General features: G+C 45.8%; 1 protein-coding gene across 4 annotated transcripts; it reads left to right on the top strand.

The window, feature by feature from the left end:
• Positions 1–51,205: 51,205 nt before the first annotated feature.
• On the top strand, positions 51,206–248,800 carry GRIK3 (glutamate ionotropic receptor kainate type subunit 3). 4 transcript variants are annotated; one of them, XM_053399148.1, is made up of 16 exons: positions 51,206–51,974; positions 168,119–168,295; positions 184,509–184,766; positions 187,153–187,334; positions 193,603–193,656; positions 198,944–199,117; positions 199,750–199,893; positions 208,119–208,226; positions 211,268–211,381; positions 215,789–215,992; positions 224,663–224,886; positions 229,017–229,135; positions 232,854–233,071; positions 245,139–245,361; positions 245,586–245,836; positions 246,797–248,800. In XM_053399148.1, the coding sequence occupies exons 1-16, from the start codon at positions 51,815–51,817 to the stop codon at positions 246,989–246,991; spliced, it is 2,805 nt and encodes a 934-aa protein (XP_053255123.1). In that variant the 5' UTR covers positions 51,206–51,814; the 3' UTR covers positions 246,992–248,800. The 4 variants fall into 4 exon arrangements, with proteins under 4 accessions (XP_053255123.1, XP_053255127.1, XP_053255124.1 ...); XM_053399149.1 differs by lacking the exon at positions 51,206–51,974 and adding an exon at positions 52,522–52,621; XM_053399151.1 differs by lacking the exon at positions 51,206–51,974 and adding an exon at positions 79,949–80,068.
• Positions 248,801–288,358: the final 39,558 nt, after the last annotated feature.

Genomic DNA, 288,358 nt, shown 5'->3' with positions numbered 1-288,358 from the left:
TACAACATGTCAGTGATGCAGGTTAGTGAATATTAATATCTTTCTGCTTCCCTTTATAGTATTGCCATGTAAACAGGACCAGAGCATCCTCTGAAAATCCAGTGTGAATCCATATAATATCCTGAGAACAGGATCTAGTATAATCGCCTCCAGAAGGCTTCCCAGGGGAGAACATGGTCCTCAGGCTGCAAAAAGCTCCCCACCTCAACTGCAGAGATTTCACTGGGATTGGGGGTCTCTGGGCCTTCCTGCGATGTCCTTGTTTCTAAATTCTTGTAAAGAAAAAAAGAGTTATTTCAGAAACTCTCTTCCAGAGGAAAGGTTTCACAACCTAGGGCTTTTGAAAAAGTTCCATGCCTACCAAAAAAATAATCAGCTCAGAGAAAACAAATTATTGTTTGATTTAGCACTTTATCCAATATTTACTCCACAAACAATGAGCAGGCAAACTATTTTCATATATACGTAAATGTTGTCATGCTGTGGTTTGTGTGACCACTGATACATGGCTGTGCTAATGAAGTTTGTGCTCCAGTGCAACAAGAGAACAGCAGGGAGGGAGGGAGGGAGGGGAGCAAGCAAGCAAGCAAGTGTCAGGAGGTCGAGGTGAGCTTCTGATGGTGGAGGGCAAAGGTGCTTCAGAGAGGGGGTTGGTTGGGGTGAGCTGTAAGGAGATGGGAGGCTTGGGTGAGCAGGCAGGTGATAAACAAGTGGGTGGATGAGGTGTAAAGACACAGGCAATTGGTCAGGTGCAAATGGAGGAGGGGTTGACCAGGTGTGGGGAAATAAAGGGTTGGCAAAAGGTTGGCAGGTAGGTGAGGGTTGATGAGTGGATGGAGGGAATCACAACGGAAGAATCCCTGACAAATAACTACCCAACCATGGCTTCAAAAACCTCAAATGAAGGAGACTCCACCATCTTCTCAGTGAGCTTGTCGCCCTGTTGAACAGCTCTTACTGTCAGAAGGTTCTTCCTCATGCGAACAGTGAAGTCCCAGGAATCCTTAAAAGCTCGTCTAAAAAGCTGAGTTGGAACTTGCTTTCTAAAAGCTTAAAAAGAGGTGCACATCCTTGTGTACATTGTAAACTCTGCCACCACAATTGATCCAGCTTCTTTTGGGGGGAGAGGAGAGCCCTTGCCAACAACCTGCACAAACAGTGGCGGATTCCTGTCTGCTGATGTTGTGTTACTCATGCCTGGCAAAATTCTAAAGGGCTAAAAAACTCACAAGTTTATAAAAAAGAGCTGGGCACAGGCTGCGTTAGTCCCCCGTAGATCTTGTGCCTGTTGTTTAAAGTACTGCCAGAAATAAAAATTCCACCCAAATTCAAAACAGGAAGGCTCCCAGTCTTGCACATTGAAGCACAATGTTCTCCAACCTTGCATTTTGCCACCTTGCATTTTGTTTGGCCACAGGCAGGTGGCAAGATGGACTGCCATGAGATGTGCTACTGGGCAGGTGGACAGCCCAAGCGAGGAGGGGAGGAGGGACATGAGGGACAGGCAATGCGAGGAGGGGACCGAAGGACAGAGAAGCAGGTGGGAGGTCCAGGCAAGTGTCCGGATGAGGCGAGGAGAAAGGATCTGCCAGGTGAACAGTGTAATGAGGTGTGGAGGGAAGAACCAGAGGATGGAGAGGCAGATAAGTGAGCAGGTGGGTGGCCTAGGGTCTTTTTTTCCTTTGCAAGGTGTAAAAGGATAGGGAAATGAGTTTGGCAAGATGTACAGGGAGAGGGTTCACAAGGTGTAAAGAAATGGAAGTGGGAGTTGGTGGAAGGGTGGAAGAAGAGAGTGAAGCAAGTAGAGGTCTGGAGAATGAAGCCCAGCTTTTCAGTGGTTGAAATGACTGGCTTGTTTTAGCACAAACTGAAACCTGGATGCAAATTTCTGTTCCTTTGTACTGTGATTATATAGCAAGCAAAGATCCATTGGTCCATATAACTCGGTGGGGGTGGGGAGCAGCCTCTGGTAAGAACAGATTAAGGTTATAAGGCTGGCTGTGAAGCAGACATGAAAATGGCAAGAGGGAGGCCACGCGCTTGCCCCATCTGGCAGCACAAGAGATGATTTTTGGCAAGGCTCAATAGCACTCAAAGGGCGACCCATCTAAATGATGTATATGCAACATTCATTTCCTTGAAGGGGAGTTGTAAAACCTGTCATGAACAGAGACGGGAGTGGAAGATGTCCGAAGGGGGAGAAAGAGGGGCTCCACATACCAGTGAAATGGTGCAGAGAAGCAATGGAACTGCAGAAGGGGCTGGATCTGATTACAAGGAGGGCAACTGAGCCACGTGGCCATATGGAAAAGCTGGTGTGTGTGTGTGTGTGTGTGTGTGTGTGTGTGTGTGTAAGAACAGCTATGAACATTCTTATGCCAAAGGTGAAAAGTCAAATGGATTTGCCTTTCATTGGGGTTGGCATTATTTCCTTTTAGCGACACACAGAGAGGAATAATATTGCTTCTCTAGTTTGTTGGTGCAGGACACGGAGTGGAGCTGCACCTTCTTCCCTATAATGCGAGCTGAGCCAGGGCTGCCCCCGCCACGTCTGCTGCCTCTGCCTCTTCCTCCGAATCCTGCCACTGCAGGGTTCTTGGCAGTAGTGGTTACAGTGACAGCAGCATTGGTGTGCCTGCAAGCAGCCAGCCCTGCCATAGCTGGGGAGCCCCATTGCAGCCACTGCCATTTCCCCTGCCACCGACCACAACTGCTGTGGCAGCGGCTGTGGTGGATCCCATTTCAGCCATGCTGCAGTCTGGTCTTCAGGACGCTTGCCTGGTACGCCACCATGCTCGGTGTGCTAGGCTAGGCACTTGGCCTCCTTTTGGCATCGCACATGTGCGCAATGTCATAGGCACACACGCATGAATTGTTGCATCAGAGCCACAATGTGCCCCTGAGCCACCCCCCCCCAAATGTTGGGGCTAGGCCAGCACCTCTGCATGGGATCCATCATTGGATGGGGGAAGTTCTGGTGAGTCCATCAGACAAGAAAGGACAAAGCAGCAGGGGGAAATGAGAGCACTGAAGAAAAAGAGGAATATTCTTCACACCATCAACATGGTTTGCAAACAATGCTGAAATATCTAGTTGCAAATGGAAAACTGAAATCAGTGAAAATTCCATGTGCAGTCTCATTCCCACACAGCTATGATTAGGAAGAGACACTTGATAGTTCAAAGCATCACCTCCCAGTCAGGCGTGGAGAGCCTTGAACATTTAATTATTGCATTTATATCCCACCTTTTCCTCCAAGTACATTGTTCCTCCCCTTCTCATTTAACTCCCACAACAATTCTGTGAGGTTGGTTAGGCTACAGTAAGTGATTGGCTCAAAGTCACCCAGTCAGCTTCATAGCCAAGTGGAGATTTGAACTCTGGTCTCCAAGGTCCTAGTCTGACACACTGTCTTTTTCTATAAATTTTAAAAAGTTAATTATTAAATTGTTTCAACACATAACACCATACAAGTAAATAATGAAATGTCCCACTGTAACCCAGAAGCTGGCCTTTAGGCAATACATACATAATAGCAACCAAATAACAAAAGTCCTTGTCCCAAACTATTATCTGATGCTCTAACCACTACAACACATTGGCTCTCCTTGTTTGGACCAGCAACATGGATAGGCCTTCTGAACTGGTTCCCAAAGAAATACATGCTTGTCCTTTTTGATGTTGGTATTGAGGGGTGTGTGTGCGGAAGTAAGACCACAAATCTCTCTCTCTCTCCCCCCCCCCGGAAAATTCTCATTTCCTTGTGTGTTCTTGCTAACCACATATTGGCTGGCCCTTCTTAACCACAGCTCCAGGACCTGCTTAAATTCAGCTCTTGAGTGGAAATTGCAGGTTCATAAAAAGCCTGGAATCTTAAAATTATGGTTCCCACAGCAACTGCAAAATGGCAATTATCTTCATTTTGTCCATTCCTGCAACAGGAAGACGTATCGATCTCCTAAATCTACAGCCTCCCTTTTATTGCAGCTTAAATTAACATCTTGACGATGGCAGGTGGGCGAGGAAGAGGAGAGGAGAGGTGTGAGGGCTGGACTCTGGCCACCATTCCCCTTTCTTTCGAGACGTCCCTGCCTGCCCCCACCAGCATAGAACATTTGCAAAGAAAACCCACTCCCACTTTGAAAAGCCGAGCCCCCTCAAAATGCATCATGGTTAATTTATTTCCAGTTAGATCATTAGATTGACTCCTTGCAACAAACATAATTCATGGGATAGGCTGTGTCAACCCCTCTCTTTCTATATATCATCTATAATAAATATCACCACAATAAAATTCATTGCTTGTGGCACTCCTTATTAATGTCAGCACAGCTCAGCAAAGAGATATAATATCAGCCTGACCGGGAAGAATTTATACAGCTCCTGCTTGGCCTGCTCTGTTGGAAGGACTGGGCCAGCTGGACACATGCAAATGTACACCCAGGGCAGGCTCTATCATTAGGCAGAGTGAGGCACTTGCCTCAGATAGCAAATGGTGCAGGGCAGGGATTGGCAGCAAAGTACTAGAGGACAGAGCTATATGAGCCATGTGACTTGCACCTCAAAACTAGACTATTGCCCCTAGGGTTGAAATAAGATTCATCTGATCGGCTTCTGTGTGTGGAATGGGCAGACACCATTTTTGTCATAGCCCCACCTGAGTCCCATTGCTGAGACTCGGCAGGAATCTGGGGCTAGGAGTCTCCAAGGAACTCTTGCCCAAGAGCAGAATCCACATACGAAATCAGTCCAGAGATCAGGGAATCCAGATGGTCACCGGGACACGGGTCCAGTCCAGAGGTCAGGGAATCCAGATGGTCACAGAACCAAGGGTCCAGATGGAGAGCAGGAAGCAGGAAGGTAGAGCCAGGAACTACAGGCACTGTTTCCAGCATTTGACTGCTGCTGAGAGCTCTGTGAAGGCTGATCAGCTTCAGGTGGAATCACTCTGCCTTCTCCCCCTTCAGGCTGCTATTCAGCAGGCAAAGCTGACTCCTGGCCCATGGCAATTTTGTCTTTTGCCTCCAGTGGCAAAATATATTGGGGCGGTCCCATGAACACCACTCGCCAATTAAATAATTAGGAGCCCTGCTAAGGATGCCAATTAGGAGATACTCTGGGATGGTATGCTGATGATCCCAGAGCCCCCACAGCTGGGTGGCTGAGGAGCTTATCCCATCAACTCCCAGCCCACTCTCCTGCACCCTTGTTGACCTTCCTTTCCCTTCCTGCTTCTCTAAGCACAATTCTTCTTGAATTACTAGACCTACAGAAGAAGCAGCAACTTGGGGGTAAGTGTCTCACAAGTGGGTAGGACCCCTAAAGCCACTAGGGGAAAATACTGATCCTCCCCAGGTTTTATTTGATGGGGAGGGGGATAGTTGTGTGTGAGGGACAGGTTCAAAGCCCAGCCACAAGCTTCTTAGATAACCTCTTTGAGTCTCAGATAATGCAGAGGCCTTGCAATGCATACTTGATCATGTCCGCTTCAGAAATAGTCAGGGATGCTTAACTCTGCATTAGGTGAATAAATGTTGGGTAAGGGCTCTGCATTTAGCACCTGTAAGTGTACAAAACAATTGTCAGGGGTGTGCATGCTGTCTGCACACAACAGGCTCCTTCAAAGACCCACCACGCTTCCAGGTGGGGATTTACTGTGGGGCAGGTGAGCCTCATGTAGGTACATATTTTTTGCAGCATCAGAACAATGTTACTGACATTAAGATGCCAAGCTGTATTATATCTACCCCTCCCCCCAGTTCGGCCATTTAATCCAGATTTACCCTTTCCAGAGAAAATCAGAAATGTTGAAAAACAAAACAAAACCAGCAACCTGTTGCCAGTAACCCATTTGCAATACCTGAGTGACCTGTTTACAGTACAGTGGTACCTCGGGTTAAGTACTTAATTCGTTCTGGAGGTCCGTACTTAACCTGAAACTGTTCTTAACCTGAAGCACCACTTTAGCTAATGGGGCCTTCTGCTGCCGCTGTGCCGCTGGAGCACGATTTCTGTTCTCATCCTGAAACAAAGTTCTTAACCTGAAGTACTATTTCTGGGTTAGCGGAGTCTGTAACCTGAAGCGTAAGTAACCTAAGGTACCACTGTATTACATCCCTGCCTGTAATACATCCCCAGATTACTCTTGGCATGGATCAACAATCTATGGATATGCAGAGCTCTGTTGCACTCCATTCCACACCAAGCTGTTTTTCTACCCTGTTTGTGTCTTGAGTGTGATGGACCTTGTAAACACAAGTAGAGCCCATCTAGTCTAGCATCCTGTTCTCAAAGTGGTCAATCAGATGTCCTAATGGAAAAGCAGAAAGCAGGACCTAAGTGCAACAGTACCCTCTCCATACTTGCTGTTCCCAGTGACTTACCGTATTTTTTGCACCATAACACTCACTTTTTTCCTCCTAGAAAGTAAGGGGAAATGTCTGTGTGTGTTATGGAGGGAATGCCTACGGGTGGCGGGGGGGGGGATCTGCTGCAGTCGTGAGCAGAGGATCCATGGTTCCCCTTCCATCCCTCCTCCATGGCTCGCTTTGAAACAGCAAAGCGGGAGAAGAGCCGCTGAGTGGGGAGGAGAGAGGGACAGAGAGCCTGCTTGCTTTAAAGGAGCAAAGCGGGAGAGGAGAGGAGCCGCTTACACGAGTGTAAGTGGCTCCTGTCCGGTTGGTTCCTTTAAAGCAAGCAGGCTCTCTGTCCCTCTCTCCTCCCCACTCAGCTCGCTACATAGCAGCAAAGTTTTTCAGCTCGCTAAGCCGGGGATGAACGGGGAGGAGGGAGAAAAGCAGAGCCTGCTTGCTTTAAAGGAGCAAAGTGGGAGAGGAGAGGAGCCTTCTCCCCTTATACCCCTCCTCTTCATTATTAGTAGCATCCTTCTCCACCCACCCCACGCGTGCTTCTTCTCCCCTCAAAACCCCTGGCCTTCATTATTAGCAGCATCCTTCTCCACCCACCCCAGGTGTGTTCCTTCTCCCCTTAAACCCCTCTCCTGCATCATTAGCAGCATCCTTCTCCACACACCCCACGCATGCTCCTTGTCTCTTGAGTGCTTTTCCTTCCCTCCCCACTTAAAACGTGGTTACAAAGCACAGATCCACATGGATCCTCAGGATTTTTGCACTGGGTCACCCCAAATTCACCATCAGATCACATAGCATTTCCATGGCTGCATCTTGCACCAAAAAAACACGCACCCACTTGCCTGGGGCCGCAGTGGTGCAAAAACGTGGTTACAAAGCAAGGATCCACATGGATCCTCAGGATTTTTGCATTGGGCTACTCCAAACTCACTGTCAGATCACATGTCTGCGGCCACAGCATGAACCACAAAAATCATACATCCACTGTTTCATTTAGAATATTTTTTTTCTTGTTTTCCTCCTCTAAAAACTACGTGCGTGTTATGGTCAGGTGCGTGTTATAGAGCGAAAAATACGGGTATATTCAGAGGCACTTACTGCCTCTAGTGGTGGAGGTAGAACATAGCCATTGTGGTTAGCAGCCATGGATAGCCTTATTTTCCATGAATTTGTCTAATCCTGTTTTAAAACCATTGCTGCTTCATGTGAGAACAACTTTCAGAGTTTAAATATGTACAGTGTCAAGAAGGACTGTCTTTTGTCCATCCTGAATCTTCTAATGTTCAGCTTCATTGGTTGCCCCTGAGATCTAGAGATGTAATTTTGTATGCCTCTATCATGTCTACTTTTACTTGACTTTTCTCAAAACTAAAAGGCACAAGCTTTCTCCAAGGATATGTAGTAGAAATTGTATCTTCTTTATGGGACTGAATGGGTTCAAGGCAGGATGGAAGAGTCTTAGGACCTGTCCCTACATCAGCTTAATGTGGTTTGTGAATCCCTTCTGCCTCCTTTAATTCCCCCTTGTCTGTGCGGCAAACCACTGCTGCCCCACACTTTCTCCTTTCTAAATCCAGAGATTCCCTATGCTTTGAAAATCTAATCAAGGCTACATCAATTGTCCACCTCCCTTTAACCTTTTCTCTAGTCCAGAATACTCATCTTGCATCCAAGTACTCTGACTAACAGATCTGTGGGCTGGATCTTGGTCTTGCACTCTCTGCTGAAGGAATGCATCTGGGTCAGATCACACAGCAATCCTCTGTTGCCACCTGAGCCCAGGGAAAGGACACCAGGCATTTCAGCAGATCAATGGCCTTTAAATGTCAACCTCTTGCGAGTGGCCATGCAAGGAGAAGGTAACCCTTGCAAGCATGCCTATCACCTTCAGTTGCAGGGTGATGGAACAGCTTGGATTCCAGTGCTTTAGGTCAATCTGCTTAAAACCACATTTTTGTATATTCTTATGTGGATGCCCCTGTGTTCTGAGGGAAAGAGGGAGCCCTAGGGAGAGGCTAAGCTAGCTAACAACACCCAGCCCCCTTCCCACAACGACTCAGGGATACAACCCACCCACTGAGATGGTTCCCCTGTGCGCCAGCTGTTCGTTGTTTTCGTCTAGTTAGTCTTTCCTTTGTCTCCTTGGAAGGGTGATTTATGAGCACCAATCAGCTGTAGGAAATGCTGTATGGAAAGCCCAGCGATATTTGGCTAGTCTTGAAAAGGGATCTTTCATTTAGACTGGGGGTGTGTGCAAATGCCTGCGGCAATTCCAGACCCTGTTACGTGCTCTTGATGTTCCTGAAATTGGTCTTTGCTTTCTCCCTGGCAGAGCACGATTGTCTCACTTACAGAGTCAAGTTCCCAATCGCATTCTTGCGTGCAACTGGGGCTTGAGTTTCCTTGCCAGGGGAAGCCTGTGTGTGTCCACTAGCGTTGCTGCTGCACACGCAGATTGAGCTGCCAGAACATAGGCGGTGGTGGTGGTGGGAAAGCTTCTTTCATGAGGGGGGGGGGAACCTGGCATTTCTGAGTGCGTGTTAATAATTAAACCCCGCCGCACAGTGGCTTGTTCATATTTAAACGGTATTAGTGTTGCAAACCGTCTCGATTGGTTTAATATTCATCCTGTAGTCAAGTCTCTGAAAAGTGGTGGCACCTGATTTAAATTGCTCCTGTCAGTTTTGATTAAAAATTAACTTGAGTACAGTTAAAAGGAAATTTCATTAACATTCTTTTGGAGCGATCCCGTGCAATTTAAAGGAACAATTAATACGATTGGTTTGTAGGTCTGCAAAGAGAGGAATCGTTTTGTAAAATATCCATCTGAGAAAAGGCACTTCCCTGGGATTTCTGAACAGAGAAATGGCTCACACATTCAGTTATTCTGGGAGAACAGTGAGAAGGTATTGCAGTGGATAGTTTCCAGGTGGTGTGAACATGTCATTTGCATTACCCAAGGGTTATTTGAGGGTTCATAGATCCATGCACCCTGCCTATATCGTCAGCTATATATTGGAATGGGACCAGCATGCAGTTTGCCAAAACATTGGGACCAAGATGGTGTTACAGCATCTCACCAGGGACAGATTCCTGGAGGTGTGGGTGTATGATTTGGAGTGACCAAAGCCTTAGTTTGGGAGACACCTCCTAGTTCCTTGTCCATTTATATGCAAAATTGCAAGTTTGGGCATGGGGGCACTATGCCTGACAGTGTTTCAGGCAAAAACAGAGAATTGGATCAGATAGACAAAATGGACCTCTCTCCTAGGGGACAGTTGCCTACTGGTGTGGATATATGATGTGGGGATATGATGCATCCCACCACTTCCTTATTCATTAATACATACAGATAGTTGGCAATTATTGGCACAGGTCCAGCATGCTTGGCAGTGCCTTATGCAAAAACAAAGCCTTGGAAGAAACATGGTGACAATCCTGCTGGTGTGGATGAGCCACCCAAGGCATGGTCTGTCCAGGGATGAAATGCCCCCATGTGCATATCCATCAGTGTAACTTGGGGGGCATCATCCATTAAAAGGTGTGGTGTGGTGGTTAACATGTTGGACTAGGACCTGGAAGAGACTAGTGTTCAAACCCCCCACAAAGCCATGAAGAAGCTCACCAGGTGAGACCTTGGGCCAGTTGCTGCCTTTTGCTAACCTACCTCATGTGGTTGTTGTGGGGATTAACTGAGGAAGGGGAGAACCATGTGAATGACTCTACAATTATATGATGATATGATTTAATGCAAAAAATAAGGGCCCTTGACTCAATACAGGAGACAGGTTGCCATTCAGGTAGCTTTGAGAATTCCTTATACACTGCTGGTACATGTGATTGCCCAGACTGACCATCAGATATATTGGAAAAATATCTAATCCCATCAGAGGCAGGATTGAGGTTTCCTGTGGTGATCTCACTTCATTTAAACCCAGGGCACCAGTTCCCAGAATTTCTCCTCCCTCTGTTCCATTCCTGCTAGTCCCAATTCCTGCCACCGGTTTTTTCTTGTTTTTGAGCAGACTCTTGTATTCCAATCTACACCTGATCAGATTTTCAATGGCTTCCTCTGATGGATTCTTACACAAATGCTTAATTGCCTTAATCAGAACTTTCTTAGTTGCTTTGCACTGACTGCCAAACCAGCCAAGGTGTGTTGATTGTGTGTAGTTATTAACTGTAAAAAAGGTAAAGGTAAAGGACCCCTGATGGTTAAGTCCAGTTGTGAATGACTCTGGGGTTGTGGCGCTCATCTCGCTTTACTGGCCGAGGGAAACGACGTTTGTCTGCAGACAGTTTTTCTGGGTCATGTGGCCAGCTTGACTAAGCTGCTTCTGGTGAAACCAGAGCAGCATACGAAAACGCTGTTTACCTTCCCTCTGGAGTGGTACCTTGCACTTTGACGTGCTTTCAAACTGCTAGGTTGGCAGGATCTGGGACCGAGCAATGGGAGCTCATCCCATCATGGGGATTCGAACTGCCGCCCTTCTGATCAGCAAGCCCTAGGCTCAGTGTTTAGACCACAGCACCACCCGCGTCTCATAGTTATTAACTGTAGAAGTTATCAAATAGGGTCTGAGTTCTATGTCAATTTGCTGGAAGACATCAGCAAATTTGCTCATAAAAAGTTGGCACAGGCTCTTCAGGTGATTACCATATTGTGTCTCTTGAATATTGCTGCTCAGTTTGTGAAACCATTCCAGTCTTTTCACACCATGTATTTCTTCACATGCTCTTGTAGATTCAGTTGTAGGCAGGGATTTTTTTTCCAGCCAGAGCCCACACAGGAGCTCAGCTCTGGCACCTCTCAGGTGCGTGCCATTGCCACTCTAAGAGAACAAGGGAGAAGTTCATGGTGAGCTCTGGCACCTCTTCTTCTAGAAAAAATAGCACTGGTTGTTGGTATGCGTTCTATTAAAGGACATAGGGTCACCAACATTGTAAAATGGTCATTTTCTGTTCTTTCTAAGACTTCAAAAGGATTCACAAAAGTGAATAATGAAGGAGAGACTATAATTTGATCAATAGTCCTTTCACCATGTTTGTTTAAATAAGTATATTGACCCTTACATAGGTCTACAGGACTCCTGTGGAGAACATACACATTACAGTGGAATGCAATTAACAAGCATTTCAGGCCCTGTGCTTTATATCTGTTGTCCAAAGAACATCGTGAGGTTGGGGGAAAACTTCAGAGACTCAACAAAAGCAAATATGTTTCCTGAACCAGTCAAGTATATGTAGAACACTGGTTCTCAAAGCTTATCTCTGGCCCACATTTTCAAAAGAAAAATTTGCTTGTGCCACACAGAATTTTGTATTGATAAGAAAGACATTGGGAAACAAGAAGAAACAACCCTTAGCAGTGCTTGATTTATAACATAGAACATAACTACTTTACCATATGATCATGGGGCATCCAGAAAGTATAAAACAATGCAGCTATATAAAAACACAAATCATTCCCAAAATATAACTATAAATGAGTCTTAAGTATGTATACAAACTCAAGGAGAGATGTGAGTTTGCTTTTGCCAGGTAATCTCATGTAAAGGTAAAGGGACCCCTGACCATTAGGTCCAGTCATGACCAACTCTGGGGTTGTGGCGCTCATCTCGCTTTATTGGCCAAGGGAGCCAGCGTACAGCTTCCGGGTCATGTGGCCAGCATGACTAAGTCGCTTCTGGTGAACCAGAGCAGCGCACGGAAACGCCGTTTACCTTCCCGCCGGAGCGGTACCTATTTATCTACTTGCACTTTGTGCTTTCGAACTGCTAGGTTGGCAGGAGCAGGGACCGAGCAACGGGAGCTCACCCCATCGCGGGGATTTGAACCGCCGACCTTCTGATCAGCAAGTCCTAGGCTCTGTGGTTTAACCCACAGCGCCACCCGCGTCCCTAATCTCATGTATATTAGGTCTAATCTGAGACAAACAAACTCTCATCACAAAGAAACCATTCTCTTTTCTGATCTTTCATATTTGTCAGAGTGGAAAATCCCTGTTTACAACAACATGTTGTAGAAAACTGTAGAATATTCAATGCTCTTGAAGAAAGGCATGGATACTGATTCTGATTGTATACACAGAGTCAAGTGGCATACTACCCTGTTTCATTTTCAAGGTAAAATTAGGCCATTTCCTCTTCCTCATTCAATGTCAGTCCTGAACCACTGCAATTCGCAAAGGGGTCTCTAACCCAGTCAAAATTTTCTATAGACAACAATGTGAAGTAATGATCAACCTTTTCTACCAGTGTTGCAAGATGTTCCTGAATGAGACTGTACAATTCATTGCTTGTCTTTAATTTTTTTACAAGTGGGAACATTTGAGATTATGTTTCATCGCTCTTCTGCACTAGAGCTGAAGCCTTTTTTAAATAAAAAAAAGCTAGTTTGCCTGTAATAGTGAGGATATTGTCATTGTAGGCTTGCATACCAGCATTGAGCTCATTCAACTGGGTAAAGATATTGGCCAGCTATACCAGTTTTACACACTAGTCGTTGTCATCCACCTGGTGCAACAGGTTCCCTTCTTGTTCCAAAAACTTTGTTCTTCAGTTGCAAGACCCGATTTAAAACTTTTTCATGGGACAGACAGCAAACCTCCAAGTGCAAGGATAGGCAGTGATGTCTTGAATCCATGTTTTTGCAGAGTTGAGCAAAGGTGTGGCGGCCAGAACTATCCAAAATATTCCAAGTGTAGCTGCACCATCGATTTCTGTAGCAGCCTTATGATATTGGCAGTTTTATTTTCAATTCCTTTCCAAATGATCCCTAACATGGCATTTGCCTTTCCCACGGCTGCCACAGCTGGGTCAACAGTTTTGTCAAACCATTGACTACAACCCCAACGTCTCTTTACTGATCACTTTCCTTTAATTGCTAGGCTTCTCCTTACGAGTGACGGGGAGTCTTTTGCTTCTTTACACTGTTCCGACAACTCTGCTAACACAGTTTAAGTGCAATATTAAAGGGCTTGGAATATGAGATACGCAGCAATGCTCATCAGGGACAATTTGCAAAAATTGCTCGAGGCGCAGCCTCCAGAATATGAATGTGAGATGCCACCGCTCCCTACAACCCCCTCTGCGTGTTGCTGGTGACGCGACACAGGGAGGGGAGCGGACTGGAAGTGTCTGTTTTGGGATTTCCTGGGAAGTGCACGTCAACACACGGGAGACTGCAATGCTGTTTACAGGCAGAGCTGCGCCCAGAGGCAGTATGGAGTGCATGAATCATTTAACAGCAGCAAACTTTCTGAAAATGTCAAAGAAAGGGATTGTTAACCATTCTCCAAGCTGGGCCAGCTGTCTTTCATGGTCAAGGGCAATAAATGCTCACCCGGTTTTGGGGTGGCTGAAACCCTGCAGGCTGCCTTGGGGAGCTCACCTGAAGCCCAACCCAAGCAGCAGCACCTCTCTGGTGCTGACAGAACTACTTCAGCAGGTAGCAGGTGGTGGAACTCAAAAGCAAGCATCATAAGCCTCTCTTCTGTCTCAGTCAGACTGCACCTGAAGTCCTGTGTCCATTTCTGGGCACCATCCTTTCAGAAGAATAGTGACAAGCTGGAAGGTGTGCAGGGGAGGTTGATCAAGATGATCCAGGGCATGAAAACTCTGATATGACAGTCATCTTCAAATATCTGAAGGGCCATCACATGGAAGATAGAGCAAGGTGCTCCAGAGGGTAGGACCTGAACCATTTACATTACAAGAGGTATGACTAAACATTCAGAAGAACCGGTGATGGCACACCCTGTTTTGACACTTGAGGTGAAATGGGAGGTGCTGCCCTGCTGCGACTCCTACCACCAGCACTGCCATACCTGCTGCTTCCACCATCACCTGCGCCACCTGCACCGCCCGCCCTGACACCTCTGCCACATCTCCACTGCTGGTAGAGCCAGCGGGGCAGGCAGAACACTTGCAGGGGTGCAGCCTTGGGGACTTCCACCACCTCACTCTGCCTAATGGCCAGCTCAACCCTGGGAAGAACTTCCTGGGGGTGAGAGCTATTTGACAGTGGAATGGACAGCCTCAGAAGGTTCAGAAGGAATGGACAGCCTCAGACTCTGAAAGTGGTGGAAGGTTGGAGAGTATGCTATTAGCCATGATGGTGATGCTCTGCCTCCACAGAGGCAATAATGTTTCTGAATACCAGCTGCTGGAAACCAGAGGAAGGGAGAGGGCTCTCGTGCTTGGGTCCTGCTTGCAGATTTCCCATTGGGGCATGTGGTTGGCCACTGAGAGACCAGGATGCTGGGCCATTGGCCTGATCCAGTAGGCTCTTCTTAACATTCTTACTCCTGCATTGTGGAAGGGAACATCAGTGGGCCAAAAACAGTGGACATCCTTTCAGGATTTGTAATCTTAGATGTTTCCCTGGGAAATTTATTCCCCAAAAGAAATATATGAGCATTTAAAAGATTCAAGTAGCTACTTAAGTAATGAACTGCAGCTCATTGATTGGCGTGTTATTTATTCAGCTGCTCGAAAAAGAAGTGGAGAGAGAGAGAGAGAGAGAGCGCTCTTATCTGTTTTGCCACAGAAAGAGAGGAAGTCCTCTGAGTCTGGGCTAAGCAGATATGTCAGTATCTATCAAGGTGGCCACTTAAATCACTTCATTAGCCAGTCCCAGGTGTCCTGGGTTGACCACGAACTATGAAATGGAGCATCTGAAGAACTGCTGAAGTTGCACATCACCCACAGAACCTCTGGCCTTTTCTGAGATGAAAACTGGCACAGATTCTTGGTAAATGGCAGCAACTGCCCAGAGTTTTAGATATACGATGGAGTTCAAGAACAGCAGCCTTGAAGCATCTGAGATATGTTAGCCGGGTCCATTTATCTGGAAATAAAATGTGTGGTATACTCTATGAATGTCATTACAAAGGTTGTGCACCCACCCCCATCTCTGCTGAGCGGTAGCAAGTTTCCAGGGTGTTTCAGGTGCTCCCCCAGGGTTGTGTTTCTGTTGGGAAATCAAGACACAACAGAGACTAGTGCCTTTAAGAAATATAGTTTCTTGTACACATGTTTACACCTGGGTCTACCTTGGAGAGAGTTCAGAGTACATCTCAAGAGGAGCTTGTTCCCGACAGCAGTGCAGCATTGGAGTCCATGGTGTCCTAGACATGCCTCTGTCTCAGCCTGCCAAGATGGTTCTCCCTCACATGGGCTCTGCCTGGAGTCCTGGCTCTACCTTTCTCTTCCCAAAAACAGCCAATTGCCCTGTACACTCAGGAACAACCAATTGCCCCCTTCTGTTTTCTACTGTGGGTAGGTGATAGTGAACACATGGTGGGATGCTGTTTTTTGTGGCACTTGCCTGGGCTACTGTTGTTCCGGAGAAGTGATAGGAGATGGCTGGAATGACAACCTTAATGGACAAAAAGTAATTCATCGCAGAGAAGAAAAAGCTGTTGTCCCACAGAGACCAGCTGTCTCCATACATATTCCTCCACTCCTACATACATATTCCTCCATACATATTCCTCCAATCCTGACCAAGTCTTTTCTCTCCAGCAAAACCTTCTCCATAAATGTTGAGGGGCTTATAATTTATCTGTGGTTCCTGCATGTAACTAGATGTCCTTTGGGTCCTTTCCAACTCCACAATTTTGTGATAAGCTAGGCAACCAAAAAGGGAGGCACAGGGGCAGCCTGGAATGTTTTGTTGCTGTAGGCAAAATGTTCTGCTGCTGTCCCATCCTCCTCCCACCACCAGCCACAGATTTGGGCCCTTTCATGCCCCCACCTTTGCACCCATGCAATGCAGCTGGCACTGCCAAAACTATACCCTTGCCACCTGCTGCACCCACACTGCTGCCACGACACAGTGGCAAGGGCATGGGTGAAGCCACAACCGGACTGGCAGTGGTCCACTGAGGCAATAGTGGCAAAGTGGTGGGATCAAGGGGCAGATCCTCTGCCTGAAGCAAATTACTTCACCTTGCCTTGTGGAAGTGCCAGCCTTGGGGAGCTGGCAGGATTAAAACAGGTGAAAGCTTGGATTACTTTAAGTTTCTGGATGTTTTCCAGAGAAAGAAAAGGAGAGGGAGGGACAGGAAGGAGATCAGCTGTACCAAAGGTGTTGGAGAGTTCAAGGAGGATGAGGACTGAGTGGACACCTTTAGATATGAAAGCAAGAGGATTATTGCTGAGAGACATTTCAGGGGACAGCAAAGGTTGAAGCCAGCTTGTGGGGAGAGGTGTCAGAAAAGGATTTGGGGGAGAGAATATTGAGCCAGTTTGGAGCAGCATCCTGCAGGAGTTTGAAGGCAAAGGGACTGGGCAAATGAGGCAGTTGTTGGAGAAGGAGGATGGGCTGTAGCTCAGCAATAGAGCATTTGCTTAGCATGTAGATGGCCCTAGGTTCAAGCCTTGGCATTTCCAGGTAGGGCTGTGAAAAACATTCACATCAGAAACCTTGGAGAGCCCTTGTCAGCGCAGATAGTACTGAGCTAGATGGACCACAAGGCAGCTTCCTACATTCCATCAAGGGATGGTTTCTGAGAATAGTAGAAACAATAGTGTGTTTGAATACAGTGGAGAACACAAGAAAAGTCCTGTTGGATCACATCAAAGGCTCACTGCATCAGATTCCAGTTTGCCACGTTGGACAGAAGCCCACTGAGATAATATCCAGATGGGTAGCCATATTAGTCTGTGGCAACAAAAACTACAAAGAGCCATGTGGCATCTTAAAGAGGGACAGCGAATTTATTGAAACAAAAGTTTTCATGGACCAGAGTTCACTTCATCAGATGCCTGAAACGTGATCCTGAACTGGCCTATATGATGATTATGCAAAAGCAAAATAGCTACAGCAACAACAAACAAGGCAGCATTGGTGATAAGCAACACAGATGTCCTGGCATTACAGAGCTATTTAGCACATGCAGTGCAATACAATTCCATCATTTCAATTCAAGTCACAGGTGACAGAGCTGGATTCCCTGGAGGAAAAAAACAACATTCAGAAGTTTCAAGCTGGAGGTTCCCTCTGGCGTTTCTTTGTTCAAATATGGCCAACAGAGGATGGTTAGTTACAAACGATCCTAGTACTGTATGTCGGGTTTCTGATTGTCCAATTTGTCCAGTTCTGATTGTCCAATTTGTGTCCATTTTTCATAGAGACTGACCACTTTATTGTAAGTAGGGTACAGAAAAGCATTGCTGGCATTTGACACCCTTTATCACCTTGGAAGGTGAGCAGATGAGCAAACCATGAATGTTTACCCCCTAGTGATGTCATTGCCAGGACCTGCCCAGGATGGAAAATGCCTCCCCTCTGCTGCCACCACCTCCTGCTCCACCGCATGCCCACCACTGTGCACCTCCCCACACCCACCTCCTCTTCCTCTGCTACATCCCCACCACTGTGTGGCTTCCCACCACCCACATGCCTGCCTGCCGCCTGGCAGCAATGTGTGGATGTGCTGTGCCAGCAGCAAGCCAGGCAGCCATGGGCGGGCGATGGGTTGGTTGCTGAGTGTGTGGCAGTGGGCCAACAAGCACAGAGCATGCTTCATGGAGGCCAGATTTGCCACCCCTCCCAGCTATCTGGAGCCTGCCGCCCCGAGACACATCACCTCACCTCATACAAACTCCTCCTTGTACCTCATCTGGAGTTGTGTTCCACTCAGTCATTAGGTTCCTCCTAAACTAGTTTTTGTGGGATGCGGGTGGTGCTGTGGTCTAAACCACTGAGCCTTGGGCTTGCCGATTGGAAGGTTGGCAGTTCGAATCCCCAAGACGGGGTGAGCTCCCGTTGCTCGGTCCCAGTTTGAAAGCATGTCACAGTGCAAGTAGATAAATAGGTACTGCTCCAGTGGGAAGGTAAAAAGTGTTTCTGTGCGCTGCTCTGGTTTCGCCAGAAGCAGCTTAGTCATGCTGGCCACGTGACCCGGAAAAACTGTCTGCAGACAAACGTCGGCTCCCTCGGCCAGTAAAGTGAGATGAGTGCTGCAACCCCAGAGTGGTTCATGACTGGACTTAACTGTCAGGGGTCCTTGACCTTTACTTTAAACTGATTTTGACCAGTTTACTTCTCAGGCCATACCTTTATATACATAACACTGGTCTCACTGACTGGGGGTTTCTTGTTCCCGTCTGGAATTTCTACTTCACTTTCCTCTTACAGATCTCTGATTATCTGCCTTTGTATGTCAGTGGGGGCCTTCTGACAGCATCTTAAAATGTGAGAAGAAGCCCTGTCTCCAAGAACCAGTTGCTTCCCTATCAAGTGAAGGAATGTCACCATAAAGGTAGTTATTTGGGGTCATGGTCATTGCTCTCAGCCCAACCCAATATATGCTGCTCGCTAGGGCAGCACTACTTGTGTGGGCCAACTAAGCTAGGATGAAGAGATGGTACCATGAAATCCCTAAGGAGATGTTGTTGCTGTTGCTATATTTATGGTATATTTATATACCACCTTTTCGTTCCAGGGAACTCAAGGTAGTATACATAGTTCTCCTCCTCCCCATTTCATCATCACAACAACCCTGTGAGGTAGGTTACCCCAAGAGATGTGACTGGCCCCAGATCACCCAGTGAGCTTCATGACTGATTGGGAATTCGAACCCTGGTCTCCCAGGTCATAGTCCAACACTTTAGCCATTACACCACAATGGCTCTATCACTAGTAACACCCCCCCCCCAAAGGGAGCTGAGACATTTGGGTGCATGCTATGAGCTTTGGGTAATAAAGAGGACTGTAATTATGGAAATTATTTGGCTCACCTATTCTTTGCATGTTCTGACCCAGAACCTATAAGCAAGGGTTCCAGGTTTTAAACCCTGGGCTGGATGAATCCACAAGGGCCTGACTCTGCACCAACATACAGTTTGTCACCTCATGCAATGAGGAGGTGACTTTTCGATTTTCCAGCTGACATATCAAAATGTATTGAGGCAGCTCTGTCAATTGCTTGGTTGTAGGCAGAAAGAGAAAGCAGGAGAGCAGCCAAGGCTGTTTCAAATCAGCTCAGAGTTCCACTCCACACACACACACACACACACACACACACAAAGAGAGAGAGCGAGGGAGAGAGAGAGGAACCAAAGCAAATGGAGGATTCAGACCTCCAGAAACACTGCACAGCAGAAAGTCTTTCTTCTGTGCCATCAGGTGCTCCCATTTGGAGTCCTTTTCAGTTGCGTGTATGATGGTCTCTCCAGCAACAGGCCGGGGGGATAATTACAGCACTTTTCATAAATGAAGTATGGGAGGCACAAGAGGAGGAATTAAGCTGTCAATAGCATTGCAACAATCTACAGATATTGTTTGGATTTGACACAAAAAGCATCAATCCTCCCTTTAGTGTGGCTGAGCCCGTGAAAGGAAAACAATGGTGAGGAAGGAGTGGGGAGAAGAGGGACGCAAAAGAAGCTGAGCAGAAGATGATTCACAGCTCATTCAATTGGGGGGGGGGAGAGATGGGATCTGATGCAAAAGGATGAAGGGCCCATGTTTTTCTTCCAGCTGCATTAAAAACTTGCTTGGGGCTTCCATTTTGCCACTCTTGCCGCATTACCCTGTAGCCCTCCACCAGATGCATCCACAGCAGGAAGAAATGAGACTCTTACTGGGTGCTGCTCAGAGTGACAGCAATGTAAAGCAAACAGGTCTAGCCTATGGGAGTCACAATGACACTCACATTTTCCTCCACTGTATCATTTCCATACACTTGGCACAGAAGAATTTCCTGGGAAATGTCACCCCTGGGGGGGGGCAGAGAATGGGCAGAAGAGGGAGGAAGGGAGAGAGTTTTATTTATTCATTTATTTTCATAAAATTTATACACTGCTTGTTTGTAAACAAAACGAAACAAAAACTGGGAACATTAAAGCGGTTTGCAAAAAAGATGAAACCACAAAATTATCAGTTAGCAGAATTAAAAACCAATAAAAGAAGACTTCTGAAATATTAAAATGCCAATAGATTAAAAGAAAGAGTAAAACTCACATCCGTTTTCTAAACATCTGAGCAGGCTTGCCTAAACAGGAATGTTTTTAGCAGGAGCTGAAAAGAGCATAGGGAAGGTGCCAGCCTGGCATCAACAGGCAGGGAGTTCCAAAGTGGGGGGGGGCTGTCACACTAAAATATTGAGTTTTTTAAAATATAGAATGAGTATTATCTGGCACCTGTAACAGGACCAGTTCTGCTGATTGAAGCCATCAAGTGGGCACATATAGGGTAAGGGGATCTTGCAGGTAGGCTGGTCCCAAATTGTTAAGGGCTTTATATACAGTGGTACCTCAGGTTAAGAACTTAATTTGTTCTGGAGGTCTGTTCTTAACCTGAAGCTGTTCTTAACCTGAGGTACCACTTTAGCTAATGGGGCCTCCCGCTGCCACCACGCGATTTCTGTTCTCATCCCAAAGCAAAGTTCTTAACCCGAGGTACTATTTCTGGGTTAGAGGAGTCTGTAACCTGAAGCGTCTGTAACCTGAAGCGCCTGTAACCTGAGGTACCACTGTACTAATAATGATGCCTTGAACTTTACAAAGTAGCAAATCAGCAACCACTGCAAATCTTTGAGCACACGTCTTACATGCTGCCAAGGTCTCACTGCAGTCAGCAGTCATGTTGCAGCATTCTGTGTTAACAGCAGCCTCCAGATCAAATACAAGGGAAGCCCTACATAGAGCACATTGCAGTAATCCAGTTGGGTTGCATGTTTTGGGTCAGCACAGCTCCCCAATCAGCACCATTCCAAGTCTGGAGCATTCTTTTGACCAGTTACCTCCACACACTCTCCAACTTCACCATCATTAACTGTGACTCCTCCATTGCAGAGAGTTGGACTGGATGACACTTTGGGTCCATCCAGCTCTACCATTCTATGATCTGCCCAGTTCTCCCATAAAAGAGACCCCTAGAGGTTCCTTTAGTGACTTCTAGTTGCAGAGGCAGATTTAGGGGAGTGTGGGAGGAGCGGGGGCCTGCAACTATGCAAGTAAGCATGAGAGTTGGAGGAGTGATGGATTTTGGTGTCACACAGGGCGTGGCTGAAATTTGAGACCCCAAGATCTGCTCCTTGCTCAGGGCACCCCAGCATCTGCCTTCCCTGAGAATGAAAGCCATTGCCAAACACTGCTGCCAGATGTCCTTTGCATTAAGGTGGAAGTTTTCATTTTATTTATGGGAAGGAGCAGAGAGGGTGAGTCATGCCATCAGTGATGGAAGGGAACAGGACACCTTTCACCCTTGTTACTGTTTCTTGTCTTCTCGCTGTGTGATGTCCCAGGATGATGGCAGCAAGTCTTCCAATCTGTCAGGATGATAGACACAGGCTGACCCTTCTCCCTCTGCCCAGCAGAGACTCATGATCCTCTCATTAGCAGCATTGCTAGCTTTTGGCCCAAATTCAACCTTGGCTACTTGTTCCAGGAGGGAAGCCCAACAGACAGCAGGAAGCTACCCTCCCACTTCAAGCACAGACCAGTTAGGCAAGCAAGAATATTTGTGAGTATCAAATACTGACACAGAATACAGGTGTTAGGTGAGGTTTAGTGAGTACATGCATTGCATCCCACAACAAAAAGTCCTAAAAGGATTTAGAATAAGAATAGAATATGAAAGTAAAAATAATGAACATATTAAAATCATTATAGAACCGTAGAGTTGTAAGGGACCTCAGGGGTCCTCTAGTCTATGGTTACCAGATTTTTTTCAATGAATCCGGGGACACTTTTTTTTTTTTTTTTTTTTGAAGCTGAGTAGCAACAGGGAGTCAGTAGTGGGGTTGGCAAAAGACCCTGGGCCCAAGCACACATGCATATTGTATAAAGGTGCAAAGCCCTTCTTTCACAACCTGTGAAACATAAATGCGCAGAGTTTTTAAAAAACTGGACAATGGTGGCTGCCAGCCTCTGTCAAAACAAAGGGGGGAGGAGGCAGGAGATCGGGGGAGTCATGGGTGCAGCAGCCCGGTGCCAGCCAGAGCCAACTGCACTACCAGGCTGGCTGCGGGCTGCTGAGGCTGCCACTGCCATGTTTCCTGGGACAGATGTGCAAATCTGGGGACTGTCCCCAGGAACCGGGGACGTCTGGTAACCCTAGTCCAACCCCTGCAATGCAAGAATCTCAGCTATAGTATCCATGACCAATAGCCATCCAACCCCCTACCCTGTGGAGCATCAGAAAACAAGCTTGCTCCATCTTCCATGCGACAGCTCTTCAGATATTTGAATATGGTTACAATTTCGCATCTCTTGGATGACTACTTGACAGTTGGGGTCCCTTCCAACTTTACAATTCAATGATTCTTTGATTCTATAACCATGCTGGTTCTTGAACCGTGGGCCAATAACTGCTTTCAGGCAAACATCCAGAACATCACAAAAAACAATAGAGGGAAGTGTTGAAGAGCCAAGGCTCGTTGGAGGTCTCCATCTCAGACTGAAAAGCCAAGCCACTCTTCAGATTCAGTTTTCCTTTGTCTCCCTCTTTCCTGATGTGTCTTGCTTACCTCTCTCCCTGGATTGTGGCAGGGTCTGGATTGCTTTTTAATTTTGTGTACCAGTTAGACATTTTAGTCACTTCATTAAATAATATCTTTTTCCCCTGGAAAACAGCTTGCCTTTTCAGTAGCTGCTGTGGAAACTTCAAAAACTATGTCTCTGTCTGTGTGCATAATTTGCTCCCATATGAGATCAGAGCCACAGCATGGATTATGGGATGGACAGCAGTCACAGATTGCTGCAGCTGAGAAGTCTTTCAAGCATCATCTCTCTTGGCAGCTGTAAGAAAAATGGAGGAGTGTTTGCAAAGTTCAAGTAAAACATAATAGACACCCTAAGCCTGGTTTAAAAACCACAGCTGTATCCAGATGCTTCATGCTGTTAATGACCCATTCCCCCGAATCCCTGCCTATAGATTTTGAGTATGTTGTGGGGGAAGCTTCTACTCCTGCTTTCTCCTTGACCTATAAATATTCATAGACAGGGAAATTTTGATATGGGTGGCTTTCAAAGAAATTATCCCCCTTTTGCTCCACATGCACATCTATTTGCTTTATGCACCCCATCTGGAGTCCTGTGTTCAGTTCTGTGCACCACAATTGAAGGATACTGACAAGCTGGAAGGTGTGCAGAGAACAGTGAACAAATAATCAAAGGTCTGGAAACCAAGGAATGGCTGAGGGAGTTGAGTATTTTTTAGCCTGGAGAAGTGAAGGCTGAGGGGTGATATGATTGCAATCTTCAGGTAACTGAAGAACTGTCACACGGGAGATGGAGCAAGCTTGTTTTCTGCTGCTCCAGATGATAGGGTCAAACCAGTGGATTCTAATTGCAAGAAAGAGGATTCCAACTAGCCCTTAGGAAGAACTTTCTGACATTATGAGCTGTTTAGCAGTGGAATGGACAACCTTGGAAGATGGCTGACTCCCCTTCGTTGGAGGTTTTTAAACAGAGGTTGGGTGGACATCTGCCAGAGATTCTTTAGCTGTGATTCCTGCATCTCAGGGGGTTGGACCTGATAACTTTAGGGTCCCCTTCCAGCTCTGCAATTATATGATTCTGTGATTCTGTATCAATCAATTCAGACTGTTCCTTGCACCCTTCTAAATGACAGAACCAGCTGTGAGAATGTTGCCAAGGAAGCTGCCACATGGATATATAGCTGTCAGAAGAATGAGGTGCATTCCACATGCCCCTTGTCCTTCCTTCCTTCCTTCCTTCCTTCCTTCCTTCCTTCCTTCCTTCCTTCCTTCCTTCCTTCCGGCAAGGGCTCCTCTGTCGGCCTTGGAAGGCAGCCAAAGCCAGGCCTCCTGGTTGGGTCACAGTCACTCTCCCCACCTTTCGACTCCCTCCTCAGCAGCAGGCACTAAAAAATAGAAAGAGAATTGGTTTAATTTAGAATAATGCGACACAACTCCCCATTGAGCGCCTCACCCGTGAAGGGTGATTACCTTTCTTTTTTGCATGTAAGGAAGGCCTGAAATACTGATGGGTCTTTGAGGCCTCTTGTAAGGTGGGAGGGGAGGGGAGGGGAGGGGGAAAAGGCATATAAGCATATGGGGTCCCCTTCATGGGTGAAATACTGTCTATTTGTTATTATCCAAGAGTGGAGGGGGAGGTGGAAGCAAATAGGTGCGTTTCGAAAGGAAGGGTGCGGAATGAATCAGAGGCAAATGGAAGTAATAGCCATCTTATTAGCACGGTGGTGCTTGCCTTGATGCAAAGTGGGACGTGCACGGAACAGCAGATGTCTCTAGATAAATCAAATCCGTAACCTGATTTAAACTGCAACATTGTGAGGAGACAGAGGGAAAAATTGTTTGCAAAGTATGAGCAGATTCACACAGCCTTGTTAGATAGTGAGGAATGCAGGGCAAGAGGCTTGATCCATCTGTCAGGGACTTTTGGGCTGTGATTCTTGCATAGCAGAAGCTTGGACTAGATGACCCTTTGAGTACCTTCTACAGTTCTGTGATTCCATGATTCTGTGCTGCAGAATTAAGCACAGGGTGAAACTGTTCTGCAATTCTCTCACTCCATGGCTTACAGCTCAGCCCACATTTGCTGTATCTCTCTCGACTATTTCTGGGTGTGTGTCTTTCATAGCGGCAAGGCTCACGTCTGTTCACAGCTGGCTCTGCTCCATAGTAAAGCAAAGATTCAGCTTGCTATAAGCTGAACTCTGCAGAAATCCAGATTTGGAGTAAAGCTATCCTTATGTGCTCAGAAGCTCATATGTGGTCTCTCAAGCCAGTGAAGCTTCACGTGCCTGGAAAATGTCACAAAAGCAGAGCAATGGCAAATCTTGTGCTGTGTTACGGAACTATGGACACACCAGTGGCTTAAAATGCAGTGAGATTGTTTCTCTTCTGATGCATTGCAAGTCACAGTTGCACAAATCTGCACACACCAGAGATGGGGCAGGGATGTGTTCATCCAATGTGCATTGCCTGCTTGGTTCCCACTCGTACCACTCCCAACTCCGTTTCGTGAAGCTGTCATCTGGACTCATGCAGTGGCTGTCTCAAATGTGCATACCTCAGCTTAGGTTTTCAAATCAAATAGAAGTTGATTTCAAGGCAAGCAAGAGTTTTTAAAATGGTGCATGACACGGAGAAAGCGGATAGAGAAAAGTTTCCCCCACCTTTCTCATAATACTAGAACACACTGACATCCAAGAAAGCTGATGTAAGATTTAAGATTTAAGGTAAAGGAAAGGACTTCTTTATGAAGCATATTGTTAAACCATGGAACTCACTCTCACAAGAGGCAGTGATGGCCACCAACCTAGATGACTTAAAAGAGGATTGGACAAATTCATGGAGGAGAGGGCTATTGATGGCTACTAGCCATGACGGCCTCCACAGTCAGGCGGAGCAATGCTTCTGAATATCATTTGCTAGAAACCACAGGAGGGGAGAGGGCTCTTGTGCTCAAATCCTGCTTGTGGGTTTCCCACAGACATCTGGTTGGCTCCTGTGGAAACTGTATGCTGAACTAGAGGGGCTATTGGCTTCATCCAGCAGGCTCTTCTTATGTGGGAAAGCACATCGAACAGCAGTATTCCTCAAGATACTACAGGCTGGATATGGATTATGGCTAATGTCATGTGTACATGGCTTCAAACACAGCAGTGGGAGTGCACTGGAGTCCAAGGGAAGTGTGAAGTGTGCACAGCCTAAGTGATGATGACGACAATGACAGTGGTGTGTCCTGGCTGGCCCCTGGTGTGAGAAGCTCACTCCAGACCTTTGTCATCTCTCAAAATATCTTCACTGCTGTATCTTCTTCAGGGGGTGGATGTAGCACAGTTTGGCTTTCAGTTGTTTCACTCATGGCAAACTTTTACAAAAACTGCCATTTTTCAGAAGGTCTTATTCCAGCCTTGATGCATCCTAACCACCTGTGCCCAAGGAGTGCATTGTAGAAGAGTGTGAAAAAAAGCCTTAATAAATCCCACATTAAAATCAGATCTCAAATTCTGCAGTGAAGTTGTTCAAAAGGGAGCAGGATCGATACCAGTCTGTTCTCCTCCATTCTATGTGTCAGCTTTATTGTTTCTAACAAAAAGTGAAATCAATAGCAAACGCTACTTATAGTTCATTTTCAAACGCTCAATAGCCACAATGCAATTTTGACCAACAGTTATGAATGATCTGTTATCTTGCCCATCCAATCTTCTGCTTTATAGTCTGCAGGCAAATCTCTTTGCATGGGGTGTGTGTGTGTGTGTGTGTGTGTGTGTGTGTGTGTGTGTGTGTGTGTGGTGGGGTGTGTATGTGGATTGGTTTCATACATTGACTTTACTTCCCGCAATTCTGCAATAATCGTTCACAAATAGGCTAGGCTTGCTGATCAATTCCATCATCTGAATGGAAGAGTTATTAATGCCTCTAAGCCTGGAGCCAAACTTTTCTGAACCATTAGCCATGCACCCCCATTGATTAAATAAACAAAGCATGGCCCCCTACCAACCAGCCAGTGATCTGAAGGTGAGCTGCTTTTCAAAGTTCCTGTTTTAATGTAATTATTATAGCAGCATGAGATGATTCTGCAATTTCAACACAATAACTTCCCCTTGTTGCTATATGTGTCTCAATAGCCTATAGAGTGGCATCTCCTCTCTCAAACCCTTGGGGTTTTTTCCCCTCTCCCCCCTCCCCCAGCACATTACTTTCCACCATCAATGGAAATTTTTCGAGAAATGTTATGTTGGGGTTTTAACAAACAATATATATGCATAAAATGTTGTGTCCTCAGCACGGCTGTCCAGCCTAGGAGTATTTCATGGCAACCATCCTCTTTTACGAGATGTTGATCTCCCTTTGGATGACTTGGAATAATTTGAGCTGTATTTTCTCTGGTGGTTGACAAGGGCTAGGCTCATAATCTTCCAAGTAAGGCAAGGCAGCTGTCCAGCAGAGCAAAGCGGGGAGGCAGTTCTGAAGTCAGCTTCCAGAAAGAGAGCTGCATTGTGGTGGTTGGCATTCGACAGTCTTGAGCGGCATTCGTCTGCTGTTATTGCAACAAAAGCAAGAAAGCGCCTTGTGACTTAGATGGGGCCCCACCCAACCAGCAGGTACCTGAAGATGGGCAATGTAGCAGCTTGATGGCTTTTACAGGAAGCACAAACCCTAACCTTAACCCATCCTTCTGGATGCACAAAAAGGCACATATTCTGAAAGTTCTTTGGCCAGTGGTTTATTCTGAGGAGTAGTGCTGTCTTGGTTTTAATCTGTACATGGTGCTTAGTAATTTTTAGGTGCCTTCATAAATGATAAATCATCATCATACTACTGCTACAGAAAGGAAGGCCTCAGGGTGTCACTGCCATCTCTGGTTTTGGTATCCAGTTTTAAGGGTGAACCTTTCCCCATCTCCAGCGGGGGTATTTAGAGCAACCGAAAGAGTCCTCTTGGTAGTTTCTCCACCCTCAGAAACTTGGGGAGGTACTGGTAGCCCAGGAGAGGGCAGTCTCTGTGGTGGCCCCTAAGCTGTGAAACCCGCTTCCCATAGAGATGCATCAGGCAACTCCATGATAGAGTTTTTGGTGAATGACGAAGCAATTCCTCTGTACCTTTGATACCATAAATCCCTATTTTTGTGATTGTAAATTATTAATAGATGTTTTATGTTTTATTTTAAATTATTGTAACCCACCCTGGGATTTCAGGGTGAAGAGTGGGCAAGAAATTAAATTATTATTATTGCCCGTAATAGTAGTAAATGAGAAATACTAAGGTTTAGCTCAGCACAGTGCTAAGAATGGAAACCTGGTCCAATTTGCATCCACCTAACTGCATGTTTTTCAAAATTTATGTGGGTTAATTCAGAAATAACCATATCTAAGCTTACAAATTAGAAACATAGCTGCATCCAAGTTGCAATTTACATACCTTTAAAAGCAAACATTATGTATCACCTACAGCAATGGGGTGGAAAAGAGGTGCAAAAATGGGGTAATTTCCATGCATCAAAATGTCCTCTTAGCATAGCTAATCACTCTGGGGAGTTTGCTGGCCAATTTGACATTTTCCCTCTTGGATGGAAGCGCCATTCCTAGTCTCTAGTCCCACAGCTGGAATTGCAGCATTTTGCTTGAAAACAGAGAGGAGCAGGAGAATGCAACCATTTTAACAGTGATAGGTGAGCAAAGGGAAATCTTGAATCTTTATTCAGAGGCATATTGTTGCATGCCACCCCAATCTTGGAGCAGTGGGATAATCCAGGGGTTCCAGGGGTTTTCCCAGGTTTGGTTTCTTTGGAATGAAGGTCAGTGGAGACTGTGGTGTCTTTAGAAAACACGGTGTATTTACACATATATACAACCTGAGCATAAGATGGAGGGGCTCATACCATTAGCATCTCAACAGATTTTGCTTCTCCATTAGTCACAGTCTTGGATCCAGCACAGAGCAAGCATGTCTCTGTGTCTCCAGCTTCTAGCTTCTTTCCAGCTAATTCTCACACACTCTCTCTATTGTTCTCCTGTCTAGTAACCAGGTGAAGGGGGTAGAGGAAAGGCCCACTATCAGCCTCAGGGCATTGTCACTTAGTTGTGGCTCTAGCAACCTAGCTCATTCTTTTGCAATGCCAATGAGGGCACTCAGTTGGCCAGCTGAGGTCATTGTTTTACAGACATGCTTCTTTGACCAGTTCAGCAACCTCATCTGCTAAATTCTAATCCTCACTGGGTGCAGGACCCCAAGTACTGGAAGGGTCTCGGGGCATCATCCAGACTGACCTTCAAACCCACAACAATATGCAGGGCAGAGAGAAAAGTGTCTGATGTGGCAGAGGTATCAAATTTCAGAATTATCTCATCAGAATTTTATTTCATCAAAAAAAGATTTTAAAATAGTCCAAACTCTTAGGTCCTGTAAATAGGAATGGGGTTAGGAACTTTTGATCTGAATGAAAAAGACATGCATTTAGATACGTATGTTTCCAGCAGTTCAGCAACTAAGAGTTACCCTAATGTCATTAGTTGTCCTAGTGCTTAAAAGGACCATCCTGCTCACTCAGGGCTGAGATATTATTCAGATGTCCAACTCCAAAAAGGAGCCTCATTAAAAGGGCATTGGGGTTGAACAAGGAAGCACAGTATGTGGGAGTATGGGGAATGGGGAGCCTCTACTGTACTTTACTACCAGGGCAGCCAGCAATGGTCAATAATGCCAGGATCTTTATGGGAGGAGGAAGTAAAGGACAGGAGGCATGTTCTATACTACATGGGGACAGCAGGGAAACAACAGCTCGGGAAGAAGAAGGAAAAAAACCTGAAGTTGCTTAGAAGGTGCATTGATGCAAATGCAGCCATAGCATCCTTTGATCTGATGAGCATCTTAAGTGCAACTATGAAGGAGAAGTAACGTGCTTACTCCTGCAGTCTGGAACAGCTCGGGGTTGGGGGGGGGGGTCGACCTTCTCCTAGCTTGCGCCTGGCTTGGAGGAGAAAACACTTGATACTTCCTCTCAAAGAGGTTATTTACAAGGGCTCTTGTAGCCGGAATCAATGCACTGGATCTGGTGAAGTATGGCTTCAATTTTCCCTTGAAAAACTTGGATCCGAGAATGCTGATTCTGCAGGTCCTCCTTGCCACTCAGTGTGCTCTTGAAAGAGGCCAAGGCTTGAACAGCCAGTGAGAGAGGCACTAGGAATCCAGCTAGAAATACCTTGGACATTGATGGACTCTTTTCAATGAGAGCCAGTGTGGTGTAGTGGTTAAGAGCGGTAGTCTCGTAATCTGGGGTAGCGGGTTCGCGTCCCCGCTCCTCCACATGCAGCTGCTGGGTGACCTTGGGCCAGTCACACTTCTCTGAAGTCTCTCAGCCCCACTCACCTCACAGAGTGTTTGTTGTGGGGGAGGAAGGGAAAGGAGAATGTTAGCCGCTTTGAGACCCCTTAAAGGGAGTGAAAGGCGGGATATCAAATCCAAACTCTTCTTCTTCTTCTTCTTTTTAAACAGAGGTTGGATGGCCATCTTTACCCATGATTCCTGCATTGCAGGGGGTTGGGTCCCTTCCAACTCTACAGTTCTATGACTGAGAGGACTGCTAGTTCAGTTCTCAATTCTACCCCTCCATTTATTCCTTGCTGAATTAGTCTAAGCTGCTTTCCCATGAACTGCCCTTGATAAATGGGAGCTGCAACTGATATAAAGTGAAGTGGCCTTCCTCCTGGAGATGGGCTAGTAGGCACAATTATGACCCATTACTCCATCACCTTTCAGGGGAAAACAATATCCTTTTTTTAACCCATGAAGCTTGAAATGTTCTGTACGTTATGTCCCTGAGAAATTGCCACCTCTCCTCTGCCCTGAGTCATCTCTCAGGTTTTTACTATGCTCTGGGTGTGTAGGAGTCCATGACAGATAAGGAACTACAGGAGCAGAGCCTCTAGCAGCCCTCCCATAGCTTGGTGCTGTGCTGCGGATTTATGAAATAGGATCTCCTTCCTTCCTGCCCATAGAGCAACTATATAGAGTCATGCTGCTTTGCTAGATACCATCTACAAAAAAAGGTCCCGGGTTGATTCGCAACACAAAAGATTAAAAATGTTGGTGAGTACTATGAACACAGACTGGGTGAAGTTGTTGTTGCTCTCAGCCATGCAGAAAAGGACTCTGGGAATCTGTGGCCTGTTTGCGTCCCCAATTGCCTCCTTGAGGCCGGGCTGTAGCAGCAGCAAACTCTGGTTGGAGACCTGCGCTCCCGCCCATGATGGAAGGTCAGGGCATGTATCAAAGCTATGTTATTAGAGCTAATGCTGCTCTCTCACACGCCAGTTAATTTGCCATCATGATGAGGCACTTAGAAGAAACAGCTATTAGAGCTCTCTCTTCCTGGAAAGGCTAATTGCCAGTGCAGCTCAGATGAGGCTGGGCCCAGCCAGAAAAAAAGGCCAGTGTTCACCTTCATGAGAGTGTCAGTAATTTGGGGTTAAAGGCCTGAAAGAGCTGTTGACCCCCTCGAAATGACTGTGTTTGTAGACAATTCCACTGGCACGAATGCCTCTTTCTCCTTTTCTTCCCCTTGAATAATAGGTATTTGCCCAAAGATGCTCACGTGTTCGTGTGTATATGTGTGTTTTAAAGTATTCTGCTGCCTGTTGAATGATAATCTCCTTCTTAGATCATCCTTTTGCTCTGGAAAATATTGTAATGACTTGAGACCAGAAGATTATCATCAGCTTTAGGTGAAGAACAACCAGCTGCATGCACTCGAAAAAAGCATTTATTTTAAAAATATGTTGTTTACTCCTTGTTTTGGCAAATGGGAGTCTGTACAGGATGAAGATGGTTCTTCCCCTCACATTCCTGCATGAGGCATCCTCCTTCAGGAAAACAACCCCCATTTCTCTTCTTTGCCATGGTTAATGGAGAGAGAAAAGAGAGAGAGATAAGAAGCTAATAAAGAGCTAAGTACGGACCCCAGAAAAAAGGGCCCAAGTAAGCCTGGACGAGTCCACATTGCCTCAGTTTCCCACCTGCAAACCAAATAGAGTGATCTCAAGGTGAGTGGGAGGGGAAACTCCAGGGGCTTATTTAATATACCAGCCTAGTCAGCACCAATCATAATGCTTTCACTCTGTAAAGCTGGGCTTACCCAATACAGGGATAATTTATCAAGTTTTGGGAAAGACTGTCATGCAACAACCCCCCATGAAGCCATGACCCTAACTGGGCAATCTTGGACCTATCATCATTCCACAACCTGTCCTACCTCATGGAGTTGTTGGGAGGGTGAAAGGCAGGTGGGGTGGATCCATGGAAGAGAACAATAAATGCAGCCCTGAGCCCCTTGGTGGAAGGAAGAATAAAAATGGAATATGCAAATGATTTGGCCATCCTTGCTAGAGAGAATTGGGTGTCTTTATGAGTACTCAGACACTTTCCCAGGCATCTACGCCTGAAGAAAGGATGCCCCAATCAAAGGGGCTGTGGCACTCTTGTAGTGAGAACCCACCAGCAAGACAGAAACATCTGTTCTCAACCTTCCTTTGCTGTTTTAATGCAACAATTTGAGTCATATGGCTCCAGCTAGCTAAAATAGCTTTGCTTCCATTTGCATCTGCAGGTTCGCTAATTCGATAATGTTACTGTTGATTTGGGTTCTTTAAAAACATTCTTTAAAAATTAGAGAAAAACTGTTTATAGTTCTGTTGAGACCATGTTTTTGCCTGGATAGTTCAGTTGGTACAGCATCGCAAGGGCGTGGGTTTGAATCTCATGTTGGGCAAAAGATTCCTGCATTGCAAGGGGTTGGACTAGATGACCCTCATGGTTCTTTTCAGCTCTATTAATTAATTGTTACTGTTTTGAATGTTATTGTGTTTCTTCCTTAGTGGATTGTGCAAATAGCCATTCTGATGATTATTTTTAAGGTAGCGTAGGGGGCACTAGTGATGAATTTATAGAACAAAGAGTGGCCCAAAAAAGTTTGGGAACCTCTGTTCTAATGTGTACATAGCCTTTGTCTCCTTGCAAGTGCATCCTCTGCTACTGAAACATCAGCCAGAACCGAGCCACTGCTTTTTTTGTGCTGGATGCACAGCCGTTTATGATGAGCTAACTATTTTGTGTGCTGACCTGAGCAGCCAACAGGATCATGTTAGAACTGAAAACCAATTGGGAGGGTGGGGGAGAGAGAACACTCTCACACTCTTAAGTTTTAAGTCAGCATCTGAAAACACACAGCTCAGCTGTCAAATTCTTGAAATTCAAGGTTCGGTTTCCAGAACTTAAAATGCAGAGGATAAAGTGCATTTTCCACTTTGGGAAGAGCCAAGAGAAAGGGAGACAAGCTTTCCCCAGGGACCCTGCTGGAACTCAGCTATTCCTTCCTGCTCTAGGAAAAACTGCCATTCTGCCAGCCTCAATCACCTGCCCGCCGCACCCTGGCCAAAAGAGGATGGGGAGCAATTTGCCCCCTGCTTCCTTCAAAGCACAGCCACCTTTAGATTTGGTGGACAGAGTGCCTGAAGAACTATGGATGGAGGCTTGTAACATTATACAGGAGGCAGCAACAAAAACCATCCCAATGAAAAGGAAATGCAAGAAAGCAAAGTGGCTGTCCAACGAGGCCTTACAAATAGCGGGGGAGAGAAGGCAAGCAAAATGCGAGGGAGATAGTGAAAGATACAGGAAATTGAATGCAGATTTCCAAAAAATAGCAAGGAGAGACAAGAGGGCCTTCTTAAATGAGCAATACAAAGAAACAGAGGAAAACAACAGAATGGGAAAAACCAGAGATCTGTTCAAGAAAATCGGAGATATGAAAGGAACTTTTCGTACAAAGATTACCATAATAAAGGACAAAAGTGCTAAGGACCTAACAGAAGCAGAAGACATCAAGAAGAGGTGGCAAGAATACACAGAGGAATTATACCAGAAAGATATGGATGTCTCTTACACCCCACGTAGTGTGGTTGCTAACCTTGAGCCAGGCATCCTGGAGAGTGAAGTCAAATGGGCCTTAGAAAGCACTGCTAATAACAAGGCCGGTGGAAGTGATGATATTCCAGCTGAACTATTATTATTTTTTAAAGATAATGCTGTTAAGGTGCTACACTCAATATGCCAGCAAGTTTGGAAAACTCAGCAGTGGCCAGAGGATTGGAGAAGATCAGTCTACATCTTGCTCCCAAAGAAGGGCAGTGCCAAAGAATGCTCCAACTACCGCACAGTTGCACTAATTTCACATGCTAGCAAGGTTATGCTTAAAATTCTACAAGGCAGGCTTAAGCAGTATCTGGACCAAGAACTCCCAGAAGTGCAAGCTGGTTTTCAAAGGAGCAGAGGAACCAGAGATCAAATTGCAAACATGTGATGGATTATGAAGAAAGCTAGAGAGTTCCAGAAAAACATCTACTTCTGCTTCATTAACTACACAAAAGCATTTAACTGTGTCAACCACAGCAAACTATGGCAAGTTCTTAAAGAAATAGGAGTGCCTGATCACCTCATCTGTCTCCTGAGAAATCTCTATGTGGGACAAGAAGCTACAGTTAGAACTGGATATGGAACAACCGATTGGTTCAAAATTGGGAAAGGAGCACAACAAGGCTGTATATTATCTCCCTGCTTATTTAACATATATGCAGAATTCATCATGCAAAAGGCTGGACTGGGTGAATCCCAAGCTGGAATTAAGATTGCCGAAAGAAATATCAACAACCTCAGATATGCAGATGACACAGCCTTGATGGCAGAAAGTGAGGAGGAATTAAAGAACCTTTTAATGAGGGTGCAAGAGGAGAGCACAAAATATGGTCTGAAGCTCAACATCAAAAAAACTAAGATCATGGCCCATCTGGTCCCATCTGGTCCCATCACCTCCTGGCAAACAGAAGGGGAGGAAATGGAGGCAGTGAGAGATTTTACTTTCTTGGGTTCCATGATCACTGCAGATGGTGACAGCAGTCACGAAATTAAAAGACGCCTGCTTCTTGGGAGAAATGCAGTGACAAACCTAGACAGCATCTTAAAAAGCAGAGACATCACCTTGCTGACAAAGGTCCGTATAGTTAAAGCTATGGTTTTCCCAGTAGTGATGTATGGAAGTGAAAGCTGGACCATAAAGAAGGCTGATGGCCGAAGAATTGTGCTTTTGAATTATGGTGCTGGAGGAAACTCTTGAGAGTCCCTTGGACTGCAAGAAGAACAAACCTATCCATTCTTAAGGAAATCAGCCCTGAGTGCTCACTGGAAGGACAGATCCTGAAGCTGAGGCTCCAATACTTTGGCCACCTCATGAGAAGAGAAGACTCCCTGAAAAAGACCCTGATGTTGGGAAAGATGGAGGGCACAAAGAGAAGGGGACGACAGAGGACGAAATGGTTGGACAGTGTTCTTGAAGCTACTAACATGAGTTTGACCAAACTGCGGGAGGCAGTGGAGGACAGGAGTGCCTGGCGTGCTCTGGTTCATGGGGTCATGAAGAGTCGGACACGACTAAACAACAACAACAACAAAATAGGTGCTCCATCCCCCCATTTGATTTGAGAGTGAAAGACCATGGAAATGTGTGGCAAGGGGGGAATCCATGGAGAGCAAGTTGTGAGCAAGCTCAGTTGGTGATATTGCACATCATTACCGATGTCAGGACTTGCCTGTTAATACATCAGTCTTAGGGCTCATCCATACTTTCACTTGTACACTGGCCTGGTTTGTCCATCAGCCATGCAAGTTGGAGGTGCTGGGAGCTGTAGTCTGGAACCTCTGGAGGGCACCAAGTTGGCAAAGGCTGATCTACTCCAAATGGCTGCGGTTTCCCAAGGTATTTCTCCACTTTGCCACCCAAGATCTTTTAGTCTGTAGAAGATGGAATTTGGATTTGGTACTTCTAGTCCTAAGCTATGTCCCCCACCCAAGATTTGATAATGGGCATGCAGCCACCTTACACTGAGTCAGATCATTGGTCTGTCGAGCCCTGGTTTATCTCTATCTGACGGTTACGGCCTCTCCAAGATGGTGGCTGTTGCACTACCAGTGATTCCTTTAAATGGAGACTAGATGGATTGAACCTGGGACCTGATGAAAGCCTACAAAAAGGGTACCCTATCCATTTAAAAATTATATACACAGAATTATGTGTGTCATGAGACACAGTGAAAATGTCTAGATCTACAGCCCAAAGTATTGTTCCCTATTTACTAGAACCCATATCAGTCAGGGTGGCATCAGTGATGAACAGGCCTCAACAAGATCAATGAAGCAGAGAATTCACACAAACTCCTTCCCCTATAAAGATTACAGTGTTGCGAGTTTTGTTAGCTCAACCCTGCAAATTTACATGTCGTTTCCCATCTGCTGTGTTGAACGGAATCCCATCCTGGGGCTTGTAGTCAAGAAAACAGATGGAAGTTTTCTTTCTTAAAACCTGTGGGGGACAAAGGAAGAGGAAGAGGAGGAGGAGGAGCAGCCCTGGAACTGGATTTTGGGGGGTATTTCAAGCAAATTAACCCCCTTGTGTACCTAAGCTATTTGTGCCTCTAACAAGAAATCAAAATGGTAGAAATTCACTTTTCTGCCTTTTATAGGGGAGCGTGTTTCACTACTTATGGATTACAGTGAAAAAGACAGAGGGAAGTTTCAAATACAGGACAGTGGCTGTATCTCCCAGCCAAGGAGAAAGGTTTGCATTAGGACTGTGCATGACATTTATAAGACTTACCTGGAAGGTAAGCCTTGGCAGGACTCAGAGGGGATCAGTTCCAAGCAGGAAGCAGAGCATGGTACAGAGGGAAGTAGAGGCAGGTGTGACTTGAAAACACCACAGATAGCATGCAAAGAATGAAGATGGCAAAACTCTTCCTGGAATGTAGAATAAGAGAATTGTAGAGTTGGAAGGTACTCCCAGAGTCATCTAGTCCCACCCCCTGCTTTGCAGGAATCAAAGCTGAAGAATCCCTGACAGATGGCCGTCCAAGCTCTGCTAAAAACAACCTCCAATGAAGGAGAATCCATTACCTTCCAAAGGAATCTGTTCCTAAACAACTGTTATTGTCAAGAATGTCTTCCTAATGTTTAGTTGGAATTTCCTCTGGAGCAGCAGAAAACAAACTTGCTCCATCTTCATCTGAAGATGGCTATAATATCACCTCTCAGTCTTTTCTTTTCCAAGCTAAACATGCCCAATTCCCATAAATCTTGTTTTCTCATAATACTTCAATGCATCTTCAGATAGCCATTGGTGATGGGGTTGCAAGTGTGGATACTGCACATGAAAATTTAGCCCAGCAGGAAGTGCAGAAGGGCACAAGGGCCGTCTGATGGCAAAGATGCCAGCCCACAGACACAGCCATTCCATTGATTTGCAGAGTTTTCTGATCTCTGATTGACAATGCTTGTTTTGCTAGTTAAGTTTAGAATTCTCAGAACCTAGGCATTGCCAGCTCTGCCACCTATATCACCACAGTTATGTTGGCAATCACATTAATATCTGCAGCCAATTAAGTTATTCCCACCAGTCAAGAAACTAAGATTTGGCCTTCTGCGTGAGTAAATATTCTGTCTTGCAATTTTCCTTTCCTGCATTTATCCCCCTGACACTTTTAAAATATTAGATAAACACCAGATTGTTCTGAGATAATTAACAAAGAACTGACTCTATTCTTCAGAAACAGTGCTACTGCTTAATACGTAGTGCATAGATTCACCACCCACATTTCTTCTCCCAGCCCACAAATATATCATGCTGAACAATCCATGGAAATAGAAGTTCTATGCACTTGTTGCTAACAAGGAGATGCAATCAAGTCCACATCTTTTGAAAATTCCAGTGGATGGTTGTGGATACAGTCAAACCTTAGCTGTCAAATGTAATCCATTCTGGAAGACCGTTCGACTTCTGAAACATTCAGCAACCGACGGCAAACTCAATAGAGAAAAAAAGAAGAAAACTCCCTGGAAGCTGTTCAGTTTCCAAAAATTGTTTGCAAACCTGAGCAGTTACTTCCGGGTTTTTGTTGTTCGGGAGCTGAAATGTTCCAAAATGGAGGTGTTTGGGAGCTGAGGTTTGACTGTACCTGGAAATGTGTTCCACTGGTGGCAATTTGAGGAATACAGCTGAACCTGGGATGGGAAAAGCTGTGGACATCCAATGAAGCTGTCTGTCAGGAGGACAGACAGAAGAAAGTACTTCTTCATGCAACTCAGGAGGCAGTGATGGCAACCAACCTAGATGACTTTCAAAGAGATCAAGATGAATTCATGGAGGAGAGGGCTATCAGATACTACTAGCCATGATGGCTCTGCTCTGCTTCCACAGTTGGAGGCAGCAATGCGTCTGAATACCAGTTGCTGGAGACAACAGTATGGGCGAGTGCTCTTGTGCTCGAATCCTGCTTGTGGGTTTCCCATAGGAAGCTGATTGGCCATTGTGAGAGCAGGATACTGGACCAGATCGGCCACTGTCCCGATCCAGCTGCAGGGCTCTTCATCTTGTGCCCCAGCCAATCAGTGCCCCCGGCAGGGGATGACACACGGAAGAGGATAGTGCAGATTTACCTGACTCATAACATTAATGTAGGACTCCAAAAGGTTCAGTGTTTCAGGTGGATATGAGTACAAGGACATATCCAGACAGCACCCTGGAGAGAAGCATACGTACCTGGAACAAATGCTGGATGCCCCCAAGAGGATAACTCAGTGGCAAAACTGTTTTGTCCAGAACAGAAGAACCGCTCTAAGGACCATATTCAACAGAGGACACCACTGGAGAGTGGTGGAAAATATTCCAATTTCTGCCTGAATAGTTTCCCCATGGCTTTTTCATTCTCCTTCATGATGTCTCAGAAGTTGGAAACATCTGCATAGCAGGAGGAAGAAGGGCTTTGAGTTTGACACCAAAGGCTAGTGCTTTCTTTGGCTCTAGGATTGGCAGACAGGATAAAGGCAAACATGTCAGAAAGCCAGCAGACTACATACAAGGACAATGGCATGCTGCTCCCAGGTCTGCAGGCTCTAATTTTCTCGCCTGACAAAACAGGCGCAATTAATGCCCGTCAGTTTCAGGCAGCCAACAATCCCAAGGGCTGGTTTTGAAATATCTTTGGAGGAAAGGATGAAAGGTGATTTCCTGCTTCTACAGAAAGAGAATGAAAATGAATATGAACGATTGCACAACACCGGCATGTGTAATAAAGGCATCGGTTGCTTCTCAGTCAAAGAGTTCCAAAGGACTGACAGCAAGCCAGAATGAAAACGCTGGAGGGAGGTGGTTGGGTCAAATGAAGCCCCTTGGCAGGTGCTGTGCTGAAGAGAATCCCTCACCCACAATTCACTAGTGCCCTTGCTGCTCTTTTCAAGGTGTGAGACATGTGACAATCTGTTGTTCTCGCTGACACCCCTGATTAGCAGACGTGTGACAGATGCAAAGAGAATGTGTCGGTCACTCAAAGCAGAGTCCTCACACACTAACTTTTGCACAATCTATCTTTCTTCCACTTTTTATCTCTTGTAATCCAGTTCCTTAGCCCAGGGGCTGGCAAATTTTCAGCTTTGTTTTATTAGAATCTTGAGGACTACCAACCAGAGCCAGGAGTGGGAAGACAATTACTACTAGTGTTCAATATATCAATAATGTGACATAAAGAAAAGAATTTCAAATTTAAAAAAGGAAAAAGCAGGTGTAATTTGCTTACAAGAAACTCATATTAAAATGTGAGAACTTATTAAAAATTGATTTCTTGGATTATGGTACACAGCATGTGGTATGAAAAGGGCTAGAGGGATGTCAGTGTATTTGAATGAATGGCATGTGGAAATATTCTTTTTAAATTCATCAGGTCCACTGGGAGAAATGATATTGAAATCAGTGTGTGTTTCTAATACTGATAGATAGAATATTGATTAATATAATATTGATTATTTCTAGAAGTGATATTATATGATCCCAAGGGTGAGAAATCAATAAATAAATTGATCTTACTAGTAGAAATGAACAATCTGGGAAATTAGCAGGTATTGTGGGAACCAACACGAAAGTCCTTATGTAAACTATTATAAAGATCAAAGGGACTATTTATTTTATTCCACCTCACATTCATTACGTTTAAGAATAGCAATGATATACTACAAATGACCCCTAATATAATATAAAGAGTAGTATAGTGTAAAAGCAGAGACAAATCTCTATGCAAATCATAACCTCATAGTATCAGGGAGACATAGAAATGGGGTGTGTGTGTGTGTGTGTGTGTTCAGTGGAGGTCAGATGATTTTATCCTTTAAAAATTCAGAAGTAGTGAACAAATGCCAAGAAGAATTGATGAATTTGTTTCTTTTAAATGAATCTGACAGGCTCTCTGCAACAACAGTTTGGGATGCAAGTAAAACATTCATTACAGATCAGTTGACAGCATTAGGAGCAGATTATAAGAATTTGGGAAAGGAATAGAACAAATTTAATAGAGGAAATTACCAAATTGGTAACGAAACAAAAGAAGCCGGGTTAAGTAGTAACTTAAACAAACTAAATATGTGTAAAAGCTTTGCTAAATACATGTAAGTTTTATTTGAAGGGGGAAATGAAGATGGAAAACTGTTTGCTCCTCAACTAAATAAGGGACAGTAAAGTATTTGACACCCCCTGTAAAGACAGAGGGAGGATTTACAACATCTAATGATGAAATTGCAAGTGGGTTTTAAATATATATCAATAATAATAATAATAATAATAATAATAATAATAATAATATTTATATCCCACCCATCTGGCATGGTTTCCCCAGCCACTCTGGGTGGCTTACAGCACATAAAAATGGTAAAACATTAGACAATAAAAATTTCCTAATCCAGGGTTGCCTTCAGATGTCTTCTAAAAGTCAGGTATTTGTTTATTTCCTTGATATCTAATCAAAACTGTACTAAACAAAACTGAACCAAGGGATATAGCTCAGCTTCTCTTTCAGACATAAAAATCCCAAATTTTACTTTAACAGATAAACTTAATTTAGAGCTGCTGATTTCAGGGACTGAAATATAAGACACAATGATTTTTGTTTTTATTTTAAGTAAAGCTCCAAAATGTGTTTACAGAAATATATCTATCGTCTATCTATCTATCTAATCTATCTATCTATCTATCTATCTATCTATCTATCTATCTATCATCTATCTATCATCTATCTATCTATCTATCTATCTATCTATCTATCTATCTATCTATCATCTATCTATCTATCTATCATCTATCATCTCTCTATCATCTATCTATCTATTTATCTATCTATCCTTCTATTCATATATATACAAAAACTATCTTAATAATAATAATAATAAATTTATTTATATCCCGCCCTCCCCAGCCGAAGCCGGGCTCAGAGCAGCTAACAACAGTAAAATAATACAGCATTCTAAAATCAATTCATTATAAAATCAGTTCAAATCAAATTGATGGCAACCATTGGGCTAGAGTTCTTCATTGTTAGCAAAACATTTAGCTAAAACAATAAATTTAATTATGGAAAGGAAGAGAATTCCAGAATCATGAAAAGAAGTGTATACAGTTGCCATTCCCTAAGAAGTTGAGGATTATTCATTATTTACAAGCATATCGATTACAAGATTTTTACTGGAATCTTAGCTAAGGTTTGAATACTATAATTGGTACATTTATAAACTTGGATCAATCTAGCTTTTGGGGGGTTGAAGGATGAACAATAATATTCATAAGATCATACATATCTTAGATCACACTTGTAATATTAAACAGGAAACTTGCTTCTTTTGGGTGCAGAGAAAGCCTTTGATAATATTGAATGGCTCTTTTCTTTGAGAAAGTTTAATTTAAGGGATTCTTTTAATTTATGAGTAGCAGCTTTTTATACAGATCCAAGTACTAAAATACATACAAATGGGATAGTTTCAAATATCTTTAATTCAGCTAAAGGCACCAGATGGGGTGCCCTTTATCACCACTTTGTGTCTGTGTTAGCTGTAGAATCCATGGCAATCAATTTAAGATATGATGATAATATACATGGAATGAAAATTTAAGACAAAGAGGAGAAAATCAAGCTATATGCAGATAATATAATAATTCTGGATTATCCCTTCATTTCTTTAATGGAAGTAGAAAAACTAATCTTAGCATATGGTAGAATGACAGAATGCAGCTTAAATAAACAGAATAAAACAGAATTTGTAGGCATAAATATAGCAAATGTATGGAAAAAAACAATTACAAGAAACATATAGATATTGGGTAAATAAGCCATTGGGTAAATAAATAACTATGAACCTTAGTATAGAGAATGTTGTTCCATGTTGCTGGAATTGCAAAATATATATTTGTCTTTTTCAAATAGGATCTCCGCAGTAAAGATGGCAGTACTTCCATTTTTTATTATTTCAACACTTGACTATTAAAAAAATATTAAAGTTGGTATTAAATAAATGGCAACAAGTGATTTTTAAATTTATTTAGAATAATAAAAAGCCAAGGTAGTACACAGGAATAGCTTAGAATTAATGCTCAAATAAGAGACACTTCAGAGTGCGAGAACATACGTAATTATGATGACAAATAAACATGTGCTGGCCAAAATTCACACATTATTTTTGAAATATGATACTGAGCAGGAGCAGGTAAAAAAAATGCATGAAAAAATGGCCTGTGTGTGTGTGTGTGTGTATGTATGTACACACACACACACACACACACACTAGAAGTGACATACAACCATTATGACTAAATTTTGCTCTAACCACTTTGTCCACAACCTGCCTAACTTAATGCAGCTCTCTCATGTTCCCTATTACATACTTTTTTCTTCAAAATAAGAAGGCATAAATATACCCTGCTCTCGTAAGAGAATTGCTACCCCACCCAATCATTTTTGGCTCCTTTCTGCTCTTCATGATACTCTTTTCAGATGCACAAGCAGAACTGCACACAGTATTCCAAGTAGACCTGTATGAGGGCATTGCAATATTTCAGTTTTATTTTCAGCCCTGACGAAGGAAAAGGTCCTATTGCTCCTACTCCTCCCAGCTCCCTTTGCCTCTGAGAAAGAAACACAAACGTCCTTGTTTAGTGTCGTCGCCCCCCCCCCACTTGGAGAAGAGGGATTTGGGTCTCCTGTGGAGCCCACCTGCCACCTGGCAGAGACTGAAACCCACCACATGAGTCCATGTGAGAGGCAGTCTGTGGCATAATTAATTTAAACAATGCTTTCTCTCCCTCTTGCTGTCCTAATTATTTTCCTCCTTTCACATTCTCCGTTGGCCACAATAAATCTAGCCTCAGGCAGGAAAGGCTGGCAAAGTTTAACCAGTTCCTTGGGGTTGTCATTTCAGGATTCCAAGCTTGGGGTCACCTTGTTGTCCTTCATTCCTCTTCTAGTAAGTTTTGCACCAAGATGGAGCAAAATGAGGCCCTGGATAGAAGCAGCAGCAGTTTTAGGAAATGCACAGCAGGACAAAAGCAGGGAAACAGCCCAAGTCCGCTTGAAGGTCTTCTCATCAAGTCTGAGACAGCAGGCAGGCATGCGATCCAACTTTTTCTACGCAAAATCAAGGACACTCCCCCCATGATGCTCCATTGCCTTTGCTCTTGCCGCTCACCCTCACTGCCTACTCTTGCCACTTACCTTTTTTTTTTTTTTGCAAAACCACAAAAAATGCCATTTTTGAGCTGTTTTTTTCTGAGAGATCGGCAAAAACGGCACTGCTGACATGGTGTGCCATACGTCCGGATTCCTGTGGATGTTTTTGTTGATTTCCACCTGAGCACTGCCGTAGACTGCAGTATTCTGTATACACGTGGGACATTCCAAGCGTATGGCAACCTGCTACAAGGGTCCCTAACAGCAGTCCATGATGTCGCTGCAGCTCCTGGACCTACTGCCAGCCACACAGGGATGTTGGCATGAGGTGACACCTGCCAGCAAGGAGAAAATGGAATGGAATGCCCTCGTCTGTTCACCCTCTAGACCAGGGGTTGTCAACCTGGTCCCTACTGCCCACTAGTGGGCATTTCAGCATTCTAGGTGAGTGGTAGGGGGTTCTACGGCACAAGCTGAATCCTCCTTACATCAAGCACTGGTGGCTGGTAAGGAAATTTGACCATCAAGAAAGATGCATTAGTGGGTGGTAGGTATAAAAAGGTTGACTACCCCTGCTCTAGACTGAGGCTCATTGCGGCAGGCGGCAGCTTGGAAAACAGTGGAACATAATAGACACCCCCCCATGAGCTAAAGGTGGCTTACATGGTTCTCCCCACACCTCACTTTTAATCCCCACTGCAACTCTGTGAGGTAGATTAGACTGAGAGGCAGTGAGGGGAATGGGACTTTGTGCTGACCATCAGGCAATGGCTTATTCCACCTGCCTTGTCCCACCCTCCAGCCGGAGCCGGATTTAGGTTTGATGAGGCCCTAAGCTACTGAAGGTAATGGAGCCCTTTATATGTCCAGCTGTCCTTTGTCAGCAACAAATTGTTGCTGTTTTTTGTGTTGAATATATGCTGTATGGTAATTTATGGACCTAATAGGTATCTAACCAGTGATATTTTAGGGAGCAGACTAGCAGGCGAGGCCCATTACTTACATCATAGGAACCTACACAACACAAAACACTGTTGCTGTATGTAGGTTTTATTTTATTTGTGTTTTATCTTATATTTTGGAAACGTATGTCCAGGTTTTTTTCCCTTTATATATTTTTTCGGGGGCCCAAGAGAGTGGGGCCTTAACTATAGCTTGTTTAGCTTATACGTAAATCCAGCATTGCCTCCAGCTCTAGGAGCTCTCAGAATGTGGTTTCTGCCACTGGCATTATGTGTATGCATCTTTTGATGAACTGAATGCAAGACTATGAGTCATGCGGGTGACAAGAGTGCATGTGAATTCAGCAGTGCTTAGTTTGGTTTTGGTTGTTGGTTTGCTAATATTGTTAATACAGTCATACCTCAAGTTGCATTAGGTTCATGTTGCGGATTTTCGGGTAGTGAACCCGACAAACCCAGAAGTGTATACAGTGGTACCTTGGGTTAACTACTTAATTCATTCCGGAGGTCTGTTTTTAACCCGAAACTGTTCTTAACCTGAAGCACCACTTTAGCGAATAGGGCCTCCTGCTGCTGCTGCACTGCCACAGCACGATTTCTGTTCTCATCCTGAAGCAAAGTTCTTAACCCGAGGTAATATTTCTGGGTTAGCGGAGTATGTAACCTGAAGCATATGTAACCCGAGGTACCACTGTACTTCTGGGTTTCACCGCGTGCACATGTGCAGAAGCATTCAGCGCACTTTGCACATGTGCAGGAGCACTCTATTGCGTCACGCGCAGAAGCAGAGCTCTACTTACAGACTTTTCAGGGTGCGAACGGCACCCCGAAATGGATCGCGTCCGTAAGTAGAGGTACCACTGTACTGTTTTGTGGATAAAGAGTGCTGTAATGCTTTTTGAATGTTACGACTTTTCTTGTGCTGTTTAGCTTATTTTTTAGGTTTTTTGTTAATAGTGTTTTATAGAAGGTGGTTGTTTCACTGAAGATTTGTAATTGTTTTACTGATGATTTGTTTACTATTTTATGTGATTCATGTGGTGGTTGTGGTGTTTTTCTTTGTTATTGTTTGTGACTCGTGTGAGTGAAAAGTGGCATAGAAATATAATACATGAAATGAAATGATTGGCCTCAAGTCACAGGCAGTGAGCTTTGTTCATGGCCGAATGGGTATTTGAACCCAGGTGTTTTCCAGGTCCTAGTTCAACACTAATCACCGCACCACCACACTGGCTCTTGTAAAAAAATAAACATAGTCTCCCTTATACCATTATACACACCCATTCACAAAGTCACCCCAGCTCTATTCTGACCTGCAGATCTAGTTGAGTTGTCTGGGCAGGCTTTCTGATGGAGAAGGTGGAGCCATTTCAAGTTTTCAGTAGCTCAGCACATTCACTTGGGGTTTGCTTTTTTTCTATATCTCTTTCTCTCTCCAATTGTGTTTTGTTCATTTCAAACTGACACAGCACAGTATGACTGTCGTTCCTTCAAGGGCACATTCTGGGCAGGCAACAGTGGTCATATATTTTCCTGCTTGGCTTTTACCTCTCTTTTTCCAGCTGTACAGTAATGACTTTGTACAGTAGCTTTTGCTTCCCTGACAAATCTATAGAAATATATTCAGCAAGGGCAGGCAGCATCGCGGCTGAGGATGACGCTTAACGCTCAGGAGTTGTACTTTTGACTTACAGATTGTGCTCTAGCCAAGGAGAGTGCTGACTGGCTGCAGTGTGGCGGGAGGCTGGGCTTAGGACACAAAAGAACCTTTGCACATGATGGAGGGTGAAACCCCTGGAATATGCGTCAAGGGGTTGACTTTTTTCTCTGTAAGGGTGGGGGCAGGGAGGGAGGGAAGCCAATGGAAAGGCAGGAATCCAGTGGCAACAAGGCAGACTAAAAGCCCATTTGGATCCCAAAGAGATAACTTGTCATATACACAGGCTGAGTGTAGTTGGGCATGCACCCTGGACTTTAAGAAGGCTGACTTCAAGTAGTTTAAGGAGCTACAAGGTGATATCCCATGGTCAGAAATACTCAAAGAGAAGAGAGTTTGAGATGGGTGGGAGTTTCTTAAAGGTAAAGTACTGAAGGCACAAATCCAGACAAGTCCTACAAGAAAGAAAAATGGTAGGCACCTAAAGAAACCCGTGTGCCTGCCTAATTTGCTTGCAGATGAGCTGAATTGTAAGAAGACCATCCAAGTCGGTGGCCATCACTGCCTCACATGAGAGCAAAGGCCATAGTTTAACTCTGCACTGTGTGAAGAAGTGCTTTATTTTGACTGTTCTGAGTTTCCCAACATTTTGCTTCCTTGGATGTCCATGAGTTCTAGTTATGAGAGAGGGAGAAGAACTTCTCTCCTCTCTCTCTCTCTCTGCCATGCAGGATTTTACAGCCTTGTATCATGTCACCTCTTACTCTCATTTTCTCCAAACAAAAAAATCCCAGATGCTGTAACCTTTCCTTGCAGGCACATGATTAGCACATGTGCCTTTGGTCAGGAGGCTTACAATCTATGTCAACTCAGCAAGAGAGAGATGGAGGGAAGAAGCAGTCAAAAGAATGGGGTCGTATGGGGTAGTCTTGTGGTCAACTGAACCAAGGCAAAGGAGAGCAAGAGATGTTTCCTGGCCTTCAGACACCACCATTTCCCCTTTGTTTGATGCCATTTGCAAGGAACACTGAAGCAACTTTCATTCTAAATAATCATTATATATGTGTAGGCTGTCTGCTTTAAGCTGAAGGCTGACATAGTTTTTTAATATTTTTACAAAATCTTGGAAGAATGCACTATAAAGGAGGTGTGTGTTTGTGTGTCTGGGGAGGGAAGCCCGATAGAGTAAATTCAATTTAACAAACCCATCAATCAAGCTTCTAACCATCAAACATAAAGAACTTGGGCACATTTCAGTAGAGGGCACTCCAGACCGAGGAATCTATCCTTGCCAAATCCCAGGCATATTTAGAAACTCTGGCACATGAATCTCTGTAATGTGTACACAGGGCCTCATAACTCACACTGATTGTGGCTGTATTATACCTGATGCATATAAATTTAAGCAAAATGCAGGCAGTTGTGGCTAATTCAACCACCAACCATTTTACTCACTCCCCCTTTACTTTTTTTCCCCTTCTAGGCCCTTCCTTTGTCTTCATTACTGCTGAAAACTAAAAAGCCCCTAAGGCAAAATTGCTTATTTCACACCTCTTTCTGGGTGGATCATCTTTCAAACGTGTTTTGATTTGGACTTGAAAATACTCTGTCCCATCAGCAATCCCCCCCCCCAACACTCCTTTCTCTCTAGAGATTAATAAAATGTTTCAACATTTGTCCTCTCTTGTAAGCAGTTTCCCTTTGTTCTCGAAAAGCCCAACGTTAAAATTAATAGGATTGAGTCTCCCCATAAATCTGCTCTTTTTGCTCACGGGTGTGAGAAGAACATGAAATGGTTTTATGTCCCTAAGCAAACCAAAGCGTTAAGAGCAGCGTCCCAGTGTGAACCGTATCGGGAACAGGAAACCTTGAGCACATGCAAAGCACATGCAAAGCATGCAAAACCAGGTCCTGTTGTTCTGGACCTTCTGTCTACCTTGTAGGGTTGCCAGGTGACTAGGAAAAAATGACAAGGTTAGTAGGGTTTCTTTCTTTGAAACCAATGGCTAGCAGCCTAATTGTCTGAGAATTTTATGCTGTGCAGCTTCAGTGAATACACAGTTTTTGTGCTGGGCTCAGCTACTGAATTCAACAACAACAACAACAACAACAACAACAACAACAACAACAACAACAACAATAGACTCTGCCTGCTGTCTCCACTCCCAGTCCTTAACAAGTCTGAGACTTTTTGAATTCAAGGGCTGGTGACCTGATAGCCAGGTACTGCCAGCTCTGATTGGCCGCATCTTTCCAAGGATTCAGGCAGGAATTAGTCTGCCTTGTATATTTTTAGTAAGAGAGGCCCAAGTTACTGGGCACAGTTAAAGAAGTGAGACTGACAAGCATCAGGGATGTCTTATAAAGCCCTGAACTTCGGACCAGGTTACCTGAAAGACTGCCTACCCCTGTAAAGACCTGTTAAATCACATAGGTTACCTGAGGAAATTATACTGGGGGCACCATGCCATACCACAATGTCCCAGCCAGGGTTGTGAGCCTGAAATGGGCATTTCCTGCTGCTGCCCCTGTTGTGTGGGGTGCCCTCCTTACCTCTGCTAGACATGAGCAGCAACCACCAGCTGCTTTAGACATGTTGTCAAGACCTGTATTTTTGCCCAGGCTTTTATCTCCTCTTGTTTTATTGTTTTAATATTTATTTTAGTCTTTATTTTGTTTTAAAGGATGCTGTTTATAGTATACACCATTTCAAGATTTTATAAAAATATGAAGAGGTTTGGAAATGCTTGTAATAAAATAAAAACTTAAAAGATAAAAATGGTTTTCCTAAAACCTGAAATGATCTCCCTAAGAAGGTTCATAGCAGCACAGCTTGTCCTGGACTTGTTCCAGGGCATCAGCCTCCTGGCTGCTGTTGCTGCATTGTTGCTTAGGAGGAACTGCTCATATGCCTTTTGCTAACTCAAAGGTGAGCTCATTTTTTTTTTTCATTTTTGCAAACTACAGTTATATTTTTCACTTGCGTGTCCTTGACATTTCATGGGTGAGCTTTCTCCAAAGCACACATGGGAGTGTGCCTCTGCACAGGGGACTGTGCTTACTGTTAGCCTATCCCTGCACCTTGTTGACTGGCTGGGCATAAATTGTTTAATTTTATTTTGTAATGCACTTCAAGTTCTTTGATCAGGCAAGGCAGGGTGGAGGGCAAGGGGACAGCCAGCCGTTTTAGGATAACTTCGAAATGCACAAGCAACCACACAGGGTAAGCAGCTTTGCAGCTCTGACCGAGACCCCTCTTTCCAAACCATCCCATTCCCCTTTTAATGAGCTTTCAAGCATCCCCTAGAAGCCAAGCAACGGGAGGGTGCAAGCAGAGAAGGTGAGGTGAGCATGCATATTTCTCTCTGGCATCTCTCCAAACCCTTTGTGGATCCGCGTTGCACGGTGAACAAATCAACCCTTCTGACTTCCCCCGGGAGCAGGTGGGTGGGTTCGCTTGCCCTTTAACATGCAGAATGATCACATCTGATTAACTTAATGATTCTTCCTGCCTGGAACAAATTTATTCGCTTTGCAGTTGCTGAGCAATTTCAGGATGCTTCCAGTCGCTCCCGACTCTTGATTGCGGCTGGAACTCTGCAACAGCAAATCGGAGGATGAAATGTGCTGGTGTCTTCGCCTTGGAAGGCGAGGCCCTGAGAGAATGCCAAGGCGAGCTCTGCAGGATCAGCAAGACCTCTTCGTGGAGGCAGAGAATCACCCACATATTCCCCAAACTCGCTCCAGCACAGGCTTGTTTACTACAGTGCCTGTATGGGAGGAGGCCGTTCTTGGAACTACCTCTGGCCAGTTGGTGGTACTTTTGCACTCCACTGTCACCTCCTTCAAGGATGGGTGATGTCTGATAGGGAATTAACTCCTCCCTCCAGCCGCACATACCACCACCACATAAATGAAAAGGGCATAGCTCAGTGGTAGAGAATATGCCTTGCACGCAGAAGGTCCTAGGGTTTCATCCCTGGCATCACCAGGTAGGGCTGGGAGAGAACTCTGCTGCAAACCCTGGAGAGCTGCTGCCAGCCAGTGTAGACAGTACTGAGCAACGTGGGCAACGGTCTGACAATTGCCTTGTACTAAGGCAATCTCCTATGCTCATATCCAACCGGAGTCATTTATTCATTGCACAGGGTTCTGTGCCGCAGGAGGGACGCTCAGTAGAAGCTTCTCCCACCCTCTTCCTTGTCCAAGGGCAACACAACAGCCCTGCGGTGCTGCCATTGGGTCTTACTCTCCGGTAGCTGCTTAGGAATGAACTCCTTCCTCCAGCCACGCAAGCGACTAATCGAATGCCAGACATTTATTCACTGCGAAGGGTTGCACCTCTTCCACCCCTCTTGAAACGAACATATTCCTGGTCTCAAAGCACCCTTTGATTCCAGGATTCCCCCCCCCCCTTGACTGAGAGAACGGAGTTTATCTCGGCGGAAGCTCAAGCAGTGCTCCTCACTTAGCCACCACCGGGAAGTGTAGGGACCAGAGCCTCCCGCGTCCCAGACCTCCTTTTCTCCAGTCTCGATGTAGCGCACCGAAAAGCTTTCCCTTTTTGGGTCCCTCACCCCACGCCCTGACGCTCACAGATGGCTGGATATTTGCCAGCTTTCCCAAGGAAGAGTCTCTTCGGGCGAGGGGGTGGGGGCTCTTCCTTTCATCACTCCTTCCTGCAAAACTCCCCGCCGCCCGCGTCCAAGTTCTTAGAAACACGCGCATTTCACATGGGCGTTGTGTGCGTGAGTTGCGCGAACTCTTCGGGCTGCGCAGTCTCTCCCCCCCCCCCCGCGAGCTGGAAGCTTAGTGCCACAGTCACGCCTCGGCCCTCCCTGCTCCCAACTGGCTCCCTCCTTCGAGGCCTGCAGGGCCAGAGCTGGAGGTTCCGCTGCAGTGAACCCCGCTGCCTCCCCCCTCCCCCTTCCCCTTCTCCTCCCGCCTAGCGGTCGGCGGCTACCCAAAGGGGAGCCCCGTCGGGGCGACCGCGGCCTCAGCAAGGAGGAGAAAAGCACTCTGCACGTGTTCAGAAGCCCTCCCTTCCTCTCCTTTCGGGCCACGTGCCTCCCAGAAGTCCCTCTCCCGGAGACTGGGCGAATTCCTCGCTTGCGCCTGGAGAACATCGCCGTCCAGTTGGGTCAAAAAAGACCACTCTAGTATTTTCAGCACCGGGACAGCTCCTTCAGCACCGGGAACTACCGCCTCCTTCCCTTCGCCTAGCCGGCATGCCCTCGAGCATGTACAGAGTGCCTTCTCCCTCCGGCTGAGCCTCGGGGGCAGGGCTTGCCGGGCAGAGGGCGTGCCTTGCTCCGAGGCTTGAGCCCCGGCACCTCTCGGCCGCGATCCTCCCGCAGCAGCGGCGGCAGGAGCAGCAGGCCCCCTCCACGCTCCCCCGCCCTCCCCGTGTGGACGCGGCTGCACAGCTCCGCGCCAGGCAGAGCGAGCGGCGGCGGTGGGAGACAGCGCCAGTCGGGGGAACTTGTGAGGAGGAAGGAGGCAGGCAGGCAGGCGAGCGCGCACCGGGCGTAGGGGGAGCCCGAGCCTCGCCGGGCGTGGCGGGGCGGCGGCGGCTCCGGCGGCTCCGGGTCCTCCTCCTCCTGCACGTCCCCGCCGCCGCGGAGGTCCGGCTCCAGCTGCCGCTCCTCTCCGCCAGGAGGATGCCCCGGGCTGAGGGGGAGGCGCCCTCCCCGCCGCCGCCTCGTCCGCTGCTGCCGCCGCCGCCTCTGGAGGTGTAGCGGGCGCCGGAGCCGGAGCCCGGCTGGCTGGCTGGCTGGCTCGCCCGCCCGCCCAGGATGCTGACCTGCTGCCGCCGCCCGCGCCCGCTCCTCCCGCCGCTGGACCGACGCCGCTACTCCTCCGCCGCCTCCACTGCCTCCGCCGCCGCCGCCGGACTCTTCCTGGGGCTCGTCTGGCTCCACTCCTGCCACGGGATGCCCCATGTCATCCGCATCGGTGGGTGAGACGACAAACCGGGGGGGGGGAGGGAGGTCAGGGCTCACTATCATGCTATTTCTTCTTTAGGGGGGGCTGTCACTCCACTTTGGGGCGATTTTATTGGGTTTGGGGCTTTCTGGGGCGTTTGGCTGGCAATAGGGGCGGGGGGGGGCGACCTTGATTGATTATTTAATAAAAGACCTTGAAAACGACCCTCCCAAGACTTTAAAGACGGAGTCGAGATATAGATATATATTTCTGCAAAGAACAGAGTTCTTTTGCTGGCGGGGGTTCTGTCTCTGAGCCAGAGGTGGCTTCGAGGAGGTGGGGGGGACTTGCCTCTTCACCCTCCCTCCTCCTTACTTTGGCTTGTCCCCTTCTGCGATAGACGTCTAGCAGGCGACGGGAAGTTTGCCCCTCCCGCACCCCCACTCGTCCTTTCCCCCTTTCGTTGCCGATATAGACGGAGCTTTTTACAGGAAGCAAAGTTTGGCTTCTCCCGCGAGGCGCTTTCTGATCTGTGCAGAGAGAGGATGCTGGCTAGAGAAGATGCTACGGAGGATGCAGCCTCGCCTCCGAGATGCTCTGGTCCAGCACATCCTGCGCTAAAGGGGATGCTGAGGGCCAGGCGCTGGCGGCTACATTTCCCTCTGTACAGGAGCCAGGTGCAAATGTGGAGTTTGAAATTTTGATGCTGTTTCCCAGCAAGCAGTTATTGCCTCTGAATGGGGAGGGTTTCCCCCTTCCCCCAATATTTTGACAACTCCTTTTCCCCAAATATAGTACCAGATTTTGTTGCTGCTGCCAAGGGTGATGTCTCTTGCCTTTGCTTTCCACCAGCCGGCGCAAGGCTTTCTCTTCTTGCTCCTGGGGCTCAGAGGAGTGGGAGAGAGGAACCACTGTAAATTTTTAGCCATGTGGCAAAGTGAATTCCAAAAGTCAAAGTATCTTTTTGTGCCTTAATTAAAAGCAAACATTCCCCTGCCTTCTCTCCTGCCTCCTTTCCAGCATAGTTCAGTTGTGGTTCCCTTTGTCTTTGGAAGTTCTTGCAGGAGATTTTGTTGCTTGGCATGGTGTGGTGAAGAGAGGGGAGGGGCAGCTCTAATACCAGGGCAGCCCTTAGGACTCCTGAGGTCAACACTCTCCCCAGCTAATAGAACGTGGCCCCTAGGGAAGTACTCCTGCCCCACTGAACAGAAGGGGAGTTGCCTAAGAGCACGGTGGCATTTGTAAGGGTATCTCCCCACCCCCTGTCTCCCCTGGAAGCAGCTGCCTCTGGGCTCACACATGCTCTAGAGTTCCTTTGTTCTTTGGCCCAGGAACAGCTGAATTGCCTCCATCAGGAAAGGGAGCCAGAATAGCCACCCCTCCAGAGCTGGTGTCTTTGACGGAGAGGCAATCTGAGGTGGGATTCTGGTGAATGCCTTCCCTCCATTTTTGTGCTTGTTTTCCAAGTGTCCATCCAGCAGGCTGATTTCCAACTAATGTGAGGTATGGCTTCTGGTCCAGTACAGGTGGTCTTTCCAGCCAAGCTCTCTGCAGTGCCTGTGGGCTTGTGCACCATCCCTTGAGGATGGGATAGCCCCTGTTGTGCCTGAACGTGGACCCTCTTTAGTCCCACTCCCATAGACTGAGCTGCTCAGTGTTTGCTGGATTGGGTAGGCATCAGGACCTGATGTTCCATTGCAACTGTGCCTGCTGTTTGGCTTAACGTGATGGGTCCGTTTTGTCCTGGGATGGCTGAATGTGAGCTTGGGGAGCTGGAAAACATCAAAGGAGCCCCCAAGAGCCTTGGCATGTATGTCACCTGAGGAAGGCTGCCCTGTGGGCCTAAGGGGCCTCTTCATAATGCAGTGATTTTTCTCAAATAAATAAATAAATAAATAAATAAATAGATCTAAGATGGTTGGAAGGTCAACAGCCTTCTATGAGCTCTTGTACTCATGCTATGGATGCTTCAGGCAAATGGGTCCTATTTGATGCTTAATGTATGCTAACTGCAAAAATGAATGTGCATTTGGGTTGGGGGAGGGGGGAGGTTGTTCATCTGAACATGCACCATGCTGTGTTGCTTTCATTGACAATTTGAGAGTATACAGGTTTAACCTTGGTTGTAAACATGGCTGGAACATAAATCCAAGGAATTTGGATGCTTGATATACTGTTGTGTTTGTGCCATTCAAGAGTGGGCACATGGCCCCCTTTGGATATTTGAAAGGGGAGGGAGCTGGCCCAGCTAGCTGAACTCCACCTCCTGTGGTGTGGAATTTTCTCTGAGGTGAAAAGGCACTGGTGGATTTGTAGAAAGAACAGAGAAGAGCTTGTAGTTTGCAAATGCTGTGGATTCTACCTTCTTGTTTGGATGGATTATTTCTAGAGGACCACTCAGGTGTGTCTGAGCCATTGTTTATTTTCCAGAGCTCTCTGTATAACTGATTTTCAAGGATGGAGAATAATTTTCTAAACTCTGCTTTTCAAATCTGGCTTGGCTAGGCTTTCCCCTGGAAGCTGGTGGAAGAAAACTGTTTTAATTTTTAAAAGAAAAAAAGGAAAGATGTTGGTTAGGTTTAATGCTTTTCTATGTAAAAATCTCTTTTCTAAAAATGTCACATAAAAGAAGAGAACTGAACAGCCAGAGAGACAAGAGAATTTGTAGCAACTGCGGCAATTTCAGGTTTAGATCAAAGTCAACACAGCTTTCCCATGCTGAACTGTCATTTTTCCTTTTTAGGAATGCTACAATTTCATCCTTCCCGCTTTCTTAATTTCATTTCTTTGTCCTTTTGTGTCAACTTAAATCAGGTTTTACAATAAACTGAGTTCTAAAAAAACAGGAAAGTTGTTGAATTTCAAATAGAACAGCCTGGTTAAATGACAACAAGGCATGATTCTGAAAAAAGAGACGGCTTGGAGTGGGGAGATCTGTGGTTCTGTTTTTGCTGAAATCATGGTTTTTCTCACTGAAAGAGAAAATTCCAGTACTTTCCTACATCGTTTCTGAGTTATAAGCATTGGGTTTAATCAGCATTGCATGCAAACAGAGGAAGATGTTTTTTGCTGGAACATCTTCATGTTTTCTCGTGCAAATGTCATGCAACTTTGAGCATAATCTTTCTTTGAGTGCGATTTATTATGCCTGGTGCAAATGTAATTGCAGACACAGGATTGAGGATTTCAAAGGCAACGTGGGGGTAAATCTGGAACAGCACAGCCCAATTGTCTTACATGAATGTAAGTGTAAGTGAGGTGGCTGCTGGTAAGTTTGCAAATGCAATTGAACAAAGTATTGTCCTTTGGAGTGAATGACTCCCCATGAAGCAAATTCATTTGGCATTTATGGTTAAATCGCATTTCTTGCCTGCCTTTCATTCATCTGAAGTTTAAAAGCCTTGCTGAGTGATGCAGCAGCAAGTCTCTGCTCCCCCTTGTGCTGCCTTGCAGCCTGTGACATCGCAAAACCTCACGAAACATGGCAAAAGCTTCCCTAAAGGAGCCGGCGAAAGCCTCTCCAATTGCAAGAAGCCTTCGGACGTCGCATTTGATTGCTGTGGCAAATCACTCATCTGATTGAAGCATCAATTAATATTCTGCCTTGTTGAAAGAGGTCAAATATATGCAGAGGCTAAAAGGGGAGGCAACAGAGTCAAAATCTGGGTGAAATCTTAGACTCACAAGAGGAGTGTCTCGTTGCCATGGATCCTTGGGTTTCTGCAGGTGGCCGGTATCTCTCCAGAGTGTGATGATGCTCCTAGGTGAAGCATCCATCTCCCTTCTGCATTGTCCTACATGCACTGTGGACTTGAATGGGAAAATTGGTTTGGACCAAAACACAATAGCTGTCTGGCACCTTGCCAAATGTAGCCACCATCAGCCTTGGTGTTCTCCCACAGACAGCAAGCTTCTGCTATATTTTTTTTATTATTATATATTTTTTTGCATAGAAGCACTGACAGCTCGCCTCACCCTAGCATTCTGCAGATTGGCGGTTGGAAAGGGCGCATCTTGTGTTTTGTGTACACTGTCGTCATAAGCCCGGCAAGAAAGGGGCTTCTTTTCTTTTTTTTGCTCTTGGCTTGTGAGGCAGCTGGGACGAAGGCCACAATGCTGGTTTCGAAACAAACAGGCTGAAATAAGAGATGAGTTATGCTAATTTGTGACTGAGAAAGGAGGTTGTGCCATCAATTGTTTGGATAAAATACAAGTAACACAGAAGGGAGGCATGTGGGCGGTTGTAGTCTGCCGAAAATAAAATAGTTCATTGATTATTTTACAGAAATGTGTTGTGGACAAATTCAATTCATAATTACATTTCCTTGAGAGGGTAGCCTTTTTATTCCTGGGACTCATTATTCTGTTTGGCTTTTCTTTTTAGAAACATCGCTTCCAGTCATCCCCTCCAGGGAGATTTAACAGCGTTTCCCTGATACCTAACCCCCCTTTCCAAATAATAATTTCACAATTGAAAACTGCAGTGTTCAATTGTGTCTGGTATTGTTCTGTGAGAAAAGAAAGAATCTGGAGGAAGGAGTCAGATATTATTTTATTTGGCTTGGATGTGATGAATAGCTTGGAGAAAATCTTGTTTCGTGGGGTGGCTGGAAGAAGTGATTTAGAAGGTGGATGGTGCACTCAAGCCTTTAAGGAGTGCAACAAGTGTGTGGGTGTTGATGTGACCACACTCTGCCCAGTATCAGGAGATGAGTGATCTTGGAGAGCAATGCTTCCCCCTTCGAGTGTGTGTGAGAATGCAGCATTCCACATTCCTTGGGGGTTGTGTGCAGAGCCTCTCCTGATTCTACACACCTCGGATCGACCCACCTGCTTGCTCACTTGTACTTGCCACACTGATCTCAGGAGCTGCAGTCAGCACTCAGAGGCAATGCCAGATTTGTCCCACTGTAAACCTGGATCGATGCCTTGAAAGATGACGACTTGGCTCCCAATTTGTGGAAGCGTAATTGAAAATCGATGCTATCGAAGTGAAACCGGTACGGAGATGTTTGCAAGATCAGGGGTGATCTTGTCAGGATAATTCCTCAGAATTAGGGCTCTGGGCCAGGGAGGCTTGATCACTTTACATCAGTGTGCAAGCAAGATTGGGATCTCTGCCTGGATCCTACCCTCCCCCCCCCGCCCAACCGCAGCAGTGATGGGATGTGTCACCACAGCCATCTGGGGACGTAGCGCCTGTCTCTAAGTTTGTGTCTTGGCGAGTGTTAAACAATAAGGGGGGCACACTGGCGGCAGCCACGGCCGTTGATACAATAAAGCTTAGCCGTACTGGAGAAGACACAAACTGAATGAAGATCAATATGTCACCCCTCCTCCCCCCGCCCTCGCACACTCTCCCCGCGCAAAGCAAATAGCTTCAGACAAGTGGCTTCTCACCACCTGGGAATGGTAGGACCAAGTTAGAAAACATTAGCTTGAGGAACTGTCCCTTGCAGCTCGGAAATTCCAAATGCCTTTAAAAATCCTTTTAAAACAAGAGAGAGAAGCAAACAGAGTGAAACGCAAGTCCATTCAGATTCAGGCCAGCGTACAGGAAGAGACGCAGCACCAGGCCAGGTCTGAAAGTTCCCTGATGCCCCGGGGGGAGCAGGGAAATAGCTCTTTTTTAAAAAGACCAAATGGTATTTAAAATACTAGGAGGACATATGCACATCTAGCAGATTTTTTTTTTTTGTCATGTCAAAGAAAAAAAATGCTGCAATGCTTTGCCATGTCTGCTTTCCAATAAAAAATAAAAAATAAAATCTGTATGTAGATGCTGATATTTAGGTCTTGCTGGTGCGGATTACAAAGAGCCCTTCCAGAAGCAAAACAGCGAACAAACAATGAGAGGCTGCTTTTGTGAATACAGCAGCCAAGATTAAGGCAGGCCCAAGTGTATCCATGCATAATATGGATTTAGGTTTTTTCCTTGTCTCTCCCTTCCCCTTCACTTAATTCTGTGATGTGGATTTAAGCTTCCATAAGCTCAGTGTGTATGTGTATGTAACCATCTACCTATTTTAAAATTCTCCCATTTTCTAACCGGCATTAACATTCTATTTATTATTGTTTCTTGCTTTTTATTACAGTTCTGTGAACCACCCTGAGATCTTTTGATGAAGGGTGGTATATAAATTTAATAAATAAAATACAGTTGCACCCTACTTTTCAGGCTATAGATTCAGGCTGTTGGTGGCAGCAGGCCGTGTGTGTGTGTGTTTGTGTGTAGAGCCTAGCTTGATCAGGCTCTGAAGTGGCCTTTGCCTTCACCTCCCACACCCCAATTCTCTGTCCTGTGCATAGATGTCATACTTGAAAAGCTCAAAGGATCATTTAGTGACATGCATGTAAATGCTGTGTTGCCGTTACATTTCTGGGCTCTATGGCGTGCAAATGCAAAATTGGGATGATGCTCTTGGCGCATAATGGAATTTTACCTGCCGGTGTGGAGTGAGGATGGAAGCCATCTGTCCCCTTTGCAGAAGCCGAAACTGCATCCTCCATCTCCCCTTCTCCTGTTGACGCTTTTTTTGAGGATTGATTTCATATCACGTTTTTGAAACACTGTATTTTCATAAGAAACGAGAATGGCTAATTCTCTGGGGGGGAGATACTTCCAAAACTGCCTCCCCCCCTTTTTTTGCTCAAACCTGATCCCAAAATGGGTTTTTAATTTCAGGTCACACAGTCATTTGGTGATTTCTGTGAGGTGAGAATGAGGCTGCTGGGGTGTAAACTGTAAGATGAATTTCGAGCGAGAGTGTCATTGTTGCTTCTTTGTGGCAGGCAAATCTAATTACTTAATCCCTGCTCTCTTGAGAACTATCTACGTGGATATTAAGGTTTGGCAGCAGTGCAGGAAACAGGGCTGTGGCTGACGTAGGGTTTGCGAAGCTCAGAGTCGGGAGCGCAGTGGGAGAGTCAGGCGGCTTTCTCTGTCGGCCACCCTCTATTGTGTCGTGGGCTGTGATATCGTTAGGGTGGTCTTAAAATTTAATTGTTGCAAGCGCAACCCACCCCAAGTGATGAAAATGCGTTAGAGGACACACTTGCATGGACTGATAAAAATGAAAGACATTAATGCTTTGGCTGCTTTTTCCAAATGTGCTTCATGACCAACTCAAACGCCATAAACTGGCTGTTGCATTTGTAAGGAGAGCAGAAAGACCCAGGACTGTTTCTTTGCACAGATGCAGACGTCATTTCTAATCTTCTGGAAAACTTATCGTGTTTTTCATACAACAGGAAAACCATATTGCTCTTTCACTTTGTGCCTTGAATTCATTTGCATTTGTTGTGTGTGCGATTTGCTCCCGAGGACGTGGTTTCATAATAACTCTCCTTGATTTGACAAAATCCTTCTGTTGCCCACCTGGCAGGGTGACTCTTGCCCTTTTCACATGACAGCTCTTAAGCTCCCGTTGTGTTAATAATGTCAAATGAGAGGGGGTCGATCTGTTGCAGACACCACAGCAGGTGTTTGAATGGCAGCTGGTGCTTCAGGTGTGGATGGTCAGCAGAGGGCGCTGTGCTTTGAGGACGCTTAACATGTGTTCTGATTTCCACCCTCCTACCTTTACCTGCCAGATTCCCTTTGCAGTTGCTGCATGATGCTTCTTGTTGCTTTTAAGGGGTGTGGTGAACTTCCACCCTCTTTCACCATCTGGAGTCTACTGGGCCAGCAGGATTTCTGCTGCATCCTTGGAGAGACAGGCGGGGAAACCCAAAAGAGCAGAGTGTCCACAGGATACGCTTAAATAGGAATTGCATAATGTCACACTTCTCCATGATATTTTTGCAGTCATCATTGTAATCATCATCATTATCTTGTTGGCAAAAGGTTTTAATGTGCTTCCATGCCACTGGCAACTGACTTTGTTTTCATGTGTTTCCACCCCCAAACAAATGTTTCCCCTCTTTTCCTTACTGATAAAAAAGAATAATAATATAACTGGTGAGAGAAACTAGGTACAGCTCACATGTGGCACATTTTGCAGATTATTTATTTACTTTTATTTTTTGCTCTTTTAATTTTATAGGTGAGAAGAAAGCAGTAGCTCTTTAGGACCACAGGAATTCCTATAGCCTGGTGTCCAAATATCTCATTCATTAATCATAGTTCTGACTTCACTCATAAAAACTCAACAGGAGCAGCCAGGCTGGCTTATCTCACCCAAATTGCTTAGGGGGGTGCCTGCACATTTTGCTTCATAACTTTCCTTCTAGTATGGGGAGAGGCTCCCCCCCCCCATGAAAGCTCAAGAGTCTAGGCCCCCTTGTAGGCATGGGCCATTTGCACCATTATAAATCTGGCCATGCTTCTCCTGATCTTCCACAGTCATACCTGATCCATGCTTGCAATCCTGGTTTGGAGGTATCACTATTTAATCAAGTCAGCTGGTGGCAAGAATGTCCAGGTCTGATGGTTCCTCAGCATCACTGGGTTTGGAGATCTGCTGGAGGGTTCTGCTCCCCACGCTCTTTCTCTGAGGAGACCTCAGGCTTCAGGTCTGGACAGGGATAAACTTTGAACAGTTAGGCTATTGAGAGGCTGACAGCTAGAGATTTGGTCTGAATGGTTTCCAAAGAGTTATCTGCAACCCTGAGATCCAGAAGCCTGTTTTTCTAACATAAAATTAACAATAATGAAAATCAGAATGTGGTTAACCAGTCACCCAGCTAAGGGTTTTGGGCTGCCTCTTCACTTCCCACATGAACTTGCCTCTCAGCTGTGGTCATCTGAGGCTTGTTGTGCATCATAGAATCATAGAGTTGGAAGGGACCACAAGGATCATCCAGTCCAACCCCCTGCAATGCAGGAATCTTTTGCTCAATGTGGGGCTTCAAACCCATGGCCCTGAGATTAGGGGTCTCATGCTCTACCAACAGAGCTATCCTTCAAGGGCAGTGGTTGGGGTAGGGCTTTTTGGGTGGCAGTACCAGAATTAAACACTGGGGTGCGGGTGGCGCTGTGGGTTAAACCACAGGACCTAGGACTTGCCGATCAGAAGGTCAGCGATTCGAATCCCTGCGACGGGGTGAGCTCCCGTTGCTCGGTCCCTGCTCCTGCCAACCTAGCAGTTCGAAAGCATGTCAAAGTGCAAGTAGATAAATAGGTACCACTCCGGCGGGAAGGTAAACGGTGTTTCTGTGTCCTGCTCTGGTTCGCCAGAAGCGGCTTAGTCATGCTGGCCACATGACCCAGAAGCTGTACGCCGGCTCCCTCGGCCAATAAAGTGAGATGAACGCCGCAATCCCAGAGTCGGCCACGACTGGACCTAAAGGTCAGCGGTCCCTTTACCTTACCAGAATTAAACAACTCCCCCCCGCCACTGTGCCCCACCCCAGGGTGCTTAGACTGACCCATTCTCTGTTGTCTTTTAGGCAGAGGATGGATACATTTTTGTTCCAGTTTTGTGTGTGTGTGTAAATTTTGTCTTCTTACGGGGCTGATTTTGTTTGGCTCTGGGCTTTCAATGCTCTTTTTAACTGGGTAGCTATCCCATTGTTGTAAGCCATCTCACAGGTTCTTTTTTGAGCTGAAAGTTGCTACAAATATGTTTTATAAATAACACGTTTTGGAGCTTCCTGTAGGGTGGGACTTTATTGCCTGCGGGCCTCTCTTCATTCCCAGATCCAGCTGTCATCAACACAACTTTCACAGAGACCAAATGCCTCTTGGGAATAGCAGTGGGCAGCTGCTGCTCAGGGCTGCTTGAGTTCCCTGTTGCTCTGGAAATGAAAGAGGCTGCTTTCCTCCCCTATCCCAGAGTTGCAAAAAAGCTATGGGCTTTGGGGGTCCGTGGGTATCTTTGCAAACTGGAGATAGTGTCATGGGCTGCGCTCTGCAGCCAAGCCACTCCGCTGCAGCACCAGTTATGTGGGCTTCTGTGGGCTTCTTCCGAGGCCGTTTTCAATGAGGTGGAGGGTAGGGATGCTGCTCTGTGCACCAGGAAAAGCCCCTGTGGCTGAACATTGGGGACCCCTATGAATATATGGGGTGGGAGGAATTTCAAAGCAACAGGTTTGAGAGAGGGCCAAAGCAGCCTGTTTCAAAAGCACCCAAAATGGAACATGATGCGAAAAGAAATGCCTGATGTAGGCTGTGTGTTTTCCCGCTTAATAAATAGACGGCTGTCATCTTTTGTCTCTTGCAATAAAACAGTAAATAAAATATGGAGTAAGCCACGAGCTTAGCTGAGTTAGGGAGGTCTGCTGGGACCTGGCATCAGACTCGCCTGCTACTATTCTGCAGTGAATTTAGAGTACTTGGGAAAGCAGTCGTGGGAGTTATTTTAAATCCCACCACCTGGCCATGCTGGAGGAGCTTCTTGGAGGAAGTGGGCTTATGTAATGTTTCCAGGCACTGCAGTAGGAGGCCCCCCCTTTTATTACTTCCACTTAAATATAGATATTTATATATTGTCCTTTTGTGCAACCGAACAGAGCTTATTCCCAAGTAAATTTGTTGAGCATAAGGGCAGCAGCTACCAGCTCCGTTTTATCCCTCTAGTTGTGACGGTGCTATTATTTAAGTGATTTTTTAAAAATGCAAAACTGCATTTTATGCTCAGAGTATTTCCTCCCCACCATGCCCCCGCCTCTGGGCTGGCAAATGGTTTCTTGGTTTTTGTTTTTGCTGTGCCATATCAGGAATATAGAAGCAGCTGTAAATCATTGAATGGCAGTGCAGGGGTGGGGGGAGCAGGAAAGGCTTTCTCTGTGCAAGAGGGCTGAATTGCTGGCCCCACCCTTATGTAGGATACAGGTATCAACTGGATTGTGCATTTCTCTGAATTTTGCAATGCAATTTTGCTTCCAAAAATAGGGGGGGGGAATGCATGTTTTATATAGAAGTGTATAAAAAAGAATGTTGGGGTTTTTTTGGAAGGGGAAATGCATTGAAGAGCATAATGAAATACATCAGTGGAAGTATTTAATCATTTTATTTCACAAAATTTATATGCCGCTTGATTATAGAAAAAACCTCAAAGTATGAGGATAAAATCCATATAAAACAAGCATTTTTTAAAATTTGTAAAAGTGGTACAGAACAGACCTAAGACCTCAGTCAGTGCAAAACTGCCATGAAAAAAATATAGGCTGATCTGTCCTCCCTGAAGTCTGTCATTCCCCCTTGCACTCAGGAAACATGCCTCCTCCCAGTTTGAAAGATGCTGTCCTGCTTGCTTCTCCACTTGGATGATGACATACAGTGGTACCTCAGGTTACATACACTTCAGGTTACAGACTCCGCTAACCCAGAAATAGTACCTCGGGTTAAGAATTTGCTTCAGGATGAGAACAGAAATCGTGCTCCGGCGGCGCGGCAGCAGCAGGAGGCCCCATTAGCTAAAGTGGTGCTTCAGGTTAAGAACAGTTTCAGGTTAAGTACGGACCTCTGGAATGAATTAAGTTCTTAACCCGGGGTACCACTGTATCTGCAGGCCTAGAGGTGCATTAACTGTACTTTCCACCCTGCACATGCTTTAATCTTCCATGCCTGCAGCTGTGACTCTGGCCCTAATTCTGCCCCCAGGATGAGCCCAGTGGGCAGCTTCAGGGGGAAGATGGTACGTGTGCAACCACGGCAATGCCATTCCATGCTGCTGCTATTTTGTTTTGTGCTGAGGACTCTAGGAGCCACTCAGTCTCTGCTGCCACAAAGGAAGGGTTACAATCCACAGCAAACAGGCGGGACACTGGGTGTCGGGAAGGGCTTTGCAGAAGTAGTTGTCTTTTTTATGATGGATAAAAGAGGACCTGGCTGCCCCTTGGGAACAGCTGGGTAGGAAGAGGTCTAGAAGCAGATTTGGATGAGAGAAGCAAAATGGGGGCAGCAGAGAACATGTGAGCACAGGGTTGAGAAGGGGATGTAGGGGAGACTGGGAGGGAGGGAGGCAGACAGGTTCTTCCAGCGTCTGTAGAATATTTCAGATGCATTGCATAAAAAAGTAATGACTTTCTGCATCTGAAGCTGATGAAAACACAACAGAGTGTTCTAAATATAGGGGGTGGTGTTGCCCCTCTCTGATTACTGCTTTGAGATGAAAGCTAGGAGATTTTAGCACTTCAGATAAATAAATGAAACCGTTGGCATACCAGGTCTTGGTGACCCATCGCGGGGAATATTTTCAGCCCTGGTTTCTTAGGCTTCTCTTGGGAAGTTGAAAAGTGCAGCTGAGGAACTTGAGCTCACCAGGGAAGCTGGAAAAAGCCCTGTGGCTCAGAGACAAGAGACCGGGGCCCTGAGTCCCAGGCCAGAGTCACCGCTGCTGTAGCTTTGTAGATGCTTTCTGCCATTACTGGAGCCAGCAAGGCAAGCAAGGCCAGGCCTGCAGCTTCAGCATATAATATGAATTGCTGTTACTCTGAGTAAAATCAAAGACAGTCCCCCAGGAAGTCATGTCCCTTGGCAAGAGATTTCCTCTGTAGATGTTCCTGGTAGAATTGCCGCCCCTATCATTTATTCATTCATTCCTCTAGCATTTGCTAGCGAAAGTGGATAGGCCTCCCTCATAATGCTAGAACTCAGTGGGGTCATCCAAGGAAGCTGAAAGTTAGGAGGTTCAGGACAGGTAAAAGAAAGGACTTGTTCAAACAGCTAAACTATGGAGTCGTCCCCCCACAAGCTATCATGATGGCCACCAACTTGGATGATTTCAAAAGAGGATGAGAAGATAGGATTCTCAGAGGCTGCTAGCCACCATTGCTATGTTCAGCCTTCACTGTTGGAAGCAGTAATACTGGTTGCTGGGAATCTCAGGTGATGCCAGTTATATTATTGTGCTCAGATCCTGAACATTGGTTGACCACTGTGAGAACAGGATGCAAATCTTGGTGGTGATACAACTGCTGCAGGGCTCCCCCCCCCCAGTATTCAGGGGTGCCAACTTGAATAAAATATTGTGGGGGCCCAGGTAAGTCCTGCCCTGCATAACTGATCATGTGACACAGTGCAAACACACCATTTGAATGGGAATACCAATCAACTTTGTGGTGGCCTGGCCCCCTCAAATATCAAATATACCTGTGAGCTTTGACTTGGCTTGGATTTGTGCCACAATGCTTTCCCCTGCGGCCTATTTTCTTACTCAATATCATGCAGGGCATCACTCTCTAGAGGCTTCTGTCCTGGCTCTCACTGGACAAAGGACTTGGGTGGAATCTCTCCAGTAGCACATTCACAACTTCATCCCCCTCATTAAAAAAAAGTGCAAAAGCCAGGAGATGGAGAGGCCAGGGCTCAGCTGGCTGTAAGCTGGGTAGCAATAGGGGTAGCAAAAGAGTTGGCCGTAGCTATCTCTTATCTACTTTAATTAGATTTTTAAAAATTGTTCTAGGTGTGTACATGTGGAAGGTGCCTGTTCCCAAGTTTCTGAGATGGGGGCACATTCCCACCACTTGCAGCACCCCCCCCCGGCAATTAGCCACATATCAAGGAGCAGCAATCCTCTGGGAGAAATCTGGGCTTTTATTCAAAGCCTTTTATTTGAGAATTTCTGACTGAGGTCACCCAGTGTGGCCCACATGTCTTTCTGGGGGTTAGCACTCAAGTGAACATGCAAAGCACTTCTCTCTCTCTCTCTCTCTCTCTTTCCCTTACCAATTGTAGCTTCTTCAAGGTTACTTGTTAAGATGTGTTAAGATTCAAAATAATGGCTCCCTCTTTACACACGTGGGAAGTGATGGGCCACCGTTCACCTTCCATGCTGGAGAGTTTCTTGCCTGCCCACTACAGATTTGTATTTCTCTGGCCCCTGCCTATTTAAAAAAATACCCTCTGCTTTCATGGGGCATGCAGTGATTTATTGAATAATCAATTTCTTTATCTACCTAATGCTTTCAAGTAATCGATCAGTGCCAAAGCAATAAATCCAGGCTGTGATTTCAGCTCTCTCTCGAGTGTCCTGAGGATATTTTGCTAAGAATGACTTGGAGTTTTCCATGTTCCCCACTACTCTTTAGTTTTCCTCTTCCAAGGTCTTTTGTTCAAGCACATAAAGACAAAGCCCACAGTGTACATGCCCCTCAGGCCTTGTTGTTTGCAGGGCTGAGGTTGTATGCAGTCGTTGAAAGGTTGAATTAAAGGTTGAATTGATTGGTGGGAACAAGTTTTAATTGATGGGGCCTGAGACTAAAGGCGACTTTCTTGCTGCTGTTCCTTCTTTTGGGGAGGCTGTTTCGTTCTTCCTGCTGTGCCAGGAAATAAAAATGAAAGGTGACTCTGGTGTCCTCAAAAAGAGGGGCTGGCTTTGTACATTAAATGGCAAGATCTTACCCCATTTTTTAATGTTTAAAACGTTTGGCAACCTTTGTTTTTAATTATTTCTCTTAAAGCAAAGAGAAAGCACCTGAATTCTTCCATCTCTCTCTTTCCTGTATGTTTATTATACTCGTATTCCATCTTTCCTTCAAGGAGCTCAAGGTGGGATACCTCTCCCTCTCCCCTTTTAATCCTCACAGCAACCTTATGGGGTAAGTTAGGCTGAGTGACAGGGAGTGACCCAAGGTCACACAGTGAACTTCATGGCTGCCACTGCTTCCCTGGCTGATCAGTACATTCTCAGGCACTGCTGTGTTCCAAAGTCCCCTTAATACAAAGAGTGGGTCCACTGTTAAATATGTCCTGCTCTTTGTAGCTTGATGATGTTAAGGCTTATGTAAAGCTTGGAGCTTTCTTTTTGAGGAGGCAAAAAGCTTAGGCATGCCAGGCTCAGTGGCCACTGGGGGAAAAGCATGGGGTGCAAGCATGTTTCTGCAGGATATCCCAAACCTTGTGTGATGTTCAGCATAATTTTTATTGTGACTCTTCCCATTAAGAACATAACATAAGGCTGTAAGAAGAGGCTGCCTGATCAGGTCTGGGCCCCCATCTAGTCCAGCATTTTGTTCTCGCCGTGTTCAGCCAGAGACCTCAATGAGAACCTCCCAAGCAGGACCTGAGCACAAGAGCGCTCTCTCCTCCTATGCTCTGCAGTAGCTAGTATTCAGAAGCATTGCTGCATCTGACACTGGAGGTTGTATATTGCCATCATGGATAGGAGCCATTGACAGCCTTATTCCCCATGAATTTGTCTAGTCTTCTTTTGAAGCCATTCACATTCGTTGCCATCACTGCCTCCTGTGGAAGTGAGTTCCATAGTTTAACTATGTGGTGCATGAACTGCGTTTTGACAGTTTGTTCCTGCATGGACAGTGCAACTCTCTTAAATCCCCCATTGATTGCTAATGGGAGGAAAGAGATATTTTCTAGAAAAGTTTTGCAAGGCGGGATTAAAGAAACAAGTGTACACTTACTGAAAACAGAGATACTGGCCATAAATCAGCTCATAGAAATAAACAAAATTCATAGTGTAATCCCTGTGCGTGCTTACTTAAGAGTCAATCTCATTGAGCTCAGTAGTTTTTACTCCCAGAATGACCCATGCAGAGCTTGTCTGAGGCTGGGGTGGGAGTCTTGTACTTGGCAAGTGTAAGTCCAGCAGGCTCCTGGCAGGAACCCTGGTCAGCTTAGCCCTCCAAGGCCCGGGGCAAGCATACACTGCTGTCTCCTCCCCCCAGGCTGCATGGGCCTGCTCCCAGAATTGCCACTTCAGTTGTTCAATAGATGTTGAAGGATCCAAGAATATCTGAGCCTCGCAGCAAGACTAGTGCTCACTTTAAATTGCACAATATGCAGGGGAATGACCGCTTGCAGTGACTTATCTGACCCCGAAACAGATGCTAGGTGTGGCATGGGGAGTTCATTGTGTTCCTGAGCCTTCTGACTTTAGCTGCAGACTTGCCCTACGAAGGAAGGATCTAAGTTAAACATTCCCAAATGTAAACGGTCTTGGACAGCTTTGTTCCCAACAGATCCCCATGTTAGATGGACCCTCGTCCACTGTTCACACAGCACTGGAGTGTGTTGCCTGTTTTGCTTGGCTGAAGGTTCAGCTAAAAGAAAGTTAGTGTTTGCTCTGTTTTGTCATATTGAAATATTCATGTTGCTCTGGCTATTTGGTTTTGGAGTGGCAGCATCTCCTTTCCTTGCTACGAGGCTGTTTTACATTTTGAGTACCTGGCTTCTGGGGCCAGATCCATTTCTCCCAATTAGAGGGAAAGCAAATTGCACACTAAAAGCTGTAACCCAGCCCAATTTGCATCTCATTACCCATAATACTGTCCATTATGAACTCACATTTAATTTTAGTACTCTTTTTTTGGAGGCGACTCACAACCTAATTAAATCTTCCTTTTACTCCAGGAATATGTTGTTGTTGTTGCTGCTGCTCTTTTCCTCATCCCAAATGTCCCCCCTCTCTCTTTCCATCTCTCTGCCAACAACAACAGCTAAGACATGGCTGGAGAGAAAACACAACACTTGTGCGAATGATGGCTTTGGCTGATGTGTCCTGCCACCATTTCATCATGCCTTTAAACAACATTCCTGCAATGTTCTGGTTTCCCAACCAAATCCAAATCCTGCTTTGGGAACTTAAGTGGCTTTTCTCATCTTCTGCAGGGAAGAGGCCCAGGTTCTCTTCTTACTCAGTGGTAACTCAGGAGCAGAGCCATTGCTTTCCATGTAAAAGGCCCCATGTTCCCATCTGAGACCCTGGAGAGTCAGCGCCAGTCAGTTTGGACAATACTGAGCTAGATGAACCCCAGTGACGTAACTCAGGAAGCAGCTATGTGCCCCAGTCACACTGCCATTGTGTTCAGGTGCAGGGCAAACTGAAGAGGTTTTCCTCAGACCTTTCTTAAAATGTTCAGCTGTTGTTCTCCTTTCAGGGGGCTAGGCCAGGGATGGAGAACCTGCAGCCCTCCAAATGTGGTTGGACTCCAACTGCCAGCAGCCCAAACCAGCATGGCCACTGGCCAGGGTGAAGGAAGTTGGAGTCAAGCCACACCTGAAGGAGCACAAGTTAGCCAGCTCTGGAGTGTTTTCACAATCCACTCTGTTGTATCAGAGAATATGTACAGTAGTAAGAAAATGTCATTGTTGATGGTGCAAATGTGCAACATTCTTTCTCTGTCGCACCATTCTCAATGTTTGATATTTTGTCTCATTTGCTTCTGCAAGCCATGGGGGAAAGCCTGCACTTGTGTTAAGTTCCTTCCCAGCCCACAGAGCAACCTTTTCAGCAACTCTTCATCTTGTCTTGGACACACTTGCCCACAAGCTTTCAAGCTTAAATCTGCAATCAAGGCTACTTCTTGTGCTTTGCCCTCCTTTGTGCATGTGTGGAATAGGGGCATCGGCATAACAACACCACTAATAAGACACTCACACTTGCCAGTTCAGGGAAACCATTTGGAATCAGTTGGCAATGATAAACCATTGATTAACATGTAGAATTCCCACCACCACCACCACCGATTGCAATGAGTTCTAGTTTCACACTTCCATGAAGTGTTCTCCTTGCTCCCATGATATCCATTCTCTAGCATTCATAGACACCCAGAAGACATCGGTGGGCAGTCCTACCTTGGTGTGTGAAATCAATTTCCAGAGGAGAAAGAAAAGAGCAGAACTGTTCCTGCCACAGGTGTTTGAAGCCATGAGCACATAACATGAGCTACAATCCAAATCCATCCTGTCATGGGCATAGCCAGGATTTTTTTTTGGGGGGGGGAGGACTTTGTTAGTGGGGGCAGGACTTTTGTTGGGGGCAGAACTGATGTGATTGGTCAGTTAGTTAAGCATTTCTATTGTTTTACTTGATCTATGAGGGGCAGCTGCCCCCTGCCCCCCATTGGCTACACCTATCCATCCTGTAGTTTCTTGAAAAATAGTGCTGTTTGATGCATTTCCCCTAGAACCAGCCTCAATACGATTCGAAAATGTGAGCCATATGCACTTTGCAGTGAAGCTGAGTTGTGTGCATCTCAGACAGCTATTCCACATGCTCAGATGACAATTTCATGAATTGACAGGGTTACAGACACTGAGAAACCAAGCAGGTAATGCTCATTGGGTGAGGACACCCCCACCCCGACTTTGGCATGTACAGCAATGCTACTTGAAATGTGTGGGGGACGGGGACAGGGACAGATGCTGCATTTTCAGCTGCTAGCATGTACATAACCCAAGTTTTCCAAAGGAAGATCTTTGCTCTTGTGCCTTGTGGTATAAAGGTACCCCTGCCCGTACGGGCCAGTCTTGACAGACTCTGGGGTTGTGCGCCCATCTCACTCAAGAGGCCGGGGGCCAGCGCTGTCCAGAGACACTTCCGGGTCACGTGGCCAGCGTGACAAAGCTGCATCTGGTGAGCCAGCGCAGCACACGGAAACGCCGTTTACCTTCCCGCCAGTAAGCGGTCCCTATTTATCTACTTGCACCCGGGGGTGCTTTCGAACTGCTAGGTTGGCAGGCGCTGGGACCAAGCAACGGGAGTGCACCCCGCCGCGGGGATTCGAACCGCCGACCTTTCGATCGGCAAGCCCTAGGCGCTGAGGCTTTTACCCACAGCACCACCCGCATCCACGTCCGCGTCCACGTCCGCGTATAGCACCCACCAATACAGTGGTACCTTGGTTTACAAACTTAATCCATTCCGGAAGTCTGTTCTTAAATCATAGCATTCTTAAACCAAGGCGTGCTTTCCCATAGCAGCGGGGGACTCAATTTACAAATGGAACACACTCGACAGGAAGCGAAACATGTTCACAAACCAAAACACCTACTTCTGGGTTTGCAGCCTTCATAAACCAAGGTACCACTGTAATCCTAATTCCATACTACTATACCCTCAAATTAACACCACTCCATCAATTCATGGTTGTGAATGGATAACTAGGACAACACCAGGTGCCTTGTAATTTTCTCCTTTTGCTGCGGCTGTTGTTGAGGATGGATTTTTTATTACTCTTGGGCCGTTCTTCAAAACTTGTGTGATGGGGCTGGGTGCCTAACAGGCCTCTGGTAATGAGGATATGAATCTCAGTCAACTTCTTGAACCTGGAGCTGCAGATGCCTTTGAGAGAGCCTCGTTCTCCTTCAAGAAGTTGCTTTGTTTGAAATGGCTACAGAGATCTCTCGTCTGTTGCAAACACATTAATTCTCTCCTTAAAGTGTCTGACCTTAAAGGCCATCTTGCCTCTGGCTTGCAGTGCTGTGATCTTGCCTTTCCTCTGCAGCTGGCATCAGGTACTTAGCATTTCTTTCATATTAGAAAGAACACAAAAGGTCGCTTCCATTTAAGACGGGGCACTAATCATCGAAAAGCATTGGTGCCTTGTTGCAAATGCAGCTGGAAAGCATTCCTGGTGCCTTCTGGATAGGCTGTTTCTGAGGACAGTTTGACTAGATTTAACATTTGCTTGTCAGTTTGATACACCCCCCCCCCACACACACACAGAAAGACAGGATGACATGCACCTTTGCTGTGATATTAAGGTCACTTTTGTGTGGCTGACTGTCCCTTTCTGTGAGTTTGTGGGGAACGTATTTCCATATAAATGATGACAGTTTGCACCAGGAATAAGCTAGAATTGCATATTGTTGTGATGATCTGCATATTTGGAAGAAGATCTGGAGAAACCAAGGAGCTGGTGTTTGCGCGTGTGTGATCCTCAAAGGAAATGGACCTGCCTGTTTGGGAAAGAAAGACAAGTCTGTGGAAGGGATTATTGATGACCATTTCCCAACAAAAGTGCATGTTTGCATTTTTATTGGAAGAAAACTACTTGTAAACCACAGGGGAGCCAATGAAGTTTTTCTTTTAAAGCCATGTTGTATGTTTTATGGCTGTTATAAACCATCTGATTCAATTTATAATGGGGATAATTACTCTTGAAATCAGCCATTCTGGGTAATAATTGGCACATTCAAGAGAGAGCCACCTTGAGATGTCAGCTGACAGAATCTGGAAAGGAGAAACAGCTGAGCTGCCTTCAACCTCCAGGGTAGGGACCTACGATAGTAGCTCTACAGGTGTTTTGGGACTCAAACTCACATCAGGTTTTGCATCCAACTGATTTATGGTTGCCTATATTGTTGAGCCCTAGGAGCCTAAGGAAATTGACTCAGAGAAGTCCCAAGTGCTGAGGAGGAGCTTGGATTGGCTGACACATGGCCCTTCCCTGCTGCAGTGTGGGGTTTTAGAGCAATAGAGTTGTAGAATTGGAAAGGAAACAAATGGTCATCTAGTCCAACCCCTGAAAGACAGGAATCAAAACTCAAGCATCCCTGACAGATGGCCATCCAACTTCTGCTTAGACACTACCAATGAAGGAGAGTCCATCACATTCTGAGGTAGTCTACCCCACTGTTGAACAGCTCTTACCATCAGAAAGTTCTTCCTAATGTTTAGCTGGAATCTTCATCATTGTCATTTGAATCCATTGGTTCAGACCCGGTCCTCTGGAGCATCAGAAAACAAGCTTTCTCCATCTTCCATGTGACAAACCTTCAGATATCTGAATCACCTCTCAGCCTAAACATGCCCAACTCCCTCAGCTGTTCCTCATCAGGCTGGGTTTCCAGACCCTTGATCATCTTGGCCACCCTCATCTGTATATGTTCCAGTTTGTCAATGTTGTTTAAAAACTGTGGTGCCCAGTACTCCAAATAAGGTCTGACCAAGGCAGAATGTTATTTTTTAGTTGTTTAGTTGTGTCCGACTCTTCGTGACCTCATGGTCCAGAGCACGCCAGGCACTCCTGTCTTCCACTGCCTCCTGCAGTTTGGTCAAACTCATTTCAGAAGCTTCAAGAACACTGTCCAACCATCTCGTCCTCTGTCGTCCCCTTCTCCTTGTGCCTTCAATCTTCCCCAACATCAGGGTCTTTCCCAGGGAGTCTTCTCTTCTCATGAGGTGGCCAAAGTATTGGAGCCTCACCTTCAGGATCTGTCCTTCCAGTGAGCACTCAGGGCTGATTTCTTTCAGAATGGATAGGTTTGATCTTCTTGCAGTCCATGGGACTCTCAAGCGTCTTCTCCAGCACCATAATTCAAAAGCATCAATTCAACCAAGGCAGAATAGAGAAGTACTATTACTTTGTTTGATCTGGACAATACACTTCTGTTGCTGTAACTTAGAATTGCATTAGTGATTTTTGCTGCTGCATCACACAGTTGAGTCATGTTAAGCTTGTGGCTTACTAAGACCCATAGTACTGCTGTGAAGCCAGGTTTTCCCCATGCTATTTCTGTGCATTTGGTTATTTTGAATGGGACTTTACTTTTAAGATGCCTCATCTGGTCCTTGGGATAAGTGCCTTGAGTTCTGACTGTGCAATTGTTCTCCTGCTGAAAATGCTACCTGAACCTGAGGCCATAAATCTGGACTTTGCTTTTCCTTGCTACTTCTGTGCTTTTCTTCTTGTTAAGTTGCTTCAAGTACCTTTGAATGTCAGAGAATGTGGCATATAAATATTTAAACAAACTTACAATCTTAGCTTAGAGGCAATGTGGAGTGAGTAAGTATCTCTCTCTCTCTTATTTCCGTTTGAAAGTGTTTGTGTAGTAACTGCATCTTAATAAAATAGCCTTTAGATACGATTCCTGGTTTGCCTGGAGAGACAAGAATTCATTCTTGTTCTCTGACATCTTCCATTTACTGCTGGTTTTCCACACAGCCATTCTAGACTGTCAGAGTGCAATTGTAAGCATTTTAAGAAAGTATATACGGTATTTACATTCCACCTTTCCTCCAAGGACCTCAGGGTGGCCTACAGACTTCACCCCCATTTTATCCTCACAACCCTGTGAGATAGGTTTGGCTGAGAGGCAGTGACTGGCCCAAGGTCACCCGGTGAGCTGAGTGGGGATTTGAACCCTGGTCTCCCAGGTCCTTTTAGAGCACTGTAACTTCTATACCACCACCAACTCTCAGATGCAAAACACCCATTGTATTCAGGGGAGCCTACTCCTGCCTGAGTAACTATGACCAGGAAGACAGCCTGAGAGGAAGGGAAGTGTCAGAAGCCTGCTCTAGCCCACACCAGAAGGAGGGTGCATAAGGTCACATTGGTTTGTCTCTTGCCTGCACCATGTCCCCTAAAATTGGCCAGCAAGCCACCTGATTTGCCACACAAGATGGTTCTAGAGGGGCCCTACAGGCCAAGGAGTGCTCAGGAAACTTTTCTGCACATGCTCTAATACGGTGGTAACTTGGGTTACATACGCTTCAGGTTACATACACTTCAGGTTACAGACTTCGCTAACCCAGAAATAGTGCTTCAGGTTAAGAACTTTGCTTCAGGATAAGAACAGAAATCCTCCTCCGGTGGCACGGCAGCAGCAGGAGGCCCCATTAGCTAAAGTGGTGTTTCAGGTTAAGAACAGTTTCAGTTTAAGAATGGACCTCCGGAACGAATTAAGTACTTAACCCGAGGTACCACTGTACTAGAACTTGGGGGTGTCCAATGAAGCTGAATGTTGGAAGATTTAGGACAGATAAGAGAAAGTCCTTCTTCCCGCAGGTGCACAGATAAACTATGGAACTCAATGTCACAGGAGGCAGTGATGGCCACCAACTTGGATGGCTTTAAATAAGATTGGACAAATTCATGGAGTAGAACAATGCTATCAATGACTACTAGCCATTATGATCTTCCACAGTTGGAGGCAGCAGTGCTTCTGAATACCAGTTGCTGGAAACTACAGGAGGGGAGGCAGCTCTTGTGCTTGTGTCCTGCTTGCAAGCTTTGCACAGGCATCCAGTTGGCCACTGTGAGAAGAGGATGCTGGACTAGATGGGCCACTGCCTGATGCAGCAGGCTCTTCTTATGTTCTGCCTCTTTCCATTTTTATTTTTTTGCCTTGATTGGCAAGTGAGAGAACTGGAGGACAGTGCCCTGGACCCTGCTGCATGTCACATTTCCCTGTTCTGCAAACTGAATTTTCTGTGAAATTGTTTGTTAGCATTACAGTTCCACAGCTGTTTCCCAGACACAACTGTGCATGTCACACATAGTAATAATAGAATGCCCTTTAAAAACTACCTGTAGAGGGAAAAGAGGGGTGGGGGAGGAGAGCCTGTAAATTATGGGTAGAATCATTTGAGAAGGTGCTGCTGAGAGGTGAGCACTCAGATTTGAGAAGCTTTTAGTCTCCTGTCTGACCATTTTGCAGACTGTTTTGCATTTTTCTTCAATTACTTCAATTTATCAGAGTGGGCTCCGTGTTGCAGCATTTAACAGCCCATTGCTGGCGTCTATTCGGCTTCTGGTGACAATGACTTTTGCAGGCATCTTTAAAACACACACACACACAAAACGGTGTCATTGTGTGTGTCTGTGGTGGGGGACAGTTTTGAGACTTTGAGGGATCAGGATATGGGATCATGGGCATAGCCAGGATTTAGGTTAGGGGGGGTGCAGAACCTCAGTTAGTGAAGTATTTTTATTGATTTACTTGATGTGAGAGGGGGCAGCTGCCCCATGCCCCCCCTTTGGCTATGCCCATGTGTTGGATGACCCTTGCTTATGTTTAACCCTATTCTTGGATGATGCTTAAGACTGAATTTGCACCTGCAGCTTCAGCTCTGGGATCTTTTCCTGTTTCAGTCACTGCACAAGTTAAATGCTTTTCCTTGTATAAATGTCACCACACACCTTCAGTTAGTGTGGCAGAAGATCAGTCCCCACTTGCCTCCCCGGGTTTCTGGCCTTGTTCAACCAGGCCTTGGGTTGATTAACATCCTGTATCCTTTTAAATTTGTTTGTGGGAGGCTATGGGGGGAAAGAGGGAGTATTGTTTTGTTCTTGTATTTTGTGTTTTTATATTGTATTTTTATCCTATGAACTGCCCTGGGATCTACAGATGAAGGGCAACGTAATAATTTAATAATAATCAACAACAACAATGACAACAGATCGAACCCTAGGTATGGTTTCAAGGTGCTAGTCCCTGCTGCTGAAATCACAGGCAGGCTGCTCCTCCCCCAGTCCTGCTGCTGCTTTGTTGCCAGCATGGTCTGCCTTAGCATCACGCCTGAACCTAGACCAGTGGTTTGTTTTTCTCCAAAGACAAGGATTCAAATCCCAACTGAGTCATGAAGCTTTGTGTGTGACCTTGGGTCAGTCTCTCTGTCTCTCAGCTTAACTTACCTCACAGGCAGTGGCAGAGCTTCATGCTCCAGCACCGGGGTGGTGGAGAGCAGGTGGGGGCATGCTTGGCGTGCATCCCAGGGACGTGGTGCGCATCCTGGGGGCGTGGCATGCTGCCTATGGGGGCGTGGCACCCAGCGTGCGGGGGGGGGCAGCCGCGATGGCACCCCACTGGGATTGCGCTGCCGGGGGTGGTTCACTCCTTCCGCACCCCTCTTCCTCTGCCAGTGCTCACAGGGTTGCCATTGAGGATATAAATGGGAAGGAGGGTGAAACCAAATATCTCACCTTTCATCCAAGGTGGGTTATAAAGGTGAGATCCAGTGTCGTGTGTCAGTTAGCATGTCGGACCAGGACCTGCTCAGCCATAAAGCTTACTAGGTGACCTTGGGCCAGTCATGGCCTCTTAGCCTAACCTACCTCACAGGGTTGTTGTGGGGATTAAATGAGGAGGGGGAGAATCATGTAAGGCACCTTGAGCTCCTTGGAGAAAAAGGTAGGATGAAATTATATACATAAATAAATAAAAATAATTAAAAATGTAGTAATAAGTAATATGAAAGCAGCCTTGCTTCTGAATCTGTGCTCATGGTTTGTTTCTCTTCAAGTAAACCATGGTTTATCTGGAGAGGAAAAATGCATGGGCTGTGGTTCTAAGACAGACCATGGCTTAGCTATTGGGGAAAGAACACAGTATCTGCTATTTCAGCAACACAGAGAAGCACCCTGCATGTTTGCCTTTAAACTACAATTTAGTTTATCTATGATTTAAAGCGAGGTGTGAACCAGACCAGTATCACTAGTCACTACCATTCATCACCCAGTATCACCCTCCAAAAATATGCATGAACTGATTAAACAGGCAGGCAAATGAGGTGTTTGCAGTGAGTGTTAATTTCTGTGTGAGAAACTGTGGATCCTGGAGACTAGAAAGGCAAAGTGTTTTGGTACTTGCTATAGTCCCTTTCTTAATTAAATGACTCAAATAAGAACTTAATTAGAATGTAATAGATTGTTATTGCACATTTAAAAAGCAGGGGATTATTAAGCACATATTTAAAATAAACCTTTTAGCGGCGTGCCTAGTATACAGAACAATCACACAATCTTAATGAATATGGGTGCGAGCAGATGAGGGCTCAATATTGTTCTGATACTGCAAACAGGTGGTTGGCAACAGATTTTACAACAATGCAAAAACAGTAACAATAAAACTTTGTGGTACGATCAGATTGCAACCACACAAAACAAACTGAGTGAAAACAGTACAGTACATACAAGCCCCAGCTGCAGTACTAAGGCATCAGGGATCCAGAACATGGTCCCTTGGGCGCCCCAATAAAAATGGGAGGACAGGTCCCCCAATATTTTCTGCACGTTAGTGCCTCCCTACCTCCATCTCCCCCTTTGGGCAGCCATCCCCACCCAAGCAGGGTGCAGCTCTCTTTTCACCTGCTTTTGGTACCATTTCTGTGTTTGAGCCAGGGCAGCTGGGGAGAGGCAGGTGGGCAGGCCGACCAGTAGCAGGTGGGGATGGAGGCGGGTGGCAGGCAAGCAGGCAAATGGGCAGAAATTTCTTGCATGTTGGTGGGGTGTGAGAGGCGAGTGAGCGGGGAGGCAGGGGAAGTCTGTGCCCAGTTATGCACGGCCAAGGAACTTGTGCTCCACAGAAGGGTAGGGAGGGTGGAGAAGTATTTGTGGGGGGGCAGCCCCCCAATATTTTGTTCAAGTTGGTGCCTATGGTCTCACCCTAGGTAGGCCCAGTGATGGGGGTGGGGTGAGGGTGTCTGGTACTGTTACAGCTTCTGTTTACTTAGCTAATAACAGCAAACCTTGTTAAAATGGTTGTGGTTAGCCTGGCCTCTTACTACTCCTTGGTGTTGTGTCAGATCTTCCCAATATAGATCTTCACTTCCGCCTTCATCCTGATGTAGATCCTTATTTGCCCCTTGTAATGGTTGTAAATCTTCCCTCATCCCTTCTTCCTGGGCTGGGACACACACTATTTTGTGGTTCTCCTCAGGCAGGGACGAAACTAGGCTGTATTTCACCCGGGTCAAAGACCTAGTTTGGCACCCCCCCACGTGCATTTGCATACACAAACACACACACAGGCTGGGAGCCTCAATGGCACCCCTCTGGAGGCTTCACCCAGGGCAAAATACCTGGCTAGCCTCCCCCACCCCCATAGCTATGGCTCTGGCCTCAGGTGCCAAAATGTCTTGGGGCAGCCCTTTCCAAACCCACTTGGCTCTGTCTCAATGGCTCACCAGCCACTACTGAAAAAAGGTAGCCAGGCCTGTAGTTCATAGGATCATGGAATCATAAAACTGTAGAGTTGGAAGGGACCCCAAGGGTCATCTGGTCCAACCACCTGCAATGCAGGAATCACAGCTAAGGAATCCCTGGCAGATGGCCGCCCAACCTCTGTTGAAAAACCTCCAATGAAAGTGAACCCACCGCCTTCTGAGGGAGCCCATTCCACTGTCAAACAGCTCTCACTGTCATAATTCAGCTGCTGCCTAATTATTCAAAATAGTAAATTTCAACATCTGAGCTTCACAGAGAACATGATTATGTATTCTGTGGCCCAGTTTGCTTTGCTGCATTTCATTACTTGTTCAGAGTGAGACAAACCCCCCAGCTCAGGCTCAGTTGTAACAATAAGCCAAACCAAACCATTGCATAGCTCTGGGTAGTGCAGCCATAGGCAGTGGTGGAGCAAGCCGATTGGGCGCCTGGAGTGGCACATGTGCCCTGCACCTGGGGGCGGGGCCAGCTGCCTGCAGAGGTGGGGCAAGCTGGGGCAGGACACTCCGCAGGGCCTCCAAGGAGTCTGCCTGCCTCCTCCCACTCAGCTGCCCTACAGCTGAGGGGGAGGCAGCGGGCAGACTGTTTGGGGAGAGATGCGTGGCTCAGGTGCACTGCAGGCCCTGTGGTGAGTGCCGCCTGGCATTTTGTCACCCACCCCCTCAGTGGTGACATCTGGGGTGGCCCACACCCACTGCACCCCCTTCCTCTGCCCCTGGCCACAGGACTAGGGAAGGAGCAAAACAGCTGTACCCACATCCTTGCTAGTTCATGCTAAGCCATAGTTTGGCCTAGCATTACATACAGACCAGACCTATATCTGAAATAATACATATTAGAAAATATTGTTTTCATTTATTACTTTATGCCTTTCTATCTCACCTTTTTCTCCAAGGGACTAAGGGTGGTGTGCACTGTTATTACCCTCCTCACAACAACCCTGTGGGATAGGTAAGGCTCAGAAGCAGTGACTTGCCCAAGGTTACCCAGTGAGCTCCATTTATGGCAGAGCAGGAATTTGAACTCTGGTCTCAGTCCCAGTCCGACACCAGTCTTAACTCCTGTACCACATTGGCTCTCATATTGCATCCTTGAACAAAAGGAGACTCCTTAAAGCAAATAGACTGGAGGACTTTCACAATCCTGTTGGTCTTAGGCTATGAAGAAAACCAAGAGAATCTTGGTCTGTGATAGGAGCAGCCCCCAATGGACTCTGCCTTAGCAGCTGCCTGGCGGGAAGAGTTCCGCACTAACCCTCTTGTAAGGAACTTCAGTTTTCCTTTCAAGAATGCAGATCTTTGGAAGATGCAAAAGGTGCAGATGTTTCCCCCTAACTGTCAGCGAGAACAGGAGCAATTGCTAGATTGTTGTAGCTGCTCAGTATTCTATTAACATTGCCACGGGGCTGAATTTATTTTTAGTTTTGCCTTGGAAGCCAAGCGCGCGTCCTTCTGTCCAAGTTTCAGAAAGTGTCACAAGAAGTTGTGTCCCTCCCCGCCTCGCTTTACATTTCAAACGCTTTATTGTCCAATGGGTGAAAATCATTTCTTCTCCAAATGTATGTACTCCTCTCCCCCTGTCTCTGCCCAAACCAAAGGAGGCGTCGGAATAAACTGCAGCTGTGTCAGGAGTAATTACAACCGTGGAGCCTTGTCAAGGGCTCTCTTGTCTGGCTCCGCTGCCATCTGCGGCACGCTGAATGCAGAGATCGTCGGAGTCTCGGCTGCTCAATGCAGAGAATAATCCCGGAGCCTCAGATATTTATGGTAAATTATTTAACTTTATAGTTGAGTTTTATGGCTTCATCACTCCACATGTGGCAGCAGATCCTGTGTGCTGGCACTTTGGAGTTTCACTTTTCCAGCTGCAGCAGAAGTACATCACAGTGAAAAGAAACCCTTCAAAAGCCCTTGGGAGAATCGATCAGCCCTGCCCTCTGTATCACCATCCAGCCCCTTTCTCTGTCTGACTTTGCTCCCCTTCTCCCTCCCTCAGGACCCACTGAATGGCTTTCTTGGTCTGTTTTGGGGAAAAGTTTCTTAATTGATTAAGGATGGGTAGATTCTTGAGAGGCTGCTGTGCCCAAGAGGCTAGGACCACCCAGCATTGCGCCACAGAGATCTCTTCCTCCCCATTGCTTCTTTGGAATGAGATGGCTGTGGCTCTTTTGACATGCACAAGGCACCCATTGTTTCTTGGCGGCTTTGTGTAGCCCTTTGCAGAAGAGCCTGATAGATGACCTGCCTTGACTTGGTGCCTCACGAAGCCATTGGGAGTTGGGTCACACCCTGCTTGGCTCAGTGAGCGCTGAAAGGAACGGTTTGCGATTATGGTAAATTAATGAATGTGTTTAAAAGTCATATGTTCCACTTCATTAGTTTGTCATTTTATTTGTACGCCGCTTTTACACACACACACACACACACACACACACACACACACACAGAGCGACTCACAACAAAGGAGACAGGAAGGCACCTCAAAATCAAACACTGCAAAACAGTTTGATAATACAGACGTCTCCCTACTTAGGCATGTTCAACTCATGTGCAACTGCACATACACACGGCGCCAGGAAATAAATAAATTGATTTAAACTGCAAAGAAGCACGGGAAGGGCAAAAATGGCCCCCAAAGAGTGGGAAACCTGCAAAAATGGTGTGAAAGAGTGGGAAAATGGCTAGCAGTCCCAGGAGCCTTTGCACCAACCTCTGAGGAGAGTTAGAGGTTGAGAAAGGAGGTTTGGAGGGCGTGATTGTGGTGGAGTTTGGTGCATTTTGGGAAGTGTTTCGCTTTTTAGATGGTGTTCCATACTATATAAGATTTCACGTACTGTATACAAGATGCCTGGAACATAATCAAACAACAGTACAATAGCAACTATGACAACATAGAAAACAAAATTTTAGTACTATAAATATAACAAGATTACAACACCCAAAACCAAAAATAAGATAGAATAAGGTTACCAGATTTTTTTCAATTAATCCGGGGACACTTTTCAACTTCAATGGCTTTTGCATGGGGACTGATTTGTAAATCTGGGGACTGTCCCCAGGAAACGGGGACCTCTGGTAACCTTAAGATAGAAGCTTGTCAGTTTCACCTTGGTCCTAGAAACACCTCTCATGTGATGTTGCTCACAGTCCCTCTCCTGTAGCGGGTTCTTATAAGGTTTCCAAGGGCAGGGAGTGTGGTAGATCTTATGTCATGCAGAGCTCAAAGTAGTTTCCCTGAAAGTATAACTTCAGTCTTTCCGATGTCTCCAGATGTGATGCTGTGTCTAGCATGTGGCTGCTGCTGGGGACGTTCTTGCCATCAATATGTCCTTTAGCGTGTGCAGGTGTGGAATCCCAACCTTGGTCAGGGCTGTTGCCCTTAGTTCCTCATCTAGCAAAATGACTGGTGTATTCCTTGATGGATAGCTGAAGGAACCCAAAGTCAACCCGCGTGCCTCTTGAACTCAAAACTGTCATTTCTGCTGCCTCATAAATTATAGGAATTAGTTGTAAAAAATGTTATGAAGTGTCTGGGTTTGACCCTGCGCAGGCAGGCGCTGGGTGCCTCCGAAGGATGATTAATGGAACAGTTAGAGTGCGGAACACCGTATTAAGAGAAGCCTCCCCCAGACTTTCTTCCCAGGGATAATGCTGATAACATGAATGTTCTCTTGATGCTGTCATGGAATTGTGTTTTATAGAGATCTGTTTACAACTGTTATCGGGGGCCTGTGAATGTTTGACACTTACGTACATTAAATACCTTTTTATAAAGGCTTGTCTTGTTGGGGGCGGAGAGGAGAAATCCTTCTTTGTAGACAGACTACAATCAACTCTCTCATAGGGCTGTGTGGAAGGAATCATGCTCCATATTTATCCCCTCCTGGCAGCACTTATTATTCACAAACTGCATTTTTAACTGGAAGAGGGATTTGCAGTTTCAATTGTCTTGACCTCAGGGACAGCCCAACCACTAGTCAGAGGGGGGCTGATGCCTCAGCTGGCAGATGCCGTGCTGGTAGTGATGGTAGGAGTCAGTCTGCTGCCTCCAGATCTGGTAGAGGATGCTACCTCATTGCAGTGAGATCTCTAAGTGGACTGGTAGGGGGCCATCTTGTTTGCTGCCTCAGGCAACAAAATGTCTCGGGCCAGCCCTTGTTGACCCTTGCAGTACCTGTTATCCATTTGTTTTATTTATTTAGAAAACTTGTACATTGCTCTTCCAGTGCATTTGCAGCATTCATCTTACTAGATACAAGGAAACCAATCCTACAAAAGGAATAAATAGTAGCATAATAATGAAAACAGCCACAATCCTCAGCTGAAATGTGGTGTCCACTGTATAATTTGATTTAGTATTTGTAATCCACTTATCCAACAACAATGTTAAGCTCAAAGCAGTTCACAGTAATAATTGCACCATTCAAAATTAACAAACATTCCAGTAACAATCATATCGAAAGCACAATGGTGCATAAATAAGACAAAACTGAGACAACTTCATTGCACAATAAATGCAATTCCATACAAATCGAAGGTCTCCACCAAGGAATTCAGAGCAGAAGTTCAACCTCTCCTCACCAGCTTTTGAGTCAAAATAACAACTGCAATGTAAGACAGACAGCTTGCTTCCAAAATGATAAAAGCAAAGCAAATGTCAGCAATGCTCTGTAAAGGAAACACCAGGGTGTGGAGCATGAGGAGAAGAGGGGAGCTGGAGTTTGCTCATGGACAGCTCCAGTTTGCAATCTTGGGCTAGAATCTCACCCAACCCTCTCCAATCGCAGGGCCATGGGGTGGTGGAGGTGGGGTGTTAAAGTTATAAACCGTTCTCCAAGGATCTTCCCTGTCCTCACTCTTTGGCTAGTTCTCTAGTGGGGTCTCCTGGAGTCTTCCACCTGCGTGGTGTGATTCAGAGCAGCCCCCCCCCCCGTGACAACTGTTCGGTAAATTAGATTTGTTCCCCCTCCCCTTGTTCTTGATGTTGGTGTTTATTCCCTCTTTGTTCCTGGCGTAGATCTTCACTCCTTGCTTGATCCCAGTGTAGATCTTTATTCCTGCCTTGTTCCTGATGTAGACCTTCTCTTACCCCTTCTTCCCTGGTGGAGAAGGGCACTATGATGGTGGTGGTGGTGGTGGCAGCAGTGATGATGTTGTATATAAAACCCTTCAACCAAGATCTCAGGGTGGTTCACAAGATTCTGTGGTTTGCCTCAGAATGTCTTAGGCCAGCCCTGCACAACATGAAACACTGAAATATACTCTGAAGCAGTGTGTGCGTGGGGCTGGGGGAGGCCCTAGTATTTCCCCCCAAAGTCTTTGCATCCCCACCTGCTGAGATGAAGGGAGCAATGTGTCATAACTGTAAGGGTGGGAGACTCATGCTGCAGTCAAGAGGTTGCCCCCCTTCCCTGTGTCTGCCTCTCTGGAAATGGGCATGGAGTTGGAGTGCTGGGTGGGTGTTCTGTGGCATTGGGATCCAGTTTCTCTGGACTATACAGTAAATAAAAGGGTGTCCTTATGTGTTTATGTTTTCTGCAGCCTATTGGAACGTACCTCTAAGCCTCAACCGTGGCCAGGATTAATCACAAGCTATAATTAGCGTTATTAAATGAAGTCATTATAACATTAGAAGTCTAATAAGTGAGTTCACGGACATTAACCTCGAAGTAATAGTAGTAAAAAATGGAATCCAAAAGAGACGCCTCTGTCACTTGTGTTCTTCTGGGGAAGAATTGAAAATAAAGTGAGTGTGTGTGTGTGTGAAATTATGCAAGGGAGCAGGAGCAAAGTGGACAGAAGGAAAAAATGTTGGACTTCAACACTGGCACTAGGACAGTGTCCTCCACCTGAGGGAAGCATGGAAGCTGAAGGGATGCAGAGCAGGCCACATGGCACCCCAACACTTTGCCACCAGTCATCAACAATGCCTGTGACTTGGGCAGGCTGCCAGTCTACTAGATTGGTCAGTCTAGGGCACTGATGGCCATACTTGGCCCTCCAGCTGTTTTTGAACTGCAACTCCCACCATCCCTAGCTAACTGGACCAGTGGTCAGGGATGATGGGAGTTGTAGTCCCTAAACAGCTGGAGGGCCATGTTTGGCCATCACTGGTCCAGGGCCTTTCCAAATGGAGATGTCTATGATGCATTGGGGGATTAAGTGCCAGCTTCCCCCACCCCCACTCCCAAAGGAAGTGGATGATGTCTTTCAGTTGCCACAGCACCTGAGCAGCTGGCTTGCTCTTGACTTCCAAGTGAAAGAGGAAGGGTTGGTCAACTCCTCTCCCATCCTGTTTGTCTACTACTACATACGGACATGTTCTGACCTTAAATGGCTCAGGACTCACCTCAAGGACCGCTTCTCTCCATGTGAACCTGCCCAGACCCTGCGATCATTAAGTGAGGACCTTCTTCATGTGCCTGACCAAGGAGTGGAGCTGCATCCTGGTGGCACTGGGTTAGTGCCAAGGAAGTGGCCTCTGCAGCTCCCTTGCATGCCAGAGCCCAGGAGAGGAGAGGTGTGGCACTAGCGCCACCACTTCTCCTGCTTTCTGCCACTTCCACCCCCTGGTCAGGCCTGACCTAGGAGTGGAGCTGCAGCCTGGTGGTGCTGGGCTGGCACTGAGGAAGCGGCCTTCATAGTTCCCTGGTGTGCCAGAGACCAGTGGAGGAACAGTGTGGTGCTGCCGCTGCTCCTTCCTGATGCTTCCGCTCCTGACATGATGTCCTGGATCCAGAGGTAAGAATTTTGGAGGATATGATATTTAGTCATAATCTCCTTTCTTGTGATTTGAATCCATTGGTCTGGGTTCTCCTCTCTGGAGCAGCAGAAACAAGCCTGCTCCGTTTTCCACATGACAACCCTTCAGACATTTGAAGGTGGTCATCATTTCACCTCTCAGTCTTCTCTTCTCCAGGCTAAGCATCCCCAACTCCTTCAACCATTCCTCGACAGGGGGAGAACCATGCATGCCACCTTAAGCTCCTTGGGAGGAAGGGTAGGGTGTAAATGCAATATATAAATAGTGATAAATGGTGTCTTCCATTTAGCTGGGAGATCCCAAATGCTAAATTTTCAACAAATATGAGAAAATATTGAAGCAGATGCACGTTTTTGTGCATTCCATTTTTTGTGTGTGCCAAAATGTTCATGTTCAAAAGACCTTTTGTTGCAGCATGAAGCAAATTGTACAGGAATCAAGACTCTTTCTTTGCGTTTTGTTTTTCCAAGTCTTGGACTCTCATCCCAGAGTAGACAAAACTATGGAAAAGCACACACACCACATAGCTGGCCTTTAAGACTCCAGGAACAGTGTGCTCCCTCTCACAGCTGTACACACCTCAAGTCTGTTCTTGAGCTTTGGCTGCAAAAAGCAGCTGTCCAAGCTCAACCACCTGATTTAAAGCTTCTTGAGAGGCCTTTCCCACATCCTCTAAGATTTCAGCTCAGCTGGGGATCATCCTCTAAGGGATTCTTGGCTCCTTTGCTTCTGGGCTATGGTGGCTTCCCTGCGCTCTCCCTTCTGGGTGGCTCGGGGAGGCAGGCTTTGGCAACTGGTCTTGTGGGCTTTAGCAAGCTTCCTTCTATCACCAAGGACTTGGAAAAAGAAGAAAAATCAGGGAATCCATCATCATGGGGTGGGGGCATCAAGTCATTTTCTAAAGTAACTAAAGCAAAACGAAACTAAGCAGATGGTTTCGGCTCGGGTCTGGAATTCATTTCTTTCTGCGTATAATTTTGCTTCTTCTTTTTCTTCTTCACAACATTAAATTGTAGTGCTAATAAGGAGGGGGGGGGAGAATATACATTGTTCCGTTTCTGCAGCTGAAACTCCAGTTGCAAATATTGTTGTGTTGTTTATTGATAGGGCTATAATATGGGTGAGGTATTGCCAGACGGCGGCATTTCGTGGCGTTTAGAGAGAATCGGCAGTAACGTATTGTAAAGCATTAGCATAATAATTGGTAAGCATTCACAGATGAATAGTTTACTGACTGATAGATTTTGTACAGAAACTGTGAAGGTTACATGGAGGGTGAAAACATTTCGCTGTGTCAATGAACATACTTAATTTTTCTGGAAGTGCTATTTAAATTGTACGGCGCTGTGGCATTAGCATAACAAAGACATAATGCTTTTGGTGGTGTGCTATAATAGGGAACACTGCCCCACAGTTGCTTAATCAGGTGACCCAGAAAGGATGATGGCCTCGGCGGTTGAAATATTGGGCTATTAATCTCCAGCTGGCGTTCACCGGGAGCCGGCGGTCTCTCCTTGGCACCAAGTTTTCCAGAATTTAGGTTTTCTGTCTTGCTTGCAGTTGCCTATAGAGGTTGTGTGGCCTTCTGCTTCAGAGAGAATAACTCTGGGCATAACTCTGCCATGTGCATCTGGTGGTGGGACAAGTCCCTTGCAATATGCAGCACTAAAATTTCATTATTTTATTCTGGATACAGAGCAATGGAAGATACAGGATGCAATGCTTGGCTACTATGAACTGACAGTTGGGAGTGTTATGTATGGTGCAAGCACATCTTACATGGGGATTTGGTTCCAAAGGGTCCATGTACAGTGGCGTAGCGTGGGTTGCCAGTGCCCAGGGCCACACAAAGGGGGGTAGTGGGAGGGAAGGAAACAAATGGAGCATGCATGCACATTCAACTGCCCAACAGCATCTGCATCACCCAGGAGATTGTACCTGCAGAGATAAGAAAAGAAGAATCGTTCTGTTGTCTGGAGAAGTCACTTCTTGGTTCACATGGAGAAACTGTTTTCTCAACAGAGCCCAGTGATGGAAACGCACAGCTGTATTGAGGCAGCACTGGGTATTGAAATTTTGTGCCTCCTAACAGTTTTGGATCTGGCGCAACCACCTCTGTCCCCCCCATGCTATACACAAAAATTGTGTAACCCAAACCCTTGGAGCTGCCCCACAGCTAGTGGGTGAGAAGGCAGAGATAGAGAGGGAGAGAATCCCTAGCAACCACAGAGTTCATGTGCCAAGCGGGCCTTGCCCAGTATCTTGTGTTGGATAATGTAAGCAGACCTGGTGCAAAAATACCTTTTAAGCTCTCTGCCTTGCTTTGTGGACTAGGTGCACTCATTGCACCAGCTCTGGAAGGCTATGAATCTTCGTGCAAGCTCAGAATACCTTGCAAGATCTCAAGAACCGCCCAGGACTGGTGTGCTTAGTAGGTCTTGCTCCCTTCCAAGCAAGGCAGAGAGCATAAAAGCTCTTTCTGTGCCAGGTAACCAAAAGCAGACTGGGCACCAAAGGAGTTTTTTCAAGCCCTTGCTTGGATTTAACTTGCACAATTTCAACCAACTCACCTCCAACCACATATGGTTGAAATATTGCAAGTTAAATGCATGTGAGATACCATTGTACTGCATTCACACTGGTAGTAGTGGAGGATGAGGTAGAAATGGCAAATGCTCTTGTACACCTGAATAGGAATTTTCAGAGGTGTGACCTGCAGGTTTCTTTCCAGGAAAATCTCAGTGGGCTAAGAAGATGAGAACAAAGGGACTCTAAATCAAAGGTTTAGTATTCGATGAGATGTTGCTGCTGTGGGATGGAGGAAGCAGGTAGAAGAACTGATTTTGTTGGCTAACTCAGGGTCCCTCTTGGAAAGTGTTTGGGGGTGTATATGCTTCTTCAGTCTCTTAAAAAATTCCCCCCAGCTACTGGAAAATTGAAATACCACACCTATGCATTTACAATTAATGCAGATGTCTCTTTAATTATGTAATCATCATCATCCTCTTCTTTATTTGCTGGCTGCTGCCAGGAAAATCTTTGCAACACCCTGGAAGACCAGCAGTCTTCAGACTTCAGAATGTGCAGTGGCTACACAAAGCACAGATTTGCTAGTCATGCTGCAGGAAGCTGACTTCTAATGAGTCAGAGAATTGGGCCACCTGTCTGGCAATGGCTCTTCAAGCACTACATGGTCTAATGGTGTCCAGTGCAGCCCATCCCCAAATCCATCATTGAGCCATACTCAATGGGGAGCAAGTTTCAGAGGGTTGGAGATTAAGCAAAAAGAGGAAGGAGACAGAGCTGGTTTGAAGTTAATAGTCATCAACTCTGCATTATGCCTTTGATGCATTCAGCAGCAAGCTAGATTACTCAGACTTTGCTTAACATTCAACCTGATGCTCTCGAAAGCTTGCCAGCTACTTTTTGCCAGTTGCCAGGAATCACAATTAGGTAGTGGGCTTCCCACAGGCACCCGAAAGTGGAACACCGGACTGGATGGGCCCCCTTTGGCTGGATCTTGTGGGCTTTTCTGATGTTATTATAGTGGTACCTCGGGTTACAGACGCTTCAGGTTACAGACGCTTCAGGTTACAGACTCCGCTAACCCAGAAATAGTACTTCGGGTTAATAACTTTGCTTCAGGATGAGAACAGAATTCGCGCGGCGGTGACAGTGGGAGGCCCCATTAGCTAAAGTGGTACCTCAGGTTAAGAACAGTTTCTGGTTAAGAATGGACCTCAGGAACGAATTAAGTACGTAACCAGAGGTACCACTGTATAGCATTTGGGTTGATCTTGGTCAAGGTAATGTCCAATTCTGGAGTTTGGATTTCTCCCCCCCCCCCTCTCTCCTTTCTCTTTCTCTCAGACCAAAACAGCTTCCTTCTGCTTTCAGCATAGCCTGTGCTTATTTCAAATGGATCTGACTTTGGCAATAATGAGATTTATTCTCACACGTGTGTGATGTATTTTATTCCAGACATATTTTAAGAATAAAAATGTGGGCACATTTATAGCACAGTGAATGAATTGTGTGGAGAGGCCCCTTGGCACTTTCCAGTTCTTTCCTGCTGTGTACTTTCACATTTATGAATCTGAAAACAGCACATCATAAGCCACAGCAAATAACAGAGAAACTCCCGGAAGGTTTTCCTCCTGCTGCTCTTCCTTGGGCAGGGGTCCCTGTGTCCTGGTTGGGGCTCAGAGAGCGTGGTGGGGGAAAAGGGAGGGAGGCAATGATCCTGCCTGCCCTCTGCATTAGAGGCTTTTCCAAGCATTTGTGTTAAGTGATGTGTAAACTACCTCCGTTCTTTCTGAAGTGGTTGACTCTTTCTCCTCCTCTTCATTTTTACTAGAAAAGTGCTTCCATTGACAAACCCTTCACAGATTTGTAAACATCTTCAACTCCCTTTGCCTGACAATCAGAAATGCAATTCGTAGGGATGGATTTGTTTCTGTTTTTCTGAAGAAAAAAGGAGAAGAAGGTGGCATGCATTAAGGTCAAGATGGTGGAACGGTGTCTGGTTCACTTTCTGGCCTGACCTTCTCCCCCTTCCTCCATGGGGAGTTGACCCCAGACGTCTGCTTTAATGCCAGGAGATTATTATTTTTTGCTGTTCAGAAGGGAGACCACAGGTCAGAGGGTATTAAAAAGAGATCGCTTCACTGTGCTCCTTGCCAGAACTGCTGTTTAATGGACTGATCTCTCCAATGTGCCATTTCCCCACATGTGGGGAGATTGAGATACAGACACATTATCAAATGAGTGATTCCCCACCCTGTGGACTCTCTGGTGATTTTCCTTGAGCATCAGTTTTATGATACACGGCTAGGTTTGGTTATACAGACCTGCGAAGATTGTGAATGATCTGGCTATTCTGAGCTGCTTCTGCTGCTACTAAATAATCCTCCCACATTTTGAATGTTTTTTTTATTTTCGTTTTATGACTCTTTGCGGGACTCTAGACACTTCACCCAAGACATAAGGCTTTCTTATGTTAGCTTCAAAGAACGCCTTTTGCGAAATGTGCTGTGTTTTCCCTGCACATGTGTGAGGTTATGTCTAAAAATGTCCGTGGCAAAAGATTGCATTAGACCACAGATCTCTCTAGCGCAATATTTTAAAGATGCGCTTCGGCCAGAGGGTGCAGGGGCATTTCAAATGGCTGCACACAAATCCCTCAAAGGACACCCCTTCCCCATACCAAATATTAAAAAATAACCTCTTGAGCAAGGGAAGGGGGAGGCAGATGTCAGAAGGGGGGCTGCATCTGCTTTGAGTGGGCTTCCTCCATTTCTTCCAGGGATGCTGGGACTTGCCCTGGGCCATTTCCAAGCAGGAAAAGGGATTCCTAAGCAGGAGTACTTTTGCACCAAAGCCATCTCCACTGCTGGTCTCTACTTTCTTGGCAGGTGAGGAGTTGTGGGGCAGGAGAAGGGGGAGCTTGTGGCAAAGGCAGTGTGGGGCCAGTGTGGTGTAGTGGTGTAGTGGTTAAGAGTAGCGGACTCGTAATCTGGTGAACCGGGTTCGCATCTCTGCTCCTCCACATGCAGCTGCTGGGTGACCTTGGGCTAGTCACACTTCTCTGAAGTCTCTCAGCCTCACTCACCTCACAGAGTGTTTGTTGTGGGGGAGGAAGGGAAAGGAGAATGTTAGCCGCTTTGAGACTCCTTTGGGTAGTGATAAAGCGGGATATCAAATCCATACTACTACTACTACTACTACTACCCTTCTTCTTCTTCTTCTTCTTCTTCTTCTTCTTCTTCTTCTTCTTCTTCTTCTTCTTCTTCTTCTGTAAAGCCAGTCATTCTTCACTCTGCTTGGAACAGGCAGGCACCCAGGGCTGCCTTCAGCCTGGTCCTACAAGGTGACCAGGAGCAATACCATTGCAGGGGTTTTGAGCTACCCCACCCTCACCAGCAGAAGCCTTATAAGAACTTGCAGCAGGAAAGGGTCAGTGAACACAGCAGGCAACTCCTAAGGGACAAGACCCCCCCCATTTTTTTTGAGAGGACCCCCTCAGTTGATGGGCATTGCCATTCAAATGGTGTGTGTGTGCGTCATGTCTTGAGATTGATTATGCCCCCCCATATTCAAGTTGGCACCCCTGACAGTGAGCAACATCACAGGAGAGGCGTTTTTAGGGCCAAGGTGAAATTCTGGTTATTTTTGCTGTTGGACTTTGTTGATGTAATCTTATTTTATTTATAGTACTGAAACGATGGTTTCTTTGTTTATTGATATACATGCTATTGTTCCAGTGATGGCTGATTTTGAGATTTTTCTTTGTTGGAAACTGCTTTGAGCATGATTCTTTTTGTGGAAAGGCTGGATACAAATAAAATTATGGACATTGTCTTTCCAGTACATGCTGGACCAGTGTGGTATAGTATTTCATGTGTCAGAAGATGAGGAGTGGTGAGGCCAGTTTCAAACCCCACACAGCCATGAAGCTTAGACACACAGAGAGGCAGAAACAGAGTTGTTATCTTACCACAAAGGTTGCTGTGAGGATAAAGTGTGGGGTGGGGGGAGATGGAAAAATCTTGAGCTCCTTTCAGGGAAGGGTGAGATATCAATGAATAAATCATAAATCAGAGGCTATTAAAGGAAAATCCTTTTGTCCATTGTCAACTGGCAGGATGTCTTGGGCTTTCTGCTTCCTTGAGTTGGAGTCTGAACCAGTGATGAGTTGCTAATAAGCTGGGTGAGGTCCAAAAGACTTAAATTCAGTCCAGGGAGCCTGGGATTATTCATGGTGGCTGGGCCGCTTCGTCCAAAGCTTGTACAAGATTGTGCCCCCCTCCACACTCCAGGACTGTGTGTGCAGGTTGTGAGTTACTGCTGGGCCTGGCTCTGCATTGTGATGCTCAGGTGGCCTCTGTGGCCAGGGATGCCATTTTGCAATTTCATTTGGTATGGCAGCTGCTCTCTTTCCTGGGAAATAAGAATCCAGCTACCGTGATACCTGTCTCCTGTGGTCTCAAGACTAGACCGATGTAATGTGCTTCATCTAGGGCTGGTCTGCAGGATATTTGCCACATAACACTTCACAGGACTCTGTTGATTGCCAGTTTTGATTCCTTCTTTTCTCACATTTATACCCCACCTTTCTTCCATCAAGGAATATATGGAGTGTGCATGTTGTTCCCAGGAGGTATCCCATACTGGGAATGACCTGACTTAAACCTGCTTAGCTTCAGCAAGTTACAAAGATAAGAAGTGCCTGCTGGATCTAGTCCAGCATCCTGTTCTCACAGTGGCCAACCAAATGATCCAATAGGAAGCCCTCAGGCAGGACTCGAGCACAAGAGCACTCTCTGCTGCTGGGCTTTCCAGCAACTGGTATTCAGGAGCAGTGGCATAGCGTGGGTTGCCAGGGCCCAGGGCAAGGCGGAGAGTGTGGGAGGGAGGGAAACAGATGGAGTACACATGCACATTCAACTGCTTTACGGAGTCTGAGTCACCCACGAGATCGCAGCTGCAGAGACAAGAAAAGAAGAGTTGTTCTGTTGACTGGAGAGGTCACTTTCTGGTCCGCATGGAGAAGCCGTTTTCAACAGAGCCCAGTGCTGGAATCATGCAGCTGTGTCGGGTGATGAAATTTAGTGCCCCTAAGAATTTTGTTACCAGGGCAATTGCCCTAGTCCTCCCCATGCTATGCCACTGTTAAGAAGCATTGCTGCCTCAAACTGTGGAGTCAGAGCATAGCCATCATGGCTAATAGCCATCAATAGTCCACTCCTCCATGAATTAGTTGGCAGCCTGATGTGCCTTTGGACCATTCCCTGGGACCCCAGTGAGATTCTAGACTCAGTTCTGAGTACTGGTTTTGCCATTGCCCTTTAAAGCTCTCAACAATCTGAAGGATCTGAAGAAGCATCATTGCTCAGATCTCCCCTGCCATGTCCCCTGCCATCACTTTGAGGTTTCCATTAGTTTATCTTCACTGTTGTAAACACTAGAAAACGCTCCTTTACAAAAATGAAAAAAAGCCAAGGTTCTTCTGATGATGAACTTTTGCGTCCCGTTCCCTGCAAACCTCCGTGCTTATTTGATCCACGGGATACAAACTATCTTGGTCATTGCCTAGCAACCTAGATGCACTTCTTCCCCCTCTGCAAAATCACTAAGAGATGAAGCCACAGACGGAGGAGGAAGAGGAGAGAGAGGTGATGGGAGGGGCAAGTAGGGGAGTGAAATTGCCCTCTGTTAGCAAGAAGGTGAGCTTTGATGATGGGGGTAGGTGGAGAGGTGGCAGGTGAGATTTAAGGGCACAGAGCCTCAGTCAGCCATGAAAATCAATGGATGGAGTCGTCCTATGCAAAGTGCCCTACTGGCTGAAGACATCCATTGTCACTGGGCAACTGAGTCAGAATGCTTCTCTGTCTTGTTGTCCTCAGAACTGCTGGGCACCTCTTCTGTCTGCACTCAAGCAAGCTCAGTCTGCATTCAGGGCCTGGAGTTACACTGTTCTGTGTATATTTATATTCACTCCATAAATAGCTCACCATCAGAATTCTGAACACATGGGGTTATCTGTGCCACAGAACGAGGAAGAAATAATCTGTTTAGCTCAGGTTATATTAGGTCCACTGTCTGTGCAAAACAAATCGCCACTGATGCCTGAAATGCATTACCCCTTGTTATATTTCCTGTTAAATGCGGTGATTTATTCCCATTTCAAGAAATTAAGAAATTAGAACAATGAGATGTAGCAGCAGAAAATGGGGCGGGTAAGAAGCATCAGACAGCAGCACTTGAATCTAGCAGGGGTTTTAGGGGCCCAATCCACCAGTAAGATCTCCTGTATAAATGGAATGCAGCCAATTGAATGAGAACTACACATGAAATGCTTCTCCTGGATGGATGAATAAAAAAATCATAGTAGATTCTGAAAACCAAATGAGAGGCCTCTTGAATAATAATAATAATAATAATAATAATAATAATAATAATAATATGAACAGTGCCAATGAAAGGACAACGTGTGATTCATTTAAGCTTTTTTTTATATCCTTGTTTGTAAGATGCCCTGAGAACCTTACTAAAGGGCAGGATGGCGTAAGCTAGCAAACATGTCTGTCACTATGACAGCAAGTGGCATGGGTGCTTTAGCTGAGATTCCTGCATTGCAGGAGTTGGACTAGATGTTTCCCATCCAACTCTACAATTCTATGATTCTACAACTGTATGCTTCCAGCCCACTTTTCCTGTTCTGCTCCATTTAGCCAACTGCAAACACTTGACGGACCTGTGCTCTTGTTGGCGATGGGTAGCTGGTTCACTCCTTTGGGCTGGTGGAGTAGAGTTGGAGGTCCTTGGTTCCTTGGGCCTGAAGGAAAGGGCCTGTGAGGGCCCTGGCTCTTGCTCTACAGTCCCTGGTGCTGAGGGGGGAGTCTGGTTCAGTGGCCCCTCCTGCCTGCAAGCCCCGGAGCCAGAAACCTGGTCCAATTGTTTGGCTGCCAACAGCGTCGCCTCCATGTCAGTGTGTTGATCAATGCCAACCTCAAAGGTCAAGACAGTAAAACTCACTCTGCATGTGCTCTTGAAGCAACTCTCTCTTCCTGCCATTCATTCATTTCCCCATTCCCTGCTCCAGCTAAGCTGCACGCACAAGTGGTTTGAGCATATCAACACCCTGCTTAGTTAGCGGAAAGCATAGTGGTGAAATTTTGAGCTCCTTTACCTTTACCTGAAATTTGTTAAGATGCAGAGCGACACTCGCCTTTTTAACGTCAGTCAAATGGAGCCCCCAGCTCAGAAGTTGTAACAGACACTTGAATTAAAAGGATGTCAGTGAAATTGTGCATTTGCTCACATGATTAAACAAAAGGGGGAAATGCTCAAATGTTTTTGTGTAAATTCTCCCCCCCCCGGGGGCTATTTCTTTTTATGAGTATAGTTATGAAAATGACATGGAATGGCTCTATGCCTTGCCGATTTTCTAGGCCACTCTTGGATGCAGACTCTGTTAATAATAATAATAATAATAATAATAATAATTTATTATTTATACCCCGCCCATCTGGCTGGGACTTCCCCAGTCACTCTGGGCGGCTTCCAAAAAAATATTAAAATACTGTAATACATCAAACATTAAAAGCTTCCCTAAACATCTTGCCTGGATCAAGGTGTATTATTATTATTATTATTAATACCCCACCCATCTGGCTGGCTTACAGCACATATAAAAAATTGTAAAACATCATTTAAAAAATCTCTAAACAGGGCTGCCTTCAGATGTCTTCTAAAAGTCAGATAGTTGTTTTTTTAATTTGACAGCAGATGAGAGGGCATTCCACAAGGTGGGTGCCACTATCGAGAAGGCCCTCTGCCTGGTTCCCTGTAACCTCACTTCTCTCAGTCAGGGAACCACCAGAAGGCCCTCGGAGCTGGACCTCAGTGTCCGGATTGAACAATGGGGGTGGAGACGCTCCTTCAGGTATACTTGGCTAAGGCCATTTAGGGCTTTAAAGGTCAGCACAAACACTCTGAATTGTGCTTGGAAGTGTACTGGGAGCTAATGTAGCAGGACTGGTGTTATTTGGTCTCGGCGGCCACTCCCAGTCACCAGCCTAGCTGCCACATTCTGGATTAGTTGTAGTTTCCAAGTCACCTTCAAAAGTAGCCCCATGTAGAGTGCATTGCCGTGGTTATCAACTAGGATACTGGTCTGGCCCTTTTTGATGCTAATTCGGCTGCTGTCTGGGAGATAGGTTTTCCCTGAATGCATTTCTGTCTACAAGGGGAGAAAATATATGTGAATATAGGGAAGGAATTGTGCCTGCATCTACAATTTCTGATATTAATCATAAAAATTATCGTGGGGAAACGGGCAGCTTCGTGAAGTAGATCATAGGGTTTTGTCAATCCGTAGGGGACTGGGAGACATGTCTGCACCTAAAGAGACAGCCTTTCTGGAAACATTTTGAGTGACTGACATGTGTCTTTGAAAAAGACCTTTAAAAATAGCTTCCATTAGGAGCTGAGCCCAGGATGGACCGAGGGTCTGTAGGAGGAGGCAAGTAATCAAGGAAGGATTGGGAGGTGCAGTTGAGGAAGGGGAAATAGGCATATTTTATTTATTTTGTAAAGTTTATATACCTCTTGATTGTAAAGAAAACTTCAAAGTGGTTTACAGAGATAAAAGAGCAAAATTATCAATCATTGTTAAGGGCTTTATATACTAATAGTGACACCTTGAATTTGGCCTAGTATCTTCCTCTGTGTGTGTGAGAGAGAGAAAGATTTCAGCTCTAGCTGTTGTCTGTGAAACTAGAATCAAATGTTGATTGTTACTCCAGAGAGACCTTATTTGGATTTGGAAAGCTAAACTTTCCGCTCTCTTCGCAAACATGCCTCTTTCCGAATGGACACGCCGTTGCGATTTTAGCATTCAGGCAAGGAAGTGGATGATATAAGGGCAAGGTAATGCAAAGCAAAAGTGGTTTTTGAAGACGTCTCCTCCTAATTCAGTAATTGCCAGTGTTTGCTGACACCACAGAGAAGCCATCGGGGGAGAGGTGGGGAGGCGTTGAGTGAATTGCTAATAAGTTTGGGGTAGATGTCATTAACTCACAAACGTTTTAGCGCTTCCACGCTGATACTTCTGTCTGATTGTGGATGCTTTCATGTGAACACAAGGCTGGCTGAGGGAACACCAAACAGTCATACTGTTCAGAAAAGAATGATTAAATGTTAATGGAAAAGCGAGGGAGAGTGAATTAGGCTGGGGTTACTTAGTCGAGGAATTTTAATGAGACTCTGATTTCATTAAAGAAAAGTAAACAGGAAAGTGAGTGTGCTGTCATAGGGCTCACTCACGGTTACCTCTTGCCCCTTGTTTTCAAGACACAGGCCCATACTTTACCAGCTCATTCCCAAGCCCTGCTGCTTTCCTCAGGAACACCTGATCTTTGCTGCTGAATCAGAGCCAATGGCAATTGGGGTTGACACAGATTGCAGCTTGCTCCAATTCAGCAGTAAAGAGCAGGTTGTGGGGAAAGCACCAGGGAAGGAAAAAAAGCTGTCAGACACAGACCTGGGAAGCTTGGACCTGTACCTAGAAATGTGGCGGTGAGAATGCCACTATTCCAAAAATGGAAAGAAGAAACATTACCAACAAAGGAAGAATGGCAGACAAAATTGATGGACTATGCAGAAATGGTGAAACTGACGGGAAAGACCAGAAACCAAGAAGATCAAGTATTCGCTAGAGACTGGAGTAAATTTGTAGTTTATTTTAAAAACCACTGCAAGCATTGGCAGTGTTGTAATGACATTTGTAATGTGAAATTGGCTATGATAAATTAGGGATACGTAATAGTTGGAAAAATTATACTATGCAAAACATTAATTTTTAATTTAAGAACCCATGGGAGGGAGGGGAGGAAGTCAGAAGATTCAGGGAACATTGAAATTGGATATATGTGAAAGATAATATGTACAAAAATGTGGAAAACTAAGGGGAATATATATATATTTAAAAGAAATGTGGAGGAAAGGTAAGTGTGGATGAGCCCATAATTTCAAGACTTCAGACTCTGGCTTAAAAACTCACAAAGTGGAACAACTTTGTTCTGTTGAAAGTACCTTGTGATGCACCTAAAGTTCATTCAGATAAATGCTTTTTTTGTGGGTGTCAACCTGTCATTGACACAATACTTTTACATTTATGTATGTGGTGTACATGTTTCTTCCCCTCCTCATTTAATCCCCACAACAACCCTGTGAGGTAGGCTACACTGAGTGGCAATGCCAAGGTCACCCAGTAAGCTTCCTGTCTGAGGGGGGATTTGAAACGTGGGCTCCCAAATGTCATTCACTCGCAAACGTTTTATTGCTTCCCAGGGGTGGAGCTTCATGCTCCGGCACCAGGGGGCAGAGAGCAGGCAGGGACGGGGCTGGCGTGTGTCCTGGGGCAGCACACTCCCCCTACACTCCTCTTCCTCCCCCAGTGGCCCTTCCACGCTGATACTTCTGTCTGATTGTGGATGCTTTCATATGAACACAAGTCTGGCTGAGGGAACACCAAACAGTGAAGTTTTTAAAGTCATCTGAGTCGGTGGCCATCACTGCCTCCTGTGGGAGAGAGTTCCATAGTTTAACTATGCACTGTGTGAAGAAGTTCTTCCTTTTATATGTCCTGAATCTCCCAATATCCAGCTTCGTTGGATAGCCAGGAATTCTAGTGTCATGAGGGGGGGGGACTTTTCTCTACTTCCCCCATGCCATGCATAATCTTAGAAACTTCTAATGTCACCTCTTACCTTTTCTCTAAATCACGAAGTCTCAAACACTGCAACTCTGGATCATTTTGGTTGCTCTCCTCTCCAAAGTCTGAGGACACAAAGGGCTCTCCCAGTACTGCTCTCAACAGCATAGATGCTCCTGCCTGAGAAGCAAGTGTTCTGCCTCTGAGATGTGGCGCCCACTTGGACATGCTTGTTTTCGGTTGCAGATTGACTCAGAAGCACTTGGGACGCCCCTTGCTCTCTGGCATGGTGACGCACGCTCAGAGCAAAGCAGAGAATGAGGCCTGCAGGGAGAAGAGGCAGCCAGCAAGGCACCAGGGCAAGCCTTTTGCCTTGCCCTGTTCTGTGTGAGACCCTGCAAGTATCAATCAGGCCAGGGGAGTTGATTATGTGTTTGGAAAAGCCTCCCACTTCCCGCCCTATTATTTCTCACCTTCTGCAAGAAAAGGAAACTGCCAGATGCTCGGGAACAAAGCTTGTGCCTCCTCCACCATCTTTCCTTGATCTGTTCTCCAGCAGAGTAATTGGGATGATGAGAGACTGCTCTGGCCCTCCTGGCCGAGCAAAGGCTGGCTGGAGGATTTGCTGTCCATTTCTAGGCCCTGCTGGGCTGCCTTTGCCATGGGAGGGCTGGTGGGTATTCCTCTGGCTCCTAGTGCTAAACAACTCGCTAAATATTTATCGGTTGTTGGTTGTGGTGCCGGACTCTGTAGAAGGACACAGGACAAAAACGGTGCAGGGTGCTTGCCTGGAGGGGATTCCAGTCTACATTTCAGAGACAAGCCTAGTACAGTGGTACCTTGGGTTACAGATGCTTCAGGTTACAGACGCTTCAGGTTACAGACTCTGCTAACCCAGAAATAGTACCTCGGGTTAAGAACTTTCCTTCAGTATGAGAACAGAAATTGTGCTCCGGCGGCGCGGCAGCAGTGGGAGACCCCATTAGCTAAAGTGGTACCTCAGGTTAAGAACAGTTTCAGCTTAAGAACGGACCTCCAGAATGAATTAAATTCTTAACCCGAGGTACCACTGTATTGGGAAGGGGAGACAGTGGTGCTGTTGTCATAGAATCATAGAACTGTAGAGTTGAAAGGAACCCAAAGGGTCATCTAGTCCAACCCCCTGCAATGCAGGAATTCTGATGTCGGCACGTCTGGACTGTTGCTGATGTTTTGGCTGGGCAGGAGACTTTGCCGCAAAATCATCATCACCCTGCCTTTTCCCCAGACCAGGGCTCAAGGCAGCTTACACAAATTAAAACAACACAGATAAAATACAAAATGTTAAAAATGTATAAAAGACAATAGTTGAAAGGAATGAAAAGAAAATCAAAACCAACTTTATTAACATACAGATAGTAAAAACAGCACAGTGCTATTAAAGCCCTTTCTAGGTCTGTCAGAATAAAAAGGTCTTCACTTGCTGGCAGAAGCACAGCAAAGAGGGAGCCAGTCTGGCTTCTCTAGGAAGGGCATTACAAAGTTCTAGGTAGGCAACCTAAGGCCCATGGGCAACAAGTGGCTCATGGGGGTCGTTTAATTGGCCCCCAAGCCACCCCTGAACCGAGCCACCTGCTTGGCGAGTTCCCGTGCGCTGCACTAAAGCAGCACAGCGTGGTGCGGGTACTCGCTTCTGCGGTGCTGGAAATCGTGTCCGCACAGACGCAGATGCCGAAAATCACATCTGCGCAGATGCAGATGCCGGAAATCGCGGGTGCATGCGCTCACGCTCACGTGCAATCTGGCCCACGGAGGGATCTCCACTGCAGTGAACCAGCCCAGGCGAGGTAAACCTTGCCGACCCCTGGTCTAGGAGAAGCCACCACTAAGAAGGCCCTCTCCCATGTCTCCACCAAGCATGGCTGTGAGAGAGGAGGGTCTCCCCCAAAGTTCTCAGAGCCCAGGCAGGTTCGTATGGGAGAATATTGTCCTTCAAGTAGCCTAAGCCTAAACTGTAAATCTAGGTTGCCAAGAGGAAATGTGACCCTTGGGCTGGAAAAGCTCCCCCTCACCCCGCCCCCCACATCCTTGTGCTGGATTATCCCAAAGGTAATGCCTGCATGCTTAGTCCTGAAGCACGGTGGGGAGCAGGCAAGCAGCAGCAGAATAAATGAAGGAAAAACATAATTGTACCTCAGTGGTGATGCTAGAAGATGGGAGGTCACAGCAGCAAGGTGTGTGTGTGTGTGTGTGTGTGTGTGTGTGTGTGTGTGTGTGGTGTGTGTGTGTGTGTGTGTGTGTGTGATAATATCAGTGGGTTTTTCAGGTGCATTTGGCTGGTCGACTGGTCAGTTTCTGTCGGAAGCTCAGTTCCACTGGGTTGCCCTCTGTATACCAGTCATTGCAGTTGCACTCTCACTCCACCAGGGGCATCTAGCCCTTTTTGTGCACAAAGCATAAGGCAGAGTTCCCTTGCCCTGCCGCACTTCAGCACTGAGGTGCTTGAAAATGCTGCTTTTTAGCCTAAAAGAGCAATTAGGCTTTACCTCAGATTTTAGCACTGTGCTTAGTGCTAAGAATGCAGGTAAACCATCCCTCCTAACTGAGAAATGAAGTGGCCTGGGCTCTTCGGAGATTAGTCTCCAAAGTGTGGGCAGAGCACCCTGTTTCCGGAGCCAACAGGGAGGTGAAACCACAGGGGCTAGCAGGCTGCTTCCTGGAGCTTGGAGGTCTGGATGCGGCCCACAGGCCATGCATTGAATACCACTGATCCTCACAGTCTCTCCAGCAACACAACAACAGTGGGGGGATGTGCATGAAGGTATTCCCCATGCTGCTCTCTTTACAATTTGCCTACGTCTTGGGTTTATGCAAACTTGATTAACCAACTAAGATAATGAGTGAACTGAGCATGATTTAATTGAGTGACAACTTTAACGATTCTACAAGAGAATTATGCTGTGTTCTATATTCTGTTCTTTGTGGGATAATTGGGAGAGCAGTCCAAGGGAGGGGGGAGATGGAAGGACGTATTCTACAACCTACCCTTGCCTGCTCCTTATGGACCAGGGCAGGGAGATCTTTGCAGGAGCTCTGCTAGGGCTCAGCTACCTAGGTTAGGAGGCCCTCAGTTGATCTCAGAGAGGTAGCAGTGGTGATTGCAAGCTGCAGTGTGCCAAGGGGGGCATCAGGAAGGACATAAGAACATGAGAAGAGTCTGCTGGGGGATTATAAATTATTGACTATTAAAAGTAATAATTAGGGCAATAAATGTAAGATTAAAAGAGGAGGTTTGAAAATCATTAGACGTGGTTGATGGAAGTCTTAGTCTAAAATAGCCAAATGATGTATGAGATGAGATGAGATGTCCTGTTTGGAAAATATATGCAAAAACCAATAAAAATGTATATATATATTTATATATATATATAAGAGTCTGTTGGATCAGGCCAATAACTCATCTAGTCCAACATCCCATTGTCACAATATCCAACCAGATCTCCCCTTCTGTGGTTTCCTGCACAGAAGCATTGCTGCCCCCTATTGTCGAGTCAGAGCATAGCCATCATGGCTAATAGGAATCAAGAGCCCTCTCTTCTATGAATTTGTCTAATCCTATTTTAAAGCCACCCAGGTTGGTTTCTCTCCAAAAATTCTGGAACTGTTGTTTGTTAAAGCTGCTGGGAAATGTAGTTCTGTGAGGGGAAAACTATACTTCCTAGATTTTTTTTGGGGGGGGAAGGGGACACATGTGTCTTAGATATCATGGATCTACCTTCAGATCTTCTGTCCCCCTGTTGACTAGGGAAAACTGCTGAAGACTGAATTTCCATGCACTGAAATAGATAAGTAGCTTTATAATTGGGGGCAAGCACCCCACCTGCCACCCTCTGCTCCCTCCAATGCCTTTCGGAGGTTCCTGTTGAATAGTTCGTAGCTGCAGCAAAATTTCTAAGGTTATCAAGATTCCCCATTGGCTGTGGCTGCTGAATAAACATAAGAGGCGGGCTCTTGGCTTTTTTCCAGTCACACAAACGTATAAATATTTTGCCCGATCCATTTTTCTTCATGTCTGCGGGAAGACCACCCTAATACATCATGTAAATGGCAAAATGACATTGCACCTGCCAGAGCAATTGGCCCTTTGTATTAATGGGAGAGGTGGAGAGAGAGTGAGTTAGGCAAGGAGCTAGATTGCAACCCGCTTTCCACCAGAAGGCTTCATCAGAGGAAGTGCTCAGTCCCACAAACTATTTGCAGCATTAAAGAAGAGCAGTGGCAGACCTTGGGGTCTTAAATTCCAGCAGCGCCCCAAGCGATGCCTAATTTTGATGCCCCTCTGCCCCGCCTCTCGCCTTCCATTCTACATCACAGCTGTGGCGCCCCCAAGTGGGTTGTGCTCCCCGGTAGCAGGATGTTGAGAAAGACCTTCTTCATCAGGCTTTTCAAAATCTACCAAAGGAAACAGATGAATTAAGAGACTGAAGGAAAGGCAGGTTCATCTGCTGCCCGGTGGCAGAGCTCAGTGCTACAAGCAGGCGCCATTAACAATAATTTAACTTACTGCAATGCAATCTACGTGGAGCTCCCGTTGCGCTTGGTCTGAAAGCTGCAATTAGTGCCGAATGCTGCAGCACAATTGCTGACAGGAGTAAGGCCTTGTCAGCATGTAACACCTGTGCTCAGAGATCTGCACTGATTGCTGATTTGCCACCAGGCCTAGTTGAAGGTGTTGCTATTAGTATAGAAAGCCCTTAACCATTTGGGACCAGTTTACCTGCGTGACCACCTTACTCCATGTATGTCCACTCAGTGGCTTTTATCTGCAAAACTAGCTCTGCTACAGGTGCCACATAATACCCCATTCTACATTTGTAAGAACTCAATCTTTTAGTGTGGCAATGCCTACAGTTTGGAACTCCCTGCCTATTGATTCCAGGTAGGCACATTTACTCTTCTCTTTTCAGTGCTGCTACACATACTTATGTTTAGAAAATCTGAGCCAGATGTTTAGAAAGTTGAACCCCGCCCAGCAGTTTCATGTAGATGTTAAACAGCATAGGGCAGTGGTTCCCAGTTTTCCAACTACCATACTTTTCCATGTATTAGATGAGAGTTTTTTCTTAGACAATTAAGCTAAAAAATGGGGGGGGGGGTTGTGTCCTTATACACGGTCAGTGCATATTGGTGACGTGGGATTGTTTGCTTTTGCTAGCTGTGTGCTTGTTATTGGTGGGTGCGACAAGGGCTGCTGTTGATTTGCTGTCGCTGTGGCTATTGGCAGGCGATTGGTGGCTTCTGCTGGTAAGGGAACAGCTGATAGGTGGTTTTTGTGGCATGTGGGTGATGCAACGCAAATCAGATGGGTGAGCGATTTACGACAATCCCCCCTAAAAAAAGCTCAACAACTCTTTCCCCATTTTCTTAAGCTGGAGGGGGCACCTTATACACAGGTGTGTGTGTGTGTGTGTGTGTGTGTGTGTGTGTGTGTGTGTTATACACAGAAAAGTATGGTACTTTGGACCCCTTGTTTTTCAAAAGCCAAGCCATGGACCCCCTACTTTTGAAATTTTTGATGTATCTATGGTAGTTTTTGTTCTGTGAATGGTGCAATGGACGCCCCCCCCCACTTGGTGGGTTATGCAGACCCCCTGGGATAAAGTGAACCCCATAGGGGATAAATTGAACGCTGAGGAATACCACACTTGTGATTTACCGTACACCCTATAGCTTTCAATGGGGCTTAGTCAAGGCTAATTTTAGCTGATCAGGGCCAGACTTGTTCTATGCAAATGAAAAAAAAATTACCGTAATCAGTTTTGAAATATTTTCTCTTGACCAGCCTACTGGACATACATATATTTGGGGATTTCCTTTTTATCCCATGGAAATAAACGGCTTTGTCCAGTTACTGCCGACCTTTGTTCTAGACACTTTGGGGGCCTCTTAGTTGCCTCTAAACAGAAAGCAATTTAATAGGCTTGCTGTGTTGTGTGCCTTAATGGCTGTCTGGAGCTGCATGGCACTGTTGTTAACTGGGCAGCATGAAGCTGTTTGTTGCGAGTTATTTCTGAAATGTGTTATGAGACCTGCTGCAGGGAGCCATCCGTACAGGCCTAGCTGAGGACACCCTGTGTCCCTCGTTCTCTCTCTTTAGCACTCAGTCCTGGTGTGGTCCTCAGTCCTATCAACACTGCAGACAGTCAGGCCAATGACCAGTAGTTGCAATTAACAGGCTCTTTTTCTTCCCCTGCCCAATCCCTTTTCTGTAAACACTCTTGAAAGGACTTTAAGTCTGATCTGTCAAGGCTGCATGTGTGTGTGTGTATACACAAAAGGCCCTTTGTGCCCACAAAGAAGCAGATTAGGGTTGTGTACCAGCGGACCCTCCAAGTGTCCCTATTTTCCAGGGACATCCCTGGTTTAGAGAAGCTGTCCTGGTTTCTGTTTTGATTCTGGAATGTCCCACGTTTCCTTAGGATGTCCCTATTTTCCTTGGAGAATATGGAGTTATCTGACCCCTGAGCCATTTGCAGGCAATCCTGTATAGGGAAGGTTTTTTAAAAAATGTTTAATGGTTTACTATGTTTTTGTATATGTTGGAGGCTGCCTAGAGTGACTGGGGCAACCCAGTAAGATGTGTGGGGTATAAATAGTAAAATTATTATTATGGAATGAGACGTCCCTATTTTCATCAGAGAAGTGTTGGAGGGTATATACCAGGCCAGAGGAACAGAGGGTAAGCCAGACTGGGGGGTGTACTCCTAAGCAGCAAGGACAAACTGGAAATTGAGGAACATGACTAAGTTAGATCCTTTTGTTTTGGTGGGAATACTCAGAGTAAAACTTAGTAGGAATATGGCATCCATGTGTCTGTTTTCATGTGTGTTTTAGTGTACTTTTGTCCACACGCAAGTTCTTTCAAGTTCATGCCTCCAAAAGCTCCCTGTTTGCTGTCCACACTAATGGGCAATGCATTAATAATGTGTGTTGTTGTGGGCTCCTCTCAATTAGTACTTCCCACCAAATGTTCTGAGCAGGCTTGCAAGTATTTGCCTGTTTGTGCACAAGCACCTTTAAAAAGATATTTAATTTTCACCTGTCTGTGTCCTGTGTGTGCAGCCAGGAATGTACCTGAGAGAGAGAGAGTGGGGTGGTGATACCTGCTGTTATTATTTGTCCCTCAGAGAGTTGGGTAACAGTAGGAAAAAGTTATCCAGCCCTACTCTAAAAGCAAACTTTTTCCTTATGGGAGAATTAGGAAGAACTTTTTGACAGTAAGAGCAATTTGACAGTGAGATGGACTCCCTTGGAAGCAGGGGCATAGGAAGGGGTGGTGGTGGAGGCGGCCCACCCTGGGTGTCATCCCTGGGGGAGGGATGTGACAAAAAGGCACACCGTGGGGGGTTCTCCCCAGCGCCTGATGCCACAGCATGCAGTGAATCGTGCCCCCCCCGCAGCTCCCCCCCGGTGCACGGCATGGCTGCCGCTCCAGGTGCCCATACAGCTAACCCCATCACTGCATACACAATCTCTCCAGGTAGGTTATGAGTATTTTAAAAGGAAGTCACAGTTTCCTGCTGGGCAAAGAGATCTTATAGCAGATAGGGATGGGGGGGGGAGAGATATTTAGGGTGGTGTTCAATTATGCTTTACTCAGAGTAGACCTCTTGAAATTAATGGACCCAACTTAGTCATGTTCATTAGTTTCAATGAGCCTATTCTGAGTAACACTTAGCTGGATACCACCCTTAGTTCCCATTCTAATGTGAGGCTACTTTGCACTTCTTTAGAAAAACATATTGGAAATTTTCAATGTAAAATACAATTAGAATTAGACTAGTCTACAGAACAAGAATAATAAAAAAACCAAAAAATAAAAAAGCAAGAGAAAAAAGAGAAGAGAGAAAGACAAAGAGAAAGAGAGAGAAAATACAGTGGTACCTCGGGTTACGAACTTAATTCGTTCTGGGGGTCCGTTCTTAACCTGAGGTATCACTTTAGCTAATGGGGCCTCCTGCTGCCACTGTGCCGCCGCCACATGATTTCTGTTCTCATCCTGAAGCAAAGTTCTTAACCAAGGTACTATTTCTGGGTTAGCGGAATCTGTAACCTGAAGTGTCTGTAACCCGAGGTACCACTGTAATAATAAGACCCTTTATCATATTTATATCATATATGTTGCCTTGACATGTGTCCTTTGGGGTGCCCTTTATGCTTGGCAGGAACACCAGGGGGAATGCCAATCCAGCAGTACCCCGAGCCGCCGATTGGGGGAGAGGGGGTTTGACCTTGCTATGCCTCTGCTTGGAAGGTGGTGGACTCTCCTTGGTTGGAGGCTTTTAAGCAGAGGTTGGATGGGCATCTGCCAGGGATTCTTTAGCTGTTATTCCTTCATTGTAGGGAGTTGGAGTCCTTTCCAACTCTACAATTCTATGATTCTATGAGACATGCCTTTCATTTGAATAGAAATGGAAACCCACACAGATCAAGTATATTTTAAGAGGAACAGACTCCCATGAGATGAAGTCCCTGCAAATAATGGACAGGCTCCTACTAGGCGAGAGTAGTTGAAATGCTTCTTCACACAGGAAATTTGTTTGCTGGTGACAAGCTTTGGTTGGGTGGGCAATGGCATATTTTCCCTTACCCTTCATCCTGGGCCATGTTGTGTCTCTGCTCTCCAGATACATCTCAGCAGGACGTCCCTGCAGGGCTTTTGGACTCAGCACTGCCAAGTGTCAGCATGCAGCAGGGAAATTGGGAAGAACTGGATGTTTATGCAAAGGCTGTGCTTCCCAGAATGTAAATTTGAGTAATGTAGGTTCTGCCAGTATGAAGCAGAAGGTGTTCCACAGTCTTCAAAGCTGGTGGGGAACCCCTTTCAGCCTAACAGCCACATTACTCCATTAAAAAGCCACCGAAGGCTGTATTCACATAGTGGGTGGACTGGGATTCAAAATGGGGCAGAATCGGTTTCTTTCTTTCTTTTGATTGTGCAAAAGTGTGTGGGGGGGAGAGAATTTGCTAATGCCATCAGAATAATGCAAACAATGGTAATGCACATCTGAACCGCAAACCCTGCCTTGCAGCTTAATCAAACCCTGAATATTCAAAATGCAGTGGCTTCCCAAAAATTATATGCATGCAATTGCAAAATGCATGGACAATTTTTGCATATTTCCAAGGAACCCAAATCTACTTCTCTTCTGGTACATTTCTCCTCTTCTTTGATCTTCTGTTAGCAAATCACTGTGGAGAGGGAGGATTTGCAATATGGAAGCCTTTCACCCCGAACAGCTGGTGATGGGCAGGAGGAGACCCTTTGGACTGAAAGAAATCCAGGGGCGGCCCTATCCGGTCCAGAGTAGACGATACTGAATTGGATAGGTTAGTAGCCTAAGGCAGCTTCTTATGTTCCTAATGCCATGTTTGGATTATATGTCTGAGGCTAGAAACCATATTTTGTATTGATCTTTGTAAGCCACTCCAGAAGGCTCTACAACTCCCTCTCTCATAACACTAGAACTTGTGACCATCCAATGAAGCTGAATGTTGGAAGATTCAGGGTAGATAAAGGAAATAATCTCTTCATGCAGCACCTAGTTAAATTATGGAACTCCCTCCCACAGGAGGCAGTGATGGCCACTAATCTAGATGGCTATAAAAGAGGATTAGACAAATACATGGAGGAGAGGGCTATCAGCCAGAATGACTATGTTCTGCCTCCACAATTGGAGGCAACAATGCTTCTGAATACCAGTTGCTGGAAACCACAGGAGGGGAGAGGGCTCTTGTGCTCGAATCCTACTTGCAGGTTTCCCACAGGAATCTGGTTTCCCACTGTGAGAAGAGGGTGCTGGACTAGATGGGCCATTGGCCTGATCCAGCAAGCTCTTCTCATGTTCTTATGCCTCTTTAATGTCCAGGGAATCCCTGATATTTTGAAACTGGGCTTTATTTGATCTCACTTGGGAGAACCACATGAGATTACTTCTGTATCTGTTTAAAAATGAATACCATGCATTTCCATTTAAACGCTCACACAAAGTAGTTCACATAATCAAAAATTAAAACAGCCAGACAACGCATCCTTAGAAGATCTCTGCAGTTAAAAGGGGAAGGGGAATCTGATGTGTGTATGTGTGTTTAAAAATATGAAATTCCTTGAAGTATAAAAGCAATCAACAGTTTGAGAGGCTGAACACTGATTAAAATAAAAGCATCCTGTTAATGCAATCATTCTATTGCATGCTGAATTTATTTACTGCATTTATAAAAATGCATGTCTGGAGGGAGGTGGTGTGGAGGAAGGAAGGGTGTCCCTGAGAGGGACGAGAGGCACTGGGTGCTGTTGTTGGGGGGAAATGCTCAGAACTTAAGAGCCAATGCGTTTGCATAGATGGGACAGCCAGCCAGATCACTGCCTGCTGCAGGTCTAGCATTGTGAATATTTCCCTTTCTGATAGATACTGCCAGAGAGATAGCTTTGCTTGGGTCAGTGGTCTGAAATAGCCTTCCCTTGCTGGGGAGAAATGACAGCCAATTTCTCTCCCCACTCCTTCCCAGGCCAGCTTGTCTGCAATGCCTCTTTGGGAATTATTCCATCCATTTTAAACTATAGCCATTTCCGCAACCTGGAGGCATCAGAGTGATTTAAGGATCTGTGGCCAAGATGCTGCTTGTTGAGCACTTTAATCTCCCTAAGTACCTTTCCACCTCCGGAGCACCTGCTGGCTCAGCATTCAAGCTGTCTTTGGTGTCCAAGAACGAAGCAGCCAGCCCACTTTGGTGCTGACTCTGGCACCTGGCTTGGGGTGCGCTTTGGTCTGGGATGCTTATTGGTCCCTTTGGGAAGAATGCAGATGAGGTCAACTCACTGCCGAGGCCCTTTAGTGTCCCAGCTGTCTGCGGATGCCCAAGAAGGAGAAGTCATTCTGGGCTGATCTGGATTTCTAATGCACTGTGGTGGGTGTCAAAGCAGCTGCACTGATGAGGCTAGAAGGAGCCAGTGACTATAATGTGTTGATTTATTTATTATAGGCTTCTGCTCTTCCTTTTCATTGCAACAGGAACACTCAAGGCAGACCAAAACATTATTTCAATAATACAAACTGGCTAAGTAAGACAGTAAGAGTGGTTCAACAATGCAATGAGCTACCTTGGACAGTGCTGGACTCTCCTTCATTGGAGGTTTTTAAACAGAAGATGGTGGCCCATCTGTCAGGGGTTCTTTAGCTGTGGTTCCTGCATTGCAGGGTGTTGGGCTGGATGAACCTTGGGGTCTCTTCCAACTTCTATGATTTATACATTAAAATGATGAGAGAGCAGTGGAGCAGGGGCACCCAAAAATATAAGAGGGAGACATAGCCAAGCTAAAGTATTCACCTGTTGGGGAAGATTCTGTGTGGTGGTCCAGGGGGGTTCCACAAGGTGGATGCTGTCACACAGAAAGTCATCCCCTCCCTTGTTCCCACTGACCCCACTCCAGCCAATGATGGAGACAGAGAAGGGCCTCTGTCCAGGGGAGTACAGATGATGCTGAACCTATTTAGGAATTAAAATTTGACAAGCTTCAATTGCACCTGGAGACAAGGTGGCAAATAGTATGGATGATGTGATCCAGAAAATCAGTTCTTAGGTTAACACAGGACACCTGAGAGAGAGAGGAAAAAAAGGGCACCTAGGCTGTATCTTTGCTAGTTACTTCTGCAGGGTAAGAGATCATTTAGGAGTCATTAACTTGCACCTCACATATTTTTGAACCACCATGGGTACAGGGCATCCATGGAAGGCAACAGGAGTGATGACAATGGCTAGCCCGCTCGTCTCTGTACAGGTGAACTCTGGATACAGATCCATGAAGGGGATGGATGGATGGATGCAAAGCCCCATGAGTCAACACTTCAGAAAATTACCCTAAACCAGGACCAGGCAACCAGGCAAGTTGTTTACTCCCCTGGTGTGACCACATGTCTTGCGTGATCTCTCCAGCTTTTGCGATTGTCTTCCAATCCATGCCTATGGCGAGTGTGGAGCCAGCAATTGGGAGCTCGCTGTGGCTGCAAATGGCTCTTGTTCTCTCCTTATAAGCTGCGGTTCAGATACAGTTTACAAGCTGCTTGAGATAACCGCTCTGCTGTTCCCCTTGTGTGCCCCCCTCCCTCGCAGATAAATTATTGGTGGCATCTTTATGTTTCAGTAAATCCTGGCTCCCTTGACTGTGTAATTGTCAAGTGCTAAATAATTTCATTTAGGGCAGATGAAGAAAGATGTGTACAGCTTCTGAAAGCATTTTTTCCCAATCCGTTCAGCGGGAAGAAGCCTGTCCTCGGAGGTGGCTTGTGCTGCAGGGACATTTAATAATGAGGGTTGCTTTCCTTGATGTGCTTTTCCACGATGTAAATCTAATATGTGACTCCCTGGACGTTCGGTTCAATCAGGTTTACATTGATGTAGACCTTGGGGCTAATTGCTAATTTATTACAGGGTGGAAAAGCCAGCAAACTCCTCTTTGGTACAGACTGTTGTTGACAAGAGTGTCACCTTCCCAGTGTGGAAACAGTTTATTTTTCTACTCTTGACCTCCATTACTGTCTTCTTCTCTTCTTCCACATCCATGTCCTGACCCAAGATGAATCAACCTGTGGCTGCAAAGCCTTCTAGCTCTTCTAGGCACCATGGGATGTATCCCCTAGCCCTACCTAGCCCAATCCCCAGGGTAAAAAACAGGCTAGGGACTGGCTATCGGAGGGGGGGAGGGGGCTGCCTCTAACCATGTGAGCCTGCCTGAATCTTATGGCAGCCAACATCCACAAAATCCACCCCTAACCTGTGAGACTTGCACTGTGGACTGGCATATAGATTTACCAAATAGTTTAACTAGTTGGGAACTAGTTGTAGAGGGTAACCTCATTACCCAATGGACAACTAGCTGTTTCTCCTACATAGCTGCAGTTATCATGTCCTTCAGCTGCTGTCTCACTACCATCTTTGTGACATGATAATTTCAGCAGAAATGTTGTAATCAATGACCAGGAGTCTGGACAATCTCAGACATCTGAATATTCTGGCAAATAATGAGATAAATCTTTGAACTCCTGTAGAATGTGGAGGGAAAATCTGTGGTCCTCCTGATGTTATCAGATTCCTTATCAGCCTTACTCAGCTTGGCCAGTGGTCAAGAATTATGGGAGCTGTGTTCTTCTAGATTAGTGGTTCCCAAATTTTGCGGACCACTGGCCCATTGTTTCCATAAACTCATCCCCAGTGCCCCCTATCCTATAAAATGCATTGTTCAGAATAGCATTGTGCACAACCCACTAAGGAAGGTAAAAATTCAAAATAACAATTGTGCATTTATTTAAATTCCAATGAAAACTACTTCATTTAATTAATTCAACAAAATCAATGAACTTGATCCAGTGGTACCAGCTTTTCAAAGTCTGATAGCTACTTATATCTCCAGCTCCTCCCCTGCCTCCCCTTGCTTTTAACTCCCTCCTCCCACTGCCCCTTAGAATGTGGTACCACCCATTTTTGGATCCACTTCTGTAGATGCTATCAGACTCTTGGTTCCCCATCCCATCTGTAGAGCAAACTCTGGTCTCTGTGGTTGCTGTTAGTGCTAGCAAAGGCTTTCATGAACCTGGTTTGATAGTTATAGAGTATGACAAGGAGCATTAGAGACAACTGTGCCAATGTTTGAAGTGGGAAAGAAGGCTGAGGACTTCAGGCTAATCCAGATCTGAGATACTCCCATTGGAAACATGAGTGGCCTCCTAATCATAGTCACGCAGCCCTCTTTTCTGAGCTCACGCCTCTGTTGTCCCTGCTGCCTGCTTCCTCCCTTGAGGGATCTCATTCCAAATGTAGGCTGCCTGTCCTTCCAGCTCTATGAGCTGTCGGATCATTTGGCATCATCATGATTTGTGGGGCGGATGCCTTTATTTTTGCATTAGGGTTTAGGAGGGCAACTCTGTCTTGCAGATGAGATGTAGCTTTTCCTCCCTTTACCAGCCTATGAAAAAATGCCGTTAATAGCTCACACCTCCTAACAGGTCCCAAGAAATGCCATTGAAGTTCCATAACACTTTATATGACAGCGTCTCTCGTTTCCTGCAGTGATGATGATGTTAAGTGTTAACCCAAGGAACTAGGAATTGCCATCTCTGTTCTGAATGAGTGCTTGGAGCTTGCGGTTGAGTGGATGATGGTGAATGAATTAAAGCTGATACCAAGCAGTGTGAAAGTCTTACTGGTAGGGAATGTCCAGGTCCTGGTGTGGATTCATGGAGTGATGAGAGATGGAATGGAGGAACCAGTTACAGTACTGCACTTGGAATGACCTACAAAAACTCATACCCAAATAACTGCAGATCAGAATCCTCTTTTTAATCACATGTTCTAAATACTTCTATCATGTCCTTTAAGTGTGTTGTGCATACCAAAACAAAAGAAACAGAAACATCGAATGGAATAATTTATATGTAAAGCCATATAATATATCTGTGCCAGACCCATGAAACACACTTTGCCCAGGACAGTTGCCTCAAAACATGATCACAGGCAGTGACCTGGGATGGAAATAAAGAGCTTGCTTATTTATAACCAATAAAAACTGGAAAAAAGTTATTCAGTGGAGTATTTTCTGTTTCATAAGTCCATTAGGAACAATGAGTGGGTGCCACTTTCAATTCCAATATTACGCAGGGTTGTTAGTTTCCAAGCTTTTAGCTTTATTTACTAAATACAAGTAAACTAAGGATGCCAAGTTAAATCTAGGGGCAGCAGTCGATTTTCCAAAGCAAACAGATTTTTCCCCTAGTGCAAATTACCACAGTTTGCTTGAGATTTCCCCCCCCCCCCAATTCAACAAATTTTTTGAGGACCCACATCACAGGCAACAGATTTCTACCACAGGATTGCTTCACCATAGCTGTCTGGTCACTGGGAAGCTCAAGATTGGATTACTGCAACACAAGGCTTGTCCATATTACCACTTGCCTTGTGTATAGAAAGCATGGGTCTGAGTGGTTTTCTGCTTGTCCCATGCTTTCTGTGGATGGATTTGAGCAGTTTTGCCTTTGTCTTGCCACTCTCCCCTGGAAAACCTACTCTTTAGTGTTAAATCAGAGCAAACAGCCATCTGGAGAAAACCCAGTTGACATTTGCCCTGATTCAGTGGTAAACAGTGGGTTTTCCCAAGGGGAAGCTGTGGGGCAGGTGGAAGTGTGGATGAGCCCACATTCTAATGTGGGGCTTTCCTTGTGGCTGAACTGAAAACTGCAGTTAGTACAGAATGCTGCAACATGGCTGCCGGGAGGAGTGAGACCCTGTCAGCATGTTTCACCTGTGCTCAAAGATCTGCATTGGCTGCTAGTTTGTTACCAGGTCACAGTTGGCATATTAGCTGTTACGGTTCAGTTTCCTTAACAGATCACCTTGTGCCTCTTTGGCTGCTTTGATCTGTGGAACTTTCACTTTTACAAGTGCAAAATAATGTCCTGCTTTTGCAGAGTCCATCCGTTAGTGTGGGAGCAACCTACGCTTTGGGAGTCTCTTCCTTCTCACTTTAGGCAGGCACCCTCACTACATCAGCTTTGGCTGATATGAAAGCTGCAGTCATTCCTGGACTAAAAATATCTTGGCCACAATAGTCCAGCCATTGATAACTTCAGTAATGGATTGCTGCAATGTAGCGCTTCCCTTGCCATTGATCCAGAAACTACTGTTATTGCAGAATGCTGCAGCATGATTGCTGGCATGTATCCTTCCTCTATTGTTTTAGATGCCTGCTGAAAACTTCTTTATTTCAGCAAGCCTACTCAGACATATAACTTAGTGACTTACATCTGCTTTGTAAAATTCACTGATTTTATCTGCGTTTCATTGATAATTATTTTATGTAATGTGTACATGTATGTATTAGTTTTTTGGATTTTAGCTGTTTTTTATCTGCAGTTTTATTATGTACATCACAAGAGAGCTTTGTGATCTCTAAATAAATAAATAGCATCACTTCCCTAGTAGTGGACTTGGAAAAAATGCAACTGGGGAAAAAATGGAGGGATTCTCCCCCCCCCCCATTTTCCCCACTACAACTCCCACCAGCTGGAGAACACTGGGTGCCTGCCTCCATCTTTTCCCATCTTTGAACTTCCAAGGGACACTTGGTCAGCAAGTGATGTGGCAAAGTACTGAGATAGGTCGTCATTCTGATGTCTGACCCAGCATGTATTGGATAATTGCCAAGGGAACAACTCAAATGTTTCTAATAGACATGTGTTGCCTGCAGAGAAGTGAACGAAGTGGCTCAATGCCACAGGAACTCATGCAACTGAAGAAATTTAGTAAGAAAATATAGCTGCCTCTAGGAAGCGTGCTCAGCATATTTTATTAAAAGTCTCGCATTTGGCAGTGGTCCAGTATTTGCTGGGTACCACATCAGACTGAGGCCACTGTTTAATCCGTAGGTGCTAAGGATCCCATCTAATTTCTGCTCACAACAGCTATGTAAAAAGATGCTTTGAGATTTTGAGTGGAGAGGGTGCCGATGAGCACAGAGCAGTAAATGATCCAAATGCAGATGACTGGGAAGCCATTTTTCTCCTGCTGCACTCTGCTTGTAAAGGACAAGAGATGTCGCCTGCAATTTGAAGAGTTCTGCTCTGCTTCCACTTGGGAGCTTCTGCTAGATGATGGATGTTTGTCATCTGTGTGCAGCAGCCTCGGGATCTCTACTGGAAGGAGGCATCCACAGATCTCAAGGACAGTCTTTTGTAAAGTCTCCTTTCTCCTTGTTAGGCTTCCTCCCGGAAACCCCCACCAATGAATGATAAGAATTTAGGGTTTAAAAACCCAAGGATGGGGTAGCAGGTGGCTCTAGTGAGGATGACAGATCTGGTGGCACCTCTTCTTGGATGGGAAAGGCCAGTGTCATCCCCACCTTGTGCCAATAATGGAAGTTCCAACGCCATAAAGCCGGGGGGGGGGGGCAAAGATGCTGTCTATTGCATTCATGCTAACTATGCCAAATTTTGTTTGGGAATAAGTGCAGGAGAAGGATAGAAGGCTGATGCCAGTGTCACCAGCAACTGAGTTTTTCATTCTTGGGCACCATAAGAGCATTTGCAGATGACTTAGTATTGACGTTACAGGAGCCAGAATCTAGTACAAAAAGGGTTTTAGAACTAATTCATGAATTTGGTCGTGGCAAGATTTAAACTGAACAAGTTAAAAACTAAGGTTTTAGAGAAAAATCTAACATCTATTGAAAAAGAGAGGTTTCAGAATGAGACAGGATTGAACGTGGTTAAGAAAGTGAAATACCTGGGGATAAATATGACAGCTAAAAATGGGAATTTATTTAAAGATAACTATGAAAAATGTTGGATGGAAGTGAAAAAAGATTTAGAAATTTGGTCAAATTTAAAGCTTTCCTTGTTGGGTCGAATTGCAGCTATAAAAATGAATGTATTGCCTAGAATGTTGTTTTTGTTTCAAACGTTACAAATTGTGGACAAGATGGATTGTTTCAAGAAGTGGCAGAAAGATATTTCTAGATTTGTCTGGCAGGGCAAGAAGCCCAGAATTAAATTTAAAATATTGACTGATGTAAAGGAAAGGGGTGGATTTGCCCTGCCAGACTTTAAACTTTACTATGAATCAGCAGCATTCTGCTGGTTGAAAGATTGGCTGCTACTTGAGAACACAGACATATTGGATTTAGAAGGTTTTAACAATGTTTTTGGATGGCATGCATATTTGTTAAAGCACATAAAGCATTTAAAAACCATATTGTCAGGAAAGCATTGTTTAATGTTTGGATAAGATACAAGGACTTATTGGAAAATAAAACCCCAAGGTGGTTGTCATCAATGGAAGCAAAAGCTCAGAAAAAGCTCAATATGGAGGCCAAATGGCCAAAATATTGGGAAATTTTGGAACAAGAAGGAGATAGATTGAAACTGCAGAGTTTTGAGAAACTAAAAAACAAAGTGCGAGACTGGCTTCATTATTATCATATAATGGAGGCATATAATTTGGATAAAAAAATTGGCTTCCAGGTGGAAAAATCAAAATTAGAAACAGAGCTGTTAGAACCTAAAACTAAGATTTTGTCAAAGATGTATAACTTGCTGTTGAAATGGAATACTCAGGATGAAACGGTGAAATCAGCTATGATTAAATGGGCACAAGATGTTGGACATAACATTATGTTTGCTGACTGGGAACAGTTATGGACCACAGGTATTAAGTTTACGGCATGTAATGCCTTAAGAGAGAATATTATGAAAATGATTTACAGGTGGTACATGACCCCAGTCAAGCTTGCAAAAATTTATCACCTGCCGGATAATAAATGTTGGAAATGCAAAGAAAATGAAGGTACATTTTTTCACCTTTGGTGGATGTGCCCAAGGATTAAGGCTTTCTGGGAAATGATTTATAATGAAATGAAAAAGGTATTTAAATATACCTTCCTGAAGAAACCAGAGGCCTTTCTCCTGGGCATGGTCGGCCAATTGGTGCCAAAGAAGGATAGAACTTTTTTTATGTATGCCACAACAGCAGCAAGAATACTTATTGCAAAGTACTGGAAGACACAAGATTTACCCACTCTGGAAGAATGGCAGATGAAAGTGATGGACTGTATGGGATTGGCAGAAATGACTAGCAAAATCCGAGACCAGGGAGAAGAGTCAGCGGAAGATGACTGGAAGAAATTTAAAGACTATTTACAGAAATATTGTAAAATTAATGAATGTTAGAATGATGTCGGATAGAAACTAAATGGTTTCCAGCTGTAATGCTTTAAGAGAATATGGAAAAAAAAGGTTTAGAAATAGGTTAAAATTTATTGATAAGGATTTGCTGAACTAATAATTGGAATTGGAATACAAAAAAGGGAGGTATGAGGAGGTCTGGGAAATAAGTTAATGAAAAACAAGTTAGGAAACTTCATGTGTTTTTTAACTACTTTTATTTTTCTATTTTTGTTGTTTTTTCTTTTTTTCTTTTTTTGATTTTTATTGTATTATTGCTGAAAACTTTAATAAATATTCTTTTTTTAAAAAAAGGATGGAATCTGGTCCTCTTGTGAACACAGAATCCTCCTTCAACATTCCCTGAGGGGCAACAAACCTTTTTTGGGGTTTCCCTCTGCCTAATTTTTAACTGTTGATTGTCTAAAAATATTTGCTCTATGTTTGTTAGGAGTATTCCCGATTGCCAGCTTCTCTCTGGCCTGCACTTGACCAGTGCATCTTATCTCCAACCTTTATACAGTGGTACCTTGGGTTACATACGCTTCAGGTTACATACGCTTCAGGTTACAGACTCCGCTAACCCAGAAATAGTACCTCGGGTTAAGAACTTTGCTTCAGGATGAGAACAGAAATTGTGCTCCGGCGGAGCGGCAACAGCGGGAGGCCCCATTAGCTCAAGTGGTGCTTCAGGTTAAGAACAGTTTCAAGTTAAGAATGGACCTCCGGAACGAATTAAGTACTTAACCCGAGGTACCACTGTATAACTATATTGGCTTCTTAAAGGAGGCTTCTGGTTTTTATTCTCTTACAGATCTTAATGCACTGTGTTCAAGATTTGCCTTTTTCTTTAGGAACATATGAGGAGCCAGTTGCCCATCTAGTCCAGCATCATGTTCTCACAGTGGCCAACCAGGTGCCTCAACAGCAAACCCACAAGCAGGGGTTGAGCTCAATAACATATTCACCTCTTATAGTTTCCAGCCTTCCGGCCTTCAGAAGCATTACTGCATCAAGCTGTGGAGGCAGAGAACAGGCATCATAGCATGTAGCCTTTGACAGTCCTCTCCTCCATGAATCCGTCTAATCCTTTTTAAAAAAAGTCTAAGGCTTTAGGGGTTTATGTTTCCCACTTTTCATTTTATGTTCAGTTTGAGTCTGTTCATTTTATACTCTTCTACAACAAGCCAAGGGTGGCTTCCTCCTCCCCCTGTTCTTGCCCCCCTTCCCACAACTAAGCCGATTCTTTCAGGTATCTCTGAAGCTCCCACACCTTCAGGCCCCTCTTCTCAATGGCCACACTAGGGTTGTCCTGATGACACCTTGGTTAGAGAGCAGTGTGCACAACACCATTCGCTTGCTTGCTTTTGTAACACACCAAACCCGCACACGGTTAGGACTGAGGCATGTTGACCCATTTCTCCATCTCCTTGGATGGCTGGCTTGAGCATTTGCAGCTAATGGGATCTGGCCAAATGATGCTCTCCTGAGCACCACAACAGGCTTCTAAGCTTGCCCAACTGAAGAAAGTGGAGAAATTGATTTCGTTTTGGACCAAACACCTCTTGTGACCTGGAAATTAACCAGACTCCCTAAGGCTGTGCCCTGGAATGCTTTCTCATTCGTCTGTGAGAGGAGCCCATCTGTGTCCATGACAGAAGTAGGACAGGAATGGTGCTACGTGGGGGGGGGGGGGGAATACACCGGTGGTGATGGTAGGCAGCTGGGGTGGGGGGGGAGATGAGGACTTCTTGTCTGTGTGCGTCTTCTGTTATCAGTAGGCAGATTCAGTAATGATGCGGTTCTCAACTCGCTCACCTTAAGTTTTATTCTTGTTGCTGTTACTGATGCCACACCATCAATATGCAGTGTGTTTTACAGAGTACAAGAGGACGGTTCCCTGCCCCAAAGGGGTTTACAATCTTAAACTGAACACAAGGGAGACAACTGTAAGGGAATGGAGACTGTGGTAAGCAGTGGAAGTCTGTTACACAAGCTTAGGCCTAATTAGAGTGAGGCACACAGTAGACTGTGAAAAGAAAAATACTTTAGGGATTAGAATATATCAGTTTGCATCCATGCACCGTGCCAGTGGGGAAGATCTCAGTATCCGCACATGTTCCACAAGTACCCAAACCAACCACTTCATTATAATTACTGCTTGCTTTTATGTTTGCAAGATAATGGGAGGCAGATTTGTGAGGGGGTTGCAGAGAACAGGAAAGGGTGTTGTTTCTTTGTTTTTCTGAAGCAGAGTAAACCACAACACTTTGCTGGCAACATGATAAGCATGGACGAATCTCTGGTCTGTGCCACCTTGATTTTGGGCTGCTTCCATACTAATTGTGAATGTTTAAATAAACCTTTTAAAATACATATTTTCTCTCCAGATTGTGAGATTTGACTTCTAGAGACTCATGGGAATCATGAGGGCCCGTGTGGTGCAGGTGTTGGCGTGTTCGACTAGGCCTGGGGAAACACATGTTCGAATTTCTACTATGCCATAAAGCTCACTGGGTGATCAGGGGCCAGGCCCCATCTGTCAACCTAGCCTACCTCACAGGGTTGTTGCAAGAATAAAATAGAATGCTGGAAAACTATGTGCAGCCTCTTAAAAGCTTTTTGGAAGAAAGATGATAATGGTGATAATAAATAAGAACAATGAGAGGAGACTGGAATCTTTTAGCATGTGTGTACACAGTAATACAAATTTATAAAAAGCACACCAACATTTCCCCAGAAGGCAAACTAGATACAGGTTTGTGTGTTTCACTGGAGGCAGATTTCAGAACAGAAGACCCATAAAGTCAGGAGAGTTGGCCAATATTGTGCATTATTTTCAATAATAATAATAATAATTTTATTACCTGCCCCTCACCAGCAGGTACCAGAGTGGGTCTTATTTTGAAATATTTACAATAAAATCAAATGTTTTCTATATGTATTAAATGTGCATTCTATATTTGACCTCCTTTATGTCTCACTTTGAAATTGTTAAGATAATATTTTAGTTTCCTGTTCATTACTTTGCTTTGAATATATAGTTTATATTTGGTTTTCTTCTGTAATGTTTTATTTTGGATTGTTTTATTTGATGTTTTAATGTACGTTGTAAACTACTTTGATATTTTTTTTCAAAATATAAAGTGATATAGAGATGAAATGAAAACTAGTAACAACAACTCAGAATAGCAACAGTTCAGAATAGAAAAGAATTAAAACCTATTAGGCTACATGAACCGTTTCCATCCCAGCTGGATTTATTAAGAATGGTAACATTTTTCCTTCTCCCTCTCTGTCCCTTTTTCCTTAAGTGTCATGACTTTTGAGGACTGGCTGACTGCTGATCTCATAACTAATCCAAAGGGACGTGTGTGTGTGTGTGTGTGTGTGTGTGTGTGAGAGAGAGAGAGAGAGAGAGAGAGAGAGAGAGAGAGAGAGACTAATCCAAAGGTGTGAATAACACACACACACAACACCACCACCACCTCCACCACTGCCTTCATTTTAGTGGAGCAAGAGGCAACTCAGGATTGCAATGTTATTTAGTGTCCTGTCCTGCTTTTTCTTCTCAATGTCATTTTACCCCCAAAGCATGTTGGATTTTCAATACCATCAAAGTCCCAAGAGTCAGGCACTTGACTTTCAAAATCCCCAGCCTGCCCCCACACTGGATGTTTGTTTTTCCAAAAGCCCTCTTTGCTATTGAGCTGAAGGGAACCGTGTCCTTCAGCCGTACATTCCCTGCCTATTTATACACAATGTGTCTCCATGTGGACAACAAAGGTCACCACCCAAGTACTGGAGAGTTATTTGCTACATTAAGTGGATCTTAATGCATCTTTTGACACAGGCAGGAGGTGACCCAAGCTGAACCATCATTAACTCCAAAACGAGTCTCTGCTTATTAGCATCTGAGCATATTTCAGTCTTTTTTAAGTGGGAAGAAAAAGGGGAAAAAAATCATAACCCCTATTGGCTATTTCTTTCCTACCCCATGCATATTTATAAGATTTGGAGAGATCTCTCCTAAAATATAACATTTCACTGTCTGCAATAAATAATACATGTAAAACAGGCTTGAAATCAGTGTATGCTCTTTCACTGTAAAGGAGCTCTATTAAGTATTCAAAGAGCAGGGGGGAAATGGGGGGAGGATGGAACAGAGCTCAGCGGAAATCAGGATGAAGTGGGGTACGTTGCTTTCAGAAACCTTATTTCAGAGCAACAGAATCCATCTCTCTCAAACCTCTGCACCGCCACGTTCAGCATTTCCACCTTGTGACTTCCTGGCTTCCCCTTCCATTTGCATCTCTTGGGAAGGCCCATGTCATTGGATGTTTTGAGGACGCACCAATCAGGAAGCAGGAGGAGAATCTTTGTTTGTCTCTCAAACAAGAGCAGAAGAGGAAAGGACTGACCCACCTAGAAATGACTAAATCCAGCACCATCTAGTGTTGCAGCTGTCCAAGGACACTTTCCACACATCCCCCCCCCTTGGTTTAAAGAGACAAAAAGGAAGCCAGCACTGTTGATCTAAGTCTTCAGCCATTCCTCTCTAAACTCCTTAAAGCAGTACAAATTAGACTGATGTACATTAGAACATAAGAATTATGTTGCATCAAGCCAGTAGCCCATCTAGTCCAGCATCCTGTTCTTACAGTGGACAACCAGATGCCTTTGAGAAACTTGCAAGCAGGATTTGAGCAGAAGAGTCCTCTACCCTCCTGTGGTTTCCAGCGAGTGATATTTAGAAGCATGGCTGCTTCCAACTGTGGAGGCAGGGCATGGCCATCATGGATAGTACCCCTCAATAGCCCTCTCCTCCATGAATTTGTCTAAATGCACCCTCCTCACTATTCTTTTCACCTTTCCACTCATGGTCCTCCTATAAGGAGCATTTAGTATCTATGGAGGCTCCCTGAGTGTGTTAGAACCTGCTGCCCCCCATCTGATTTCTATCACCCTAAATTTGTAGCTTCTGAAGTGGTCTTGCATCTCAGTCTTAGAAGGCAGAATCTCAAGTACATGCAACTTGTACTTTTGGCAATTGAACCTACTCAGGAGTCGAAAGAGGGTGTCACCAGTTTTTTGTTTATGATTCAATGTTTGATTTCAAAGAGATGTTTGTTTATTTGTCCCTTGATGGAGGCTGCCATGTCTTTGTTCCCTCAAGCTTGATATTAACTCTGTCTCCTGGTTCCAAATGTGACAGTTCTCACACTAAATTGCACTGGTTGTAGAAATGTCCACAATTTCTCTTAGCTTGGTCATCTGAAGCAGCATTTTTTTCTGGGTCAGGCCAGTTTGGCATGCGATGCTTCTTTAGAGTTGAAATGGGCATTCTGGTTTATCTTCCCTTTAGCAATTCTGCAAGGCTATAGCCAGCAGCTATCCGTGGTGCTGAAAAGTAGCTTAAGAGAACAATAAATGGGTAATTTTGTCTCAAGATTTCATTTACAGCCTATCCTGCCCTTTCTGCGTCATTGTTTTCTTGAGGATAGTGAGGACTAGTGTTCTGTCCTGTCCTGCTAAAGGAGCCCACAGGGCATGGCAGTAGGGCATTGCAGGAACGCAGAACCATGAAGCTCTCTGAGCGAGCAAATTAGGAACAGTTTAAGGATCCCAACTAGTGTGATGGTGGGTGGAGAAACAGCGACATCTCTTACAACTAGTACAGGATGCCTTTGCTTTTTGGAAAATATCCTACAAACACAGATTAAAAACCTAGCACTGGAAATGCAGCAAGTGCCTCAGACCTCCTATCCAATTATAGAATCACAGAATTGTAGAGTTGGAAAGGACTCCAAGGGTTATCCAGATCAACCCCCTGTGGTGCAGTAAAGGTAAAGGTAAAGGTACCCCTGCCCGTACGGGCCAGTCATGTCCGACTCTAGGGTTGTGCGCCCATCTCACTTAAGAGGCTGGGGGCCAGCGCTGTCCGGAGACACTTCTGGGTCACGTGGCCAGCGTGACGAAGCTGCTCTGGCGAGCCAGCACCAGCGCAGCACACAGAAACGCCATTTACCTTCCTGCTATAAAGCGGTACTATTTATCTACTTGCACTTAAGGGTGCTTTCGAACTGCTAGGTGGGCAGGAGCTGGGACCGAACGACGGGAGCTCACTACTGTGGTGCAGTAGTTGCAACCAAAGAATCCTCAGCAGATGGCCATTCAACCTCTGCTTAAAAACCTCCAAGGAAGGAGAGTCTACCCACTCTCTGAGGTTGTCCATTACAGAGTCGAACAGCTTTTACCATCATAAGGTGCTTCCTAATGTTTAGTCACAATCCATTTGAATCCATCGGTTGGGGTCCTCCACTTCTACATGGCAGCTTCCTCCATCTTCTACATGGCAGCGCTTGAGATATTTGAAGATGACTATCATATTACCTCTCAGTCGTCTCTTCTCCAGCCTAAACATTGCCAACTCCCTCAACTATTCCTTATCAGGCTTGGTTTCCAGACCCTGTATCATCTTGGTTGCCTCAGTCACAATTCCACTGAGATACATCTCACTCCTAGTGACTAAACTCTACAGTGACACTCTCTCCACAACCCAGGTAGAAGAAGTGGAATCTCCCTTACATTGGCAGAACTTCAGAGCCCTTGAAGAGTTTTATGACTCTGGATGTCTTTCTTTTGTGGAAATGAGTAGTCGTCTCTCTACATTTCTGCTACCTGAGGGGGAACATCCAAAGTTTGTCTGAAGATGTGTCAAGGGGCTCTCTTGCCCTTGATGTGTTTTCCCTCAGTGCTTTCCCCTCTCTCTGCTTTGGCTGCCTCCCCTCTTTGAAGCAAGATAATCACAGTGCATCAACCTGCTTCCTGCAGTTTGTTTCAGAGTCTGAGGGTTATCTCCCCCCACAACCTACTCCTGCTTTGCTCTGCTTATCAAAAATAGTTGTAAAGATATTTTTGCCTGTGTGCATCTCCAGCATCAACCACATGTTGCCGAGAGATCAAAGGGAGGAGCAGGCTTTTATTTGGACTCTGCTAGTCTGAAGGAGTAATTTGTGTACCTAGCATCTCACCCACTCAGCCATTAGCTAGGGCAGGGTTGGGGAAGTGTTTGAGACCTCTTGGTTTAGAGAAATGACAAGTAAGAGGCAACATGAAAGAAGCTTATAAAATTATGCATGACATATAGAAAGGGGATAGAGAAACGTAACATTAGAAGTTGTGGACAGCCAGTGAAGCTGAGTGTTGGAAGATTTAGGCCAAAGAAAGTGGGCAGAGATGACCACCAACTTGGATGCAATTAAAGGAAGATTGGACAAATTCATGGAGTAGAGGGCTAAAGGTGGCTGCTAGTCATGATGGCTGTGCTCTGCCTCCGTGTTCAGAGGTAGTACTGCTTCTGGACACCAGTTGCTGGAAATCACAGGAGGAGATTGTTCTCTTGTGAATGGATTCTGCTCTCTGATTTCCCACAGGCACCTGGTTGGCTACCGTGAGAACAGGATGCTGAACTAGATGAGTCATTAGCTAATTGACTCATTGTATGTTATTTAGTTCTTTTCTTTGGCAGAGTGGGGCTGGCAAATTGTAAATGGCATGCAATAGCTCAAGTGTTGGTTTTAGGGCATTCCAGACAAAGGGTCTCTGTCCACAGCCCTGCATCAACTCTAAAGCCTTCAAACTACTTTGCAAGCACCTTTGTGCAATTATTAACCAAAACTTGTACGTACATTCCTTGTTTTTTTAAAAAAAAATGTGAATCAAGACCCCAAAATAAATTTGAAAATAAATAATTGCCGTTGCATAAAATATTATGGGAATGTACAGAACAATGGCAGTGAAAAGGAATTTTTAGTATATAGTTGGTTAAAAAAATGGGACCACAACAAAAGGTTCCCAAGACCTAAACCTCCCTTGCAATCACCCTTAGCTGAGCTCCAAACAAATATCGGTATCAAAGAAGAAGTTATCTGTTTAGGTAGAAATATTTATTTAAAAATAGAAGAATGATCGATTATGCAACATTAGGAAAAAAATAATATCTTTTGAATTTAGTATGGTTTGAGTATTTTCTACCAAGAGACTGTTCTGAAACATCTAAATAAAAATAGAAGGTTAAGAAAATTAGCAGCATTTGAAGGAGCCAGTTTAAGTAAGGAAACACAGATTATCTAGAATTTACCATCTGTTATTAAAATATGATTGCAAATCAAGATGACATGATGAAATTTGTGCAAAAGACACTGGTAATAATGTTAGAAATCTAGGAAAGTGATCATTAAATTCTTGTGAAGTCAGGCTATGGTACAAAGTTATGTCAAGGCAGTAGATGATGCTTGTTGTCAATGCTATAAATAAAAAATATTCAGAAATGTGCTGGCAGTGCAGAAGAGAGGTGGACAACTCTTTTCATACATGGTGGTCATGCCCCTCAGGACAGAAATTCTGGGGAAAGATTGAAAAATTAATATATGAAATGTTACAATATGCTAAAGCACTGGATTCATTAATCTTGCTGCAAAATTACCCCTTGCTCAAAAAATAAGAAGCATACAGAATTACCTTCCTATATGATCGTAGCAGCAAAAATATGATGTGCTTCAAAATGAAAGGCTCCCTCCCCCTATGACCCCTGGCTTTGGTAATTAGCTTTAACGTCAAAACTAGTGTACTATATAAGGTCAAGAGAAACAAGCTGTGAACAGAATAAATCTGTGGAAATAAGGCCTCTTTTTGTACTATGTTGGCAGAGAAATCCTTAACTCCCTAATGTTCTGCATAGTTTTTATATGTTCTGAAGTACCAATAATTAAGTGATGTTTCTAATAATCAGAATTATATTAGATGTTAGCAGAGGCACTTAAAAATGCAGAATTCAAAGAGAAAATCCTGGTAAGAGTTTACTTACTTAACCAATTAGTATTTAACTGGAGCAGAAAGAAACAGAAGTTTTGCCTTTTTGTTGCACCTTGTTCAGGGCAGGAAGACATTCAATTAAACAGCTGGAAGAAAACTCCCTCAAAGCTAGAAAGCCTATCAGAGGAAGGGCTACCTAAGTAAAGTTTATGCCAGCTTTCCTGGTTGCTATGCACTCACCTCCCACGCTGTTGGGTGGTTGACTAACGCTGAGAACAGCCTTAACCCTTAAGCTGCAAACACCCAAGGAGTGTGGTGGAGTCTCCTTCTTTGGAGGTCTTTAAGCAGAGGCTTGACAACCATATGTCAGGAGTGCTCTGATGGTGTTTCCTGCTTGGCAGGGGGTTGGACTCGATGGCCCTTGTGGTCTCTTCCAACTCTATGATTCTATGATTCTATGAAATGATATTTGCATTTTGGTTGTAATAAAACACAATGTAATAGGAGCTAGGAAGAGTGCTAAAGTTATGAAAATAAATAACAGCTAACTCACAACTCATGTGCATTTAACTTGTGCACATTCAGCTTGGCAATTAAATAATAATAATTAAAAAGGAGGTGAAAAGGGGGCAGACATCTGGGAGAAAAGACTTTGGCGATTCTACCCACCATTGAACCCAATATATTTTTAACTACACGCAATGTGTTTTATGCACTATCCCCGGAACCTAACCCCAGTGTAAGTTGAGAGTGAACTGCAATTTACAATTCTCATGTGACAGAATATTGTACTTTTTATACCTTCATCCCTTTTTTGCATTTCAAATTGATGTATGTGATGTATTGAAATTTTTTGTTGGATTTTTTTTTAATGTGACATTTTCAGTGTCCCCACAGCAGCATTTTAACCATGAGGTAGTTTAAAAATGCAGCTGGTGTGAAAGACTGGATTACCTTGTATCCAGGCAAACAACTGGAGTTTATTCCCACTTCCCCACCTTCTGAATGCAGAATGCCTAAATGATTTTTAGCGTTGTTTTTAGGAGAAAATGGCATTTTTCATGAAACATAATCAAAATATCACTCCTGTTGTGAGATAATCTTTTTTAATTGTTAAATTAATTGAGCAGTTAAAAGCACAGCAGTAGATCCATCAAAGTGTGCATTCAGTTTTCCCCCTGTCATACCTACATTGCAAAATTAACTGCTGCATTAGGATGACAGTTGAAGAAAGAGTGGTGACAGAATTGGGGTTTGGGGTGGGGTGGGGTGAGGGGAGTAAGTGTTGCTGATTAAAGCATCAGTCCTCCTAACCCCATATACCTGGGAGTAAACCCCACCATGTTCAGGACTTACCTCTAAGTGGACATAGTTAGGATAGGATTGTTTTGCTGTGATCCTCCTTGCAGTTATTGGGAATCACAAGGCATGGCAGGGATTGGGCTGCACCTGATAGAAAAACTAGAATCATCTTAGCTGCTGAAGGAAGCCTGGTGGTTTGGGATGAGGAAGGAAGGAAGGAAGGAAGGAAGGAAGGAAGGAAGGAAGGAAGAAAGAAAGGTGAGGCTCTCCCTTCCATCACTCAACAGTCTGTAGATGATGCCTTCTAATGCCTCCTTTGCAGCTGAATCTTCTTCATCATCATCATCACTTGTAGCCAAGTAAAATTGTCTTCCATAAACACGGGTTTAAACGTCTGTAAGTGACTGTGGAGGCCAATTCTGGATCTATACATCCTTCTGCAGTAGGGACATAAGATTTCTGGGCGGGAGTTGATCATGGGGAGGGTTTGCCAAGCGTGCCTTCCTCTTAGCACGTTTCTTCGTCCTGAGTTCGAGCGTCTTCAAAGCACATGACATCTTTGGTAAAGGCTGTTCTCCAGTTGGAGCGCTCGCAGGCCAATGTTTCCCAGTTGCTGGTGTTTATACTATATTTTCTTACATCAACTCTGGTGAAACCACATTTGGAATATTATGTACAGTCTGGTTGCCTCTCCTCAAAAGGGATATTGTAGAGTTGGAAAAATTTCTGGCGAGCAAAATGATCAAGGGGGTGGAAGGGCAACTCCCTGTGGAGAAAGGTTGCAGTGTTTATGCCTTTATCGTTTAGAGAAAAGGAGAGTAAGAGGTGACTATAAAATCATGCATGGCCTAGAGAAAGTGGATGAGAAGAAGGTTTTCTCCCTCTCTCTTAACACTAGAATTCGCTGACATCCAGTGAAGCTGAATATCGGAAGATTGGCCACCAACCTACATGGCTTTAACGTAGGATTAGGCAAATTCATGGAGGAGAAGGCCGTTGATAGTTTCTCACTATGGTGAAACTGTGCTCTGCTTCCACATTTGGAGGCAGCAATGTTTCTGAATAACAGTAGCTGGAAATCACAGGGGTGAGGGGGGAGTGCTCTTGTGTTCAACTTCTGCTTGTGGGCTTCTCATTGGGACATCTGGTTGGCTAACATGAGAACAGGTTGCTGGATTTGATGAGCCAATGGCCTGATCCAGTAGTCTCTTCTAATGTTATTACGAATATTAGTTTAGGTTTTTTTTTTTTAAAAAAAAAGGGTTAGGCAAATGTACTTAGCAATATGAATGTTTAGGGAAGGGGCCAACATTTCCCTCTTGAGATGGTTACCAAGAAAATCACTCCACCCACCCACACCAAAGTTTTCTGGTTAGAAATGTACTGATTTATAGCTCCTTATTGAAATGTAACTTTTACTGTTCTCCACGTTTCCACTTGTCCCGCCACTTTCCCCAGGGAAACCCTGCTGTTTACCGCAGAACAAACGCCATTGGTTTTTCTGCAGATTAATGTTTGTTCTGACTCAGCAGAAAACAGCAGGGAAAGCAGCAGGGCAAATGACGACGTGGTTGGACCCATGCCTGGAAAGCAGGGGGACAAGCACAAATACAAGGAAGGAGATTCCCACTCAACACCAGGAAGAACTTACTGATGGTAAGAGCTGTTTGACAGTGGAGTGGACTTCCTCAGAAGGTGATGGATTCTCCTTCCTTGGAGGTGTTCCTTTTTTAAATCCAAATAATTTTTATTGATATTCATGTAAATACAAGAACAACATATAACTACAGAAACTTGTAAAGTGGTACACAAGGGCGGAGGACGGGGGCGGTCCACCCCAGGTGTCATCACTGAGGGGGGTGACAAAATGTCGGGTGGCACTCACTGCAGGGCCTGCAGCGTGCCCAAGCCACGTATCTCTCCTGGGAGAGATGCAGTGGCTTGGGCGCACGCAGGTTCCATGCTGCCCAAACAGTCCACCCGCTGCCTTCCCCACCAGCAGTAGGACGACTGAGAGGGAGGAGGCAGGCAGACTCTGAAGGCCCCACGGTGCGTACCGCCCCACCCCGCCCCTTGGCGCACCGCCCCAGGTGCCCCAGCAGCTTCCTCTGCCAATAGTGGTACATTCTTACCTTTCATATGCAGTACACAGTACACAAGCAATACAGTGGATGCTCGGGTTGCGAACATGATCCGTGCGGGATGCACATTCGCAACCCGCAGAGTTGTGTCTGCACATGTGTGGGTTGCAATTTGTGCTTCTGTGCATGCGTGAAACCCAGAAGAAATCCGTTCCTGTACTTCCGGGTTTCAGCGGGTCCATAACCCCAAAAAGTGCAACTTGAAGCGTCTGTAACCTGAGGTATGACTGTAGGTTTATTTATGCATTGTCAATTCAAGTATCCTCTTCACAGAGATTCTTGTGTTGTGGGTGGAATAACATTATTAAGCAGAGCTTGGATGGCCATCTGTCATGAGATTTCTTCATTGCAGGGCATTGGACTAGATGACCCATGGGGTCTCTTCCAACTCTACATATGATTTTATGAAAGGAGATTCCTGCTAAACATTAGGGCAAACCATATCATCCAGACTGACACCCCTCCCAACTCATAGCATGACTTTCTCTTTCCTTGGCCCCTTGCCCAGAGTTCATGGACACCCACCCCGTGCTCACTTGCTCACTCGCTCCCCGCTCGTCCTTCTCGGTCATGCCTGCCTGGGTCCAGGCATACCTCTGCTTTGCACAGCTGGAGTCCTTCCACTGAAGATGCTGCTCTGCTCCTCTCGCTCACTGCAGACTAGGTCCTGATAAATAATTCACCAGCCTCCCCGGCTCGGCAGCATCACCCGTCTGCAACCACAGGTTGCTGCTCCCTTCTGAAGCCTTTTAAATGCCTTTATCCCTTTTCAGAAACCATCACAAGAAAGGACAGCAACAAAGGGAGGTGAACGAACAAGCTTGAACGCACATTAGCCTTCTTGGGAAGGAATTCAAATCTCAGAGACACAGACGCTTGCTCTGGAAAATTGTCTTCCCAAAGCAAATAAGGATCATTTAATGGGGAGTTGTGGGGGATAGTTATTACTGCTCAGAGGAGGGGATCTGCTTCCAAAGTCCCTCAAAGCTACCCCAGGAACAACCCGGGACAGGTAAAAAGGTAAAGGACCCCTGGACGGCTAAGTCCAGTCAAAGTTGAATATGGAGTTGTGGTGCTCATCTTGCTTTCAGGCCAAGGCGTTTGGCCACAAACAGCTTTCTGGGTCATGTGGTCAGTATGACTAAACCGCTTCTGGCACAATGGAACACCATGTCGAAAACCAAACCAGAACGCACAGAAATGCTGTTTACCTTCCTGCTGCAGCAGTACCTATTTATCTACTTGTGCTGGTGTGCTTTTGAACTGCTAGGTTGGCAGGAGCTGGGACAGAGCAACAGGGGCTCACTCCATTGCGGGGGTTTGAACCGCCAACCTTTTGATTGGAAAGCCCAAGAGGCTCAGTGGTTTAGACCACAGCGCCACCTGCGTTCCCTAACCTGGGACAACCCTTAAGGCGAATAAGATGTTGGGGGCAGGAGACAGAAGGGAGATGGGGACCTTTGTGGAATCAGCACAGCATCCCATTCCTCACCACCTATCCCTTTCCAAGACCCTGCCAGCTTGCAAGGACCAAACAGGCCTTTAATCCTTTCCTGCCATTTTTATTTCACTCTTTCCTGCAGTAGTCAATTAAAAATGAGATTGCCTCATGCCTTATGCCATATATGCCCACTTGGCTACTTGGATTGCTGAAATGGGCCCTGTTACAGGTGTCACATAATACCCAATCCACACTGTTAGGAATTTGATATTTTAGTGTGGCGGCACCTATACTTTGGAACTCCTTGCCTATTGCTGAATACATTTGTGGTGGAAGGAATGAGAAAACAGACACCAGAGGATTATTGGATAAAATAGCATTTCCTTTGTCTTGGAAAAATGAAGCAGGCTCTTCTTATGTTCTTACCTTAGGCTGGTTGGCTACAAGGTAAAGGACCCCCTGATTGGACAGAATGCTGTGCATAAGCTGCTGCTTGTTCCTGGGTTTTTCCTTGGCAGGTGGCAGTTCTGAAGAGGTGGACTTCTAGAGACAGCAAACTCAGGTGTTGCGACCAACACTGGAGGCAGGGCAATGATCCCTGCCCTTGCTCCCCCTATGTGCCACCCTTTTACATAAGCAATGCAGGAAAGGAGTAAACAGGAAGGGCTGTTCTCATATTCTTATGTTCAGGTTGGTTCTCCATCGGGGTGGTGTGTATGTACGTTCTCAGCCCTCCATCTGCAAGATGGCAATAACATTGCCTCTTCAAATCACACTACGCCAAGTGGTACAATAAAGAGATGAAGAGCTTTGGAAACTTAACGTGCTACCTTGGGCTGCGAGCCGTGTTGTTTTTCCGTCCAGGCCGTAGGTACTGTTTGAACAGCCACACACCATTTCTCTGCTCTGCCTTCTTCCACTTGAGTGCTCCCGAACGCCATTCTCTAAGATGACGGATGGCATCTCCTTGGGGCGATGCATATTTGGGGCAGCCCCCCCACCCCTCCCATGCGCTCCTCAAGTGTGAGGAATATCTGCAGGCTCAGTGGATGGGGAGGGGGAGGCTGCACACAGCATCTAAAAATAAATGTGTTTTGAGTCAAGGAAGTCCCTCTTTGAATAGGATCTCTCTCTCTCTCTCTCTCTCTCTCTCTCTCACACACACACACACACACACACACACACACAGATATTTTAGGGGAAGTGGGGGGCATAGGTGATAGCCCCAGAAGATGTTTTTTTGCAGGGCCCAGAGGAGCAGCCTTGTAATCTCTTACAGTTTATAACCATGGAGGGATTTCTCTCCCACTCCTGCTGAATGTGTGAAAGTGGCTCCAATTTGGGCCTCAGCTGCTGGTGTGCTCTCTTTTTATCTAAGAAAAGCAATTACAGCCACTTCTTTGCCGAAGCAGTGGGAGGGCATATGTGTGTTGCCTTAACTGCTGTGTCCTGCCTCTGATTCAGCAAGCATGGCAAGCTCTTTGCTAATGGGAGCATCCAGCCAGCTGTCTCCCCAGAAGGAAACTTGGCTCTTGGGACTCTCCCTCCCCCCTCCCCCTGAGGTTTGGGTAAGATGGGAGCCTGCCATGATGAGAGAACCCCAAAGGGATCACGGCAATAGAATCACAGAACTGCAGAGCTGGAAGGGAACCTAAGGGTCATATAGTCCAACCCCCTGTATTGCAGGAACCACAGCTAAAGAGTTCCTGACAAATGGCCATCCAATCTTTGTTTAAAAACCTGCAATGAAGGAGAGTTCATAACCTTCTGCATGAATCCTTTCCACCATCAAACAACTCTTCCTGTCACAAAGTTCTTCCTAATGGTTCCTTGGGATTGCCTTCCTTGTAATTTGCATCCATTGCTCCAGGTCCTCCCTTCTGGAGCAGCAAAAACCAAGCTTGCTCCATCCTCCTTCAGATCTTTGAAGATGGCTGTCCTGTCACCTTTCATTCTTCTCTAGGCTAAACATGCACAACTCGGTCAACTGTTCCTGTTCCTTGTAAGGCTTGGCTTCCAAACTCTTAATGATGTTTGTCATCCACCTTTACATACCTGCCAGCTTGTTGATACACTTCTTCAACTGTGGTGCCCAGACAGATATAAGGCTGCGTACACATTTGTCTCTGCAAATAGACCTGCTGCAGCTCCCAGAGCTATGTGCGCTATGTAGAAATCTGTGCTATGCATTTGGTTGGAGGGCAGGAAGAAGCTAAGTGGCCACTGCAAGAGATGTGAGCAGCAGCAGCAGGAGGACGAGGAGGAGGAAAGAGGAGTGGTGGTTCCTGGGCGGGCAGGGAACCAGCAGCAACTCATCATGAAAGGATGGGAGTGGCCTTTGTCCTTTTCATCCTCCAGATGGAGAGTAGAACAATTGCAGCCTTCCCCAACAGGGAGCTTTCATGTCTCTCCAGCACGGGGGAGGGACAGGCCAAGTACTAATTGGACCACCCATGCTGTGCTTAAGTGGGGGAAGGTGGAGCCATCAGCCATTGAAGGCATGCCTTGATGCCATTGTCCTAATAAAGGGCACTGGAAGCCGAAGCAGGTTGGCAAAGGAGCAAAGGCATTTTTCTGTGAGAAACAGCTCCTTTGGAAGATAAATGGAATTGTTAAGGACATAATGCCCAGGAATTCCCTTGACATTAAAGAGGCATAAGAACATGAGAAGAGCTTGCTGGATCAGCTTGCCAACGGTCCATCTGATCCAGCACCCTCTTCACACAGTGGGAAACCAGATGCCTGTGGGAAACCTGCAAGTAGGATTTGAGCACAAGAGCCCTCTCCCCTCCTGTGGTTTCCAGCAACTGGTATTCAGAAGCATTGTTGCCTCCAGTTGTGGAGGCAGAACATAGTCATTTCCCCCTTACTCACCTTTTCTCTAAAGTAAAAAGTCCCAAACGCTGCAACCTTTCCTTGTAGAGGAATAATTCCATCCGTGTGATCCTTCTGGTTGTCCTTTCCAGAACATTTTCTAACTCTGCAATATCCTTTGGCTTCAGAAACAAAATCCTCTCTCACACATACACACCAAAATCCACTTCAAGTTGCCCAGCAATGTTGTACTGCTGCAATGACTTCCCTTAATTAAAAACAAGTAGTAACTCATACAAATGGATTTCAGAGCCATAATAATTAAAATATATGATCTGATTGTTTGGGGGGGAAATCAATGTTGCTGTTGCTGGTTCTGTAGCGTATGGTTATGTCACTGAGGCAGCTACACCCAGCCCTGTGGGCTAACTGCAGAATCGGAGTCGAGCTGGAAGGGGGAAAACATGGGGGGGAAAACCCATCTTCTTCCCCAGTTTGATAGAGAAAAAGAGAATGGATTCTAACCTATAAATCTTCAATGCAAACTAGAAGCTCAATTACAGGGGAAGAAATGGTGGAGAGAGAGCCAAAGTTTACCAGGTTGAGGAGCAGGCAAACAGACATGGACAACTTCAGCCACCCTACCTGTCCATCAACTGTGCACAGTGAGTTTACAAAATCATTTTTAAACATAAAGAAATATCATCACAAAGTGAGAAAATGATGTATCTTTTCTGCTGAGGGACAGTCCCTTCCTTTTCCTGGACTCTGATTGGACACTGCAACAGCCCACCTTCTCCTCCTGGGAGGCTAGCACTCTCCCAGGTTGCCCTCAATAGCCATGCACCCTCTCTGCCTAAGCACCCTGCCCTATTCTGCCTCAACCCCCCAAGGCACCTTACATACAGGTGCCTTGAAAGCCACCCCTTTCCTTATTTTCCCATGTCCTCCAAGTCCATTTGCCTTCTCCACTATCTGGCTCATTCTGGAGCCTCAGAGCCTTCCTCTTGGAATCCCCCACCCAGCCCTTAAGAGAGCCCACATTCATGCTAGGTTGGAAGGAATCCTAAAGGAAAGGCAGCCCACAGGAAGCCTGCCAGGAATGCCAGGCTGGTGTAGTGGATGGAGTGTCAGCTTGGAACCTGGGAGACCAGGGTTCAAATCCCAACTTGGCACGAAGCTCACTGGGTGACCTTGGGCCAATCACTGTCTCTCAGCCTCACCTACCACACAGCGTTGTTGTGGGGGTTGAATGAGGAAAGGGAGAACCATGCATGCCACCTCAATCTCCTTGGAGGGAAAGGTGACATAGAAAGGCAATACTAATATAAATAAGGAGTTATTGAATCCAGTCAAGGTTTCTGGGGTCCTTGTTTGCAAAGGTTGGTTTTCCAGGTTGTTGTGCTCCGTCCCTTCCAAATTCAACACCTGTGGAAGTTTGTGGCACACCTGGCACTTGGGGCAGAGCGGTGGCAGCAATAACCCCTCGTTAGCCATTCAAGGATCAGCCTGTATTTCTGTTCAGCTCTCCTGCATTTCACCCCTTAATAATTCTTCATTCTGCCGAGTGACTTAAGTTTGCCGTTAATTGGATTTGTGTCCATTAATAAGCTTCCCCCTGCTCTGCCTCTCCTGTAATTGGTGTTAAATCACAAGAGTTCCAATTATGAGACTTCGTAATTGACTCTCTTAATTTCTGGACTTATAGCTGGTTTGCATGAGTTGTGGGGAGAGGGAGTGTGCATGGCTCCACCAGGAGAGCATAACACCCACTTTCTGCTTGAATCAGTAATCCACCCCAGTTGCTTGATGCTGGCCGTTTCAGGTGAAAGACTTACACCGTCTGACTCTGTATCATCTATTTGGGGCTTTAGAACAATGGTAGTGCTTCTAAAAATCACAGAAGTGTAACTTTTATTTGGACCAAATGAAAATAGAATAATACAATAATATAATAGAATGCAGGAATTGCAGCTAAAGGTCCCCAGACAACCTCTGCTTAAAAACCTCAAATGCAGGACAGTTGACTAACTTACGTAATCCATTCCACTTCCAATTAGCCCTTACCCTCAGAAAGTTCTTCCAAATGTTGAGTTGGAATCCCCTTTCTAATAATTTGAACTCATTGGTTTGGGTCCAGCATCCACAGCAGGAGAAAATAAGTTTGCTCTGTCTTCCACGGGACAGCCCTTAAGATATGTGACTCTTATGTCACCACTCAGCCTCCTATTTACCAGGCTGAACATACCCAACTCCCTCAACCATTCCTCATAAGGCTTGGTTTCCAGACTCTTGGTCATCTTGGTCACCCTCCTCTGCATACATCCCAGCTTGTCAATATTCTTTTTTAATTGTGGTGTCCAGAACTGGACACAGTACTCCAGGAGGGGTTTGACCAAGGCAGAATAGGGTGGTACTATTACTTACCTTAATCTAGGTACTAGATTCCTGTTTATGCATCTAGAATTACACTAGCTTTTTCCATTAGTGTCACATGTGGCTAGGCTCTGAGAGATTGACCTGTGGATCAGAAATGCTCCAGTTGAAATCTTATGCCTGCCATTCTCATCTGATGGTCTGATATTTTCTCCCTTCTGTGCCTTCAGCTCTTCCAAGCAATCTGGATGGGGAGCAGTGGTGAATTATCTACTTATTGAATCATAGAATTGTAATTTGAAGGGACCCTGAGGGTCCAGGAATGCAGGAATCTCAACAAGCATCCAGTACAGATGGCCATCCAACCTCTGCTTCAAAACCTCAAAGGAAGGAGAGATTCCCACCTCCCAAGGGAGTCTGTTCCACTGTCAAACAGCTCTTACTGTCAGAAAGTTCTTTAAAACATTCAAAAGATAAAATCAGCAATAAAGTACAAATAGATTAAAACATTCTACATGTCTGCGTAGGCCTGCCCAGACAAATATGTTTTCAGCAGGTGCCAAAATGAGTACAGTGAAGGAACCTGCCTGATCTAGATCAAGGGAAGTAATAGTGCCACTGTATTCTGCTCTGGTCAGACCTCACCTGGAGTACTGTGTCCAGTTCTGGGCACCACAGTTCAAGAAGGACACTGACAAACTGGAACGTGTCCAGAGGAGGGCAACCAAAATGGTCAAAGGCCTGGAAACAATGCCTTATGAGGAACGGCTAAGGGAGCTGGGCATGTTTAGCCTGGAGAAGAGGAGGTTAAGGGGTGATATGATAGCCATGTTCAAATATATAAAAGGATGTCACAGAGAGGAGGGAGAAAGGTTGTTTTCTGCTGCTCCAGAGAAGCGGACGCGGAGCAATGGTTCCAAACTACAAGAAAGAAGATTCCACCTAAACATTAGGAAGAACTTCCTGACAGTAAGAGCTGTTCGACAGTGGAATTTGCTGCCAAGGAGTGTGGTGGAGTCTCCTTCTTTGGAGGTCTTTAAGCAGAGGCTTGACAACCATATGTCAGGAGTGCTCTGATGATGTTTCCTGCTTGGCAGGGGGTTGGACTCGATGGCCCTTGTGGTCTCTTCCAACTCTATGATTCTATGATTCTATGATGTCTGTAGGCAGGGAGTTCCAGAATGTAGGACCTGCCATGCTAACAGATTGATTTCCTACAAATGCAGAATGGGAATTAGGTGGTGCCTGTAAAAGTGCCAGTTCCGCACCCACCTTCTCTTCTTCACTGCCACTTTCTGCTGACGCCGACCTCCACCTCCGTCACAACGATTGACAAGCAAACCCGATCATCACGCAAACCCAATCACCACGCCATACAGCCCCAAGCAAAAGAGGTGCTGGAACTCAGTTCCGGTGGGTTCTGGCTGAAAAAAACACCCTGTATATACTAATAGTAACACCTTCAACTTGGCCTGGTAGCAAATTGGCAACCAGTGCTGATCTTGGAGCACAGCTGCTATGTGCAAGCAAGGCTGCAGAATTCTACACTAACTGCAGATTCCAGATCAGTTGCAAGAGAAGTCCTACATAGGGCACATTACAGCAATCTAGTCTTTTAGCAACCAATGCATGAACTATTGTGGCCAAGCTTTCCTGATCCAGGAGTGATCTTAGTTGTTATAACAATTGCAGATGCAAATGTTTCTCACTCTCCTTTGCACCACACTAGCAGCACCACTGAATTGGATCCCCTGGTGCATTTCCTCTCCCTCTCCAGTAAACAGCAGAGACTTACCTGCTGGGAGACTGGGTAAGTGCTCCCACCCTACCAACACCTCCCATGACTGCTCTAAATATATTTTATCTTACAGAAAGGTTGTTTTTTTATGAAGTGTATTTTAACTTTTCCATGTGTTGAAAGTAGACTAAGAGGTGATATGATATCCACCTTCAACCGTCTGAAGGGCTGTCACATGGAAGATGGAGCAAGCTTGTTTATGGCTGCTCCAGAGGGGAGGACCCAAGCCAATGGATTTAAATGAAAAGTAAGGAGATTCTGACTAAACCTTAGGATTAACTTTCTCACAGTAAGAGCTGTTTGACAACGGAATGGACTCCCTTGGAAGATGGTGGATCCTCCTTCATTGGAGGATTTTAAGCAGAGTTTGAATGATCACCCATCAGTGATTCCTGCTTCTCAAGAGGTTGGACTAGATGATACTTTGGATCCCTTCCAACTCTACAATTATGTTCTTCTACGATAAAAAGGGACCCATGACCGTTAGGTCCAGTCGCGGACGACTCTGGGGTTGTGGTGCTCATCTCGCTTTACTGGCCGAGGGAGCCGGCGTACAGTTTCCAGGTCATGTGGCCAGCATGACTAAGCCACTTCTGGTGAAATAGAGCATCACACGGAAACGCTGTTTACCTTCCCGCTGGAGCGGTACCTATTTACCTACTTGCACTTTGACGTGCTTTCGAACTGCTAGGTTGGCAGGAGCAGGGACCGAGCAACAGGAGCTCACCCCGTCACGGGGATTTGAACCGCTGACCTTCTGATCAGCAAGCCCTAGGCTCTGTGGTTTAACCTACAGTGCCACCCACATCTTCTACGATACTTGCATTAAAAAAAAAAATACATAGAAAGAAAACGAGGAAATGCAGGAACCGTGAACTGAAAAGGCCTGGGGGTTATGTTGGTGCTGTTCCAACCCTGATGGAAAGCAGCTCTGACTAATCCTAGAGTCCCTGATCTCCATCCCTCCTGCATCAGCATGACTTGCAACATTTCATTTGAGCTCTGGGCTTCTGCTCCTTTGGGGCACCTTGCCAGAACCCAGGCTCTGCCTGCTCACACATTTCCTACCTGGATGCAGAAGATAAGGCCTCTAAATCTCAGCCCTCTCCCTCAACAATTATATCTTCAGCACAGGAGCCGGACAGAGCAATTTAATCACCCATTTGGCACTGCACCTTCAAGTCTGCTCAGCGTGCGCGTCCTTTGAAACTTGTTGAAATCTATTATGGACCTTTGATCTTCCCCTTCATAAAGGGCTGGCTGTGGAGAATGAATGGGATTAAACAGAAACAGCTTCCCCTGCCAACATTCTTTCTCCCCTCCCTCCTTTTCTTTCTTAGTGATTTGAAGGACATGTTGCAGGTGCCATTCAATTTATGCTCGGGAGCTGGTGATCCTGGCATGGAAGCTGCTTTGTCATTTGATTGTCTTGCAAGGCTTACCATGACCTGGGAATAAGGTCATTATGTAATAAAGAGTAATTGTGTTACTAGCAATGGGGGAATGAGGAAAAAACACATGGACCAACCAACTAGTTTGGCATAAGAAAGGGGAATAGGTTCATAAAATGTGTCCTGTTGCCTGCTCAAACATGGCTAGGGTTTCTTCTGTTCTCATGTCTTTCAGGAGACTTGAGATAAATCTGTCAGGTATGATGGCTGCTACAAGGGAATCATAGAACTGTAGAGTTGAAAGATACACCAAGGGTCATCTAGTACAACCCCATGCAATGCAAGAATCACAGCTAAAGAATCCCTGGTAGATGACCATCCAACCTCTGATTAGAACCTCCAATGAAGGAGAGTTCACCACCTTCCAAGGTAGTCCATTCTATTGTTGAACAGCTCTTACCGCCAGAAAGTTCTTCCTAACTTTTAGTTGGAATCTCCTTCCTTGTAATTTGAATCCATTGGCTTGGGTCCACCCCCTGGAGCAACAGCAAACAAACTTGCTCCATCTTCCATGGGACAGCCCTTCAGTCCTTCTTGATCTTCTCTTCTCCAGGCTAACATACCCAACTCCCTGAACTGTTCCTAATAAGGGTTAGTTTCCCAACCCTTGATCATATTGGTCACCTTCCTATGCACATATTTCAACTTGTCAATATCCTTCTTAAACTGTGGTGCCCAGAACTGGACACAGCTAACCCCTCTTTCACTTGAAGACTGCTGCTCTAACATTTGCGGGGGTGGGGATAAGACAGGACAATGTGCATTCTGTACTAAAATGCATGTGAATGTTGTAAAGAAACAAAATGTGGCTGTGTTGTGTGCTCCTGTTCAGGGAGCCTGGCAGCCAACCAACCATATTCTCTTCCAGGATTTTGCTTTCTTTCTAGCTCCTCCCAATTTCTGCACCACTTCCATGGCAGTCAGTCAATGCTCTGCATATACTGAGCATACACAGTCTTCATTGGACTGTTTTTCATGCCTCCTGCAGCCAAATAGGTTATTTGGGAAGTTTTTTTTGGGGGGGGCTAGTTTTGCAAACCATAAAATTTCCCTCAGGCCTGCTCACATTTCCCTCTTGTGTATGGTTGATGTGGTTTTGGATACATCAAAATTCACATGCAAAAAATGAGTTTGCTATTCATATATAGAGGAGGGGTAGGGAGGATCTCACCTATGGAGCTAGTTAGGGGTCTCCCCAGTTGGCCACCATGTCCACCTGCTAGTCACTGACATCATATATGACATCAGGTGTGGATTGGTAATCAATTGATTGTTGACACTTCAGAGGCCCCATGTGCAGTGTTTCTGAAGGCAATCAGCTGGTTGGCAGCCCTTCAGAAGTGCTCTATGCTGGCTTCTGAAGTGTCACCAATTAGCTGGTTGTCAGGACTTCAAAGCACAGTGCAGGGCTCTTCACAAGGTTATTGACAACTGGAAGGTGTGCAGACAAGAGCTCAGGAATCGGGAAACCAAGCCTTATGAGGAAGGGTTGGGGTTTGTTTTTTGTTTGTTTATTTATTTGATTTCTGTAACACCCTTCATCCAAGGATCACAGAGCAGTTTGTAGTTGGTTGACACCTGCCTGTCTTGGGAGACAATGAAAGAGTGCATAAAAATACATAACATAAAAACAAAACAATAACTCCCCCCACCAACAGTTTAAAAGGCCATAGATTGTCTAATTAACCAAAGGCACCTAATGCCTATATATATATATATATATATATATATATATATATATATATATATATATAGAAGGTGCCAGGTGAGCCTCCCTGAGGAGAGCATTCCACAAATGGGGAGCCAACACATTTGTGTGGCCATTCTCTGAGCCAGTGTGGTGTAGTGGTTAAGAGTGGTAGTCTCGTAATCTGGGGTACCGGGTTCGTGTCCCCACTCCTCCACATGCAGCTGCTGGGTGACCTTGGGCCAGTCACACTTCTCTGAAGTCTCTCAGTCTCACTCACCTCACAGAGTGTTTGTTGTGGGGGAGGAAGGGAAAGGAGAATGTTAGCCGCTTTGAGACTCCTTAAAGGGAGTGAAAGGCGGGATATCAAATCCAAACTCTTCTTCTTCTTCTCATGGAGGGGACACATGAAGAAGAATGTCAGATGTTGATTTCAGGGTCTGGGTCCGTTCATATGGGGAGAGGTGGTCCTGAGGTATTGCAGCCCTGAGCCATTTAAGGCTTTATAGGTCAAAAACAGAATTGGACCCAGAAAAGAATTGGCAGCCACTGTAGTCAGGCCAGGACTTGTGTTATATGCTCAAACTGTCCTGCCCTGGTGACCAGCTTGGCTGCCAAATTCTGCACCAGCTGAAGTTTCTGAACCGTCTTCAGAGGCAGCCCCACATATAATGTGTTCCACTAATCTAGCCCAGAGGTTACCAGAGCATAGACAACAGAAGTTAGGTTAGTCCTGTCCAGATAGAGGCACAGCTGGGTCACCAGTCAAAGCTGATGGACGGTACTCTGTGTCACTGAGGCTAGCTGAACCTCAAGTGACAGCAGTGAATCCAGCAGTACCCCCAAGCTTCATCCTGCTCACTCAGAAAGAGTACAACCCCATTAAAAACAGGCAGCCTCCCCTCTATCCAGCCTAGGGAATCACCCAGTAACAGTACCTCACCAGGACCTCTTATCAGGATTGAGCTTCAGTTTATTGGCTGTCATCTATGATTATATGGTCCAGTCCATTACACTGCCACATTTGCAGGTGTAAAGGAGAAGTAGCGCTGTGTGTCATCAGCATACACTGGGGATATTTAGCCTGGAGAAGAGAAGACTGAGAGGTGATAGGATAGTCATCTTCATATATCTGAAAGCCTTCACATGGTAGATGGAGCAAGCTTGTTTTCTGCAGCTCCATAGGGTAGGACATGAACTAATGGAGTCAAATTACAAGAAAAGAGGTTCTGACTAAATGTTTGGAAGCACTTTCTGATGGTAAGAGCTGTTCAGCAGTGGAATGGACCATTTTGGCAGGCGGGGGACTCTCTTCACTTAAAGGTTTAAACAGAGGTTGCTCAGTGTTTCTTTAGCTATGATCCCTGCAACACAGGAGGGCCCTTTCCAGTTCTATGAGTCTATCCTTCATAGAATCATTTATAGAATGATTCCTTTGCAAAGAGCCCTGTGTGGTCCTTCAAAGTCCTATACAGTATATTATATAGGATCAGAATTTGTAACAACTTATGTAAAGAGGGTATTTTATTTTTATACTTCTCCCCACTGCTTGTTAAAAAGCTGATGATGGGCTCCTGCATTGATCAGAAAATGGCTCCTCAGCCATTTGCTCTCTGTACACACATAATTCTGTATCAAAGATGCAGGTGCTCCAGTAATCCAGAATTGCTTGGAGTAAAGTGGGATCAGAAGGTGGTGGGGTAACACAGGGAGAGGGAGAATGTGAAGAGGCTTTTTTTGCACAGCCATAAGGGCCAGGAATTGGAATATGGAGATTCTCAGAATATGAAATTCCTTTCCAGATGGTGGCAGATTCTGCACTTGCATAATTCACATATTGGGCCACGAACTAACTCAGCCGCTTCCATTAAATCTTGCTAAGGACACACACAACACACTTTTTTCTTTTTTCATACATTTTTTATTGAAGTTTTACAATTATAAGAAAAGGGGAAATTTACAGAAAGAAAAGAAAAAGAGAAGAGAGAGAGAAGATACCAAAAGAAAACCATTATGCATCCTCAGTGCAGACATGGAACACAAGAGCAGCAGAATATTTTTGAGGCTTAACCAGTGCTTTTTTTCTTAAAAAAGAAGTTTAAGGGTACTCTCATTTTGACTCATGAAAATCATCATTTTATAGTTCAAATCGGGGGAAATAAATACAGTAAATGGACAAAAGTTCAAAGATTCACAAAATGTTTAGGGGTATGCGTACTCCTGCGTCCCCCCAGGAAAAAAAGCACTGGGCTTAACAAATACTTTTACATATTTAGAAAAATAAAATATTGTAGTGATTACCAATATGTTAACCATGAGGTGGATGAAACAAAAATGTTAAACTTAATTTTTTTGTTTTCTTATCATGTGTACACCATATGAATAGAGGTATCATATGACAAAATAAAATAAAATGGAGAGGCACATAGGTGGGTTGTAACTTATTTATTGTACCATATTTTCAAGTAACTCATACTTCAGTATAAGCTGGAGGGACCATGCATATTCTCCCTTATTCATAAGTGATATGAAATCACAACATACTGAAAAAATTCTGTCTTTTTTACTCGACCCCCTAGATAATTTCAGTTTATGGGAACTTATTCTAACCAGACTAAAACATTTTTTTTCACTGACTAGCTGCCTGCTTGACCATTTTGGCCCATCTTTATTTTACTAGCTTGCTCCCTCCCCTTCTCTTTGTCTGTTTGGACTCCAGTTTTAGGAGGACGTAAGGCTCCTGTGTAAACACGGCCACATGGCAGAATAATAAAACTACAGCTGAGAGTTTATTTATGGCCTGGTTGCCTTGAATAAACCCTGCTGCCTTTTACAGATGCCCAATAACAGTTAGCTTTCAGACCGTTCCAGTTTTCCCACCATGTGTTGAGGTTTAAAGGGTGCTTGTAGGATGAAAGTCGACTGTAAATGCCAAAGCTCTGGGCTCCTGATTTATTCCCGGGGGCTAGCAGTAAGATGAAGCTAGTGGGTGATGAGGAGCTGAAAGATACAGGCAGGATCTGGTGTCTGAATGTTGCAGCAGCAAGAATTCTAAAAACGGTGGCCCTGGCAGGTGGATGGAGAGCCATGTAGACTCTGCCTTAAGCGCTTTGGGGGCAGTTCTGCTTATTTTATTTATTTATATCTATGTCATTAAAAGGATACATTATCAGCACTGTGCTCTAGCCAGCTGAGTTATCCAGCTGATGTTCAGCGGCTCAGTATAGATAGAATCATAGAGGATTGCTTGATATTTTTTTAAATTTTTTAAAAAAACCCATTCACAAATCATTTTCTGGTTTCTGCATTTCAGGCTCACGCCAGGAGATGTTGGAAGGAATGAGGGGTGCTCATATCTCCTTCTGTTACAAAACGAGCAAACTGTTGGCTAATGATATATATTCATTACATAAATAAATAATAATGCTGACCTGTTCGGCAAGAGAGAGATCTCCAGCCTACACCATGTCCTTGAGCTATTCTACTGGAGCAGATCCATTATGATTTGTGTAATCTTTTAGTGTGGCAACACCTACACTTTGGAACTCCCTCCCTATTGAATCAGGCAGGCACCTTAACTATACTCTTATTGGCACCTGCTAAAAATATTTTTGTTTAGGCAAGCCTACCCAGATGTTTAGAAAGTTGGTGTGAGTTTTAATCTGTTCTTGGTCTATTGTTATTTTCACTTTTCTAAAGCTTTATTGTTGCTAATTTTTCTTATTGGGAATATTTCTGTTTTACTTTTTTTTTGTAAACCACTTTGAGGTGCGGTATTTTTTTACACTCACACGATCTATAATTTTTATGAAATTAAATAAAGAAAATTAAGCTGGAAGGTTTGCAGAGCAGGGCAGCCAAGATGATAAAGGGTCTGGAAACCAAGCCTTATGAGGAACGGTTGAGGGAGTTGGGTATGTTTAGCCTGGAGAAGAACAGATTGAGAGCAGTCTTCAAATATCTAAAGGGCTGTCACATGGAAGATGAAGCAACCTTGTTTTCTGCTGCTCCAGATGGTAGAAGCTGAACCAATGAATCCAATTGGCAAGAAAGGAGATTTCAACTAAATATTAGGAAGAACTTTCTGACAGTAGGAGCTGTTCGACGGTGGAAGAGACTCCCTCAGAAGCTGGTGAATAATCCTTCATTTGAAGTTTTTAAACAGAGGTTGGGTAATAATCAGATTCTTTGGTTGTGATTCCTGCATTACAAGGAGTTGGGCTAGATGACCCTTAGGTTCCCTTCCAACCCAACAATTCTATTATTCTTTCAGACTGTGAAGATATACCGTGGTACCTCAGGTTACATACGCTTCAGATTACATACGCTACAGGATACAGACTCCACTAACCCAGAAATAATACCTCGGGTTAAGAACTTTGCTTCAGGATGAGAACAGAAATCGTGCTCTGGCGGCATGGCAGCAGCAGGAGGCCCCATTACCTAAAGTGGTGCTTCAGGTTAAGAACAGTTTCAGGTTACGAACGGACCTCCGGAACAAATTAAGTACTTAACCCGAGGTACCACTGTACATGCTTTTCTACAGAATTCTAGGAATTACTATACAAGGGACTGATGCCTTGCAAGAGACAGGACACGTAGACATGCTAATGGAGGAGAAAAACCCTGACCACAAACGTCCTCTGTCTTGCTGTTGCACTCATTCATGAGAAAGGCTTCAGGAATAAACCCTGACGAAAAATCCATAACCACTGCCTTGTGGGACAACTTTGGGAGAAGAAAAGCTAAGGAGTAAACCCTACACAAATCCAGAATGGAGTCCCTAAGATGGCTGTATGGCATCCAAGGAGTATTTCCTCATGACTGCCTGCAGCAGCTTTTTCCATTGCTGCATGCATAGTGAATCATTTAATCACAAGGCTGGTTTAGGGATTTAGCTCAGTGGTAGGGTCCATGGCCTTTTTCTTAGCAGGGCAGGCCTTTTTTGGGGTGGCAGAACCTCAGTTAGCTATGTATTTTTATTGATTGGGGGGCAGCTGCCCCTCCCTGTCTCCCCTTGGCTACACACATGGTAGAGTCCCTGCTTTGAATACAGAAGATCCTAACATCCCTGACATCTCTAGAGAACACTGGGGAAGATCCTCTAGAGAGCAATGGCCAATCAGTGTTGACAATACTGAACTAGTTGGACAAATGGTCTGTCTCAGTGTAAGGCTGTGCTGTTAACTCATCAAAGATATACAGGAAAAGCCAAGCTTTATAGAGCTCAAGAGTTAAAAATGGCCATGTGAACTGACCTTTTACTCTGAGCCGGCCCAGCCTCCATGGAAATGTCACTCCCTTCTGAAATGTCCCTTTCCAAAGTTAAAAGCTGATTTGGCATTTTGGCTGGCTCTTATCTTGATCTGGAGTTATTCTTGTAAGGCTGTATGGGTTTTGTTTTGTTTTCTCCAATTAATAAAGCATGCCAGAAAAGCTGGGGATGGGTTATTTTAGCTTAATCTTGTTTCATGCTAATCAGCAATGTAAACATCCTCAAGAAATCTGTTGCTAACTTAATTTGTTTCTGCTGTAGCAGTGCTGAAGGCCTTTGATCTCAGATTAGCGCTTTGATCTGCTTCCTTGATCAGGAACCTTGCATGGTGCACCACCAGGGGTTGCTCTTTGGCACATTTTTTTGAGAGTCAAAGTGGGTCATTGAAAGAAATGTCAAAACAGCAGCTTCTAGTCGAGCACACAAGCAAACACCATGCTACAAAGGCAGCTGGGACTTCCAGATGTAAGGAGTGGAGGTGTGTGAGTGTGAATAATGTTTTAGATAAGAGGGCCCCTCAAGACATCTACAGCTAAGCCTGCAGTCATCTTTACTTTCCTCTCAAATGTCCACATTCGTCAGTGAATGAAGAATATTGAATTGTGGGAGATTAGTTTGTGGCTTGTGCAAGAACTAGCAGTGGTTGGTTGTTTTATTAGGCTGGGAATACCCAAGTTGTGGGATGACCTGATGCTATCTCTCAGGCCTATATCTAACTAGCTAGCTATCATCTATCTACAGTGGTACCTCGAGTTACAGATGCTTCAGGTTACAGACACTTCAGGTTACAGACTCCGCTAACCCAGAAATAGTACCTCGGGTTAAGAACTTTGCTTCAGGATGAGAACAGAAATTACGGCGCGGCAGCAGCGGGAGGCCCCATTAACTAAAGTAGTACCTCAAGTTAAGAACAGTTTCAGGTTAAGAACGGACCTCCAGAACAAATTAAGTTCCTAACCTAAGCTACCACTGTGTTGCATTTATACCCATCTTGTTCTCCAAGGAGCTCAAGGTGGCACATATGGTCTTCCCTCTCATTTAATTCCCCACAACAATCCTGTGAGGTAGGTTAGGCTGAGAGGCAGGGACTGACCCAAGGCTGAGTGGGGATTTGAACCCTTGTCTGCCAAGCCCTATTCAGGCACTACATCACACTAATCACTACATCACACTGGTTCACAGGGTTGCTCTGGGGATAATATGCTTATGGATGGGGGGGGGGATGATACCTGTTGCTCTGAGTCTCTGGTGGGAAGGGTAGGATAAACATGAAATAAACAAATGAATTATGCCTCACCTTGCAAATAAGTCCTCATATGTAACTGGCTCACCTAGTCCAAGAAAGAATGGGGACCATGCTCTGCTGAATGTCCTTGCCTGGTTCCCCAGAGGTCCTTGACACACACACACCAGGGGGGAGAAGAGTGGCAATTGACAAGGCTGTCAAAGCCTCAGTGGAGTTTTCAAAAGAACCTCTTTTCATCTATTAGGTCTCCTTGCTACCACTGGCTGCCTCTTGCCATGCACCATGTTGTCTTCTGCATTGCAGGAGGTTGGACCAGGTTTTCAGGCATTGCAGGAGGTTGGAGGAGGTTTGAGTCCCTTCCAATTCTATGATCCCTCTTGGACCCAGAGCATCTTTTCCCTGCCACTCCATCTTTGAAAACCTAGTGTCTCCTTCCTGCTCATTTGGTTTGCCCTTTTCTTTCTCAGCCTCCGCTATTCTACCTGCCATGCTGGTGCCTGCCCACCCCACAGGTTCCATTTTTTCACATCCATAGGAAATGGAAGCATTTTGTGACAGAGTGAGTTTTGCCATGATTGACAAGCAGTTGCAGTATAATGGCAGAGGGACGGCTTGCCTAGGCCAAGCCAAACACATGTCAGTCTTGCTAAAAATAGAAGATCTGCTGTGCCAGCTTGCCCATGTGGGGGCTGCTGAGATGAAAGAGCAGGTGTGGGCAGGGACTGTGGGCTGCCAGCATCACACCTCCATTTCCCTCCTCTCCCCTCCTTTGCAGTGGTTGCTTACATGGCAGTATGGCAGGGACCCAGGGCTTTTCGTGCCATGGCATTTGTTACAGCTCAAACATCTGGGATTTACAGCACCACCTGGTTATAATCCCCAGTGCAGCATTTATCTGGAGCTACCAGCCTCATTTGGGAGCCTCTGACAGCCAGCAAAGCTGCGAGAGTTTATTTTTGGCTGGGTGGCTTTTCCTGATCCACCTCATCTCTAAAGGAAAGCATTTGAGCCAGTGGAGCTACAGTAAACACACAAAAGTGAACAGACACACACAGCCTCCTGAAGCAAGGGAGCATGAGCATTTTACATGGAGGAGTTTATCTTGCATCTTTCCAGGTTCTGTTTTCATATAAATGTAGAGTTGGAAGGGACAACAATGGTCATCTAGTCCAACCTCCTGCAACACAGGAATCACATCTCAAGAATCCCTGAAAGATGGCCGTCCAGCTCTGCTTAAAACTTCCAGAGAAGCAAAGTTCGTCACCTTCCAAGGTTGTCCATTCCACTGATGAATGAAGCATTAAACTTCATTCCAGGAGGTTGTTTGGGACTAGAGTTGAGGCAAGAAGATCTGCACCTTCCAGATTTATACTGCAGAAAGAAGACAAGTCTGACTCAAGTTTCCTCCTTGGCTACCAAATGTTGGTGGAGAATTCAGAACTTTTGAGTATCACTTTTGGTGCCCTTCACTCTGCCCCTCTATCCCAGCTAATATATCCCTAACATGTAAATTCCATTACCTTTCCAGGCAGTTTCTATCTGCTGTTCGTTATAAAAATCACCCGCCATATTCCATTAATTTCTCATTTAGTCTGCATAAAGTGCTGATATGTACATTTTACCTAGGGTGTGTGTGTTTTTTTAATCAGTTAATTTAACCAGAAACATTAATAATGTAGTTCCTTTGCCACTTGACTGCTCATCTGTTAAATAGCTTATGCACAGGAGAATACTGTCACCCTAAGTGACAGGAAATATCTAATATAATGCAAACAGAATGTTTAATGCCAAAACGAACAAAAAAAGAGAGTGTCTCTTGGGAGCATGTATTACAGGTTGGTGGTGGGGGGAAACCTTACTGTTCTCCCCCGGTTTCTTGTTCTCTAACCAAGCGAATCCTCCTCTAGACGAAGGGGACGACACACATTTTGATTTCTGCTCAGCTTTCTATGTCCTCATAGGAATCCCTCAACTCCTGTGTTGCTCTGCCTCCTGCAGCCAATCACAGCAAAGTCTGGGTCTCCAGAAGACGCACAAGAGGCACAGTGAGTTCATCACTCACTGAACACAAGCTGCCTCTTCCAGTGGAAGGGTTTGTATGTTTAATTTCCTGGTGGCAGTTGGAAATCCAAATACATTGCAGATTCGCTGGGTTGGGTGGAGAGCTGTCCCTACCTGTGCTTCCAGCGTGCAGTGGTGGCTCCCTGCCTCCTACATGTCAGTGGAAGCAGCTGCTAAGGGAAGCGGTGATGGCCATCAACCTAGATGGCTTTAAAAGAGGATTACACACATTCATGGAGGCTTTCAGTGGCAACTAGCCATGATGGTTCTGCTCTGCCCCTATAGTTGGAGGCAGCCTCTCAATACCAGTTGCTGGAAACCACAAGAGGGGAGAGGGCTCTTGTGCTCGAATCCTACAGGCATCTGGTTGGCCACTGTGAGAACAGGATGCTGGACTGGGGGGTGTGTGTCATTTTCCTGATACAGCAACCAGGCTCTTCTTATATTCTTATGACTCCGGATGTCTCCTGTTCTGCTATGAGTGATGGACTTAACCCTGTGTATTAAGGAGGGGAGCCACGTGTTTCCATCTACCCCTTACTTTTATCTGTCCAGAATCAACAATCAGCTTCTTTGGATGTCCACACGTTCTAGAATTAGGAGAGAGAAAAAGCTTTTCTTTGCCCACTTTTTCCATGCCACCTCTTTCTGGTCTTTTCTCTAAACTGAAAAGCCCCAAGTGATACAACTTTTCCTCGTACAGCAGTTGCTCCAGTCCCTTGATAATGTTGGTTTTTCTTTTCTGAACTTTTTCCAACTCTAGAATATCCTTTTTGAGGTGAGCTGACCCAAACAATGCACAGTATTCCAAATGGGCTCACACTGTAGATTTTTATAATGGCATTATGGTATTGGCAATTTCCCCAATTGCTTTCCTAATAATCCCTAGCGTGGAGTTTGCCTTTTTCATGGCTGCTTGACACTGGGTCAAAATCTACATCAAGCTATGTACTAGGACCCCAAGGTCTTGCTCCTGCTCAGTCACCACCCCACATGCATAAGATTCTCTTTTTAAAATAATAATAATAATATTTATTACTTTTAAAGTTTACAGAAAAGGAAAAGGAAAAGAAAAAAGACAAAATAAAAAACAAAGAAAGAAAACAAAAACAATACAATACAATATATAAACAATACAAAACACAACCTAAAGACATTAAACTAAACTAAACATAACCCTAACCCACCTTAACCCTAAACAAAACAAAACAATAACCATTTAAAAACATACATCACACCTTTTCCATACTCTATCTTTCATTCCCTTGTTTCCTCGACTTCCTCTCACCTCCCTTTTTGTATTCCACTTCTATTAATTGTTTCAGCAAATCCTTTCCATCTTTCTCTATTTTCTGTCATATTATAAATATCTTGACATATTTTTTATCATTAAAACTAAAATACTTATATATGCTTAACTCCTTAGCCACATGCATAAGATTCTCACACACACACCCCAACATGCATCAAGTTATACTTGTATACACTGAATTGCCATTTGCCATTTAACCGTACTGAAGCTTGGGGTATAGAATTTACACAGAATCTGGCAAGAAGACTCTTGACTCTACTATAGACTCCCTGCATTTCAAACCCATCCTGGCCAGGTTCTTTTCAGGACCATGGACAGCACTTCCAGCACAAAGTAACCTCTGCCCCCTCCCCCTCTGCCGCCTTAGAGACTTTCCTGCTGTTTCTCCCTTCAGTCCTTGCCCAACGCTTTTGATGTGCTACTGTGTCCCATCATATTAAGCCAGGTCAAACTGAAGTGGCAAGGTTGGGGAGCTTTCACTGTATATTTAAAGGGACAGCAGTGTGACTCCTTTCTTACCAGAGTAAGAGACTTAGTCTGGCATGTTTAAGGCAGCTGAGCACAACTGGCATGTGGGGTTGAGCAGATTGCTCTCCCCTTGTCACACTTAATGAACTTGCCTGGCAAACCAATCTCTTTTTAGCCCCTGAAGCTCACAGGCTCTCTGGCCCCTCTTACAGCTGGAAGAGGGCACTACACTCAGCTCCAGCACCGATGTGCTCAGTTTGTCCCCATGACTTACAACGGCTCTGCTATATTCAGCAGCAGGTATGGCTGTTCCTGGCTACCATTATAAATTGTCCTCCTTGCTTCCTCTTGCCTTGACCTGAGGACAGATCTAGGGAGCATTGCAAGAGGTTGGACTATATGACCCTTGGGCTCCCTTCCAACTCTCCAATTCTACGATTCTGTGAGTGAAGGGGCAAGATCACCTGTATGCCTTTATTGTTACGCATGTGCCTTGCCCGGCTCCCTTCTGGCCATTCTCTTATAAGGAACCTAGCAAAGTACTTTGTAATCTTGTACTTTGGGAACCTTGGAAGAGGTGTGTATCAACTTCTGTTATGGAAGTATCAGCCCATCTGACATTATGGTGGCAACACTCTTGTTTTTCACATTTCATAGTATTTGTGAAGGAAATTTATCATTCTTGTCTGGTCCTTGAATAAAAAAGGAATATGTTTGGGACAAAAGGGGAGAAACTTCATTGAAAGCTGTCTGTGATCTTTGTCTATGTTTTTATAAGGCACACTTAAGAGGAGACAAATAATGCAATAAATGAATAACAGGGAAAATATGGGAATGCAGGCATTTCCAGGAGACCCACATTTGCTTTAGCTTTGACCTCTTACTTGCTGCTGTTTGCTGTGCCTATTTTATTTTTTCCTGTAGAAATCCCTCTCCCCTTTGGCTCCTTTGAACTGCTCTGAAAACTGGGGAGCATAGATCAATTTGAGGGCTCTTTGTGGGGTAGTGGTTAAACATTTCAGTTCTGGTCATTTTTTCCTGCTCTTTCACCATTAACAGTCTAAAGTGGCACATTTCCAAGGCAGGAGGTCTGATGCCCCGAGCAGTTTAATGCCTAGGGTTCCTTTTGTGCCTTGTATAAATCACTCTCCCCCAATTTCTTTTGCTTCCTGTGACATTTAGGGGAGGGGAGGCAGGATTCTGCACCCACTTTTTCATGTGTTCCTTTTAGTACTATTTTGATGGGAGGCAGAGAAGTTGACTGTTTCAGAGGCTGCCTAGATGTGTTAGCAGGGAAGCAAGTGGTGTTGTCAAAAGGGACTGTTTGCCAAAGTGAAACAACTTGGTGATTTATATTGGAAGGAAGTAGGTGCTGCAGTTAAAAGCCTCTGAATGCCTCCTCTTTAGCAGAAGCTAGTTTAGGTTTGGGTTTGTTAACTTTTTTTTTTATTCTAAGCAAGAGCCTCAGAGGATCTTCTTTCTTGCAAATTTGCTGCTGCAAATGCAACAATAATGAGCAATTTGCATAAGTGGCATTTGGGCTGACAATTTGTCTGTGAAACTGGCAAGAAGAGAAGTAGAGGGAGTCAGTGCTGAAAAGGGCTGGGCACTGTTTAGGTTCAGGAGAAGCTTTCAGACCCAACATGCCTCTCATGCTGCCAGGGTGTCAGGGACTGGCTAGACGAGGAGGAGTGGTGTGGCTGCCAGTTGCCCAGAAAGCACCAGGGAGTAACACTGGGGAGGAGGGAGATTTTGAGCCTGACTCAGACTGGCGGGACAGGGAAGAGCAATCCACAGAGGGAGCCATCAGGGAAGTCTTGGAGCCAGAGAGTGGAGGCAAAGGGGAGAGGTACAATGTGGGCCTGATAGGGAGAGAGCAGAGGCTACATCTTCTGCGTTGCAGGACAGTCCTCTTGCGGGCACGTCTACCTCCCCCTTACCTTTCTCAGTGTGAGAAAGGAGAGCTGAAAAATGGAAAGAGCGGATAAGAAAAGCTGAACCATGCTGGAAGAATGTACAGAGAGAAACGCTTAAATAAGGGAAGGAGGGGACGGGTTTCTAAATTCTACAACTTTCATGCCCCTAGAGCGTCGGTGTCGAGTGTCTCTGGTTGTGAAGCAATAAAGTTCTTTGCCTTCAAGTCGCGTGCCTGTTCCTGATTTACAGCCCAGTTGGCAAGGCTATTCTGGAAGCCTGACACAGGGACTTGCAAATGTCTGTAGGCATTTGCCACATTTCCAAAGAGAATTGAGCCTTGTTCTAGGCTCTGCCACTGCTCAGTAAAGTGCCTTTTCCTGGGAAAACTTCCTTCAGGCAAGGCATGAGGTCCTGGCTGCTTCAGGCTTTGTCTAGCTCCTACACGTTTCGCAGCTAACACTGCATGTGATGGTCGTTCCCACCAAACTATGCAGCTACACAACAGCAGATATTTACATGCTCTGCCACAACTGACCAGCAAAACTTTTGCTCTGCCTGGAATTGTTTTTTAAAATAATGTTTAGTTTCAGAGATAAAAGGTTTGGCTAGGGCCAGGAGTGTATGGAAGCTTTGGCCTTCCAGATGTTGTTGAACTACAACTCCCATCAGTTCCCACAAGCATGATCAATGGCCAGGGGTGATGGGAGTTAAAGTTAACCAACATCTGGAGGGTCAAAGGTTCCCCACACCTGGACTAGGCTGAAGCTCTTCTCCTTGACATACTAGGTTTCTGGGCACAGGGAATGGTGGCAGAAAATGGTGGCAGAAAATTCAAACATTCCACCTCGGCATCCCTTGCAGTTGCATGGTGTCCACAGAGGACTGTACCACATGCTTTTATCTTACATCTCTTCACTATGACATCTGGCTCTGGAATATAGCTTCCCCTGCTTACAGAATTGCATCTCTGTGACCTCCAGGGTGTTTGCCACACCCTACACCAGTCTTCCCCAACTTGGTTGCTGGCTGGGGTTGATGAGAGTTGGAGTCTGAAACCTCAAGAGGGTACTAGGATGAGGAAGGGTCTCTCCGCTGCTTGGACTTCTGCATTATCCCAACTAAACTTTAGGATGTGCAGTTATACGTATGTGTGCTAGCTAGCTACTGTTTGCCATAAATCCTCATCTGCAGGCCTCATTCAGGCCAAGAATGGCTAAATTCAGTGGTGGTGGTGGTTTTGTGATCTTGATGGAACTCCCCATCCATGGTTTGACCCCCGCCCCCAGTGGGTAAGTTTGGGTTGTACTGAAATATGTCTTGGGACGTTTAAGTGTGTAACACAGATCAGTGTCAAATACAAGCCTGATCTGCTCACTGTGAGATAGCAGGTGTGGATCCCACTTCCAACGCCACACAGACACACTTTCAGGTCCTGTTTATGGCTAAGGTTATTGATAGCAAGTGCGTGTTTGTAAATGTGGAGTCAGAAGATTCATTCAGGTTAATTAATGCAGAGCAGGGATCTCGTGTTTGTGTGTTGGGGAGGATAATTATGATCCCTTCCTAACACTGGGAAACAGCTTGAGATGTGAAGCTATAGATAGGGGTGGAGCAATGGGTGTAGGGACCATCTACCCACAACCTCTCCCCCCATACAACTTTCCAAAGTGCTTGCCACAGTTTTGGGGGTCAATCCCTTCCAGAGGGGAGCTGGTTCTAATCAGTGCCTTCTCTCATTTGCTGATTGAGGCACTCCAGGGAGCAATTAGCCCGCTTTTGAAATCCAACAGAGGATGTGAATAAGTGCTTAACCTGCCTGCCAATTGATATTTAAAATACAAGGAGGCAGGCATAATAAAATGGAGCGTACAGTTAATATTTGATGAGTGGGCTCCTCTACCCCGCCCCTCCATAGCGCTTTACATATTTTGACAAATAACCAGTCTCTTTCATGATATGACAATTCCTTGGAGGAGGAAGACAAAAGATTGGGGAGGATTCAACCCTCTGGCTGGGATGGAGAGGTAGAGCTGCTCTTGACTTAATTATTCATCAAATAAGCTTATTAATTTTATGTTTGCTAATGAGCAGGCATTCTGTCCCGGGTTTTCCCACCCTAGATAACAGCCTTGTGACTTACCCTCTGGGTGCCTCGCCAGGAGGTACATCGTGTGAATTTGTCAAACTCCCCACCCCCCACCCCTCATGATGCCGCTCACTAAAATGAACTTACTTGGTGAGGAAATAAATGCTCCCTGGACCTTGTTCAGCACAGCAGCAAATGCAGATTCTCTGGAATCTCTCCAGGGCCATGCCTGCCTCTCACCACTTGACGTCTTCATTGAGGATGGTATTTGATCTGCTGGCTACTTGCTGTTCCAGCTGCCTCTGATTCAGCTGCAATTATGGGTCCTGCTTTGGAGGCTGTAAATTGACTTCTTCCCTCTCTCCTGTCTGGTGGAAAGTAGACCAGTGGGCATATTATTATGCCACGTGCATTTAGAAAGCAGAAGGCAAAAGTCAGCCCCTCGTGGTGGTAGGAACCTCCCCTCGACAGTCTGAGAGCATTTATTGGCTAGCAATCTCAGGGTCATTTGACCCAGAAAATGACCTGAGATTATACTGATGATCATAGAATTGTAGATTTGGAAGGGACTTTAAGGCTCATCTAGTCCACCCCGTGTAAATGACCCTTGACAGATGGCCATCCCTCCATGATGCTAAATGGTTATGGTCCTGGAAGCTGAGAACCGGGGCAACATACACTTCTCCAAGCTCTTTGGAGGAAGAACAGGTTGGACATGTTACAAAGCAAAACAAAGATCAACAACATCACTGTTCCAAATGATCAGTTTACTTGATTATATGTTAATATTCAGTATCCCAGCCATTTGTTAGGATCTACACAACATTCTCCAGTGAACGTTTTGGACATAGATTGTGCTCATTCATCCAGCTCAGAAGCCTCCTTGTTTTCTTTAGTCTTCGCCTCATTAACTTGACTTATTTCTCCTTTCCATCTCCAGCCAGATGTGTTATATCCCTGCTGCCTCCTGTGCCTTCTTTGACAAAGATGAAAGCTGTAGCCTTCAGAACCTCAGGCCACAATAAATCAAGCGATTGGCCCTTCCCCAAGTCAGTTGTGATGTTTGCATTGTGGCACTGATTATTCTGTTTAAGAGCAGGGCAACCTCGTCTTTGTGGTCTTTCTCCTAGGTCTATTCATGTGGCCCTGAGCAAGGCCTTGTTGATCTTCCTTGCCATTCCACATCTGCAAAATGGGGGCAATGGAAATAAACTAAAGTCATAAAGCATTTTCCAACTGAATAATAATACCTGGTTTTCTTAGAGCAGCCCTGTGAGGTAGGACACACATTGCAGAAGAAGGGATGATACTGGGGTGTGGGGGGGGAGAAGAATGGCAGGTGTGAGGGCCACGTTGAGATTCCATAGCAGAGGTGGGGATTTGAATTCTGATTCCTGCTCAGCCATTAATGCCATGCCAGCTCTGTGCCAAGTAACCAATGAACAGCAGGAAGAGCCGGTTCCCATTCATCTGATCCTGTGCAGGGTGACTCATGCCTGGGACAGCTGAGTTTTGCGAAAACCAGTTCCTTCTCTGCTTTTGGCATCTGCTGAGCCAAGGTTTGTATGAAAGGAGCTGGCCAGGGTAGCATTTCTGCTGTTGAGCTGCTTTTTGTAGCTTGGTCTTTGACAGAGTGTGCTAAATTTAGCCACCTTGTTTACAATCAATCTGTACAAGGGGCGATTTTCAAAAGAAATGTTTCTTCCATACAGCCAGTGTTGCCATGAGTTTTTATCCAGTGGCCAGAAAGAAGATCATCATTATCATCATCAACAACAACCACAATATCAAATGCTCTGAGAAACAGAAATGCCAGAGGTTTAATGCAATCTTCAGGACAGAAAAGAAAGGGCTGATTGCTATGTTTGATCCTTCTCTTGATGTCTTCTGCATAATCATGGCTGAGAAAGCTTAATTTGGGAATTGTGTATGTTGAGGGCAGAATTTGGATCAACTACCCATTTTACAAGTTTTTCTCATTTTGGAGCATGCCAGCAGGATCACGTCCCATGAGTAGGCAATGTGGACTTTAACCTAGGAAATGCTGCCTTTTGAAAAGAATGTCCGGGATCTAAGGACCTTGTGAGTGGATATTTCCAGGTGTACATTTTGCTGTGTGGCAAATGTGCTCTATTGTTGTGAAGCCATAGTTTTAAACCCTCACACCTTCAGGGAACTTCCCCACATTGACCTGTCTTGGAGGACCAAGACTCTACCACCTACTTCTCTCCTTGATCTTTCTTCCTGGCTGTTGAAATCTGCCAGAGTGGCGTTGGCTGTGTTGCACCTTAGAAGTGTTTAATGCTTCTTTGAAAAGTAGTTCCTACTGTCCTAAATGAGTCAGTTATCAGTCTCATGTTAGAAATCCAAATTTAGATCCTCTGGTGTGAGAAAACTGGCCATTCTCCAATACTCAATTTTGGGACAATGTGTTAGAGCAAGTGATGACCAGAAGATCTCCATGCAGTACTGGATAATGCATAATTAGGATCTGTTCCAGCCTGGTATCAAGCCCAAATTCTACCCTGGAGGATCAGTTGCACCAGGGAATGGGTGTGAGGAGGAGAGTGCAACCATTTAGTTTCCCTGGACCTCTCAGGGACTTTTGATGCCATTGACCATGGCATCCTGCTGGACCAGATAACCTGGCTGAGCTTAGTAGGCATGGTGTTACAGTGGCTTTGGTTCTTACTGGGTGATTGGTCACAGAGGGACTTCACTCATTGACTGTTTAACATCTATGAAATTGCTTGGAGAAGTCTCATGGGAATATAGGCTGAAGTGTCATCAATGTGTGGAAGATAGAAGTATAGTGTCTAGATCAAAGGAAGTAATAGTACTGCTCTAACCTGTGTTGGTCAGACCCCACCTGGAGTCCTGTGTCCAGCTCTGGGGACTACAGTTTCAGAAGGATACAGGCACACTTGAACAGGTGCAGAGGAGGGGGACCAAGATGAGGAACAGTTGAGGGAGTTGGGTATGTTTAGCCTGGAGAAGAGAAGACTGGATGGTGATATGATAGTCAACTCCAAATATCTGAAGGGCTGTCACATGGAAGATGGAGCAAGCTTGCTTGTTTTCTGCTGCTCCAGAGGGGATGACCTGAACCAATGGATTCAAATTCCAAGAAGGGAGATTCTGACTAAATATTAGGAAGAACTTGCTGGGGGTAAGAGCTGTTCGACAATGGAATAGGCACCCTCAGAAGGTGGTGGACTCTCCTTCAATGGAGGTTTTAAAGCAGAGGTTGGATGGCAATTTTCCATATATTCTTTAATTGCAATTCCTGTATTGCAGGGGGTTGGACTAGATGACCCTTGACATCCTTTCCAACTCTACAATTCTATGTTTCCATGATACCCTCCTCTCCTTCACTTCCCTGTCTATTCACTCAAGTTCCGTTGCTGAACTTATGAATTGGTGCCTTGAGGCAATACTAGGACTCATTGGGTCCTTCCCATACCCAGTGGTTTTTAATGTGTCTCTACTGTGGATCTGGTCCTGTCACCTTAACCTAGCTCTTCTCACCTTGGGGCACTGCCACATATTCCCTCACAGAAACATGGGGCAATATGACCCACAATGAATACCCTGAGGCAAAAGTGCCTGCAAAGGGAAGAAAGAGCTCAGTATAGGCTGTCTTTTCTGCTCTGCTCTGCTCTGACCGCCGATTCTGAGTCAGGGAAGCTGTAAGGCAGGAATGACAGCTTTTGTGGGGGCTCTGGCTTAGGTCAGTTTGACCCACACTGCCACTGAGAGGGACAAAAGTGCCCTTTGGAGGGACATCCAGTATGAATGTTCCAGTTGATGAAGGCCATTGTGTTTCCTCTGTGGGGATGCTGAAAGAGATGGCAGATCTGTTCGGTCATATTAGATTTCTCTTTCAAAGCAACTTTCCCCATTGTTTCCATGGCCAATTTGTCACTGAAGCTTTGAAGGATGTGCATGGTTCACATGGCGTGCAAACACCCAGCCTCTGTTTGTTGTGTGGGGCAGCTCTGTAGGAAGGTTGGTGTGACTGAACACTTGGTGAATGAAGCTGGGGAAGAGGGAGGGAGAGAGAAAGCAGCGAGGGGGTTAGAAGATGGCAGTGCAGGCGTTCCCTGTGGCTCTGCATGACACTCAAAGCATCTTCCCAGCAATATTTCTCCCTTTTATATATATAAAAAATTAAGGGCACTTTGGTGGCCTTTAAGCAGTAAATCAAGGTGAATGCTGTGATGTTTGCCTTTGCTGTGAACTTGCAAGAACAGAGTTCCTTCCGATGCCTCCTCCCTCTCTCCCTCCCTCTCCTTGTATGTGTGAAGAATCTTTTCACACAACATGAACCAAAGCGAATCTTGACTTTAAAATATTAACACAATGCACGTTGGGTTGTCTGCCAGCTTTCGCTACTTTGCAAGCTGCCGCCACCGCTGATCGTAATGTGGTTGTTACTGTCAGGAATGTAGTTTGTTCTTGGGACCTTTCCCAACATCTGTTTTGTTTTTTACGGCTTTTGTGGGTGGGGAGGTTTTGACAGCAACAAGAGGAGGAGCCTCCACTCCTTTTGTAGACCCCCACAGTTTATCTGGGCAGATGCCATCACCCATAGAGCTAACTCTCTCCAATTTTCCATGAGCTCCTTGGTGAAGTTTTTGGGTCTTTTCAACAGGGAGCTAGCTACTCGGAGCCTTATTCTGGCAGATCTTGGCTGTTCTGGAACATTCACTTTTCCAAGATGAGACATGTGGAAAGCCTTCAGGGATCTCTGTTTCCAGGTACTCTGATGGAATCACCTTCCTCACTGGGAGGAAACTCTTAGCAGCTCCTTGGCTGGAAAAATTCAGCAGGGAGCTCAGAAGACTAAGCAGCAAAAAGAACATAGGCCTGAGGGAGCCACTCTCCTTCAGTTTGTCACCTTTCCAGTCCCAGTGGCAAGGCCCTTGGCTGAGGCACTGATGGGCCAGAAGGGGGTTATACACTGGAATGGGACCAGGACCAGTGGCTCACCACCCCTGCAGTAGGACATAGATGTGGCCTTTGTCAAGCAAGTCTTCCTGTAACAAAGGAAGACTGGGTTCATCTGATCTCTGGCTGCCTTCAAAGAACATTGGGAAACTTTAGTTGTTCAACATGGAGCTGTCAGACATATATCTAGAGCTGAGGGTGGTGACACTGAAGTGTGTTACTTCTCTTCTATTTCAGTCTGCTTCCAAGTGCAGTTCAAAGTCCTGGCCATTGTATCAATGGATGTGGAACTAAGTAGGAAGGTTAGAACAGCAGTCAAGGAGAGAAAAACTTAGTGACACAGAAGGAAGGCACAGGTTAAGAGGAAAGCTACCAGGAAGTGATTCAGCACACAAAGTAGAGAGAGCGAGAGCAGGAGGGTCAGAGAGAGTTAGGAGTTAAAGAAAGCTTGTTTTTAAATAAAGTCCTTTGTTTTATAATACTCTGCCCTGATCCTTATTGACAACATCACACTTGAAACTGTCATCACATTTTACATACCTGCCAACATTTTGGAAGGGCAAAGTGGGACACCCCTCCTACCATCCCACCTGCCCAATCTTTGTTGGTTTACAGCAATAAAAACATACAGTAAAACGATTAAAAACTGACATCACTTGACCACTGTGGAAAGATGTATTCTTAATGCCTGTACCCTTAAATGCCTGCATAGGCCTGGCTGAATAGAAAAGCTTTCAGCAGGCATTTAAAAGTTGGTACAGAAGGCACCCACTGAATCCATTGGCAGAGAGTTCCACAGGATTGGGCTATAACAGTAAAGGCTCAGTTTTTTGTTACTGTGAAATGAGCCTTGCCAGCTCAGGGAATGACCAACAATGTTCCTACATATCTCAGTGATGTGTTACCCACGGAACACAATCCTGCAAAATAAAACCTGATTGGAATGGATGGGAATTGCAGAACAGCACTATGTTGTATATGCCACAGAGGTCAGGCCTGTAGTCTCTCACTTTCTGGCCCATCATGATGTCAGCTCCAGAAACTGCAAATGGCCACACAAATGTGTGTATGTTTTGTGTGTGTGTGTGCGTGTGTGTGTGTGTGTGTGTGTGTGTGTGATATCAAGGGCTTGTCTCCTGCTCCTGCTAAGTTTCTTAGGTGCTGGTGCTCTCTTTTGAAAATGTACCTTCCTTAGAAACAACAAGAATCTGGAAGGATATTTCCTGAAACCTTGGAGTGGCTACATCCCTTGTTTAATTTATAACTCAGGCGCAGTTCTTCCATTTTATTAAAACAGAGAAGCTGCGACAATTATTTTCATAATTAACTGACTCTCCAAATTAACGCCAATTACACTGTGTAATCATGATTAAGATTATGCATTAATCAACTGCTCCAAGTTAGTGATTAGGCTCTTTAATGACTGCAAAGAACTTGCATGGAGGTGTGGGTGGGTGTGTGCAGCTGTCACCCAGAAGGAGTCGGGTGCTGCAGTGGCAGCAACCCCGGAATTTGCACGCAGGTGCCACTGAGTTGCTCCATCCTGTGAGCAGAGGATGAGCGCATGGACCACGGCAGGCAATGTGCATCTGGATTCCAGCACAAAGGAACTGTAGCAACAGAGCTGAACGAAATGGGACATGAAAGGTCTCCTAATATAGCATAGAGGCAAGGGTGGGTTTTCCAATTCATCATTCTAGAGTTCTTGCAGTCTGCCCTTGTATAGCATGCCATACAGAACAGTAGCTGACCCTTGCCAAGTCATGGAACAGAGGTGACTCCCTTATTGATAAATCTCACCAGTGGATCAGGCATTCAGATTGCCTATTGAGCTATGGCGAGTCTTATACCAAGTCAGACCATTGGCCCACCTAGCTCAATATTGTGTATAATGACTGGTGGCAGGTCTCCAGGATTTCAGAAAGGAGTCTCTTTCAGACCCTCCAAGGGTCCCTATCTTCCAGGGACAGTTCTGGATTTACAGAAGCCATCCCAGTTTCTGATTTGATCCTGGAATGTCCCACTTTTCCTTAGGATGTCCCTATTTTCTTCAAGGAAATGTTGGAAGGTTTGGTAGGATGTTCCTACTTTCATTGGAGAAATGTTGAAGGGTATGGAGTTATCTGACCCCTGAGCCATCTGAAGGCAGCTCTGTATAGGGAAGTGTTCTAGTGTTTAATGTTTTATTATGTTTTTATATGTGTTGGAAGCTGCCCAGAGTGGCTGGGGCAACCTGGTCAAATGGGCAGGGTATACATAGCAATCATCATCATCATCATCATCATCCTTATTGAATAAAAAGGTAAAGGGACCCCTGACCATTAGGTCCAGTCATGACCGACTCTGGGGTTGCGCGCTCATCTCGCTCTATAGGCCGAGGGAGCCGGCGTTTGTCCGCAGACAACTTCCAGGTCATGTGGCCAGCATGACTAAGCCACTTCTGGTGAACCAGAGCAGCACACGGAAACGCCGTTTACCTTCCCGCCGAAGTGGTACCTATTTATCTACTTGCACTTTGATGTGCTTTCGAACTGCTAGGTTGGCAGGAATCATTATTGAATAGGATGTCCCTATTTCCATCAGAGAAAGATTGGAGGGTATGCTCTCTCAAGCCTACTTGGAGCTGCTGCGGATGGAATCTGGGACTTGCTACTTGCAAGGCAGAACCTCTGCCACTGAGCTCAGGAGATGCTCAGAGCTGAGAAAAGCCCTGCTGGATCAGATCAGAGGCCCATCTAGGCCAGCATCCTGTTCTCACAGTGGCCAACCAGATGCCTCTGGGAAGCCTGCAAGCAGGACATGAGCGCAAGAGCACTCTTCCCATTTATGGCTCCCAGCAACTGGTATTCAGAAGGGCCCACTGCCTCTGACAGTGGAGGCAGCACATAGCCATCATAGCGAGTAGCCAGTGACTAGCCCTCTCTATGGATTTGTCTAAATCCCTTTCAAAGCCACCCTCAGAATGGGCTGCTTGAATGCAATGGTGTCGCTTTCCAGGTTTTCTGCAGCCCCCCTGGATGCAGCAGGGGAGATTTGTTTTGTCGCCTTGTGTTTGCAGCAAAGCCCTTTCTGCCTAATCTGGGGCTCACAGCTGCCGTCTTGTCCAGCCCCCCAATCCCAGTTGTATTGCCTTCCTTGGAAGAAAAGCTTATTATGTCCAAATGGATGCCTGGAGTGCTAATTTATTTCGGATCAAGTGCAAATGTAATCCCAATCCCAAAGCTGCTGTATTGTATCGTATAAGAAGGCAGGGCAGGAAACAGAAAATCTTCTCTTGAAAGGGAGCAGCCTGAGAGGGACACAATATCCTCCGTTTATTAACCAAAGCGACATAAAGCCGGCTGTCACTTCAATGTGATACGAAAGGCAGCGCAAATCTCTGCGTGGCATTTGGTGGGGAAAGGGTGGCGCTTATAGCTAGGCTGCTTCAGCTGGTCCCAGGTGCTCCATGAAGGATGGAGAGGGAGTGGGGCAGCCCAGATATCCACCCCACAACCCCATTTAACTGCGGGGGAGCAGCTCCCTGCTCTGTCTGCCAGTTGGAGCTGCCACCTTCCCCGTCTCAGCTCATGCTGGGCAGAAGGAGCAGATGCTCCCCTGTCTCTCCACATTAAGTGTTTCTGTTGCTGGAGGATGCTTGGCAAGGGCTCGGGACTCTTCCTAATGTAGCGCTCAAACAAGAAGGTCCTCTTTGACTGTATTATTTTGAATAATTGATCCCTTCAAGTTGGAGTCAGAGTGCTGCTGTGATGGAAAAGGGTTGTCATCTCATAAATACTTCATGGGGAAGATGATGGGAGTCATCTCGGAGGGTACTGGGGGTGGGGAAAAGCTAGCAGAGCTCATTGCTAGCAGAGCTGAGTGCCACCTTAGATTGGCCCCAGAAGGATCCTCCCCTCAGATGTGGAATTCAGAGCATTGCAGTATCTATTTATTTGTTTTAAATCTATGCCACCATTCTTGCCCAAGGACAACCAACAGCAGCTGGCAGCCACCCACATATTAAAAGAATATAACAAACTATCTCAAAATTGCAGCAAAACATGCAAGCAAGAACTCCTAAGGAACTTGAGGGCTTTCTGGATGTTGAGGGACACCAGAGCCACTTCCCTCCTTGTTTGAAAACAAATGGGCCAGTGTGATGCAGTAGTTAGAGTGCTGGACCACACAGCAAGCTGAGTGAACTTAGGCAATTGCAACTCTCAGCTGTCTCACAGGGTTGTAGTACTCTTTTATCCTCCATTCTTGAGAACATCAAGAAGGACTGAGCTGGTAGAGGCTATTGACACCATCCTGTGCCATTTTGCTTGATCTGCTCTCATTGAAGTGTGCAATTAATTGAGGAGGAGGAGGAGGAGGAGAATGCTCCCTTTGAGTGTTCTAGCTGGTAAGAGTGTTTTTATCAGTCTCTTTTCAGTTTGTTTGACTGTTTCACGACAGGCTCGAGTGATGGGAGCTGGTGATGGGGAGTGGTCAGGGTATGGGCAAGACTTCCCCTTTGGCTGATAAGAGCCAGCCAGTCACATGTTTGAAGCAGGTTGACATGGGACTCACAGGGTGGGGGCAGGGTGCCTCTGCTGACACTTAGAATTGCTGGTCAGGTTCTGGCAGGCCCCTCCCTTGAAATATTGCTTTGGGGAGGGGTTAGTTTAGAGAAAGAGCGAGTAAGAGGAAACAAAATAGAAGTTTATAAAATTATGCATTACATGGAGAGAGTGGGCGGATAAAAGTTTTACTCTGGCTCTCAAAATGCTAGAACTTGCAGACATCCAATGAAGCTGAATGTTGGAAGATTCAGGATGGATAAAAGAATGTCCTTTCCTAGTGCAGAGTTGAACTATGGCACTTGCTCCCACAGGAGGTAGTGATGGCCCTGAAGCTAGATGGCTTTAAAAGAGGATCAGACAGATTCATGGAGGCGAAGGCTTTGGTGGCCACTGGCTATGGTGGAGGCTACGCTCTGCTTCCATGTTTGAAGGCAGCAATATCTCTCAATTCCACTTGCTGGAAATTGCAAAAGGAGAGGAGAGGGCTCTTGTGCTCGCATCCTGCTTGCTGGCTTCCCTTTGGGGCATCTGGGTGGCCACTGTGAGAATGGGATGCTTGACTAGATGGGCCATTGGCCAGATCTAGCAGGCTGTTCTTAGGTTCTCATGGGGCAGCTGCTGAAAACCTATTTATTTTAGCAACCCTACCCAAAGATATAGTTTAGTTATCTATATTTGTCTTAAAGGTTTTGCTGATTTTACCTGTGCTTTTATTGATAGTTTTATTATGGACACATCTTTGTGAGTCTTCTGATTGACTGTTCTCTGACTTTTTAAAGTACAGTACTAAGATATATAAACAAATCCTCTGCCTGCATTCTTAAAAGTACATTTCCCAGCTTTTATAGCTGCAGCGATCAGCTTGAAAAATGCATAACTAGCGCCAGGTGACATTTGGGAAGCTTTTGGGGGTGGGAGTGGGGGGACCTTCAATGATGATAAATGCATAATGGTGCTTCTGTATTCTCTGTGGATTTTCTTGTGTGTGTCCCTCCCACCTGACCATAGGCAAAAGCAAAATAAACAGGTACAAAATTGCTCTGAAATTGCAGATTTCAGAGACTCTCCTTAGTGTAGAATTCGGGCATCTTGATGGCAAGAATGGAGATTTAATTGCTGGGTGCAGCTTCCTTTGGACTCCCACTGGGAGGACTCTCATCCCAATCCCCAATCCCCACTCAGCCATCAAGCACCCAGGATGAACTTGGGCCAGCCCTGCTTCCTCAGCTTCCTTTTCCTCGCAGGGCTGTTGTGAAGATAAGAAAGGAGATAACACTCCCGTGGATTATCTTGGCAGAAGGCAGGCTAGCATTCAAATCAATAAAATATAATTAAGTGCCTGGAGAACTGCAAAGGATCCAGCCGTGTTAAGAAACAGCAACAGACAAGCTCTCCTGACACTGGAAAGGGAAGCTGGCTTTCCGCTAATGAATCGGGAGATCCATCTGTTACTGGCTGCATCTGCGTATTTCATTCATCCATTAATTATTTTGAGTTGCTTGTTAATCAGAGAGTGCCTGGTTGAGGTCCCTCAACACTGTTTCACAGGAGAGCAAGGAGGGGGAAAGGAGGAAAGGAAGGAAGGCATGAGATTCCCCCTCTCCACGTCTCTGAAACAAGGAGATACAATTACATGATTTCCGCCTGGGTTCTGGTGCTTCAGTTGGAGAGGTTGTCAGTGGGGAATAGAGGACAAGCCTTGAAAATGCAGAGCCAAGAAAGAAAGAAAAAGCTTTGCAATGCTGTGACATGAACTGTTCTGCCTTTGGGGAGAGATAATGGCATTAACAACTTCTGAACAGCAAAAAGCAGGCCTTCTATGGTGTGTGCATTCCAGCAACCCAGACTGTTCCTCTAAGTTGGCTCAGAATGAAGTTTCTGCTTGTCTGAACTCAGAGGCAAATCTGAGGAGAGCAGGCAGAAAAGAGGGGGGCAAAGAGAACCCGATGTCTAAAACTAGGGAAGAACTTGAGGACTCTGGGAAGAAAGAAAAATCGATTTATATTGGCTAACTTGCTCATCAACAGCCCAAGCCATTTGCTGAACTGTTGGGTGCTACAGAATCTTCATGAACATTCTATTTCAGAAGAAATATGCTTGTTTTGAAAAGTTGGGTAATAGTAAAATCTTAAATTTCTAGATGGAGCAGTTGTGCATGGAACTGAGTAGAAGGGGCACTACCCTAAAGTTAACCCTGAGTGATGTCCACAATCTGCTGCAAGGTATTAGTGCAGTCAGGAACAATGGATACAGTTTACTGAATTTGAAAATACTGTGGCTATTGTCCCAGTTGGACTAGTATCTTGCAGCTGTTTGTGGACACCACTCAGGATAAAGTCCAAAATTCCCATCCCCTCTAGTCATTTCCATGAGCAGCCTTTTGTGTGATCCAGTGGAACTGGGAGCTTGTACTCTGATCTTATACTCTTAAACTGGTGTGAGAGATGAGGAACGTTGGTGTTTAAACCTTATGATGAACCAAACACATAAGGGATTTGTATGCTAAACGGAGAGAGTAGAGACTTGCCTTTAATGTATGGAGGGGGAGGAGTGCTAATGAAGTAGAATCCTACATAGATGATGCTGCACACTTCAAACATCCCATTCTAACTTCACCACAACTTTGTTTACCAAATCTATGGGATAATCAATTGAAAAGTTTCATCTCAGGAATTCTTGACATGGATGCTGGCCAGAACCTCAATTGCCCCCAGATAGAAAACCTTGCAGGACTTGGTGGGAGGGATGCAAAACTGAATTTCACACAATTATAATAGCCAACCAATTATCCCATACTTCGCTGTTGGCAGCCTATATGCAGCTTAAGTACCACATCAAATAGTGCCTTGTTTTCATCCAGTCAATGCCCAAAGAGAGCTATATTTTAGGGTGAGCCTTGGCTTGATTGACCAATCAGAATTCCTAATCTGTACCCAGTCATGTGTCTCACCTATCTCCCTTCCACCCGACACTGACACCCACAATTCACAAACATTTACTACATTCAGATTGAGGGAAGAAGCTACTATGCTCTTGCAAAGATGTGCCATCTGACTCTAGGAAGGCAAGGCAAGACAGAAAGTTGTACCTTCACAGAGTCATTTCATACTCCCTGTGACAATATGGCTACACTAAAGGCACATTGATGTTTTCCATGGTCAACATGGAACAAGCAAAGCAAAGATGCACAACGCCAGATATGTAATAGGCATTTATCTGGGGCACATAATGCACATGGCTGGTTGTGCCTCCCTGGCACACAGGTGTGTTTAATGCCTCAAACCCTAGTGTGCCTCTGGGGACCCCAAACAGGTGAAGCAGTGCTGAGAGGTGCAACTGGAGTCTTGATATTGAGCAGCCTTGACTTGGACAGTGATGACATTCTGTTATTTCCTTGCAGGAGGAATCTTTGAATATACAGACGGCCCAAATGCCCAGATAATGAATGCAGAGGAGCAAGCCTTCCGATTCTCAGCAAACATTATCAATAGGAATAGAACACTGCTACCCAACACAACCTTAACCTATGATATCCAGAGGATAAGCTTCCATGATAGCTTTGAAGCCACGAAGAAAGGTGAGTATGGAACAAGTCCCTCTTTCTCCATAGTTTTTGGGTCCTGTCCAGTGAAGGACTTCACGGACAAGAACATTTACAGGTTGATGTGCTTGGTTGTTGTGGCTGAACTCGGGAGTTGTTGGGCTCTTTGATATGTCCTAAGAGCTCATGACCTAACCCCATTTCTGCTGCCCTTCCTCAGTGGGCCTGGTGTGTTATGAAACCCATGAAGAACATACAGGGTTTAGCTTTCTGTGGGAGATACATGGATGCCACCCTTGGGGCAATCATTTCTTGAAGTCATGTTAGCAGAGGGTGAGGTTGGCAGTGACTGGCTCAATATCACACCCAGTGATCTTCATGGGCCGAGTGGGGATTTGAACCCTGTTCTCCCATGTCCTAGTCTAACACTCTAACAACTACACCACAGGCAGAAGAATAGATGATGGGAACATGGTGTTGAAGAATGGAGAAAATCAGAGAGGAAGTTGAATGCAGGTCTAGAGGTGGGAGGAGGGATTGACTAGATGAGCCCTTGTGTCTCTTCCAACTCTACAATTCTATGATTTGGCCTGTTGACAGGAGGGAAGTGGGCAGGCCAGAGAAAACGAGAAAACTGAGAAAACTGAGCCTTTTGTGGGTAGAGGGGCTGGGCTCTGTCCTTGTAAGAGCGCCAGGCACAGTTGAAGGGTTGTACAGAAAGAGAGAAACCCTGCCAATGATCGCTGCCATCATCACTTTCCAGCAAAAGTGGTCACCAAAGTGCCACATTTCTTTGCATTAGTTCTGCATTATTGCTGAATCAGATCTCCACAGGAATTGAGCCTGGTGCCAAGAAGTCCTGGTGCCACAGAAAGCCTTGCTTGCTATCCTCTGTCCAGGCGACTAAACATCCAATAACCCAAACCTAATTAAAGCTTTTAAAAAAAATAAAAATAAAATCTTACGTGATTCCATCTAGAGCTGAAGCTAATGGAATGTGACAAGTAAATAAGGATTAGGTTTTTTAAAACAAACAAACAAACAAAAACCATGCACACATAGCTTCGATTGAATATGACTTCGATTGGTAGAACGGTACTGTTTTTCTTTTGGGGGGTAACATCTTTATTGAAAGTTCAAAAAGTACATAACCATACGTGCACCAAACGTGGTGAGACACAAATGAAAAGAGAGAGAGAGAGAGAGAGAAACAGAACCCGTGCAGAAGAGAAAACAAAGGGGGTAGGGGGAAACCCCCAAAACTGTATATTTTACAAGGTTGTTATTGTACTTCACCAGATCTTATTTTTTTTAAAGAAATATTTATTGCAGTTTTACAAAAACATAAATACAAAAACACATAATAAAAGAAAAAAGAAAAATAAAGATACAACATACAAAAGCAAAGAAAAAATAAGAAAAATTAAAAACAATTCCGTTTTTCATAACTTAAAACTCATTTGCTTGTTTCTTTGACCTCCTCACACCTCCCCTTCTTGTATTCCCATTTAAATAATCAAATCAGCAAATCCTTACCCTCTTTCATTTATCTTAACTCTATATCTTAACATTTTATAACTCTATATTTTCATCCATTATCAATTCATTTTTGCATATTCTTATTAACTTTGTTGCTAATACCACTTATTTCCAATCCAACATCATTTTAACATTCATTAATTTTACAATGTTTCTGCAGATAATCTTTAAATTTCTTCCAATCTTCTTCCACCAACTCTTCTCCCAGGTCTCGGATTCTGCCAGTCATTTCCGCCAGTTCCATAAAGTCCATCACTTTCATCTGCCACTCTTCCAGGGTGGGTAGATCTTGTGTCTTCCAATACTTTGCAATAAGTATTCTTGCTGCTGTTGTTGCATACATAAAGAACGTTCTATCCTTTGGCACCAATTGGCCGACTATGCCCAGGAGAAAGGCCTCTGGCTTCTTCAGAAAGGTATATTTAAATACCTTTTTCATTTCATTATAGATCATCTCCCAGAAAGCCTTAATCTTTGGGCACGTCCACCAAAGGTGAAAGAATGTACCTTCATTCTCTTTACATTTCCAACGTTTGTTATCAGGCAGATGATAGATTTTTGCAAGCTTGACTGGTGTCATGTACCACCTATATATCATTTTCATAATATTCTCTCTCAAGACATTACATGCCGTAAATTTCATACCGGTGGTCCACAACTGTTCCCAGTCAGCAAACATAATGTTATGACCAATGTCTTGTGCCCATTTAATCATAGCAGATTTAACCGTTTCATCCTGCGTATTCCATTTTAACAGCAAGTTATACATTCTTGAAAGTATCTTAGTTTTGGGATCTAACAGTTCTGTTTCCAATTTTGATTTTTCCACCTGGAAGCCAATTTTTTTGTCCAAATTATAGGCCTCTCTTATTTGATAATAATGAAGCCAGTCTCGCACTTTATCTTTTAATTTCTCAAAACTCTGCAATTTCAATTGGTCTCCATCTTGTTCCAATATTTCCCAATATTTTGGCCATTTGGCCTCCATATTGAGCTTTTTCTGAGCCTTGGTTTCCATTGGTGACAACCACCTTGGGGTTTTATTTTCCAATAAGTCTTTGTATCTTATCCAGACATTAAACAATGCTTTCCTGACAATATGGTTTTTAAATGCTTTATGTGCTTTAACCTTGTCGTACCACAAATATGCATGCCACCCAAAAACATTGTTGAAACCTTCTAGGTCCAAAATGTCTGTGTTCTCAAGAAGCAGCCAATCTTTCAACCAGCAGAATGCTGCTGATTCATAGTAAAGTTTAAAGTCTGGCAGGGCAAATCCACCTCTTTGAGTCAGTTAGTATTTTAAATTTTATTCTGGGCTTCTTGCCCTGCCAGACAAATCTAGAAATATCTTTCTGCCACTTCTTGAAACAGTCCATCTTGTCCAGAATTTGCAATGACTGAAACAGAAATAACATTTTTGGCAATACATTCATCTTTATAGCTGCAATTCGACCCAACAAGGAAAGCTTCAAATTTGACCATATTTCCAAATCTTTTTTCACTTCTGTCCAACATTTCTCATAATTATCTTTAAATAAATTTAAATTCTTAGCAGTCATATTAACCCCCAAGTATTTTACTTTCTTAACTAATGTTAAACCTGTCTCCTTCTGAAACCTCTCTTTCTCAATTGGTGTAAAAATTTTCTCTAAAACTTTGGTTTTTAGCTTATTCAACTTAAATCCTGCCACATGACCAAATTCTTGAATCAATTCTAATACTCTTTTCGTACTAGATTCTGGCTCCTGTAACGTCAAAACTAGGTCATCTGCAAAAGCTTTCAATTTGTATTGTTTGGCTCTGACCTGAATACCTTTAATCAGACGGTCCCTTCTAATCATATTTAGGAGAACCTCCAGGACCGAAATAAAAAGCAATGGGGAAATTGGGCAGCCTTGTCGTGTCCCTTTCTCTATCTTAAATTCCTCTGTCATCACATTATTGACTATTAACTTAGCCTTTTGTTCTGAGTAAATTGCACTTATACCATTTTCAAACCCTTGACCCACCCCCATTCCCTGAAGATTTTTCTTCATAAAATTCCAAGAAATATTGTCAAAGGCTTTTTCCGCATCTACAAAAATTAAAACTGCTTTGGTATTAATGTTCACTTGCAACTTCTCCAAAATGTTAATTATATTCCTCGTGTTGTCAGACAAGTGTCTACCTGGGAGAAAGCCAGCTTGGTCCTTATGTATCTCTTCAACTAGTACCTTTTTTAATCTATTAGCCAAAATATCAGGAAAAATTTTGTAATCCACATTGAGCAGGGATATGGGGCGGTAGTTCTTAAATTGTGTCTTTTCAGACTCAGTTTTCGGTAAAAGTGTAATGTAAGCTTCCTTCCACGACTCTGGCGCCTTTCCCCCCTCCAAAATTTCATTAGAAACCTCCTTTAGTGGCTGAATTAACCAATCTTTCAAAGATCTATAGTATTTTGAGGTTAAGCCATCCGGCCCTGGAGATTTACCCAACTGCATATTCTGAATGCCACCTTCTACCTCCTGTTCTGTAATTTTGTGGTTCAGCATTATCTTGTTTTCTTGAGAGATTTTTTGTAATCCGTTTGTTTTTAAAAACTGGTCTATATCAGTCTCTTTCTGTGGCCCTTGTGTATATAGTTGTTTAAAATATCTCTGGAAGCACTTTCTAATCTCCAATGGATTCTGTATGTTCTTTCCTTCCACATCCAAATTTGTGATAGTGTTTAATTTTTGTCTTTTTTTCATCTGCCAAGCTAACAATTTCCCGCATTTATTAGCCGATTCAAATGTCTTTTGTCTCATCTGTTTAATTTTCCATTTCACTTCCTGGTTTATCATTTTCATATATTGTACTTGATATAACTTTATTTCTCTCAGAATCTCTTGCGACTTTGGTTTTGCTCTTAATTTCTTCTCTCCTTTTATTTTTTCCAAGATTTTATCTTTTTTCTCATTTAGGATTCTCTTCTTTATTGCATTCTGTTGGATCAGAAACCCTCTCATGACCACTTTACTTGCATCCCAGATTACTCTTTTTTCAACCGTGGTATTCAAATTTATCTCAAAATAGTCTCTCAAGATTTTTTGGGCCTTCATGATCTCTTGATCTCTAAACAAGGTGTCATTCATCCTCCATCTGAAGGAACCGATTGGTGTTAGTTTCATCTCCATCTTCACAGCATTATGGTTGGAGCAAGTTTTTGGGCAAATTTCCACTTTTCGAATCTTAGGTGCCAGTCCTCTAGTTATCCATATTTGGTCAATTCTTGTCCATGTCATTTTGGCTTCAGAGAAGAATGTTCCATCTCTTCCTAAGGGGTTCTTAGTTCTCCAAATGTCAATCAAGTCCATATTGTCAGTCAAGTTAAAAAAAGTTTTTGGTAGTCTGCCATCTTTAGTTACAACCTGTCTCTGCGACTTGTCCATATTTGTAGATACCACTCCATTCATATCTCCCATCATAATAATCTTGTAATCCATATAGTCCAACAATGTCTCATGCAATTTCTTAAAAAATTCAGATTTCCCCTCATTTGGTGGATAAACTCCTACTATCAAAATTTTTTCTCCTTGTGCTTGAATTTCAATTGCCACAAATCTTCCTTGTTCATTGTGATGGGATGGTGAGCTGCTTGTGCGTAAAATCCTAGTCCCTCAGAGTTTGGCTAAGTCCACAAACCTCTGTCTCTGACGGAGCTCCTTAAGCATGGCTCCATCAGTCGCTCGTTGAATCGGACAGTGGGCGTTTACGGAACTTCTTCCAGCATAAAAGCTCCTTAACGGAAACGCGTCTTCTGGACTCTCGGCGTGACAGTTTCCGGCGAGGAGTGGGTGTCCCTACAGGAGGTCTTGAAACCTCCCCACTGTTTTCGCTTGAAGTATCTCTGAGCCCTCCCTCCAACTCACTTTCCCTTGGAACTCCACTTCTCCCCCTGCTGGTCCCCTCCTCAGCTGAATGGTCTCTCTCACCCTCCGTGAGCCCTTTCACCTCCTGCATCTCAGATGGCAGTTCCCTGACATCCACCTCCCCTCCAGGGCCCCCTTCACCCCCTTCCCTCCCCTCCTCTGCGGGAGGCGAGGGAGCAAAACCCCTGAAGGAACCTCCCTCATCTTCCGAAGTTTCGAACACTTCCCTCCACCTCTTGCTGTTTCCGGTTTCCAAGTACTCCTCCTCATCGGAGTCTGTTCCTCCTTCCAACTCCGATTCCCTGAATCCTTCCAGTTCCTCCTCATCGTCGGTGGTGCCAAAGTACTCCCTCCGGAACCTCGCTACTGGCTGAGGTTTCCTGGGGAACCTTTGGTGGAACGTTTCAATCAAGATCTCGTCACGGACCTCCTCTGCCGTCACCCAGGTGTTTTCCGACTCCGGTTCCCCTTCTCACGCGACCAAATACTCCACCTGATTACCCTTCCACCTGGAGTCGATGATTTCCGCCACATGGTTGCTGCCTTCCCTTTCTTCTAAGACTGGCCCCCGTGTGGATACCCCTTCCCCTTCCCCCCTATATGGTGACAGTAATGACCTGTGGAATACTGGGTGCAGTTTCATGTGGTTCGGTAACCGGAGTCTGAAAGCCACTGGGTTGACCTGTTGGATGACCTCAAATGGTCCCAATCTTTTGGGTCTCAATTTCTTGCAACCCCCCTTGAACGGCAACCCTTGGGTTGATAGCCAGACCTGACTCCCCACCCTAATGGTTTCACCTTCCCTTCTGCTCTTGTCTGCCTGCCTCTTATATTCTTCTTTGGCCCTTTCTAAGTTGAGTTGGAGTTGACGATGGATCGCTTCCATTTCTTCTACAAAATGTTCAGCGGCCGGGACACTCCATCTCTCCCCTCCTCCCCCTGGAAACGCCCTGGGGTGGCACCCATAATTAGCCAAAAAGGGGCTCATCCTGGTGGACACATTCTCTGCATTATTGTAAGCAAATTCCGCTAGCGCCAACTTTTCGACCCAATCGTTCTCTCTGTCATTGACATAACACCTCAGGTATTGTTGGAGGATACCGTTTGCCCTCTCTGCCTGCCCATTGGTCTCAGGGTGCCTGGCAGTCGAAAAGTTGACCTCTACGTGCAACAAGCTCATAAGTTTCCTCCAGAATCTGGACGTGAACTGTTTCCCTCTGTCGGAGACCACCCTCAAGGGGGCGCCATGCAGCCTAAAAATATGTTCTACAAACAATTTCGCTGTCTCTTCCGCCGTGACTGCATGTGAGCAAGCTACAAAGTGACCCATCTTAGTTAACAGGTCTACTACGACTAGTATGGCGGTTTTTCCCCGAGATTTAGGCAGATCAGTCATAAAATCTATCGATACCGCCTCCCACGGTCGTTCTGGTGTGGGTAACGGTTCTAATAACCCCGCTGGTGCCCGCCTTTCTCCTTTGGCTCTCTGGCATTGGTCACACCTTCTCACATACTCCCGTACATCCTCCCTCACCTTGGGCCACCAAAACTCCCTGGTCACCAACCACATGGTCTTGTGTTGCCCAAAATGCCCCGCTGTGGGATTGTCGTGCAGCTGTTTGAGTACTCTCCCCCTCAATTCCCCTTCGGGTATATATAGAGCCCCTTTGTAATACAATGCCCCGTTTCTTTCTTCAAAACCTCCGGGGTCTTCTCCCTCTCTCCTTAAACCTCTGAGCTTATCCTGGGCGTATTCATCATTTACCGTTCCCTCTACCAGTTCTCTTTGCCCCACCCAGGCCGCCCCACACACCCAGTGGTCCTCTGGGATAATATGTCTCTCTTCAGGCGCCCCCTCCCCCTCCAAATATTCAGGTTTGCGAGAGAGAGCGTCCGCTCTGATGTTTTCTGGACCTGGCACATAGCAGATTTCAAAATGGAATTTGGAGAACTCCTGGGCCCATCTCACTTGTCGTTGGTTGAGCACTCGTGCCGTTCTCCAATACTCCAAATTCTTGTGGTCCGTACACACTTGCACCTTATGCTGTGCGCCAATTAGTAAGTGTCTCCATCTCCGGAATGCTTCGTGAATGGCGAGTAGTTCTCGGTCATATACGGTGTAGTTCCTCTCGGATTTGTTCAACTTACGCGAAAAGAAGGCACACGGTCTCCATTCCGACTTATTGCTCCCTGGCTGAAGCAGCACCGCCCCCACGGCCCGGTCTGAGGCATCAGTTTCCACTCTCATGGGTTTTTGTAAATCCACATGCAGGAGCTGTTCTTCCGAAGCAAATGCCCTTTTCAATTCCTCAAATGCTTGCTCCGCCTCCGCCGTCCAAACGAATTTCTTCTTGCTGCTTAGACAGTCCGTGATGGGAGCCGTTAAGTGGGCAAAGTTCTTGATGAATTTACGGTAAAAGTTCCCAAACCCTAAGAACCTTTGCACATCCTTTTTCATTTTCGGTGTCTTCCATTCCAGCACCGCCTGGACCTTGCCTGGATCCATGGCTAATCCCTTGTCTGATAAGCGGTACCCCAGGAACTCCACCTCCTTGGTGTGAAACTGACACTTCTCCAATTTCACCCACAGCTGGTTTGCTTGCAGCTGGCTAAGCACTTCCCTGACATCCTTTACATGCTGCTCCTCATTCTCTGAATATATCAGCACGTCATCGAGGAAGGCCACGCAATTCTTGTAGAGCAAAGGTCCCAGGACATGGTTCATGAGCGATTGAAAACAGGCGGAGCCTGATTGCAATCCGAATGGCATAACGAGATATTCAAAAGCCCCCAAAGGGGTGAACATGGTGGTTTTCCATTCATCCCCTTTCTTTATTCGTATCAGGTTGTATGCCCCTCTCAGGTCCAATTTCGTGAATATCTTTCCCTTCCTCACCCTGGTCAAAATGTCATCAATCCTGGGCATGGGGAAAGTCACTGGTTCTGACACGGCATTTAGCCGCCGGTAGTCCACTACAAGCCGGGGTTTATCCGTGTTTTTTTTGTCCACAAAAAACACTGGGCTCCCCCCCACCGCTCTGGACTCTCTGATGAAGCCCCTCTTCAGGTTTTTATCAATAAACTCCCTTAACTCCTGCATTTCCCTGTCTGACATGGCGTACAGCTTACCCACGGGGAGCTGGGCCCCAGGGACCAGGTTAATTTGGCAGTCAAAGTCTCTATGCGGTGGTAGTTTATCTGCTTCCCTTTCGCTGAAGACCTTGCTCAGATCAGCGTATTGTTTGGGCACCTTCCCTTTGTCTGCCACTTCCGTCCCTGCTAGAAAGGCTTTTGCCCCTTCTGGCACCTTTCCCTCTCTGCAATGTTCCAGGCAATGTGCTGACCCAAAGGAGACCACTCTCTGATGCCAGCCCACTAGCGGGTCATGCAACGCTAGCCAGCTCATTCCCAAAATGACGGGAGCCCCTCCCAGGGTGGCCACATTGAACGCTATCCTTTCGGTGTGCCTGGCCACCCTCATAACCATTGGGACGGTCTGTAGGCTAACTTCTCCTCCCAACAGCTCCCTCCCATCAATCGTGGTCACCTGCAGGGGGTTGCTTAAAGGGAGTGTCTGTATCTGGTGTTCAGCTGCAAACTCCTTACTCATAAAATTACAGGAGCTGCCTGAGTCCAACAGCGCCTTTGTCTTTAGTGGGTATCCGTTTGCCAGCTCTAGCAACACCTCTATTACTAGGGCTGGTCTTGGAGGTTCCGGAGTGGGCACTTTTACTGCTCCTTGGCCTGGCTGCAGTGCCCCGACGGTGGCAGCCAGGCGTTGGCTTTTACTGGCTCCTGGACTCCCTCCTCCTTCCCCCCAACAGCTCCCGCCATCCCTTGCCATTCCTTTCTTTGCGGGCAGACTCTGGCAAAGTGACCTGGCTGCTGGCAGAGATAACATTTCTTGGCGCTCTTTCCCTCCTTCTTCCTCCCTTCACTGGGATTTGAAACTGCGCGCGCGCACGCTGTTCCAACTTCCATCGGCTCTCCCGGCGGGAAACTTGGCTCTGGAATCTCTGGAATGCGGAAATCCCTCCAACGCTCTCCTTTCCCCTCCCGCTTCTCCAAGGCTCTTGCCTCCTGGCGCGCTCCAATGGTCAGCGCTGATTTGGTCAGCTGGTCCATAGACTCCGCCCTGGGCGCCCGGGAAAGTTCGTCTTTCACCGCCGAAGAAAGCCCTTCTTCAAAGAGCATTTGAATGGGTTCCGCCGATAGGTCCCATCCCAATTTATGTATCAACATTGTAAACTCAGTCCAGTACTCACGAACCGATCGGCTCCCCTGTTTGCAAGCCATCAATTGTCTGCGCACCAGTCCCTGTTCAATCTCGCTGGAAAACATCAAATCCATGGCGCGAAAAAACTTCCTCGTGTCCTTCAGCATTTCACTATTCCCTGCCATCAGGGGTCTAACCCAGTCTCTCGCCCCCCCTTCGAGATGGCCAATCACAAACGCCACTCGTGATGCCTCGTCGGGAAAGTCGTTAAACTGCAGCTCAAGAGCATACTGCATCTCTGTCCTAAAGGCTTGATAGTTCCTGGGGTCCCCCCCAAACTTCTGCACCAATCCTGGCATCTTTCTTGCTAGTGGGGCGCCTTTCGTCTTATCTGCATCCTGCGCCCTCCTTTCCTCTAGCCTCGCCGTTTGCAGCGCTAGCTGGAGCTCCAACACCCTGTACCTTTCTTCCAGGCTTGGACCCTCTCCAGCTCCTCCTGCTCCCCCGGCTCCGGCTGGGTTGCTCATGATGCCTCTCTGCACAAGCTGCTTTCAGGGACTGTCCGATTGCTGTGATGGGATGGTGAGCTGCTTGTGCGTAAAATCCTAGTCCCTCAGAGTTTGGCTAAGTCCACAAACCTCTGTCTCTGACGGAGCTCCTTAAGCATGGCTCCATCAGTCGCTCGTTGAATCGGACAGTGGGCGTTTACGGAACTTCTTCCAGCATAAAAGCTCCTTAACGGAAACGCGTCTTCTGGACTCTCGGCGTGACAGTTTCCGGCGAGGAGTGGGTGTCCCTACAGGAGGTCTTGAAACCTCCCCACTGTTTTCGCTTGAAGTATCTCTGAGCCCTCCCTCCGACTCACTTTCCCTTGGAACTCCACTTCTCCCCCTGCTGGTCCCCTCCTCAGCTGAATGGTCTCTCTCACCCTCCGTGAGCCCTTTCACCTCCTGCATCTCAGATGGCAGTTCCCTGACATTCATCTTTAAAAACAAATTTCGGTGATAGGCTCTCTTTGGCGTAAATTACAACTCCTCTCTTTTTAACCTTATCCGATGAAATAAACTCTTGGCCCAATCTTTTATTAATCAGTACTTTCCTGTGTAGCCTTATCACATGTGTTTCCTGTAAGCAAATTAAGTCCAATTGTTCCTTTTTCAATAAATGAAAGACTTTCTTCCTCTTCTCCGGGGAGTTAAATCCATAAATGTTCCAATTTAATAATTGCAGAGACATGGTGTAGTTATTCTACTTTCCTCCAACTGCTCCCAAAAGTTCTTCTTTTTCTGGCGGTGGTATCACTTTTTCTAGTTTGTCCAATCCCGAGGGTGGTGGTACTATGTCTAGTACTCCTGATTTTAAAGCTCTCAGCTCTTCTAGAGCTTCTTTTTGCAGGTCTTCTTCGTGGTCTTTCAAAAATTTTCCCTTGTCTTCCACTGATCTTATTTTGAACTTTTCCCCTTTAAAGGTAAAAGATAGTCCCTGGGGGAATTCCCACCTAAAAACAATTCTATTTCTTCTCAATAGGGCCACCAGATCTCCGTAGTTGGTTCTAAGATCCAATAGATATTTCGGAATGTCCTTAAAAATCTCCACTCTTGAATCGTTTATTTCCAAAGTCTTCTGGAAGTGCGCACTCAGTATTTTGTCTCTCTCTTCTTTCATCCGGAGGGTAACCAAACAGTCTCTCACCCTGTTCTTTCTCCCTCCTCTTCCAAGCCTAAATGCACTTACTATCTTAAAGTCTTGCTCCACCTCCAAGTTCCAAAATTTTTCAAATTCCTGTGTCAGGTAGTCACTTAGATTGTCTTTTTCAAGTTCCTGTATTGCCCTGATCCTCAGATTGGTCTGTTTCTCCCTCAGTTCAATCATAGACAGAAGTGACTGATGGTCCCCAATCTGTTTACGCATCGGCTTTATTTCTTCCTCTACAGCCACTGCTTTTTCTTTTGCTTCCTCAGCTATTTTTCGATTAGAGGCAGATTCTTGCAGTAATTTTTCAATAGATTCTGTATTGGAATTCGCCTTCTGTCCCAAATTATTAATGCTAGCAGTATTCCGATCTATTTTAGTTGATTGTTCAGTAACTTGTTTACTTAGGCCTTCCAATTTTTCATAAATTTTGTTTAACACTGAAGTGAAATCCCCTTCTGAAGCCATTCCTTTTGGCCCAGCTTGTGCAAGATCTTCCCCCTGCGTCACAGGAGGGCCGGGAACAGATGATCTTCGTTGCTGGGATACTGCACTGGGCTGCTGCACTCTAACCTTGCCCGATCTTGTTGTCCTGTCAGTCATCACACTTTTGTCTATGAATCAAGGTTGGTCCCACGGTCAAATCCTACTGTGGAAAATCCCCAGAGTTAAGAATGGAAAAATCCCCCAGCTGGTTGTGCAGTTTCAAAGTTCCTCTAGGGGGACACTGTAACAGTCATTCAAGTTACAATAAAGAGTCTTTTCCAACTTTCCAAAGTCCCCTTCAAGAAAAACAAGCAACAGTTTCAAATCCAGAGAAGACCTTTAAGAAGTATCTCCTTTGCAGAGTTCACCTCTAAAAAATTACATTGTCTATAAGTAGTGCAACTCTCAATACAACAATTCAAATGAACTTGGCAGTCCGCTCCCAGGAGTTAGATGATGGTCTCTCCCCCCCCCCCCTTGTAAGTAAGAAAGTCACTTTTCCCTCTCCCCCCCCTCCTACAGCCTGGGGGGGGGAGTTCTTTACTTTGATGTTCTGATTTAGAACTTTTAAAACACCACTCTCCAGGTCTTAGCTTAAAAAAGTCTTTGCTTTGATCTGTGTACAGAAACGGAAGGCGGACTTCCTGTTTACACCTTCCCGCTTCAGTGCCAAATTAATCCCTTTTTTCTCCTTTTAGTCCCAATTTCTTAAGTTTCACCTGCTCACGGGTAGTTGTTTAGCAGCCAAATTGTCACAGGAAAAAGGTCAGCGTTCTCCGGCAACAGCTGTGCGGCTTCACCCCACGGAAAGAGCGATCGACTCTCAGCACCGCGCCAACTCCCGTTGCGCTCCGGAGCCCCTTGCGGGGTCCCTTCGCTAATCCGGGGGGCGCTAAAGGTGCCCGCCGAGTCCCACGGTCACAGGCTTCTCCTGCCTGTGATTTTTGCGAGGGTCTCCGCTTCGCCGTAGCGGACAGACCCGATTTCCGCGGAGCTTCCCCCTCCAAACTAGAAGGAGACCGCCATTGCCGTTGGCACCGCCTCCGGAAGCTCTGTACTTCACCAGATCTTAACTCATTATAGTATTTGTAAGAATGGATTACAAATATCATTGAATTTGTCCATGGCACTGTTACTGCTGCCGCATAATACCTGCTCCATGTTTGTAAGAACATGAACTTTTAGTGTGGCAGCAGCTACACTTCGGAAATCCCTATCTATTGATATCAAGCAGGCACCTTCACTGTTTGTACTCTTTTCGGCACCTGACAAAAACAGTTTTGTTTCAGCAAACCTACCCAGATGGTTAGAAAGTTGATACATGTTTTAATTTGTTCTAAATCTGCTGTTAACTTTTCAAAAGTCTTAAATTATTGTTAATTTTTTTGACAATAATTTTATTGCTTGATCATTTTTTGTAAATCTATTTGAATAGTTTTTTTAAAGAATAATTGAGCGGTATATAAGTATCATGAAATAATAGACAAAGTAAGAAAAAGTAAGCAATTCTTGAGCCTACAGGTTTGCCTGTATCTCCCACACATTAATTGGCTTATTTGCCAGGCTACATTACTCACATTTCAAATGGGGAAATTTAATTTCCAGCTTAGAAATCCCTGTAACATTTCCATGGTTACACTTTTTTATTTTTATTTTTTTGGTTAGCTTGTTCCTAATTTTTGTTTCACAATGTGATGTGGCTAAGAACAAGTGACCTTGGGGAATGATGGGGATTTGTAATCTTGTGTTGACACATCTATGTTAAAAAAAAAAAGTTTATAGTGGAGTTTACTTTATTGTGGGTCACCACATTTTCAAACGTGTCTTGTCAACTTTGTTTCTGTTTTCCAGGCTTGAGAAACTGAGGCTGGAGAATAGGGGCTTTGCCAAGTCTCTCCAGTTAGACCAGGGCTGAGTCAACATTTCAGCCTGGCTTGTTTTCTTCCCCCAGTTACAAACCTCCCTGAACAAAAGTACTCAACCTAAATTCTCTCATGAGGAAAAAGAGCTTCTTCTAGCTGCTCCTTTGTGTTTCAGTGCCTTAAAATTAATTTTGCACGTGGCAGCCTGAAAATTTATGGACCTGGCTGAAAATATGTGTTGCTCTTCCAGTAGAGCTCATTGTAAATACCATAGTTTACTATGCCAGTGAGAACTGTGAATGGAGTGGGGAGACCCTTAGGATGCATCTGCTGTGTTCTTACAAGAGCAGAAGTGCATCATTCTGCTGCTCCTTTATTCAGGGGCTCCCAGCTACATGTCCTAGGAGATCCAGTGGGGCAACTGATTATCTAGTAACAACTGTGATTTTCTAATGAGGAAGCGGGGATCTGTTGTTGTTGTTGTTGCTGCTGCTGCTGCTGCTGCTGCTGTTACTACTACTACTTTTATTTATTTATTGCCTGCTCTTCACCCTAAGGTCCCAGGGTGGGTCACAACATTAAAACACACTATTAAAAACAAATTGAAACAACTTACAACCATAAAAATAAGGTGGGTCCTACAAGATGTACCTGGTGTGTCATAAGTCAAGCTAAAAAGGTGCATTCTCCAAAAGCTGTACAATGAGGGTGGCAGACACCTCTGTGCGGAGGGAGTTCCACAGCCTAGGGGCCACCACAGAGAAGGTCCTCTCCTGGGCCACCCCACCCTGAGCCTCTGAAGGTGGAGAAACTACCAACAGGGCCCCCTCTGTTGATCTCAGCACCTGAGAGGATCTGAAGGGAAGGAGGTGGTCTTTCGGATATTTGGGGCCTGAGTAATTTGGGGCAACTTGAATTGGGCCTGGAAACAAACTGGCAACCAATTTTAAAACAGAGGTTATATGAGATCTAAATGGAACACCAGTCACAAATCTGACTGCTACATTTTTAACCGACTGAAGTTTCTGCGTCGTCTTCATGGACAGCCCCATGTAGATATAGGCTCTGAGGGTGGGATCCCAAAGGGAATTTATGACTCTATGATCATGGCTCTCTGTTTGGATCTCTGCTGAAGGTAATACAAGCCCTTCTGGGACAAGAGAACAACATTGCTCAACAAGAGGCAGGTGTCTTGGTGTCTTCTATACTTTTTGCCACTGAAGTTTCCTTAGACTCTCCCTTCTTCATGTTATCTTGGGAATGACATGTAAGCATCATGTGCAGCTTTTCTGAAGATTCATGCACAGTATGTCAAATCACTGGAAAGATGAGGGGGGATTTGTATGCTCAAGGGTTGAACTGGTTGTCTGCATCAGAGAGTCTGTGTGGGGAGGTGGTTAGAGTGTCAGACTATGACCTGGGAGACCAGCCTTCAAACCTTGGCTCAGTCATGAAACTCACTGGGTGTGGCCTTGGGCCAGTCACGCACTCTCAGCTCAGCCTGCCTCACAGGGTTGTGGTGAGGATTAAATGAAGAGGGGGAGAACCATGTGCAGCATCATGAGCTCCTAGGAGAAAAAAGTAAGATATAAATGTAACAAAGGCAATGCAAATGCAAAATGCATTACCCCAATGGATAGGTTCAGGTCTTCAGTTCTGCCTTCCTTAATAGCCACTGTCAGGTGTTTGCCTGAAAGTCCAAAGGGGACTTCAAAGCATGCTTGACTGAAAGTGCATAGAAGCCTTCATGCAATCAGTAACTCTCATAAACCTCCCACATACAGGTCACGGGGCTTGCATAAACCCTCCTGCTCCTCTACACGCTTTTAACCCTTGTGTTTTCAGGCAAAACCCTGAAACGGCTCGTGTAGGGTGGAAATCCCACACACTGCATGGGCTGCTAAATCCATCACCAGTTGAATGACTCAGTTTTGTTTTGTCTTGTCAGTAAAATTCTCTGTCTAACAAGAGATGAAATATATTCTGTTGGCTTCCTTCCCCCACCAGCCATAAGCAAGCATCTTTTCCCTGGCGAAAGGATGATTAAACAAAATACTCTCCTAATCTGCTAAATGAAGGGCTTCGTCTGGCCTTGAGGATGAGCCCTCCATAAAAACAGGCTAAGTGGGAGGGTTGTGCATGCTGTTTCCCCAAAAATTATCCTAGAGCACACATTTCGGTGTGACTGATTAAATATGACTGGTCAGGGCTGCTTCAAACATTACAATACAATACAATACATTACAAGTGAGATGTGTGCCTTTCTGTAGCTCACCCCATTAGCATGTGGGAGGGAGGCATGGCCTTTGACATAAGCATCATGGTCTGTGGTGGTATGAATAATAAGATCCTCAGGTGGGCTGAGTTGCTGGCTCAGTGAATTAGGGAGGCAATCTTCTGACACTTCCTTTCATGCTGAAAGCCCAGATTCTTCATCTTGCAAGCTGCCTAATCGTGCAAATTGGCCTTTGACTCGGGCCAGCGTCTTTCTTGATCTCCTCTGGTTGTTTCTTCCTTTCTGCCTTGGTGTGACTGATGGACTCGATCCCTTTCCATTCCAGCCTGTGACCAGCTGGCACTTGGTGTTGTAGCAATATTCGGGCCTTCCCAGGGTTCCTGCACCAACGCCGTCCAGTCCATTTGCAACGCACTGGAGGTCCCCCACATCCAGCTGCGGTGGAAGCATCACCCTTTGGATAACAAAGACACTTTCTATGTCAACCTTTACCCGGACTATGCCTCTCTCAGCCATGCTATCTTGGACCTTGTACAGTACCTAAAATGGAGGTCAGCCACTGTGGTGTATGACGACAGTACAGGTAAGCAGGGTTAGTGGGAGCCCATTGGATTGGCTCTGATGGGGACAAAGGGCCCTTGTTATGTTGCAGAAGCCTCTGGACCACACAGTGGCCTTCAAGAAACATGGGAGTCATCATACGTTGGGAGGCATTGACATGAAAATGGAAAATTGACCCAGTTATTCATCTTCAGACATTTTCTAAGTCACTTCATAGTGGCCAGAATGTTATTTTATTTCTCTCAGCTTGCTCACCACAACTAACCAATCAGATAGCAAATCATATAAAAACAAAGAACCACCTAATTGAACCCAGTCACAACAACCAAAGCATACAAATAAAATTCCAAAGCAGGCATCAAAAATTTGAAGCCAAGTCAGCAAAGAAAGAAAAATCTTCCTTTATAAAGCCAAGTCTTCACAATCTGCTGTTTGCTGCAGAATATAGACCAGCCTTCCCCAACCTGATGCCCTCCAGATCTGTTGAACTACAGCCCCCATCGGCTCCATCCAGCATGGCCATGCTACAGTCCAAAGCATCTTGAGAGGACACCATGTTTGGGAAGAGGCTGATACAGAATCTCACCAAAGGATGTGCAGTCTAGCCTGTGAAGTCTTGACAATCACAAATGAGTTGTTTGGCTCTTGATAGGACTGCCCATTTTTTTGGTTGTTTTTTGCATGCACTCTGTCATTCTCTGGTAAAAAAAAAAAGTCCCAAACCCCACACTCTTCCTGCAGCCTGGCTCTCTTGGGAAAATGGCTTATCATATGCCATCTTTCCAAATGTGTATATGAAGAAGTCCTAATTGAAGACAGGCTGCTAGTCTTTCTAGTCCCCCTTTTGTCTGGGCTGCCTGACGGTCACTTTCCAAGGTCCCAGGCAACATAGTTTTCCATTCCCAGGAGCTGAAATATTTTAGATGGTTGTGCTTGGATTGAACTAGATACCTCAACTGGGCTGGAACCTGTGGTTACTGCAGCTTGTTTTATTGGCTGTCTAAGTATACTTTCTTGGCTCTTATTTTTTGGTGGCATCTAATGGCTTCAGCTTTTGCCTTGTCAATTTCCTCTTTTTATAGTCTTTATTGTTGCAATCCACCTTGGATGGGTATTATCTGGAAAGGCGGCCCAGAAATATACTAAAACAAATTAATAAATTATGTATACAAAGCATCTAGTGTTACCCTCAGTGAATACCTGCTCAATGAACACAACACAGATATCTCTGGGAAGAGTATAATTAGGGCACCCTTACAACTCAGAATGGCTGCCTCCTAAGTTACCGTATATGCTGCTCATTCACACTCACAAGGACATCCTCCCTTCCTTGTGTTAGAGACACAAGCACACAGCTCTGAATATGTATGTGTTTCAATTCAGTCTCCCCATCCAGAGTGACGTGTTGTGTCAGTTGGAAAGTATTTTGTTGGTTTGTCTTGTTGTTTTTTAAGGCAGAGAGTTTCTGGCTCCTGCAATATCATAATTGCGAGCAGCAGGCCAATGTTTTTCCATAATGGAATTAATTACCCCTAAGAAGTCAATTTGTCAAAAGTTTCAATTCCACTTGACCTTGAGAAGGTGGCTGACTGTGGCTCTGTGCACAGAGAGGTTTTCCACCATGAGATGTGTGGTGCTGATGCCGAATCCAGAGGATGCTGCTATGAGCTTGAGATGTTTCAAGGTTACCTAAAGGGATTTTAAACTCCAAAGAGATAATTCAAATGGTTGAGTTGTTGAAGCCACTAGGAAGAGTATACTCTGTATGCCAGCAATGTGAAAACACCAAAAAGCAGGCTTTCATGTCAGGGGAGACTCCACAGGTGGGGTGGCATATAAGTTTGCTTACCACCTGGACCCCTTGGATACTTCTGTGTAAACACCTCACATTCCAGGGGGAAGTGGCCTCAGCTTATGACCATTTGGGGGGGGTGATGCTCTGAGCACTTGTGTATTTGTGGCACCCCCTTTTCAGCTGATTCCCACATGCCCTTTAAAACTCTACTTTGAGGAGTGGAGGTTGAACCCCATCCAATTTTCCCTACAAGTGGACTAGCCGAGGGAGCTACTGATTCAGCCACCACCACAAAGTGGTCTTACCTCTGTGGTCTTGGCAAGGGGGTGGAGTGGGCAGGAGAAGATATGGGGCCTTCTACTGACTGATCTGTAAAATACTGTTAAGGGATGGGGGGGACAAGGGAAAGGATCCCCTCACAAGTGGGTTTCTTGTTAAAAGTAGCACCATAATGGGGAGAAGTTCCTCTACTTTGGAGCTTCTACAGGTCCTTCACCATTACCCAAGATGGTGCAGCCATTAGCTTTGCTTTCTGGAGATGGGTCGCTGCCTGGGCTTGAAACCTGTCTTCAGCTGTGTCTGGTGTTTTGTGATTGTCCATGCTCTCTCCAAGGCCTCATCCGGCTGCAAGAGCTGATCATGGCCCCGTCGAGATACAACATCCGCTTGAAAATCCGCCAGCTGCCCCTTGACACAGATGACACGCGCCCCTTGCTCAAGGAAATGAAGCGGGGCCGGGAGTTCCGGATCATCTTTGATTGCACCCACACCATGGCTGTCCACATCCTCAAGCAGGTGGGTCCATCGGGTGGGTGGGGGTGCTTCTGGGCAGGTGCTCCTAGGCAGTGATCTAAGAGCTCCATCTGCAATTAAAAACCATGAAGCATCTTGCACTGTGCATTGCAATTGCGACACTATTCAGTGGTCTGCTAAGACCCTCAGAAAATTCCAAGTGTTTTTTGTTGAGTGGGGGCAGAGTTTGGGATCTGCTGACTTAGAGAATGCCAGTATTATGTGGTGTCCAGAGCCTGGGTGGGTGGGGCTAGGACAAGCCAGTTCACCACATGGGCCAATACAAAGGAGGAGGGCGGTATAAAAGAACAGGGGTGAACATGAGTGAGAAACAGTAAAAAACACACACAACAACCCTAAGAAGAGCCCTGCTGGATCATACCATCTGGACCAGTATCCTGTTCTTGCAGTGGCCAACCAGATTACTTTCTTTCAAGCCTTAGTACCCCATTTTTCAACCAGAATGGCTCCCAAAGTGGCTAACATACAATTAAGGGATGCAGGTGGCGCTGTGGTCGAAACCACTGAGCCTCTTGGACTTGCTGATCAGAAGGTGAACGGTTCAAATCCCCACAACAGGGTGAGCTCCCGTTGCTCTGTCCCAGCTCCTGCCAACCTAGCAGTTTGAAAGCATGCCAGTGCAAGTAGATAAATAGGTACCTCTGTGGCGGGAAGGTAAACGGCATTTCTATGGGCGCTGGTTTCCATTATGGTGTTCCGTTGCACCAGAAGCAGTTTAGTCATGCTGGCCACGTAACTCGGAAAGCTGTCTGCGGACAAACACCGGCTCCCTTGGCCTGAAAAGCGAGATAAGCCCCGCAACCCTTTGACTGGACTTTAGCCATCCAGGGGTCCTTTACCTTTACCTTTAACTTTACATACAATGAAAATGAGATGGTCTCTCTTTTTTGCACCAGAGCTTTCCCTGAGAAAACTCTCTCTTTAAAGCTCAATCAGAGAAATGGCAACCTGCAGAAAACCCGAATTGCTGTTTGCTCCAATTCAGCTTTAAAGAGCGCTTGGGCACACAGCTTTAAAATGTGGACCTGTGCTTGGAAAGAGAGAGGCAAAAGTGTGGATAAGGCCTCAGTCATGGGAGGCAGGGAGCTGGGTTCAAAACAACCAGCCAAATCTTTGGATGCAAGGCTAAGCTAAGATATACTTTAATTCAAACATCTGAATTCTGTCTGGAGGGTGGGCAAAGACCCCGGGGAGGGAAATTGTTTGCTTGCTGTTACTCTATTAAAACTATTAATGTACAGGGCAGAATTTTTCAGGGTCTTGCCACGCAAAAGAGAACATAATGCTTGAGGTTGGCTGTCTCCCGAATGGCCTGGTTGGGCCTTTGGTGACCTCCCTTCTTCTGCAACTCTGTGCTGCTGCTCCAAAATTACTGTGAGATTTGGGCCCGGGAGGGATCATTCTGCAAATGGGTGAGCAGAACTGACATCTCCTGCCTCCTCTGATATTCATGTGCCGTCTGTGCTGGGCACTCTTCCTTTATTAGGCAGTTCTATTATCGTTCATTGTGCCCGTCTGCTCCATTCATGACGGGAGGAATCTGAGGGGTGGGGAGAGGGAGCAGGGGGAGGCGCAGCACAGCCTGGGAAAATCCTGTGTGGTCCTTCCAGGACACAGGCAGTTGGGGAATGTGCAGAGCTTGCCTGTGGCTCCACACAAATTGGAAGATACTGCAAAGTGGCACTTTAATGTGTTTGCATTGATATATCCTGCAGCGCCTGTTAGTTTACGTCTTTTCAAGGCAGTGGCTCCTTCTGCCTCTTCTTTGCAGAACAGGCTGATAGTGCATGGATTATTATTATTCTTCACTCATAGGATAGCTAGGGTGCTCTTGAGCATGTGCAGACGGCTTGGGGAAATCCTCAAATGTAGCATTCATTTGGAACTATGAGCTATTTTGCAGGAGGGAGGGAGCTATTTCTTCAGTTTGACATTTTATTAATTTATTGCATTTATATCCCACCTTTTTTCTCCAGGGAGCTTGAGACCAGGGTTCAAATTCCCACTTCGCCCTGAAGCTCCTTGGGTAACCTTGGGCCAGTCACTGACTCTCAGCCTCATCTACCTCACAGGGTTGTTGTGTGGATTAGATGAGCAGGGGGAGAACCATATAGGATACCTTGAGCTTCTTGGAGAAAAAGGTGGGATATAAATGCAATAAAAAATAATAGTAATAGTAATAATAGCCACCAATTCAGCCAAGGTGACATTTGGAATCCCCACCACCAGAGTTTTGGTCTTTCTGTTCCTATCCTAGCTCACCTTATTGATATACTGAGGAGTAACATCAGAGGCATCAAACCCCATCTCTTACTTCTGAGTCCCAATTCAGTGATGTGCACAGATGTTACAGGACTGCACCTTCATAAAGGCTCTCCGGAGCTGGCCGTGAGTGGCCTCTTTAAAGAGAGATGCATTCTGAACAAGTCTAACCATGCATGACCAGCTCACCCCATGCCCAGATTAGCCTCAGTGTAGTCAGCTGACACTTCAGCGCATGTTAGAGTCATATGGCTGGTCCCTTCCCTCTGCATCACTGATTCAGAAATCAGACCTCTTGGGTCTTGCCCCCACCAGCAGTGACATCCTGGTCAGATAAAGGATGGAAAGGAAAACAGAGGTATAGCAGACTCTCTGCTGTGCTTTGTGGTTTCCCTCCCTCCCTCCCTCCCAGTGTCCCCAGTTTCCTACTTCTCTGCAAACTGCTCCATTGTCCCTCCAAGCAAAATTCTGCCCTAGTAATTTCAGCAGAAGCAGCACAAAACCAGGAGGCCCTCTGGCTAGAGAGTGGCGGGATGGGAGGGGGAGGGTGCTGTCAGTCAGACTGGAAATCATAGCATCCTCAAACACCTGCTTTCAGTGACAGCAGTTCAGAGGTATGGCAAAAGGAGAGAGGACTGTGTGCGGTTGTGGAGGGACCCTTCGTCAGGCTAACACCCTGTCTCCTGCCTTTCCACTTAGCAGAAGCAATCTGGGAACTTGGCTTACAATAAACCTGCATCAGGAGAGGGTGGGGGTTGGCTGAATCAATGCCTGGAGTGCCAGCATCAGTGCTGCTGCTGCCTCTTGGGCCTCTGTGCACCATTTTCAGCCTCTCAGCTGGAACTCTCAGCCCAGCAAGGCTAAGCAAGAGTGTTTCCGCTCTTCTAACAATCTTCATGCCTCCCTTTAACCTTCATGTTCAAAGGCAGCAATGCATCTGAATACCAGTTGCTGGAAACCACAGGAAAGACCTGAGTACTTTTGTGCTCAGGTCCGATTTACAGGTTTATCAGAGGTATTTGGTTGGCCACTGTGAGAAGAGGATACTGGACTAAATAGGCCTTTGGCCTGATCCAGTAGGCTATTGTCATGTTACATTCTTATGGGAACTCCTCCCAAGCCTCTTGGCAACCCTCAGCCACCCTCTTCTATCCTGGCCCCCTTCCTGCACACGCCTCCCCCTGCCCTTAGTTCTGACCAGATCCAGGGTGTGCTGATCCAGGAAAATTCTGTTGCAGCTTCTTTCAGAATAAAACTGCATGATTTCACAAGCAGTCACTGAGGTTTCTTTAAAACGAGTCTGTCAGCAGCACCATTGTCAGATGGTGGGTTGTCCATCCTCTGCTGCACAAATCATCAGCAGTGCCATAGATGTGCTGCATCTGGGGGCTTTTCTGCAGCAACCTTTTCTTGCTAGCCACTGCAGTGATGGATCTTGATTCCAGTCCACCCATTAAGCTCCATCCCTCTCCTCCTTGGAAACGCTGAATCTTCTTGTGGGCGCCAGCAGCAATGTTCCTTCCCAGGCTATATCGGCAGCATTTTCTGCAACCTGCCAGGCACTTTCAATTTGTACTAATTGATTTGATGTCATTGACAAATACAGGAGAACAGCTTTTGTTCCCATCCCCGGTCACCCTCTCCAACTCCCAACCACACACTTACCTCTGCAATTTAATTTGACCATTGAAATATTTCTAATTAGAGTTTCCAAGCACTGAATGCAATCCTCCTTCTGACGACTGAGGGGTCCACTCCTGGTTGTTTATTACTTAATCAGCTGTGTGTGTGAGCGTGCATGTTAAAGGCCCACACAAAACAGAGGGAATCAGAGCTAATTCAGATCTAACAAGTTGAAAGCTCCTTTCCTTTCATCACACTTTCTATGAAGCTTGGGATTTATTGGGGGGGTGTATGTATGTATATATAGACTTTGTACCTTTGCAGTCATCTTAGATCAGAAAAAATGTGTTGGAAAGGGAGAGAGTATAAAACAAAATCCATGAGCTGGTCTCCATAGCACATCTTTAAGTAGCTAGGCTAATTCAGGTGGGTCTATCAGGCAGCACCTCTTGGGGCTTATTTATTTCAAACTGACCTTGTGCCAGAACTGTAGCCCTTGAGCAAGACCACAGCTGGCAGAACAAACCAGAGGATCCAGTAAGATAGATAGATAGATAGTCTGTAAAGGTACATTACAGCATCAACAACATATGTTAAACAAATAGTGAAGAGTTCAATTTTCATTCTTCATGTCTGCCTCAAAGATAATAGCTTGTCCAGGAAGCATTTAACAGAATAGTTGTGTTATAAATCAGGTGAGGACATCACTCCCAACAGACATGTGTGGGAATGGGGGCTGGGTTTGGGACCCTCCTTTATTGACCTATGTGACAAATGGTAACCACGATTCCAGAAAGCACTTAATAATTTCCCTGTGAGCTGACTCTGATCTGCTCATTGCTTCCCGCCCAAGCTATTTTCCAGATCTTTGCAAATTGAATTGCAACATTCATCTAGGGCAGACTTTGCCAATTTGGTCCCCCCCCCCCCAAGTTGTGTTGAACTACAACTCCCATAAGCCCTGGCATCGTATGGCAGTGCTGGCTGGAGTTGATGGGAGTTGATGTCCAAGACATCTGGAGGGTGCCAGGTTGGCAAAGGTGATTTAGGGTTTTCCATTGTTTAGCTCTCTCCATTCTGGCAGCTGCTATTGAAACATAATATATAAAACTGTTCCTGGGAATCTTTAAATAAACCTAGCAAAGCGTCTATTTTAATTGAACACTGAATTCTGAACAGTGAATCCACAGAGTGCACTGCTGGGGCAAATGACTCATCAAGGCACTTACTCATGCCCAGAGGTGAAACACTTTCTGCTAGAAGCATTTTAAAAGGAAGTTGAAATTCTCAGGAAAGTGGAATCTAGCACCCAGGAGGACCACACTTGTTCACAATTCTAGGATATAGGCAGGCCTGACAGAGGAGCTGACAACTAAGTTCAGTCTGAACTCGTGGACATCCAATGAAGCTGAAGGCTGGAAGATTCAGGACATTTTCGCACAGTGCATAAAGTATAGAATTCGCTCTCACAGGAGGCTGTGATGGCTACCAGCTTGGGTGGCTTTAAAAGAGAATTAGACAAATTCATAGAGGAGAGGGCTATCAACAGCTACTAGCCACAATGGCTGTGCTTTGCCTCCACAGCTGGAGGCAGCAATGCTTCTCAATACCAGTTGCTGGGAAAGTGCTCTTGTGCTTGAATCCTGCTTGTGGGCTTCCCTTTGGGACACCTGGTTGGCCACTGTGAGAATAGGATGCTGAGCTAGATGGGCCATTGGCCTGATCCATCAGGCTCTTCTTATGTTCTTGTGAGTGAGTCAGTAGTCAAACCTGGGAGGCTGGATTGCCAACAAGTGGAGGTCAAGGTTTTTAGGGTTCTGTTGCTGTGAGTCTCAGCATTGAATGCCCTGTGACAAAGGGGGACTCATTGGTTGCCTTGGGCCTTGAGACATTGCATTCCCAGACACCAAAGTGTTAAAGCTTCCAGAGGCAGACTTTGGGCTGTGCGAGCAGTGCACATGCACTGGGCAATGTGCCTGGGGGCACCACCTCAAAGCTCAGTAAGTGAGGCACTGGGCTTTGGGATGGAGGCATGAGACTCTGATAGGGTCCTAGAGTCCTCCTGCCTTCTTCCCAAAGCCTAGTCAATGCTTTCCCAGCCTCCTTCACAAAGCCCAGTGCCTCCTTACCCTCCTTTGGTAAGGCAGCACCTCCTTCCCAAAGCCTGGCACCTCCTTACCTGCCTCTGGGAATGTAGCATGAGTGTGTGTGTGTCAAATTTTGGCCTCGCACAGGGTGCCAAAGTACCCAAGTCAGCCACTGAAGCTGGTAAACCTATTTCCCGCAAGACTCTGTGGGCTCATTCTTTCTGTTACAAATTCACATGCTGTATTTTTAATTCACCTTTCATTTGCTTTCTTCTCAGGCCATGGCAATGGGAATGATGACGGAATACTACCACTTTATCTTCACCACACTGGTAAAGTATCTTGACCACACACCTGCCTTACTGCCCTTTATTGGTATCCACAAAGGAGGAGGGGGGTTACCTGCTCTCTGGCTCAAACTGCACCAGCTAAGTTAGAGTTAGGAAGAACCATTTTTTAAAAAGAGAGAAAAGAACAGTAGTGTCCACATCAAAGGAATTAATAGCACTGCTCTTTTCTGCCTTGGTCAGACCCCACCTGGAGTCCTGTGCCCAGTTCTGAGTACCACAATTTAAGAAGGGTATTGACATGCTGGAAGGTGTGCAGAGGAGGGCAACCAAGATGACCAAAGGTCAGGAAACCAAGCCTTATGAGGAATACAGGAGGGTGACTAGCTCTTACTACCAGAAAAGTATTCCTAATGTTGGGTTGGAATCTTCTTTATCATAACATGCGTCCATTGGTTCAGGTACTACCCCCTGGAGCAGCAGAAAACAAGCTTGCTTAACCCTTCATATGGCAGACATTCAGATATCACCTCTCACTTGTCTCTTCTCCAAGCTAAACTCACCCAGCTCCCTTCCATAGGAGTGGGCAAATAACACAGAAGGCTCAGTTTTGAAGTGTGCAGAGCAAGCCCACTGTAGAGCAGGTGGGAAATCCTGGCCTCTGCCTGCCATCTTGCTCTCTCCTCTCTTCATTTCTTTAATAAACTCCTCTCCTGTTGTCATGGAACTCAAGGCCACACACCTGGAATTCCTTCCTGGATTGCCTCCCATCCAGGTCCTGGACAGACCCCCAGACCTGCTTAGTATTAGCAAGAATGATACTCCACCCACCCTCAGACCACGTCACAGAACCAGATACCCCGCTCCCTGAACACATGCCTGGAAACATCCACATTTAATTTTTTTAACATTCCATCCTTCCACCAAAATGAAAATACATTTTAATTACTGCTGCCACCGTTACCTATTTGCAACAGCTTCTTGCAACTCTCTGATAACCTCCTATTAATCAGGCCCAGCTGAGTCTTGTGAACTTTTTTTTTGCACACAAGTACAAGCCTGGAGGTGAAGATGAAGAAAGAGTGTGTGGGAGGGGGAGAGAGCAAGAAAGAATTATAATAAATTAATAGATAAGCAATTACAATTAGTGCCACTTCCCTGAAATAACAGCTGTATCGTGGGACAGATATTTTAAGCAGCTGCTGCTCCAGGCTCTGTTCTCTTTGGAGCTGCCATTTCTGCCATAAGAGGCCCCTGGGAGGGAGGATGGAATTAGTCTGTTGTGTTTCTCTAAAAGGTCCCCAGTGGACCCTGCAAGCAATAGAGGTCGGCATTAGACAAAGGTAAGGGAGCAACTGTTCCTACCAAACAGAAACGTTGAAAGTGTAGAGCAGCCTTCACTAAGCTGGGGCCCTCCAGCTGTTTTGGACTATAAGCCATCAGCCTCAGCCAGTACAGCCATAGGATACTGAGGCTAATGGGAGCTGTAGTCCAAAATGTCTAGAGGGCACCAGTTTGGGGGATGCTGGTGTGTAGCCTTGCAGAGGATCATCCTGAGTCTGACTGTTTGAAGTGGTATTGTACTGCTTTAAATGTGCAGCGCAGATGGGACCTGCCTCAAGCAACTGCTCGTTGTTGTGACTATTTATGTCCCATCGCCACAGACACACACAAAAATGTAATCCTTTGGGGATGTGCAAGAGGTACTCTTGACAGCAGAGTATCATGAAATGGTAATTAATTTATTAATAGCTGTTAGGATGGAAGAAGCATCAGGTGAAATCGTGAGAACAGAAGGAAATAAAAAATTAGGAAATAAAAGAACTAGAATATGTTGTTTGTGAACTTTTGAAATGTGCAGTTTTTAATCAAAATATTTATGTGACCCTGTTAAGATTTTTGATTCATGCTTTGTGGAATGAGAAAATGGATTGTGATCCAACAGAAGGCAATACAAAAATGTAAGCAACAGCCAATGACTAGCCACAAAATGCAAACAGCTTTGGCTATAGACCTGCCTGGAAGCCCCAATGTTTCACCCTCTGTATTTTCCTTCTGATAGAGCACATCTGTATGTGTGCCTTAAAGAAATGTTGCAGCTGGTATCAGCATTGGCTGTGATTAGAGATGGCTCAGCATTTTCAATCATTCTCTATTTACATTCAGAAAAAGCTCACCAGCTTTCCTGGAGCTCTTTCCTAACTGATCATGTGTGGTGATGGTGCTGGGTCCACGTGTACCATCAAGTTGCTTCCGGGGAATTGTGGTTTGGGGCCACATGTATGGTTGATCATGCAGTGAATGTGGATGGTTCAGCACCCTGCCCTAGACACGCACACCCAGTTTGCTTATTCATGCAGCAGAGCCTTGTTTTATAAATCACATGCCATTTAACTAGCTCATGTAGTTCCACAGCAATCAATACAAGCTAGCTTTAAGTGCCTGGTCCATTGACTGCTGGCTGAGCATATGCAGAATCTCATTTAACATTCCAAGCCAAATGAGAACTTTTGAGGGGAATGGCACTCAAGTTGCAATACAGCTGATTGAGACAAGTTCCAAACAAATTCGTATTTGAAAGCTGATGTGGGGTAGTGGTTAGAATGTCAGACTAGGCCCAGGAGACCAAGGTTTGGATCCCCACATTGCCACAAAGCTGTGCTAGGCACTGCCTCTCCGTCTAAACCAGGGTTCCTTAATTTCGGCCCACCAGATGTTTTGAGACTACAGTTCCCAGCATCCCTGACCACTGGTCCTGCTAGCTAAGGATCATGGGAGTTGTAGGCCAAAAACATCTGGAGGGCCACAGTTGAGGAAGCCTGCTCTAAATGTGGTAGTTGTGGAAATTAAATGAGGATGGTTGAAATGAGGAGTGAAACCAGTCAGGGCGAAGTCAAAGGCAAAAAGAATAGTGGAGCTGATTTTAATCCAAGAGTTTCCAAGTTTTTTCTTTGACCAAGTGGCAAAAGTTCTGGTCTGAGCCTGGGGATGGGGGCAGGGTCTGAGTTAGCCACCAACAAGTGAAGACTATAGCCCCCACCTGTGGTTCCTGGTCACTGCATTTGGGAAATGTCTGGTGGAATGGTTAAATGAGGAGGGAAAGAACCATGTATGCCACCTTGAGCTCCTTAGAGGAAAAGATGTTACATTAATCAAACAAGCAAGCAAGCAAGCCAGCCAGCCAGCAAGCCAAACCAGGTTAATTCTAACCTTGGCACCATCAGTAGCTATGGCTTTTGTTGAAGGTGGGAAATTGTGTGTGTGTGATTCCTTGCTATTTCCCTGGGCTCTGCCTTAGATTGGCTCACAGGCCAACCATTCACTAGCATGAGATACAGGTTTAAAAGAACTCTTTACAGATGCTTCTGGTGCTGTTGTGTCCTCCCAGCCAAATGTTAACTGGGATGCTGCTGAGTGCCATTTCCTTTCCCTTCCATTGGGGTCAGCTGTTCCTGCTCCTTCCTGTGAAGCAGAGCAACTGCCTCACTCACCTCTCTTTCAAGCCCCATTTAGATGAGTTTGTGGTAGGTTTAAACTGCAGACCTCCTGAAGTGCAGACCTCACTTTGACGGCAGGAATTAATATTCCAGCTCTGCTCTGCAAAGCCCTGGGAAGTATTAAAGAAGTGCACTGGAGTGGGATTTGCAAATGCCCCCTGTGCACACTGACTGCCAAGAGGCAGGCCTGGGTTCCCTGCCAGCACTTTGCCTGAATGGTTCCCATTCCACCTCTCCTCCACTTATTGCTCTCTCACTTGCAGACAGTGGAGGTGGATCATAAAGTCAAGAAACATCTTAGCTCCTCTTTGATGGTGGTCTTCAAATACTGAGCACTCTAGCTGTTGGCACTGACAGCCAACAGGCTACCAATTAAACAGGGCCAGCCCACCCATGAGGCAAGGTGTGGTGACCACCTCAGGCAGCAGAATCCACAGGGGCAGCAGATCCCAATTTTGATCTTTCTTCCCTCCTTGTTCCTGATGTATATCTTCTCTCACCCCTTCTTCCCTAGTGGGGAGAGAGTGCCGTTTTGGGGCACTCTGGTGTCAAAATGTATTTGGGCTGGCCCTGCAATTAAAGAAAGAAAAGTCTTTTGAGGACTTGAAGGAAATTCTTCCTAACATTGTAATGTGTATTGGTCTCAAACTGGAAGATGGCCAAGAGCACATCTTCCGACTACAAGAGGCTCCTATTAGGCAGAAATGGAGGATTCTGGGTCAGGGGACCAGGCCTGTTTGTAGAGGTTTGAGATGGTCAAGAGAAAAAATACCACATTTTTCTCTCTCCATCCAGTTTAATGAATGTAAGATGAGAAACTCTGGGTTGTATATGTGGGAAGTGGGTGAAAATTTGGTGATCCAGTCAATGCTCGCATTTCTCCTGCCAGATCCTGGCCAATGCAGTGATGCTAACTGGGTTCCCCCAAACAAGGTTCAGATTTGCTCATCAGCGTCCAGTGAGTAAGGATTAACCAGTAAAATCCACAGCCTGAGAACTGGAACTGGAACAAATCACTCAATCTGTTATTGTACAATGGTTAATGATATTCCAAAATGATAATATCTGGTGGAGATGTGGTGTTCTGCGTGATGTTCTACATGCAATGAATGGTAAATTTGCAGTGGGCAAATTACTCCTGTGTCCCACTGCGCATGCAGATCCTACCTACTCTTAGTGGGGTGGGCAGTCCAAAAGACCAGAGATGGCACAAATCTGAAACAGTCAGTCATTTTCCCATGGGCTTTGTGTTTCTCTCATGAATAGAATAGACTGCCATTTTAGACTGAAGCACCATCATTGCCAAGGTTTATTTTGGCTGCTTGTGGCTTTGAGAAAATTTAATTGTATGCTTACTCTACCTCTCCCCGCACTTGAAAAATTACAAGATGGTGAAAATATTAGCAATACTAGTATTCCAGAATGATGGGTTTTGATGCTTGGAAGTGGCAACTATAACAAGATTTAATGCCATACTTTCCAAATTATTTCTTTCCCCCCCTTTCAAACATTTTCAATATTCTCTTATTGGAATTAATGCATAATTAATCAGCACCATAATTAACTGATGCAAGACAGGGAAATGCCTCCCAGCTGGAAACACCATTGAATCTTTTCCTAAAGCAACATTGGAGGACCAACTTCAGTGGGAATTTGCTCAGGCAGAGCAGCTGTTGAATTTCAAGGGGAGCCAAGTTTCAATAAGAGTAGTGAAGTGTCTCAGAGGACTTGGCCCCCCTTTGAAGACTGCCCCTCCCTCCCAAAAAAGAACTAAATGAAGTGAAGGGGGAAGTAGATAAAGCGCTGAAATGAAGTCTCCCTCTTTCTTTTTAAAGGATCTTTATGCATTGGATCTAGAGCAATATCGCTACTCTGGAGTGAACCTGACTGGCTTCCGCATCTTGAACGTGGAGAATCCCCATGTCTCTGCCATCATTGATAAATGGTCTATGGAGAGGTTGCAGGCAGCCCCCAAGCCTGAGCCAGGGTTGATCACAGGGGTGATGATGGTACGATGGCCCATTTAAACTACTCCTGCCTTTTAGTGTGTGGTGCAAAGCTGTGTTGATGAGGGCAAGAGGCAAGGGAGTTTGCATGTCAAACTGTTGCAAACTCTATTTTTGTCTGGTTCTGTTTTGGACAACGTGTTGGGAAGACAAAGCAGTTGCTTCTCTGTGGGGGGCAGTTAACGCAATCAGCTGTGAATCATCAGCAGAACTACACCTTACACATGAATGCATGTCACAAAATCTTGACAGCAGCTTCTATGGAATAGGTGTTTTGGGAGGAGGCAATTTAGAATAAAGAAACTGCAATGGGATACAGTGTTTCATCCTTCCCCTGCTCACTGCCTTCCCTTTGCTGCTGCTACTCCTGCCTCTGTAGGATTCCAGATGCATGATCTTGACAGAAGGCCATTCAATGATGTCCATGTAAACTGGACCAGAGACTACCAAGATGGAAGTAGCAGCATGCTGCAGATGGCTCAGTTGACCTAAGGAGGCTGGAACCAAAGACTATTTTGGCCAAAATGGATTTCCTATAGTGGAGGTGGCATGATCATCATCATCACTTGGGAGGTGAAAGGCTCCCTTGCTCCTAGAGCTGTTATCAAAGCAAATCCTGTTCCCCTTCATTTTAGACAGATGCTGCCCTGTTGTACGATGCCGTCCACATTGTCTCCGTGTGCTACCAACGGGCTCCACAGATGACTGTCAACTCCCTCCAGTGCCATCGGCATAAAGCCTGGCGGTTTGGTGGACGCTTCATGAATTTCATCAAAGAGGTAAGAAGTACAATGCATCCGGATGGAACCTGCTTTTGCATCTTGAGTGAAGGGATGCGTGCTCAATGCTGCAGAATTGCTGTCTATGGTCCTGAAACTCTTGCATTTGCATCCCGGGCAGTCTTCATGTTGCTGTCCGTGGTCCTGATCTCACTCTAGCAGAAAGTCAGCTCGGGTGATTCTGAGCCTGCATCTTTGCTTGGGCCATTGCCTCTTTCTGGAGGCAAAGATTGCTTTGAATTAGGCAGGTGGTGGAGATGAGCCTAAGCCCAGTAACAAGTCGTAATTAGCTCCAGGTGCACGTACTTAGCATGCAGAACAGCCTAAATTCAATCTCGGCCATCCCCATATAGAGTGGGTTGGGGGTACGGACACACACCCTGACATTCTGGAATGCCACTGCCAGTTTGAATAGACAGTGTAATTAGTCTAGACAATACTGTGCTCAATGGGTCTGACTCTGAATGCATTTGTGCCAGTGTCGCTTCTAATCCCATCTGGCACCTTTATTTTGAGAGACAGCTGCCCATATTCTTCAGGAGAACCCAGGACTAAGCATACATATGTAAAATACCAGTCCTCTAGGCTGGATCACAACCAAAGGAACATGATTTATCTTAGGGACAGAGGTGAAACAAGAGTAGAACAAGCTTCAGTCTCTGCAATGCCTAGCCATGGCTGGTGCTGAGCCCCCAACTTCTCTATCTCTCTACCTACCTATATAAATGTACAGATTAGGGCTGTTTGCTTCCCCTTCCAGCCACTAGACACACCATGTTTTTGCCTTTCAAAACTTTGACAATGCCATAGATGGCTTCACTGAAGATCTCTCTGGCAAATCCTTTTAATAGAAATGTAGGAAGCTGCCTTATCCTGAGTCAGAGCCTTGATCTAACTAGCTCAGTATTGTCTACACTGACTGGCAGCTGCTTTCCAGAGCATAAGACAATAGCCTCTCCTAGTCCTACCTGGAGACACCTGGGACCTTCTGCATGTAAGGCAGATGCTCTGCTACTGAGTTCTGTCACAAAGAATGGTGGCCTATTGTCACATGAACTTACAAAACTTATCTGTACTGAAACAGACTCTTGGTTTATCTTACCCATAATGCTCTACTCCGACTGGCAGCAGCAGGTCTCCAGAGTCTCCTGGAGACTCCTTTCCCACTCCTTCCACCTGAGATGTTTTCCAAGAGAGTTGCCGGGGATTGAACTCAGGACCTTTGGCACACAGCACAGGGGTACTTCCGCCAAACTATCAGCCTCCCCTCCACCCCTGGTATTTTTCTCTGTCAAATAGGAACACCATCTGCTGCCTTTCCTTCCCACCTTTCCTCTCTTGTTGAGGAGTGTTTACTTGGTGCATCTGTCAACCACTTAGTGAACAGCTCAAAAACTCTCGTGGGAAAATTGGCAGCAGGCACGCCTCTGTTTTGGCAGAGCCACAGACTTGAGTGAGCTGAATGTCAGGGGAATGAAGTGGGGACTTCATTTTTCTCTGTGTTTTGGGTAATTACCATCTCCCTCGCCTGCAGCCTAAACAGCTTTCCTGACTGCATTTGGCATGCAGGGAGCGTCACTTGGATCCAAGAGGCAGAGAAGCCAACTGAGTCTCCCCATTGCAAGAGGCCAAAGCAGGGATGTTTGAACTTCCCAGTACACACTTCGGGGAGATGTTCTCTTGGAAAATAAACCATGCAAAGAATTTCTATTTATTTTTTAATGGTAGACTGCCACTCCCTTAAAAATGTGTACTCCTGGAAGAAATCATCAAAAGGCATCACAGCCATAGGACCTCTGAAAGATTCCAATCACCAATTTTGAGTGGTTTTGTGCAGAGTTCTCAGAGTTGGCAACCTGGCTACCTCTGTCTATGGATTCTGGCATGATTCAAGCATACAGCCCCCCATCACTGGTTGTCAACAGAGAAGGGAACAATGGGAAGCCTTGTTGACTTACTTGGAGCCTGTCAAACTGTGGAAGCAAATTATGCTGTTGCAATGGAGATCCTGTGCTGTTGGCTGGCCTCTCCATTACCCTCCAACATCACCATCTCAACTTGACTTTTTGATTGGCAAGGGGGCCTGAAAGTGCCCAATCCACTGAACATCTTGCCTGGGTCATGCCTCCAGTTTCCAGGGCAGAGAGTTGATTTACAGGTTGCATGTATGCACAGGTGCACTTTTGCAAGTTTGTCTTGTATAAACATTCCCCTGGGTGGCATAAATGGCATGGGGCTGAGTGGGAATGCTCCTAGATGTGCTATGAAAAGCTGGTGGCCGCATCTCAAGGGGTGGCAACTAGAGTGACTGATACTAGCCTGAAGCTTTAGGTAAGAGTGGGTGAGACTGGGCAGGTCATCAACCTCCTAAATCACCAAGGAAGCTGAGGAGCTTCCATCTCACTGAGGAAGAGGCTGGTGCCTCATTCAAGTGATGCTCAGCAAAGACCTTCTGGAGAGCAGCCAAGCACCACTGAATGAGGGGAGGCCAGCTGACCTCTGGTCCCAGCTCTCAGTTCCACTTCACCTGTCACCCTCTCTCTCAAGGTGCATCACTCTGAGTGATCTCCTGCGACTAGAAATGAGAGATTCACAGCTCAAGTGTGAGCAATTACCATGAGAACAACAGAGACACAGAGAAGCTCTGGAGTGCTATTCAGGTTGCCAAGGAAGAGGTTGAGGGTTGACCTTGCTATTATGCATGTGGAAATTAGAGGCACTCCATGGCAGTGTTTCTTTTGAGCCTTGCAGACAAAGACAGAAGAAGAACAGAAGCCCAGGAGTTAATCTGTGTAAACAAGTTGGCCTCAAATTAAAGTCTCCTTCCTTCCCAATAGTGCAACCGACTACAGCAGACTGCTGCTCTGCTTGCCCTTTTCTCTCATTTCACTCAAGTTTTATGGAATATCTACACCAGTGGTTCCCAAACTTTTTCAGGCCACAGCCCCCTTGCTTCCATAAACTCATCCCCAGAGCCCCCTACCCTATAAAAAGCATTATTCAGAATAGCAGTTTGCATAGCTCTCTAAGGAATATAGTAACACAGTAAAATTCAAAACAGTAACAAGTAATTGCACATTTATTCAAAGCCTAATTAAAACTATTTAGCTTAATTAATTCAACAAAACTGGTGAACTTGATCCAGTGATGCCAGCTTTTCAAAGTCTGGTAGTAATTTAGCAAGAGTTTTATATACCACATTTAGTTAACTACTTCACTGTTCAGTAAACTTTTAATGCTCTTGATGGGATTAAACTCCCTCTAAAGGAGCAGGTACTTAGCTGGGGGGTATTTCTGCATCATTTGCTGTCACTTGAGGCTCAGGTGGCCTCAGTGACATGGAGTGCCTTCCATCAGCTTTGGCTGGTGGCCCAGCTGCACCCCTAACTGGAGAGGAATAACCTAACTTTTGTTGTCTATGCTCTGGTAACCTCTAGTTTAGTTTACTGCAACATGTTATATGTAGGGCTGCCTCTGAAGATGATTTAAAAACTTCAGCTAGTGCAGAATTCAGCAGCCAAATTGCTCACCAGGGCAAGACAATTTGAGCACATTACAGTGATTCTGGTCCAATTGCATGGTTTCTGGACCCAATTCAAAATGCTGGTTTTGACCCATAAAGCTCGGGACCACAATATCTGAAGGACCGCTTCTCCCCATATGAACCAATATAGACCTATCATCTGAGGCCCTTCTTTGTGTGCCTCCTCCATGAGAAGTCTGGGGGGGCACCATTAGAATGGCCTTTTCTGTAGTGGCTCCCCATTTGTGAAATGCTCTTCCAAGGGAGGCTTGCCTGGCCCCTTCATCATACACTTTTAAGTGCCAGGCAAAAACATTAAATAGGCCTTTGGCTGATTAACATCCTATGACCTTTTAAATATATTTGTGGGAGGGGGGTTATTGGTTTGGTTTGGTGTATTTTGTGTTCTCATTTTGTATTTTTATGTTCTGAACCACCCTGTGATCTTCGGATGAAGGGTGATGTACAAATTTAATATTGTGGTTTTTTTCAAAAGGAAAAACAATGCAAGTAATGAGTAATTGAAGTGCCTTCCCTTGCCCCCCCCCCGCATCCACTAATGAAATAGAAACTGACATTGGGGCAATTCAGAGAAGCTAGTAAGGGGGCAATTCACAGGCTAGTCATTGCTAATCCATTAGCAACAGGAAGCCATAAAATGAGCAAAGGGCCTGAGCACTCTTCTGTTCTCCCTCTGCCTGAAAGTACAATTCCTTATGGATCAGTTTGGTCCTTTGGCTCCTTGAACTAGGCAAACACAGCAATGGCTATCAGTGGCTACTAACCATGATGGTTATGCTCTGCCTTTACAGCTGGAGGCAACAATGCTTCTAAATGCCAGTTGCTGAAAACCACAGCTGGAGGGGTGATGGCTCTTGTGCTTGGGTCTGCCTTGCAGATTTTCCCCAGGCAACTGTTCAGCCACTGTGAGAACAGGAGGCTGGACTAGATGGGCCATTGGCCTCATCCAACAGGCTGTTTTTATGTTCTTAGCAAGTGAGGAGGTGACAATGCTGACAGTGTGCTTCTGTCTTCAGTTCCTTAGATTCACCTTCCTCTTTCCTCTGAGCTCTATTTTATGCCCAGGGCTGTTGCTTCCCTGTGTTTTCAACCAGTTGCACATTTGCAAAATCTGCTGCCAGAAGCAGAGACCATAAAGAGGCAACATTTGTCCTTTGGGAGGCCCCAAACAGAAGGCATTTCTCTGCTAAAGAAGCTGACAATTCCCACTGCAGAGGTAGCAACTTGCGCTGCTTTTGCCAGTGTGCGCCAGACCTTCCAAAGCTTCTGTCGCAAGCAGGAAAGTGCCTAGACTTTTTATAGCCATTCTGTGCCTGCCTCCAAATCTACCCCTGCTTTGCAAACTGTTCTTCAGAATTTATTCTGATCCACTAAACCTCCATTGAGCTTTTTGTCTGCTGGATCAAAACAAGCCCTTTGAAGAATAGCTCGATCATATGCTCAGATTCTCAAGCCTTTATTGGCATATGGATTGATCATTTGCAGGGTTTGCAACTTAATCAGGAGATCTTGGGAGACCTTAGCCTGGAAGTCTCTTAGGGTCTAAGGTTTAGCAAAGTTTATAGATCCCTTACTAGCAAGCAACAGTAAGCTGGGGGAACCTAGGGTTGTGTTTGCAATATGTAGAATTGTAACTCCATTCTGCTCAGTTATAAACACCAAATAGTATTATTTAGTCTTGGTTATGGTAATAATTCATATCATAAAACTGTAGTTAATATCTTGACCCTGCCCCACTGAATTGAAATTTCAGCCTTCACAACATAAGAAAACGGCTGAGTAAACAGCTATTTTCGTGGAGGAAGGTCAAGGTATTAACTGATATGCATGAAATTTCACATATAGCTTTATAATCCCTAGTGTCGTAAGATAAGACCTTTGGAGCAGGGATTTTTTTTAAAAAAAGATTTTTATGAACCACCCTAATGTGACAGCCCACCAGATATTTGAAGATGGCTACCATATCATCTCTCAGTCTCCACTTCACCAGGCTAAAAGGTTATATATGATAGCCAGCTGCAAATATTATAGGATCATCATCTTCAAATACTTAGGGACAGGCTGGGGGGGGGATGCAAATATTGACATATGTCTCATTTTTCTTAACAGTACCTTTATTTTCATTGTGTATGAAATCATAACGTGGGATGTGGGGCAGCATGCTCACTGGGGTAATTTCGAGCTTGGTTTCCCCAGGACGTGTGGTGGGAACGACTATGTCATAAGGAGCCTCATGAAAGATTGTGCCTCCTTCACTGCGATATGACAGGAAAACACTAAACCCTGTTAACGGCTTGGCATTTCATGGACGGGAGCAGGGAAATACCAGGCCTAAAGTTCACGGCATGTAAAACGGCTTTCATTAAGTGCAGGCAAGGACTGGCCATGCAAAAGCTCAAATGTCACAAGCTGGCACGGAATTTGATAGGGTGGACCTCCCCCCTCTCCAGCCCCATTGGCCTCCTGCTCCATTGGCACTCTGTGTGAGATAGAGAGATAGGGGAGAGGCTCCCTTATGACATCGAGTTTAATTGTTCTGGTGGCTCTGGAAACTGAGAATAACAGTGATTTCAGGTTTGCTGAGGTGCTGAAAGTGGAGAATGATTCATGGAATCATAGAATTGTAGAGTTGGAAGGGACCCCAAGGGCCGCCAATCCAACCTCCCTGCAATGCAGGAATCACAGTTAAACCATTGCTGATTGATAGGTGCTGAAACATGGAAGTAGCTTTGTTGAAGGGTGCTGGTCCCCAAGTGTGCACAGAACCCTTCTGAGTGACACGAGAGGGAGGAAGCTGAAAATGCTGCATTTGGACCTGCCGTGGTCCGAAAGCCCTATTCACATGTGTGGTAGTGGGAGAGAAATGATTGCTGAATGACCCTTTGCAATGACCCTGTCAGCATAAAACACCTGTTCTCAGATATTTTCACTGGTTGCTGCTTTGCTACCAGGCTGAGGTGTTACTGTTAGTATTGTTGTTGCTGCTGTTGTTGTTGTTTAGTCTGTCCGACTCTTCGTGACCCCATGGACCAGAGCACGCCAAGCACTCCTGTCTTCCACTGCCTCCCGCAGTTTGGTCAGTCTCATGTTGGTAGCTTCGAGAACACTGTCCAACCGTCTCGTCCTCTGTCGTCCCCTTCTCCTTGTGCCCTCCATCTTTCCCAACATCAGGGTCTTTTCCAGGGAGTCTTCTCTTCTCATGAGGTGGCCAAAGTATTGGAGCCTCAGCTTCAGGATCTGTCCTTCCAGTGAGCACTCAGGGCTGATTTCCTTAAGAATGGATAGGTTTGATCTTCTTGCAGCCCATGGGACTCTCAAGAGTCTCCTCCAGCACCATAATTCAAAAGCATCAATTCTTTTGCTATCTGCCTTCTTTATGGTCCAGCTCTCACTTCGGTACATCACTACTGGGAAAACCATAGCTTTAACCATACAGACCTTTGTCAGCAAGGTGATGTCTCTGCTTTTTAAGATGCTGTCTAGGTTTGTCATCGCCTTTCTCCCAAGAAGCAAGCATCTTTTAATTTCGTGACTGCTGTCACCATCTGTTAGTATATAAAGCCCTTAATGATTTGGAACCAGTTTATTGATGAGATCTCCTTATCCCACACCAGGGGTTGGCAACCTAAGGCCTGTGGGCCACAAGCGACCCATGGGAGTTGTTTAACTGGCCCATGGACCCCCGCTGCCCGCTCAGAGACCCCCAACGCCCGGTCGGCTCTCGCCACACTAAACCAATGCGGAGCAGAGTGGGGTCTGCCTTCTGCGACACTGGCCGGCTTCCCATTGGCTGCAGGAAGCTCCTGCAGCCAATGGGAAGCTGTGCACACCTCCTCCACACCGGAAGGAACACCGGAAATAGTGTTTGCACATGCGTGTGTGCGCACACTCATGCACTCTGGCCCACCGCAGTGTCTGCGGGACCGTGAACCAGCTCCAGCCACAAAAACTTTGCTGACCCCTGTCCCACACATACCCATGTGACCACTTCAACTGGCAGAATTTCAGTACTACAGGTGCCACATAATATCTATTCTGCATTTGAAAGAACTTGATCGTTTAGTGTGCCAGCACCTACACTTTGGAACTCCCTGCTTATTGAGTTCAAGCAGGCTCCTTCACTGTAGTCTTTTTGGTGCCTGCCATAAACATTATTGGTTAGACAAAGTGCTTAGCAAGTTGAGGCTATCTGTTTTTGTGTTTTAACTTTTGTATGGTTTAAAGTATGGTTTGGATTTTTTTTCTTTATTTTACTGTTGTTGTTTTTGTGTAAACCTCTTTGTGGTTTCTTCCAGGCAAGTGGTGTGTGTGTGTGTGTGTGTGTGTGTCTTTCTCCCCAGGACTGTGACTGGCCAAAATCTCAACAGACCAATGAGTTATTTCCCCTCCATGGTGAGCAACCTGGAAGGGGTGAGCGTAAATCAGGGCTGAGAGTACAGTGGGATTTATGGGGTTCCCCAGCCTCTGCAGCCCCATGAGCAATCGGGGGTGATTATTAATTAATCAACCTCTTCAGGGGCAGAGTCATGGTGGAAGGAGTAATTAAAATAAAGCACTGTGCTTCTCTGGAGCAGATTGTGATTTATGAGCTTGACAAATGGCTCCTTTGTCTCTCCCTACCCCCACCCCCACTATTCATCAACATCCCCCAACCTCCAATGTTCCCCCCTTCTTTCCCCAGGCCCAGTGGGAAGGTCTCACTGGACGCATCGTCTTCAACAAAACCAGCGGCTTGAGGACGGATTTCGATTTGGACATCATCAGCCTCAAGGAAGACGGGCTTGAAAAGGTCAGTTGGGTTGCCTCATGGCTTCCTTTCCTCTTTTCAAAGATCAGAGCAGTTCTCCTGGGCTCCCCCAGACTATCCATTGACCCTGAGAACTATATAGGAGCTGAAGGGTTGGCATTGCACTGGTGAGTGCAATGGCATTGCACTGGTGAATCCTGCTCATCCCTTTCTCATTCCCAAATCTCATTGGCCAGCTCACCATCTTTCAGCCTAACTGCCTTTGCATGGTTGCTGTGAGATCAGCAAATCAGCATCTGATCATTGCAAGTGGACTTCTTTTGTACATGGAGGTTTTATTTTAGCTCTCCTGGCCAATAGCTGTCCTCCAGGAATGTGTCTAATTCTGTGGATTCTACAAGTAAACTTTGCTTTCTGGGAAACGGGAGGTATTCTTGTGAAGATGTCTTATTTTATTTATTGCGTTTATATCCCACCTTTTTCTCCAAGGAGCTTGATGTGTCATACATGGTCTGTCCCCCTCCTCATTTAAGCCCCATAACAACCCAATAAGGTAGGTTAGGCTGAGAGGCAATGACTGGCCCAAGGTCACCCAGTCAGCTTCATGGCCAAGTGGGGATTTGAACCCTGCTCTCTTGGGTCCTAGTCCATCACTCTAACCACTGTGCCACACTGCCTCTTGCCATGTTCACATCCATTTAATTGGGTCATCCAGGGGAGAGAAAAAAATATATCCCATTCTAAAAATATCTCCAGACTTTTTTACCTTCTGCAAGACTTTCTCAGGGTGTTGGTGTTAGTATTTCTTCCAGCACTGGTGCTTATTCAAGATAATTTTTGGACACTGTTACTTAAGGCCAGCATGTGGCATTAAAATTCCCCAACAGCTTCTTGTATGCTCTGCAAGGATGCTGGGACTCAGTTAATTTCCGTCATTTCCAGCGAGTTCTTATCACATTTTCACGCTCTCTTTCTCTCTCCCTCTTTCTCTCGAGTGTGTGTGCTTAAGCTCTCTCTTAGCTCAAGAAAGGCTTTAGAGTGTCTGTGTCAAATCTCTGTGGAGTCAGGACATTAAATTCCAGTCAATAGGTAATCTGAATTAATTGTGTGCCCAAACCGGGAGCAAATCCTGATATGTACTTTTGCATTATGTTTAATAGTTTACATTTGCCTGAGGTTTAGCGGTGAGCTTCTGATCTTCCTTGCCTCCTGCAAGTTAACGGATTATGGAGGCATTAAACATGTGTAATTACAAATCCTGTATCCAGCTAGCATGGTGGCAGTGCTGGCAGTGGTGGGATAGTGGGACAGTGTTGTTGAGGGATTTTTATTTTTATTTAAGCAGGCTTGGGTCTCCCATGTAGGGTATTTTTCTTTCTTTTGCCAAGTCATCGTCACAAACTGCAGTGAGGGTTCTTGCTTGCCATTTGTGTGTCATCATAAAGGTAAAGGGACCCCTGACCGTTAGGTCTAGTCGTGACCGACTGTGGGGTTGCGGTGCTCATCTCGCTTTATTGGCCGAGGGAGCCGGTTTACAGCTTCCGGGTCATGTGGCCAGCATGACTAAGCCACATCTGGCGAACCAGAGCAGCGCACGGAAACACCGTTTACCTTCCCACCAGAGCAGTACCTATTTATCTCCTTGCACTTTGATGTGCTTTTGAACTGCTAGGTTGGCAAGAGCAGGGACTGAGCAACGGGAACTCACCCCATCGTGGGGATTCGAACCACCGACCTTCTGATTGGCAAGCCCTGGGCTCTGTGGTTTAACCCACAGCGCCACCCACGTTATTCTACCCATTAATAATCTTTCCACAGATGGATTATTGCAGGATGAAGGAGAGGACCAAGGGAGGGAACTGTCTTTTGTATATAAACAATCAACTATTTTGAAAGGGAGCCAGTTGGTGTTTTAATAGAATCATAGAATTATGGAGCTGGAAGGGACTCAAAGGGTTGTTTGGTCCAACCCCCTGCAATGCAATGAAGTTTTACTTCATATCAGTAAAACGTTGTGTGGTTACTTTGTGTGGTTGTGCATATTGGGGCGGGGGTCTTTTAAATAGTAATACAGAGCTTCTTGCCTTGCAGACTGTGTCATTTAAGACTCAGGGGTTCTCAGATAATCCACAGGTGAAACCGTGAAATGTGCCAGCTTCCTTCTGTGTTAGTTTTTACAAAGTCTTTTGAATCCTCTCCTAAGATAGCTTAGTCATTATACGCCATGCAGACACATAAACATCTTGTTTATGTTGTTGTTGTCACCATCTGTCTGTCTCAAGAGACAATGAACTATGCTTGGGGGGCAAAGTTAAACCCCTGTATTAGCAGCACTGACCTCCCCAGGGCATGAGCTTGGGTAGTGTGTATGGAGGTCCTGAACTGCCCAGATGATGAGACCTCTCCCCTTTCAGCCAAAAGCAATACATTTGGCACATACTTTAACTATGGAACTTGCTCACACTTGGATGGTGTTAAAAGAGGACTGGATAAATTCACCATGATGGCCATGATCTGCCTCCATTGTCAGAGACAGCAATGATACTGAATGCCAGTTGCTGGAAACCAGAGGAGGAAAGAGTGCTCTTGTGCTCAGATCCTGCTTGTGAGTTTCCTGTTGGGGCATCTGGTTGGCCATTGTGAGAACAGCAGCCTAGACTAGATGGGTCACTCTGGCCTGATCCAGCAAGCTCTTCTTATGTTCTTAAATCATGTTAAGGTTGTGTTACATCAAAGTAACAGTTTGTACGAGCACTGCCCAGCCCTCTCTTTCATTTTTTTGCCTGTTTTCACTTGAGCAGGGATGGGGATCATTTGCAATCCCCTCCAGATGCTGTTGGACTTACAACTTCCATCAACCCCAAAAGCCAACGTGACCCAGTGGTCATGGATGATGGGAGTTGTAGTCCAGCCACATCTGGAGGGCATCAGGTTCCCCACCCCTGAGCTAGAGACTGATTTCACAATATCTGACCTCCACTCCCTTGACCGTTCTCTCTCTCTTCAGTGGCCTGACTGGTCTGGCCTGATGGTTTGATGGTTTGGTTGAATTTTTGCTCATTTCTTGTCTGCCTCCATCACAGGTTGGTGTGTGGAGCCCATCTGATGGACTGAATATCACTGAAATCTCCCGAAGACAAGGCCCCAATGTGACAGATTCCCTCACCAACAGATCCTTGATTGTCACCACAGTCCTGGTAAGTGGTTGCAGGGTTCTATCTAACCCCTCCTAGATTTGGCTGTTTCCACTTCTAGATCGTAACCCCACCACCATCTTCTAAGGAGCTTGAGCTGTGTTTTCATACATTACATTGTGTATGGACAGATTATCCTGATAGCAAAAGGGCAGAACTATTTGGGCATGGCAGGGAACTGTCCAAAACAATGTTCTCCTTGGCAGCATCCAGACTGGGGTTCAGTGAAGCCATTGGAGCTCAATGTGGTGTATATGGTTCTACTCCTCCTTAAATAATCCCCACAACAACCCTGTGAGGTAGGTTAAACTGAGAAGCACTGAGTGGTCTGAGGTCACCCAGTGGACTTCAAGGTCAAGTGGGAGATTTGACACTCTAACAAATACATGATCACACTTCCTCTCACCAGTGGATTCCAATCTATCTTCTGCTCAGTCCTATGCTGGGGAGCAACTTCCCACAGCCCACAAACCACCCGCTCTGAAACTGCAACCAAGCCCTTGTCATCTCTCAGGAGCTCTTATTGACATTTCTCAGCATCCCTTGGGGCTCCCCCTTCCCCCCACACACACACTTAGGCACCCAAGTGACAAACTACCCCAAAGTAATTCACTTAGCCAGCGACGCTTGGATACTCAGCCGGTCTCCTTGGCCACTAACTGTCACAGCACATTTAGCACACGGGCCTGCTATTGGATTTGAAGGCAGGCATCAGTTCAGGGTGAATTTCCATCCAGTCTCTAATGAATTATGATGAGGCCCACTGGTTTAGATTCAGATGTGTTAGACAGAGTGCTGAGCTTTGTTACTTCAGGAGGAAGATAGGGGGAGGGCGGGGGCAGGCGAATCCCTTGGAGAGGATGCTGCAGCGAGATTGAAGAGTTTCTCTCTTTGAAACCACACACAAAGGCTCCTCTCTCCCAATTCCAAATCAGCCCCCCATTTTGATAGTTTCTCTAAGCCTTTGCTACAGCATCAGCAGCTGGTCCTTGTGGGTCTAGATCAGCTGCCATAGTATCATGGAATTGTAGAGTTGGAAGGGACTCAAAGGATCATCTAGTCCAGGGATCCCCAGCTGATCCTGGCAGATCGTGGGATCCTTATCGTGTACAAAAAGTTACGGGGGGGGGAGCTTAAAAACTCTGTGCAATCCACCCACCCCACACGTGCTCCTCCTCCCAATGACAATGGATAGATCACTGCCAGTTTTTTTATACTGGGAGTAGATCGCAGTCTCTTGGGAGCTGGACATGCCTGATAGTCCAACCACTCACAATGCAGGAATCACAGCATCATTTTGGCCTGCAGGAGGAGGCCTTGGTCACCTTGAAAAGGTTAGCCAGTACCTCATACTAAACCTAGGCCCCATCACTATTATAGATTTAAAGCAGAATCATACCATTTGAAACAGTCATCCGGAAACTGTAGTTTGTTAAGGGTGCTGAGAGTTATTAGAAGACCCCTATTTCCCTCACAAAGCTATAAATACCTCTTCACAGGGACCTCAGGGAGCTGTAGCTCTGTGAGGAGAATTGGGGTGTCCTAACTGCTCTCAGCAGGGACGCGGGTGGCGCTGTGGGTAAAACCTCAGTGCCTAGGACTTGCCGATCGTATGGTCGGCGGTTCGAATCCCCGCGGCGGGGTGAGCTCTCTGCACCCCTAAGTGCAAGTAGATAAATAGGTACCGCTTTATAGCAGGAAGGTAAACGGCGTTTCCGTGTGCTGTGCTGGTGCTGGCTCGCCAGAGCAGCTTCGTCACGCTGGCCACGTGACCCGGAAGTGTCTGCAGACAGCGCTGGATCCCGGCCTCTTAAGTGAGATGAGCGCACAACCCTAGAGTCGGACACGACTGGCCCGTACGGGCAGGGGTACCTTTACCTTTAACTGCTCTCAGCATCTACAGGTGCATGGTCATCTGTCAGTGATCCTTTCTCTGTGATTCCCACATTGCAGAGGGTTAGACTTCATGACTCTTGGGGTTCCTTCAGCTCTAGAATTCTATGAATCCACGATACACTTCCCAGGTTTAAAGTGGTGTGATACTGCTTTCAGTGTATAGTGCAGAGGGGGCCCTAGACTGCCTTATAAAGTCATAGAATCATAGAATTGTAGAGTTCAGATTCGTTAGCTGTGATTCCTGGGTTGCAGGGGGTTGGATTAGAGGTCCCTTGGGGTCTCTTCCAAGAGTTTTATGATTCTGTGCTGATGACGCAGGTGGAGACGAGCACTTCTGCTTTGCCTGAATTCTGCAACAGTTCCCTTTTCAAGCAGGGAATCACCCACATCTCCCTCCCGCTCTGCCACTTGATGGCCTGTTTGCTGTTGCTGATGCTGCCACCACCAAGACGTGGTGCTGGGATTCCTCCCTGCCTCCCCCTTTCACACCCTCCTGCTCATCCTGCAGCGCCTTGTCGGTGGCAGCTGGCCGATGATGTTTCTCCAACAGACCGTTCCGCTCTCTCCTCCTCGAGCCACGGGAGAGCTGTGAAGATCCTGAAATTGAGGGCACCTTCGCTGAGAAATCGATTAGCGAGCCCTGAAAGCCTGCGAATTGAATGTCTGACCATTTCCAGTAATAAATTGTGAAACAGCCCGTGAATAAGTGCCTTGCAGAGTTCAAGAATTACCCCCTAGGAAATGTCTGAGACCTCCAGGAGCGGCGCAGAGGCGAGCAGAGCTCCTACATGATGCTGCTTCTTCAACTGTTAAATATGGAGGAACACGCCCCCCTCCACTCTGTTTTGTGCCTCCCGAGATTAATGGGGCTTTATGGCTGCTCCTGCCGGCCTCTAGATTTGAGGACGAATGCAAAAGGCACGAGGACCAGCTTCCTGGATGGGCATCCTGCCTGCTGCCTTGCTTTCAGCTGTTCCTTGTCCACCAGCTGTACCAGTTTTGGGTGCTGCAAGTTGTTTGTCCTATTTTAAGGACTGGGTAACCCAGTGGTTTCCAAAGTGGGTGGTATCGCCTCCTTGCGGGGCATCGGGATCACCAAGGGTGGGCATTAAGAGGCAAGATGGTGACACCATTGGGGGGGGAGGGGCAGATACCAGAGGTGCAAATGACTATGAGACTTTGAAATGCTAGAATCCCTGGAGCAAGTTCATCGGTTTTGTTGAATCAATTAAATAAATAATTTTAATTGGATTTTGATTAAGTGGGCAATTAATTGTCACTGTTTCAAATTTTATTGTGTTCTTGCAGTCCTTAGGGGGTTGTGCAAACTGCTATTCTGAAGAGTGCTTTTTAAAGGGTAGGGTAGGGGAAACTGGGGAAGAGTTTATAGAACCAAAGGGGTGCTGGCCCCCAAAAAATCAGTACTACTGAAGTAGCTCCTTCACCCTGCCTAGCAGGTTCCAAACATGGAGAAAGCCTCTTTTTATGGGTCTTTCATGGAAGGCAATCTTTATGTGGGGCAGTCAGGCTGAGTTCCAAAGAGCGGTACGGTCCAGTGGTAAGGCAGGTGGCCATGAAGCCACTCTAGCCTTCTACCACATCTTTAGGAAAATAATGCATGATGGCCTCAGTTCCTGATCTGTAAAATGAGAACATTCCAAACAGCTGAGCATGAGGGGCCGCAATCCAAAGCAGAGATGAGCAACCATTAAAATCAATAGTGTTCAATGACTTCTTTCAGGGTGTTTACTTCTGCCTTGAATTGTGGCCACTGAAGTTTTTGAAGCACATTGAAAATAAAACAAGTTCTAGATTGGAAAAAAATTAAGGACTATTTATAGAAATATTGTAAAATTAAGGAATGTTGAATGATGCTGGATTGAAATTAAGTGGTTTCTAGCTGTAATGGTATAAAGGAATATGAAAAATGGTTCTTTATAAGTAAAAATTTAAGGTTATAATAACCTAAGATGTTGGATAGAAAATAAGGTGTTTTTATAAGCTGTAATGCTTTGAGATAAGGATTTGCTGAACAAATAACTTGAATTGGACTACAAGAAGGGGAGGTATGAGGTGGTCAGAGAAATATGTTATTGAAAATTAAGTATTGTGAACTATACGTGTTTTTAATTTTTTTGTTTGTTTTTTGTTTGTATAAAAATTGAAAATTTTAACAAATATCTTTTTTTAAAAAAAAAAAGAAAATAAAACAAGTTCTAAGGATGGAATATGATATTGAATTATTTGCTGCATTTATATCCTCCTGTTTTCTCCAAGGAGATTCCAGGTCCTAGTCAGACCATCTAACCACTACAGCACACTGGCTCTCATTAGTGTTATAATGCTATAATGGTAGCAGGCATGATAACGACCAAACTGGCTGCAGTGCCAGAAAGCAAAGAGAGACACCCAGATCTGTCCTGTGGCTACTTAAAGGGGCTTCTGTGGCTGGTGGGTTTAGCTTGCATGTGGTTGTTTAGCTACTCTCTGTCTCTTTCCTTCCTTCCTCTGTAGGAGGAACCCTTTGTCATGTTCATCAAGTCGGACACCGTGCTCTCCGGGAATGAGCGCTTTGAAGGCTACTGCGTTGATCTCCTAAGGGAAGTCTCCCGAATCCTTGGCTTCAGCTATGAGATCCGTGTGGTGGAGGATGGGAAGTATGGAGCCCAGGATGAGAAGGGGCAGTGGAACGGCATGATCAGGGAGCTGATTGATCATGTAAGTACCTTGCTGTTATCTATAGATGTCCCTCAGGATCCCTTCCAATTCTACAGTTCTATGATTCTATGTGCTGCATCACCTCCCTCTCCCACCTTCATTTGTCTGCCTGCTTGCTTAAAATACTTCTATCCTGGCTTTCCAGAAGGGACCCACAAGGCTCAACCTGGCTAGCAGCAAAAAATAACATCAATAAATGCAACCAGAAAACATGTAAGGATATTGTTTTGAAAAGCAGATAAAAACAGGACAGTTAAAACTTAACCACTTCACAGGTCAGATGCTCATTAAAAAAGAAAAGAAAAGTTTTCATATGGCAGGAGAAGGCCCTTAAGGAGAGGGCATGCCTTACCCCCTCTGGATAAGGAGTTCAAAAACCTATGTGCAGCCACAGAGAAGGCCTTCACCTGCACCTCAGCCAAACACAACTCTTGATAGGGAGGAGAGCCTCTCCAGAAGATCTTAATAACTGGACAGTTCTGGAGGAGAGAAGACAGACTTCAGAAATCCCAAGCCATTTATTTAGGGTCATGATGAACTTTGAACTGGGCTCAAAAAATTAACCAGAAGCCCACGAATCAGCTGTCATAAAGAAGTAACATACTCCCAGTACCCAGCTCTGTTCAGCAGACTGGCCACAACGTTCTGGAGCAGCTGGAATTTCTGAAGACTTCTCAAAGGCAGCCCCACAGAGAACACATTGCAGTAGTCTATTTGAGATGTGGCTAAGGTATGTGTCACCATGCCCATCTCTGGTGACTCATGGAATGGGCACAGCTGGTGCACCAACCTAAGTTGAGTAAATGCAGTCCTGACCACAGTCAATAGTTGAGCATCTGTGCCCAAGGCTGGGTCCAGGAACATCCCCTAAGCTGTGCACTTGAGTTTCCAAGGGAGGGATTCTGCCCCATTTCTGTCTTGTCTGGATTAAGCCTCAGCTTGTTTGTCCCCAACCCATCCATGATCAAATTAAAAACTGAAGGAAAAATTGAAGGAAAATTGAAGGAAGGAGAAAGAGACATGGATACTATCCACTTGAAACTGGCTTGTGTCGGACTTGTGTTCGACCGAGCTCCTCCGAGCTCCTCGATGTGATTAACAACCTGAGCCTTGATGAGGTTCCAAGCACATTCCCCCATTACGCAGAGTATCCAGCACAGGGAAGGATGAGATAGTATGAGCTACATGGCAAAAAGAGTTTTATTCCTAACTACGCAGACAGAAAAGAAAATGCATCCTCTCTCTGTGAGAGCAGAGAGCAACTGAAAAACAAAGGAACAGGAAACCAGTAACATCACATCCGTCTCCTGTCTTCCGTGAGACTTCCAATAGCCTGGAAGCTCTGGAATGCAAAACAGAGTCTTGTGACTCCAAGAGCACTGCACAGTGGCAACACACAGAAACTAACAGCTTGGACTGAAACTGGAGTATTGGTGGAGAGAGAGAATCTGAATTTTCATACATTTGTTTATTAGTAGTTACTTAGATCTACAATCTTCTTAAGACTATGCTGTGCATCATCTGTCTGTCCATCCATCATCCATTTCCACATGTTCCTCTTGAGTGTGACCAAGAAACAGAACCAAATATTGTGCTTCTTTGGAGAGATTGCTCTGTGTATATGCTCTGAGGTAGTTGTTGTAGTCCCTAGAAAAGGTGTCTGGTGAAACATACCTTTTAGCTCCCAAACAACTAGAAGGACTTGCTAAGGAAGAGGCAGAGAATCAGAGGCAGACTCAAAAGCAGACTGTTTCTGAGAGGCATGGGCTGGAGTCACATCCAGCCCTAAGCAATCTGTCTCTCAAGGAGTTAAGCTGTGGCCTGCGGTCCAGAATCCCAGAGGCAATATCTCCGCTTGATGATCCATGCTTGCACTTTTATAGCCTGACCCTGCTGCAAAGCAGAGGACAAGCTGTTAAAAAAAAAAAGCAGGACCAGGTGTGTGAGGAACAATTTCATTTATTTGGAAATGCAGTTTTATTTTCAAAAGCAGAACGTAAACAGATTCTTCCTTCCAGCTGAGTAGATGCAGAAATCTTTTGCAGGCGACAGAGGCAGTTCTCCTCCGCCTAGCAGTAATACACCCTTCTCTGAAAATGCTAAGCTGGATAGCCTCCGTGGATAGCATTATTGGGCAAGCTTCTCCTCACTCAGGTTTGGTTGGACTGGAATCTTTAATAAAATAAAAAAGCAGGAAAATAGCTTGGCCCATTTCTGAGCCGTTCCTGGTTCTCTGGCACTCAAGTGGCAAGCAGAGAGAAGCCTTCTGTTTCTGTTCTCCTGGGTCTGAGGGCTTGTCCACGCTTCTGCTTGCCCCATGCCGAGAAACATAGGAGCCAACTGCAGGGGCCCTTAGGTGCTTGGGCACCCACAATAATATAATTGTGGGGGTTGGGCACCCACAAAGTCAATGAAGAAGGCTGGCAGGTGGCAGCAGCACTGCCTCCAAAAGAGAAGCAGTTCAGCTCTGCCCTCCTCGGCCAACGAGTGAGGCACCCTTTCTTTTCTGGGGGGTGGGGCTCAGACATGGAGGTAGTCTCTCTGCCTCCAAGCCCCTCCCCATGGAGAAGGGTGCCTCACTGGCTGCAGATAGGAGGAGGAGGAAGAGGAGTCATTGCTGCTGGCTGCCGCAATGTGGACTTGCAACATCACTCACCCACACCTGCATGTAGTGTGAGTGAGATCACATGCACTACGTCCAGGCAATGTCGCATGTCCATGTTGCGGTGGTGGGCACCCACAATCCTGAGAGAAAGGTGGCACCCCTGCCTTGAAAGCATGGGTCCAATCAATTTTCCGCTTGACCTGAGCTTTCTAGGCTTAGGTCTGAGCAGTTTCCTTCTTGCCCCCACTCCTTTCCTAGTGAAAACCACTCTTCAATGCTAAATCGGAGCAAACGTCCATCTGGGGAAAACCTGAATTGCTGTTTGCTCCAACTGAGCACTAAAGAGCAGTTTTCCCCAGGGGAAACCAGTGGGACAAGAGGAGGTGTGAATAAGAATAATATTACACCATGCCAGGGTGCAAGCAGAGGGTTGGACTAGTGCTGCCCTGCCCCATGTTATCCTCACGATAACCCTGTGAAGTAGGTTGGGCTGAGAGTGAACGACTGGCCCAGGATCACCTGGTGAGCTTGAATGGGGGATCTGAACCCTGATCTCTCAGGTCCTGGTCTGACACTTTAACCACTACACCACACTGGCACTTGTGGACGAGCACACGCCAACGTGCTTTCGCACAAGCAACAGGTACAAAGTCACTTTGCAAAAGAAGAAACGCTTTGAAACAGCAATTTTAAAAAAGCAACCACGCTCGTAAGAGCACTTTCAAACAGTAATTACCACCTGCCTGTTGAGAGCATCTTTTTATCGGAGTCCCTCAAAGCACTCCACAAACATTAATTACCCCCCTGCAATGCTAAGTGGGTTCCGTTTTAATTGAAACTGTAAATGACTTTGCTTAGAGCTGTGCACCGTATCGGGGCAGAAGGGAGGCAGGAGCCACAGATCCTAAAACCTGGCTGCCATGGCTGCGGCTGGCCTGGCTACTGTCGTTTTACAGGAACCATGGTTCTGACAGCTTGCACCATTTTACGCAGATAATCAGTTGGTGTAGTACAATAACACGAGAGCAAAGGGGCCTTGCTTCCCTATGGGAAAGATGTCTTTTTAATAATCCATTTATTAATAGGAGATCCACCTTTCACCATTTATTTTAACCATTTGGTGATTAATCTGGGCTGCTGTGTGCAGGAAGTCACATGAGGCTCCAGAACGGCATCAATTTCTTGATGCTCTAATAATACCATGAAGAAAATAATGCAATCTGAGGGACTTCTAATTTCCCAGCCCACTGAAGTGTCTTCCATGCAAATTTCAATTCAGAGGCCTCCTCAGACTGAACCTGTAAAACAGAACAAAATAATTAATGGCATAATTACCCTCCGAATGCAGTTTGGAGGCATCAAAGTGGGGGGAGGCTCTCTCTTTTACATCCACCGACCCCGCGGAATGTCTCCCTTAGCAATTGATTTGTTGGGTTTAAGAGTGGGAGAAAGATGTACATAGACAGCACTGCATCAGCCCAGCCAGGAAGCAGCATTTATTTCTTCCAAGTCAGACTACTCTAAAAAGCCAGCGCAATGTAGTGATGACAGTGGTGGATTGAGACCTGGGAGACCAAGGTTCAAGTCCCCATTCAGCCATGAACTTCACTGGGTAACCTTGGGCCAGTCACTGCCTCTCAGTGTAGCCTGCCTTGCAGAGATGTTGGGGGATTAAAGGAAGAGGGGGAGAACCACGTACACCGCCCTGAGCTCCTTGGAGGAAAAGTTGTCATATAAATGTAACAATAAAGCAAAGCCTTCCTCCAATAGTTGGGGCTTGGTGTGAGGACTGCTGTTGTGTGTGCACTGCCATCCACAGTATGAATGTCAGTGTGTTTAGGTGCATGTCTGAGCAAACTATAGATGCATCCTATAGATATCCTTTTGCAGTGTGTGTTGAGGGGGGTACACTGTAACTTCAGGCCAAATGCCTGAGTTCTGTGGAACCTTGCAGAAAGCTGTGATGCTTGTTCTCTGTCAAGAGACCTGACTTGGCCAGCACATCGTTTGACGCACAACTTTCCCCCCTGTGCAGAAAGTCAATGAGTCACGTAACTCGTGACTCGCCCAAGGCACACTGTTTCCCACCACAGGTGGCCTGTGATGTGAAGATGAGGACAACCAGGGGTGCTGCCCTTTATTTGTCAGCACTTGCATTTTGGGATTGCAGGGACTCTACTTTGCCCCCCGCTGTGTGATCCTGGCAGGTCTGGCCACAGGCAGTGCAGCCTTAAGGGAAAAAACAGCTTTTTAGAAAGTCCTTTGTTTTGAGGCTGGCCTGAAGCAACAAAAGCAAGAACATCTAGTGCCTTGGAAGGTTTATGTGTTCAGTTCCCCCCACCCTGCAAAATGGCCATTTCCGCCTGCAGCTGGGAAAATCCCCAGCTGGCTCAGAGGACCATCCCACACCATGGCCATTCATTTCACATACAATTTTCAAAAATGTAGATGCTAACCTTTGAAGACAGCGAGATCCTGCAAATACAGGAAGAAGGAGGAGGAGAAGGAGGAGGAGATCAGGGACACAGCTCCACCCCTCCTCTGTTGCATCCCCAAACAACTTGCGGTTGAAGGGGACCCTCTCCACAGATCTTCATGCCTGAGCATTGACACCTCAGGACGCTGCTGGAAATCTCTGGAGGAACCGGATGCCGAACTTATCGAGCAATTGGCTGGATCCAGCAGGCTCTTCTTACATTCTTAAATTATGTGTTTATGTGGGAATTGGCTTTCTTCATATTCATTATAGGTTTGGGTATATAGGATTCTTTGGTGTTGTGCAAAACTCACTTTTGCTTGTGGTTAATGAACGGTATATCTATAGATGATCCTATCAAATAGCAGAAGGTTAAAGTTGTGGTCTTTGGTCTTAAAGATCCACCTAGAACAGCATTTTGATTCCAGCTAGATACCGCCTGGGATTTTCACAAGAAAGGCATAAAGGTCTTCTTTGCCCCCCCCCGGTATCTAGTACAGTCATACCTTGGATCCCGAATGCCTTGGTACTTGGACATTTTGGCTCCCGAACGCCACAAACCCAGAAGTGAGTGTTCCAGTTTGTGAACATTCTTTGGAGGGTGAACATCCGACAGGGCTTCCGCGGCTTCCAATTGGCTGAAGGAGCTTCCTGCAGCCAATCAAAAGCCGCGCTTTGGTTTCTGAACGTTTTGGAAGTCAAACAGACTTCCGGAACGGATTCCGTTCAACTTCCAAGGTACGACTGTACTCAGAAATTTGCTATCCTGGGCGTGGTTCTTCACGTATCTATCAGGGATGGTAGCTTGGTTAATCTTCTATCCATGAATTCATCTTTTGCTGAAGCCACCTCAGCTCCTGCCCATTGTAACACCCCAGGACAGTGAACTGCATCAGTAAAATTTATTCAAAAGAAACTCTTCATGACACATAATTCCTTCTGCCTTCTGTTCCTTATAGCTCCAAGGTAGCCTTGTTCTGACACTCCTACCGCAGAAGAGGCTTGTATCAAAAGCGGCTACATCTTTTTGTCCTTATTGGACATTTTGCACCAATATAAGCTGTTCTCTGTGATTTCTACTTGGCATGAAGAACACAGAAGAAACGGAGGGTTTTTCTTGAACAGAAATGCCTCCCCACTGATAACTGCAGCTCAGTCCTAATCTCTGTCCCTGGGGGATGATTCGACAGTTGATTTAATGCTTTCACCATAAACAGAGCATTTATTGACAGTAAATTCCAGCAATTTATGTCCTTACAGCTACCTGGTTTGGGAATGTTTTTGCACCTGATGCTGAGAGATTGTTTAGTGCAGATGTGGGCAAAATCACTGCCCTCAGATGGAAAGGGGCAAGCTTTCAAGATATGCCCTGATTCTATGCCCCGTATGTTCTGAGCTGCAGGAATTTGGCATGGAGAAAACAAGGGCCAGGAGGATGGGAAGGAACTCCTGAAACACACAGTTTATCTTTGCCTCTTTATGTTTGCCTGAGTCCACTAAATATTTTGATTCAGCCGACCCGAAAGGAAGGTAAATTTGAAGGCAAAACATATGTAGAGATCTTCACAAACTCTCTCAGGGAAGACACATTGTCAGACATTGCTGTGTTACACTTGGAATGAATTTCTCAGAGCGAAAAGAGTTCTAGTAGGATTGGTGAAAATTCTCAGGCTGGCTTTGTGCCTCCAACCTAGATGTCTTTAATTGTGATCTGATCTAGGCTTTTATATATATATATATTGTTATGTTTGTGCATCTCTTGATAGCCTTTTGAAAAAAATGACTTTGGAGATGTGGCTTTAGCAGTCTTGACTTGCATGCCAATTTTTGCACTGCCATCTATCCCTTTTATTCAATTCTGAATTTGGGGAATGGGATCCTTTAACAGACACTTGCAGCTGCAAACCACGAGGGCAGGAGAGAATGAAGTTCAAACAAGCCATTGTTTTGGTGAAGGCTGGTAACTAGACAGACATGGGCATGATCAAATTTTGTTGTCAATGGTGATGTACGTGGGGCAGAATAAAAAGCTGGAATGGAAAGCAGTTATCCAGCTGACCATTTTGAGACATGCTGTGATCAGATTGTCCACGTTACTTCTTGGGTGACCTTCCAGTTCCCTGTGTGGTGGGAAGACTGTCCTGCTCTCCCACCAGGAAGGAACATAATGTTGGAATCAGCCATTATGAATCTTTTGCCAGTCATCTGCTGAAATCTGCTGGAATTAACAACCAAGTATCTTCTTCTCCACGGTCTCTTGTGTTCTCCAGTAAAATCAATAAAATATGCATTATTTACCTTGTCTCCCAGTGGTGCAGACAATTAGTTTATCTAATATCTAAAGTATACATGTGATGTTCCCTCCTTTTCCACCTTGGTATACTTTTGCTGTTCCTGTAGCAGCCTAGGAATGAATGAACTGGTCAGTTCCTACTTCTCTCAGTTTATCATTGTTTTCCTATCTTAAGTTCTTTTCACCCCATTTGCAAACTTTTAAAAAGTATGCATGAAACAACTGCTTCTTTGTGCACATTTCTCCTGATACATGCATTTTTGCAGCAATTTCCCCAAATGCAATGCATTCTTAAGAACACAAGAAGAGCCAGCTGGATCAGGCCAATAACCCATATAGTTCATCATCCTGTTATCACAGTGGCCAACTAGATGCTGGATCCCAGCACAACAGCCCTCTCCTCTCCTGTGGTTTCCAGCAACTGGTACTCAGAAACATTACTGCCTCCAACTGTGGAAACAGAATATGACCATCTTGGCTAGTAGTCATAGATAACCTTATTCTCATCCATCCACCTTGGCATCAATGAACACTAATGGCCACTGAAAGGGTGGAGTGGCCACAGTCCCTGGCATGAATGGAGAACAAGTAGTTTGGGTCTGCTATGGAAAGAACAGGGATGGTCCTGCTGTGTCTGTCTTCCGTATCAAAAGCATTTGTGCCAATCAGACCAAAGTATAATTTTCTCTTAACTTTCCTTTGAGACACTTTATAGACCCCACAAAAAACCAAAAGGGATAAGAACAGGGATGTGATTTCAACCCTTGAGTTCCTAGGGCAACTCTGCTACCTTCCTGGTGTTCTGGACTATAACTCCTATCAGCCCCAGCTAGCTTGCCATTGTGGTCCAGAACACCCAGAGGGCACTGGCTTGGTGAAGGGTGTGCTAGGACATTTAGGAACTCTGATTCAGAAGCTGCCAAGTGAATCCAGTCCCAATAGCACGGCTTCCATTCAGGGCTAAATTTTAAGCAACCCAGAATGCATGCAGAGTTTGCAAAGGAACCCCAGGGCAGCGCTCTGAAGCTGCCAATGTCTCCTTTGCAGCTGCAGGTTTACCTGACTCATATTGGACATCACATGGCATCAGATGGGTGTGGCTGGGGGGGGGATGGCATTGCAGGCCCAACTGTGAGGCCTGATTTGACCTGTGGGCCAGAAATTCCCAAGACATCGATCTTCATAGCAGCCCTTGGGGAAACAAGATTGTGACTCGAGAGACCCAAGAGCCTTGCCCACCGCCCTTTTCCTCCTCCATTTCTAACAACTGCTCCCTCTCTCTCTCCTGCTCCACAGAAAGCTGACCTGGCTGTCGCTCCGCTCACCATCACCCATGTCCGGGAGAAAGCAATTGACTTCTCCAAGCCCTTCATGACTCTGGGGATCAGCATTCTCTACCGGAAGGCCAATGGGACCAACCCCAGTGTCTTCTCTTTCCTGAACCCTCTGTCTCCTGACATTTGGATGTACATCCTCCTTGCTTACCTGGGAGTGAGCTGCGTGCTGTTTGTGATAGCCAGGTAAGGAGCTCACCAGCTACAAGGGGCACCAAAAGGAACTCTGTCCCTAGGATTCGGCTCCTATGCTAGGGAGCGAGATCCAAAGTCTAGGAGCAGCCACTGAGAAGGCCTTCTCCTGTGTCTCCACCAAGCACTCCTGTGAGGGTGGCAGAACTGAGAGAAAGGTCCCCCTTAAAGATCTCAGAGCCCAGGCAAGTTGGTATGGGAGAAGACGGCCTTTCAGGTAGCCTGCATACACATATGCCAGTCATCTTTTCTCAAAGAACAAGCCAACCCCTTAAGAGAACTTTGGGGAAATCCCTTCCTCTCCCCTGTATGCTAAGTCCCTTCATTTTTGAGGGATAGGGTGTCTGTGTGTAGGGGTACCACTTTGACTCCCACCATGGCACTTAGTGCTGTGGTCTAAACCACTGAGCCTCTTGGACTTGCCGATCAGAAGGTCGGCGGTTCGAATCCCCCTGATGGAGTGAGCTCCCATTGCTCGGTCCCAGCTCCTGCCAACCTAGCAGTTCGAAAGCACGCCAAAAACTGCAAGTAGATAAATAGATACCACTCCGGTGGGAAGGTAAATGACGTTTCCATGCACTGCTCTGGTTTTGCCAGAAGCGGCTTAGTCATGTTGGCCACATGACCCAGAAAAACTGTCTACGGACAAACACCAGCTCCCTTGGCCAGTAAAGCGAGATGAGCACTGCAACCCCAGAGTTGTCTGCGACTGGACTTAGCTGTCAGGGGTCCTTTACCCTTTTTTATGGCACTTGAGGAAAGAGCAGCCCTACAAAGGGTCTCCCCTCCTCTGTCCGTGGCAGCCAGTCCTGGCTCCAGTCCCCATAGCTTCCTGCCCCCATTCCCAGCGCACACGCAATGAGCAATGGCAATAGCCCAGTAAGTCCTGAAAAATAAGTGGAGGATGGCACTGACCCGGTTGCTAATGGCAGGCATTTGGTGCAATGGGAAACTCCGCGCTGCAAGCCCTGTGCGGGGGAGAGCCACCTTTAGCGGGGAAAAGCACATCCCACAGTTAAAGGCAATTGTCTGTCTCTTGCTGGTAGCAGGTAGGGAGGTTGCTGGCCTCCTTCCCCATGTTGGGTTAATAGGATATAATTGGGAGAAGTGGGGGGGACATGGTGGGTGCTGGGGGCCCTGGCCATCCCCTCTGGGTCAGCTCTGTTCCTGCCTTCAGGAAAATAGCCTGTCCAGGCTGGGATCTGAGAGGAGAGAGGGAGGCAGAATGGAACCACAGCGGTGGCAGCATCATTATCTCCATTAGCCCCGGTGTTCCGGCTTTTATGATGCTTTGCTGGCTCCCTGGGGCCATTACAGCATTTGGAGGCGATTACCTGAGCTTAGTGCCTAATACTCTAATTTCATGTAATGCACTTGTCAAAATCAGCTCCGCAGGGAGGAAGGCTGACTCTTTGTTTGCTCTGGCACATCTGGATTGGCAAAGAGGTCTGCTTTTAAAAAGGGGTTGGGGGAAATGCAGGAGGCTTAGACACCAATTTTGAGGAGAGTCATCTCCAAAGAACCTGATATTTGTGGAGTGGCTAGTCCTCAAGGGAGTGTCCTGGTGCAAGAGAGCAGCTCAAAAGGGGAAAAGAGCAGGTGAAGAGAATAAGTTTTCTGGGGGATAGACTATAATCTGGGAGAAATAGATTCAAAACCTGATTTAGCTACACACTCCCTATCTGGCCTTGGGGCAACAGTTAAAATTCTTATAAAGAATGAATTAATTCCACTCCATTTTTGCATTGTGCCAGGCCACAATGGGAGAGAATTGCTTTCTGCTTTTCATTCTTCCGCTTAGTTTTGCCTCTCTGTCTTTCCATCCACATTTGCTCTTTGATGATTTCATCTACACAGATTTCCAGGCAAAATAAACCCCAAGTCACATGAGTGTGTGTGAGTGTATTTCAGAGCAAAGCGCAATTTCTCCCCTTGGCTTGATTTCAATTAAAGTTCCTGTGACTGTAACTTTCCCCTCTAAACCTTCCTGGCTTTTATCTATCTCTTTGAGCAGCACCTGGTCTTCTGCATAATTAAGGCTGTGCACAGATGGTTCTGGGCAGAAGAGGGTGCAGAGAGAGGGTCCCAGGACATGGGAAGGAGGAAATTGGATCTTTCGCCCCCAGCAATAATAGGGAACATTTTCACTCTTGACCCTTGCCCAGCTCCAGAATTCTAGCCTGCAGGGGGAAAATGTTGCCAAAATTGGCACACCTTAATTCAAAGGCATGAGCCTCTCTTGAAATAAACCGGCCTCCCCCTGCCTCCCCACCATATAAAGGCCTCCATCAGTTCCACCATAGGTCACTGCTGCTTAAAACCAGCTCTGTGGCTGCTTGGAGACCCAAAATGGCAGTGTTTTGATCCATCAGAGCTTTTAATAAGGCTTTGAAGCTTATTGATGGAGCTGCAGCCTGAATCCACCAAATGTCGCTGAGGTTAGAGATGTAGAATGATACCTTCTAGGTGGCCACTTTTGCCTGGTGTTGCTTTGTAGTGTAGTCAAGGCAGCAACATGAATGACAATGTTTAATTGTGGCTGGCTGTGCGTTGACGCCTGGGGTTTCAGGACAGCCCCGCTGCTACTGCTGCTGCTGCTGCCACACACCAGCAGGCGTGAAGTTCTGTATTTGGAGGGGCTTGGGGGGGTGTTGGATTGGGCCATGACTTTGTTTTTGCAAATACAGAGGCTCCTTATTGTCTGGGAATGCCAAAGCCCCCCCCTCTGTCATTCAAGAATGTGGTATCTGCTTACACACCAGGAAATGAATGAGGCAAAATAATAAAATGTGCCAAAGCTCCTCCTCCTCCTCCTTCTTCCTCCTCCTCCTCCTCTTTGCAGATCTCTCCATATCCATTTCAGCTGAGTGTTTGGAGGAGATGAGGCTGTTGTAAAGCCAGGGGGAATCACAGAGGGAGAAATTGCAGTGCTAATTAATTTGTTTGGTTCCGAAGCAATTATGCCAATTATGCAGAATTTAATTTAATTATCTTGCAAAATGAAGGACCTTTGGAAAATGTGAGTAAGGCGCTCCAAAGGTCCTGCATTCTTCCTCAAATCCACCTTTAACTGGTCTGGCTTTGATTGGATCTTTGCAGCAAGAGGAAGGAGCAGAGATGAGAGTGTTACATGACAACGCCAGCCAAGGCTTCCTGGGAAAGGCCTACCACTGTCCTCTTGGCCTGATCACTGAGATGCTCGAAGGGAGAGTCAATTCAGTCATACCTTGGATCCCGAACGCCTTGCAAGTTGGACGTTTTGGCGAACTATTTTTGGAAGCCGAACGTCTGACGGGGCTTCCAATTGGCTGTAGGAGCTTTGGTTTCTGAACATTTTGGAAGCCGAACGGAATGGCTTCTGTTCAACTTCCAAAGTATGACTGTATGTAGCTCTGTAAGCCAAATTTGGGTGATAGGGGAAGCAGGTCACCTGCTCTGCCCTTCTGTTGGAAACTACCAGTAAACCAAAAGTGGCAATCTTGGGGCAGCTGGTATAGGACCTGATCCATGGCTAAGAGAGGTTATTGTCATCAGCCCCTTTTTATCCCTGACTCCACCCCACTCACAGGCTTCCCCACTGCCTTCTCAGTGTCAAATCTTAGACTGTCAGCTGGTCAGGGCAGACAGAGACCTGTCCTCAGAAAAGCACCAGTCCACCAATGACACAACCATCATCATCATCATCATCATTAAACAGGGATGATATGGCTACTCAAAAAGAAAGGGATTTCTAAAATGTAAAGGCATATGCAATCCTCTCCGGACAGGGATTTGCCTTCATTTGCTCCTGCAACTCTATCAAGTGCCATGCATGGCAATGGTATCCTAAGAAAAGTCAGTCCTGAATGGCAGACGTCAACTGAACAAGAAAGGGCAAGGAGGGTGAAAACACATGAAAGAGGCACTTCTCTTCCCCCCCCCCTTTCTCTCACACAAAGGTCCTTGACCCCCTGCACTCCTCTGTAACAGACAAAAATGTATGAGCCCCAGATAGCCCTTGACCAGCTGGATTAGCGCCAAACTTGTGCCAGCTGCCTCTGAAGCTGGTTTGTTCTTTGCACCAGCCTCTTCTGCCCTGTCTGTTAGGAGTCCTCCCTCGATGCCCGCCTTCTCTCTCCCTGCAGGTTTAGCCCTTACGAATGGTATGACGCCCACCCCTGCAACCCAGGCTCGGACATTGTGGAGAACAACTTCACCCTCCTCAACAGCTTCTGGTTCGGCATGGGAGCACTGATGCAGCAAGGTAGGCCCCCCTCCCCTGAGCAAACACCCCCCTCCCGCAAGCCACTCTTGTTTGGTGTGTACCTGTGTGTGTGTTTGTGTGTTGACAGGTGCAAGATAAACGTAGCTGCGCTTGTCAAAAGAGAGAAAAAATTGCCTCTGGAGCAAGAGAAATAATGTTGCGCCTCCTCTCCCTTTTTGTCGTGAGGCAGCCGGGGAGTTTCTGTCATCAGACGATGACAAGCAAAGACATTGGTTTTGAAATGGTGGAGTCTGTTTCTTAACAATTACAGGAGTGCTTGTCAAGACCGGCTTCTGTCTCTCCTCCGCTGAGGAGGCTCTCGGGTGCTGCCATGACGGAGCCAACTCGCTCTTCCTCCTTCTCCCCTGAGTGCTTGACAACACCGCCTTGTGGAAGCCAGGGGCCGAAATCCATCACCTCACTGGTGGCTCTGCCCATTAATAGAGCTGTACCAGCCGAGGGCAGGTTTACTGCCCTTGGGATCTGCCTCTGTTGCCTGGGCCGCTCACTTCATAGCTCAGTGGTAGAGCATCTGTTTTACATACAGAAGCTCCCAAGTTCGATTCCCATCAGCATCAGATTTGACTGGGAATCATAGAATCATAGAATCATAGAATCATAGAGTTGGAAGAGACCACAAGGGCCATCGAGTCCAACCCCCTGCCAAGCAGGAAACACCATCAGAGCACTCCTGACATATGGTTGTCAAGCCTCTGCTTAAAGACCTCCAAAGAAGGAGACTCCACCACACTCCTTGGCAGCAAATTCCATTGTCGAACAGCTCTTACTGTCAGGAAGTTCTTCCTAATGTTTAGGTGCTGCCAGTCAGAGTAGGCAATACTAACCTATATGGACCAGTGGTCTGGCTGAGTATAAGAAACCTTCCTATGATCGTGAGGTTGCTCAGGTTCAATCCCTGATGGCATCTCCAAGTAGGCCTGGGAGAGTCCCCACCTGAAACCCTGGTGAGTGAGCTGCTGCCAGTCAGTGTAGGCAATGCTGAGCTGTATGGGCAAATGGGTCCGACTCAGTCTAAGGCAGTTCCCAGAAGCAAATCAGCACTGTGGGCTAGTCAGGAAACTCCGAGAAAGGACGGGGAATGGTTCTTGCTATATGTCTCCAGAGGCAAAAATCCAGGCGTCTTGCACAACTTGCTTTGTAAAACAAGCTGCATCTCCACACTGGTTTTTGTTTTGGTTCACCAAATGGGGTTCTGGGGTTGCATGCAGCCCTTGGATTCAGAAACGCTTCTTCAGTGCTAGGATTGTAGCCTCATGGGTCTGCCTTGCTCTCTCATACTTGCAAGTCCACTGAGTACAAAAGCCTCAGGAAAAAGGAGAAGCACTAGGCACTCATTTTAAAAGGTTTATAGCATGACCTTTTATTTTATTGGTATCTGAACCACGCTAAACCTAGGAGACAGCTCTTCTCTATCTTCTGGCTACCCTACAATGATTCCCTGTTCCTGCAGGCCTCCCTCCTCCCAAGGAGGTGGATGTCCACATGGGGAGAGAGGAGGAGCTGCCTGCTAGTGGGCCAGATCTTTGGCCTACCTTAGACCTTGGGACAAAGGCTAAGCAATAATAATAATAATAATAATAATAATAATAATAATAATAATAATAGTGGTGGTGGTCTCCAGTCACTTCTCTTTCACTCCCTCCTGAAAACCTTAAAATCTCTCCCATTTTTGCCAATTGCCAATGATGGTGAAATCAGGAGATTTTAACAACTTGAGGGTAACATATCAGAATTTGGCCAGAGGATAGAGATTAGCAATTAAATTATCAAGTGACTAGATGCACACTGGCATCAAATGCTACATGGTCAAGCCCAGCAAGGGTGTGGCATGGGGCAGAATGTGGCTCTAACTAGCCCAGCATCTACAGGATGCCTCTGTGGGCTCAACAATCCAGCCTTGTATATATATATTGAAATATATATTGAAAAATAAAAACCTTAAAATAAAATAAAAACAAGCTGAAGTCACCTCCTGAAGCTCAGAACCCGAGTCTCCGATGTCCTGGCCCTCCAATGCTCTGTGTTCTTCAGTTTTGAAGATGGTTTGGAAACTGGTGCAGAATTCTGTGGCCAGGTTGCTTCCTGTGGGGCAAGACGGTCTGAGCGCATGACACCAATCCTGATCTGACTGCAATAGTTTCTGGGGCCCAATTCAAAGTGCTGGTTTTGACCTTATATGGCTCAGGGCGCCCTCGTCCCATATGAACAGGCTCATACCCTGCAATCATCACCTGAGGTCCTTCTCCATGTGTCCCTCCCACAGGAGGTCTGTAGGGTGGCAACATGAGAACAGACCTTTTCAGTGGTGGCTCCCTATTCATGGAATGCTCTCCCCAGGGAGATTCACCTGATGCCATCACGATACATCTTCAGGTGTCATGCAGAAACATTCCTTTAGCTATCTATGGCCTTTTGGAGTGGGTGGGATGTTTTAATGCCCTCCCCCAGTTTTAAGACATGTATGGGGAAGGTTGTAGGTTGTTTTGTGAGCCACTTTGAGTTGCCATGGCAAAAAAACTGACTAATAAATTTTAGTATTAGTATAAGTCTGGGGTCTCTGGACTGTCTGCATAGCCTGGGTGGTACTGTCCCCCCCCCCTCCCAAAAAATTAATCCTGCCCTGATTTAGCTGACTTTTTGATCCCCCAATTCCAGACCAGAGATGTCCTTAGAGGGCAGTAGCAGCAGCAGCTCCCCCCCCACACACAAAAAAAGCTTTTTCTTTTAATATGCACCAGGAGGGGCCAGTACCAAAATAAAGGAGCCCTTAATGTCCTTCATCCCTCCTCACTCAAAGTCATTACAGGGCCGTTATACCCTTTTTAAAAAAAACATATTTTCCTACCTCCAACTGCTATTTAGACCCTTGATCGCTTCTTTCCCCCACCCCCAAATTGGATACTTTTAAAAAAATGCCTGTGCATTTGAAGCCTCTCCCTAGAGTGATCCCTTCTGAAAAACCACTCTGTATAAAAGAAGCGCCTCTTTTTATTATTATTTTAAACGGTAGAACAAAACACCCATAAAAGTTCACAAGCGGCTTTCCATTTAAATCACATGAAAGCTGTTCCGTTAATTACTTTGGTTTGAAAATTCCTCATCAACTGCTGGCTGTGCCCAAGGTCAGGAGCAGGAGCTGGGGGGGGGGGAGGTGGCGGCGGCGGCAGGGTCTGGAAGCATTACAAGGTAAACGACTATTTCTTTGAGCACAGCAGTCTGGCTCATTTCCATTCTTAAAATGGATTAATTTGTGCAACAGTTACAATTCAGCAACCAATAGGCGATAGGATAGCCCTCTTCAAATACCTGAAGGGCTGCCCCATGGAAGATGGAGCAAGCTTGCTTTCTGCTGCCCCAGAGGGTAGGGCCTGAACCAGTGGATTCAAATGACAAGAAGGGAGATTCTGACTAAATATTAGGAATAACTTTCTGGCATTCAGAGCTGTTTGACAGTGGAACAGACTCCCTCGGAAGGTGACAGAATCCCCCTCATTGGAGGTCATTAATCAGAGGTTGGATTCTTTAGCGTACTTCCTGCATTGCAGGGGGGTTGCTTGGGGCCTTTTAAAATTTTACAGTTCTATGTGTCAATGAATAAGGTTTGAGGTGTGTGTGTGTGTTTGTGTGTAAAAGGTTGTGTGTTTCCTGCACTTCCTTCCAGTCTGTTCCACTCTCACCCTATTCTCCTTCCTCCCAGGCTCTGAGCTGATGCCCAAAGCCCTTTCCACCCGCATCATCGGGGGCATCTGGTGGTTCTTCACCCTCATCATCATCTCCTCCTACACGGCCAACCTGGCTGCCTTCCTGACCGTGGAAAGGATGGAGTCACCCATCGACTCGGCGGACGACCTGGCCAAGCAAACCAAAATCGAATATGGGGCAGTGAAGGATGGCGCCACCATGACTTTCTTCAAGGTGAGATTTGAGTGTGTTCGATCCTCACTTCCAGGCAGACGTGGAAATGCACAGCCAGGCTGTGGGATTGGAGCATCAATCATGACAAAGGCAGCAAGGAGCATATGAAGAGGAATGCAGGCCCCTTCTCTCCCCTGCTTCTCCCTGGGAATGTCAGGGCTGGCCTTTCCTCACTTCTCCTCTACCCAAAAATGCACTGGGAGGCGGGTTGGTTCAGAGCAATGTGCCTGTGGCTGGTAGCACCACCCATCTTCCTTGAACAATACCCACCAACCCTCTCTTGGCTTTCCAAGGTCACTGCCAATGTGGGTTGACTCAGTGCTTTTCTTCTAGAAAAATAGGTGCTGGTATTGCATACCCTTGAGTGCTCCCAGAAAAAAAGCACTGGGTTGACTAGCAAGTTGTGTGCCCAGAGAGCAACTGTCAAGCCAGGCTGAGAAGCAGAAACTTGGGAATGAGGGAGGGAGGGAGCTTGCAGTGTGTGTGTGTGTGTGTGTGTGCGTGCGTGTGTGTGTGTGTGTGCGCTGCGTGTGTGTGTGCGCATGTGTGTGTGCATGAGAAAGAGAGAGAGAGAACTCATCATGCAGCACTAGACACACACAATGGCTACATGCTGTATAGCTGCTAATAATTAGCAAAAAAAAAAAAAAAGGAGCAAACGAGGAAGGGAGCTTTCGCATCTGGAAGATCAGGATCCAAGGGGGAATTGAGGCCAGAGGCCTGGAGTTCACACATTGATTTCAATTAATGCAATGAGTCTTGCACTGCTGGTTACTGGTTATGGCAGATTGGTCTTGCCAGGTGTGTGTGTGTGCGATTTTGACCTGTGCGGAAAGTACGGAAAGCAGCAGGAAATCATTCCTACCTATCAATGCAGGAAATGCTTATCAACTTAAATCTAGCACAGGGGCAGGTCTTGCCAGCACACTGCACCAAGAGAATAGCAGGCTGGAGAGTGGGAAAGTGAGTGTTGCAGAAGACCCCTGGCACAGCCCAGGGCCGTTTTCAAGCTCCTAGGCTATAATATTGGATAATGACCTCTCTAGGGGTACACTGAGAGGCAGCTTAACTGTGGGGTGTAAATAAATGATGGGATGCATTTTTCTTTGGCTGTGACCGACAGGTGAGGACAAGGATTGCACGGTTATTCTTTGTATTAATGTGTTTGTAAAGTTGTTCTGTTTAGGAGGCATCCTTCCTGGATATAGTCAGAGTTGTCAATGGCAACAAAAAGTGTGTCCATGTCTTGTAAAGCAACAGAGAACACGGCTGAAATGAGGCATGACAGCAGCAGGACTCTGTGCCTAAACCCAGACCTGCTGCAATGAGTGGGGAGGCAGGACCCAGAGGCAGAGGGGAAGGCAATATACCAGGCCCGGAGGCCAATGCAGAGGTGGGAACTGACCTGTGAAGCTTAATTGTAGATGATGCTTGAGGAAGTTTGCTCAAAGTTATCTCCAGTCTAGGTAGCCTTGTGATGAGGTTTCATGCTGCCAGTGAGAAACTAGGTTTGAACAGAACAAGGGACATTCTGGAAGGGGTGCTCCCTGCCCAAGCTCTCCTCTGGCTGGTGGGCAGGAGGGAGGGAGCAGACTTTACTTCAACCCCCATCCAAAATGAAAAGTTTGGATATTGTTAGGCCCACAAGGTATCCTGTTCTCTTAAGAAAACAGAGTTCCTAAGTTTCATAGTTAGTAGCCATCACTGCCTCCTGTGGCAGTGAGTTCCATAGTTTAACTACGTGTGGCATGAAGAAGTCATTTCCTTTATCTGTCCTGAATCTTCCAACATGCAGCTTCATGGGATGACTACAAGTTCTAGTGCTATGAGCGAGGGAGAAATACTCTCTTCTACCCACTTTCTCCATGCATAAATTTATAAGCGTCTACCATGTCATATCTTCCTCACCTTTTCTCTAAACTAAGAAGTCCCAAACTCTGCAGCCTTTCTTCATAGGTCCACTTGATCATGTTGTTTGCCCTTTTCCAACTCTACAGTATCCTTTTTGAGGTGAGGTGACCAGAAATGTGCAAAGTAATGCAAAAGTCGTTGCGCCATAGATTTGTATTAACAGTATTATAATACTGGCTTTTTAAAATTTTCTTTATGATCCCAAGCATGGAATTTGCCTTTTTCGTAGCTAGAGATGTCCCCCATGCAAGGCCTGGTTTTCTAATGATGAACTGGTGTGGAAAAACCACCACAGCAGTAGCAACACAGCAGCACTGGAAATTCACCCAAATCCAGCAAGGGATCCAGGGATAAAAGCTGAATAGATGTCAGCTGCTGCCGCTGCCTGGATGTGCTAATGCACAATCGTGCACATGCCTTGGTGGTCCTTGCACAGCCGAATGAGCATCTCTCCGCATCTCCTCTTGCTATGGGAAATGTCTCCTGAGCTAGGATGTGGGAGGGCAGGAGTTTCTCATGCCCTGCAGGTGTTTAGTTTCAACCAATTGGCCTGCTCTGCCATGCTGATAGCAAAAGGGTATAAATAGGCCACACAGGAGGTTTTGTGAGGCCACAGCAAAGGCAGCAGCTTGAAGACGTGTGCTCAGATTCTGCACCAACATCTGTTGGTTCTCTGCATGAGGCTTGGTGCTGTCATTTCTCAGACCCAGGATTCAAGCAATTGCCTTTGTGATCATGCAGCCTGTTCGCAGTCACTCTTTCCTGGTGTCTCACATGACAGTGCTGTCGTTGGCCAGAACTGCTTTACCTGACCCTCGCCCATCATGAGACTATGAGAAGATCAGGAGAGCCTGCTGGATAAGGCTAATGGCCCATCTAGTCCAGCCTCCTTGCAGGGGCTGAACAGTTGGGGAAAACCTGTAGGCAGGACCCGAGCACAAAAGAGCAACACTCTTCCTTCTTGTGGTTTCCAGCAACTGGTATTCAGAAGCAATTCTGCCTCCAACTGTGAAAGCAGAGCATAGCCTTCGTGGTTGGCAGCCATCAATATGCCTCTTCTCCATGAATTTGTCCAATCCTCTTGTAAATCAATCCAAGATGGTGTAATGATCTCAGGCAGGAATGATCTCACTGCCTCCTGAGGGAGGGAGTTCCAAAGTTCAGATATGTGTTGTGTGAAGGAGTACTTCCTGAATCTTCCATCAAGCATCTTCATTGGATGTCCACAAGTGTGATGAGGGAGGGAGAAAACGTTTTCTCTAGCTGCTTTCTCCAAGCTATGCATAATTTTATAAACTTCCATCCCTCCACTGCCACCCCTTCCATCAAGACGATATCCAGCTCACTTCTGAAGAGGCAGGACCCACAACTGGCTTAAACCAGATTTTGTAGAATCATAGAGATGGAAGGGACCCCAAGGGTCATCTAGTCCAAGCCCCTGTAATGCAGGAATCACAACTAAAGCATCCATGATAGATGGCCATTCAACCTCTGTTGAAAAACCTCCAAGGAAGGAGAGACCCCAGCCTCCCAAGGGAGACTGTTCCACTGTCAAACAGCTCTTTCTTCATAGTTTGCTGTGAAACTTTCTGCTTTCCCAGATTCCTGATCTGCCTGCAAGGCCTCTTTCCAAAGGCACAAATAGGAAACTGGGCGGGACAGGCCCTCATTGTTCCCACCCAGCAGGAGGGCTCTTCTGGTTTCAGTCATTCACTAGGATGAGAGTTTGGGCTCAACCCTTGTAAACCTTTCATCAGGTTCTGGTCCTGTTCAAGCAAAAAGGCTCTGAAGTGAAAGGAAGTTCAGAAAACACTCCCATGGCCATGAGTGGAGTGTGAGGGAAGAAGAGGAGTCTACCTATCTGGTCTGGTTGGGGTCTCTACAGTTTCTTTGCCATCAGTGGGACAATTTTCTTGCTGTCCTCCCTCTCAGCAACTCAGCACATCAAGGCATGAAAAGAGACTTGCATTTATTTCCACAATTTGAAAAGAAATTAATTGAGACAGCCAGCAGACTACGATATCACACTTCCTTTTCTTTCTTTCTTTTTTTTAACACAATGCTGCTTAAGACGGAAATTAATTAAGAGATTTAAAGGGGGCTTTGAAAGTGTCTTTCAGTTGTAAATGCGTGTGTGAAGAGGGGAAGCCTGAGCTAGGGGGAAGTGCCTTGCAGGCGGATTATCCCTGTTGCAAAGTTAATTTCCTTCTTTGACAATTTAACCTAAAGTGTGGCTTTTAGAGGAGAAGGGGATAGGTGCAAAGGCAAATGACGGCCAGTGAGGGTGGGAAGGGAAGTTGTGGGCTTGCAATAAGAGTCAGGCAAAGGCAGACATGTCCAAAGTCCATTTTGGGGGCCGGTCAATCTAATCCGCTCCCCCCCCATGGCAGTATATGTCCTGAGGTAAAATCCTAAAAAAAGCCCAACAACTTTGGGATAAAATGATTTAGAAAAAAGCTCAACAACTGTGGTCAGCCCTCACATATGTTCACTTCATCAAATCTGACCCTCTTTGAAAAAAGTTTGGGTACCCCTGGGCAAAGGGGTGTAGTGTTGGGGAGGCTGCCAGAGCAATGGCCTGAGGCACATACAGTGGTACCTCGGGTTAAGAACTTAATTTGTTCTGGAGGTCCATTCTTAACCTGAAACACTTCTTAACCTGAGGTACCACTTTAGCTAATGGGGCTTCCCGCTGCCGCCACCTGATGATTTCTGTTCTCATCCTGAAGCAAAGTTCTTAACCTGAGGTACTATTTCTGGGTTAGTGGAGTCTGTAACCTGAAGCGTCTGTAACCCGAGGTAACACTGTATTTCTGGGGAGCACTGGCAGGGCAGCATGAGAAGGATGCAACAGGCATGCACCCTTCAAATCAGTCCAATCCGAGTAATTGGAAGGGTGTGTGCTTGCCCTGCTGCACCCTCCTCACGTCACCCTCTGCACCCCACCCCAGGTGCCATGAAGACACACTCTGCCACAGTCATCACCACCTATGGAACCGACCCTCACAGGAGATGGTGATGTCCACCAAGCTGGATGGCTTAAAAAGAGGATGAGACAAATTCATGGAGGAGGAGAGGGCTATTGATGACCATAGTTTGAGGCAGCACTGTTTCTGAATACCAGCTGCTGGAAACCACAGGAAGGGAGAGGGCTCTTGTGCTCAGGTCCCGCTTGTGGGTTTCCCACTGAAGCAACTGGTTGGCCACTGTGAGAATTGGATGCTGCCCTAGATGGCCATTGGTCTGATCCATCAGACTCGTCTTATGTTCCTGTGATGAATGCTGTCCCTGGAAAGTCAGGCATTGTTTTCAAAGCAGACCATTGCAAATGTTGCATTCTTATCCCATCCTTTCTTCAAAAAGAGGCCTCTCAGTTTTAGGCTCATGACAACACGGTTGCTAAGACAGGTGAGCTTCAAGGAGAAACTGGGATTTGAACTCCCTGTCAGACGCCAGAACCCTTTGCTCATTGCACCCCCCACACTGGTGCCTCCTGTGAAATTCTGTTTGCTGTGGGGTGGAATCTGGACAGGTCACATCCACCCACTATCCATTTAGAGCACATGGCTCCCCCCAAAGAAACTGTTGTTTCCCCTCACAGAGCTACAACCCCAGCACAGTTAACAAACAATAGTTCCCGGGTTTCTTTGGGGGGAAGCCATGTATTTTCAATGTATGGCATGGATGATGAAGAGGAAGAGTTTGGATTTGATATCCCGCTTTATCACTACCCGAAGGAGTCTCAAAGCGGCTGACATTCTCCTTTCTCTTCCTCCCCCACAACAAACACTCTGTGAGGTGAGTGGGGCTGAGAAACTTCAAAGAAGTGTGACTAGCCCAAGATCACCCAGCAGCTGCATGTGGAGGAGCGGAGACGCAAACCTGGTTCACCAGATTACGAGTCCACCACTCTTAACCACTATACCACACTGGCTCTGGATGAGACCTGACTCTTGGGAAAGCGACCAATGGTCAAGCCAAATTTGTGTTTCTTAATTAGCTGCATGAAATTTGAGCTGGTCCCTGGATTTGGGACTCCTTTTAGCATAGGCATGTACGTAACTCTCTTGTTCCAAAAACAACATAATATATGAAATAAAGTGGGAATTAAATTTGTTGTACAAATTGGGGAAATGTAAAGGAGTGTCCTGGGAAGAGTCCTAAACAGAGATGTTTGGAGAGCTGCATTTGCTCAATACCCTGGGCCACTTGTTGAGAGAAAATAGTTAAGCTTCACTTAACTGCTGATCCCAGTTGGAACTGAAAAACATATGTTGAAGAGTTGGTGCTTATTCACACTGGTGTTTAATATGTGTTTGCAGCTGACCAAACCTTAAAAATACAGCTTCCTTCACAAGTAAGGGTGAGGAAACCCTGAAGCATGATGATGTTATAGGAGTGAGAGAGAAGGAGGGAGCAGGATGTGCTCTGTTTGACAGCCACCTTGCATCCTCTTGTTCCAGCCTCTTGACAGATGCAAACACAAGTCTTTTGCCTTCTATTGCAAGTGAGGGGCAGTTTATTAGTTTGTGGATCAGGGTGTTCACACATGCATATACATAATTGCCCCACAATTATGACTGTACTGTGAACCAGTTACTGAAAGGCTTTTTCTTTTTGATCTAAACTGAGGTTAATAGCAAAAGTCTGTTCGTGCAGCTTCACACAGGTAAGGCACCAGCAAGTGAGGAGCATGCATGTGCGAACAGTGCTTTGACATTTGTCTGGACAAAGCAGATGTTCCTCTTAGAAATGAAAAGCATTTGAAATGTGTGTGGGATGATTCTGCTTGGAAGGTTTTTTTTACATTCAAGGAGTATATAAATGTTATGGTTCAGGAATTGCTTTGCCTGAGAGGTGGGCTGCCTTCTTCAAGTCCTGATGGGTGGTGGACTCTTCTGAGCACAGACAGAAACCTGGTAGCAGTCTCAGTGGGCAAAGGGGATAGGGAGAAGATGGGTGGCAGGAGAAAGAAGGAGAGGGATAAATACCCCTTCAAACACTCAAAGCAAAAGCCTCAGGTTGTTAGCTGTGATTCATGCACTGCAAGAGGTTGGACTTTCCTTCAGACAGTGGCTTCCTGCTGCTCACATGGGTCCTGACCGTGGAGCTTACTTGCATTGCCTTGGTGTCCTGTCTCTTTAAATGCTGCTGTCATTCCATGAATAGCAACATCTTTCATTCAGGACTAGCTCAGGCAAAGAGGAGGGATTGACCTCAAAGTCTCTCACACCACTGGTGCCCCCATCTGACCTCTGCATTTCTTTTTCCATGAATAATAATAATAATAATAATAATAATAATAATAATTATTATTATTATTATTATTATTATTATTATTATTATATTTATACCCTGCCCATCTGGCTAGGTTTCCCCAGCCACTCTGGGCATCTTACAGTGCATATAGAAACACAGTAAAACATTAAACATTAAAATTAGCCCTGCAAAGGCTGGTGTATGCAGCACCCAGAGTCTTTTGGGCTTCTCAGTCCAGGGATGGTTCTGGCAGGGTGTGTGAGTGTGTGTGAGAGAGATTTGCAACAGGGTTTCCTGGCAACCTGCACAGAGGGTGTGCTTGCCATGAAAGAAGAATGGATGCCAAAATTAGCAGATGGGCTGCCCATCAAACAGCTGCTATTGCAAAGCGCTTCTATTAATTTGAACAAAACAACCCATTTAAACCGAAATTCACTTGCTAGAGACTAGAGTATGTTTATAACATCCAATCATGATGTAACAAAGGGTGTAGCATCTCAATAAATCTTCCGTTGTTGTTGGGTGTGTGGGGTTTTTTTTTTAATCTCTGCATGGTGCTTAAATCAATAGATGACAGATACCTGATTAACTTCAAAAGCTGATGTTGTTAATTGCCTGCTGTATTGACTGTTAGCTTTTAATGGCAAGCAATTACAGTGGACATTTGACAACTAATATGGTTATTAAAAAAAGAATATACTCTCTCCGAGGTGATGCAGCAATAGAAAGTGGGAGTTAATTTGCATGTAATCAAAGCCTAGCCCTAATTGAAGATGCTTTCCATTGGAGCATGACTGACATTTACAGCAATAAAAAAGAACATGGTATGCATACCCCCACCCCCACCGTAGCTTTTAGGCCTTTAAATGGGGGGGGTCAGTATAGCTTTATATTTTTATAGATGCTCCCCAATATTTTTTTAGTGGAAATCAAGCCTGCTGGAGACCATAGACTACAGACAAGCTATAGTTTTTAAAAAGAGTTGAAGGTGATGAAATGAAAACAGTTTCCTATATGTTTTGTTGTAACGGGGTACACAGACCACATGAATCAGGTCGGACCTAGTTTTGGCAGTATGGTAGATAGCCTCAGTCCAAAGCCCTTCATCAGCTGGTCAGTTTGGTGTGGGGGTGGGGGGTGGGGGGAGGGTCCTATCCAAGTCTGTTCCTTCCACCCCCATCCCATTTCAAAAGGTAGTTGGAGGGATAATATGCTCAGTTACTTTTAAGTTTGATTACTTTTAAAAGCAGAGCATCTATGACTTTTTATTATGGGACAGAATTGGATGAAATTTGCAGGCTAGTTCACTCCTGAAGGCATGAATTCTACAAAATTTCAGAATGATTGTTTTTGTGGTTTTTAAAAACAAAATTGGTGCCCCTGGGCATGTCAATTTGCAGGCAAATAGGTTTAGGGGTTTGGGGGCTGTTTCTTAAAATTACAGGCTGCATCAACAATGTATAGTGTCCAGAAAGGAAAGCAATAGTATCACTATTCTGCTTGGGTCTGACCCCATCTGGTTTGTTGACTATATCCAGTGACAATCAGAGGGAGGGCTGGGAGGGCTAGCTACTTTGGAATATTTCTATCCAAATAATATTTCTGTTTTCTTGATCTTCGGGGCCTTACTAGCTGCTCAGTATCGATAATGATCCAGTTTGAAGGGACCATCTTTGGCTGTTCCCAAAGCTCAAGCTCAAAAGGGGACCTCAGATTTAGACACTTGTTCAACTTATCAAATGCCAAAAAAATTAACAACTTGTTTTTTGGGGCATCAGACCAATATGTGATCTGCTTGGAAAGTTTGCTTGTTTTTAAGTCCAATTATGTCTCATTCTTTTTGGTGCCATATTTTGTCTTCATGTGTTTCCTTTTTAAATTATTATTATGGTTCAGAATCTGGAAGTGGCTAGGCCTCTCTTGACCTCTTGGAGGTGGAGCCTGGCTGTAGCTCTTGGCAGGGACAAGCTCTCAGGCAGCTGTCCAAGGTCCAGAAGGCCCTCTGCTTGGTTAGGATTCCTGGCTGACCACGGCCTGGTTTTCCTGCAAGCCTCACAACTCCCACAGAATTGGACACAGGGCAGCCCACCTGACCTCCTTACTGTATCTGCCTTCATGACCTTCCGTGTATGACCAAATATACAAAGTCACCAATAAATCAAATCTAAACATGACACTCTCAAGGTTTTTTAAAAGCAGATTTTCAACGGCACAAATTCCCTACCAGGCACCCCACACTAAAAGAAAAAAAGGCCGAATGAACACGAGTGTGCTCTCCCCACTCCCGATTTGCTTACACCCTGTGACGGGGGCAGTTTCTCTGTAGGAGTCAATAGTTCTTATTTACCATACAGGACAGACCAACGGCCCCTGCATCATTGTAAATCTCAAATCAGTGACACTTCCACTAGTGCAAGGACCTTTGTTCCCAATGGTGCATTTTGTGTCCCATTGTACACTAAGCAGGAAAGCCTTCTAAACCCCAACGCCGGAACAGTATGGAGCAGGCAGAAAATGTAATTCCCCAAGGCCATTTGAGGGATTCATCCAAAAGAGATCTTTAGTGGACACCTGGCTATTGCACTGGGTCAGGGGAACAGGTAGTCATGCTAGATCCAAAGTGGGTGGCCCCTCCTTATAAAAGCATGTGTGGTGGGGAGCTAGTGTGGTGTAGTGGTTTGGGTGTTGGACTAGGACCTGGGAGACCAGGGTTCAAATCCTCACTTGGCCATGAAGCTCATTGGGTGACCTTGAGCTCAGCCACTGCCTCTCATCCCAACCTACCTCACAGGGTTGTTGTGGGGATTAATTAATGCGGGGAAGAACTCTGTAAGTCACCTTGAGCTCTCTGGAGAAAAAGGTGGGATATAAGTGAAATAAAGAGATAAATGTGTTACGGTTCAGGGTTATGCCCAAATGTGGCCGGATTCTGTTCTGTTTGGTGTGTAATCTATTGTAGAAAGTGCTGGAATTAAAATGTTCTTCGCCTAATGGTTGGTATATGACTCCTTAGCTACCGTTTATGACTCTCACTTTTAAAACAGCAAATGAAATGAGCTGCACCTCCCTTCCATACAAAAGCAATAACAACAAACAGTCCAAAGTGCATTTAAAGACAAGATAATGGCCCCTACAGGAGGGGCCCCCGTAGCTCACTGAATGGCTTCAGCGATGTGAGGCAGGCCTCCCTCCTCCAAGGCGGAAAACTCCCACAACTGGGTTGAGAGAACTTGATGGTAATAAGAAGTAGTATATCATACCCTGAAGCACTTCTGAGCCATATCGTCTTCATTGCATGATTTAGGTGAAAGTCAATAACAGCGCTGCCGCCCTCCCCCCATCCTGCCAACTTGGCTGCTGCCAGCTGAGATTGTATTTCTGTAGTTATCTTCAGTGTGTGAAATACTTTGCAGCTCTTCCCTAATTTAACTTCACAATAGCTTTCTGGGGTAGGAAAGACTAAGTAACATTTGAGTAGGGACTACCCAATTGTAACTTAGATTGTTTTAGAGCAGGGGTAGTCAACCTTTTTATACCTACCGCCCACTAATGCATCTTTCTTGATGGTAAAATTTCCTCGCCGCCCACCAGTGCTCAATGGAAGGAGGATTCAGCTTGTGCCATAGAACCCCCTACTGCCCACCTAGAATCCGGAAACGCTCACTAATGGGCGGTAGGGACCAAGTTGACAACCCCTGTTTTAGAGGAACAAAAGAATACTCCCTGCTGCAAGGAAGCAAAGGTCCTTCATTCTGCTTCTAGCTCAGGCCCCCCAGCAGGGAGGTGATGTCAGCTGCCTGTTTGTCCCCCATTTCTGATATTCGGAGGCACACTGTTTTCGTATCTGAAAGTTCTGATTAGGTAACAGATGTTGATAGACACATCCCTCTCTGTGTATTCATTTATTTTGTTAAGCCACCAAAAGCAGTGGCTATCATTGCATCTTGGGGCAATGAATTCTACTCATTCATTAACTCTATACCTCCTTTGGCCTGTCCTAAACCTATGGGTGTAGCAGGGGTGGGGCAAGGAGGCAGTTGCCCCCCAAATCAATAAAAATACTTAACTAACTGAGCTTCTGCCCCCCCTTATCAAAAGTCTCCCCCTCTAACAAAAATCCTGGCTATGCCCATGCCTGAACCTTGTGCCCAACAACTGCATTGGGCGACCCAGAATTCCAGCATTAAGAGAGAGGGAGAAGAATATCATCCATTTGTTCCCTTTCCACTGGTATTCTAGGGGTGTTACATTCAGAAAAAAGATGAGCCAAGAATGTGTGTGCATCCTATACACAACACAAGCCAGTTCTCTAGATGTTTTGGACTACAACTCTCATCAGTCCTTTAGCTCCTTTGTATAGCCAGGCTGTCAGGTTGGCAAAGGCTGTTCTGTGTACTGACAGAAAGTACTATCAACCAACTTAGAAACCAGAATTGAGACACCATCCATCATGAGAAGCAATAGGAGAACAGTTGGTTGCTCCCAGAATTATTGTGTAAGAGTGAGAGTGAGCGTGAGAGAGAGAGATGAGACAGACAGACAGTTAAACAAATAAACAAATAAACAAACAATCTGGGCAACTGCAGAGTACAGTTGAGTAAGCCTTTCCTGTGCAACCATAGTACAAGCCATAGTCCATCACCAGCATTTTGCAGACCAACTGCTTCCTTGCAGTGCTGAAATTGAGTTCCAGGGTTGGCATGCCTTATTCCATAAGCATCTCCTGGGACATGAAACACCTTTGACAGATCAGTGGAAGGAGGAAGCGCTGTGATGCTTTCAGGTTGGGCAGAGAAGGGAAGAGTGTCTGTGTGGCAGAGATGCTTTTTTGCAGCCTTGGGCTTCCTGCCATTATTAAATACATTGTTTTCTGTTTTCCATGGGTCTGCCATTTTAGAAATCCAGGATCTCCACTTTTGAAAAGATGTGGGCCTTCATGAGCAGCAAGCCCTCAGCTCTCGTTAAGAACAACGAAGAAGGGATCCAGCGTGCCCTGACCTCTGACTATGCCTTGCTGATGGAATCCACCACCATTGAGTACATCACCCAAAGAAACTGCAACCTGACTCAGATTGGGGGTCTTATAGACTCCAAGGGCTATGGGATCGGCACTCCTATGGGTGAGGAAAAGCAGTGCCTGGCCAGGGGAATGCAAGAACTGGGTTTGTGAAGGGCATGCTCGTAGTAGCTGCTCCAAATGCTGGGCTGGGGGCTCACTGGCTCCTGCAGTGTTTCCAGGTTGGGTTGCGGGAGAGGGATCCAGCTTGTTGGAGTGCAGAGCCTTTGGCTTTCTTTGCGTTGCATATAATGGCATGCCCATCTTCTCTGTGCCTCCCACTTTCAGGTTCACCCTACAGGGACAAGATCACAATTGCGATCCTCCAGCTCCAAGAAGAGGCCAAGCTGCATGCCTTGAAGGACAAGTGGTGGAGAAGCAATGGCTGCCCTGAGGAGGAGAACAAAGAAGCCAGTGCCCTTGGGATCCAGAACATCGGGGGGCTCTTCATCGTCCTGGCTGCTGGCCTGGTCCTCTCCGTCTTCGTGGCCTCCCTGGAGTTCATCTACAAGCTGCGCAAAACGGCAGAACGGGAGCAGGTATGGGCTGTGGCAGGACCACACAGGGACCACCAATCTGACCACCACAAAAAAACCCACAATCTGAACAAGGAAGGGATATACCTGAACCCCTATGAGCTCCTTAAAGGAACTTTCTGTCCAAAAGCAGCCCCTCCCCTTTTCTGGAATGTGCTTGTGCACATTCAGTGTGATGTTTGAAATGGGGTTGTATTATTATTTTTAATTATTGTTACAATTATTATGTTTTAATAATTTTTACCTGCCCTTCGCAATAATGTCCTATGTTAGATTACAGCATTAAAACACAATATAAAAAACAATATGTGGTAGCCCTTAAGCTGTGAAGCTCCCTCCCCACAGAGGTAGTATTTGGCACATACACATTGAATAGCTTCCAGAGAACGTTGAAGACGTACGTCCTTACTCTGGCTTTTGACACTTGAGGTGCATATTTTCAGGACCCCCCCCTATTTTTATAGCTCTAATTTGTTTTTGTATTGTGTTTTAACACAGCAACCTGCCCTGGGACTTTAGTAATAATAATACCTTAATACTGAGAATAATACTCTAGTCTAAATAAATGAATGAATAAAATAACCTTCAGTGTTGCTAATGCATCAGTTTGACTTTGCCCCCAGAGCTGCCAACAATGAACATACAAAAGTGTTTTATAAATCCTTTCCTCATGAGAATGCAGCAGTAACAGTACAACAACCATGAGATCTAGAAACTTGTCCTCTTGGCTCCAATTCTGCCCCAGGCAGCATGCTCATATGCACACACAGCACACCGGCCTGTAATGGTCCCTTGGTCCTTGACAAGTCTGTTTCCTGCATGCTTCCCATTTCAGCAAGCAAGAGCCACTGCAGGTTCACTGTGCTTGCGACATTCCCAGGTCACGTGCTGATTTCTGCCTCAAGGTTATTTCACCCCAAGTCTAATGCAAGCCTCCTTCCTGTGCCTCCTCCTTTCTTCCAGCGTTCCTTCTGCAGCGCCATGGCCGACGAGATCAGGCTTTCTCTCACCTGCCACCGCCGAGTGAAACACAAGCCCCAGCCCCCCGTCATGGTGAAGACAGACGCCGTCATCAACATGCACACATTCAATGACAGGCGGCTTCCAGGCAAGGACAACATGGCCTGCAACACGGGACTGACCCCCGTGTTCCCGTGATGGGGTGTGGAGGGTCAAACACCAGGGAGGGGCTTGCTGGAGATGTGTGGGGAGAAAGGCGTACCAGGACTGCAGAAGCAGAGAAAAGGAGGGAGAACAAACCCCCAGTTTTTGAGAACAAGGCCTTCAATGTAACTTCAGCCATCATCCAACTTGGATACAAGAACCCGAAGCATGGATCGCGACGCCTTCAGTTGGGAGTCGTTGTTTGATTATTATTATTTTTCCAGATCAAGGTTTAAGCAGCACCATGGACTCCTCGGCACCCAAGCCCTGCCCTTCCCCAAGACACACCCAGGAGGAGCCTTCATGTTTACATTCAAATGGATGGAAGACATAAATAAAGCCAGGGCATGGACTGATCTGGGGCAGAGGAGAGCCCCCGCAAAGCTTGCGAATCCGACGCTTCCATTTCAGTATGGCAATAAACAAAGCAACCACATCGGGGGTGGGGGGGTGAAATCTGGATTGGCTTACGCAGCATGTGCCAGAGACAGTGTGGGAGAGAGTTGTGGGTTGGAGAGCAGGGGAGGAGACTCCTGGTCAAAGTCATGAGCCTTTCCCGTAAAGGAACCCAATGGTGGCCTCAGCACTGTGCTGGACTCTCGTGCACCAGGAAGCCCCCAGTGGGCCACCAGCACACCTGTCTTGCATGGGTGTGTTGTGGGCTCCTACCTGGGGAGAGGAGACAGCAGGGGAAGCCTCTTTTATTCAGGGGGAGGGGGAGGGAGGTTGGGTTTCCATTTGTCTGACAGGAACCGTTATGGGGAGAGAGGGTATGTCCACAGTGACACAAGCAAGCATTGCCTCTACTTGGAGGTGTGGATTCCTGGCACTTGGAGGAGGAGAAGGAATTGTATCCTTCAGACAGTGGCTCCTGCAACACTTGGGTGCCATCTGCTCCAAGTCCGTTATGTGAGACCAAGCAAAGCCACCATCCTTGGGGCGAAAGAGGTTGCCCTAAGGAAGGCTAACATAATCCGCAAATGGGTAATGATGACCATGATGACTTCACTGATAGAGGAGGGGCATGAGAAAAGTGGATTATAATTCAGCATTTAATTGTGGTTGGGGAAGATTTGGCAACACTCTAGGCATTTTGTTGGTGGTCAATCTGGATTCTGGATGAGTTGAAGTCTGTACATTTCTGGGTGCATTACTCAAAAATAAGTCCCACTGCATTCAGTGGGGCTTATTCCCAATTTTGTGTGCATAGGCTCATTGCGCAAATCTCTACCATTAGAAGTCATTAAAGTGTACTTCGGGCAGAAGAGCCTCTCCCCTGGGTACCATGAATTGTCTTTTTCCTTCCAGACAGATTTTTTTCTCTCTCCAAATGACCAAAGACTGCCCTTTGCCTGCCATTCAAAAGAACACAGTGAATGGGCAACTCTGTGGTATTGCCAAATACTGACTGTCTTTTCCCTGAAAACCTAGCAGGAGACTGACAGGTTGTGCAACTGCATGCAAAGCTGCCTCTTTCCACATTCAGTCAGCTTTAAGACTGATGCAATGGTTTGTTTTGACTTGACTTTAGGCACATTTGCAAGACAAGTTTCCAAACAGTCTTCTAATTTCAAAATTTCAGTAGTCAATTACCTGCCAAGTCTAATTCATCTCAGTCCACAGCTGAGGAAAGTTATTATCATTCATTGATCAGTTTATATATTGCTTGCATACCACAATGGCTTCTAAGTGGCTTACAAGCATAAAATCAATTATAAAACCCATACATAATTGAAATGCACAATAAAAGAATTTCATCAAAACATTTAGAACTCCCATATACTAAAACAAGCCAATAGAAAAGCAGAACAATTAAACAGTTGGATCAAGAAGTGCAAGTTCAGGACAATGCTGGCCTAGATGGCTGTGTTTTCCAGAGCTGGCAGAATGCCAGTAGTGATGGAAGGCCTCTCATATTGCAGCAGGGAAGGCATCCCACAACACTGTTGCCACCAGTTCTAGGCCAGAGAGAGACTCAGAATCAGGCCCTAGTCTAATTGGACGACTCTGAATCCTGGTAACAGTTGATAAGATGGGAGCGGATTCCCTAGTCCACCTTCTAACCCTCCTTTCATGAAGTCTTGCCTCTTTCTGCCAGCATTCATATAAGGCCAAGTTCATGCAAATTGCAATTACTTAAAGACCCATGGCAGGTTGGACCAGAGTTCCTGCCGCCTTCAAAAACAGCTGAGACTTTCCAAAGGAGAGAAGGGAGAGGTTCTGCTAGCCAAGGGGCCCTCAAAGTGATCAAGATCCTGGCACAGCTCCAAAGCCATTCAGAGCTGCCTGACTTCACAGGTGTAGGAAACCCAGTAGGGAGAAGAACACCAAAACATTAAGAGGCAAGAGGCATCTCACTGACAAAAACAATGGGTGTCCCTGGCATATAACACATAGGAGGCCAGAATCTTGGGCTTGGCCATTCATACCCATCATTGACGCTCCTTTGCCTCCTGCCCAGTGGCCCCCTTGCTTTCCTCCAGTAGTTCTGGGCTCTGACCACAAGCAAAGGTTTTTCTCTACCCCCCCATTCCCCCCATTAGTTACCCTTGTTGCCCAACCTGCTACTTTCTGCCATTGAGCTGCCCCACCAAATAGGACAGAAATTGACCTTTTTAGCAAAATTTGTCGAAACAATTAGTGCAAAGCATTCAAGGAAAGCCCTCACACTAGTTAATGAGAGGCGAGTTTAGCTGGAAGGAGAGGGCTAGCAGTTGCTACTAGCCATGATAGCTGTTCTCTGCCTCCACAATTGGAGGTAGAGTTGCTTCTGAATACCAGTTGCTGGAAACAGCAGGAGGGGAGGATGCTCTTGTGCTTGATTCCTGCTTGCTGGTTTTCCACAGGCATCTGGTCAGCCACTGAGAGAACAGGATGCTGGACTAGATGGGCCACTTGCCCAATCCAAAAAGCTCTTATGTTCTTAAGGGTATCCGCCCAAAATATGGCTTACTGGGGTGGGCTCCCAGAGAGGAGCTGGGTCTTTTTGGATTTCCACAACCCACTATGCCTGTTTTCTGAACCCAGCTCTCTCTGCACCAACTACAAGCCATAGCCAAGATTTGTGCACATTCGTTTGGCTTTCTGTGTTGTGCGAACAAGGCCACTGTAACCCACTGAAACATCTGCCAGTGACCTCTAATCAATTTCACACAACTCCTCCCTGCCACCTAGGAAAAGGAGGCTGGGGTCACTGTTCCATCCCTACTGGGAAGCAGGAGGCCATTTTGCCAAGAAGACAAAAGAGTTCAATCATTCTCAAATCCATTAGCTCAGACAGGCTTCAAAACTTTTTAAATTCATAGTGGCACTTGAAGTTGCTGCTGGTTTTGTTGATTCATCTCCAGTTGAATAAATCATCAATTTATTTCAGCAGATTAGATCAGCAACCATTCAGCTATCTCGGAATTCTTTGCAACATCAGTTTGTCATCGCAGGTGAATTTGTCCAAAACCTACTAAAGTCTCTGAATTTCATGTAAAGCAGTGGGGAGGGCTGTGCGCTTTTAATGTTGCTGTAAGTCTTTATTCCTGTTCTTTTTCATATGTTTGTCTTCTACGCCAGGCTCTTTAGGCAAATGTTTTCAGTGTGTGCATAAAAACGATTGAGAGCTTTCCTGCTACCCAGACTGAATCGGAGGTTCACCTGTATCATGAGTGTATGTGTGGAACAGCTCACCACTTTTTGCCCTGGCTGTATATCACCAGCCACTGATGGAGACAAGATACTGAACTCAATAGCGGGAGTGTCTTGGCTAGCCAACCAACCATGATTTTATGATGACTTGGAGAGAATGTCGGGAGTGATTTGGGGTGGGGATATAGTTTGCTTTTACTCAAGTTCTAAGTGGTAACACAGGGAAGGGAAATGGTCAAGGTTGTCACTACTCTGCCAAAGGCCTTGCAAAGGAGAAAATGGAGCCCTTGAACCTTTGGCCAGGGCAGTGCCCTGGAAGCTCCAGCAAAGATGTCCTCTTCACTCCCCTGATGGCCAGCAAATACTGACTGATACTCAGCCTGGTTGTGGTGTGCCCAGCACCTCTATCCATGTGGCTCTGCAACAGGACAGCCTAGGTGACTTCTGGAGGTACCTTCTGATCTTGAACTGTCACCAAGATGTGGAGCTGCAGTGCCAGCTCAACCACGCACATGTTCTCACAACCACACAAACTCACATTGCTTGATCACGAATACCTGTTTGGCTCTAGGAAGGTGACCCAGCCAGCAGCTGTACCAGAATAAGGACTGTGGACCATCATTGTCAAAACTGCCCTTTTGCTGTCTATTCCAAACTTCCCTCTTGACAACAACAACAACTGACAGGACTGGTCTCTGTGACATTCAGGGGAAATACTCCTTTGTGGACATGCAGAAATTTCTATGAATATAGTTTTTTGTAAACATTTTGTAATAATTTTGGTTTCATAGTAACTGTGTTACTTGCAGATCATTCTAGGCAGATGTAAATAAAATTTCCAAAAAAACAAAACAAAAAATTGAGTTTAACGTTTTAAAAGAAAAAGAAAAATCTGATTATTTTCCTTTTTAAGACACTGTGATATATCAAAGTGCACAGTTTGCTGTATGAGGTAACATTGTTTTAAATTTTAAATAATAATAAAAAAGAATTTATACAAAAGAAACACCCAAAAATTCTTTCCTCCCTCATTTGTGTACCCCAAAAGTGAACATGCCATTAATGCAAGTCATATCTGTTATTATTATTACTTATTATTATTATTATTAATTGAATTTATGTCCTGTCCTTCCTCCTGAAGAAGCCCAGGGTAACAAAAAGATACATAATTTGTTTAAAGCATCCTAAAACAGTAAAAACATGCTAACAACAATTACAGTTAAACAGATTTAAAGGCAGTTAGATTTAAACTTTTTCCATCCAGTAATTTCAGGGTTGTCGGGAACAATATTCTTCAGCCATCAAATGCCTGAGTAAGCAGGAATGTTTTCAAATTCCTCCTGAAAGTTAATGATGAAGATAGACATGCCTCCCAGGGAGGTCATTCCACAACCAGGGAGCCACCACTAACAAGGCCCTACCATGGGTCAGTGCCAACTAGGCAGCCCCCATTAGTGACACCACCAACAAGGCCTCACTTGCCAATCATAGGATTCAATATAGTTGATACTGGGGGAGGTGCTCTTTTAGGTACTTGGTTCCCAATCCCTTTAGGATGTCATATGTGCATACTAACACCTTGAATTGGGCCTGATAGATCACTAGCAGCCAGCACAGTGCCTTCAGGACCAGTAGTACATGGTTCCATTTGGCTGCCCAGTTGCCAACCTAGCAGCTGCATTCTGCACAAGCTGCAGCCTCCAGACTGTATTCAAGGGCAGCCCCACATAAAGCACATTACAGTAATCAAGTGGGAGGTCACTGGAGTGTAGACAACTGAGGCCAGGCCAGTTCAGGAATCCCATAGCTGTCAAACGTTTTAACAGAAAACAGAGGTAATTCTAGAAGTGTTTCAGTATCCAAGTTTGAACAACCCATTGTTTATTAATTTCAAGTCTTTAACATCCTTTAAAGCCCTATACGGCCTAGGACCCTCATACCTACAGGACCGCCTTTCCTGGTATGTCCCACCGAGGACCTTATGGTCTTCAAATAAAAACATCTTGGAGATCCCAGAGGTTAAGCTGGCCTCAACCAGAGCCAGGGCTTTTTTCGGTCGTGGCCCCAATCTGGTGGAATGCTCTGTCACAAGAGACTAGGCCCTATGGGACATGACATCTTTTCACAGGGCCTGCAAGACAGAGATGTTCCACCAGCCTTTGGCCAAGGCACAGTCTGACCCCCTCTCTCCTTCTGTAATCCTCATACAACTCTAGCCCAATGGTTGCCATTAATTTGATTCTGAATTGATTTTAGAATGTATTTTAATTAATTGACTGTGTGATTTTATGTGCTATTTTTACTTGTTGTTAGCCGCTCTGAGCCCGGCTTTGGCAGGGGAGGGCGGGATATAAATAAAAAAATATTTTTATTATTATATCCAACCATGAAGGGCTAGTTCTATCAATAGAGCATGAGACTCTTAAACTCAGGGTTATGGGTTCCAGCCTACACGTTGGGCCTGAATTCCTGGGGGTTGGACTAGATGACCCTCGTGGTCCCTTCTATGATTCTTGTGTGTCTCTTGAAATGGGAACTTCCAAGGCTCCACTCCCATAACCCAATTAACCTGCTTGAAAATCTGAGAAAGCCAGCATTTTGAAACCTTCCCGATGAGCAGCATTAATGTCCAGCTGAGATTCTTCAAGACAGAATAAATCAAATGCCTGCACATCAGATCCAAATTCAGGGTCAATAAACTTGTCAGCCTATCTTGCCACTTTCCATGACAGAATATGCAATGAGGATTCAGATTGATTGAGGGGCCTGCAGACTATCAGTATTTTGCAGGAGGGAGGTAATGGCATGCTACAGCTTTAGATTTCTGCAAATGAAATGGATGAAAGCTCTCTGTCGCTCTACACAGAGCCTTTTTGAGGTTTGGAAATTAACAGGGAAATGCATTGAAAAGTTTGAAAATGAAGAACTAGTGGGAAGATGTTTAAATACCCTGGAAGCAAATCAGGGTGAATGCTCATTGTCATATAATCACTCCTTAAGCAAATCAGAACGAATACTCAATAAATACGAGGCATAGTCTAAACCCAATGGTGGCTGGTCCATTAAGGCAAATGGGGCACTGCCCAACCAACCTCTGTCAAGTCTCAGCCAGCCCTCATGTGCCTGCCTTCTGGTTTAGAAGCAGTCCAGGGGGCAGCCCCACCTGTCAGTTTCCTCCTCGTCCACCTCACAGTTACCTTAGTAGAATCAAGAAAGGAAGAAGATGGGGACAAAACTAGAATTTGCTAACTCTGACTGTCATTGGTTCTGATTCCACCTACCGCTTGGGCTCCCTGCCTTCCAGCCCGCCAGCCACAATCAGCCCCAGCCATGACAGGTTGAACTGCCACATAAGCTTCGTGCAAGCAAATCAGAGGGAATGCTGAATAAACAGGTCTCCTATTTTTTGCTGTTCCAGATGGTGGGACCCAAACCAATGGATTCAAATGACAAGAAAGGAGATTCCACCTCAGCATTTTGAAAAACTTTCTGATTGTAAGAGCTGATCAACAGCAAAATGGACTACTTTGAAAGGTGGTGGACTCTCCTTCGTCAGAGGTTTTTAAGGAGTTTGGAGGGCCATCTGTTAGGGATTCTTTAGCTGTGATTCTTGCATTGTGGGGAATTGGAATAGATTATTTTATGATTCTGTGTTCAGCTGCAAGTCATCCAGGGATTAGCTAGTGGCATACATGCATGTGTGGATCAGCCCTTTGTGTTCAGGCAAGGAGAAGAGAATTTTATTTTTAAAAAATATTGTAATTTGTCTGTAATTCCTCAGCACTGTGAGATAAAAGCTTGAGCGCTTTTCTGGTTGAAGCTGGAGTTGGAGAGGCCTCTCCTCCCTGCTGCTCTTCCCTCACCATCTTCTTATCGAAGACTTTGCCTTTTATTAAGCAGAGGTGTTTTTGATATCAAATGCACCTCATTCCAGCCTCCCTGCTAGCTCAAAGCCCTGGAAAAACCTGTTTATATCCCTCCATCTATTTGATGTGTATAAATGCAATTAAAATCTCTCATCAGTGTGATGAAAGCCAGACGAACTCCAAAATGCCATTTTTTAATTAGTGCCAGAGCTTAATGCAATTTGAGGTGGTGAAGAGATCTTAATTCTAACCTTCTGAAGGGAATGGAAGGGGCCAGAAATATCATCACAAGGAAATAAAGACGCTACCTGGGGTGGCAGAAAAGTCACCACAAAGTAATATTCCTCCTTCAGTTTTTGCATGGAAATGTGGCCCCAGGCCTAGCAAAACCATGAGTTGTTATGCTCACCACATAGAGTTCTAGAGTAACAAAGTGATTGTCCACTGAAAGGATGGATGGGGAAGGCTAGAGCATCTGTCTTGCATGCAGAAGGTCCCAGGTAGAATATTTGAGATCTCCAGGTAAGGATGGGAGAGATCCCTGTCTGAAACCCTGGAGAACTGCTGCCAGCCCGTGTAGGCAAGACTGAAATGGTCTGACTCACTGTAAGGCAGGTATCAATGTTCCTATGAAAATGATCACATGGGAGCCAATTAAAAACACTGGCTTCTCCTGCAACTGTTGAGAAGGGCAGAGACTGAATCACCTCAGGGTAGACTCCTCTCTCCTTTCAAGTTTATCAGTTCTGATTGCATAATGTAGTAGCTCTTGTATATGTTTTTCTCCTTCTTTCATGCACTCAGAGTTCCTGGAGCGAGTGTGGCCACTACAACCGCATCCTCTCTTGGGCTCCTGCTTCTTTACAAAAATGGAGCTAACCCATGTGACATTTGTATTTACAATGTTGTAGGTTTGCGGAGGGGGGGTGTGTTTCAGTCCGGATGATGCTCTGAGTCCCTTCCAGTTCCTGGGGTCCTGTATCTTTAGGGGTAGAAGGTAGGAGAGCAAGCTTGTCAGACCAGCCCCTTTGTCTACTCAATGGATTTAGCTGACCAGTTAAGACCCTCAATTAGCATAACCAAAGAAGTTGCTCTAATTGCTAGATAGGAGAACAAAAGCCAGCGAGAGAGAGTGTGTTAGCTGAGCTGTAAACAGGCTGGAAGGTGAAGACACAGAGATATGATTGCTCTGTGCTTGATTCAAAGTTGTGACTAATGGAAAAGCAAGACCTGTGGGGGACGTTGATGCTGTGAGCCCCTCTGCCTTATGCTCAGGTTGTATAAATGTATAAAATCATAGCATATGTCCTAAAGACACTACAGTCTCTGCTGACCTTCCTTCCAAGGAAACCAAGTCCTGAGTATGCACTTGAAACCACTGGAAACTCTCAGTGCCCAGAGAGTGGGGTGGTATGGAACAATACTGTTCGGATGCCACCCAAGTCGTTAAGGGAAGCCAGTAGAAAAAGAGAAACTTGATTGCCAAAATCCAATTCTGTGAATGCTGAATGACTTCAGCTACTTTGAAATCCTCTGGCAGAATCTGACATTGTGCATGTTTAGGAGGCAAAACAGCCTGCACTTGTTCTACAGAGATATTCAATGCGGTGCCCTTCTCTGGTCCTTGATGGTGTCACCCTCAAATCTCCCTCATTCCTCTTCTAATGATGTGCCTGAAATCCCCACCCAAAGGAGAGGCTTTCAAGTTCTGAGCCTCGTTCAATATGCAGCCAAGCTGTCAAAGGCAGCAGGAACCCACTGATGTCTTGATGCTGCTTCCCCCAACATGCTTACCCCCATGCGCGGTAATTAGGCCTCTGCATGAAGCGTCTGTTTCTGAAATGGTGGTGACTCCTTTGCTAGCAGTGGATCAACTCAGGTCAGGGAGAATTTGTTTGTCATGGAATCGCAACATGGAGGGTTGTCAACAGAGCTTGCTAGTGTTGGGGTGGGGAAGCCCCCTGCAAAAGTGGTCCCATCATTCTCATCCATCAAAGAATCCCCCTTTGCCTCCCAGCCATGGGTCAGGGTGCCAGGCATGAATAATTTATCAAAAAGTAAAAAAAAATCACATATATTTTTCAAAAAAAGAGAGAGGCAAAATTAGATTGGTTTTTCCCCCCTCCAGGAATTCATCACAAGAACAAACAGAGGGGGATTAAGATTCTCCTCCCAACCTGAGTCTCTCCATGATTATTAATACAGATATGAAACAATTGAAAGGGCATTCCCTCACACTTCACTGGGGTGATTAAATGGTGCTTTATGTGTTAATTTATTGTGTTTATAAAAATGCTTATCCCCTGCAGCTTCCATTTCCGGTGGGATTCTTATGGCAGCAAACAATCCAGATATGAAACACTAGAACATTACAAGAGCCAAGACAGCAGGCAGTCATTAGCAAGGGGTGGGGGGGAAAGAACCCAAATCAACATCCCAGAAAACAGAAGCAGGCAGACAGATCAAGGGAGAACTGAAATCAGCTGGAGCATTTTCTCAGAAGGCCTGCAATAACCTGAGTCCAAGGAGATAACCAGCTGCATCTTCCAGAGCAGACAGTACCACTGGCGAGGACCACTTATCACAAGGCCTTGAGGCCACCCCGTCCCACCAGCCTCCACACATCCTCTGAGCAGTGGGACATGGGCAGCTGCTCCTCTCCCAACAACTGCAGTACGCTGCCAACAGGTCCATGGGCAGGACCAGCTCATGAACCACCAAGGTCGTTAAAGGTAGGAGCCAATCCCTTTAATTGGATCCAGCAACAGATCGTGAGCCTATGCACATTGTGGTTATGTGGTTGAAAGACCAAGCTCTTGTTACCAGCCTTAATTGTTGTGCTTTGTGACAACAGAAGTTTCTGGACACTTTTCAGGGGCAGCCCCACATACAGTGCAACATTGCGGTAGTCTAATCTGGAAGCAATATCGGCCTGTGCAACTGTGGCATGATCATAGGCTGCAGCCTTTCAGTTCACTGGCTTGGGCCCCTGAGGTACGCTTTGCCTGTGTGTTTGGTATAGTTGTGTCATAGTTGCTAAAACACACGTCGTTTTGATGATAAGGCGAGCAGAGAAGGAATTTGAGGAGAAAATTGCTAAAGGCAGAAAGTCAACCAACAAACATTTATCTTAATACATCAGGAGCAGGAAACCAGCGAGGGAGATGGTAGGAGTTTTAGAAGATATCAATGTAAAAAAAGAGCATTGAGAGACATTGCAGACAGCAGCACGATGAACTATTAGCCTCTGGACTTCATTGCCAGGAGTCCAGTGCCTGGCTTGATAACACAGTGAGCATAGTTAATTAAAAAGGATGCTTTATTGTCAAAACAAACAGATAGCTCCAGACAGCTTTAACGCAGTTTCCGCAATCATCAATCAAGATGACTCTTCTGAAGACTGCTTCCGGCGGGACCAGAAGCAACTGAACTTTTGCTTCATACGCCTTTTGTTTTGCTTCCTATCTTGCAGCCCTCCCATTTGTCGAGACCTCGTCAGCTCCCACCCCTTCCCCATTCTCTGAGAGGCTGTCTTAACTCTTTCCTGCCTTTTTGTGCTTCCGGTGAGCTTTGACTGCATTCTAGCTTGCTCTCAGACATTCCCTTATCAGCTGGCATTCCAAGGGGCAGGGGAATTGGCACTAGCCAATGCTCATCCTGCATGGCAGTTAACCCTCTCTGTTCCTGGCTGCTTTCTTCAGTTGGCAGTAACCCTTCCCTGGGAGCTGGCTGTAAACCTGCCCTGGGAGCTGGATGATTCATGGCATTCATGGTCTTACAGGGGCCCTTTCTTCAGATGGTGATATGCATGGTTTCACTTCCTTCGAAATGGAATGTGCCAGCCCATTCTGGGGTCCTCCTGCTCACTTTGCTGAGCCCTGATCATCTTCTGCCCCTTGATCATTGCAGACCAGCTTCACTGTGGATGATGTTGAAGAGAGGCCCAACTCTGAACTACTGTTTCCAAAGAGTGGATTTGAGAAGCACAACAGGTTCCTTCTCTACTTGTGGGGGTCAGGGAAGGAGTTGGAGGGATTCTGCTTTTCCTAAATATTTCAGGTTGTTGTTGAATTTATGCATTGCCCTATTGTTAGCTTCATCTCAGACCCAGCAGACATCTGGTGCCTTTAAGTGCTCATCTGTTTAAGGAGGAAAATGTTCCTGGCTAACCATAGTTTAATTCTCCTAATTATGAAAAGGGGTCATTTGTGCTATTTAACCATTGTGGGAAATAAAGTGAAAGAGAGGTTAGTCAATACGGACATTAGATTTTCATGTTCTTTTTTGCCAGGAAACCTTGCAGCAGATGGGGCATCTCTGAGTAGTTTCGGGCAGTCAACACAGATGCTTCTGTTCTACAGCTAAGAAGCAAAACAAAACAAAACAAAAATTCTGAAAGGTCCTCAGACAGTATAAAATGAAGAAAAATCTCAGCTGGTAGGAATTCTTAACAAATGGAACCTCACCCTCCAAACTTAAGGCCATAGCTCCTAGTGAAGGAACTTGGTGGAGGTCCAGAGAAATATTTGTTTGTGATACTAACCCCATGTAGGACCATATTCTCCCATCTGAACCTGCCTAGGCTCTGAGATCTTTGGGGTAGGGCCTTCCCTCAGTTCCTCACAGAGACACTTGGTAGGGCCTTTTCAATGGCTGGTGCCAGACTTTCAAACTCCCTCCCAAGAGAAGCTAGGCTGGCTCCTTTCTCATTGTCCTGCTAATGGCAGGTGAAGACTGTTTTATTCCAACAGGCCTTTGGAAACTTTTTAATTTATTTAAGGAAAGCACTTGTAAATAGTGTTGTGCTGTTTTTATTATCTGTATTTTAATGGATTTGTTTTTTATATTGTTTTAATTCTACTAGAGTTAATTGCTTTTTAATGATTCTCTTCTACATGTTTTTAGCTTTTTGTATCTTTTCTGTGTTGTTTTAATTTGTGTAAGCCACCTTGAACCCTTGTCTAGGAAAAAGGAGAGATATAAATATAATATAATATTAATAGTAATGATGATGATAATTATTCACCATCTCTGGAACTACTTCTAAGACAGTCTGAGGGAAGAACCTCATAGTTCAACTTAGAATATCCAATTTTTAAAAAGAATAAAATTAACAATCAATTCCTCAGGCAAAACATCTGAGAGATTCTGAGGAAAGCTAAAAGATTTCCAGTCAGGCTGGAAAAGGGTTTTGTGGGATTGTTGCATAACCAGCCCAGAATGTCCTTTGCAGCATTTCACCATTATGGGGTGCCTGGCTCTGGGAACGCATGAATCCTCTGGCCAAGGCAAGGAAAGTGACAGAGTTCTATGGCCTTTGTACAGAGACTTTGCATCTTAGCCTTTCTTTTTGTTCAACAAAGTTGGAAGACTTGCTTACTCTTACTTGACTACGAGTGATCGAAGAAGAAGAAGAAGAAGAAGAAGAAGAAGAAGAAGAAGAAGAAGAAGAAGTAGAAAAAGAAGAAGAGAAAACCTGAGCAAAAGGCAAATTCCACTCTCAGTTAGGACACGTGAAAGAAGAGGAGGGAGAGAAAGCGCTCTCCAGAGCAGCCAAGAAGCAAGAGAGGAAAAAGAGTGTGTGTGGCGGTGGGGGGAAATATCCCCCATAAAACCTGTAGCTAAGCGAAGCTGGCACATGGCTTGCTGAAGAGTCGTACGCAAGAGCCCCTCCTAATAAATGACACTTAATAACAGCCTTTTAATTGCAGGCTGCTGCACAGCGCTTGATGTCAGAGAGTCACGCTTGAGCTGGCACGGCAATGATCGCACATTTCCCAAACGGAGGCCTCTCCCGTTCCAACTTAGAAATTCTACCGCTCAGAATCCTTGTCGTTTTGGCAGCCTTTTAAATGACTCATTATATGGGCAGATTCGTTACACAGGCAGGCTTGGACAACGGAGTTCAAGCTCCCCGGCGGCTGGAGCTCCTCTGGGTTCAAAGCAGTGTCTCCAAAATTAGAGAGAGGCTGGTTGGAAGGAAAGATAATCAGGGGGCTCTGAAGAAAGGGTTCCGTTGGCTGCTGCATCTTGATTTTGGCTGTTAGAGATTTTGTAGATCAACATGTAATAAGGTAAAGCACTAATAATAACAATAATAATAACAATAATAATAATACTGCCTTTTCCCCAGGCTCAGGACAACTTACACAGCTTAAAAGCAACATAGATAAAGTACAAAAAGCTCACAGATAAAGTACAAAAAGCTAAAAACACGAAAGATAATCATTAACAAGTAATTCAACTTTCATAAAACTAAAACACTATAAAAAACAAATGTATTAAAATACAGATAATAAAAACAATAAAAACACTATTAAAATAGTGTTCCCAAAGGCCTGTCAGATAAAATAGTCTTCACCAGCCAGTGGAAGGACAGCAAGGAGGGAATCAGTCTAGCTTGCTCTAGGAAGGGTGTTTCAAAGGCCGAGAGCAGCCACCAAGAAGGCTCTTTCCTGCGCCCCCACCAAACGTGTCTGTGTGGGTGGCAGCACTGAAAGGAGGGCCTCCCCTGAAGATCTCAGAGCCCAGGCAAGTTCGTATGGAGAATATGGTCATTCAGATACTATGGATGACTTCAAGAAGGATTTTGAAACCGACTGTGGCACAGTTCATCCATCACACCAAACCATTATTTAAAGCAAGCCATGGTTTCGTGTGAAGCAGCAGAGTGTGGGTACATGTGGCTAAAAGGCTGCTGTAGGGGAAACAATTCACAAGCCCTAGTTGGGACAGCACAGCAGGTTAGAGTCAGGCCTGTTCCATCTGTAGCAGCCTGGATAAAAGGCGCAGCACTGTGGGGATTCTGGAGTAGGATTCCCCAGCATCTTGCTCAGTCACAGTAAACTACAGCTTGTTTCATACTGTAGTTCAGTGCAAACCAGGCTCTGTGTCAGATACTGAGTATTAAATGATGAATGGCTATTGTGAAGTTTTTAAAGATTTTTTTAAAAACAAAGATAATGAAATCAAGACTATTTGCCCCACATTCTTGACATTCTGCTTACAGAGTCTCCTGTTTGAGAGCTATATTTGGTCAAAAAGATAAGAATGGCTGATATAAAGCAGTTTAACAATTTCTCCATGAAATGGAGTTTTCACCTGTTTTGTGGATCCACAACACAGCTCCGGTTTTTCTATTTTTTGCTGGTTTAGATAAATTCCATTGAAAATTTTGAAAACTTTTGGTCCAAGTATGATTTTCAGACAAGATCCACACATCTTACTGAGAAAAGTGAGTCAGGTAAAACCGCATCCCTAATCAGCGCAGCTCCATCAAGAGGTGCCTCAAGCAAGCAAGTCCCTTTCTCTCATGCAGCCTCAGACCCATTCTCTTCAATTTGGGGCAATAATCCTCACCAACCTTACATAGCTTGCTCTCAAAACTCAGGATTTATTTTTATTATTGCCATAGGCGTTTATCAGCAAACTAAGGAGAGCATAACTCTTCCATGTACAGCCTTGCATAAGCCCAGCTCTAGAGTGGGAGGTTCTTACTGACACTCAGAAAGAGGGATGTGGGGGGAAATTGATGCAGTTCACATTTCAAGCCAAATCTTTCAAATTCATGCTTGCCAAAACAATGCGAGAACTGAAAGGCAGCCATCCTTCGAAATACACACCTATCTGAATTTTGCAATGTAGTTCTGCAATCACAGATCATTTACAAAAATGCATATGTTAGGGGGAAGTCTGTATCAAAGCCAACCGATTGGTGAAAGCAACATACCAAAATGCATTATATTCAGCAAAATTGCTTGCACAAATGTGTACATTTGTCAAAATTGCGCACACACACACTCATTAGGAGAAATTTGCACTCAAATGCTGAAAAATGTTCAATAGGGTTTGTTTGTTTGTTTGTTTGTTTTTAAGAAAAAGGAATCTGCAAATTGTTGAAGAAATGTGGAGAACTGAACTTAAGAAACTGGGATAACTGAAATGGGCAGGTTTTTTCTCCATCCCTACTCAGGAGGGGAGGGCTGCCATTCTGGGGAGGGGGCTTCTCCTTTGCAGAATGGTGTTTGCTTTGAGAAAGGATAGGGGAAAAGGAGGCTGGAGGAGTCATTTCTCTCTCTTTTAAAAATGAGGAAGGTTCTCGAAATCATCTTTAATGTCCCAGATTCAATTCTTTCAGTTTTTCCTTAATTTTGGTGACCCCTAGTTAATCTTGCAGTGGATTTCTTGTGATACTAAGGTTTAGGTTCATGAGCATTGCTTGGCTAGATTGAAGATTTCCTATTAAACTGGGTTTTGTGATAAGTTGGGGAAGTGGGGGTGCCTGTCTCATAAGCACAATGCTAATGTAACTCCAAAGAAATAAATGTCCAGTGTTTATTTTATGCTTTCGCCTTGCAAGATTTTACTAGGCAATGAATTCACAAGGGCTGCACTTTTGCAGGGAGGCAAACGGGTCAATACTATAATAGGTAAAATATAGGCCCACTTAAAATGCTTTTAAACGTAGTTCCTCGCAGAGTTGCAAACGTGTTGCTGTTCTCTCTGTGTGTGTTTTATTAGCTGTACAAAACTCCCATTAAAGTCAATGGAAATGCAGGTCGGCTATTAAAATCAATGGGATCATTAAACTGAACAAAGGCAGTTACTTAAACCTGGCCTGCCTCTGGAAATTTGGGTAAAAGAAAGGAAATTGAGCAATGCTAGTTTATCAGCTGGCTGCGAATTTTACACCAAAGGCAGTACTTGATTCTGGCATGTATTGACCCCCCCACCATCCCAGCTCTAGGGGCAAACTTTGGTTCCCCCCTCCCCAAATGACAAGTCCCTGAAGAACTGCAAGACAATGCAAAGCACAAGAATTCTGTCCATGCAGATGATGAATCCTGATGATAGAAGGACTTTGGGAAAGCAAGCCACAGAGCTTTGAATCACATGTATTGTACCAGAGCTCCTCTTGTGCAATGTCATGGGCTGGTCAAGTCCAGGTGCTGCAGATGGAGGATTGGCTGAGAATCTGGGGGAGGGCTCCAGTGGAATTTGGGGGGATCCTGCCAGGAGTAGGAGAATCTGCTAGCAAGGAACCTGGAAGAGGGCTTCCTCAATCTGTTCTCTCATCTCCTCCCTTCCAAGGTGGGAACTGTGAGTGTCATCTCCATCTCCATCCCCCAGTGGCGTAGCGTGGGGGGTGCCAGGGGTGCCGGCCGCACCGGGCGCAACATCTGGGGGGGGCGCGAGTCCAGAGGGAAGGGACAAGTTCCTTCCTCCGCCGGGCTCCCCGCCGCCACCGCCAGCCTTGCGCCCTAGCGCGCGCCCACCCCACCCCCCGCCGCCGCCGCTGCGGCTGCGCTCCACTCACTGCTCGCAGGAGGAGCAGCCGCTGCAGCAGCGCCGACGCCGCCACCGACGCCTGGCCGGGCACCGGCAGCCTCCGCACCCCGATGCCGACGCCGGCGCCATCCCCTCGGCCCAGCCACAGGCGGCGACTGCTTCTGCCGACTGGGAGGGAGGAGAGCTCCGAGGGGCCTCGACGCGCCCTGCCCTCCCCAAAACCCTCCGAGAGGAAGCCGGCGGGCGGGTGAGGGTCTCCCGGCGGAAGGGGGCGCCGCTGGCTCCGGCTCTCAGCGCAAGTCTCAGCCGCGGGGGGGGGGGGGGCGAGGACGGAGCTCGGCTGGAAGCCCCCGGACCCGGCCGGGAGGAGGAGAGGCGCTCGCCAAGCCCGGATCTGGAGCGCCTCGGAGCGCGGGCTCCACCTACAGCCCAAGGAGAGGAGGGGGCGGGGAGGCGCCCGAGGGGAGGGGGCTTCGGCTGCCTCGGCCCGCGGGGGCTCCGCAAATAATAAATTTAATAAATTCCTGCTGAGCCTTTGGGGGGGTCTTTGGCTCCTTCGCTCGCCCCCAGCCCCAGTGGCGTAGCGTGGGGGGTGCAGGGGGGGCCGGCCGCACCGGCCGCAACATCTGGGGGGGGCGCGCTCGCACTCGAGTGCTAAAATCCACGGGTTAGGGGGCGCAAATTACTTGCCTTGCCCCGGGTGCTGACAACCCACGCTACGCCACTGCCATCCCCACCCCCTGCCTCTCTCTCCAAGCTTGCTAGAACAGCTCTCTGACAAGCCCACTCTGGTGACGTCAGATACTGGGAGTAGCTCTGCCTTCCCAGAAGGGCATGTTCCCCTGGTCCCAGCAACTTCTCAGGAGGTGGAGACACCTCCCCCATCACCTGCGTCCAGGAGGAGCCAAAAGAGAAGGGAACAGAGGGATTCATCCACAAGGGATAGCAAGAGGTTGCAGAAACACTTACCTCCTTAAGAAAAGCCCACTCTGTTCCCATACAGTGGTACCTCGGGTTAAATACACTTCAGGTTACATACGCTTCAGGTTACACACACCGCTAACCCAGAAATAGTGCTTTAGGTTAAGAACTTGAAGAAGAGTCTGGAGAAGAGGAGGTTAAGGGGTGATATGATAGCCATGTTCAAATATATAAAAGGATGTCACATAGAGGAGGGAGAAAGGTTGTTTTCTGCTGCTCCAGAGAAGCGGACATGGAGCAATGGTTCCAAACTACAAGAAAGAAGATTCCACCTAAACATTAGGAAGAACTTCCTGACAGTAAGAGCTGTTCGACAGTGGAATTGGCTGCCAAGGAGTGTGGTGGAGTCTCCTTCTTTGGAGGTCTTTAAGCAAAGGCTTGACAACCATATGTCAGGAGTGCTCTGATGGTGTTTCCTGCTTGGCAGGGGGTTGGACTCGATGGCCCTTGTGGTCTCTTCCAACTCTATGATTCTATGATTCTATGATCTTTGCTTCAGGATAAGAACAGAAATCGTGCGGTGGCAGCGCAGTGGCAGCAGGAGGCCCCATTAGCTAAAGTGGTGCTTCAGGTTAAGAACAGTTTCAGGTTAAGAACGGACCTCCGGAACGAATTAATTACTTAACCCGAGGTACCACTGTATAATGAATGGGCAAGGGGTGTGCCAGCATTGGATCAACTTCTAAAGCTTTTGTCAGTTGGAGCACTCACCTATGTGTAGCTATGTATAGGACTAACTGTGCGTATTGCCCAATTCGCCTTAAGGCAGTAATCTGCCTATGTTCCTGTGATGGGATGGTGAGCTGCTTGTGCGTAAAATCCTAGTCCCTCAGAGTTTGGCTAAGTCCACAAACCTCTGTCTCTGACGGAGCTCCTTAAGCATGGCTCCATCAGTCGCTCGTTGAATCGGACAGTGGGCGTTTACGGAACTTCTTCCAGCATAAAAGCTCCTTAACGGAAACGCGTCTTCTGGACTCTCGGCGTGACAGTTTCCGGCGAGGAGTGGGTGTCCCTACAGGAGGTCTTGAAACCTCCCCACTATTTTCGCTTGAAGTGTCTCTGAGCCCTCCCTCCGATTCACTTTCCCTTGGAACTCCACTTCTCCCCCTGCTGGTCCCCTCCTCAGCTGAATGGTCTCTCTCACCCTCTGTGAGCCCTTTCACCTCCTGCGTCTCAGATGGCAGTTCCCTGACATCCACCTCCCCTCCAGGGCCCCCTTCACCCCCTTCCCTCCCCTCCTCTGCGGGAGGCGAGGGAGCAAAACCCCTGAAGGAACCTCCCTCATCTTCCGAAGTTTCGAACACTTCCCTCCACCTCTTGCTGTTACCGGTTTCCAAGTACTCCTCCTCATCGGAGTCTGTTCCTCCTTCCAACTCCGATTCCCTGAATCCTTCCAGTTCCTCCTCATCGTCGGTGGTGCCAAAGTACTCCCTCCGGAACCTCGCTATTGGCTGAGGTTTCCTGGGGAACCTTTGGTGGAACGTTTCGATCAAGATCTCGTCACAGACCTCCTCTGCCGTCACCCAGGTGTTTTCCGACTCCGGTTCCCCTTCCCACGCGACCAAATACTCCACCTGATTACCCTTCCACCTGGAGTCGATGATTTCCGCCACATGGTTGCTGCTTTCCCTTTCTTCTATGGCTGGCCCCCGTGTGGATACCCCTTCACCTTCCCCCCTATATGGTGACAGTAATGACCTGTGGAATACTGGGTGCAGTTTCATGTGGTTCGGTAACCGGAGTCTGAAAGCCACTGGGTTGACCTGTTGGATGACCTCAAATGGTCCCAATCTTTTGGGTCTCAATTTCTTGCAACCCCCCTTGAACGGTAACCCTTGGGTTGATAGCCAGACCTGACTCCCCACCCTAATGGTTTCACCTTCCCTTCTGCTCTTGTCTGCCTGCCTCTTATATTCTTCTTTGGCCCTTTCTAAGTTGAGTTGGAGTTGACGATGGATCGCTTCCATTTCTTCTACAAAATGTTCAGCGGCCGGGACACTCCATCTCTCCCCTCCTCCCCCTGGAAACGCCCTGGGGTGGTACCCAAAATTAGCCAAAAAGGGGCTCATCCCGGTGGACACATTCTCTGCATTATTGTAAGCAAATTCCGCTAGCGCCAACTTTTCGACCCAATCGTTCTCTCTGTCATTGACATAACACCTCAGGTATTGTTGGAGGATACCGTTTGCCCTCTCCGCCTGCCCATTGGTCTCAGGGTGCCTGGCAGTCGAAAAGTTGACCTCTACGTGCAACAAGCTCATAAGTTTCCTCCAGAATCTGGACGTGAACTGTTTCCCTCTGTCGGAGACCACCCTCAAGGGGGCGCCATGCAGCCTAAAAATATGTTCTACAAACAATTTCGCTGTCTCTTCCGCCGTGACTGCATGTGAGCAAGCTACAAAGTGACCCATCTTAGTTAACAGGTCTACTACGACTAGTATGGCGGTTTTCCCCTGGGATTTAGGCAGATCCGTCATAAAATCTATCGATACCGCCTCCCACGGTCGTTCTGGTGTGGGTAACGGTTCTAATAACCCCGCTGGTGCCCGCCTTTCTCCTTTGGCTCTCTGGCATTGGTCACACCTTCTCACATACTCCCGTACATCCTCCCTCACCTTGGGCCACCAAAACTCCCTGGTCACCAACCACATGGTCTTGTGTTGCCCAAAATGCCCCGCTGTGGGATTGTCGTGCAGCTGTTTGAGTACTCTCCCCCTCAATTCCCCTTCGGGTATATATAGAGCCCCTTTGTAATACAATGCTCCGTTTCTTTCTTCAAAACCTCCGGGGTCTTCTCCCTCTCTCCTTAAACCTCTGAGCTTATCCTGGGCGTATTCATCATTTACCGTTCCCTCTACCAGTTCCCTTTGCCCCACCCAGGCCGCCCCACACACCCAGTGGTCCTCTGGGATAATATGTCTCTCTTCAGGCGCTCCCTCCCTCTCCAAATATTCAGGTTTGCGAGAGAGAGCGTCCACTCTGATGTTTTCTGGACCTGGCACATAGCAGATTTCAAAATGGAATTTGGAGAACTCCTGGGCCCATCTCACTTGTCGTTGGTTGAGCACTCGTGCCGTTCTCCAATACTCCAAATTCTTGTGGTCCGTACACACTTGCACCTTATGCTGTGCGCCAATTAGTAAGTGTCTCCATCTCCGGAACGCTTCGTGAATGGCGAGTAGTTCTCGGTCATATACGGTGTAGTTCCTCTCGGATTTGTTCAGCTTACGCGAAAAGAAGGCACAAGGTCTCCATTCCGACTTATTGCTCCCTGGCTGAAGCAGCACCGCCCCCACCGCCCGGTCTGAGGCATCAGTTTCCACTCTCATGGGTTTTTGTAAATCCACATGCAGGAGCTGTTCTTCCGAAGCGAATGCCCTTTTCAATTCCTCAAATGCTTGCTCCGCCTCCGCCGTCCAAACGAATTTCTTCTTGCTGCTTAGACAGTCCGTGATGGGAGCCGTTAAGTGGGCAAAGTTCTTGATGAATTTACGGTAAAAGTTCCCAAACCCTAAGAACCTTTGCACATCCTTTTTCGTTTTCGGTGTCTTCCATTCCAGCACCGCCTGGACCTTGCCTGGATCCATGGCTAATCCCTTGTCTGATAAGCGGTACCCCAGGAATTCCACCTCCTTGGTGTGAAACTGACACTTCTCCAATTTCACCCACAGCTGGTTTGCTTGCAGCTGGCTCAGCACTTCCCTGACATCCTTTACATGCTGCTCCTCATTCTCTGAATATATCAGCACGTCATCAAGGAAGGCCACGCAATTCTTGTAGAGCAAAGGTCCCAGGACATGGTTCATGAGCGATTGAAAACAGGCGGAGCCTGATTGTAATCCGAATGGCATAACGAGATATTCAAAAGCCCCCAAAGGGGTGAACATGGTGGTTTTCCATTCATCCCCTTTCTTTATTCGTATCAGGTTGTAGGCCCCTCTCAGGTCCAATTTCGTGAATATCTTTCCCTTCCTCACCCTGGTCAAAATGTCATCAATCCTGGGCATGGGGAAAGTCACTGGTTCTGACACGGCATTTAGCCGCCTGTAATCCACTACAAGCCGGGGTTTATCCGTGTTTTTTTTGTCCACAAAAAACACTGGGCTCCCCCCCACCGCTCTGGACTCTCTGATGAAGCCCCTCTTCAGGTTTTTATCAATAAACTCCCTTAACTCCTGCATTTCCCTGTCTGACATGGCGTACAGCTTGCCCACGGGGAGCTGGGCCCCAGGGACCAGGTTAATTTGGCAGTCAAAGTCTCTATGCGGTGGTAGTTTATCTGCTTCCCTTTCGCTGAAGACCTTGCTCAGATCAGCGTATTGTTTGGGCACCTTCCCTTTGTCTGCCACTTCCGTCCCTGCTAGAAAGGCTTTTGCCCCTTCTGGCACCTTTCCCTCTCTGCAATGTTCCAGGCAATGTGCTGACCCAAAGGAGACCACTCTCTGATGCCAGCCCACTAGCGGGTCATGCAACGCTAGCCAGCTCATTCCCAAAATGACGGGAGCCCCTCCCAGGGTGGCCACATTGAACGCTATCCTTTCGGTGTGCCTGGCCACCCTCATAACCATTGGGACGGTCTGTAGACTAACTTCTCCTCCCAACAGCTCCCTCCCATCGATCGTGGTCACCTGCAGGGGGTTGCTTAAAGGGAGTGTCTGTATCTGGTGTTCAGCTGCAAACTCCTTACTCATAAAATTACAGGAGCTGCCTGAGTCCAACAGCGCCTTTGTCTTTAGTGGGTATCCGTTTGCCAGCTCTAGCAACACCTCTATTACTACGGCTGGTCTTGGAGGTTCCGGAGTGGGCACTTTTACTGCTCCTTGGCCTGGCTGCAGTGCCCCGACGGTGGCAGCCAGGCGTTGGCTTTTACTGGCTCCTGGACTCCCTCCTCCTTCCCCCCAACAGCTCCCGCCATCCCTTGCCATTCCTTTCTTTGCGGGCAGACTCTGGCAAAGTGACCTGGCTGCTGGCAGAGATAACATTTCTTGGCGCTCTTTCCCTCCTTCTTCCTCCCTTCACTGGGATTTGAAACTGCGCGCGCGCGCGCTGTTCCAACTTCCATCGGCTCTCCTGGCGGGAAACTTGGCTCTGGAATCTCTGGAATGCGGAAATCCCTCCAACGCTCTCCTTTCCCCTCCCGCTTCTCCAAGGCTCTTGCCTCCTGGCGCGCTCCAATGGTCAGCGCTGATTTGGTCAGCTGGTCCATAGACTCCGCCCTGGGCGCCCGGGAAAGTTCGTCTTTCACCGCCGAAGAAAGCCCTTCTTCAAAGAGCATTTGAATGGGTTCCGCCGATAGGTCCCATCCCAATTTATGTATCAACATGGTAAACTCAGTCCAGTACTCACGAACCGATCGGCTCCCCTGTTTGCAAGCCATCAATTGTCTGCGCACCAGTCCCTGTTCAATCTCGCTGGAAAACATCAAATCCATGGCGCGAAAAAACTTCCTTGTGTCCTTCAGCATTTCACTATTCCCTGCCATCAGGGGTCTAACCCAGTCTCTCGCCCCTCCTTCGAGATGGCCAATCACAAACGCCACTCGCGATGCCTCGTCGGGAAAGTCGTTAAACTGCAGCTCGAGAGCATACTGCATCTCTGTCCTAAAGGCTTGATAGTTCCTGGGGTCCCCCCCAAACTTCTGCACCAACCCTGGCATCTTTCTTGCTAGTGGGGCGCCTTTTGTCTTATCTGCATCCTGTGCCCTCCTTTCCTCTAGCCTTGCCGTTTGCAGCGCTAGCTGGAGCTCCAACACCCTGTACCTTTCTTCCAGGCTTGGACCCTCTCCAGCTCCTCCTGCTCCCCCGGCTCCGGCTGGGTTGCTCATGATGCCTCTTTGCACAAGCTGCTTTCAGGGACTGTCCGATTGCTGTGATGGGATGGTGAGCTGCTTGTGCGTAAAATCCTAGTCCCTCAGAGTTTGGCTAAGTCCACAAACCTCTGTCTCTGACGGAGCTCCTTAAGCATGGCTCCATCAGTCGCTCGTTGAATCGGACAGTGGGCGTTTACGGAACTTCTTCCAGCATAAAAGCTCCTTAACGGAAACGCGTCTTCTGGACTCTCGGCGTGACAGTTTCCGGCGAGGAGTGGGTGTCCCTACAGGAGGTCTTGAAACCTCCCCACTATTTTCGCTTGAAGTGTCTCTGAGCCCTCCCTCCGATTCACTTTCCCTTGGAACTCCACTTCTCCCCCTGCTGGTCCCCTCCTCAGCTGAATGGTCTCTCTCACCCTCTGTGAGCCCTTTCACCTCCTGCGTCTCAGATGGCAGTTCCCTGACAGTTCCACAGTAGTCTAAGCATTAAAGCCTTTGGAAAGGCTTCACGTTCTTAACTTTGTTCTTCAGCAACTGGGAGCCAGAAAAGGCAAACACAGATGAGAGACAAACCAGCCCCAGGGAGGACCATGGCCAAACTGCCCACTCCTGGCCCATTGCAGTTGGAAAGGCTGGGACCTGGAAGCACATCACTGTGCAAAGTGGCAACAGTATGTGCCAGATGAGATTTTAAAATATGATAGTAAAAGCAAGCCACACACTATCCTTGACCCACACCACATACACAACTGGCTTTACAAAGGTACATAGAGCTACACTTTTGCCTGCTAATAAACATGACTGAAGCCACATGTTATTAATTAGCAATGATTAGCAGCTGTTGTGAGTCTCCATATTAATCCTGCAGAAATTAAACTCATATACTTTCTGGGATTCCAATATGCCACTTTAATTACATTGGACACTCTAGCAATAGACACCGAACTCAGCACAAATAAATCACAACTTTCTGCACCAAAGATCCCAAGCAGAATTCAGTGCGCAAGGGAAGGGGCAACATGGAGCAGAGCTTGGCTGATGGAACCAGTGGCAAGCAAGTAGGGAATGGCACTTCCCAAAGCTCATTCAGGAGTTTTGTTCTATTTTAAATCTGGGAGGTGTAACTTGGAGAGAAAAGTTTCTAGTTCTGGTCTAACTAGTTTAGAGAAGAAAAAGGCAGACATGCTTGCTCCTTTGTTCTCTCAGAGGCCAGTTAAAGATAACCTCTCATCTTGAGGTCTGAGAGAGAAGTGTGTGAAGGAGGAGGAAGTTATAAACAAGATGCAACCTGAGTGGTAACAGTCTAAACAACAAAGCAACAAAGAGAGAAGTTAGCTTAGAGCAGGCATGTCCAAAGTCTGTTTTGAGGGCCTAATCCAGCCCGCCAGTCGGTTTAATCCAGCCCCTGTGGCAGTTTATTTCCTGGGGTAAAATCCTAAAAAACCTCAACAACTTCAACCCTAATGTTACCGGAAAAATCCGAGGTCTCCCTTGGACAAAAAGTAAAGACACCAACCAGAGTAAATTGGAGCAAATCAGCAGCCTGTAGGCTTGGCCTTTATTGAACTGTTGCAACAGGGTGCTCCCCTCACTTGCAAGAGAGAGGAAAAGACACAGAAAAATGGTGTGCAAGGCCTTATAAAAACTTTTGAAATTCCCACCCTGTAGATCAAGACCACCCCAGAAACATCATGCATACATCACAGAAAGGAGGGGTTGAGGGAGGGGTGGTGGTGGTAACCTGGGTGTCCTGTCACCTGTCTGGTTCCCTTCTCCCCCTCCCCATGAGTCATTTTCAGAAGACAAAAGCTAGTTGCAGTTTCCTGCCCCCTGAGGGGGAATCCAATCACTGTTCTTTTGTTATAGTCCATGTTGAATCCACTCGTGTATGCAGTGTTGATGGTCTTCTGTCTGAGACCATCAGGGTTGGCATAGCAACTGGGCAGGGCTCCTGTGTATTTATTGGTATGGTCAAGGATTATGGCTGCCCTGTATCAAACCTTCCCCATTTTGTAGTCCTTCCTTCATGGAGTAAAATAAAAGTGGAACAGTGCAAATCCTATGTATGGTTGATTTTCTATGAATTTATAAAGAAGCATAGCGTATGTAGTGTGTGAGTGTGTGTGAAGTTTGTACAAACTGAATGATTGGGGGGGTTTCCTGCTACACTAAAAAAAGGTTAACTTTGGTCAGCCCTTTGGTTGGCCTGCATGGCCCTTCACTTCATCAAATCTGGCCCTCTTTGAAAAACGTTTGGACACCACTGGCTTAGAGGGGAGAGGTACAGGTGAGAGCCTGAAGCTTTGAGGTCCCTAACCTGTCTTTGGCAAACTGAGTTGAATCCAAACTACCAACAGATACAATAATCTCCCCATGGTGAAGAAGCATTAGTGGCTGGAGCCTGCTGGGACTGAAGGGGTGGAAGGCAGTGGAGGTTGGTGGACTAAGATCCTAGATTGTGAGTGGAGCTGAAACCAATGAGAAGCAGACACTCCTTATCTGGTTGTTAGTAAGGCAGGTGGCAGCTGGCTGAGGGCAAACTGAGCTTCTCCTTCATGGAGAAGAGGGCTAACGATGGCTATTTGCCATGCTGGCTGTGCTTTGCCTCCACAACTGGAGGCAGAAATGCTTCTGAATACCAGTTATTGGAAGCCACAAGAGGGGTCAATACATTAGTGCTTGAATTATGCTTGCAGGTTTCCCACTGAGGCAACTGGCTGGCCACTGTGGGAACAGGATGCTGGGTCATTGGCTTGATCCAGCAGCCTCTTCTGATGTTCAGGTGTTCTTAGGTGGTAGCTGTGGATGAACAACTTCACTGCCACTCTTACTCCTACTGCCACATACACACACCTGCCCCGTTCTCCTTTTTATCTGTAAACCATGGGTAGGCAAACTAAGGCCGGGGGCCGGATCCAGCCCAATCGCCTTCTAAATCCGGCCCGCAGATGGTCCAGGAATCAGCATGTTTTTACATGAGTAGAATGTGTCCTTTTATTTAAAATGCATCTCTGGGTTATTTGTGGGGCATAGGACTTCATTCATTATTAATTTTTTTTCAAAATATAGTCTGGCTCCCCACAAGATCTGAGGGACAGTGGACCGGCCCCCTGCTGAAAAAGCTTTTTGACCCCTGCTGTAAACCATTCTTGGGTAGGATAGTCCTTCAAGTTAAGGACTCCTTCAAATAAAAGACTGTCTCCTCTGTGAAGTACAGCACCCTTCCAAAAAACCCAGATGCTCCATTTATGAAAGAGTCAGAACCAGCAGAGAGCACAGGAGCTACTGGCTAGCTGCTTCAGCACATCAATAATTATTTTTGCACTTGCAGTAATCACTTTTTATAACTTATCAGCCAGATTAATCAGGGAACTAAAGATTCCCTTCAGAAATAATTGATGAAAAGGAATTTTCATTTGTATTGAAAGGCCCCCGTTTTCTTGCATGAGGGGTGCTGCAAATTCTTATTAGGCTAAAACTGGGGGGAATGCAATTTGAAAAACACTAATGTGACCGTAAAGCATTGATCTCCAGCAAATGGAATCTGCAACAGAAGAAGACGATACTGGAGAGTTAGCTTGCTATGTGTGGAGTGGTAGGGTGTGGAGGCAGATGTTCGGCAAGCGTGATGGAAAATATTTTTTTCTTGGATGTAAATGATGCCTCAGTTTCTCTGTTATTATCAGTGCACATTAGAAATAGAGTTCATGTTCCCTGCCCCCCGCCCCCAATGCTTGCTGGTGATGACTAGATTTTATTTAAAATAGTTATATCCCTTCTTCAATTTCATCCATGACAGATATCCATCCAACCTCTGCTTAAAAAACCTCTGATGAAGAGGAGTTCACTACCTTCTGAGGGAGTCCATTCCACTGTCAAACAGCTCCTAATGTTAGAAACAGTATTCCTAATGTTTAGTTGGAATTTTATTGTCATTTGATTCCATTACAAGAAGGGAGAATCTGACTAAATGTTGGGAATAAGTTGCTTGTTTTCCCTTCCTGAGGTTGCTCCATAAGATGACCTCTGTTTAGATACAAGCAGGAAAAGCTGCCTGCAAATGCAGCATCTCACAGACATGCCCAAACAGCCTGGGAGTTGCATGCAAAGGCTCTTGTGGAAAGAGTGCCACCTAGTGCCACCTGTGCCATGTGGGCTCTTGACATAGGAATCTCCCTGGCACAAGACCTGCGCTGTGCATTACAGAAACTCATTAGCATTCCATTTATCCAGCTGCATTTTTAATCATGGTTTGTTTACTTTCTTACCTGTTTACACTCATGTTTTGATACCGCACAGCTCTCTGGGGCACCTGTGGGGGGCACCCCCCCATGAAAAGCAAAGTGTCAGGCTGTTTGTTTTGCTTAGTCAAGAAACAATTTTGCAGCGCTTAGCAAGGGAAAGACCTTGAGGAGCATAATTTGATTAGTGGCGGCCAACTTGTATTTGCAAGAGGGAGGTCTTCCTTAACTAATCCTCTGGAAGCCTTCCAAGCCTTCACGCTGCCGCTCTCATTTGCTTGGCTCTTTGCAATCCCAAAGGGACAGATTGTTCTGCTGTAGATAAAAGATCAGGGACAGAGATATTGGGAGCAATCCACCAGGTGCTGTACACACACACACACACACACACACACACACACACACACACTTGGCAACACACAGGCATAATTTAATGGTGAATGCTCTTCCTGGTCTTGTATACATTGTTGTCAAAAACAGATGTGCAAAACCTCCATGAAGACTACTGTGTTTGCTATTTTATTTCTCATTTCTAATGGACTTTAGACAACCAATGTGGTACATGGGCTAGAAGAAGATGGAAGGAAGGCACTCTCTGCAGAGAATCCAAATTCAAGCCAGTACTCACCCAGAAAGATTACCAGGGTGGCATCTAATCTACATCTCTCAGCTTAAACTACCTCCCAAAGTTGTTGCGAGGAGAGAACAGGCTAGTGCCATGTATGCAGAAAGGCTAGGGCATCAAACTGGGGGGAAAAGAATCAAATACATTAAAGTGATATGGTTCACAGCACATCAATATTTACCAAATAAAAAAAAAGTTCCTATGTCAAACAACGCTGTACTATATAACACAGAGACCAGTAAAAGACTGGCAAGAAGGAAAGGACTTAGAATCATAGAATTGTTGAGTTGGAAGGGACCAACAAGGGTCATCTAGTTCCACCCCAGCAATGCAGGAACCACAGCTAAAGAATCCCTGACAGGTGGCCACCCAAGCTGTTAAAACCTCCAGTGAAGGAGAGTCCATTAGTTCCTCGTTGAACAGTTCTTACTGTCTTCTTAACCCTTCAGCTGTTTTCTTCTCAAAACCCACAGACACCTCCAGTGGAAGATGGTGTTTGGAGGAAAAACCAGCAGGAGGAAAGGGCTCAGAAGCTGTCTCCAATTTTTCATCAGTCTTCTGTACACTGCACCACTGCTGGATATATATTCTTTAGAAAAGAAAGAAAAATGCTACATGACTAAGTGACACAGGTAATTTGTCACAATAATAAATCCAAAAGAACAGAACCTTCTTTGCAGAAACTTCTTCAAAGATCTCATTGAGCAGGGCATTTTGTATGAGAAGGGATAGCCATTTGCTGGTCTTCATGAGCCACAAAGAGACCTCTGAGCTCAACCCAGAGTGAAGAAGGGGTGAACCTGCAGGGCTAATAGATAGTATCTTGTTCAAAGCAAGGATCTTGTCCCCTCAGGAGGTGGGACCTACTGTGAGCAACAGCTGAGAACAATCTTCTGAACAGATGCTTCTGAGCAGTCTTCAAAGGTCAACCAAATGCAAAACCCAAATCAAGCTTTTGGCCATTGGTTCACTAAAAATGACATGGGACACCTACTCCTTCAAATGATCTTCCTAAAAATGGGGGAGGGGTGTGTGTGTGTGTGTTGCTTTGTCCTGTTTGCTTTTGCAGAAGATGGAAGCCTCCTATGACATCCTGTTCACTGGACTTGTCATCAATGGACATTTGTTTTACTGGAAGTTGTGCTCCTTTTTGTTTTTTTCTCCTTTGGGAAAGACTCCCCATCTTTGTGTCCCTTTTAGGGGACTCTGCTCATTAGCCACACTGGTATTTTCTTGGACTTGTTGGTACCTTTCCTAATCCGTGGTATGCAAACCCTTGTTTGTTTAATTGAAGCCTATCCCAAGCACTGACAGCAAGATAACAATATGCCATTACTCTGTCCTATCCAAGTCACTAAATACTAGCCACCGCCACACCCCACCTCCCGGAAGCAGAAGAAAATCTTATGCCATTTCTGAAAAATTCTCAGGCTCGGGTCTGGGTGAGTCTTCTGGGGAGCAGGCCACTCCCTGGCATTCCTTAATTGGCACATAGATTGAATATGTTGCACCCATAAAGAGAGGGCGCTTTTTGCTCCAGGGAGGGCACTGAGGGCCTCATCCACCTGGCTTCTATGTCAGCTGAGGTAGCCATGATGAAGAATCTAAATGAGAATCTGAGACTTGTTCCCTCCCCCTCCCTGTCTCTATGGGGACCAAGAATTGGTTCTTTTCTGAACTCAGCATCCTTTCTTTTTCTCCTCCATTTGGTCTTCTGTTGTTATTCCAAACATCAGGCAATTGAATTCCAAGTACCAGGTGCAAAAGACGTACTCGGCACACTAAGATGCTGTTGTGATGAAAGCTAAGTAGCAAGGCGGTCCGTCCATTCAGAGCTGCAGCTCCCTGCTGTTTGGGTGGCATTCACTTCACTCCGAATTCCTTTTCACTTCAGTGGCTGCCTCCCCCTTTGTTTACTGCCAGGGGATGAGATATCTCCCACGCAACACCAGAAGGCATCTAAAATTATCCCCTGCATTTAGCGTTCATCAAAGAGGGGCCTTTATTTTGCCTTCCTCCTTACGACAAAAATACCTTTTATTTTGAATTTCCTACTGATACAGAGGAAGTGCGTAGGGTCGGGTGCATGTTCTTCCAAACTGGAGCTGCAATTGAAATCCCTGTCTTTCAATATTCCCTGCCACCACTCTTACCAGAGGATAGTTCTCACACTTGGGGGGGAGATTTGTGGGAGCCCAGGACAAAACTCTCCAGCTGTGAAGCCACTGGCAGCATTGTATCCCAAGGTCTGGTTTTCTCCCTGCTACTCACATGCTCCCTCCATTCAAAACTCCTGCTGAGATTTAGGACTTCATTTATGGCAGGAGTTGCCAACCTTTTCAGACCAGTTGGCACATTACAAATTTTGATGTGTGCTCTTGCCACCACTCAGAAAGGACTGCCATGGCGAGTGTGGAATAACACAAAATTAGAGGGTCAATCGCTCGCGAGAGCTTTATGCTTACCATGGGAAGCCAGCAATGTCCTGCTGGTTCTGGTTATTGAGATCACACAGTATTGATCATGTGGGTGCACACAGAGACACACATTGATGCTATTGCAGTCTAATAAAAATAGGGGAAATTCCTCAGTGCAGGAAAAACATGCATGGGGTCTACACCACTCTCACTCTCATTTCATGACTTAGAAAGTAGCAGCACATTTTGCCCCGTAACATTCTTTTTAGAAAGGAAATACAAACATCAGTAGAGCCTGCTGGATCAGGCCAATGGCCCATCTAGTCCAGCATCCTCTTCTCACAGTGGCCAAGCAGATGCCCATGATAAACATACAATCGGGACTTGAGCACAAGAGCCCTCTCTTCTCCTGTGGCTTTCAGCAACTGGTATTCAGAAGCACTGCTGCCTCCAGCTGTGGAGGCAGAGCACAGCGATCATGGCTAGTAGCCATCAGTAGCCCTCTTCTCCACTGAGACTTTTTAAAAAAGCAGCTCAGAATCTAAGGCTCCTGCCCAGGGGCACCAATGAAAGCCTTCAGGTGTGGCATGGTGCCACTTCATAGTAGTAAGAGATACAGCTGGCATCCTCCCTCCTCCCTTGAAGACAGAATGATTTTTTGAGCATGAGCCACAACCAGCAGCCACATACCAGAGGACAAGTGGAAGGGTGCAGGTGCCTCACTGGAAGCCATGGCATCTACATTAGTGTGTAGCTGCCAGAAGCAGCACTTGGCTATGTAATCTGGGGTAGTGGTTATGTGACATTCAAGGCCAATTTGAAGGGTGTGCTTTTTGAAGACAAGCAGCACTTTGGGGACCCCCTAGATACTAGGGGAAGGATACAGGCAGGAAGTCAACCAGGGCTTTGCCTGTTAGCTTGGAGGTGGGACATAAACTGGGGGTCTGCCTGTTAACCAGGAGCTGGGAAGTCAACTAGAGGTTTTCCCTCATACTCCACAAGTGTCCTGGAAAAGGGGACCTCTCTCTCTCTCTCTCTCTCTCTCTCTCTCTCTCTCTCTCTCTCTCTCTGTTAGAGCACGGCAGCCATTTTGGGCACTGTAATCTTGCATAATATCCCACTGAGATTTCCCCCAAAAAAAGTTTTTTCATGGGAGTCACGGTCTATCGCAATGCCCCAAAAAGGACAGTGGTACCTCTGGTTACGTACTTAATTTGTTCCGGAGGTCCGTTCTTAACCTGAAACTGTTCTTAACCTGAAGCACCACTTTAGCTAATGAGGCCTCCCGCTGCTGCCGCGTCGCCAGAGGACAATTTCTGTTCTCATCCTGAAGCAAAGTTCTTAACCCAAGGTACTATTTCTGGGTTAGCGGAGTCTGTAACCTGAAGCGTATGTAAGCTGAGGTACCACTGTACATTTTTAAGGCACTGTGGTCTTGTGTGAGAACATGGCCGCCTCAAAAGTGTGTCTTTTGGGCTCCATGATCTCATGTGGGTCATGTGAATCCCACAGGAGCATGGCTGGGGAGACGTGTGCCCCGGTTTAAGGGAGTTGGCGGGTATGCTTCCTGCTAGCCCAGAGTCAGGAAGTCAACTGGGGTCAAAGAGGAAGACTCCAGGTTCGTTGGAAGACTCAAGGTGCCTGTCTCCCAACACCACAGAATGGAGTCTCCCTAAGCAAGCTGCTCTCCTCTGCTTGAGGAAAGGATGTTTGACAGCATGTGGCTGCTTCCCCCTTGTTGCTGGCAATTAATGAGGCTTCCTTCACTCTTTAGCCAAATGATTCCTTCGCTTTTCTCGGGGGATCCATTAGACTTTTAGAATATCAATCCATTGCAGACCTTTCTGAGAATTTTTAAATTAATCACCCTGATTACTGCTTTATTTACTCACCCAGGCCTACTTAGAACGTCCTTTGTTGCTGTAAAAAGCTTGTTATTCTCTTTAATTGAGCTGGCTTTTGTTAGCGACGTACATTCTTGCTAATCACTTTCCTTGACGAGAGTGGAATTCCTAATTGCTAGTGCTTGGGTTGGAAAATTCATCATGTGATAAGGGAACAAGGCAAGAGAGCAAAGCACGGGCTTTGTGGTGGAAGGGCTGAGATGGGTCTGTGGGAGGCTGCTGAATTGTGCTCATCACCCTTGACCTAATCCAGGGCTTTGGAAAATGATGAATATTTGCACGACCATGACAGGGTTTCCTCCCCCCCCCAAAAAAAATCAAGAACTGAAAATGGAGAATCAGGAACTGTAGCATTGGAAGGGATTCAAAGGGTCATGTCATCCAACTTCCTACAATGCAGAAATCACAGCCCAAGAATCCCTGACAGATGGCCTTCCAAATTCTGTTTAAAAACCACTAAGGAAGGAGAGTCCGCTACCTTCCAATGTAGTCAATTCCATTGTCAAACAGCTCTTACCGTCAGAAAGTTAATCCTATTGTTTAGTCAGAATCTCTTTTCTTCTAATTTGAATACTGGGTTGCAGAACTAGAAACCAAAGTGTACAATCCCTTGCAATGCAGGAATCACAACCAATCACAGAACAGGCTTGGCTGGTTAACCCTGGCCATGAGAAAATGCAAGTTGCCCCATCCCTGGACATCTAACCCATCATTTGATGAGTGAGAAGAAAGAGATCATCCTTGTCCTGAGCTCAGAAGGAGGACTGTGTGTCCTGTTTGTGTACAGGCAGTGTGTGTGTGTGTGTGAGAGAGAGAGAGAGAGAGAGAGAGAGAGAGAGAGAGAGTGTCAGAGTCGGGTGGTCCCTGGAGGGTTGACCAATGATACCCTAACTCTCAGGCCCCCAAAAGTTAGCCACCCAATGTCAATGGGTGCCTCCACGCTGGGCAGGTTGTAGTTGGGTTTCTCTTTTGCCTCTCTCTTCTTATTTATTTTCAAAGCACAGAAATAAAACAACAATATGATAATGGCAGGATGCAGTACGATACTTCTTGGTGTGTCTGGGTTATTCTGGATGTCATTTGGGACGGGGTGCGTGGTGTGAGAGAGGCAAGGATTTTTGTCAGGGCAACTAACTTGATGATCTTGGCTCCTGAAAAGGGCCATTTTGGTGAAGAGAGCAGCTGTTGTGGAGTACGGCTCTTTCCCAGCCAGGACTGAAGCCATCTCTGGCAAGCACCACGATGGGCTGCAGCAATCAAGCAGCCTTGCTGTGCCCCAGCAGCTAGGCAGCTCTTGGTTGGCAAAGATGTTTTGCCCACCTGACGAATTGGCAGGGAACAGCGTTTCAAAACTTTCCCAAACAATTGGTGCCTAATTGGCTGGGAGTTGGAGGCTTTTGTTCCCTGGTTGACTCCCATCTAAACTCCTGCCATGACAACAAATGTAACATTTAATTGTTTTGGGATTTTTATGCCTTGGACAGCATCTTAAAAAGCGGAGACATCACCTTGCCAACAAAGGTCAGTATAGTTAAAGCTTTGGTTTTCCCAGTAGTGACATATGGAAGTGAGAGGGGGACCATAAAGAAGGCTGAACGCCAATGAATTGATGCTTTTGAATTATGGTGCTGGAGGAGGCTCTTGAGAGTCCCATGGACTGCAAGAAGATCAAACGTATCCATTCTTAAGGAAATCAGCCCTGAATGCTCACTGGAAGGACAAATCCTGAAGCTGAGGCTCCAAGACTTTGGCCACCTCATGAGAAGAGAAGACTCCCTGGAAAAGACCCTGATGTTGGGAAAGATGGAGGGCACAAGGAGAAGGGGATGACAGAGGACGAGATGGTTGGACAGTGTTCTCGAAGCTACGAGCATGAGTTTGACCAAACTGCAGGACGCAGTGGAAGACAGGAGTGCCTGGCGTGCTCTGGTCCATGGGGTCACGAAGAGTCGGACATGACTAAACAACAACAAATGCCTTGGACGGTACTCCTCCGTATATCAATCATGTGTGCTGGGATAGGAATTAGAAAGGAAACTCAAATTCTGATGATGCGAGTGTGGAGTCAGAATGTCATCTTGACTAAACCAGTAACTCTAATTGGTTACTGCTGTAGTCATCATTATTATTACTACTATTTTTTGCATTTATAGCTCACATTTTTCTCCATGGAGCTCAAGGCAACATGCATGGTTCTCCCATTGCTCATCTCATCCCCACAACACCCCTGTAGATTAGGCTGATAACTGGCCAAGGTCATTTGGTGACTTTCATGGCCAAGTAGGGATTTTAACCCTGGTCATCCAGGTCCTAGTCTGCCACTCTAATCACTATACCACACTGCCTTTTAAAAATTCAAGGTTGTGCATTTGATCCATCTTCCTCTTAATTTTATCCTCGCAACCACCCTGTGAGGTAGGCTAGACTAAGAGGCAGCAACTGACCCAAGGTCACCCAGTGAGCTTCATGGCCAAGTGGGGATTTAAACCCTGGTCTCACAGGTCCTAGTCCAACACTCCAACCACTGCACCAAACTGACTCTCCATGTGGACAATGGAATAGTGTGGACTAGTGCTCAGCAAGTGTTTTCTTTCTTCTCTTGCTTTTATATTACATGGTCCTCTCTCATTATATATATGTATCACACACTACAATATCCCTGAATACAGATGTCTAAACCAGGCTTCCTCAGCCTCAGCCCTCCAGATGTTTTTGGCCTACAACTCCCATGATCCCTAGCTAGTAGGACCAGTGGTCAGGGGTGATGGGAACTGTAGTCTCAAAACATCTGGAGGGCCAAGGTTGAGGAAGCCTGGTCTAAACAAATGCAAACAGAATAATGAGAAGTCCAGATGGTGGGAAGATTGCCTCCCTGCCAGGAGTAGGATCATAGCTAAGGTCCTAGGATTACACCTGGATCCAACATTGTCAGTTGAGGCCTAAGTGGCCCCTGTAAGGAGTGTCTATTTCCACCTATGGCTTGTTTTCTAAGAGACCGCCTCCTTCCCTCCAACCCTCCAACAAAGGGCAGCCCACCATCTTCCCAGGTAGTCCATTCCACTGTCAAACATCTCTTACCATCAGAAAGTTCTTCCTAATGTTAATCGGACTCTCTTTTCTTGCAATTTGAACCCATTGATTTGGGACCTCCCCTCGGGAGCAGCTGAAAATGAGCTTGCCCCCTCTTCCATGTGACAGCCCTTTAGCTTGACTTAATTGCTTTTAATACTGAATTTTAAACTGTTGTAACCCACTTTGGGACCTGGTGGTGAAGCACAGGTAAGAAATCTACTACCACCACTACTATTTCCTGAACATAGAGATGTAGCCTCTCATGAAAAGGGCCACTGAACCCATCTTCTGTCATATTCATTTTCTCTGTGCAAGGAAGTGGAGGGTTGGTGGTGGGGAGCATTCAAGCTCCTCAGCCCAAGCTAAAGCTTGAAGTGACGCCAGTCAGGAAAAAATTAACCACCACATGATTCTTCTGGATGCTTATCTTCTTTGTCAGTGAAAAGTGGGGTCTACATTCAGCTCAGCTCTTGCACATCAGTCAGTCTTAGCCACAAGGCTGCAGGGGAAATCGTTTATTTCCTCATCAGAACTATAGTTTTGCACATCACGCAAAACTTGTGTGCAAACATGATCTGCTCACCCTGCCACCTCCAAAATCCAGGAGAGTTACCTGACATATTGGTAAATTGGGACACCTGTAACATGTTCTCATCTAATCTCCGACAAGACAGGCCAGAGATGTCTGCAGCTAGAACACAAGGCAGGTACTGACCGGCGCTGTTAACTAAACTCCGTAAAGCTTTCCTAATTCACTTCTCCGAAAGCATCACAACAGAGCTATTCACAACAACCATTAAATAAGGCAATATCTCAGTATTGATTTTGTGCCTTTCCCCACCAGGGAAGCAGGCTTTTGATAATTCAAACTCTATAGATTTTCCTATAAACAAAAAATTAATATCTGCAAAAGGAGAGGTGAGCAGAGAACTAGTTACAGACGCGACAATATTGTAGGACCTGCATAAGATGGATTTTCAAAAAACAACACTTGCACATTAGGGGTCTATCATAGCACAAACAAGGCGTCTGAAAATAAGGCATTTAAGAGGATGGAAACGGCACAACATTTGATATTTTTGTTCATTGATTTTTTTTTGAAACAAAATGCAGGAAAAGAAAGGTTATCTGCTAAGTAGCATTGTCAGAGTTAAAGATTTGCTATAGATGATAGTTTGCAGGAGGACAGGGCGGGTGTGGTGATACCAGTGTAAATGCTTCTTACTGAATAGCATGATAAGATAAAAAACATCAAGGGACTTTCTGTTCTGTCTTTTAAGCATAATCCAAGATGCAAAGTTTGTCTAAAGATTTAACAAAGAGCCTAGATCATGGGCAATGAGCAATCGCTCTCCTCCCCATCCTGTCAAACTTGGAATGGCTCAAAGGGGCAGAAGCACTAGTGTTTAGCTAGGTACCCACTCACACCTCTAGTTTTGGCTCCAAAATTCCAGCAAATGCTTTGGTTAGTGATGTGCAAACTCTCCTTGACTTGCCTTCACTTGATTCCAGCAAACGTTTTATCCTAATGCTCAGAGAAAACTTGGAGTCTTTTGGAGCTTTAAAAAGAGAGTGTTTTACACACACACACACACACACACACACACACACACACACACACACCTCCTTACCTTTGAGAAAGGGGGCTTATCAATGGCAGTTAGGGGAATTGGGGGAACACAAAGGACAGAGAGAGTATGATGGTCCTCTCCTTACCTGGGGTCCAGTTTCCTCTGCTATGGAAGAAACATCCTTCTCGTTGGCATGTTGGGATAGGTAAAGGGACCCCTGACCATTAGGTCCAGTCGTGGCCGACTCTGGGGTTGCGGCGCTCATCTCGCTTTATTGGCCTAGGGAGCCGGCATACAGCTTCCAGGTCATGTGGCCAGCATGACTAAGCCGCTTCTGGCAAACCAGAGCAGTGCACAGAAATGCCGTTTACCTTCCCGCCGGAGCGGTACCTATTTATCTACTTGCGCTTTGACGTGTTTTCAAACTGCTAGGTTGGCAGGAGCAGGGACTGAACAACGGGAGCTCACCCGTTGCAGGGATTCGAGCCGCCGACCTTCTGATTGGCAAGTCCTAGGCTCTGTGGTTTAACCCACAGTGCCACCCGCGTCCTGACATGTTGGGATAGCAGAGTCCAATTAACTATTGAAACCCTCTAGTGTGCAGAGTGAGCAGCATTTAGCTAGTGAATCTTGGTGAATCTTAGACTGGAGAAGAGAAGATGGAGAGGTGATATGAGAGCCATCATCAAATATCTGGAGGACTGTCACATGGAAGATGGAGCAAGCTTCTTTTCTGGTGCTCCAGAGGGTAGGACTTAAACCAAAGGACTCAAATGACAAGAAGGGAAATTCTGATCTAACAGTAGGAAAAACTTTCTGATGGTAAGAGTTGTTCAACAGTCTAACAGACTACCTCAGAAACTAGTGGACTCACCAGAGGTTTTTCAACAAAGGTTATATGGCCATCCATCAGGGCCTCTTTAGCTGAGATTCCTGCATTGTAGGTGGTTGGATTAGATGACCCTTGCCTTGGAGATTTCTTTCAACTCTACAATTCTATGATTTTATTATTTCAATTGAACTTGTTGAAACAGATTTTTAGAAGCACAAACATATCTAAAATTTTGTTTACCCTCACACATAAAGGTGCCATGTACCCATTTCTTAAGTTCTACTCCCAGCCCCGGAACACATGGGGTATAAAAGAGGATCAGGAACTTTGCCATTACCTTCTGTGAATCTTTGCCATTTCATATTAGGCCAATTCCATTACAAGGGAGTTGGAGATAATTGACAGATAGATGCCCTGGCCAAGTTCTAGCAAAAGATAACAAGGCTCCCCCCCCACATTAGCCGAGCACTCTGATAGGCTTGCAATGGATTTTATACCAGCTTGATGTATGGCCTTGAATCCAAGAGAGCATAATTTAATGATAACAGTTTATCAGCCTGTTGATGCAAGATAGCAGGTAATCAACGCCACATGTGATACTGCATTCCCCCAAGCACCATTTGTTAACTAAATGCAATGAATGCTCTAGTCTAACATGCTAAAACAGGATCTCCTGATGTTTCAGCACTCCTGAAGCAGAGCATTGTTCAAATATCAGAAGTTGCCTTAAACTGAGATAGAACAGTAGTCCATCTAGCTGCTCTCCAGGGTTTCAGAAAGGGGATTTCCCCAGCCCTACCTGTAGATGCCAGGGAATGAACTTGAGAAAGAGCCAGTCTTACCACCAGGCAGTGTGAAACAGCTGTTTCAGGTGGCCAATTCTAAGGAGGCAGGCAGCAGTGGCAAGGGGGCGGAGAACAGAGCAGGGGGAAAACAGAACATATTCTGCACCTCCTATGCTACCCACAGTGTAATGGAAGATGCAGATGGCCACAAGTGAGCAAGACTCAACTACCAGTCCAATTTGTTTCAGTAGATTGAATTGGGGTGGGGGGTGGGGATGCCCTATTCACCTTTGAGTCAAATAGCACAATTTCTTGTTTGAGCTAGCTCCATGCCTTCTGCCCTGCCAGTCACAGTAGGCATGAGCCACCACTGACTGCTCAAAAACTGGTGACTCCTCAACGTGAAGTAGAGAAATATGTTCTGAATGTGCACACCAGTTTTTATTGCTTTATATATATTCAAATCACAAATTATAGTGTGCTCTGTGAAACTGAAAGCTTGGCTTAGTTCAGCCAATTAGCATTGGAAATGAAGCCTGGCAGAGGTGTAGAACTACGTCCTTGTTTGCCTTGCAAATATCACAGGTATATGAAAGCAGCTCGACAAAATTGGAAGCAAAGCTGAAAATCCCTCCAAACAGCCGTGAGCGTGGCAAGGAGCGCTGTCCGACACAGACCCCAACATGCTGCTGAAGGCTTTCCTAGCTTACTTGCCATACATTGAACTGTCCACTCTGCTTAACTTCCCAAGGCTGTAGCTCAGTAGTACAGTATCTGCCCTGCATGCAGAAGGTCCTAGGTTCAATCCCCATGGCATCTCCAGGAAGGCCTGGGAATGCCCCCTCTCTAAGTCCCTGGAGGCTCACTACTGGTCTGTGCTGACAGTACTGAGCCAGGTGGACCAAAGATCTGACTGTGTAAGGCAGCTCCCTATGTTCAAAAAGCACAGGAGCATCTAATCTCACAATGGATCACATTCTACTTGGTAGAGAACAGTGGTAGCTCAAACTCATTTAGCATTCTGGAGAGGAAAGGAAGGGGATCTGTGCCCCGGTCCATTCACCTCCATGTGTGCCCACTTACATGTGTACGCTCAATAGTCACAATTTTGTTTCTTAAAACACTTATTCAGTGGGTCAGCAAAACTACCTGGGGAACATATAATTAAGAAAACACTAGTAGGAAGATGCCTTATACCAAATCAGACCATCTCTCCTACCCCTACCTGGAGATGCCAGGAATTGAACCTGGGGCCTTCTGCATGCAAAGCAGATGCCCTTCCCAATATGAAATATGGGGTTGGGAGAGAAGATTGTTTCCTTAAAAATGCATCCTGCCTAACTGGCACTTCCCAGGCTAGAAATACAGGGAATGGAAGGGAACTAGTCTTTGGATTTCACCAAAGTTTACAATACAGCTCTCAGCTAAAAAAAAATACCATACCAAAATAAATTTAGAATTGCATATGTTGAGATAAGAATTGTATTTAAATGTATATTTCATGATCTTCTATAGATGATGATGATTAGTGCTTTTTTTCTAAAGAAAGAGGTGCCAGAACTAACCCTTGTTCTCTTATAATGGCAATGAGAGGTGCCGGAACCGAGTTCTGCATGAAAAAAAGCCCTGATTATTATTTTTATTATCAACTGAGGCAGAAGCAGGACAGAGCTGACTTATGAATGAGCAAAACGTTTCAATGGCATGCAAAAACTGAAAGGGACCAAAGAAATGAACTGGTCTCTCCATTCGTGCTCTGTGCAACTATCAAAGGTGCAGATGGGAAAAATCCTGCCCTCTTTTCCACCCTATGCAGCACATAGAGGTGGAAAAATGGCCTGCTGTGCTGCAATTAGCCTTGTTGGCAGGGGAAGCTAATGATGCAAATAACCACTAAGTGCATTACAGGGATGGGTCATTTTCATCAGGATCAAAGCTGGGGCAAAGTTGAACTTCTTCACCAAACATTGTGCAGCCCTGATCAAAGTCAGGGATCAGAGTAAGGACCAGGAGACTGCTCCATTAGGGCAAAGAGCTCCCTGCCATACCAATGCAATCTACCCTCAGCTAGCCTCCATGTTCCTATCTCCTTCCTTACAACAAGACTAAGAGACAAGCCACTTCCTTCTCTTCTCCAGGCTCAGGGTTGCCTCCATAGAACTCAGCAAGGAGGAGAATGATGGGGGCAGAATTGGATTTTTCTGGCCCTGCCTGATACCGGCTTTGGCTCCACCTACTGTTGGGCTCACTGACTTCTGCCCCACCAGTCCTAAGGGGCACCAGCCACCACTGGGAGTGAGGATACCCCTGGGATTAAATTTTCAAAATCCCCTG

This window comes from Podarcis raffonei, chromosome 8, assembly GCF_027172205.1.
Source record: "Podarcis raffonei isolate rPodRaf1 chromosome 8, rPodRaf1.pri, whole genome shotgun sequence".
NCBI classification, from domain to species: domain Eukaryota; kingdom Metazoa; phylum Chordata; class Lepidosauria; order Squamata; family Lacertidae; genus Podarcis; species Podarcis raffonei.
This window is presented reverse-complemented; position numbering and strand designations above follow the sequence as displayed.

Bases quoted from the DNA above. Each gene is read 5' to 3' on its own strand.
- GRIK3 (XM_053399148.1), top strand. From the start codon at position 51,815: ATGCTGACCTGCTGCCGCCGCCCGCGCCCGCTCCTCCCGCCGCTGGAC. The intron at 224,887-229,016 runs GTAAGGAGCTCA...CTCTCCCTGCAG, and splicing joins GTGCTGTTTGTGATAGCCAG to GTTTAGCCCTTACGAATGGT. The intron at 245,837-246,796 runs GTATGGGCTGTG...CCTTTCTTCCAG, and splicing joins AAACGGCAGAACGGGAGCAG to CGTTCCTTCTGCAGCGCCAT.